At 41.1% G+C, this 243,286-nt stretch overlaps 6 protein-coding genes and 1 pseudogene across 8 annotated transcripts in view; 3 read left to right on the plus strand and 4 right to left on the minus strand.

Annotated features, from left to right (window-relative positions):
* The window catches only part of LOC124149881 (thialysine N-epsilon-acetyltransferase-like), an 11,051-nt gene extending 4,733 nt beyond the window's left edge, over positions 1–6,318 (minus strand). For both annotated transcript variants that reach the window (XR_007218143.1, XM_046521710.2), the window contains exons 1-3: positions 6,105–6,318; positions 1,642–1,693; positions 941–1,015 (exon numbers count right to left, since the gene is read on the minus strand). Coding sequence is in view for 1 of the 2 variants with exons in the window: in XM_046521710.2 (XP_046377666.2) it covers positions 941–1,015; positions 1,642–1,693; positions 6,105–6,170 (193 nt within the window). In the remaining variant the exon portion in view is untranslated. The remainder of the gene's footprint in view (positions 1–940; positions 1,016–1,641; positions 1,694–6,104) is intronic.
* Positions 6,319–34,149: 27,831 nt separating this feature from the next.
* Positions 34,150–43,956, minus strand: LOC124149882 (thialysine N-epsilon-acetyltransferase-like). Its single transcript, XM_046521711.2, has 5 exons — positions 43,781–43,956; positions 39,696–39,747; positions 39,021–39,095; positions 35,876–36,021; positions 34,150–34,739 (listed from the first exon to the last, which is right to left on the minus strand). The coding sequence occupies exons 1-5, from the start codon at positions 43,844–43,846 to the stop codon at positions 34,554–34,556; spliced, it is 525 nt and encodes a 174-aa protein (XP_046377667.1). The 5' UTR covers positions 43,847–43,956; the 3' UTR covers positions 34,150–34,553.
* Positions 43,957–71,878: 27,922 nt separating this feature from the next.
* LOC124149925 lies at positions 71,879–94,119 on the plus strand. Its single transcript, XM_046521772.2, has 9 exons — positions 71,879–72,003; positions 76,088–76,794; positions 78,498–78,606; positions 79,212–79,329; positions 81,753–81,830; positions 83,653–83,786; positions 88,142–88,188; positions 88,877–88,994; positions 93,518–94,119. Exons 2-9 carry the CDS (start codon positions 76,211–76,213, stop codon positions 93,632–93,634), a joined length of 1,305 nt encoding a protein of 434 aa, XP_046377728.1. The 5' UTR covers positions 71,879–72,003; positions 76,088–76,210; the 3' UTR covers positions 93,635–94,119.
* Positions 94,120–98,752: 4,633 nt separating this feature from the next.
* LOC124149901 (vitelline envelope sperm lysin receptor) lies at positions 98,753–142,429 on the plus strand. Of its 2 annotated transcripts, XM_048381894.1 has the most exons (4): positions 98,753–98,893; positions 128,479–139,909; positions 140,369–141,182; positions 142,160–142,429. In XM_048381894.1, exons 1-4 carry the CDS (start codon positions 98,816–98,818, stop codon positions 142,413–142,415), a joined length of 12,579 nt encoding a protein of 4,192 aa, XP_048237851.1. In that variant the 5' UTR covers positions 98,753–98,815; the 3' UTR covers positions 142,416–142,429. The 2 variants fall into 2 exon arrangements, with proteins under 2 accessions (XP_048237851.1, XP_048237850.1); XM_048381893.1 differs by having other exon boundaries at positions 128,479–141,182.
* A 9,941-nt stretch (positions 142,430–152,370) lies between these two features.
* On the minus strand, positions 152,371–193,384 carry LOC124129193. The gene is made up of 5 exons (XM_048381746.1): positions 193,174–193,384; positions 187,757–187,946; positions 156,370–156,509; positions 155,549–155,672; positions 152,371–155,246 (listed from the first exon to the last, which is right to left on the minus strand). The coding sequence occupies exons 1-5, from the start codon at positions 193,205–193,207 to the stop codon at positions 155,060–155,062; spliced, it is 675 nt and encodes a 224-aa protein (XP_048237703.1). The 5' UTR covers positions 193,208–193,384; the 3' UTR covers positions 152,371–155,059.
* A 6,150-nt stretch (positions 193,385–199,534) lies between these two features.
* LOC124143064 lies at positions 199,535–209,110 on the plus strand (annotated as a pseudogene).
* Positions 209,111–219,069: 9,959 nt separating this feature from the next.
* LOC125372314 lies at positions 219,070–228,568 on the minus strand. The gene is made up of 5 exons (XM_048381747.1): positions 228,407–228,568; positions 224,794–224,983; positions 221,335–221,474; positions 220,832–220,955; positions 219,070–220,529 (listed from the first exon to the last, which is right to left on the minus strand). Exons 1-5 carry the CDS (start codon positions 228,438–228,440, stop codon positions 220,343–220,345), a joined length of 675 nt encoding a protein of 224 aa, XP_048237704.1. The 5' UTR covers positions 228,441–228,568; the 3' UTR covers positions 219,070–220,342.
* Between the last annotated feature and the right edge of the window lie 14,718 nt (positions 228,569–243,286).

A 243,286-nucleotide genomic window follows, 5' to 3' on the forward strand; every position in this document is an offset into this window, starting at 1 on the left:
ATAATGTCATCTACATTCACTCTTAAAAAAGAAACGCACAGATAGATCTTTAGTAATTTTTTTGTACCTAATAAAGTCGATACATTTAGTTTGATATCATAGATACAAATATGAAATTGTGGAGCTCGATAGTCACATGTAGTCGTTGTACAAAGGCAATGACAACTGTTCATTGTCATGTCAAATAAGGCCAAAAGGTTACGCTGAACTCAGTATCTCGTGTGACCGACACAGGTGTAATGTATACTTATACGTTCAACATTGTCATTAATTTTAAAATGTTTTTGAGGACAAAAGCTCCACAACGTTCTGGGATATTGTTATAGTGCAAACCACTTAAATAGGTCTTATAAATTTTATTTATCCAAACTACCTAATTCCAAAGTGTACAGACATTTTATCTCCTTTGTCTGTTTAATGTATACATTCAGCGTATTCCCTCTAATCACAAACCCCCTCCGGGCAGGATCTTTGATTCCCACCACTCTCTATAAATGTAAATGAAATTTTCCTGATGTTGTCGGGTCTTATGTATATACATGTACGTGGGACTGACACGGATTGTACGGCTAGACGTGGCCTATCGGCCAAGGCAACCGCCCCACCAAGTTCGTACGTTTACATCTCAAGTTATGTATGTACCTTCATTCAAAATCTTTGTAATTGAAAAGTATATTCCTCCAGTAGTTTTGAGTACAAACAGACGACTAGTTTTCTGTCAATTTTAAATAAACTTCACATTTGGGTTTTGTAAAAAAATGTCTTTTATTTGAAAAAATGCTTTATTATACTCCTGTTTCCATTGTTCTGTTTTACAATCACCCATATTTGTACAGTTATGTTTTAGTGAAGAGTGAGAACCTGTTAACATTCTAACCATAGTTTGAAATGTGCAATAAAGAAAAATCTCAGCTAAATATGAAAATAAACTCTTTCTCACCTTCTCCCGACGGTTTCTCTTCGGCCACGATACATTGAAAGAATTTGTCTTCACCGAAGCCATCGTTCTTCACAGCTGAAAAGGAACCTCTAGACATAAGTGATATTAAACCAATAAAAATGTTTTAAATATCATAAAATTTATCCAAAAAATGCTTTAGGCGTTCGTCCATATCATCCTTTTCAGAGCCAGCAGACTATGTTTAAATTGACGTAAACATCAACCTCGAAAAGTTCCTTATTTGTCAAGTTTACAGTATCGGTTGAGTTTGCTAAATTTCAATTAGCTATGTCTATATATAGAATCTCACCCGAGTGTCTTTTGAAATCAAATTTATCATCACGAAAGAGAGAGAGAGAGAGAGAGAGAGAGAGAGAAGAGAGAGAGAGAGAGAGAGTGTGTGTGTGTGTGTGTGTGTGTGTGTGTGTGTGTGTGTGTGTGTGTGTGTGTGTGTGTGTGTGTGTGTGTGTGTGTGTGTGTGTGTGTGTGTGTGTATGGCTGCTTGTAAGAGTTTTTGTTTTAAAATGTGAATGATGGCTTCTGTTCCCTACAACACCCACAAAAAAACATGTCTCATGTTCAATCTGACAAGGGTGAGTTGCTAAGAGTGTGTATGCAAAATGCTGGACAATATGGGTGACAGATGTTTGAGCAAGCACGCCCAATGAGAGTTGCACTTAGGAGTTGCTATAGAAACTCACCCTCCTCCTCCAGCGTCATGTGGTCCAGGAACTTGAGATGTTCTTGGAGTTCCTGTAAATATTCAAAGAGTATTAGATCAATTGAATAATGCCCTTGATAATGTCGGTGTAGGAGATCTTCTGTTCGTTCCACAGAGAGAGAAGAGAGACACTCATTCATTTACTTGTATGGGGAATTGAATGTTCATCGTGATTGTTATTGGTGAACACGTAATAACTAAGGCTTTATGAGCCGTAGCTCTACTGGTATGATGAAAATATTCTTTTAAATATACTCATGCTAATTCTTTCTGATTAATCCAGTTAAAAACAGATAGATTGTAGATGTGTTGAAATTTAACGTATCCACTTAATCGGTTGATAAAATGTAGTATATGTACAACAAATCTTACGAACAGCTTCTGACAGAACTCAGAACAATTCATATTATGAGTGTGTATCTTATGAACGCTATCTCTTCTGACTCCTTTCTGGCGAACCGTTCCAACAGATAAAGCTGTATGTACGCCGTTTCCTCAACCATCTGGAGGTCTACTCAACTTAACATATGCTATATGTATATGTGAAAACAAGGTTATAAGGATACGAGCATAACTGATGAATGTTACTAATAATTGTGCATAAATGTTATTTCTTAAAGGCAAAAGTAAATTGATATTGAACATATGTTCTTGTCCTCAGTATAAACATTCAAATGCAAGACATTTGTATGATTGATATTATCTACCAGAGACTAAACGTTTTTTTATATACTTTAGTGTTTAACACTTGATATTTCACTGCAGTGAATATAACACTAAACTGTCTCCCTTTATCGTAAGTGTCTAGCCCGTACATCAAACTGTTGCCGTCCTTTTTACCTTGACAAAGCAAAACAATGGTCATTTACGGAGTTAATATCACTTCTTGCAATTTGTTATTTTCTCGAAAATGTTTCTTTATAAAACACAAATTTGTAAATTTCTCATTTAACTCGCCAATCGAGACTGTTCGTTTCGCCATTTCTGTTTTTTAACCAGCGTGTATTCTTTCGCTTCCAACACCGGTCTCCTAGTTTCAAGAATATTTTTTGTTGAAGTTGATTTTGTATATAATCATATCTAAAGGTATGATTCAGAATTTTCGTGACCCTAATATTTTTTTTATACTTTTGTTTTTATTGTGTAAAATTTTGCACGAAACTACTTTTAAGATCGCAAACACAAGGGTGGTGAACCGCCCCTGTGTGTTAGGTAGTTAAAACCTACGTTTAAAGGTTTTACAGTTTTAATGAAATAATTAATTTCCCCTAGACATCTACACGAAAAGTATATTATAAATAGGATATTCCATATGTCGAGTGAAATATCATGTTTCTCTCATCCCGTGACGTCACTCGATGAGAGAGACATGATATTTCACTCGACTTATGAAATATCCTCTATATCTTTATTAAATATATCTGCATGAAAATGTGTTTCTGAAGTCATCGATTTTACCAGAGACAATATACACATACATGTATTTTGTATATGTATATGTTTTTACGATCCGTCACAAGTTGCATGACAACAGCCTTGTGTTTCATCAGTTTAAATTGCTGCTCTTGATATTGTTGATTAAAATTTGATACAACAGAAAATATGCAGGTAATATGAGAGGATGGCTTTGGAACGGTAACAGGTGTAAATGTATATCTGACATATATTACGTGACATAAATAGGACTTAGCAGTACATATCAGTTGTTAATATGTAAGGTACAATAATCCTTGGGCTCCCTGTCTGTATGGGTTTAGGTGGCCTGGATATCCATGGAGTAGACGCAATCAGTTCGGAATGTAATATGTTTCCAATACCAGTGAGTGAGTGAGTGAGTATGGTTTTACGCCGCTTTTAGCAATATTCCAGCCATACCTCGGCGGGTCACACCAGAAATGGGCTTCACACATTGTACCCATGTCAGGAATCGAACCCGGGTCTTCGGCGTGACGAGCGAACGCTTTAACCACTAGGCTACCCGACCGCCCCTCCAATACCAGAACATTGTCTACTTCATTATAATATTACGCAGATCGCAACATAGAGTTGACGGTAAGTGTCATGTTCCAATGAAAAAGGGGAATCCTGGATGAATGTACTCAGGTGATATGACAATTACAGGGTGGAAGAACCTGAAAATTATGAATAGACATACCTCAATTCCAAACAATATGAGAAACCCATGTCTATATATATATTATCTGGCAATATATACCAAGGTCACCTTTTACAAAGATGAGTTGTGAAAGCTTGCATTTTTTTTTATTTCCAGTTTGATATTAGTGATAATCTATTTCCTACACTTTAGGCGTTCCTGGGCATTGCGCTTTCCTAATCATATTGACAAATATTCTCATTGTTATCAAACTGTCAGTTAATGAGAAATGCGCGTGACAGTTTACAGCAGTTGCTACGTGTTAGATCACGTGAGTGATGTAAATAAAAGTGACAAAAGAAATTCCAAAAGCAGATTCAATGTACGATTCCAACCAGATCATGAGCATGTGTTTATGACTCACTATCTAGTGGTGAGGACTCTTAGTCTAGTAAACGATTCGCGAACTCGCGCATGCACAGAAAGGCATGGACAAGGTATTAAACAATCCGCATGCGTAGAGCGGTTGAATTCAGCACTTCCGCTCAGCGCTTAGACTTGTAATCTAACGCGCGAGAACTGACCAATGAAATCAGAGAAATAGACACGCCGGTAGACGCTGTTGCTTGATTGACAACGTCAAGAAAGGGGATGACGAGCTTGATAACATCATTGTCTCGCAGTAATTTCCGATGTCAAATAACGACGTTATTTGTAGGGAAAACGAGAAAGCGAAAGTGAGAAAGCCTCCAAAAACGTCGTTTTTTTCGTTCAATGACCATATTCGTGTTTGCAGTGCACTTTCCCGTTATGAACCATGCTAGCGTCATCTTTCAACACAATGCTAGACCCGACAGAACACGTTACAATAGCAGCTCACCCCGTCTCTGTATTGCTGGATTTTTTTAACCGACAGGGCACCCATGGAGCGAGTTTGACCATTGGTGCGACAGGGTCATCCTGAACCACACCCACTGCAACAGCTTCACATAAACTACAGGCCACTTGTGATTCTCAGTTCATCCAAGGGTAGTTCTTGACGCTAACGGCAGACACACGAGAAAATTGTGTCCTTGTCATTAAACCATATTTATTATAAAATCGTTATATTGAGGACGTGTCCACTGTTATCCTGTTTTCAGTATGCCGTCGTTCGTCAAGTGTTCCAATGTGCTGTAATTGTGTGGTAACATACTTCCCGTGAATAACCTCTGATAATGTCTTTTCCGTTCAGTAGGGGCACGGGTGGCCCAGTTGTGTAAGGCACCGCAATTCTCCGTTATTCTATATAACTTTTCTTGAATGGAGCACATTTGAAAAAAAACATAATCCAAGCATATTCGATATAACCGTGTTTAAAGAATTTATATCAGTCATATATTTCTAACTTAGATCACCCGTATGTAACCCAGGTAAAGCATGCATAACGGGGAACATTGTAATGTTGGTACAGTCTATCGTGTCTTCGTGCTTTAGCATTACACATTTTCATATTCCTCTAGGTTTTAATGTTTATTTGTTTATGTATTTTTTATTTATTTTTTTCTCTCCTTTATTTTTTCTGGGTTATATATTAATCTAAATATACATTTAGTTACTTGTGTGTGTGTGTGGTTGTTTGTTTTTATTTGTTTATTTTTATTTTTATTGATTTTGCGGAGTTTTTTTCTTTTCGGGTGTGGGGTGGGGGGCACTTTTCCTTTCGTTTTTCATAATCATATTTTGTTTAAGTTGTATATAACGTATGAATCCCTTCTCAGATTCACCGCCAACCCGATTGTAACAATTACATGATCACTTTGCTTTGTCAATGCCGGTTGATGTTGTTCAATACAGGCTGATAGTGGGTGTTTTTGAATCTATTCTACATGCTAATCATTTCGGGAAGATGATACACATTTCTCTATATTTTGGGTTACTTTGCTTATATAATTTCCGATTATCATTCTTAGTTTTACTTTTTCTCTTCTGCTGCGGTGATATCCATCCGAATCCAGGACCTTTGCATAGTCCAGATTTAAAGATTATACATCTAAACGTACGCAGTCTTAAAGACAAAGTAGATTTTATCAGTGCTGAATTAGATAGTTATGACGTTGTAAGTTTAACAGAAACCTGCTTGCACCATGATATTCTAGCCACTGATATTACACTGATACCATTTTCATATCGTAGCCTGTATTAAGGAATATATTTTAGATCTTTGTCAGGTCGGTAGATAACAAGGTGATCCGCACTGACAATTTAATGTCTCGATGCAAACGAGGTACAATCACAGTTGTCACCACTTGTTCTATTCAATTCAATTCCGAAACCCTCCATTCGGTCAATCACCTTAAAAATCTCACCTTTAACATTAGGAATATCTCGCCACAATCTTCAACTCGGGCATCTCTGATAATATAGTCCGCCATTATACTGAGTCTAGAAATCTGGGTCAACACAGGGATAAGTGACCTACCAGGTCGCGTGGAGTGGCAGTCTATGTACACACAGTTAGACGACGCAAAAAGAAAACAACTCCGTGGCTTTTGGTGAGCAAGTAGAGTAATGTACAGGCCTACAGCTGTGCCCATGTGTATCCTACAGTTGGCTCCATGTATATCTTGCAGTTGTGTCCATGTATATCCTACAGTTGTGTCAATGTAAATCCTACAGTTGTGCCAATGTATATCCTACAGTTGTCTCCATGTGTATCTTGCAGTTGTGTCCATGTATATCCTACAGTTGTGTCCATGTATATCCTACAGTTGTGTAGTATTCGTATATCATTAATGTGACTTCAGCGGTATAGCAGGTAAAATGAGTGCGAGGAACTAAGCACACATGATAAAATCAGCCTCTGTTGCCCAGAGTTATGACAATGCTGGGATGCAAAATGTCCTTTCTTGAACATTCCCTAAACCTGGCAGCTAAAACTGCTTCATTTAACCCCAAATCGAATGACACGGAATAGCCAAACAATCAAAATATCTTCTCGGCATATTGAGCAAAAAGATCGAGAGGGTGACGTCACTTCCTAAACGAATACCAGACCGGGCTGGAGACATAGTACCCTGAATAACCAAGGATGAGGTGAACGTCACATTGGTGCACTTCACACCCTGCCCCTAACAACATGCACTTGTCCCAAGTAACCTATACGTGTCCATTGTAACCTTCACGCGCCCCCAGTAACCTACATGTGTCTCCATGCAGTAACATACACGTGTGCCTAGTAACAAACACGTGTCCCCGGTAGCCTACACGTGCACCTTGTAACCTACACGTGTCCCTAGTAACCTACACATGGCTCCTGTAATATTCACGTGTCCCCAGTAACCCACATGTGTTCCCTGTTGTATTCACGTGTCCCTAGTAACCTACACGTGTCCCCTGCAACAAACATGTGCCCCCTGTAATATTCACGTGTTCCAAGGTCCCCAGTAACCTACACGTGTCCCCAGTAACCTTTATGTGCCCCCTGTAATATTCACGTGTTCCTAGTAACATACACGTGTCCCCAGTAACCTACACCTGTCCCCTGCAACCTACGCGTGTCCCCAGTAACCTGCATGTGCCCCCAGTAACCTACATGTGTCCCCTGTAATATTCACGTGTCCCTAGTAACCTACACGTGTCCCCAGTAACCTACCCGTGTCCCCAGTAACCTACACGTGTCTCCTGCAACCTACACGTGTCCCCAGTAACCTACATATGCCCCCTGTAGTATTCACGTGTCCTTAGTAATCTACACTTGTCCCCAGTAACCTACACGTTTCCCCAGTAACCTACATGTGCCCCCTGTAATATTCACGTGTCCCAAGTAACCTACACGTATCCCCTGCAACCTACACGTGTCCCCAGTAACCTACATTGCCGCCATAATATTCACGTGTCCCCAGTAACCTACATGTACCCCCTGTAATATTCACGTGTCCCTAGTAACCTACAGGTGTCCCCTGTAGTACTCACGTGTCCCAGGTAACCTATACGTGTCCCCAGTAACCTACATGTGCCCGCTATAATATTCACGTGTCCCCAGTAACCTACACGTATCCCCTGCAACCTACACGTGTCCACTGCAACCTGCATGTGCCCGCTATAATATTCACGTGTCCCCAGTAACCTACACGTATCCCCTGCAACCTACACGTGTCCACTGCAACCTACACGTGTCCACTGCAACCTGCATGTGCCCGCTATAATATTCACGTGTCCCCAGTAACCTACACGTATCCCCTGCAACCTACACGTGTCTCCCGTACCCTACATGTGCCGCCATACTATTCACGTGTCCCTTGAAACCTACATCTGTCCCCTATAATATTCACGTGTCCCCAGTGACCTACATGTGCCCCCTGTAATATTCACGTGTCCCCAGTAACCTACAGGTGTCCCCTGTAGTATTCACGTGTCCCAGGTAACCTACACGTGTCCCCTGCAACCTACATGTGCCCCATGTAATATTCACGTGTCCTTAGTAACCTTCACTTGTTCACCTGAAAAACACGGGTAAATGAAAGTAAATGAAAATGAAAGCAGATACGATGTTACAAAAACGTTTCAGTGAACGGTCCTTGACGCATGCCATAATTTGATTTTACATGACATCCTGTATACATGGGTGTGGATATAAAGCTAAGGTGAAACACGCTTTGTCCGTTTAATAAATGCTTCTATTGTATGACCGAGATGCCTTGAAGCAGCACTGCTCAACAACTTCCTCAGATGATATCAGTGAGTTAAAATATATTTTCACATCGGCAGTATTTCAGCCATTTCGCGACTACAACTTTTTAGTGAGTGACTGAGTTGGATGAAACGCCGCTTTTAACGGTATTCCAGTTATATCGCGGCGTGTCAGCTTGATGTGGGAGGAAAGCCCGAAGTGATGCAGGTCTCAGACGTTTACCACTTCGGTGAAACCCAAGAGCACGGGTATGGTTCTATCAAACCTAGAAACATAATTGGGGCGAACCGGGATTCGAACCAACAATCATAGGTTTCTGGCGTGCCCAAGGGACGCAACTCTGCACAGCGAATCGCGGCGCCTTAGACGACTGGGCCACCCGTGCCTCCTACAACTTGTTAGACATCAATACGACATATGTTTAGACTTTCTAAAAAGCTGTCAGCAAAGGACAGCAAAATATAACTAGAGTACCACAGATGTATTTAAAACTAGTATGAAATTATAAAACGATATCACTATACATAACAAAACATGATAAAAACGAGCTGGAGATCGCCAGCACCCAAAGCTAAGCCACCCTACTAGGGACCGTGGGGACGATACTTCGCTTCCTGCACGGTTCCCCAGCAGGATTTACACCAACCCATCAGCCGCCGGTGATTGCAGTCAATTTTAGCTATCAATTAAAACTAATAAATATACTACGATTAAAAGGGCGAAGGCCTAAGTGTACTTTTACATAATTTGTCTGTACTTTAACCCCCTTCAAGAATACAGCCACTAACAATCTCATTTGCAAATTTAATCTACCAATTTTAAAACGACATTTAGATTTCTCACAATACATATTAATCTTTTTTTCCAAACAATTCAATCTCCTTTAAAAACAGTAGTTAAATGAGAACTAATAATATTAAAAAAATCCATGACAGATGATGATTTGAAATATGTATCCCTTGTGATGGCAATGTCGACACAGTCAAGCAGAACATGCTTGACTGTGTGATTCTCTGATCACAAGGGGTACACAATGGAGGATCCTCACCTTTCAACAAATATCCATGTGTTTATCTGCCAATATCGTCGTATTATGACCTCTTCCAATCTGGACTGACAACACAAGCAGGTGTAACTGATCAAAAGATGTCGATCAAAAGTAAATGCTCATATGACATGTTATGATTTGGTTGGTTTGTTTGTTGTTTAACGCAGCACTCAGCAATATTCCAACCATATGACACCGGTCTGTAAATAATCTAGTCTGGACCAGACAATCCAGTGATTAATATCATGAGCATCGATCCACGCACTTGGGATCGATGAAATGCATCAACGGGTCAGCGGGCCTGACCACCCGATCCCGTTACTCGCCTCTTACGACAAGCGTAGTCGCCTTTTAAGGCAAGAATGGGTTGCTGAAGACCTATTCTATCCCGGATCTTCACGGGTCCGATCAAAAGTGGATGCTTATATGACATGTTAGGAATAGCCTGTAGGAACGAAAGTGAATCTGTGAATGTTATAGACTTCTTATATTTTGACTGTTTACTCATATGCATTAGTGCTGTTAAAATGGCATTTGATTCTGTTGTATAAAAATAGAACAGTTATAAGATGATCTGGATGAGATAGTCCTTGACCCAATGACAGTGACGCAAGCAACAGACTCACCATCCTTGCATCCATTTGTAAATACAGATTTGTAAGTATCATATGTGTTTCTTAATTCATTATGTTGTTGCTGATAACTTAATTGGTTCGTTTCTGATTTCTTTAGTTTATTTGATGTTAGGTATACATCTGGCTTTACGAACTGCCATGGTGAAGACAAATTCGGAGTCGGAGATATAATTGTAAGGTTAATATTAGCATCAGAAATGGTAGGTTTTATTGCCAGAGATGGAATAAGGGATGATTTTCAATTGTACAAGTCCTCATACGAAGGGTGAAAAAAACAGTAATATGCAGGATTAAATTGATTAGAGTAATTTTTTGTAACAAATTGCAAGGCTAATTATATGCGACGTTGCTTCAAGGATGACTCACCAGCTTCCACATATCGTCTACTGACTGGAGAGACCCGTGAAGATTCAGGGGTAGAATAGGTCTTCAGCAACCCATGTTGCCGTAAAAGGTGACTATGCTTGTCGTAAAAACGGGATCGGGTGGTCAGGCTCGCTGATTTGGTTAATGCACGTCATCGGTCCCAATTGCGTGAATCGATGCTCATGATATTAATCACTGGATTGTCTGGTCCAAACTCTCAGTAAATCAAGAGCCTTCAGCCATCTATTTTTAAAATGTTTGGTGAAAAGGTCAAATGGCTGTCAATAACTATACCCAAGAACTTTGCGTCGTTGACAACCCTAATAGGATTGCAACCCAAAAGTAATTCTGAGTCTCCATGAGGTTTGTATTTTCTACAAAAGTGAATACAATTTCTTTCAGAGTTTTAAAATTTAAAACCGTTTATGTATTTTATTTAGACACGATGATTGTGATTGTCTTTCTATTGTTCGCATATTCTTACTACGACAAGACATGTTAAAATCATCCTCAAAACGTGATCCATCTATCGAATCTTTAAAAGCCTAAAAGACGCCATAAATTGTAATGGGTTACCATCAGCAGATGTTATAACTAAGAACCTCGGCCAGGAACCATCATTTTGAGGTACTGTTTCTTTAAAAGAAGAAACAGAGTCCACATGTCGACATTTGAAAGTCTTTGATGAACCAGACTGAGTGTGTTGTGTGAAATTAATAGGATTCAGCACCCATGCTCCCTGCCCGCCACTGAGTGTCAACAAGGACGACATTGTCGTGGAAGCCAGTCTGCAACACCAGGGCTACAAAGGTGCTATACTACAGAAAATAAAGACTTGAAAAGCTGTGATATCCTAAAGAACACATGCTAGGTTGGTTCGGCCCATGACACATTTCTGAAGAACACGAAAACCGGGATTGGCCCATTAGCTGTAGGCATAATTCATAATATCATAATTTCGTAAATAATGTTCTATGACCAAAAGCCAGTTGTGATATCAGAGTGATGTCAGAGTAACTCGGATCCATGGAAATCCATTTCAAGGCACTGAGAGAGTCACACCAAACCTGACACGAGGACTACTGCAATTGGTCTAAAACGCCAAACAAATATCCGAAATATCACATTTGGCACTGTCATCGTTTTGTACGGTATCAATATACCGGTTGTCATATTATATTACATTATATTATATTATATTATATTATATTATATTATATTATATTATATTATATTATATTATATTATATTATATTATATTATATTATATTATATTATATTATATTATATTATACACTTTAGTAACCTTTTATTATTTGAGAGCAGTAACTGAAGCATGAAGGTCCACATGTACAACTGATTCAGGAGTTGTTGGTATACATCTGCTTTTACTGTTACCTTGGCTGCTGGGGGCCAGAGTGCTGAGCCCACCCCCTGTCAGTACCCTACCAGAGCTGGCTTTTCTGTAACCAGTCAGAATATTACATAGAGTCATCTTCTTTATACGTGCCTAAACATAATCACCAGCTATGTCATTTAGAATAAAGCAGCAAACTATTGAAAATGAACTCAAGTTTATTTCGGTGAGAAAATTAGAATTAGCGAATTGAACTGCTAATCAAGGCCTGAATGTTTTACATGGACAGGAAAGCCCGCCATGACTAAAATTGACACAAATTATTGCTTTCGCTTTCATATCAGGTGTTTTATTAATAATTTTATGATTTTGTCTTTTAGGCTTGTATCATGGTATTTACAAAACATGAAGATAGCAGTTACCAGTACAGAGTGTGCAACAAATTCTTCATTTTTTTTATACTAGTACACTGTATGTGTGAGGCAAACTGTTGTATATTCAAACATGAATAACTTAGTAGGAAATGAACTTGAGTACATGACAATTTACATCCATTTAGGGGACATAAATGTCTATACAATGATGTCCATAACTTGTGGTAAGGCATTGACAATATTCCTCAAACGTGAATGGAGTATCAATATCTGTTGTGCCCACCACGTGCACGAATAACAGTTCTCACACGCCTTGTCATGGACTGGATGAGACGCTGGATAACGGCCTGGGGAATCCTCCGCTACTCCTCCTGCAGAAATGCAGCTAGTGCCTGGAGAGTTTGGGGTTGATGTTGACGCTGACGGAGACGGCGATCAAGTTCATCCCACAGGTGCTCTATTTGGTTAGGATCCGGGGAACAGGACGGCCAGGGGAGCACGTTGACATTGTTAGCGGCGAGAAAGGTCATTGTGACACGTGCCGTGTGGGGTCGGGCGTTGTCCTGCTGGAAAATCTCACGTTGGACGTCAATGGCTGGCAGGAGGTGTGGTAGCAGGATGGTGTCTCTGTAGCGTACAGCCGTTAGGTTTCCCTGGATGTGGACAAGATCGGTACGGTCAGTGTAGGATATTGCCGCCCACATCATCACACTCCCTCCACCAAATCTGTCCACTTGACGCACGCAGTTAGGGGCATAACGTTCATGAACACGTCTGTAGACCAGGTTCCTACCATCACGTCTCTGCAACAGAAATCTAGACTCATCGCTAAACCAAATGCGTCGCCAGTTGCGAAGGTTCCAGGCAGTTCTCTGCCTGTTCCATACAGTCTGGCCTGATATCCTCCTAAGTCCTGGCTGCAGTGCTCTCACCCGTAGCAGTACGCAAATGGAGGACCCGGATGTAGCGATCCTGGGCTGGTGTGGTGACTCTAGGTCTTCCTGTACGGGGACGGTCATTTGTTGTGCCTGTTTGGTTGTAGCGAGCTGCAAGCCGTGATATTGTGCTTTGGCTAACATTCAGACGTCGGGCAACAGAAGATTGGGACTCTCTAGCCTGCAGTCTTCCAATGGCGATGTTCCTTGTGGCAGCATCAAGACGTGGCATGTTCATTTGGTTTGGAAACACCTTCTGAACGAATGCCTATTTCCGAAAGCAAGCTTGCTTTATATTGCCAAACACTGCATGCTTTTCCTGCCCAATTTCAACGTGCAAGATGCCACTTGTTGCGTTGTTGCGATGCATTTCCTACTCATTCTCAAAAAATCACATCAAAGTCAACATTTTCAAGCAAAATCGATTTGTTGCAAACGGAAGTGTGTCAATTGATGCTCTTACCAATATTGATACATATTTGGGCGATAATATGAATACAATAGGTATTATTTTCGTTTTGACATATCAGTAACACCTATGCGTTTCTTTTTTGGATAGTATATTTATGGTAAAAATATACATTCTCTCGCATATCATATATTTAAATATGTGCGCCACTTTTACACGAGCTTTAAGACAAGTTCCTTCCCTTCTTGCAAACCAAAGACAATTTTGCATCCGATGTTTGTGAGACTTGATGCTGATCTCCCCTCAGTTGGGTCGCTTTAGTGACAAGAATCCTACATGGACAATCGACTCAGCATAACAGTATCCCAGAGTGTTCACCGTACAGTAAAGATATGTATATGTTGAGTCATGCATTATATGTATATGTCGAGTCATTCATTACATGTATATGTCGAGTCATTCATTATATGTATATGTCGAGTCATGCATTATATGTATATGTCGAGTCATGCATTATATGTATATGTAGAGTCATGCATTATATGTATATGTAGAGTCATGCATTATATGTATATGTCGAGTCATGCATTACATGTATATGTCGAGTCATTCATTATATGTATATGTCGAGTTATGCATTATATGTATATGTCGAGTCATGCATTATATGTATATGTAGAGTCATGCATTATATGTATATGTCGAGTCATGCATTATATGTATATGTCATTATATGCATTAAGCATATACACAATAAAATATATATATTGGTGTTCTTTCTTTGTTTTAAGTAGTTTTTTCATTTACATACATAGTATATACAAGACAAGTAATACATTCTCATACATTTGTTTACAATCTTATGAATATGATTTTCAGCGTTTATAAATGAATGGGAAAAGACAATTGCATGCTGGCAGCTGTGACCTTGCGGAACAACTTGACACAACGATTGTCATATTTATATGCTGAGGTTCAGGTCGCTAACTGATGAATACATCCCTATTTCAATATGTTTTGCATATAGTTTCCCTGGATATAAAACAAACGTGTGTTTTCAGGTTTAGTCATAACAACAACAACTCCTCTATGTTGTTAGTCTGTAGTTACGAAGGTTCAAGCGTTACATAATTATTTATTGATTCAAGGAAACTACAGGAAAGTGGTAGAATGCAGCCTTCAGAATTGGGACTGACGTTAATATACATAATTATTTATTGTTTCAAGGAAACTACAGGAAAGTGGTAGAATGCAGCCTTCAGAATTGGGACTGACGTAACACTGCAAACACGAAAACGTCGTTTTTTTCCGTATATGGTCATTGGACGGAAAAACGACTAAAAATTCATTAAAATTGATTAATTGGTCAGCGTCTAGAAAGTGTCCAGAAAAGGGTCGAGTTTTTCAAGCGTAAAATGGACGGAAAAACGATGCTTTTTGCTCCGCCTTGTACAACTGTTAACGGCCAATCAGATGGCGCTGGTCCCCCGACGCACGTGATGTCCAAGGCTTCCTTTCGGAAGCTTTAGGTTTCGTATTTCTGGCATGCCTTGCTCTAGTATCTGTCGCGCGCAGTGCAGCGAGATTTGCTGATAAGCTAGTTTTAGGATATGTTACATGTTAATGGAATTCAGACACGCGCCAAGAAGTCAAACCAAACAATGTTACTAAGTTTATTGTGGTAACGGCTATCTACAGTTACCCCTATCGGATAATGGGTTGTGTTTCATTTGGTTATAACAATAACTAATTTTTTAATGTGAAGTTTACAAGATATACGACTTGGAAGCGAGGTCGGTCACATGACGTTCTTCACGTGACTGTATTATTGAAAAGGCGTAAACACTGACTACTTCCACATTCCTGGGGAAAACCCTTGGAATTCCCTGGTACGAATTCATACAGAAGCGTGGTTGAAAGCCCATTTAAGGTTACCCTCGCTACAACCCATCCCAGAGAGAAAAAACACGAAAAAAAATCCAAACGGTCGCAGTGACAATTTACAGAAATCTATGAATTTACCTTAGTATCTACTTGACACATCTTCACAATCACCTTTCAATGATCGGCCAATTGATCAGTGATGCCAAAGGCTTGAAATAGCAACAGGTTAATTAACAATTTCGAAAATATCTCCCGTCACGTTTATCGTGTCGGCCATTTTGACGTATTGTACTTGATGTAAATGTATTACGACGCTCTGTCATTGTAATTGACTTACTGAGGTAATTCTGTAAAAGATTTTCTCATCTAATGAGGATATTGTTTGGAATATATTTCTTGTAAACATACTAAAACATATGTTCCTCGCTTTGGGGGGAACTATTTTATTCCGGGGTGGCCCATTAAATCTAGTAGTAAGTCAAGGCACCATGCGTGATCTGTTATTTTATGTGTTTATATTACGATTTGGGGCGTTAATAAAATACACTGACGCAAGTATATTCTATTCAAATCAATTGGATAATTGAATATGCTTTCTTTTACATATAACATAACATCACTGCACAAAATATGAACAGTTGCAGTAACACACTACGGTAATCGCATTAAACATCATTTTCAACTGTACAGTATTTCAGTATTTCAGTTATATCATGGTGTATCAGACTGATGTGGGATAAAAATCCGAAGTGGTTCAGGTCATCCAATGGGTGTTCGGGAAAAGGTGAGCGTATCCTGCCACACAAGTGGCACCCGTCACAAACACATGCAAGGACAAGTCAATTGATCACCTGAACAAAGCACGGAAACACACAATGATGCCCGTCCTCAGTTTTACCGAGCATGTAAATTATTTTGTCCGTCAAAAACATGGACGAGTATAAACAATATGTTCATTCACGTAATACATGTCATACATTTGACAAAGTGTATTGACTCGGAGCATTATTGTTAATCACAGCGTATGCAGTTGAACTCATCACCCATCCCATTATTGAATACCCTTTTTGAAGATCTATGAAATCAGAAGCTGCAACACTCTATCTTTTAACTGGCATGTCTGACTTCTATTTCATTACTCAGTTTTATTTGCACGGAATACTATGGAAGGGACATTGTCTCGTTGTCGCATTGTCGCATTGACGCCTTCACAAAAACAAGCAAAACGTGTCAAAATTAACAAAAGCGCGACAATTGGCCATTTGTCGCATTGTCGCTCTTTGATAATCCTTTTCTTTATTTTACAAAAGGGCGACGATGCCGTAACGCGACATTTTCAAGGTCAAAATATGTCTCGTTGTCGCATTGTCGCCCAATCACAAATGTGTATAAAAGACGTAAAGTTCAGTTATTGTTACAGTTAGGAAGTTCAACTTGATAAATGTACGTCTTGAAATGAAAACACAAGTCCGTCCGCGAGTCCATATCGTTTTATTGTGAGCTCTTCTCTAAAAGTGCTTAGTGTTCAACTCCCAGTTCCAAACACGTAGTACCTCCCCAATAATCCACATACCTCCAGTGCAGTGGTCTTCCGGAAGATCTTACTCTTGACCGTATTAGACAACTGACGAGTGCACGCCTGACCCGTGACCTCGTTGCAACCCTCGTGATGTGTTTGCCGAAGGGAGAGGTGTAGGAAATGTGTGCTCCAGCCCAGCGCAGGGCTCGCGACACACTGTATACTGATGTATACAGTATATTGCAGTTGATATACTGTATACTGCATGTGATACTTATTTGCAGAAATGTTACAACTTTCAAGATTCAAGATTCAATTGGCATATATTTCATATACAACAGACCGCCGTCATATATCACTGGAATACTGCTGAGAGCGGCGTTAAAACAAATTGTTTTCATAATGGAGCGCTGCAGTCATTTAAAATAGAACCGTATACATATGTACATGTAATACCAACTCACTCTATTTGTTTCGAATATTCAGCAGAAAATATATTATTAACCAGGTCTTTGGGAAAAGATATCAGATTTTTATAAGCAGCCACATAGGGATGATAAAGGACCACTCGCTGATTAGGTTCTTGTTTACTTAAGAGCAGAGTTGGCCATGTTAGATGATATAACCAAAATCCAGGCGCTCCGGCGGGGGGCAAGCTGGTCTTGTTAGTGTATGGTATGAGCTGTGACGTTGACCCAAGAGAATAATGTAAAACATGAGACCATCTCAAGTCTATAATGATTGGGAAAGTCTAGATTTCGACAGCTCTAGCCTGAAATTAAGAATTGTTCTATACTCCATTTTAATTGTATAATTTTCATTTTGTAGACATGGATGGACCAACAAGAAAAGAAATTGATGAAATATTAATATCACATGTTACCACTGATCCAGTTAAATTCATCACACAATAATAAATTAGTATTTGACATTACGGCATTTGATTATTAGGGCATGATCATGTACATATTCACTGTAGTAATGTACACACCAGTCAACTTGATTATATTTTTTATCAAAGTGTAGCGCGGCATCAACGATTACTTTATGATATCCTCACTTGTCATCGATGTATTGACATCGAACAATGGACGGCAATTCGAAATTCTTATGGATAGCTTCAATAGGGACAGCGCCGGTGTCAGTACAATTTTCCTAGTTAAAATAAGTATCTACAAAATATAATCTGAAGCAGACAAGAACAAATATTTTTTTATTAATGCTTACTTTCATGGATAGAATTAAGGCAATCTAGGCTTGCCAAATCGTTCTAGACTTGAGCTGGATTCCTTTTAAATTTATTCTGTATGGTCTGGGAGACGAACGGGCGTCAGTATCGCATGGAGAACTGGGACAGCCTTAATCAGTGTAATCGGATATGTTGTGGAGTTTCGGTTTGGGGCTGTTTGCTGAATATATAGAATTGCGAGTTATGTATACTCTGTATTCTTTCGTCATGGTAGCATATATATTTTCTATGTTGCTTTTTGAATTATCCACAAATAATGAGAACTACAATGTAAACCTCTCTCTGGAGATATGAAATAATACTACTGAAGGGCATATCTGAAAAATGGGACTTCTCGACAAATATTTCTTTCTTAAATACTACCCGTTACAGGCATTCTGATCATTATTTCATACTTTGTACAGTTTAAAAGTCAAATAATGGCAAATTGTGTATCTTTCTATATTTTGAATTAATTATATTTTCTGAAATAAAACCTTAGCATCAGATAGTGATATACACGAATATGATCTATACTATTATAAATGAATTAACAATTTCGTATTATGAATTAGATAAACAGAAATATGATAGTAAAACAAATTATTTTAATCTATTCTTGTGAGTAGGTAACAAGAGATCTAGGCAACGCACTAACGTAGCCATTTATGAAAAATGAAATATTAAAAGTTTAGGGGTTTGAACATGCACATTGAATGACAGGGAAGAAAGCAACGCAATAATTAAATTATGAATCAAATTATTCTATAAATATAACAGAATATTTAGAAAATATAAGTTTAATTTCTCATTGTTGGAAGGTGTTTAATAATTATATAGATTTTGTTTGATTGTTTGTTGTTTAACGCCGCACTCAGCAATATACCAGCTATATGACGGTGGTTCGTGAATAATCCAGTCTGGACCAAACAATTTAGTCATTATCATCAAGAGCACCGATCTACGCATTTGGGATACGATGACATGCATCAACCAAGTCAGCGAGCCAAGTCGCCTTCGTAGAAGCATGGGTTGTTGAATGCCTATTCTAACCCGGATCTTCACGGGTATTTTTTTAAATAATAAGGTACAATGAAATTCTGTATATGTCCATAATAAGTGTGTATAAGTAGATGGATAATATGTCCATACACGCCAAGTAAATGGTATATGCATTAATTTAAATGCAAATGATTCAATGATGAGTTCTTTCACAAGTCCATATTTCAAGGCATGTATTTGATATTCATAATAACTCCACAAAAGCTACACAATGGCAACAAAACGGTACCAGCATCACAGATACCAATAATACATGAGATACATATAATTACTTTAAAGTTAAAACATGTATCTAAATAGAAAATTAGAAGGATACACTTCCGACATTTTTCGTATTTTGTTTTCGTTTGGAGAGAGAAGTTGTGATTGGTATCTGATGGGTGCAAACAGGTGTTCCCTTCCGCCCAGGCCTTGCGGCAATGCTATAGCCCAAAATGAAACAAGCCTTGTTCAACAGGTTCAGACTCAAATTTCTATCCAACTTGGGCTCCTTTTAAATTTAAATATAATTTCTCGTGTCGATATGTGTCAGAAGAAATGAAATATTACAGCACTGGTGAATAGGTTATATGCGCATGTCAGCGTCGATCCTATAATATCCTTTAATGCAAAATACATATATACTGATGAATTAAGGTAGTAATACTACGCAAATATATGTCCAGATGCATACATCAGTACCATCTCGTGATCTTAATTCGTGCTTTGAGCCCTTTTTCTACCGGAGATTCTGGGGTGTTACATCACACCAGAAAGCCAGGTCCAAATTCAAGTCATAATTTCATGGTCCGTCTTGTATGTTGGAAACCAATATCGCAATATGGCTAAATATTGCTGAACGTGGTATTAACCCGATTACTCACATAATTATTCCATTTTCTACAGTCATCTACGAACACTATCTTTAAGGAGGTATATCTGTATCATCCAAATGTCCATACATATATGTCCACATTTATATGTATAAAGCAAGTCGTTAAAACAAGTTAAAAGATAAATGTTAAGCATTTCCTCTGTATGGATTTATATAATGTAATATCGTTTTAATGTAATGCTGATGCAGTAAACGTACAACAGACCTAATGCTAGAATAACATATAATTTCTGAAATGAACATATTTTACAGAAAAAACCAGTTGTTTAAACAATACTTATAAAATATAAGAACAAGGAGCCAAGAGCCAAATATTGGGCTGTGTTGGACATATTTGTTTCGGGGTCTTATGACAGACAAACCTGATGCCTTTAAGTATAAAGATAAGTAAGTATAGATGTTGTACATATTCAAATATGTTCGTGATTAACCCAACCTTGAAAAATATTGAAAGATGAGTGGTAACTATTTATGCCATTATTTCAAATTAGAATGAGAGCACATCAGGAAAGCATGGTACTTTAATATACGTATCTTGTTAACCCAATATTCTTTTTAAAGTAAGAGCAGCATGTATATCGAGAGTATAGGTTTGGTGCGTGACTTATCACACAGTACTTTCAGAAAGTGTGCATATTCTGTTTATCGGCAATAAATAACATAAGACGATTCATACGGTAAATACGATTTACTTCAGAACTAGTATAGATTATTTAAGGTTAGGGGGAAATGTATGTAATTAACAGAACTTTTGCCGAGTTTGAAGGATTTGGGTCCTGGCTTGGGCTTTGTGTTGGACGTGTAGACGGCATTTCCAGGTTTGACGTATCAATGACAAAAATGATGTCAGATGCAATTCTCTGCCTTTTCGGGTGAACAATTGGCTTGCCTTTGGATGTGTTTGTGGCGGGTGCCACTAGTGGATCGGAATGAGCTCGCGTTTTTGCGAGCATCCAATGTCATCATTTATTATGATGAATCATGAAACGTGCTCCTGATGTTGTCGCAATGGTGCAGTTGGCGCTACTTTTGGCAAGGGTTTCTCATGAAAATGGAAATGCGTATGTCGCTTTTGTTGACCGATAAACATGAAAAGATATAATGTTAGTGTATATGGTCATGTAATTAAGAAACAAACGACGAGTGGGAGTTGTTTATTGTACGATAAACAACGACCGAGTCTCGTTTATTTCTATATGAGATATCAACATTACGTACAGCCTCTTTTAGGGTGTTAAATTAGGAAAAAATACACGCTTTACAATATTTACCCGTACTTAAATAATGATGATTCCTTGAATAGAATCCGACAGCGGCCATGTTAGATAAATCCATTTTAGGATTTGAGTTTGGTCCCGCAATAATGGCAATACTATCATAGTAATCATCATTATTTATGTTACTTATCCTCAAGTGAAGTAGTCCTCCACACTATACATTCAGTGAAGAAGCCCATGAACATATGAACTATGTAACATACATTCATGGAAATTAGATGAACAGTTGAAGTTAGCAAATGATATTATTCGGTCGAACGTCTATCAGCCATCTATTCTATTCATGAAGAACATTTCACGTGGGACCAACAGAGGGAATTATGACTATCGACTTGCTAATTATTTTTTATATTCATGCCAGCTCAAACGATCTATTGGCTTGATTTATTGTTATGGTATCCACAAAATAAGTAGGATCCGATTTTTTCCGTTTTTGTTGAAATAAAACTGAATAATATTTGCTGTTTACATATCAAAGTTTGCCAAATTGTTACAAAATGTTTGCCCACAGCAAGGCTACGTATCCCCAACATATTGTGCTAGGCACAGTATCACTGGACTGAGGGAGGGCGGTATTCCTCCTTGTGGGTCACCTGCTTGGCAATATGGGACGGGAAAACTGCAGGGGGTGAGGGCAGTTAAGTTGATGGTACAGACAGATAAGAGAGATCATTTTACAAATGTGAAACCTCAGTCCACAAAGGAAGAGGCGAAAGGTGAAACTTGGTGAGGTTTACAGAACAAAGGCAGTTATTTCTAGTTTCTTACTGACTCTCGAAGATACATTTAATAAAACAATTAATGCGTGTGCGTGCGTGTGCGTGTGTGTGCGTGTGTGTGTGTGTGCGTGTGTGTTTGTGTGTGTGTGTGTGTGTGTGTGTGTGTGTGTGTGTGTGTGTGTGTGTGTGTGTGTGTGGTGTGGTGTGGTGTGGTGTGGTGTGGTGTGGTGTGGTGTGTGTGTGGTGTGTGGTGTGTGTGTGGTGTGTGTGTGTGTGTGTGTGGTGTGTGGTGTGTGTGGTGTGTGTGTGTGTGTGTGTGTGTGAGGTGGAAGAAGAATTGTACACCATAAAAATGGCTACGTATGTAGTTGGGGTAGATATGTTGAATGCCCGGCCAGTATGACCTTTGAGTCACTACAGTTTCAGTCATTAAAATGCGTAAATCAGTATTTGAGTAAAAGAAAACACTATAAGTGAGTGAAACAAAAGTGAAACCTCAGTACAGGCACAACCAGTCCCCCAACCCCAAGTCAATACTCATACCTGCCACATCCTGAACCACTTAACTTACTCACACAATCATCTGACAACATGTTCGCCAACCCTCGTTTCACAACGCATGCACGCATGCACGCATGCACGCACGCACGCACACACACACACACACACACACACACACACACACACACACACACACATACATCACATTCTTCTTTCCCCACCATTATGTCTACGTCAGCCATCATGGATCCATGCGTATGCTTTTATACATAATCCATCCTCCCACCATTCCCCAACATCCATCGAACTATAACTATATCCGCCCTCATGTATCGGTATTCGTGCTTTCATACATACATACACCCTCCTACCATTCCCCTACATCCATCGCAGTATAACTATGACTTTTACCGCCTTCGTGCATCCACACTTATGTTCACATTGCATTGCATATGTATCGAATTACACGTTTAAAATATCGTAAATATTTACAACATGTACATTATTATATATCAGCAAACAGAGATTATTATAACGCAATAGATTTTATCCGTCAAAACATCACAGAAAGAGGGGCAGCCTGGAATTTTACAATGGCATCTGAATGCACTAAGACGTTCAACTGGTCAGGAGGTGAGAGTTGCGGAAGATTAGGTAAACTTTAGTTACAGATCTCCATTACGAATATCTAAAGTATGAATAAAGATCACAGCTTGCTATGACGTGTACTTCATGCCTGCAGAATTAGCAATGTCCTTAGCTCTAAATTGTATGTCTAAATGCTTATGTAGACAAAGACCCAAATGTATATAGGCATGACCATATTATATTCTACGCACATATCACCACATTTAAAAACAAAGCTAGATTGAGTATTTGAAGGGCATTAAGAACTGATACACACAAGGAAAAATATTTATGGATGTCAACGGAGGAACACTGCGTTTCGGAATATATACTTTCTCCTTCATCAGGTGCATATTATTAAATGCTATGAGGCAGAGAACATATATTTGTACCTGTAAGAACAACAAAAGTAAAAAGATAGCAAAGAAGGGAACGCAACAAGGGAAGCCAACAGATAACTGGCATGGCGCTGATTACCCCGCCTCCCGTTTGCCCATTGTCCATTTCCCATTACCAATCATTCATAAGTTAAGTTTTGGCTTTAATTTGTCCATTGATAATCAACCATCAACGTCTATTATCTCCACCCTAAAACTATGTAGTTTACTGAGAAAGTGGTATCCAAATATAATGTGTGTTACTGTTGACCACTTTCTTAAAGGCATTGTTGGTTCAAAGCTTTCGGTCATAGAAGCCGTGCCATTTTTCTCTTGTCAGAGGAGTACACAAAGTATACGTCATCTGGACTAACATTTTTAGTTCGGTGGCTGGGTTAGATCGCCAACTTTGTGTTCTGGCGATTTGGTGCCTCACTCACAGTGTGGGTTCACATCCCGGACGGGACTCAAACCAAGAAAGTATGAGAATCTGTACTTTACTCAGAAAGTGTTATCCCAATTATAACATTTGTTGTCAAGAAAACACAATAAATGTATATTCGGCTTTGGATGGGTAATGATATCACAGACATATACGGATATTGATGATGACTTGGAGGAGCTTCGTAACGCACGTCTTCTCAATTCAGGGATTGGTAAATCCAAATATGTGTGTGCGCGTGCGTGCTTGCGTGCGTGCGTGCGTGCGTGTGTAAATGTGGGCCTGTTGGATGTTACATAAAACATTCATCTTGAGCGGGATGGTAGTTCGAGTTGGATTAGCATGTTAACTATATGATCTTCTTTAGGCAGAGAATGCCGCGCATGAATGTATTTTGTTATTTATGTGAGCGTGAGTAGCCTTTTTGGAATGAGATGAATAAGTCTTATAAAGTTGTAAGCTTCTTCACAACCGTGTAACTATGAATTGACTTTATTGGGTAATCAAAAAAGAGATAGGACCTAAAATAGCCAAATTTCATACGATTTCACTTGTCCACCATCTTGGATGCAAGGCGAAAACATTTCAGCGCGTTTGAAGCCACTGAGAATACCCCCTGCAGAGTTGGACGAACATTCTGCGGTGGCGCGGCTGAGTTGAACAGAGGCTATCAGCAGTATTTCCTGTCCAGGTTATTTAGGTCAGTTGTTTGTGTGTGTGTGTGTGTGTGTGTGTGTGTGTGTGTGTGTGTGTGTGTGTGTGTGTGTGTGTGTGTGCGTGTGCGTGTGTGTGCGTGCATGCGTGCGTGTGTGTGTGCGTGTGTGTGTGCGTGCGTATTTGCGTGCGTGCGTGCGTGTTGGGGGTGGGGGCGGGGGTGAGATTGGGGGGATAGATGATAGATTTAGCAACAAGTAAGGTCATCTTGAGTGGGAGGGTATTCGCAGATGGATTAGCATATGAACTATGATTCTCTTTAGGCAGAAAATGAGGATCCACGGTGTTCTACCTGGTAGAAGTGTGTTATCAAACCTCACAGCATTGGCTTTTTGACTGACTGTAGCGTCAAAACAAACTCATTCATTTACTTGAACTGAATGTTCATCTTAATTGTTATGGATAGTCACGGAGCCATGATCCAGAGAACAGGGTGTCATTAGATAGAAATAAACTAGGTAATAATAGGATTACCAGAAAAACGGGGTTTTACACACAAGCCAATAAACTTCGCTCATTAACACCAGAGTAAGTCAGTACAAGATTGAAAACTGCCCCATAATTATGTATGACATGCTTGTTGGGTATTGCTAAATATATATGTGAAAACAAAGTTATTAAAATGAAGAGCAAAACTGATGAAAGTTAACAATAAACGTGTATACGTGTTATATCGTCACTGCAAAAATAATGATTGTTTGTCTTTAGTATTAACATTCAAATACGTTAAACCTTTATTAGCGATATTGTCTTTGTTCCACCGGTGAGTCAGCGTTAGCCGTACTATCTCGTAGTATAATTGAATTTCTGAAGACATCACGATACAGTTTTTACGATGCATCACGTCTGCACTAGCGCTTGATAACAGCCTTGTGTTTGGGTGTTTCAGTGGTTTAAATCGCTGCTCTTGATATTGTTGATTAAACTTTGATACTATGAACAATATAATGTTATGTGAGAGGTTGACTTTAGAACGGTAACATACTAATAGTATATAGGATGACATAAACAGAACAAGTTCGTCCAGATTAGTGTATAGGCAACATTTAATAATTAAAATAATTACATTCAACAACTCCCCTTTTAAGTCCATTTTCCTGACTTATAAGTAAATGCAAGAACAATCGGCCGGAATACAATGTATAGTTCTTGTCCACTTCCATATGACTATATAGCATACAATAAGCTATCGGGTCCCGTTTAGATCGGTTTGGGTGGCAGCCTAGATAGCCATAGAATAGTTTCATCTTGGAATCTCCCATATCACTGGGGATCCTCTTCAATTTAAATGGAGTTACTCATTACGATTCCGAACATTCACGTGACTGTGTTTATGAACCATTGTCAAATAGTGGTGACATTAAATCTAGGAAACAATACGCGAAATCGCACATGCACAGAACGGAAAATTTGGTGAAGGCATTAAGTAATCCGCATGCGCAGAACGATTGATTTCAGTACTTCCGCTAAGCGCTTCGAGTGCAGCGTCAAACGCGCGCCTGTAATCTAACACGCGGGGACTGACCAATGAAATCTGAGAAGTAGAAATACCGGTAGACGCTGTTGCTTGATTGACAATGTCAATCAAGAAAGGGAGGAGCTTAACGCTATCGTTCTCTCCCATTAAATTCCGATGTCAAATAACGACGTTATTTGGACGGAAAAACGATGGTTTGAAAACGTCCAAATAACGTCGTTTTTCCGTCCAATGACCATATACGGGAAAAAACGACGTTTTCGTGTTTGCAGTGGTAAATATACATAATTACGTATTGTTTCAAGGAAACTACAGGAAAGTGATAAAATGCAGCCTTAAGAATTTGGACTGACGTTAATATACATAAATATGTATTGTTTCAAGGAAACTACAGGAAAGTGGTAGAATGCAGCATTAAGAATTTGGACTGACGTTAATATACATAATTATGTATTGATTCAAGGAAACTACAAGAAAGTGGTAGAATGCAGCCTTCACAATTGGCATTATCCAGAGTGCCTGATCAATTCTGATACAGAATAGATGATATAATTCTTAATACATTTCATATATAACTGTGAATTTTGAAATGTATTTCACCCAAAATGTAATTCTTTACCTTGATCTGAGGAGATTGTCAATATTTGATAATTGAGCAAGAGCTAGTGTTTATTAAGGATGTTGGTTATTTCCATATTGTTCAAGTTTTGGTTATGATTATGTTTAGGATGAGCTTTATATTTACTGCACAGTGATTTTGCTGGCTTCAGGACATTTTCAAGTGGGTTTTTATCTTTTGATATGACTTTACCAAATTTTAGAACAACTCTAGGACATTATGGATGACAATCAGTCAGTATCCTGAAAAAGGAACTGTCCTGAATCCCCGTTTGTGTGTATTTTTTATTTAAGCAAAAGTCATGTTCACACCAGTATTTGTGAAGCATACTTGGGATGTATGTTTAAATATCTAATGAACTCCAGGTGTCCAGCTGCCTGATATTTGCATTTAAATGTATGTTGCTTCATGCATAAGTAATACTTGTCACTTCACATGTGATTTGTAAGATGAAATGTATTATATTTAGTGTTATGTCCTATAGGCATGTGGTTTCTGGGGCAATAACAGAAGTATTTCTTCTTACAGTCATGGTGTCAACGGGTAATTTAGTTGATCAAAGCTTTGAACTTATGACATATTTAAGACTTTGGATGGCATTTAGAAGTGATACACATAAGGAAGAGAATTTACGGATGGTGGTGTTCCTCATAATTAAGAAGTTGACATCCATAAATTCTCTTCCTTATGAGATATTTGTTGTACTTAATTTACATGTTTAGTAGTTAACAGTAATAATTCTTGGATTCATAACAAGACTTTTGAAGAAAAGATCATATATCAATTTTAATTTGTGTTGTATATTTTATCAATGCAAGTTAATTGATGGGAAGTACTGCAGACCCTGTATCAGATACTTTTACCATCGCAGGGTTCCTTTTTCTGGAACATAGATCCGATTGATTTGCCATAACCATGGCAGTTACAGGTGCTCATTTTATCTTGGATCCTCTTAATGTTTTCAACAGTTTTCACATCCATGTACCTAAATACTAGCAGTTAATTAAGTCCAATATTCTGGAAGTGTGACCAGGGATTTTTACCTAAATTTAGAATTCCAAACTAAGTGCCCTAGGCAAAAAGATTGGAGAAAAAAACTAATAACATAATTTCCTTACATTCTGCATTATTTTAGGATGGCATATTTATGTTAAAACTTTTGAAGAGGGACAGTTAACTGGTATCAGCTACAGATTTTGGGGCTCTGTGCAGGTCTAGATTTATCCCTGGTGACATGCCCAACCCCATGTTCCAGATGCCCAAATAAAATATATGTTATGATTCATTTATTGTATAATAAAAACCAATGTAGCAGTGAGGGAAAACGTGGGCAATGTAACTGTTGACAATCTATTTATGATATCCACATGATTTGTAACTTGTTCTTGTGTTTACGGTTTCCAGTACGTTCCATATACTTAAATAATGATGGAAAGTAAAAACAAAATTTAGTTACCCCCTCCTTGGATGAATAATATATTATTGACATGCTGTAAATTGACAATATATTATGCTCTGCCTGACATGAGTGCTTCGAAGTAATGCACGGTTCTCACTTTCAGCCATGGTGACTTCCTCATTGACTGAAACACCATTACATCGGACATATGACTCATTCTCACTTACCATATGCAATTTGACAACTAAAATAGAACCCAAAACAGATCATATAAAACTATCTTTAGATATTTCTGACACACGACTGGTAACAAAGCATTCTAAGCCAAATCCATAGCCCGCGCATTCAAGATTCGCCGGCTGTGACGCCATAGCGAGTAGCCAGTTGTTGTACCCCCTAATGCCTAAAACGAGGACGGCAGCTTGTGGGCGGGGGCTTATTGGTCGGGACTGGATCGGTCTATTGATAATAATAATAATAATAAACAAACTCGTCCTCGTCTGCGAGTTTGTTTGTTATTAATATCAGTTACATTATCGGCCGTTATGTCAGCGTTATCATTTTTTAGAGGGTAATGCACCTCCTGGATGCCACAGCGACACACATGTCCCTCCTCAACCCTCACTTCGAAATCGAATAAAATTCAAAATACATCACGCAAACTAAAACACTTCGCAGTTTTGAATTCACCCTTCTGTTTATCATTTGCTGTCATTTTAGGCAAAGCAAAATTACTGAAAGTGACTTCTGAAAATTAGGTACATTGGAAATCTAGCCAAATAACAATTCACGGCGTTATTTACTGTGTGTTTAGAAATCTAAGAATTGGATATTTACTCGAATAATTAAAGTAGAAAAAAGGCATATTAGTGACCACGGGTATCAAATCACGAATGATAATTCTGAAACGTCGCTGATGAGCCTATAATCGTTTAGACTGTTTTGGAAAATACGCATTCACGAACGCCGAAGTGTACGTTCCGCCATATTGGATTGTGTTTACAAAATGCCGGTTATGAGACGCCTATTCGATCAGGTATAGTTCAAACTCAGATGCTATACATGCATCCCTGAATTCCTCATATATTTTAGAAAGAAATGACAAACTTGTCACCAATGCAAATTATCCAGATGAAATCATGCGAAATAAATAAGGTGTGGAAACGAAAACTGTGCTCGGAAAATTGTACTTGCTGAAATGTAAACAAAGCAAAATATTCACAACTTACACTGTGTTGGAACCCCGCGTACTGTTGTCAGTGTACACGCCATTTGCAATGGTCGGTCACCGGTAGTGACGTCGTACGGAGTGTAAACATTGTTGTACACATTTGGTAATTTCTTTGAGGTGTAAACTTTTAACTCGGCATCAAGCGTGTTCTTCGTTTTTGTCTTGTTTGCATTATCATCATCGCCTTGATAATCCCCAGACATGGTGGAAAACCTTTTGTGTAAGGTCACATTATTTATGAGTAGTTAGCAGTACATGGAACGACGTCACTTATGGCAATGGTGTTATGTATTAATGCGCCATTGCGATCATGAGAATATACAAAATGCATCGATCCGATGCTAAAAAGGTGCGATTTTAGGGTGTGTAAGAAACAGATTACTGTACTCGTGCCTGTCAGATACCATTGATCTTACAACTCGTTGTTACAAAGCGTATCTAGCTCGCTTTCCCTCGTTAGATACGTTTTGAAACGACTCGTTGTAAGATCAATGGTATATGATAGACACTCGTGTAGTAATCTCTATATATGTATTGATTCAAGGAAACTACAGGAAAGTGGTAGAATGCAGCCTTCAGAATAGGGACTGACGTTAATATACATATTTATGTATTGATTCAAGGAAACTACAGGAAAGTGGTAGAATGCAGCCTTCTGACGTTTACATCCATATTATTTCTAAACGTCAGACAACATTTTACAAACATGTTTATTATTGTATCGTTAATGGTGCTCTATTTAATTCCAACAGATTGCGTATGGCTATGACGTCCCTATGTATACACAAACAAAGGCTGGAACAAACCTTATTAATTAGAATAAATAACCATATATTAACTCCAAGCATTATGTGCTGATTTCGTAACAGTATTTTCATTTAATTTTAGAAATAGGATTACAAAAACACATCCCTAATGCAAGTGAACGCAGTGCGTTTTGCATTCGTAAAGTTTCACATCATAACCTTCACACCATTCTCCCGTTACATAAATGACACTGAAGCCATTGAGTCAGTATTAAGAGAGAAACTGATAGCAATTCATTGCAATGCATGGGTTACAAAATACGCAGCGTTTGCAGGAAATATCTAGTTTGTTGTAATGGATAGTAAACAGTGACAGTTGTTTCTTCGCCTTGTGTTGCCAATGAACTCATGACCTCACTGATGTGGTGACAACACACTAACACGTCCGTGTCGGCAATATAACCCAGTTATATAAACGAGTATAACCCATACCCCGTGGATAAATCTATGAAATATAGGATAAATCTATGAAATATAGGATAAATCTATGAACGTTAGGATACATCAATAAAATGTAGGATACATCTATAAAATGTAGGATACATCTTTGAAATATAGGACAAATCTATGAAATATAGGACAAATCTATGAAGTATAGGATAAATCTTTGAAATATAGGATAAATCTATGAAATAAAGGATAAATCTATGAAATATAGGACAAACCTATGAAGTATAGGATAAATCTTTGAAATATAGGATGAATCTATGAAATATAGGATAAATCTATGAAATATAGGATAAATCTATGAAATATAATATGAATCTATGAAATATAGAACACATCTATGAAACATAGGATAAGCCTATGAAATGTAGGATAAATCTATCAAATATATGATTCATCTCTCAAATACAGCATAAATCTATAAAATAAATAATGAATCTATCAAATATAGCATAAATCTATAAAAAATATAATGAATCTATCAAATATAGCATAAATCTATGAAATAAAGCATCCATCTATGAAATATCACTAAACCTATGAAACATAGAGATACATCTATGAAATGTCGGTAAGCCTATGAAATATAGGATAAATCTACGAAGTATAGGATAAATCTATGAAATATAGGAAACATCTACGAAATAATGACAAATCTATGACATTTAGGATGGATCTAAGAAATGTAGGATAAATCTATGAAATATGGGATACATCAATTAAAGATGGGATACATCTAAGGAAGATCGCTAAACCTATGAAATATAGCATAAATCTATGAAATATAGGATAAATCTATGAAATATTAAGATAAATCTATCCGTGCCATGTATGCACAACATGTATGTTTAACATTATTGCACACACGCTAGAAAACAAAGACAACATTTTCACACTTTTGTAATAATAAATGCATCGAAGTTAAAAAATAGTTTACTTTAACACAAACGTAAAGAAGTGCAAATTGGCGCTAAAATGTTACGTGTGTTTCAAGCTTATGTCATATGGACCTCGTTCACTAGCTTTGATAAATTTGGGCTATAATGTTCCCTCGTGCGAAGGATCAGAACACTTTCAGACCGCCAACTCACCTTCACCCGATGGCTTTGCTTCAGCCACGATACAGTGAAACAATCTGTCCTCACCGAAGCCATCTCTCTTCAGAACTAAAATATATTATTATTATCATAATTTGATGTCATGTAGACGATCTAACAATTATGTTTATTTTTACAAGCTGTAATTAGTCTAGGACAAAACTGGGAAACTCTGTGTGTGTGTGTGTGTGTGTGTGTGTGTCTATGTGTCTTCCTCTGTGTGTGTGTGTGTGTGTGTGTGTGTGTGTGTGTGTGTGTGTGTGTGTGTGTGTGTGTGTGTGTGTGTGTGTGTGTGTGTGTGTGTGTGTGTGTGTGTGTGTGTCTTCCTCTGTGTCTGTGTGTGTGTGTGTCTGTGTGTGTGTGTGTCTGTGTAGGCGGCATCTGCCGCTGTAGATTTTACGTTTGCTTCGCTAATATACCTGAGTATGAGGTCAGCGTTGTCTGTGTCAGAGATTCTGCCACAATAATCCAAATTTGATCCAAACTTCTACGGAACAAAGTCTCTGTGCTCAAAAAGTTTGAACTGGTCGAATTGGAGAAATGTTTAAAGCTTGACATCAAATCATGTAGGGTTAAGGCCAATTTCAAGGAAAAAATATTTAGACACACCTGTTTGAGGAAGACATTTTCTCAGCGGATGCTTTGGCTTTAAATGCAGAAAAAAACTGATATTTTGCCTTTAAAGAGACTAGAAATGGTAAGAGAAATATGGACATGGCAATGGGCAAGTGGAAGCCAGCAAGGTAATTGCACCGGCAAAGATCAAAGCAATAAGTCCCAAGCACCTGGCAGATAGGTTCCCTGTTCACGGTTCATGGCTGGCTGTTGTCTCCTGATGTCAATGGCTTCTTGTAGTTTTCTTTGTCGCCAGTTGTTGTTGTTGGTAGACAGGACTTTGGTGGCTTCCCGCATGATGTTATTGTCTTGGTTCTTCAGGATGTGTTCGGGAAAAGCGGATTTCAGGTCGAGTTTGTTAACAGAGGCCTGATGTTCTTTGAGTCTGGTGTTGAGGGGTCTGAGGGTTTCTCCAATGTACTTGTGGCCACAGTTGCAGGGAATCTGGTATATATATCCTCGGGGGGTGGGACTTATGCTGCTTGTGCCTCTGCCATTGGCTTGTAGATGGGTCTTGATGGACCTGCCGCTAGAGAAGGTGACATCTATGTGGGCTTTGTTCTTGATGAGGCGGGAAATCTGATGAGTGACAGGGCCTTGGTAGGGTATGGTGATTCTGATGGGCGATGGAGCTGGTGCCTGGGCCCCGGGTCGGCGTTCTTGAGGGTCTTGCGGATGGTTTTGGAGACTAGGTGGGCAGGACTGCTGTTGAGGGAGGTGAAGGTTTCCTTGAGATGATCCAGTTCACTGTTGAGGGCATCCGGGTGGCAAATGGATTTGGCACGTCGGGTGAGGGTGGCAATGATGGTTTGTTTTATCTGTGCTTGTATTAATTGGTTCCTGATAAATCATCCCTTCACGATTTAGTTCTAAATATGTTCATGTATATCTGCTTTCTTTGTATGTCTGTTGTCAAACAAAAAATACAACGTTCAATTGCAAGTATCTTTATACAGTCATCATACATTCATGTTACGTCAGTTGTTGTATTGATACTCTGTGTACTACAATATTTGTTAATCAACTTATGTCCATGTAGCTCATGTGTAAATGGGTCAGTGGACTTTCATGCAATAAACCATTGAATTGAATTGAATTGAATTGAATTGAATTGAATAGTTGTTTGCTATCCTCAGTATGAAGGTAGGTTAGTCGTATAATGAACTCTGCTTCTTCGTGTAAAGGCTGGATATTGTGCCCCAGTTCCTTGTCCAGAGTAACTGGACCATCCCGCACCTTGACTACTTTACTGCTCTCATAGGTTCCATAGCAACAGCTTTTAGCCAATAGCATGGGGGGTATATGGTCACATGACATGGGTCAGGGCCACCATGGAACCTCTAAATGTTTCAGCAGCCAATTTCTGTATGCTCTGCCTTGGCATTACATCTCCATCCTTGTATGTGGATTTTGTTTTAGGTAAGAGCACCAGTTCCCCCAGACTGCAACTAGGCCTATTGTATGCAATTGTAGGTAACTCCAATGCATAGGTATTTCGTTAGCATGATTAAGACTCGTGATTTCATTAACAAGTGTTTGGTCACTGTGGTCAGTCATTCTTGCTGTGCCAAATCAATCAAAGCACCCTGGTACAATCTGAAAGTATTTAGTGGCAAACCCGCCCACTGGCGACTCTTGACCTCTGCACTGGGATGCACATCTTATCTTTTGGTTATGTTCGGCTATCCTCAGCACTCTTCAGCACTCTTCCGGTTGCATTACAAAATGGCTGCACCGGATGTGAACATGTCCTTGCCATGTGACCACATGGCCCCAGGTGATTGGCTAAAAGCTGTTGCTGTGGAATCCATAGAACCCGTACCTTGAGCCCCCTAGTTTACAATTTGTAAAAAGCCGGGTATTCAGAACTGGGGCAAAATATCCACCCTCTACATATATTTACAAATCATTGTTGCATTTACGCTTACTGATGTACTGTCTAATGTGCTCCCCCAACACGTCTATACGAAGAGTAACACCACACATGAACCTGTTCAACACACTTTGAACGATGTGTGTAAGGAACATTCGTCACTCCACACATGACTGAACACGGAATTCCTGAATGGGGTGTTCTGTCTGCACGTTACTGTTTGTTTACTGTGTCTGTGGCTACAACAGATCTCATGGCATTAACATCAAGCCTGTACACCAGCCAACCTTCGCCCTTAGACATTTCCACACCTCCCAACTTCTTGTAGAACTTTATTGCCTTTACGTTCCAATCGTGGACTATCCACTCTACTTTCCTGCATCCCTTCTCTAGGGCAACCTGAAGGATGAAGAAGACATTATGATGTTAACAAGTCAAGCACGATGCCCAGAGATCCTATGTCCCCGCTTCCCTGCGACCTTAATAACCCGAATGAAATAAATACCAAGGGGGAAATAGCCATATATAACTCACTGAAACAGACTGCTTTATTTCCTGGAATTATTCTTATTCACGTCAGTGGGTTTAACTTATCATAGAAAGTGTTAAACATTTGTACATTATGTACACATTTTTTGCTTTCCTCCACAATAAGCTGGCACGATGTGATATCACTGAAGTGATAACACAAGTGACCATGCAACTAACCAAAGAAAAAGTTCAACCTTGGAATGATAAATGTTAGAGTTGACCTTCCCCTTCCATGTCATGACATTGTATGTTAGGTGGTACATTAGGAATAAAGTGTTGACGTTTGTGTTAGCTCATCGCTGAGAAAACACAATGCAGAGATAGTGGGGGCGTAGTTCATGAAGCACACTGAGATAATACACATATCATTCAGCAGTGTGTCTACAGTCAGTAAGTGAGTATGGTTTTACGCCGTCTTTAGCAATATTCCAGCAACATCACGGCGGGGGACACAAGATATGGGCTTCACACATTGTACCCGTGTCGGGAATCGAACCCGGTTCTTTGGCGTGACGAGCGAACGCTTCAACCACTAGGCTACCCGACCGCCCCCAGTACGTCTACAGTTAAAGTGAGTAAGCTGTATTGCATTTTATGGCTTCATTGTCTTCTTGGAGTCGTTTTGACTACGTAGGCGATTTTTGAGCTGATACATGAATACATCCCAGATATCTACTTGAGCCTAACGTGATTATGTTGCCGACGTTTATCTGTTTGTTGACAAACCAAAGATCGATTATAATTAAGGTGAATCAGGGACTCACATACGATCGTAGGGTCATGGACAAAAGGACGCAACTGCGAATCGCAGTACATAAGATACTGAGCCATGGACACCTCCCTATTTGATGGGTCAGTATCTGCGGCTTGGATAATTTTATAACAATTTGTACTTGCGTGTGCGTACATTTCAGTCACCGTTGGTTATTTACTCGCAATAATTGTGTAACACGTCACGGATGCAGTACGGTGTTGAAGTTGAAGGTGTCTGCCATTACTGTTACCTTGGTGGCATGGGCCCACAGTGCCGAGCCCGTTCCTTGCGACCTGTAGGTTTGACGAACATAAAAATCCTCTACAGTCATCATTCGGCCTGTGGGGGTGCTGTACGCCCAGAAGTACAACAAGTACCCTACCAGTGCTGGCTCAGCTGAAATCAGGCAAAGTATATCAATTATGCAGTGATATGAAAGTGATACAAAGGCGTGATTGAGTGAGCATAGTCCAGCAATATCACGATGGGGGGGCACCTGAAATGGACTTCACACAATTAACCCATGTGGGGAATAGAACCGAGGTCTTAAACGTGACTCTTTAAGCACTAGGCTACCCTAGCGCCCCACAACGACGTGAGATACCACGGATACCTAGTGTTTATCAAGGACGAAATAGTCAAGACTCAAGTTGCACAACACCAAAGCTGGGCTCACGTGAACGTCGGTGAGAAAACAAATAACGCCGCTTTAAACATGTTTTGAATAAGAAAACGATTTCGGACAAGGAGGCAATGTTTTGAGTAATAACATAACATCTAAATTAAAGATATATTTCTCGTTGAAAGATCCCCACAGATGAGTGGTATGCATATATCTGTAAACAGGTTCACGGGGTGACACTGTTGTGAGAAGAGTGAAAAGAGTGTGAGTGAGTGAGTGAGTGAGTGAGTATGGTTTTACGCCGCTGTTATCAATATTCCAGCAATATCACGGTGGGGAACACCAGAAATAGGCTTCACACATTGTATCCATGTCAAGAATCGAACCCGGGTTTTCGGCGTGACGAGCGAACGCTTTAACCACTAGGCTACCCGACCGCCTCTAAGATCAAAGTGCTATTGGGCCGAAGGTAAATGTCCCAGCACGGTCAGAGTCTGTGAAGTGTTTATGCGCATGTTCAAGTAGCATGTGTGGACAAAGTCCTGCTTTGAAGTCAAGGTGAGTGTCGGGGTAATATAATCAGAGTCAATGTCATGGCAAAAGCAGTTCAGCATGACTAATATTGGGACAGTGATAAGTCCCTGTCACACTTTCGTTGTGACCATGCATATGCTCTGGGAATAGTGTGCTTAGTTCATTTACTTATGGCCATTTCAGGTAGACTTTGATACCACGTCGAACTTCAGATTGATATCTAATCTCAAGGGTTTTACTCAGTGCAGCCTTAAAACAACTTAAGTTAACATTGCTTGATATCAGCAATCATATTTACTGTGAACATATTGTAAACTAGATAACCAAAGGTACGGAAGCTCACCTTTCCTCAGAGATAGATAACGAAACTTGATTTGCTGAACCAGCTACATATCATGTTGCATAAACTTTAAGAACATACAACCCAACACTTGCATGATATGAGTTTCATTACTATTTTGCATTACTCTGAACATTGTCTCCATCATAGTATAGTCACATTAACCTTAAAACAATTGAAACCATAAGATGGTAAGTTCCAGTCAAATGTGTGTGTGTAAACAGACACATCGGAAATCTAAGAATACTAACCTAGGAATACTGAGGCTAGATTCAGATCATTACATTGAAAGGGTGTAATCCAACATTACACCTTTTCAAACGGGGACCTTGTAAACACTGAAATATAGTGAGTGAGTGAGTTGTGTTTAACGCCGCATTTAACAGTATTTCAGTTACATCACGGCGGGAGGAAGCCCGAAGTGATGCAGGCCTCAGACGTTTACCACTTCGGTGAAACCCACAAGCACGGGTATGGTGCTGAGAAACCTAGAAACATAATCGCGGCGAACCGGGGTTCGAACCCACAATCATAGGTTTCTGCCGTGCCCAAGGGACGCAACTGTGAACAGCGAATCGCGGCCACTTAGACGACAGTCAAGAAATATATATATATATATATACCTAAACTGCCGAGGAAAAGAAAACTCACCAACCAAGATTGTTTGTTCCTAAAATCAAAACAGGTCCGATGTCAAGGATTTTGAATTTACATGTATTTTCAACATCATTAGAAGTTATGTCATGAGAATCAAGTTGGCAAAACATGAACCATGTTGTAGTTTGAGATGCATCAGTTGTGCGGATAAAGGGTTTGTTGTGGTGTATGCAAGAGTGGGGGCTGTTGCAAGGCTGTTGCCTTTTTGCATCCCTGTTGACAATTATTGGACCATTCGAAAGGCTTGTCTTTTCAGAAGGATGCCAGATGCCAGAAAAGCGTGCTACAAATTTGCGATAATACGAGGCCATACCTAAGAAATTACCCCCGTCATGGACATTTTTAGGGAGTGGAATCTGTGTGAGTGAATCTATTTTTGAAGGATTGACATATAGATTGCTGAGGATATGCCGAAGATATGCCCTAAGTAAATAGGTAACCTTTGTTTTAACACAAATATACATTTGCTTGGTTTTAGAGTGAGTCCTTCTTCTTTGGCCTTTTAGTATACTGTCTTGTGGTGATTCAAATGTTTTGAAACGTTTTAGAAACTATTATAATGTCATCTACATACACTCTTAAAAAAAGAAACGCACAGATAGATCTTTAGTAAATTTATTGTACCTAATAAAGTCGATACATTTAATTTAATATCATAGATACAAATATGAAATTGTGGAGCTCGATAGTCACATGTTGTCGTTACACAAAGGCATTGACAACTGTTCATTGTCATGTCAAATCAGGCCAAAAGGTTACACTGAACTCAGTATCTCGGGTGACTGCCACAGGTGTACTGTATACTTGTACGTTCAAAATTGTCATTATTTTAAAAATGTTTTTGAGAACAAAAGCTCCACAACGTTCTGGGATATTGTTATAATGCAAACCACTTAAATAGGTCTTATTAACTTCATTTATACCTTCATTCAGAATCTTAGTAATTGAAAAGTATATTCCTCCAGTAGTTTTGAGTACAAACATGTGAAGACGACCGGTTTTCTGTCAATTTTAAAGAAACTTCACATTGGGGTTTTGCTTCACATGGTTTTGTAAATAATTGTCTTTTATTGGAAAAAATGCTTTATTATACTCCTATTTCCATTGCTCTGTTTTACAATCACCCATATTTGTACAGTTATGTTTTAGTGAAGAGTGAGAACCTGTTAACATTCTTACCATAGTTTGAAATGTGCAATAAAGAAAAATCTCAGCTAAATATGAAAGTAAACTCTTTCTCACCTTCTCCCGACGGTTTCTCTTCGGCCACGATACATTGAAAGAATTTGTCTTCACCGAAGCCATCGTTCTTCACAGCTGAAAAGGAACCTCTAGACATAAGTGATATTAAACCAATAAAAATATTCTAAATATCATAAAATTTATACAAAAGAACTTTAGGCGTTCGTCCATATCATCATTTTCCAAGCCAGCAGACTATGTTTAAACTTGACGTAAACATCAACCTCGAAAAAGTCCTTATTTGTCAAGTTTACAGTGTCGGTTGAGTTTGCTAAATTTCAATTAGCTATGTCTATATATAAAATCTTACCCGAGTGTCTTTTGATATCAAATTTATCATCACGAGAGAGAGAGAGAGAGAGAGAGAGAAAGAGAAAGAGAGAGAGAGAGAGAGAGAGAGAGAGAGTGTGTGTGTGTGTGTGTGTGTGTGTGTGTGTGTGTGTGTGGCTGCTTGTAAGCGTTTTTTATTTAAAGTGTGAATTATGGTCAATGCCCCACGTTTGTGTTCCCTACAACACCCACAACAAACATGTCTCATGTTAAATCTGACAAGGGTGAGTTGCTAAAAGTGCGTATGCAAAATGCTGGACAATATGGGGGACAGATGTTTTAGCAAGCAAGCCCAATAGGGGTTGCACTTAGGAGTTGCACTTAGGAGTTGCTATAGGAACTCACCCTCCTCCTCCAGCGTCATGCGGTCCAGGCCCTTGAGATGTTCTTGGAGTTCCTTTAAATATTCAAAGAGTATTAGATCAATTGAATAATGTCCTTGATAATGTCAGTGTAAAAGATCTTCTGTTCGTTCCACTGACTAATAACAGAAATACATCAGTGTAATGTCAGCATATGCTTGGGGGGAAGTGAAGGGAATTCAGCATTCAAACATGTGTGGGGCACTTTCACCGCTACCAGGAGAAATGCAGCAGGGCGTTCCAATGTATTAATTACACTCATGGGCAGTGATAGTTAATGATAATCTCCTGCTGAGATGTGTGTGTGTGTGTGTGTGTGTGTGTGTGTGTGTGTGTGTGTGTGTGTGACAGAGAGAGAGAAAGAGAGAGAGAGAGAGAGAGAGAGAGAGAGAGACAGAGACAGAGAGACAGAGACAGAGAGGGTGCGATTGATGGATGTTACATAAAGAAACATCAATTAGTCGAGCGGGACGGTAATTGGAGGTTAAAAAGCAGATCAACTGTGATTCTCTTAAGCTAGCAAATATATAATGCGATTTCCCAGGAACATGGGGCCTTTTGGTCACCAGGAATATCCACAGATATCGGGTGTTCTCAATGGGCGACCTGGTAGATTGTGTGTCATCAAAGGGTTGGTCTTTTGACTGACTGTAGCGTAGAACACACTCATTCATTTACTTGTATGGGGAATTGAATGTTCATCGTGATTGTTATTGGTGAACACGTAATAACTAAGGCTTTATGAGCCGTAGCTCTACTGGTATGATGAAAATATTTTTTTAATATACTCATGCTTATTCTTTCTGATTAATCCAGTTAAAAACAGAAAGATTGTAGAAGTGTTGAAATTTAACGTATCCACTAAATCGATTGATAAAATCTTACGAACAGCTTCTGACAGAACTCAGAACAATTCATATTATGAGTGTGTATCTTATGAACGCTATCTCTTCTGCCTCCTTTCTGGCGAACCGTTCCAACAAATACAGCTGTATGTACGCCGGTCCTCAACCGTCTGGGGGTTTACTCGACTTAACCCATGCTATATGTATATGTGAAAACAAGGGTATTCAAATAAGAGCATAACTGATGAATGTTACTAATAATTGTGCATAAATGTTATTTCTTAAAAGCAAAAGTAAATTGATATTGAACATATGTTCTTGTCCTCAGTATAAAATTCAAATGCATGACATTTGTATCAGTGATATTATCTACCAGAGACTAAACGTTTTGTTATATGCTTCAGTGTGAAAGGCGTAGTTTTCTGAACTTGAGAACAGAGATATTTTCATTGCAGTGAACATAACACTTGATATTTCACTGCAGTGAATATAACACTATTGTCATACAAGAGTTACCGCCCCTTAAACTGTCTCCCTTTATCGTAAGTGTCTAGCCCGTACACCAAACTGTTGCCGTCCTTTTTACCTTTAAGTTAGTTCCACATTGACAAAGCAAAACAATTTTTTGAGTTAATATCACTTCTTGCCATTTGTTATTTTCTCGAAAATATTTCTTTTTGAAACATAAATTTGTAAATTTCTCATTTAACTCGTCAATCGAGACTGTTCGTTTCGCCATTTCTGTTATTTAACCAGCGTGTATTCTTTCTCTTCCAACACCGGTCTCCTGGTTTCAAGAATATTTTTTGTTAAAGTTGATTTTGTATATAATCATATCTAAAGGTATGATAAAGAATTTTCGTGACCCTAATATTTTTTTATACTTTTGTTTATATTGTGTAAAATTTGGCAAACACAAAAACTACTTTTTACGTCGCAAACACAAGGGTGGTGAACTGTCCCTGTGTGTTAGGTAGTAAGAACCTACTTTTCAAGGTTTTACAGTTTCAATGAAATAATTTAATTTTCCTCTATAGACATCTACACGAAAAGAATATAATAAATAGGATATTCCATATGTCGAGAAACATGATATTTCACTCGACAAATGAAATATCCTCTATATCTTTACTAAATATATCTGCATAAAAATGTGTTTCTGAAGTCATCGATTTTACCAGAGACAATATACACATACATGTATTTTGTATATGTATATGTTTTTACGATCCGTCACAAGTTGCATGACAGCAGCCTTGTGTTTCAGCAGTTTAAATTACTGCTCTTGATATTGTTCATTAAAATTTTATACAAATGACAATATGCAGGTAATATGGGAGGATGGCTTTAGAACGGTAACAGGTGTTAATGTATATCTGACATATATTACGTGACATAAATACGACTTAGCAGTACATATCAGTTGCTAATATGTAAGGGAAACATTTAATTAATAAATCCAACAGTTCTGCTTTTAAGTCTTTTTTCATTGAAAGTAAATTAAAAAAATACAGTTGTTCGGAATACAATGTAGCATTCTGGTAGAAAATTATGAATAGACATACCTCAATTCCAAACAATATGAGAAACCCATGTCTGTATATTTTATCTGGCAATATATACCAAGGTCACGTTTTACAAAGATGAGTTGTGAAAGCTTGCAATTTTCATTTCCAGTTTGATATTAGTGATAATCTATTTCCTACACTTTAGGCGTTCCTAAGCATTGCGCTTTCCTAATCATATTGACAAATATTCTCATTGTTATCATACTGTCAGTTAATGAGAAATGCGCGTGATAGTTTACAGCAGTTGCTACGTGTTAGATCACGTAAGTGCTGTAAATAAAAGTGACAAAAGAAATTCCAAAAGCATCACCACTAAGTCTAGTAAACGATTCGCGAACTCGCACATGCACAGGAAGGCATGGACAAGGTATTAAACAATCCGCATGCGTAGAGCGGTTGAATTCAGCACTTCCGCTCGGCGCTTAGGCTTGTAATCTAACGCGCTAGAACTGACCAATGAAATCAGAGAAATAGACACGCCGGTAGACGCTGTTGCTTGATTGACAATGTCAAGAAAGGGGATGACGAGCTTGATAACATCATTCTCTCGCAGTAAATTCCGATGTCAAATAACAACGTTATTTGTAGGGAAAACGATGGTGAGAAAGCGTCCAAAAACGTCGCTTTTTCGTCCAATGAACATATTCGAAAGAAGGACTCTTCGTGTTTGCAGTGCACATTCCCGTTATGAACCATGCTAGCGTCATCTTTCAACACAATGCCAGCCCCCACAGAGCACGTTACAATAGCAGCTCACCCCGTCTCTGTATTGCTGGATTTTTTAAACCGACAGGGCACCCATGGAGCGAGTTTGATCACTGGTGCGACAGGGCCATCCTGAACCACACCCACTGCAACAGCTTCACATTAACTACAGGCCACTTGTGATTCTCAGTTCATCCAAGGGTAGTTCTTGACGCTAATGGCAGACACACGAGAAATTCGTGTCCTTGACATTAAACCATATTCATTATAAAATCGTCATATTGAGGACGTGTCCACTGTTATCCTGTTTTCAGTATGCCGTCGTTCGTCAAGTGTTACATGTGCTGTAATTGTGTGGTTACATACTTCCCATGCGGAACCTCTGGTAATGTGTTTTCCGTTGAGTAGGGGCACGGGTTGCCCAGTCGTGTAAGGCACCGCAATTCTCTGTGCGTCCCTTGGACACGCTAGCAACCTATGACCCTGGGTTCGAATCCCGGTTCGCCCCGATGTTTCTAGGTTTGTCAGCACCATACCCGTGCTCGTGGTAAAGTGGTAAACGTCTGAGACCTGCATCACTTTACTCTCACATCAAGGTGGCACCCAGTGGTATAACTGAAATACTGTTCAAAGCGGCGTTAAACTCAACTCACTCACTCACTCCCTTTAAGGCGCACATATAATTAACATCTCGGGGTGTGCAAATAGAATTTAGTGCACCTGTCGTGGATATGTGTCTACCCCATGAGGTAGGTGATATAGAGCACAAAGATTAATGGCAGGCGAGATCCCAAGCCGCATTGAGTTGTCAGGTAGGTAAATACCAAGGTGATCCGCACTGACAATCTAATGTCTCGATGCAAACGAGGTACAATCACAGTTGTCACCACTTGTTCTATTCAATTCAATTCCGAAACCCGCCATTCGGTCAATCACTTTAAAAATCTCACCTTTATCATTAGGAATATCTCGCTACAATCTTCAACTCGGGCATCTCTGATAATATAGTCCGCCATTATACTGAGTCTAGAAATTCAACTGAGTCAACACAGGGATATGTGACCTACCAGGTCGCGTGGAGTGGCAGTCTATGTAACACAGTAAGACGCCGCGAAAAGAAAACAACTCAGTGGCTTTTGGTGAGCAAGTAGAGTCATTTATTACCCACGTGGTGAAGATAAGGTGGTAAGATACTCAATCCGTACGTCACACGTGTGTCGTACAAGGTTGACCTTGTTTTATCCGTTTTGATTGGATAACCGTGACCTCTGTCACACCGGGACTACTTTTTTCATTCATAAAAAATCGCGAGACGTCATTCATTTTGAAACTACAAGGCAGAACTGAAGAAATAAATGAGAACGAGAGATATTTACAAACACTTTATTAAACCAAACAAAATAGTCATACGCATCAAATTCGGTTTGCATTATATATAAGTTATGCATGGAGCTTCTACAGACATTATATAATCGAGCTATATCCATTTACAATGTACGACTACCGATCAATAGAGCGAGGGTCCCCATGAGCGTGACGCACCCGACCACTTTCGCAACTTTCAATTTGATTTAACGTCAAAGGATAAGCATGGTGAAATGAAGTCTGTTTAAACTATCCTGACAGATATTTAGACTTACTTGGGATGGTCCGGTTGTGCCACAAGTGTCCCCTTCGAAGGGTATTTTGTGGCGCTGTTACGGGAGGTGTTGTTCATAAATGAACGTACACGACTGCACGACCAAGATCATTAAAAGTGAACAGTTCTGATACAAATAATTCGAAAACTACGTGGAAGTGTGCCTGACTTCTGATTTTGTGGCCCCAAACATCCCAAATGTGAACAATAACATTCCCTATCTCTAACTAAAACGCTGTGAGTAGGCCTAGATCACGGTTGTCTTTTCTTATTCCGGTGGTGACCTTGCCCTTCGATCGTTCGAAGCTGTCACTGACATGCAAGTAGACTTGAGTTTGTTGATTTTCACGTCTTCAGTACAGTTCACATGAATGTCTCAGGCGAACACTCGGATTTCCCTCTTCCAAAATGGTACGAACATGATATAAATTCAGCTGATAGATCAAAGAAACCGAACCATTTTGATTGCACAGACGGGACACCGGCAGTGCGAGTGACCGACTGTTAGTCCGATATTCATATCGAGGCGCTAGTGTGACTTTTCAAATTTTCATAAAGGTGTCCTTCGTACTAACAACATGGCGCTTGAATTACCGTAGTTGAAGAATGTCTTCCAAAAGGATCTTGAGCGTCGGTGCTGTTTTGTTTGCAAACACAACTGCAGGCGCGTGTTGTTAATGCGTATGCATAGAAATGTCAACAATGCCCATATTTGGGCATATATCAATATTCATGCGCAACCAGATTTTGCAACGGGTTTCAGTTTGGTCTGTCAACGAACGAAAGTTGTTATGTATTTACACTTGAATGTATATTTAACGTAGGTAATAAATAAAATACCACACTCATTCTCGTTAGATACCATTTTTACGTAACTCGTGAACTTTCTATGTTATCTGACCTCGCTTCCGCTCGGTCAGATACCATAGAAAGTCCACTCGTTTCGTAAAAATGGTATCTAACGAGAATGAGTGTAGTATTCTCTATGTACAGACCTACAGTTGTGCCCATGTATTTATCATCCAAAACTGGCTCCCACAGGAGATAACGCTGGCGTGAGATCAAGCGATATCTACACTGCAGATATCGCTGCAATGAAATTGCATCACAATGCTTTGCAGACCATTGTGACGTCATTGTAAGCATGACATCACAATCAAATGACATCACTAATGGCTCTGCTACTGAAGCTGTTAGCAGTACTTTTTACACTTAAAGGGCAAGTTCACACGGAAATGAAACTATTTTTCTTGTACTTTATCCACATTAAAAGTGTTAACCTAGAAGTGTCAAAGACAAAAATATAAAAATATCACAATTAATTAACATATTTTTCGCATTAAAACGATTTATATTTTTCACATTTACCAAGTGTTCTATTTCCACAACAAAAACACCATGGCTTATGCCCCTTGCAATATGACGTCATTGGTGCCAAATGATAAACATTATGACGTCATCATGCTTTGTTAGAGCCGCTTCACGTGGTGTAGGTCCAGGTGTGTGATTCTAGCGTCTCAGATGCCAGCCAGCATAGTGTTATGCTGAGTCACCACTGCGCCGGAGTGTGTCGTAGGCCATGGTGTTTTACCGCAAACTGGTACTTGATATCTTTTGCGTTGAGAATAGACAGGGACCCAGTTGAATTGGCACCAATTACGTCATAATCTAAGGGGGATAACTCAGGCCTGTTTAGCTCGAAAAGCGAAGGCCTCATAACGGCATATCATTTTCACACTATTGTGAGCTTCCTACGTTCACTGTGAAAAAAATGAGTGTATATTTTCAAACACAGATACTAATTAATTCTAAAATTACGTTTTGTTTAGAAAAAGAAAGAAAGTGATTTTTGCGTGTACACTTCCCCTTTAAGACACTGCTTATTACTGTCTACAAACTGAAAAAATTGGAAGAATGATGTTGGATGATAAATAAAATCTCACCCTCGTGTCTTTTAAAATCAAATATATCAACACTCGTAGATAAAAGTGGAAAAAATCCTCGGCAAGCCTCGGAGTTTTCCCACTTTTATCAACTCATGATGATATATTTGATATCGAAAGACACTCTGGTGAGATTCTCTATATCTTACAGTTGTGTCAATGTTTATCCTACAGATGTGCCCATGTATATCTTACAGTTGTGTCCATGTATATCTTACAGTTGTGTCAATGTATATCCCACAGATGTGCCCATGTATATCTTACAGTTGTGTCCATGTATATCTTACAGTTGTGTCAATGTATATCCTACAGTGGTGCCCATGTATATCCTACAGTTGTGCCCATGTATATCTCACAATTGTGCCAATGTATATCTTACAGTTGAGTCCATGTGTACCCTACAGTTGTGTCCATGTATATCTTTCAGGTGTGTCCATGTATATTCTACAGTTGTGTCCATGTATATCCTACAGATGTGCCCATGTATATCTTACCGTTGTGTCATTTATATCCTACAGTTGTCTCCATGTATATATTGCAGTTGTGTCCATGTATATCCTACAGTTGTGTCCATGTATATCCTACAGTTGTGTCCATGTTTATCCTACAGTTGTGTAGTATTCTTATATCATTAATGTGACTTAAGCGGTATAGCAGGTAAAATGAGTGCGAGGAACTAAGCACACATGGTAAAATCAGCCTCTGTTGCCCCGAGTTATCTCAATGCTAGGATGCAAAACGTCCTTTCTTGAACATTCCCTAAACCTGGCAGCTAAAACTGCTTCATTTAACCCCAAATCGAATGACACGGAATAGCCAAACAATCAAAATATCTTCTCGGCATATTCAGCAAAAAGATCGAGATAGTGACGTCACATCCTGAACGAATACCAGACCGGGCTGGAGACATAGTACCCTGGACAACCAAGGATGAGGTGAACGTCACACTGGTGCACTTCAAACCCCGCCCCTAGTAACATGCACTTGTCCCCAGTAACCTTCACGCGCCCCCAGTAACCTACATGTGTCTCCATGCAGTAACATACATGTGTCCCTAGTAACATACACGTGTCCCCAGTAACCTACACGTGTTCCGAGTAGCATGCACGTGTCCCCAGTAACCTACACGTGTCTCCAGTAACTCCCACGTGTCAACTGTAACTTACACGTGTCCCCAGTAACCTCCACGTGCACCTTGTAACCTACACGTGTCCCTAGTAACCTACACATGCCCCCTCTAATATTCAGGTGTCCCCAGTAACCCACATGTGTCCCCTGTAGTATTCACGTGTCCCCAGTAACCTACACGTGCCCACTCTAATATTCACGTGTACCTATAGTAACCTACACGTGTTCCCAGTAACCTACACGTGCCCCCTGCAACCTACACGTGTCCCCAGTAACCTGCATTTGCCCCCTATAATATTCACGTGTCCTCAGTAACCTACATGTGCCCCCTGTAATATTCACGTGTCTCTAGTAACCTACACGTGTCCCCAGTAACCTACACGTGTCCCAAGTAACCTTCACGCGCCCCCAGTAACCTACATGTGTCTCCAGTAACATACACGTGTCCATAGTAACATACACGTGTCCCCAGTAACCTACACGTGTCCCAATTAACCTACACGTGACTTTGGAACCTACACGTGCGCCTTGTTACCTACACGTCTCCCCGTTAACCTCCACCTGTCTCCAGTAACCTACATGTGCCCCCGTAATATTCACGTGTCCCCAGTAACCTACACATGTCCCCTGTAAACTTCACGTGTCCCCAGGAGCCAACATTTATCTCCAGTAACCTACGGGTATCCCAAGTAACATGCATGTGTCTCCAGTAGCTTATACGTGTCTCTAGTAACTGCCAGGTGTCAACTGTCACCTACACGAGTCCCTTGTAACATACACCTGTCCCTAGTAACCTACACATGCCCCTTATAATCTACACGTGTCCACAGTAACCTACAGGTGTCCCCTCTAATATTCACGTGTCTCCAGTAACCTACGTGTCCCCTGTAGTATTCACGTGTCCCCAGTAACCTACACGTGTCCCCTGCAACATACATGTGCCCCCTGTAATATTCAGGTGTACCTGGTAACCTACACTTGTCCCCAGTAACCTACACGTGCCCCTAGTAACCTACACGTGTCCACTACAACCTACAAGTGTCCCCAGTAACCTTTATGTGCCCCCTGTAATATTCACGTGTTCCTAGTAACATACACGTGTCCCCAGTAACCTACACCTGTCCCCTGCAACCTACACGTGTACCCAGTAACATGCATGTGCCCCAAGTAACCTACATATGCCCTCTGTAATATTCACGTGTCCCTAGTAACCTACACATGTCCCAAGTAACATACCCGTGTCCCTAGTAACCTACACTTGTCCCTGGTAACCTACACGTGTCCATAGTTACCTACCTGTGTCCCTAGCAACCTACACGCGTCCCCTGTAGTATTCACGTGTGTCAGGTAACCTACATGTGCCCCATGTAATATTCACGTGTCCCTAGTAACCTACACTTGTCCCCAGTAACCTACACGTGTCCCCAGTAACCTACACGTGTCCCCTGCAACCTACATGTGCCCCCAATAATATTCACCTGTCCCTAGTAACCTACACGTGTCCCCAGTAATCTACACGTGTCCCTTTAAACCTACACCTGTCCTCTGCAACCTACATGTGCCCTGTGCCCTCTTTAATGTTCACGTGTCCCCAGTAACCTACATGTGCCCCCTGTAATATTCACGTGTCTCTAGTAACCTACACCTGTCCCCAGTCACCAACACTTGTCCCTAGTAACCTACACGTGTCTCCTGTAACATACACGTGTCTCCTGCAACCTACACGTATCCCCAGTAATCTACATGTGCCCCCTGTAATATGACAATAATACATCAGCTTCCAAAAAGCAGAAATCTGAAGTGGGGCTAAATGGAACACGAGCTGGCAGACTAGCACGGGTGTCACGGTCTCAGTCTTCACTTCTGTAACAGACCCGTGAAGATCCGGGGTAGAACAGGTCCTCAGCAACCCATGTTTGCCGTAAAAGGCGACAATGCCTGTCGAAAGAGGCGACTAACGGGATCGGGTGGTCAGACTCGCTGACTTGTTTGATGCATGTCATCGTATACCAATTGCGTACATCGATGCTCATGATGTCAATCACTGGATTGTCTGGTTCAGACTCGATTATTTACAGACCGCCGTCATATAGCTGGAATATTGCTGAGTGCGGCGTTAAACAACAAACAACCCAAAACAAAAACAACTTCTGTAACAGCACGGATCTGAAACAAACCATTGGTTTTAAGTAAATGAAATTGACTTGACTTTACATCACTTGTTGTAGCCTCGTCATAGAACATTCCCCTAGAAAACACTGCGGTCGATTACAGGTTTCACCTATTCTACAACAGTCTCAAGCTTCACCTTTAGGACAGCACATATCGGGGGAAAAAGCTTGGAATTTCATGACTTATTTGCGCTGATAAAATAGAACAAAGCCAAGATAGCTCTATTCTGCATAACATATTTGTTACGTTTTGTCAGCTGTTGTGGTTACACCATGGACCGAGTCTGTGTAACGCAATACATACACAAGTCATACATTATGTTTCATCACATACTGCGTCACGATATGGCTGAAATATTGCCGATGTGACGTTAAATATTAACTCACTCACTCATCACATACTGGCTGCGATCGGTCTTAACACAGACACATTGGCTACGTGCATATTTGGTGGGGCAAAACGACACTACTTCTCAATTCACATGACAGCCATCTTTATTCAGAGTGAATATAATAATAATAATAATAATAATAATAATAATAATAATCGTATTAAACCCTGAAAATATAATACAAACATCATAAATATTTTTGTAAAAACCATAATATAGATTTCGTAGAGATTACACACAATTACATGACTTCATCTTATCATCTAGCACATTAGCCCTAGCATGAAAAAATCCTTAAACATAAATAGCAGGTTGTAAACTTTTTCTGAATAACTATATAAAATTGCCATTTGTTTATACTATGTGAATACATTACATTCGCACAAAAACATTGATATGGCTCGAAGTGCTCTTCTTTTTCATTGCTGAAGCTCAGGATGCCACGGCTCCTAACCCATCAATGCCAAGATAATTCAATAAAGTGATGGGTAAAAGACCTTTTAGCAGAGTTTCCAGGCATTATACTGGGGCATTTGTTTGTGGATTATCAATGTCACATGAAAGGCAAGCAACTGCTGTCTCCACTGCCTCAAAGCCAGCATGTTTTAACACATGGAAAATTGCCATGGTAATTGTAACTAAAACGGCGCCGGCTAGACGACTAGCGACGTTAAAAAAAACTTATATTTCATCTAACGTGCCTCACCTCGTACAGGTTTCACTATTTAGGATCAAATGTATACTGCGTTCGCTCATACATTTCATATAAATTATGAAAGGGCGCCAAACAAAGTACAGCAGCCCCTTCCATTAACCATGGTGGATCTAGCGTGACGAGACCGCACGAAACCAAACAGTGAGTTTATATTCAGTGGTTTATGGGAAACAATTTGTCAATTTAGCTATTTGGAAATCGGTCCATGTACATCCTACGTTCGGGTGAATTTGCACTAACTTAAGAATTAATTCATATTTTAAGACACGTATTAAGTATTAAACAGTTAAATAGCTTTTCTTAGTAATTGAACACCTTTCCATCAACCGCACCAAACTGTTGACCAATCGTTTTTCATGTATTCTACGTCAAATAAGATCAGAACACGTGTATAATTACAACATCCCCATGATACCAATAACAACGAAATGTACAAATTAACAAACATGACCAACATTATTATTTCATGATAATGTAGGTGTCATGCATGTAATTATAGCTATATAAACATATGTTTAATTACTCAGTTTGTGTGAAGTCGGTCATAAATACAAGAAACAGTTGATTCTGAAATTCTTTAATCATGTACTTTTAAGTATATTTTCCCAATATTATGTTATCCCCAAAAGGGCAATTATATTCATGTTATATTTTTCAGTCAATTTTTTAATACGAATTACGTAACATCTATGCTACTTTGATTTTATAAGACCAATGTTGTTGTTACAGATTCAGGGAACGACTAGGTTCATTACATGTCATAAAAGTGCCGGGACATAATGTGGTGGCAATACATTCTCTAATTAACACCTGTCACAAAGGGACGGGCCATTTGGGTTTGTCCTCAGGGAATGTGTTATGCAATTTGTGTATTCACGAAATAACATTCAACAAGTCGGGTGATTAAGGATTGATGCATTTGTACTTCATATAAATAAATGAATTACATTATTTTCTTAATCGTGTGCGAAATACGCATAATGTCGGAAAGCGCAAGTTAAATCCCCAAATACTGACTTCGTTCCTAAATAAATCACAACCCTCACTTATAATTGTATCACTGTATCACTTTAAATTTTAATGATGTAAATCACGTATCTGTCACTTTTTAATGTAGAATACGTCAGTCACTCAACCAGTTACACTATTATTTTCCAAAAAGATCAAAGATTAAAAACAGTTATCAAGATTTAATTTCCATATTGTTAGATATATTTAATCTTAACATTGAAACATCTTCATGTATTATTCTGTATTGAATGACATTAGATATATGCTCCTATACCGCCGCTGGTGTCTTAATTTGCGAGAATTAAACATTTAGTTTGTATCCAACCATGCGCGTCCCAAATTATACAGCGTCAAGCTTTCAGAGCTCCAAATAAGTTTTCCAAAGTAGAAATTAAGCAAAATGAATATTTATCAAGTTTCCTTTTAGCTAGAACATATGCATGCTGTTATGGTTTTTCAAAAAAAAATCTTCGTTCTCTCTGTTGTTAACAATATTAAAACAACAAGTACTATAAAATATAATGCTGAAATATATTACATATCATTTACGCATCCGGCTGCTCACAAAACAATGCTATTAAACAATATTTGTGTCCCAGGGACTGAATACCAATTAGACCAAGCCAGCTCTACAGATACTGACTCTCTCAAAGACAGCAAGCTACATTATACAGTTAATTGAAAACTGTAATCTCAAACATATCTAATGCTACTTCAACACTTAATCATATACTTAGCAGTTGAATATTCTGTAAAATTGAAATTAATCCTCTATTAGTTTACAGTGACGATTCTTGCAGGCTATATAATGCAGGCACGGCCCGTTATGTATCATTCAATCTTTATCTTTCTCACTTTCTTATAAAGGCATAATGATCGATAATCTCTTCTGTTGCAGTGTGAAATGTTAATTTATTGTGAGTAAGGCTAATCCATTTCTCCAGACATAAATTGATCACTCACCAACAACTGACAAGGGATTACTCCTCGTTAAGGCAATACTAAGTGATACAATATACTGCAGATTAATTAACTAATTAAGGGTTAAATGAGATTGTTTACTCAGAGTGTGATGTAATCCGTTTGATGTCGAATTACAAAGAGTGAATCTTCAAAAAGGGTAAGCATACCCAACACTACCAGTAGCACCTGGCATTCACAAATAGTGTTGTTCTAATACATCAAGCTATAATACTGACACGTTGCTTAAGGGTTATCGGAATAAATTTTAATTTGATTTTCACATATTCTCCTCAATTGCTCATGAGCATATACATGGATATACATACATATGCATCATAAATTTGAAATGCAATGTAAATAAAGTTGTTGTTTTTCTTCAGAAGAGTCGTAACCGAGTCCTCGGGATATGCCATCGCAACCTTCCCGTCCAGAAGAAACAGAGGTACGAGGACGCATTAAAGATAGCTCAGTTGATGCCCTCCGAGGAAAGTAACTATGACGAAGACGGCATAAAGATTTTTTACAGTCTCAAAAGCCAAAATGGTTGGTTGTTTAAATAGTGATACTTTAATAAACTATACTTCTTCTACTTCTTTTTGTTCATTGTCAAGATGCTGTGTATTACTTCCCAGACTGATGACATGTGTTATCATTTTTTATCTTCAAATATCACGATGTGCCCACTGATACCGTCATTATGTTGATTGCCTGATTGTTTAGAACTATCAGTCGCGATATGTTATATGACTGCTTTGTATAACATCGGCATGCTGTTCACTTTCATTAGGACTGGATGCTTTGCACAATGGCGATAGTATCTCACTGTTAATTATTTTTTTATCATTTGCATTTACATAAGTAAAGAACATATCAATTTAATCTGAATACGTCAATGTGTCAATTTCTTGTTCTTAAAAGTACAGGTATAGGTATTCATATTCGACTTCTTATCATTTGTATTTGTAAGAATTTTTTTTAATTTTCTTGCGCCTGTTGTACATTACATTTATGGTCGGAGTTTGTTGACTTTGCTAACAATATTAGACTGAGCCCCAAGAAATGTTTTGAACATTTGATTGCATTTTAAGCAATTTTGTGCCGTCTGGACAATATTCATACCAACAAATGTAACAGTGGCAAAAGTAAAAAAAACAAAGATGGCGGTAGAAAATTTCGGAGTTAAATCAGTACTTTTAAAAAATCGGGAATACTTTCTGCGCACCCGGCCACCTGGGTTCCAGCCACTAATGCCTAAGTCCACTTTTGCCTACAAATAAATAAAACTGTGGAATAAATCCTACACAATGAAAACAACATACCCATGCTAGGAATGAACTCTTTGAAATTTCTTTGAAATCATCAAATATCTGCTGGTGTATATACTATAAGAACTAATGCAATGATGCAGAAATGATGCACCGATAGTAGGTGTCGCTGAAAATCAGTGGTGCATGACTTTGTTTATTGTAGGCCGTAGGCATTAGTGGATGTAGGCATTAGTGGACGAGGACGCCACCTGGGAGCAATACTGCCACAAACGTGCAATGTCCCTTTCCCCACGATGAAGCATATTGAGAAAAGCATAACTTTGTACTTATTATCTTTTGTAAAACATAAAACATTAATACAACATTTATCCCCGTGTTATGGGTTTTCGGACGCTGAATAAACATTCATAGTTTTTTCACATGAAAAACTGTAAAACATCTCATTCACTTATAAAAGACAACTTTATCATAAAAAAAAGTCATTATTGGATTATTAACAATTTCTGTGTGACTCGAATGGTAGTGGGTCGTGGGAGTGACCCATGATCTCAATGGTGTGGAGCAACTCACCCAGAGTTTATTATTACAATAGGTGTGGGGGTGGTTTTTTCCGTTTCTATTTGATTTAATCCTGCGGAGGCTAGTTATTTGTGGTTGGGTTTGGATAGTGTTAGCTTCTTGGGTGTATATGTCGAGGTCCTCGTCGGTTTCCCTTGGGTGCACTCGAATAACTCCCCTAGTGTATATTTGCCAGTTAGGTTTAGAACTATTTACGGTGAATTGGAATATTTGTTTAATTTTAGTTGCTGCTATGTAGGATTCCTGATTTGGGAAGATTTTTCTGATATCCTTTGAAGCTACGTTTGATGTTTAAGTAATTGATTTTTTGATGCCTTAGCCACATGCCTATTTTATTTGCGGTTAGTGTTGGAGCTAGTTGTACTGAGGGGGTGGCCGAAAAAAAGTAGAGGGTCACGTGGTGATGAGGGCTGCAGGTGAGAGGGTGTGTGAGGTAGGTGATGCCGCCACGCTTAGTAATTTAAACGTGGGACACTCATTTAAAGGTATCTCTAAAGAACACCACGCTTAATAATTTAAATGTGGGACACTCATTTAAAGGTATCTCTAAAGAACACCACGCTTAGTAATTTAAATGTGGGACACTTATTTAAAGGTATCTCTAAAGAACACCACGCTTAGTAATTTAAATGTGGGACACTCATTTAAAGGTATCGGTAATCGGATTAATTAATTACCCGCTAGAATAGGTGAAATGCACTCAGCTGAAAATGTGGCTCTACCGGCAATAGCCATTTCTGAAATGTGGCTCTCCCGGCTAGACACCAGCTCACTTAGCCTTTAGAATAGAAAGGCAAATCGTTTCTTAATATATTGTCTTGTAAGCCGATGGAAGTTAAAACCCCTACAACCGAGTCCGAGGCGATAAAGGATTATGTGACAAAATCTGGTATCATGGCTTAACTGTATATAAGTTACACTGTCCAAGTTTAATAATCCTCTATATCAGATGACTATTCAAATTATTAATGGTATCAGGTAGGAATAACTTGGCAAAGCATTCTGTTCTACAACATATAGCCTGTATATTGGTTTGATTTCTATAAATGTAATTACTTACAGCAAAGATGTTTTCCATCTTGTAAAAAGGTGTAATGGCTGTGTTAGTTTCTCTATATATTTTCTCGTGGCCTGTACCCCTTATCGCCCCACAAATAGTCCGTATAGTCCGTATTGAGTGAGTGAGTTAAAATTTAACGTCTCATCGGCAATATTTCAGCGTCCGGAATGAATCTTAGTGGAAACATTCTAGGATTAATTCTTGTTCTTGGTACAATTATCCCAAATATGGGCATTATATGCTTGTTCATAACTTCTAAGTCATAAATATTAATTCCTTTCATTTTAAGATTAGGTTTTGCACTTGGGAAGACTTTAATTTAACGTGAAATAGAAACCTTCTGTTTTCTCTGGATTCAATTTTACTTACTTTCATCCATTTGGTAATTTTCTCCAAATCAGCATTAATATTTTACGCAGTAGTATTTGGAATTGTCCCTTTGGGGAATTGTCTGGACCCCACCGCAAACACAGTAAACAGAAATTCCAATGTGAATAATATGTACAATAGTTTGTTGGCTCGACATGCAAGACTCCATAAATTTAGTTATAATGTAAAACTCATAGTAATATTATATTATATTTAAAACAAATAATAAATGTATTTTACATGGGAGACGAAGCGACAGACATTGTATTTTATAATAATGCACAATTTTGAATGCTTTAAACCTGTTGCATTAAACAAATACTGGATTTGATGTAGTCATATAGTGAATCAATATGTGTCTAGTCTTCCAAATGTTCTATTGCGAACACATATAGTGTCAGCGCTCATGATCGCCATATCTATGAATGATTAAAAATATCATCATTAATAAACTCACCTGAGCTCACTGTGTGTTCTGAAGACAAATCGCTGTTAGGCATCCTGCACGGCTTCGTTCACGTTCACCCTCAAATGTACCATAGAAATGTGCGATTGTGCGTGTTCAATGTTCGAATGCATTTTTGCGACAGGCGTTCGTTTATTTATTAAAATTCCACTAATTCATTAATCACATTGAGTTGCTCGCCTCTTCTCCAGTTGCTCACACTCTCAGCTGATGTAGCTGCCTTGATTAACTGGAGTCCGGATGTACCTAATTACAAACTCTGTTCTAATTATGCTAATCGTGGAAGTGCATTATACTGGATGACAAACTTCGTAATCCTTTCACACTAATGATCCTTGTTTACAATGAACGCATGCCAATTGACTAAACAAACATCCTTAAGTAGAAGTATCACAATGGACGGTGTGTACAACTGTTTGACAAACAATATCAACCAATATTTCATATTTAGAATCACCATTACAAGAAATCACAGAAACATATATATTAAATTTTACTTTGAAAACTCCAGAACTAATGTCGTGAACGTAATATAATAGGAATTTATTCCAACGATGTGTTTCCTATATATGCTTCCTTGTACAATTTTAAATTCATGGATTTTTTATCTATTATTTTGCAATGATCGTGACAATCGCTAAAAAGCTACTCTCTTGCTATTCCGTTTAGTGGTTATTCTAGTTTAGACAGCGACAGCCTCTCGTTATACAACCAGTGCTTTTCTAACCCCGATTTATTTAAGACAGCGTCTGTCATTCGCTATACAAACAGTGTTTTTTCTAACCCCGATTTAGTTAAGACAGCGGCAGCCTTTCCCCATACAAACAGTGCTTTTCTAACCCCGACCTAGTTAAGACAGCGGCAGCCTTTCCCCATACAAACAGTGCTTTTCTAACCCAAATTAAGTTTATACAGCGGCAGCCTATCGTTAAACAAACAGTGCTTTTTCAAACCGCAATCTAATTAAGACAGCGGTATTATTTACATTATCTGTTACTAAAATCTGCACAAATGTTCTATTTCTTATGTAAAATGCTGTCGACATCAAGAAATAAAAATTATTTCATAACACTCCAAATATAGTTGCCATAATGAATGAATGTTATTGTCACGTGCAAAAATACTGTTCGGTAACATTAGTTTCAAACCCCAAGCAAACCCCAAGAAAACCTCTTACGATTTCAAAAAATTCAATGAAGCAGTGGTAAAATTTATCCATATATACAAACTTGTATAGTTTTGGAAATACCAACTATACAACATTGTATATTTTGGAAATACCAAATATACAAAATTGTATATTTTGTATATATGGGTATTTTTTCTTGTGTTTGAAACCCATTTTAAACAAAACCCTGGACATATTATACCCTCGAACATGACGAAAAGAAACGCCTCTATTTTAATAAATTACTACAAACTAACACGTGACAATGTACATGTTTCCCAAAGTGGCATTTTGAAAGCAAATCCTGCTTCCTTTCAACTTTGCACGAAAATATAAAAAATAGTACGTACCTTGCAAGAAATATTTTTTTGGACATAATCCAGTCTTGAAAGTTACAAAGCCCTGTTTGTGAGTTCACAGCGCTCTATAAATACCTGAGTCTTTTTAGAGTCTGTTGTGAGGTGCCCTGAGTATGTAGAAGTTGGACGATATCACAACATTATCAAAGCTCTTAGATACTGTGATTATTGTCAAGCTAGAAGTGTTAACGTACTTGAAGATGAGTATCATTTTCTATTAATATGTCCCAAATATAAAGATATCAATGTAAAATATATACATAAGAAAAAGCCATAGATGGTAGAATTCTAAATTTCATCCACTCCTTCCTAACTGACAGAAATATTACAATTAAAACCCACAACTCACTCTCTGATCTACATCCTTTAGAAAATGGTACCCCACAGGGAAGCATTATCTCCCCAACCTTGTTTAACTTCATGATAGACGACATATTTCCCCCCAACCCAAATAACACCACCACTGCTAAATTTGCCGACGATATATCTTTCTGGACGTCGTCTACTTCCATAAACCAAATCCAAAAAAGGATTCAACCTATACTAAATCATATTCAAAAATGGGCCTCCCAGTGGGGATTCAAAATTAACACACAAAAAACCATCGGCTTACTTTTCAAAAAGAAACGCTTGCAAAATTATACACCCAAACTAACACTTAATAATGAACCCATCTTATTAAAAAATCAAGCAAAATTTCTGGGAGTAACATTTGACCAACAACTTACATGGGCCCCCCATATTCATAACTTGGTCTCATCCTGTCAAAAAGATCTAAACCTAATGAGAGCCATCAGCGGCTCTGACTGGGGTGCTGACAAACAAACTCTACTTAACATATATAAATCACTCATATTACCCAAAATTGACTACGCCGCTCCGGTCCTCCACTCAATCACTGATAAACTCAACCTAAAACTAATATCTATCCAGTATAAGGCCCTTAAAACAGCCCTGGGCACAAGAACCGGCGCCTCCCTTATATCACTTCTATTAATCTCAGGCACTACGTAAATTAAGCTCAGGCGAAGTCAAACCACACTAAATTACTGGGCTGGGGCCCAACATAACCCATATTTAAACAAATAACAGATAAATACACAAATCTCAGACCGGCAACACTCAAAAAGTTTAAGAACAACAATAACTTAGCACCATTTCTCACCCATCTGCACAAACTTATCAAAACCCACAATCTTGAACATATTAAACACTCACCCCCCAACCACACCTACATCAATGACAAACCAGCTCCTAACACTGACTGTTCACTCCACAAACTCTTTACCACTCAAACCGACTTAACAAAACAAGACAAACTAAATACTACAAACCAATATATACATCAAAACTGACCTAATCACTCACATATCTACACCGACGCCTCCCAAAACAACAACAACATCACAGGCCTAGGAATGCAAGTCACCCAACCAGCTCCCATCACCACAAACTTCCATTATACTAATTACTCACACACTATTACAGCAGAATTACTCGCCATTCAATGTGCATACCATTATATTAAACAATCAAAGGACACTAACTTTCTAATTATTTCTGACTCATTAGGCTCTCTATCCCAAATTCAAAACAAAATATCAAAAACACGTCAAGACATCATAAACAACATCATACACATTCACAACAACATTACAGCTACAAATAAAACAATAACACTACTATGGGCACCTGTACACATAGGATTACAAGGAAACCATCTAGCAGACTCAGCAGCAAAATTAGCCACCACACACCCATCCCCATGCATCAATTTCAACACAAGCAAGGCCGAAGTCCAATCAATAATTAGAAAAAATATAAATAGTCAACATTTCCAAATTAATATTGAAAATTCAAAGTCCAACTGTATTAAATCACTTTTCATTAAACCTGTCATCAAATGTCGCAACTTTACTAAGTCAATCATCACGGATAAAATTATAAATAGAATGTTCAGTGGCCAAATAAATACATATGAAACACTCTATAAACAAAACAGACATCCCCACCCAAACTGCACACATTGCAATATACCAGAAAATCTTGATCACATATTCAACCATTGCAAACAACACAAACACCAACAAGATCAACTATATAACTCTCCCCCCCCCCCCCCCCCCCCCCCCCCCCCCCATTACAGAAACAATATTAGCCTATTACTAAACCCGACTAACAATCCCTCCAAATATACCCATATAACTAAAATCAACCAACCTAATTAACAGACTTTAGAACCATCCCAAACAAATCCCAGTCTAAAATAGCTACTATCTACAACATCACCATTCTTTCAATTTAGGATCGGGATCCAAATTCCTAGCGCGGATTGCCTTCTCCGACGTCCGCGCGACAAATTCTCCCATATCCAGCCACACATTACCATGTTCACTTATCCAGCCACATACCCAAGCCCAGCCAACTCGCTCCCGACACCCACCCCCTCCACTCTCGCCTGACCCCCCCCCCCCCCCCCCCCCCCCCGTAAATAACCAAGAGTCCCCTTTTCTTTTTCTTTTTACTGGTAGATTAGGTTTCTCCCTCCCCTTCCCTTTAACTATATTATCAAATAGTTATATTACTAAATTAGCATATCAGCCTACCTGATTTTATCAGTATTTGTCTCTCCCACTATATTTCCAAGTAGCTTAGATTTCTTACAGCTCCATACCTCTCTGCTAAACTCTCTTATCCCATTCACCATCTTTACTGCTCTTTTTTCGTTCTTTTCTCCTTTTAATTATAGTTTTTTGGGCCAGTCGATTATACTCTTATTTCCTAATATTGTTTGTTTACCTAAACCCCGACTGCGAAATAGCCGACGGCTGAAGCGGTCGTAAAATCTCCTAAATCTCTCTCTATATACATAAATACTATTGGGAAAGGCCATCTGAATTAAAACTAGTTAGCCTGCTACAAACAAGTTGTAAAACACAACTGTTATACATTTCTAAATATATTAAATCCTGCTTACAGTAAATATGAAATCGTGTCCTAGCTCCATTGTCAATATATATTTTTGTTGTATCTGTTAGACGAGGGGCTGAAGCCCAAGTCTTTTTCGTGAATAAATATATGTTCTGTTCTGTTAAAGGCTGACCATGGTCTAAGTTTCCAACATCTGTAGCTAGCTGGTGTTAGCACTCTTACAATGAAGCAGGATGCTCCTTGTGTATATGTATCAGTTAGCCCTGTCAACTCCAGGAACTTCAGTCTTACATAATGTCAACTGCTGGCCCCATTCTGGGTTTCAGGTAGTATAGGACCAGGCCAAATGCAAGAAATGTGCTTATCTTTTAGGATCTCACAGAAGCACTAAGTGTGTCATCCAGTTATTGCTGTGACATCTCTAACTCCCTGGAAACTCCTCTAGGATCTGGAACTTGCCACAGAAAGTATCATGTTACAATAGACAAACAAGTCCCCTAACAGACCCTATAAAGAAAGGGTCTAGAAAGTCTAGACTTCTTGTTTTAAAAATGAAGATACCGAACATCAAGTAGTGTATTTGTTCATAAAAAAATTATTTAATAGATTCACCAAAAAGTAAAAAGAAAAAAGTATACACTTGCTTTGTAGACTTTCAAAAGGCCTTTGATTCAGTTGACAGAGCACTACCCCTAGCAAAGATATTTCAAATAAAATGTCAGGAAATAGCTCGTATAAAGTGAAAATTGACGAGGGCATTTGACAATCCTTAAAATCCAAAATCGGCATAAGATATGGGTGCATTTTGTCTCCCACATTATTTATTATATTCCACAATGATCGTCCAACACATATCAAACAGGAAAATAAAAAAATAACACTTAATGTTTCAAACATTTGTCGTTTGTTGTTTGCCGATGACTCAGTACTATTTGCCACTTCCAAAAAATCTGCACGAGTTATTTGATGGTCTAAGAGTATTTTGTGTAACAAATAACCTAAAGATTAAAAGTGAAAAAACAAATGTTGCAGTGTTTGGCAAATCAAGTGAAATAGAAGAAACGAATACTTGGACCGTGGTTGATACAAAAATTCTAGCTATGGATAGATATAATTATTTATGAAAAACATTTGAAGCAAATGGTAAACTTAATAATAGCACCAAACCTCTCTTGAAAAGGGCTTAGGTCCTACCATAAGCTTAAGTCTACCAATAATGTACCCAAATCTGGGGTATAGAAGCAATCCCCCTAGCCTGAACAACTTTGATTAATTAATCCCCGAGAAACTGCGGCGCAGATGTTGTAAATCCATGTTAGGTGTCAACAAAACAACACACAATTGGGCAAGGCGAGCAGAACTAGGATTCTATATTCTTATGTACACAGTACTAATATAAATTACGAAATGATATCCCTATGTTGGTTCTTCAACATAGTGAAGTTCTGGTTCTGGGGTGGGAATATCAACTCAATCTATTCTCATAAAAAAAAAATATATAAGTCTTTCAAAGAGACAATACAGTCTTAATTCGACTCCCTCTTCAATGAATCTCTTCAAGATGCCAATGCAACTAAAGGCACAGTGAGTGAGTGAGTTGGGTTTCACGCCGCTTTGAACAATATTCCAGTTATATCACGGTGTGTCAGTTCCATGTGAGAGGAAGGCCCGAAGTGATGCAGGTCTCAGACGTTTACCACTTCGGTTAAACCCACGAGCACGGTTGTCGTACTGACAAAACCAAGAAACATAGTCGGGGCGAACCGGGATTTGAAGCCACGATCATAGATTTCTGGCGTGCCCAAGGGGCGCATTTATGCACAGCGAATTGCTGCGCCTCAGACTGGGACAACCGTGCCCCAAAAGGCGCAAGAAAAAACTGAGGACATTCAGGACAGTTAAAAATGAAATAAAATTAGAATCCTATTTCAGTCACTGTAAAATAAGAAAATATCGAGTGCACTTTTCTAAACTAAGATCAAGTAACCATAAATTAACTATAGAACTTGGAAGACATACAAAGCCACCCACCCCACTACATCAGAAACTATGCTCTACATGTTCAACCATTGAGGAAAAACACTACCTGATTTACTGTACCAAACACACAAAAGAAAGAATAAACTCTTTGAAAAAGTATCCACACAAAATGTAAATGTCCACAATGATGAAAACAAATTATTTCACCACATCCTCTCAAATATTGAGCCATCAAATCAAATGTATGATGTCAAGCAATAGATACCCGTTGATCAACCTATGACATTTTATGTATACTATCATCAAATCTGTACTGTTGATATTTTCTATAAATTAAATTATTTCTTTGTGTTTGCAGGTATGTATGTCTGTCTGTATATGTGTATGTATGAATTATGATGTTTTGTTTTTTCGGGAATGGAATGTTTTCTGCAATAAATATTATTTCAGATACAAATAAATCAGACATAATCCTGTTATGCCCATGTTGGCATACAGATCATGAAACAAATATATCCATTATAGTCCCTTCCAAGTCTATGATATTTGGCAAGTCTAGATTACTGCAGTATCAGGGTCTGTACAAATCTGCTGAATTCACAGACCTTATAATCATCAGTTAATCTCCAGCTGGCATTAGTGACACAACACTGAGCCAAGACCTCCTGCTCCTACTCTTCCCCCTGCCACTCTGGCCAGACATGTGGGATTACATTGGAGACCTGGTGACATATACAATCTTTGTATTTTCTTTAGTTGTTTCATTGGTTGGCATTTCTGGTTGAAATGAATAGGAACATTGATGACTTAATTGCTTTATCACTGATGAAAACAAATATTCAGAGCAATCCGTCTTCGGTTCCATTGGATTGATATAAAAAATAACAGTCTTTTCACAAGTTGGCAAGAAGAACATTCTCGATGTACTGCTCTTTGAAAAAATTGCAGTCAGGAGAAATGTCTCTGTCGATGCTACATCAATCAAACTGCCATACTACAGTCAAGTCTCGTTAATCCGACAATCGGCTTTATCCGACACTAATGATGGGAACCGATTAAATCAGTGCTATTTAGACCCGTTAATCCGACAGTCCGACACACCTAATTTTCAACGAATTACCGAAATCACTCATTAATCAGTCTCGTTAATCCGACACAGTGAGCAGCGTACTCCGTGGTCATCTGCCCTTTACTTCTATTTTAAGTGAAAGAATTAATAATTATCTAGAAAATAATAATTTGTTATCAGAATCACAAGGAGGATTTCGATACGGATATTCTACTGTTGATAACATGTTCGTATTGCACTCCCTCATTGAATACCTCAGGGCACACAAAAAGAAACTATTGTACATTTATAGATTTCTCTGAGGCCTTCGATAACGTTTGGTGCTTTGGACTCTGGCAAAGATTAATAAAAACAAATGTACAAGGTAAATGTTTCCAGATCATATTTAACATGTATCAAGGCATAAAGTCGTGTATTGTTGCTAATGGTGAAAATTCATCGTTTTCCTCTGGCGATATCGGACAGGGGGGAAATGTATCGACAATTCTCTTTGCCCTGTACCTAAATGACCTTGAAGAATATCTACAACAGAAAATATGTAAAGGTATTGATGTTATATCGGAAGATGAAGTAGTTAGAATCTGTAAAAATATATTATTGTTTTGCTATATGCAGATGATACTATTATACTTGCAAATAATCCCTGTGACCTTTGAGAAAAATAATATGAATGTTTTTTTATGAATATTGTAAACAATGGAAGTTGAATAATAATATTGAAAAAACTAAGGTGGTTGTATGTGGATCAAGAAGGAACAATAATGTGTTAAGGATAGGCGATAATGTTGTTTAAGTAGTAGATCAATATAAGTACTTGGGTCTGGTTTTTAAACGAACTGGAAATTTCCTAGCAGCCAAGATGTCGTGAGTAGCTCAAGCTAGAAAAGCTATGCACTTATTATATATTAGAATACGTAATCGTGGCTTACCAATAGACTGCCAGCTATTATTATTTGATCTAACAAACAAATGTGCCTACATTAACATATGGTTCCGAAATTTGGGGATTTGGTAAACTAGATATGATAAAAAAAGGTTCACACAGATTTCTTAAAATATATACTCAGGGTACAAAAAAGCACACCCCACTATTTTTTATATGGAGAGCTGGGAAGAACCCCTATTACGGATTTAATTAAACAAAGAATGTTGACATATTGGTCTAAGATAACTTATAATAAACCAACGAAATTGTGTACTGTTATGTATAATGTATTATTTGCAGACTCCTGTAACCATAAATACAGCTGGCTCGAATATGTTAAAGGACTATTTGATGGATTAGGCCTTAGTTTTATACGGACCCAACAATTCATGCAAAATATAAACGTATTAAAATGTGTTATTAAACAACTATCTTTGATCAGTTTAGCCCCAGACGTGGACAAGTTATATAAACAACTCTCCCAAGGAAGTATTTTATCGAATATTTAAACATAAAATCCAGTTAGAAAATCATCTGCTGTCGCTACCCTGAAGACTCAGTATCCCGATTACTAAAATAAGATCCACAAACCATAGATTGCCAATACCCAATAGAAAAGGGGCTATGGGACAATATACCGCGGGAAGACAGAATTTGTAGTCACTGTAATAAACATGACTTATCACTATCTACTAATATGTCCTTTTCTGCATAACTTGCGTAAGTTATATATTCAAAAGAAGTATTTTACAAGACCTAGTTCGATACTACTTGATATGTTACTCAATACTGAAAGTTTACCTGAACAAAGAAAACTAGCACAGTTTGTAAAAGAAATCCTCAAGATGCTTAATTAAATGTATGAGTGTGTTGCAGTTAAACGTATAGTCTCCTGCCTCGTGTCACCCTAAATCTCCATTTGTACCTTCAATATGTCATAGCTATGACCTTGAAGCGAAATATACGTTTGTTGTTGTTGTGTTGGTGTTGCCCGCGAGTACACAGCCTCGCGTTTTGATGCGAGACGAATCGGCGAGTAGCTGCAAATTTCAACGGCTGCAGAGATAAACTTGCTCAACAATAAACAATTACTGCTTTAAATAAACAAAACAGGATTAATCACATGCCTAGATTACCTCAATCTCATAAAATCGGATACAAGTTCTCGCTACCACTGAGAACATCCCATTACAAGTATAGTGCAAACAGAATCTTTAGATTTTGCAGAAATATTAAATAACTTTGAAATCGTTGTCGGATTTTTCGAGAGATTTCTGGACATTAGACACTTAAGCTCTCTCAACTGCCCACGACTGACAGTGAGAGCGTGTGTTTTTGGGGAGAGGCAGTAGCGTCAGTAAATATTCCTGTCAGACACACTTTCAGTGGCCTGTCAGTGAGGGGTGATAGCAATCTTTACGTGTGTTGTGAATTTCCAGGCAATTATAGCTCTACAGATTTGTTTAGTCTCTGAAAATGAAGTGAGTATTTATTATTAATATATTTCATAACTAATATTTAACAACTGATTGTATCTGTAAAATATGTTAATTTCAGAGATAATACGTTCGTCTAAGACATAGCATGTCGTCATTGTTACGGTTTGTGGCTGTTTTAGTTATGAGGTACACTCACCAAGAAAGGGTGATGACCAACAACTTAATACCAGTAACCAGAGACCATATAATAGATTATATGGTCTCTGCAGTAACACACCCCGAGACACCAACCAATTCCAGATGTGAAACGCAGAGATTGTATAAGAAGATATGAAGATAAGATCGAGTAAAAGATATAGCAGAATCACTGCAAACCCCCTACCCCTCACCCCTAACCCCCACCAGAGGGAAGCTATATAGTTTTCAACAGGTGCTATAGAGCGACTCTTTTTACGTTAGTTTATGCATGAATGTTTAAGGAAAAAGAAAATATTTTTTCAAACACGTATTTTAAACTATTTCAATGTGAGAAATGCGAGACTCCCAGATGTGCCACTAAGTTTTCAGGCTATTTCGATAGGGACGTTCGTATAGACGACCCCCTGTGGTAAAGGGAAGCTATATAGTTTCCGAGACAGGATATAGAGCGATCCTTTTTACTTTGTTCCATGTCTAAACGGTTAGGGAAAGAGATAATAATATTTCAAACACGTATTATAAACTATTTCCATTCGAAATATGCGAGGCTCCCAGATGTGCCACTAAGTTTTCAGGCTATTTCCATTCGGACGTTTGCATAGACAACCCCCCGTGTTAAAGGGAAGCTATATAGTTTCAAAAAGGGGTTATAGTGCGACTGTTTTAAAGTTATTTTATGCCTAAATGGTTCAGGAAGGAGATAATAATATTTCAAACCTGTATTTTAAACTATTTCCATGCGAAACATGCGAGGCTCCCAGATGTGCCACTAAGTTTTCAGGCTATTTCGATAGGGACGTTCGTATAGACGACCCCCTGTGGTAAAGGGAAGCTATATAGTTTCCGAGACAGGATATAGAGCGATCCTTTTTACTTTGTTCCATGTCTAAACGGTTAGGGAAAGAGATAATAATATTTCAAACCTGTATTTTAAACTATTTCCATTCGAAATATGCGAGGCTCCCAGATGTGCCACTAAGTTTTCAGGCTATTTCCATTCGGACGTTTGCATAGACAACCCCCCGTGTTAAAGGGAAGCTATATAGTTTCAAAAAGGGGTTATAGTGCGACTGTTTTAAATTTATTTTATGCCTAAATGGTTCAGGAAGGAGATAATAATATTTCAAACCTGTATTTTAAACTATTTCCATGCGAAACATGCGAGGCTCCCAGATGTGCCACTAAGTTTTCAGGCTATTTCCATTCGGACGTTTGTATATATATCCTCCCGTGTTTGAGGGAAGCTATATAGTTTCCAAGAAGGGGTATAGAGGGAGTCCTTTTAAGTAGTGTTATGCCTAAATGGTAAAGGAATGAGATAATAATATTTCAAACACGTATTTTAAACTATATCCATGCGAAAAATGCGAGGCTCCCAGATGTGCCACTAAGTTTTCAGGCTATTTCCATAAGCACGTTTGCATGGACAACCCCCTGTGATAAAAGGAAGCTATATAGTTTCCGAGACAGGATATAGCACTACTCTTTTTACTTTATTCTATACCTAAATGGTTGAGGAAAGAGATTATAATATTTCAAACACGTATTTTAAACTATTTCAATGTGAGAAATGCGAGACTCCCAGATGTGCCACTAAGTTTTCAGGCTATTTCGATAGGGACGTTCGTATAGACGACCCCCTGTGGTAAAGGGAAGCTATATAGTTTCCGAGACAGGATATAGAGCGATCCTTTTTACTTTGTTCCATGTCTAAACGGTTAGGGAAAGAGATAATAATATTTCAAACCCGTATTTTAAACTATTTCCATTCGAAATATGCGAGGCTCCCAGATGTGCCACTAAGTTTTCAGGCTATTTCCATTCGGACGTTTGCACAGACAACCACCCGTGATAAAGGGAAGCTATAAAGTTTCCGAGACAGGATATAGAGCGATCCTTTTTACTTTATTTTATGTCTAAACGGTTAAGGAAACAGATAATACTATTTAAAACCCGTATTTTAAACTATTTTCATGCAAAACATGCGAGGCTCCCAGATGTGCCACCAAGTTTTCAGGCTATTTCCAAAGGGACGTTTGCATAGACAACCCCCTGTGGTAAAGGGAAGCTAGTATATAGTTTCCGAGACAGCATATAGAGCGACTCTTTTTACTTTATGTTATGCCTTAACGGTTAAGTAAGGGATAATAATATTTCAAACACGTATTTTAAGTAATTTTGATGCGAAAAATGCGAGGCTCACAGATGTGCCACTAAGTTTTAGCCTATTTCCATAGGGACGTTTGTATAGATATCCTTACGTGTTTAGGGAAGCTATATAGTTTCCAAGAAGGGGTATAGAGGGACTCTTTTTAAGTAATGTTATGCCTAAATGGCTGTAGAAAGAGATAATACTATTTCAAACACGTATTTTAAATTATTTCCATGCGAAAAATGCGAGGCTCCCAGATGTGCCACTAAGTTTTCAGGCTATTTCCATAGGAACGTTAGCATGGACAACCCCCTGTGATAAAGGGAAGCTATATAGTTTCCGAGACAGCATATAGAGCGATTCTTTTTACTTTATGTTATGCCTTAACGGTTAAGTAAAGAGATAATAATATTTCAAACACGTATATTAAACTATTTCCATGCGAAAAATGCGAGGCTCCCAGATGTGCCACTTAGTTTTAGCCTATTTCCATTCGGACGTTTTCATAGACAACCCCCCGTGTTAAAGGGAAGCTATAAAGTTTCCGAGACAGGATATAGAGCGATACTTTTACTTTATTTTATGTCTAAACGGTTAAGTAAAGGGATACTAATATTTCAAACCCGCATTTTAAGTAAAATCAATGTGAAAAATGCGAGGCTCCCAGATGTGCCACTAAGTTTTCAGGCTATTTCTATAAGCACGTTTGCATAGACAACCCCCTGTGGTAAAGGGAAGCTATATAGTTTCTGAGACAGGATTTAGAGCGACTCTTTTTACTTTATTTTATTCCCTAAATGGTTGAGGAAAGAGATTATAATATTTCAAACACGTATTTTAAACTATTTCCATGCGAAAAATGCGAAGCTCCCAGATGTGCCACTAAGTTTTCAGGCTATTTCCATTCGGACGTTTGTATAGACAACCCCTCGTGTTAAAGGGAAGCTATAAAGTTTCCGAGACAGGATATAGAGCGACTGTTTTAAATTTATTTTATGCCTCTATGGTTCAGGAAAGAGATAATAATATTTCAAACCTGTATTTTAAACTATTACCATGCGAAACATGCGAGGCTCCCAGATGTGCTACTAAGTTTTCAAGCTATTTCCATTCGGACGTTTGTATAGACAACCCCTCGTGTTAAAGGGAAGCTATAAAGTTTCCGAGACAGGATATAGAGCGACTATTTTAAAGTTATTTTATGCCTAAACGGTTAAGTAAAGAGATAATAATATTTCAAACACGTATTTTAAGTAATTTCGATGCGACAAATGCGACGCTCCCAGATGTGACACTAAGTTTTCAGCCTATTTCCATAGGGACGTTTGTATAGATATCCTCCCGTGTTTGAGGGAAGCTATATAGTTTCCAAGAAGGGGTATAGAGCGACTCCTTTTAAGTAATGTTATGCCTAAATGGTTAAGGAATGAGATAATACTATTTCAAACACGTATTTTAAACTATTTCCATGCGAAGAACGCGAGGCTCCAAGATGTGCCACTAAGTTTTCAGGCTATTTCCATAGTGACGTTTGGATAGAGAATACCCCGTGTTAAAGGGAAGAAATATAGTTTCCGAGACAGGTTGTAGAGCGAAATGAATAACAACATGCATAAGATTTACAGGTTGGGAGTTATGCAGAAGAAGCATATGATGTGACTGTAATTCTTTTGACTTTACTACTAAGATAATTGTGTTTACCCTTGGAAATATATTTCCTTACCAATGTGTTGTATTTAACTTAGATTTTATGGGTAATTTTGCAACCATGTTTCTTATTTTTTTTCCAATGAAACTTTGATCATTGGTAACATTACATAACATTTGTAAAAGACGGGCATACAAAAGAACTACACAAAGGTAAAAATACTGATCCTATGAATCATATTATATATAGTAGCTTAAATCGATGTTATGCTCAGTTGGTTTATAAGATTATTTGATGAGAAACAAATGCATTATAACACAAGAACACACTGGTATGTATCTTAATTATCTATATGGCTACTTTACCTGTTTCATTTGGCACTCTTGATGATATAATAGGTGGAACTATTTGAAGATGATATTGTATAATGTAAATGCATTCCCAGCCGGAAGTAAAGAAAGTGTCGTCTGTTACAGACAGCTTGCAGATTAATTATCAAGCCGTCCTCGTCTTTATCAGTTAGGAGGTGGGAGATTTGTTCATGTGGACCTTCGCTGAAGGGATTTGTTCCGGGGCCGCGCTGCAGTTTATTTGGAGATGTGGTATCAGATTACAAAAGTGCTGTCATCAGTTGGCCTTGACGTGTTGACGGGAGACTGGCGTTGAGCAGCCGGCGGGGTGTCTGTTCTTATTTAGGATGACCCAGAGTGGAGAAATAGAATAAAAACGCATAATTGAATTCAATAGAAAAACACTGGAACATGCATGCTGAAACAGAACAGTGAACTAAAATGTACCTAAATATAGGTGGCTAGAGGGGTTGGTGGTGGGGAAATTAAAGGAAACATAATTCAGGAGCTCTTAACCGTTTGGAGAATATTTTTAAAAGAGTTCAATTTAACTATAAACCCCCACAGTATAAACTTTCTTGGTCAAACACCTCTCACGGTATTTACTTTCGAAACAAGAATATTATGTGGACAGGGTGTTATATACTACCTAGTATGCACTAGACAAATAATGTAACATGTGAATAAGAATAATATATGTGAATAAGTACTATAATAAGACACACAAATGTTATCAATGCTTTGGGAAAAGCCTGTGTAAGTCTATGTCTCCTGACCCCCGGTTCTATCAGATAAAGGACAGTCTCGCCACAACACAGCTGGTGCTGAAAGGGGATATAAACAATAACACAGAGATGTGGGTCAGCTCACTGGCACTTTTTACTGGCACATGTGCCGATCAGTGGCATGAGCCTTCCCCATATGACTGCTGGGAAAGCAGACTAAAATAAGTTTGGAAGAGTTGTCTTTCCTTGATGCCACTTACAACAGTGAAATCCTATGTATGTTTTCACAGTGTCTTCTTTACTTTGAGTACAACACTTGATAATAATTCCGGTTATTTCCTAACCTTATTTGACATTAAATCAAACATTTCTTGTTATTTCAAGTCTGCCGTTTTATATTGATTATGTTGTAAGCGGGCAAGTTGGTACAACAAAACTTGTACGGTCCACTATATGGAAGTAAGCAAGTCATGGTATAGGCGGGTTAATCATATGCCGGATGAACTAGTTCTGCTGAAGTTATTGGTATGTCGAAACTGCGGATAGATCTGCGATTCACTTATCACAACTCTGTAGCGTAACAATAACAGGCTCGGATCCACTCTCTCGTATGCTTTGACTATGTCCGATTTCGAGATTCACTTTGTGCAGCCAGCACAATGAAGACTGTCAACAATGCACTCCCCGACCCGGGCGTAAAACTGTCTTGTTAGATTACTTCTATTGACTGCATGTCCTGAGAAAATAAACAAATCTAAAACACAGCGGTAGAAACTAACTGTTTTAGTATACTAGTCCTTATAATGATACCACATAGCAAAACCCTAAAAAATGTCAAATTTCTACTAGTCCTTGTGATACCTTAACTATTGGGCAACTTGGCAAGGACTGTCGCTAAACAAAGATCTGAGGACATCCCATTACAGGTCATGTCAGAACGACCTTTCATCCGACCAATCAAAGCGTTGCTTACCAGATCATGAAAGTGACAATCGGAATGTGTTTTCTAATCATGCAATCTCGAAAACTTTAAAACGGGGTATTCCGAACAATAGTTACTGATACCGTCAAAATTATCGTCTATCTCTCGCTCCCGTGGGATAAACATTTGAACGGAGGACGCATTGCACAGTACTTGGGAAGCACTGCTGTACAATCGCAACCATATATTAGACATTCCGGAATGTTCATTTGTTCAGTTTTCATAATTTGAATCGAGGACTGTGTCAACATATATTTCAAGCGTAGTCAAAATGGAAGTCGCCAGGTTGAAACGAGTACCGTAACGCTCAAGAAAGCTTCTTTCTAATTGGCTGATGTCGACTGCTTGTTAGTCGTTTCAGTGGTTGGTCAAAGTTCGCGAAAGGTCATTCTGGCGTGACCTGTAATGGGGTGTCCTCAGATCTTTGTTTAGTGGCAGTGAGAACATAGATCTGATTTAAATGAGATTGAGCTCCGCACAGTAAGGCCGACAACGCAAGCACTGCAAAGTAAACTGGCTTCAGTCAAGTGTTTTGTTAGGGGCAAATTGAAGAGAAAGCTTGTGTGTTTTGTTTTTTATGGATGAGTTACAAAATATAGATTGACAGCTTGGTTAGATTAGAAGCCAGTGTTTATCAAAGCCTAGATTATAATATATATATATGCCATGGCTGTATGAAGCCAATCACTCTCCCACCCTGAGATCCTTGTGGCCAGCCGAGTTCTTCAAAACTTACAAAGTCTATTGATGTGTTTTTCATCTCTTTCATTTTTACGCATTTTGTTAAACGTAACCTTCACTGAGAAAATATCATTAACATAATAAACATATTGATCCTCCTCATGCTGTCATGGAAGCCCTGGTAAGAGCTTGCGACAAAGTCACTTTGATGTGTAAAGTTGTATTGTCATACATCTCACTGTTGCAGTTGTAGTAGTATATTTATGTAAAAGATAGCTACACAATAAACTGCAAAGAACAATTAAGAATGAAGCATGGTAAATTCCATGATTAAACATTGTTCTATCATGACTTCCTTTCTGGAGATTCAAACATGCTCTCGCAACTTGATGACATCATAGTGGTTCATCAAAATAGTCTTGACAGCAGCGATAAGATGGAGAAAGATGTATCAAGTGAAGACGATCAAACTGATGTGACCACGAAAGACTAGGGAACACAATGTGATGTTAAACTCTGTCCTGAGATTTCTAAATAAAATGAATGTTTATCAATAAAAACATTATCGCGAGACAGTTATCCTTGTGCAAAATGTACCTGGTGTAGATTGACATCATTGTCAAACATTGTTGACTGTGTTGTCTTTATGCCAAACAACAAGCATAGGGCTAAAGCTAAATTTGTTTTCTTAACAGATAAATGTTATGTATTAATTGTGTTAATTGTATTGTCTATGATGGTTGATTCAGTTGGTTTAAACAGATGTAATAATATATACCACATTGATCAATGGAGGGATATTAGTGGCTGACATTTATCTTAGTACATGCACAGTGCCGCTGCTCATCTTGTAAAAGGGTGGCCCAGTCGTCTAAGGTTCGCTGTGCAGAGTTGCGTCCCTTGGGCACGCTAGAAACCTATGATTGTGGGTTCGAAATCCCAGTTCGCCCCAATTATGTTTCTAGGTTTGTCAGCACCATACCGGTGCTCGTGGGTTTCACCGAAGTGGTAAACGTCTCAGACCTGCATCACTTCGGGCTTTCCTCCCACATTAAGCTGACACGCCGCGATATAACTGGAATACCGTTAAAAGCGGCGTTAAACCCAACTCACTCACTCACTCATCTTGTACAAATACACCCATCATTATAACATGGACTCCTATGTACAGAGACAAACAGAGAACGAAATAAACACAGACAATTTATTTAACAACATATAAAGGAACTAAAACTGTCACTATCACACTAAATATACCTGTCACATTAATATTTCTCTAAAAAGGTACTCCACATTCACTCTTAGCTAACCTAAAACAGTTTTTTGTCACACAATAACATATCCTAGATTTAGACACAGAATATGACTGCAATCGTCCTCGGTGTTGGATCAAGAGGCGGGAATCAGAGGGTTGATGCCATATTCATTGGTGTGAATATGTACTTTGCATGACTATTTAACATGATTAAGCCGCCTCCGTGGTCTTGTGGTAGAGCGTCCGCCCGGAGAGTGGAAGGTCCGGGGTTCCATCCCCGGCCGCGTCATACCAAAAGACGTTAAGAAATGGTACTTGTTGTTACCCTGTCTGGCCCTCGACATTAAGGGGCTAAAACAAGGACTGGTCGGCTCAGAGTCAGTATACTGTGTCTGAGTGGGGTATTCATGTTAAACTGCGGCATGGTATCTCAGTGAGCTAGCACTATAAATCGGCATCAGTCCGGACTAGTACAAGCAGCCACACACACACACACACGTGCATGCACGTCGCTATATAAGTGCAATAATCTTGGACGCGACGTTAAACCCAATTTCACCTCACCTCACCTAACATGATTAAATGTTTTTTTCAATAGATCTCTTTAAACCCCACCCTGACTATAAAAAGCCATCAAGGTGGCGGTGTTTCAGTTCCTTACATGGCACAGGCAGGTTGTATCAGCTAGGGTACAAGTTGTACAAAGTGGAAAACCTTCCCAAATTAAGTCGTCTCTAAATGTCAAATGGAAACCTTAATTATTGATTTGGGTTCCGCCTATAATCTAGTATAGCAGTCTGTGACTTATGCCACTGATCCGAAGCCAGCATCTAATACAATTCTTTTTGCTAATGTAAACTCAGCTAGTACTAGTCCATATAATAATACTTACTCCACTGAAAATGATATAAAGAGTCATGCAGGCTTAAAAGTTTTTGGCACAGACTGGTACAGGACTTGTGCCAGTTTCAATGTCTGACTGTTTCCTTATGATTATTATTTCCCTGACCTAAAAGGGCGGGGTTATATAGTTATACCAAGGTATACCATCCGTCATTCCGTCTGTCCTTCTGAGGACAACTTTTTGTGCAACCTATAACTTGAAAACTACGTCATAGATTCTTTTCAAACTTGGTGAACACTTTCTATACCTATTGCGGAGGTGCAGTGCAAAGGTTGATTTTATCATTTGGATTTTCTAAAGAACTACAGTTTTTTTCAGTTTTTCACTTAGAACTTTTTTAGTTACACAATTTCGCGATCTATTACTTGAAAACTACTTCATAGACTTTTTTCAATTTCATGGAAAAGTTTCCATACTAATAGAAGAGGTGCAGTGCAAAAAAAATTTTTGATATGTGTATTTTCTGAAAAATATGATTTATTTCATGTTGTGAACTTAGAATATTTTTACTACAACATTTGCGCAAAAAAAACTTGCTTGATGAATTCTTTTCCAATTAGGGGTACAGTTTCTCTACCAATGAGACAGGTGCAGTGCATAGTTTGATTTTGATGAGTGGATTTTCTGAGAAAATATTGCATTTTTGATGTTTTGAACTTGAAATATGTTTGGGTAGAAGTTGGGGTATTAGTGGGCCTGCTCACTTTTTGTCTTATTTTGCCAATGTTTTTGCCATTTCTATTATCAAGGAGTTTCCACTGAATGTTTTTTCTCTCTCTTGTTTCAGAAGTGTTTGCATGAAGAAAATACTGAAATGTTAACAAATATGATTGTTGACATGTTACCATGGCTACAAGTGTAAGAAACTAATCAGACTTTCAACAACATATTGAGCTTGAAATCTCCCAAGATGGCTTCCAGTGTGTCAAACAAGTACTCCTATTCTGACACATTTGAAGGGACATCGGTTCCCTCCGAGACGTCTTCGCCAGAGATAGTTTATACAATCCCATTTGATGAGGACAAAAATATCAGCAGAACAAGCCAGTACTCCAGTGGAAGTCTCAGTGATGACAGCACACACACACAGACACTCACTAATAGGAAGAAGTGTAATACCAGTAAGACAAGTCAGTACTCCAGCACGAGCTCGGGCCATCAGACATCACACAGTCATACACCTACGTTCACTAGTCGTGAGAACCAGACTACCAATGAGCATTCTAGTGGAGGTGTTAGCTATGACAGAACATCCTACACACATGCCTATACAAGTGATGTGTCGGATACTCTAACCTACCAGGAAGACTTCACTGATGTAGAGGGAGGAACAGATGTTGAGGATGCTTTCTCTTACTCGGATACGTTTGAGGACAGCGCGTTTCCTACAGACACTGTGAGGTCCTCAGTACAAGAAGGGCAGGACTCCCGCAGCTATCTGGAGACTGTCGCCTCAGAGGACACTAGTAACCAGGAGAGGAAGTACCTGGATGAGTATGTACAAAGCCTGCTGTGTACATTGTTAAACATCTTCCCGAGGCAAGAGAGTTAACTGACTATAAAGATCCAGTTTCCACCCTTGCCGAACTAGGCTGGTATTATTGAGTTACATTTTGGCTGGACGAGTCTATGCATAGTCCAATCAAAATCGCGCACCGAAATTGAAATCTGGTTCGTAAACTGTCGTGCAGATTTCGGTCGATTGCAGGATTTGCAAAGCATGTGCACCACCAACTAGTTGTCAGCAGATATTTTCCAAATCTTCTCATGTGTTTAATCAAGGTGATCACGTGATTTGATGCATTTCGCGATGTAAGACCCCTTTTATCACAATATAGATATTGATTATCGATCAGATCGTCCTGACCGGGCGCAACCATTTTGTGTGAAGCAAACGCAAGTGATACGAGAGGTGGAATCTGAATGGTCCTTATGAGAGGTTTAGGAGGAACTCAATTGGTAATAGCCACTGGTGGCGCTACAATCGAGCCCAGTAATTCCAGCCTAGTTCGGCAAGGGTGGAAACTGGACTTTTAAAGTCAGTTAACTCTCTTGCCTTGGGTAGATGATTGTTAAACTGATACCCAGTAGTTATTGGACATAGGGAAATCTACTCAAAGCAGTCTCTGTTTGTAAAATTGTTTTCAATTATGATACTGAGAAGCCGATGTATATCTATATACTGAAAGAAAGTAAGGGGACTAATGATCTGAATGGAACTATTGTTTAGGTGTACATTTACAATACTGTGGCACTGCATCTGAAAACCAGAGTTAGAAATTGGCACTAGTCCCGTAATCCTTGCCAAACTGCCCAATTGTTAAGGTATCGAAAGGACTAGTATAAATTTGCCAATTTTAAGGGCTTTGCTATATGTTATTGTTATAAGGACTAGTGGAATAAGAATGTTCGTTTCTACCACTGGAAGACAACATTTAATCACAATTAAATTTCACATACAGCATGCATGAACAGCACGTGATACACACTGTGTGCCAAAGTGTGCGCGCCCTACTATCACTAATGCAGATGAGCTAAGCACATGCTTAAATATGCCTATGAGACAGTATCTCAATGAACAGACAACATGGCCAATCGGGGGTACGATAAAGGGGGGCAATATCCCAAGTTGAATATGTGGCAAATCATAAAGTGTTATTCCTCAATTGTGACACTAGTACCTTCAAACAGATGGGGTTGCAATGAGACATGGGTGTGGCAGGCCCACAAAAACAACACCTAGACAAGATAATCTCATTACTTTCATTGCACTGTGCAATCCATTCAAATCTGTTCCTGTTATCTATAGAGAATTCCGTACAATAAACAGGAAGTCAAATTTCAACATCTACCGTTAAAAACTGCCACAATGTAGCCCACCTGAAAGCAAGATGGCAGCTTACCAAAGATTGGGGTGGGCCAGGCAACACCATGGAAGGGTGGTGCATCAATGGCACCATACAGAAGAATCAAGATTTTGATAAAGATATTGATTTACATGCACAAAATTAATTTTACAGACATTTATCGTCACTACATTTTCACTATCATTTCATTAGTTCCCCAATTTTTGTCGGTAGTATTAATTCCTCATCACTTGTGTTCCAAATGCCCTATGATCATGAGTTGATGAAGATGCTGAACTACTGCATGATGATCCACTGATGTTGTAGTGTATAAATGTGTGCATGTTGCAGCTCCTTTGAGAGTCCGAGTCTGACAGCAACAAGTCGTGATGGACACACGCTTGACTTCACAGAGAGCCACATCTTTGGGCCGGCTACTGAGGAGATCCGGGAGCTGTCTGTATGTCACCTGTTTTCTCACTCACTCACTCACTCACTCACTCACTCACTCACTCACTCACTCACTCACTCACTCACTCACTCACTCACTCACTCACTCACTCACTCACTCATCCATCCACTCATTCACACACCCATCCTCCCACTCACTCACTCACTCATCAATCCACTAATTCACACACACCCACTCACTCACTCACTCACTCACTCACTCACTCACTCACTCACTCACTCACTCACTCACTCACTCATCCACTCACCCATCCACTCACCCATCCACTCATTCACACACCCATCCTCCCACTCACTCACTCACTCACTCATCAATCCACTCATTCACACACACCCATCCTCCTACTCACTCACTCACTCACTCGCTCACTCACTCACTCACACTCACTCACTCATCCATCCACTCATCCATCCACTCATTCACACACACCCATCCTCCCACTCACTCACTCTCTCATTTAGTGATTGTCTACACGGTAGTTCTTCAGGACCAATTTTGTCCCTTGGTATTGTCTGTGGCAACAAGATTGCCCACACGGTAGTACTTCATGTTTGATGGGGTCTAGACTTACACGGTTTAGTTCTGTTCTTCAGGCTGAAGATTTAGCTAAGGCCGAGGCTTTTGAAGCAAGGGAAAACTTCCTCAACAACTTGCTGGGACGTCTGAAGGCGTCAAAGACAGTTTCTAATCGCAGTACAAGGCCTCAGCAGGGTAAGTGCACATTTTACAAAAGTTGATATCAGCAAAATTGATATCTGTCATGTCCAGACCATGCTATTGCACTCGTCATCTCCTAGTTGCAAGTCATGGTCATTGGTCAGTTGGGAAGAGACCATCTATGGTGATTCTTAAAGTCTAGTTCTTTGAATAAAACTCCAAGGAACCTTGTCAACCTCATTAACTGAGATCTTAGTGCTGGCAACTGCTACACAATGATATGAGGACATGCCATCACAGGTCAAGTCAGAACTAGGGCTGGGGCGAGTCCAGATTTACTACCTGGCATCCCCTATTACCAGACCCTACCCAGGTACCCACTGTAGGTCTCAAGAGACAGAAACAATATGTCCAATTGGGAATAGTTAGACCGAAGTCCTGGCAATATGTATTTAGATACACGTATAAGTCGATCTGGTCGTGCATACACTGAAGTTGACTGAAGTTTATTTTTATTCAAACATGTAAAGGTCAGAAGGAATTGGTGTATAGTCAGAAAGAAATGTGGAAATTAGTGACTCGTAGTGTAACTGTGCAGTCCTTTGGGTACTCGGGTCCTGCTCAGTACCCACCCGACCTCAGTACCCGAGGTACCCGTCCCAGCACTAGTCGGAGCGACCTTTCACGAACTTTGACCAACCAAAAGCCTTTCATAAAGCTTTCTCAAGCTTTCTCAAGCTTTATGACTCTAATTTCAAACTGGTGACTTCTATTCCAGATTAAGATTTGAAAGTTCTTGACTCTGAATTTGAAAACTGAAAATTCTTGAATGTCTAAGTGATAGCCAAGATTGTATGGAAGTACTTCCCATGGGCTATAGGAAGTCTCTTTGGTTTCAAATGTTTATCCCATTGATGCGAGAGGTAGACGATGATTTTGACGGAACCAGTCATATGCCCGTAACTGTTGTTTGGAATGCCTCGTGTTAACCTTTCACAGTTGCATGATTTGAAAACCTATACAGACTTTCACTTTCTGAATATTTTTTTTTTGTTGTTGACATTTTTTATTCCTTTCGAAGAGTTGTACATCAGGTTCAGAGGTTACACAGTAGGTTTAGTCAATTGTAGTGAAAATACGTTACATAGATGTACATTTCTTGTGATATAAATATAGCATGCATAATTGAAACACACCCACGCACACGCACACGCACACGCACACGCACACGCACACTTTCTGAATATGGTAAGCGTGGCACTTTATCAGACGAGAGGTCGTTCTGATATGACCTGTAATGTAATCACCCACTGCTTATTGTAAGAGCTGACTTATCTGAGGATCAGGTAGCCACAGCGTGTGACTTGCTGAATGTGCATCAGTGATGTGGGGTGTTAAATATGACACACTTGATGTCCATGGACTTTAAAAGGTTCAATCTAGTAAACCACGAACCTAAAACATTCAAAACATCATCATGTGATTGGAGGGTACAATGAAAACAATACCTTTCTTAGCAGAGAGAATGACTTGTGTGGTGAGGCACACACAGGACTGGCCGTGGTGCGAAGGATAAATTACTGACATTGATGCACTTAACATACAGTAGAATATAGTACAGTACAACTTGAGATGTGCGTATTACAGAATAATGGTATAAATACAAACAGCTCTAGTTGAGAAGGAAATTATATAAAGTGCTGTTAATTCAGAATTTGCTGTATTGCGCATTTTCCACTATGGACTTTGGTCAGCCTTTGAAAAAACAAGCATTGTGAATACAGATGCTATTTTCATCTCATGATCAAAGACAAATGCATCAATACATTATTTCCTATGGTCAATACTCTCTTAGATCAGCCCAGAGGCGTGCTTACGTTTACTGACTACTGGAAGGGAGGTAATGCACTAGGGTGAAAGGTTTCTGCTGCCAGCTTTAAAAGATGTCAGCTCCATGTTACGTATTTGGTGACTTATTCCATGACGTAATTTTTCTGAAAGAGGATTTGGTATGAGGTGGAATTATTACATGAAAATGTTTTTATATGTGAAATATAATCAGGGAATTAACAATTTAAAAGTTCCAAACTTCTCGAATTCTCAGGAGTTTAGCGAAGTTTACTGTGCTATTTTGGGCATTTGAAATTCTCTTCACACTAATAGCATGGATGGTTGCTTTCAGTCACTGATTTGTCCTACACTTTGTTATAGTCCACGAGATCCCCCTCTCATTATCCTTATCTAACACAGAGAAGTTTGACTAATTTGTCTGCTTCTGTCAAAGGGCCACACTTTCCATGAGAAGCAGATAGTAGATGTCAGTGTTACAGGAATCACTGATAGAAGGTCCTGGCTTTGTGTATGAAAATGGTAGATACTGAGAAGTTGGTGAAGTTGTCAGCATTGCAAGATAAGCGAATTGTTATGAAGCATACTTAGAAAAGGGCTTGTAGAACATTGTTGTTTTCTGATTTTAGTCAAAAAAGCGTCAAAAAGTCGTGATGAGAAGAAGTTCTGCCAGCGGACAATCAATCGGCTGAGGTCACCCAAGATGGGTAGGTATCTGTCATGTCGGCCATGTTGGAGGTCACCCAAGATGGGTAGGTATCTGTCATGTCTGCCATGTTGGAGGTGACGCAAGACGGGTAGGTATCTGTCATGTCGGCCATGTTGGAGGTCACCCAAGATGGGTAGGCATCTGTCATGTCGGCCATGTTGGAGGTCACCCAAGATGGGTAGGTATCTGTCATGTCAGCCATGTTGGAAGTGACGCAAGACGGGTAGGTATCTGTCATGTCTGCCATGTTGGAGGTCACCCAAGATGGGTAGGTATCTGTCATGTCGGCCATGTTGGAAGTCACCCAAGATGGGTAGGTATCTGTCATGTCAGCCATGTTGGAGGTCACCCAAGATGGGTAGGTATCTGTCATGTCGGCCATGTTGGAGGTCACCCAAGATGGGTAGGTATCTGTCATGTCAGCCATGTTGGAAGTGACGCAAGACGGGTAGGTATCTGTCATGTCTGCCATGTTGGAGGTCACCCAAGATGGGTAGGTATCTGTCATGTCGGCCATATTGGAGGTCACCCAAGATGGGTGGGTACCTGTCATATTGGATGTCACGCAAGATTGGTAGGTATCTGTCATGTTGGAGGTCACCCAAGATGGGTAGGTATCTGTCATGTCGGCCATGTTGGAGGTCACCCAAGATGGGTAGGTATCTGTCATGTCGGCCATGTTGGAGGTCACCCAAGATGGGTGGGTATCTGTCATGTCAGCCATGTTGGAAGTCACCCAAGATGGGTAGGTATCTGTCATGTCGGTCATGTTGGAGGTCACCCAAGATGGGTAGGTATCTGTCATATCAGCCATGTTGGAAGTGACGCCAGACGGGCAGGTATCTGTCATGTCGGTCATGTTGGAGGTCACCCAAGATGGGTAGGTATCTGTCATGTCGGCCATGTTGGAGGTCACCCAAGACGGGTAGGTATCTGTCATGTCGGTCATTTTGGAGGTCACGCAAGATGGGTAGGTATCTGTCATGTTGGAGGTCACCCAAGATGGGTAGGTATCTGTCATGTCGGCCATGTTGGAGGTCACCCAAGATGGGTGGGTATCTGTCATGTCGGCCATGTTGGAGGTCACCCAAGATGGGTGGGTACCTGTCATATTGGATGTCACGCAAGATGGGTAGGTATCTGTCATGTTGGAGGTCACCCAAGATGGGTGGGTACCTGTCATATTGGATGTCACGCAAGATGGGTAGGTATCTGTCATGTTGGAGGTCACTCAAGATGGGTGGGTATCTGTCATGTCAGCCATGTTGGAGGTCACCCAAGATGGGTGGGTATCTGTCATGTCAGCCATGTTGGAGGTCACCCAAGATGGGTGGGTATCTGTCATGTTGGAGGTCACCCAAGATGGGTGGGTATCTGCAATGTCGGTCATGTTGGAAGTCACCCAAGATGGGTGGGTATCTGTCATGTCGGCCATGTTGGAGGTCTGCCAAGATGGGTGGGTACCCTCTTGGAATCCCCTTCAACATTGAGTCAAATTACACTTAGTGTCTTTCAGTCCCATGAAGATCCAGGGTAGAATAGGTCTTCAGCAACCCATGCTTGCCATAAAAGTCAATTGTGTTTGTAGTATGAGGTGACTAACGTGATCTGATGGTCAGGCTCAGTGACTTGGTTGATGCATGTCATCGTATCCCAATATGGATGGATCGAAGCTCATATTGTCAATCACTGGATTTTCTGGTCCAGACTCTATCTTTTACAGACTGCCGTCATATAGCTCTATATATTGCTGAGTCCAGCATTAAACAACAAACAAACAAAACAGTGTATTTTGAACTGCCCTGCCCTGTGTTTGCCAGGTGAGGCTGACATACGAGATGCTGGAGCACACCAGTCGGAGACACTCAGCAGTCAGCCGCTGGAAGCATATGGGCTGGCCCCTGCACTGATGGACAGACTGAAGCTTGATAACCTCATCCACAAGATGAAGAAGGTGAGACTTGACAGATCGCTTGTGTGTGTCTGTCTTGAATACCCCAGAGCATCCTATTCCTATCATTGATGCTGGCGCATATATACTGTTTATATTTACTCCTACCACAAAGTATTTTTACAGAGTGATGGCCCTTGCTCTGTGCTTTTCAACATAATGCATACTGTGTGACATGGGGGAAAAGTTTTCTCAAAAACTAGAGAAGTTACATGAATGAAAGCAATGATGTTTATCTAAGAGATACTTGTCAAGACTGAGTACAAAAATTGGTGCCGTAAATTATGTTTTTCCAGAGTTACATCCCTTGCTCAATGTGTTTAGATTTTGTGCACACACAGGTTCGGCCCTTGATCTCCATGTTTGTTTCGTGTTTTGTATCTCCAATGGAAAAAAGATTGTTTAGAAACTACTCAAGTTACATGAATGAAACTTTACAAGTTTATCAAAGAGATACTCATGACATGTCATACATCCACCCTATCTCTTCTTAAAGATATATAGGACTTTTATAATAACATTAACATGTGATTGAGTGAGTGTGTATGGTTTTATGCTGCTTTTAGCAATATTCGAGCAATATAACCAGAAATGGGCTTCACACATTATACCCATGTCAGGAATCGAACCCAGGTCTTCTGTGTGATGAGCAAATGCTTAAACCACTAGGCTAACCGATCTCCCCACATTATCATGTGGGGCAGTCTCATGTTAAAACAGATGAAGCATATTTGGTCTGGTTTTTACTGTGGGGAGTGGGGCAGTCTCATGTTAAAACAGATGAAGCGTGTTAGGTCTGGTTTTTACTGTGGGGAGTGGGGCAGTCTCATGTTAAAACAGATGAAGCTTGTTAGGTCTGGTTTGTACTGTGGGGAGTGGGGCAGTCTCATGTTAAAACAGATGAAGCGTGTTAGGTCTGCTTTGTACTGTGGGGAGTGGGGCAGTCTCATGTTAAAACAGATGAAGCGTGTTAGGTCTGGTTTGTACTGTGGGGAGTGGGGCAGTCTCATGTTAAAACAGATGAAGCATGTTAGGTCTGGTTTGTACTGTGGGGAGTGGGGCAGTCTCATGTTAAAACAGATGAAGCGTGTTAGGTCTGGTTTTTACTGTGGGGAGTGGGGCAGTCTCATGTTAAAACAGATGAAGCGTGTTAGGTCTGCTTTGTACTGTGGGGAGTGGGGCAGTCTCATGTTAAAACAGATGAAGCGTGTTAGGTCTGGTTTGTACTGTGGGGAGTGGGGTAGTCTCATGTTAAAACAGATGAAGCGTGTTAGGTCTGGTTTGTACTGTGGGGAGTGGGGCAGTCTCATGTTAAAACAGATGAAGCGTGTTAGGTCTGCTTTGTACTGTGGGGAGTGGGGCAGTCTCATGTTAAAACAGATGAAGCATGTTAGGTCTGCTTTGTACTGTGGGGAGTGGGGCAGTCTCATGTTAAAACAGATGAAGCATATTTGGTCTGCTTTGTACTGTGGGGAGTGGGGCAGTCTCATGTTAAAACAGATGAAGCGTGTTAGGTCTGCTTTGTACTGTGGGGAGTGGGGCAGTCTCATGTTAAAACAGATGAAGCGTGTTAGGTCTGCTTTGTACTGTGGGGAGTGGGGCAGTCTCATGTTAAAACAGATGAAGCATGTTAGGTCTGGTTTGTACTGTGGGGAGTGGGGTAGTCTCATGTTAAAACAGATGAAGCATGTTTGGTCTGCTTTGTACTGTGGGGAGTGGGGCAGTCTCATGTTAAAACAGATGAAGCGTGTTAGGTCTGCTTTGTACTGTGGGGAGTGGGGCAGTCTCATGTTAAAACAGATGAAGCATGTTAGGTCTGGTTTGTACTGTGGGGAGTGGGGCAGTCTCATGTTAAAACAGATGAAGCATGTTTGGTCTGCTTTGTACTGTGGGGAGTGGGGCAGTCTCATGTTAAAACAGATGAAGCGTGTTAGGTCTGGTTTGTACTGTGGGGAGTGGGGCAGTCTCATGTTAAAACAGATGAAGCGTGTTAGGTCTGGTTTTTACTGTGGGGTGTGGGGCAGTCTCATGTTAAAACAGATGAAGCGTGTTAGGTCTGGTTTGTACTGTGGGGTGTGGGGCAGTCTCATGTTAAAACAGATGAAGCATGTTAGGTCTGCTTTGTACTGTGGGGAGTGGGGTAGTCTCATGTTAAAACAGATGAAGCATGTTAGGTCTGGTTTGTACTGTAGGGAGTGGGGCAGTCTCATGTTAAAACAGATGAAGCGTGTTAGGTCTGGTTTTTACTGTGGGGAGTGGGGCAGTCTCATGTTAAAACAGATGAAGCGTGTTAGGTCTGCTTTGTACTGTGGGGAGTGGGGCAGTCTCATGTTAAAACAGATGAAGGGTGTTAGGTCTGCTTTGTACTGTGGGGAGTGGGGCAGTCTCATGTTAAAACAGATGAAGCGTGTTAGGTCTGGTTTGTACTGTGGGGAGTGGGGCAGTCTCATGTTAAAACAGATGAAGCGTTTTAGGTCTGCTTTGTACTGTGGGGAGTGGGGCAGTCTCATGTTAAAACAGATGAAGCGTGTTAGGTCTGGTTTGTACTGTGGGGAGTGGGGCAGTCTCATGTTAAAACAGATGAAGCGTGTTAGGTCTGGTTTTTACTGTGGGGAGTGGGGCAGTCTCATGTTAAAACAGATGAAGCGTGTTAGGTCTGGTTTTTACTGTGGGGAGTGGGGCAGTCTCATGTTAAAACAGATGAAGCATGTTAGGTCTGCTTTGTACTGTGGGGAGTGGGGCAGTCTCATGTTAAAACAGATGAAGCGTTTTAGGTCTGCTTTGTACTGTGGGGAGTGGGGCAGTGTTGCTGTGGTATTGTTGAAGTCACACTAAAAGTTCAATAAAAGTGACCTTCACTTAATGCAGCTCACAGAGCACTTATGCACAGTGAATGCTGCGCTATACAAATGCATTTATTATTATCATTATGTACAAATGAAAATAGAAAAATTCAGCAAAGAGGGTCTGGGTTATCCCGGCACAGTCAGGCTGGTTAGGCTCATCATCAGCTCAGGGCCCTTGCCTCCTCTACACATAACCCAGACAGCGAATGGGACTTCTCCGAGGAAGCGCTGCCTAGTCAAACCCACCCAGAACCTTTCGGAGAATGTGAAGACTAACCAACACTGCTGCCTTCTGCATTACCCAGATTGGCAGAAGAGCTGTATTCCTGGTAGCAAACCCGGGTACTTTCCCAATGTCAGACAACAGATTTGGGGGGTAGCAAACCTAAGGCACCGAGAACAATGGGGCTTCGGACAACTTTGTACTTGGGATGCAAGCGTGACATTTAGAAAGCGAGGTGCGCATATATTTACCATGTTTTTCCTGAATCTTGTCCATCACATTAGTGTCAAAGGGGACAGAAAATTCAGTAACATAAATGATTTCATTGGATTTATCAAAAAGGACAAGATCAGGTTTGTTGTCCTGGATACGTCTGAGGCTTTATACTGGCCTATTCCAAAGAATTTTGAATTTATCATGTTCCTTGATACCCTCTACATTTTCTGGGTCTTACCATGCATGGACCTCTGTGTCAAAACCACAAGCATGGCGAAGACGGTAATAAAATGATCGAGCTACACCATCATGTCGCTTAAGACACTGTGCTTGTGCCAAAGCTGGGCATCCACTTCAATGTGTTGGACAGTCTCATAAAATTCATTGCATAATCTACATTTCATATTTACATTTTGATGCAAAATCACACAATGACGGTTTTGAGTGTTTTGTGACTGGTCCTGAGCAGCAAACAGGAAGCCTTCTGTTTCACTTTTCAGGCCAGACGACTTCATCCGAGCTGCCGGATTGCTGATCTTCTCAACACACTGCACATAAACTCGATGCAGTGGTCGTTCAGAAAGCCTCTCCTTGAAAAACTGAGTCTGGGCTGATTTGATATGTCACTTCGCTTGGTTGACACTCATTTCTGTACTATCCAGCAGAACCGTCAAAATAATCAACACTGACATTGAGATTATGCCCCATATCCTTTGCTCGTTTCAGGAATGATCTGCATTATTTTCATCATGAGTCTTGACATGCTTCACAAGAGGATCATCAGACCAATAAGTGTGCACAAAACAATTCTATCATGAAGAGCCTCCACATTAATCAAACCACGCCCTCCCATCCTAATTGGTAAATATAAGCAATTGAGGGAAGAGCGAGGGTGGTGGGATCTATTGTCTACCATGATTCTTCTGTGAGGGTGTCAATACCCTGAATTTCTTGTTTCGTCCAAACAACAACACATAAAGAATACGAAAGGAGGGGGTCAGCTTTATTATTATTATTATTATTATTATTATTATTATTATTATTATTATTACAGTGCATGTGTTGGGTTTCAGTTGTCCTCGCAGGAAGTGCATGACGTCCACAAGTGCAAGCCGTGCAGGTACCACACCTCATCCAGCTCTGTTACAGTCTCAGTATTGTGGTCTGCACCATTGACTCTTTGTCAAAAACAGTTTTGTGTAATGTGTAATAATTTTTTAATTTGAAATTTACACGGCATACAGCTTTTCCATTGGACGAGAGGTCGGTCACATGACCGTGAAATTGTCGTCAATAAGTGTATGAACGACACAATTTGACCTCCTTTAACCTCAGCATAAGGTAGTGTACAGAGTGGGATGTAGAACATACGAGGATCAGGTTGGTTTGCCCAATTTGATGTGAGCTTTTCCAGTGTTCGAAATACCTGCCTGCCCGACCGTCCAAGACAGGTTGATTTCATCTTGGGCTGCCAGATTTTCAAATCCCCCTGCCCGACAGTCGGGTTATATTTCATATGTGAAAATATTCAAAATATTTCCCGATGATAAGCATTAATTCACATGTAAAGATGAATGATAAAATGTAACCAAAAAGAAACCCCGTTAGCTTATCCATGAGAAACATATGATTATAGTGGGCAGGCAGGTTTTGGTCAGGGCGGGCAAGTATTTCAGCTAATTAAAGACCTTTGTGTAACCTCTTTCTAACTGCACGTATTTGTTCTGGTGGTGGTATAACAGTCACATGAACCAAGATTTGTTTCTGTAGGTATTGTGTGTTTTATCTCTGGGCTGATCTTGTCACAGGAAACAACAACGGAAGCTGGAAGAAGCAGAAGCGAGACAACATTTCCTCAACTATCACCACCATCGACTTCAGGCCAGAGATGTGGATGCCAGGGTAGATTCTCATCTTACCAGGATGGTACGTTTACTGTCTGTCTGACCACCTTAGCAACATTGTATCTTACCAGGATGGTATGTTAACTGTCTGTCTGACCACCTTAGAAACAGTGTATCTTACCAGGATGGTACGTTAACTGTCTGTCTGACCACCTTAGCAACAGTGTATCTCACCAGGATGGTACGTTAACTGTCTGTCTGACCACCATAGCAACAGTGTATCTCACCAGGATGGTACATTAACTGTCTGTCTGACCACCTTAGCAACAGTGTATCTTACCAGGATGGTACATTAACTGTCTGTCTGACCACCTTAGCAACAGTGTATCTTACCAGGATGGTACGTTAACTGTCTGTCTGACCACCTTAGCAACAGTGTATCTTACCAGGATGGTACATTAACTGCCTGTCTGACCACCTTAGCAACAGTGTATCTTACCAGGATGGTACGTTAACTGCCTGTCTGACCACCTTAGCAACAGTGTATCTTACCAGGATGGTACATTAACTGCCTGTCTGACCACCTTAGCAACAGTATATCTTACCAGGATGGTACATTAACTGTCTGTCTGACCACCTTAGCAACAGTGTATCTTACCAGGATGGTACATTAACTGCCTGTCTGACCACCTTAGGGGACTCTTTTTTTCTTTCTTGCTTTACAGATGCGCCGCTCTTTCAAAGTCCAAATGTTAAAAAAAAAAGTAAAAGTGAAAATTACCATATATCGCTGTGTATAAGGCGAGTTTTTCATACCTAAAATGAGGGGGTTAAGAAGGGGGGTCGTCTTATACATGGAGTCGAAGATCTCACATTTTTTTCCAGTTGTTTCACTTTCAGCTTCGACTGGCAATGTCAACCTGCGTCCGATAGCCAGCCCAGCATTTGACAATAAAACTTCGCATTTCGGCCTAAATAACTGTTCCAATAATTATTTCCATACATAAACATGATTTGTATCTGTTTTCCTTGAGTAAAATTTAATCATTTCTGCAAATAAAGTTGAAATAACCCTCGCCTCGGTGCACCTTGTCAAGCCAGCTGACACGGTAAAACAATCAACATCCGTGAGTAGAGAGCCGGAAGTACCGGTAAGCATTCGCATATTGCACATGTGACATAGCATGTGATAACCGGTGAAGCTGAAATCAATTCCCGCTGTTGTTACAGTTGTATTAACAACTGTTGGAGACGGAATAAACACGCTGAATGTGAAGCAAACATAAGCCTAGTTAGTTGCAACATAGTTAATTGGCGATTAAATTACTCACCATTGTCTCTTATATGTTATGACTTCATAAATGAATTTTATTTTACGGGCACCAATTTGGTGTCGTACCGTGTAAACACAAAATGCCAACATGTGCAGGAGTTACATACGCGACCAATCATCGTAGAAAAAACAACGCAAGATAAACATATTTTTATTGCATATAAAAGGTTTGTGTGCGCACTTGTCATGTGCTTCATTCCAGGTTGCTTTATACACGGAGTATATGATTTTGGGTTGATTTTGAAGGCATGTACAGCGATATACGTTACCCTTTTTTCATTACCAGCAATCTTTTCATCAAAAAGTTCAAACAAAATAAATTTCCTCGTCGGGAAGTCACTCTATTTCTCACTGGGATCCTTCTCTAATACCATCAAAGCTTGTCAACGCAAAGCGCAGTGGTGACCAGTTTAACTCTTTTAACACCATCAGTCACCAGACACCGCAGGGTAGACCGTCCAAGTCACGTCAAAATAGTTTATAATTTTATTATCCTATTTGTCATTTCATTCATTTATTAAATCTGTGACATTTCACAATGTCTGAAATACATATTCCATTTGATTTTACCCTTTTTTCTCAGTAGATTAAAAAATTATTCACTATCTTGCAATCTTGTTGAAAATAAAATTCTCGGACACACCTCGACAACGGGTCCTCATTGAACATGTCAAACAGCAAAAGAAAGACACTTCAAGCAAAATATTTTGACGTTTCGTAAAAGTCTGAAAATTATCAAACACAAGGACTGTACCGTTGCTGTAATTTGATTGGCTGCCTAAGGTCACATGCTTAAATTTGACCAATCACGAACCTTGTAGCAGGTTATGTCGGTGATTTGGGCGGCAAAAGAAAGTTTAGGTCGAGTTCCATGATCGATAAAAAAATAACAAGAAGAGGATTTGTTGTGAATTATAATATAATCTAGGGAGGGGTAACAAATGATTGATCAACCACAGTTTGAATGAAATTGTGCAATCACAGGTAATGTAAGCTCTAGGTAAACAATGGTGGGGTAAGAAATTTCATTTTAAAAAGTTGTCTGAAATGTCACCAAAAAATTGTCAGACACTCTACAAGTTCATTGTCGACACAGTTGCCTCAATGCATGCTGTGATACGCCGCCTCATCGATGACGTCAGTCTTCTGATGACGTGGACTGGAATCAGTTGCCACTCGTCTCTCAGGGCCTGTTGCAAATCTTGTCTGTTGACGGGAGGCTGATGGCGTGCTCTAATCTGTCTATCAAGATGGTCCCATAGATGTTCAATAGGATTCATATCGGATGAGTGGGCAGGCCAGGGTAAAACGTCAACGTTCTGCTGGTTTAGAAAGTTCCGAGTCAGTCTTGCAGTATGGAGGCTGGCATTGTCGTGTTGAAACAATGTCCCCTGCTGTTGGTTTTGTAAGAATGGAAGCTCAACTGGCTGCAACACTTGGTCTCTGTACTGCACAGCATTCAGGTTTCCCTGTATAATCACCAAATCAGTCTTCTGATCTCCACAAATACCGCCCCACACCATGACACCTCCCCCGCCGAATGGATGGACCTCTCGAATACACGCCGGAGCCAAACATTCCCCTCTGCGTTGATAAACTCGTTCTCTGCCATCATTTCGAAACAAGTTAAACCGACTTTCTTCAGTAAACAGCACTCGACGCCAATTTCTCACTTGCCAGTGTCGAACCTGCCTCGACCATCGCAGTCTCAGGCGTCCATGTTGAGCAGTCAGTACCATTCCTCGGAAAGGACGATACGCTCGGATTCCAGCAGCACGAAGTGGCTACTGTCAATGGTGTACAACCAAACCTTCTGGCAATTTGGACCTGTGTTGCCCCCATTTCGGCCATACCGATGGTTCTCTCTCTCTGCTCCTGTGACAGTCGTGGCATTTCTTTTGTGTGCTTTCATTGTGTATGGTTATACCCTGCAGACGAACGCATTTATACAGCTAACATGTACGTGCATTTTATGCCATAGGCCGGGAAACCTGTTGCACCATTTTTTTGTCACCGCAAGAGCGCCATCAAAGGTAGCGCGTTATCCACTAGTTATCACTGTTTTTAGGAAAATTACAAATTGCCAACCTATACTTTCTTTTGCCGCTTAGTTTAAGTTTTTTAGTGTATACTGGCATGGCAGCCTTCGACGTATGTGTTATTTGTACGAAGCTTTGAAAATGGAGGTATTTCCTCATGTTAGTGAGCGGACAGCCTCTGTCATTGGGAAATGGATGATAACAGATATTATTTGTAATTCTTTATAAAATAATGTTCCGACTAGATCTACGTTAACAAATGAAAATAAAAAAGGAATAGGTAAATGGATTTCATGAAACCTTATATTTGCCAAAAATCGTTAAATGTTCACTTCATTTGTCCTTAATCTGGACGTTATGAATGTTTTAGCTTACATTATTTTTGTTTAAAACAAACTTTATTAAGTTGTTAATGAATTATCTAAATAATGTAATACATATAACTTTCATATTTATAAACAATAGGATTAATTAGACCTTTCAAATAGCAGAAAATTCCCTTGATAAATGTTGGCTTCATCTATCACACAAGAGTCTCTGGCAATTTGGTGTCACAGCAGTAATCCTCTGGTTGGCTGGTGTCAAAAGAGTTAAACGTTGCCCATGCTGCCAAAATAGCAGCGTCTTTCATGCATTTCCACCCATAACATGAATATTATTATATTGCCATTTGTGCACAAGCTGAGTGCCAGGGATATGATAAAGTGTTCTTGAAAAATTGAGTTGTTTTAATTTTGTTACTCCAGAATATTTTTTTTATACATAACTTTTTAGGACCAAATTCAAGTAAAAAAAATCTCTGAAGCTTTTTTTTTTTAAAACTGGCCTACCTCACTTTTGAAATGAGTTTGAAATAAGTAAACCAAGAAATAAAGAAAAATGTCGCCTTAGCAATAAACAGTGTATCCTTATGGTATGTTGAGTGTCTGTCTGACCACCTTAGTAACAGTGTATTACACCAAGATTGTAGGTCAAGTGTCTGTCTGACCAGATTAGCAACTAACAGTGTATCATACCAGGATGGTACGTCAAGTGTCTGTGACCAGATAAACAAAAGTGTATCATACGAAGATGGTACATTAAGTGTCAGTCTCACCAGATTAGCAGTTAACAGTTCACACCGAGATGGTATGTTTGCTGTCAATCTGGCCATCTAAGTAAGTTAGGATATTTGTGGTTGTGTGCCACTGAGACTGCCATGTATGAATAAAGATGTTGGTTATTGTGTTGCAGACTTCCATCAACCTTATCGGTGAGCTGGTCCAGATGTTCCCCCGACCCGACACATCCTCCGGGGACCTGCTGTACCTGTACAAGCAACAGCTTCACAGGAGGAGGATGGATGCCTAGGCCAACAGCGTGTCTTACAGGCATCAGGAGTCAGCTGTGGACAAGGAGTAGGCCATCTGACAGACACTAGAATAACTGCCGATCAGCACTTAATCACTGCCTGGCGTCACTGGGATGACATCGGACACTGTGTGTTTGCTCTGTGCTGTCATCAGACATCGTGTGAGTGCTCTGTAATGTCATCAGACACTGTGTGAGTGCTCTGTGCTGTCATCAGACACTGTGTGAGTGCTCTGTAATGCCATCAGACACTGTGTGAGTGCTCTGTGATGTCACCAGACACTGTGCGAGTGCTCTGTGATGTCATCAGACACTGTGTGAGTGCATTGTGATGTCATCAGACACTTTGTGAGTGCTTTGTGATGTCATCAGACACTGTGTGAGGGCTCTGTGGTGTCTGTTTTACCATACATGAGGACTTCAGCATATGATTCTTCTCATTCTCACATACATGTATGAAATAAACAAAAGTGTTAATGATCTGAGTGGAAATATTTTGTGTATATCCTCTGTAAATCAAGTCAGATGTGGCGTCGTAAATGTAAGATTGTACCAACTGATTTCTACACTTCACAGAAAGTGAACCTATTTTATGACTTACTTATACAAAGCAGGTTGTTACTCCCAAAAGTGGGCAAAGTGTTTGCTTGTCACACCAGATCTACAGGTTTGATACCTCACATGGGTGTACCCACACAGTTGTATTGCTGGAATATTGCTACAAGTGGCGTAAAATCCACACTGCCAACCTTAGCAACAGTGTACCATACAAGGATGGAATGTTACGTGTCAGTCTCACTAGCTTAGCAACAGCTTACCACACCAGGATTGTCCATTAAGTGTCTGTTTGACCAGCTTAGCAACAGTGTATCTTACCAGGATGGTACCTTAACTGTCTGTTTGACCAGCTTAGCAACAGTGTATCTTACCAGGATGGTACCTTAACTGTCTGTTTGACCAGCTAAGCAACAGTGTATCTTACCAGGATGGTACCTTAACTGTCTGTTTGACCAGCTTAGCAACAGTGTATCTTACCAGGATGGTACCTTAACTGTCTGTTTGACCAGCTTAGCAACAGTGTATCTTACCAGGATGGTACCTTAACTGTCTGTTTGAGCAGCTTAGCAACAGTGTATCTTACCAGGATGGTACGTTAATTGTCTGTCTGTCCAGATTAGAAACAGTGTATCATCTAGGCTGGTACATTAATTGTCTTTCTGACCAGCTTATCAACAGTGTACCATACCAGGATGGTACGTTAACTGTCTGTTTGATCAGCTTAGTCACAGTGTATCATACCAGGATGCTACGTCAAGTGTCTGTTTGACCAGCTTAGCCACAGTGTGTCATACCAGGATGGTACGTGAACTGTCTGTTTGACCAGCTTAGCAACAGCGTATCATACCAGGATGGAACGTTAACTGTCTGTTTGACCAGCTTAGCCACAGTGTATCATACCAGGATGGTATGTTAACTGTCTGTTTGAGCAGCTTAGCCAGTGTGTCATACCAGGATGGTACGTGAACTGTCTGTTTCACAAGCTTAGCAACAGTGTATCATACCAGGATGGTACCTTAGGTGTTTGTTTGACCAGCTTAGCCACAGTGTATCATACCAGGATGGAACGTTAACTGTCTGTTTGACCAGTGAAAACAGAGAGATATGGAATCAGTTTTGTATAGAGATGGAATCAGTTTTGTATAGAGATTGAATCCTGTTATCTAAAGAGATAGAATCCGGTTTTGTACAGAGATGGAATCAGTTTTGTAAAGAGATGGAATCAGTTTTGTATAGAGATGGAATCAGTTTTGTATAGAGATGGAATCAGTTTTGTTTAGAGATGGAATCCTGTTATGTAAAGAGATATAATCAGTTTTGTATTGAGATGGAATCAGTTTTGTATAGAGATGGAATCAGTTTTCTATATAGATGGAATCCTGTTATCTAAAGAGATGGATTTGTTTTGTATAGAGATTGAATCAGTTTTGTATAGAGATGGAATCAGTTTTGTATAGGTATGGAATCAGTTTTATATAGGGATGGAATCAGTTTTGTATAGAGATGGAATCAGTTTTGTATAGAGATGGAATCCTGTTATCTAAAGAGATAGAATCCGGTTTTGTAAAGAGATGGGATCAGTTTTGTATAGGAATGGAATCAGTTTTGTATAGAGATAGAGTCAGTTTTGTATAGGGATGGAATCAGTTTTGTAAAGAGATGGAATCAGTTTTGAATAGAGATGGAATCAGTTCTGTATAGAGATGAAATCATGTTATCTAAATAGATGGAATCCTGTTATCTAAAGAGATGGAATCAGTTGTGTATAGAGATGGAATCATGTTATTTAAAGAGATGGATCAGTTTTGTATAGAGATATAATCAGTTGTGTATGGGGATGAATCAGTTGTGTATAGAGATATTATGAGTTGGGTATAGAGATTGAATCAGTTTTGTATTGAGATGGAATCAGTTTTGTTTGGAGATGTAATCCTCTTATCTAAAGAGATAGAATCCGGTTTTGTATAGAGATGGAATCAGTTTTGTGTAGGGATGGAATCAGTTTTGTATAGAGATGGAATCAGTTTTGAATAGGGATGGAATCAGTTTTCTGTAGATGGAATCCTGTTATCTAAAGAGATGGATTAGTTTTGTATAGAGATTGAATCAGTTTTGTATAAAGATGGAATCAGTTTTGTACAGGTATGGAATCAGTTTTATATAGGGATGGAATCAGTTTTGTATAGAGATGGAATCAGTTTTGTATAGAGATGGAATCCTGTTATCTAAAGAGATAGAATCCGGTTTTGTAAAGAGATGGAATCAGTTTTGTATAGGAATGGAATCAGTTTTGTATAGAGATAGAGTCAGTTTTGTATAGGGATGGAATCAGTTTTGTATAGAGATAGAGTCAGTTTTGTATAGGAATGGAATCAGTTTTGTATAGAGATAGAGTCAGTTTTGTATAGGGATGGAATCAGTTTTGTATAGAGATGGAATCAGTTTTGTATAGAGATGGAATCCTGTTATCTAAAGAGATAGAATCCGGTTTTGTAAAGAGATGGAATCAGTTTTGTATAGGGATGGAATCAGATTTGTATAGAGATAGAGTCAGTTTTGTATAGGAATGGAATCAGTTTTGTATAGAGATAGTCAGTTTTGTATAGGGATGGAATCAGTTTTGTATAGAGATAGAGTCAGTTTTGTATAGGAATGGAATCAGTTTTGTATAGAGATAGAGTCAGTTTTGTATAGGGATGGAATCAGTGTTGTATAGAGATAGAGTCAGTTTTGTATAGGGATGGAATCAGAGTTGTATAGAGATGGAATCCAGTTTTGTAGGTAGGGCTCCAAAATATCAAAACCTGGTAGTTGGTGGTAAGCTGGTCATCAAATAATCAACTCAAACCATGTACGTGGTGAGTGTGCGAGATACCGTGCTTCTTAAACCATGATGTTCACAGTGAGTGAGTGAGTTGGGTTTAACGCCGCTTTTAACAGTATTCCAGTTATATCACGGAGTGTCAGCTTAATGAGGGAGGAAAGCCCGAAGTGATGCAGGTCACAGACGTTTACCACTTCGGTGAAACCCACGAGCACGGGTATGGTGCTGACAAACCTAGAAACATAATCGGGGAGAACCGGGATTCGAACCCAAAATCATAGGTTTCTGGCGTGCCCAAGGGACGCAACTCTGCACAGCGAATCGCGGCGCTTTAGACGACTGGGCCACCCGTGCCCCCAATGTTCACAGCTAACTTCAAACTCGTGCATCATTTGTTGTGGGGACGCTGACCCGCGCGTACCGACACACATAAATTGACTGTACACAATATCATTTCTCTGTATACACTGACGATTCTCCCGACCAACGGTATCGAATCACGTTCAGCAAGGGCCACGTTGAAAATGATGAATCCCACAATAAACCGTAAATGCTGGGCTGTTTGGTAATATAAAAGGAGGGAAAGAGTGCCAGCTCGAAATTCGGGGTATACATGGCGTTGTTTTGTCGAACAGTAGTCAATTAATCATTGTTTGTTGAAACCATGTTATCAAATAATTTAACTATCATGTTTGTAGCGTTTTTGATATTTCACATGATTTGTAGGCTCCAAATAGGGGCGAACGGATGGAGTTGTGGCGGGTGAGGGCGCGCCCTTGCCCCACCCAACCCGTCTCGATCCGCCCATGGACCGCCCACTTCGTGTACTGGGCATTATGAAATAATTTATTATTACCGCCTGTAAATATACCACTGTTATTATAAATATTATTTATTTTTTGGGGGAAGGGTGAAAAGTCATAAGATTGAATTGGAGATGTATGGTTGGTGAATAAAGAGTATATATGAAAAAATATAATTTTTAAAAAAAGCAAGCGCTGTCCAAATACATAATTTGTATACTGACTGAAATAAATAAATACTTAGTTTTAGACACATTACAATGATATGCTATCATTGGTTTCCCAGCATTTTCTACCTAATGCACGTTGGAAACAATGCACACAAACACATCTCAACATTTGATTCTGACATATGTTGAATTTGAATGGGCGCTGTTTCATGTTTCAAATGTTCTGACAGTGAAGCTTATTTCCCGATAGTTTTCATCGTTCCCTTATTCGTTTCCGTAAGAGGCGACTAACGGGATCGGTTGGTCAGGCACTCTGACTTCATTAATGCTTGTCATCGTATCTCAATTACATGGATCGATGCTCATGATTTCAATCACTGGATTGTCTGGTCCAGACTCGATTATTTACAGTGCGCCGTCATATAGCTGGAATATTGCTAGGAGCGGCGTTAAACAACAAACAAACAAATTATTCGTTTTCATCCGTATATCATCTGGCGTTGCAAATTAGATACTATTCGATTGGTAATAATTAACAAAAACACAACTCATGAGGTATTTTAATGTTTCCACATGACACACTGATTCTGTACAACGCAACGCGTCACACGGCAATTAAACACTACTTTTTTTCTTCCACAAGTATTATGAAATCAAAGGATTGGAAACAAATATATTTCATTGCGCATGGGCAAAGGAGAACACGATGTACAAAACGTGCCGCTCGGAAATATCGTGCACACGGAGAGAGAGTCGACCAGGCGAGTCGCCAGAATCCAGAAGCCAGACGCGGGACTGCTCAAGTCGCCTGTGGACACATTCTGCAATGTCGGGGATGCAATGGAGTTTTGGTTTTTCCTGTCTGTTTTTCCTGAAAACAGTTTGGATTTGCCAGGCTTTTGATGTAGGTATATTTCATATTATTCATATTGATGTTAAAAGTTGTCTGTTAGAGACACAGCGGTCCGCGGCCGCCCTGTTGCTTATCAGCATATTGAGCCTTGTCACACGTCTTCGTGACGCCACTGCACTCATGACTATTTTGTTTCGTCAGTTGACTTCAGCCGTTAGTGTGTGTCAAAGGAAATTTGAGAAATAACTGACATGATTATGAGTTCCGCCTATTTGTGTTTGATAATTTTTTATTTTTTTTTTGGGGGGGGGGGTTGATAGTAAAGAACACACGGGCGTTTGTTCCATCAATATATAGGGGTGTATGATGGTAGACAACACACGGGCGTTTGTTCCATGAATATATAGGGGTGTATGATAGTAGACAACACACGGGCGTTTGTTCCATCAATATATAGGGGTGTATGATAGTAGACAACGCACATGCGTTTGTTCCATCAAAATATAGGGGTGTATGATAGTAGACAACACACGGGCGTTTGTTCCATCAATATATAGGGGTGTATGATAGTAGACAACACACGGGCGTTTGTTCCATCAATATATAGGGGTGTATGATAGTAGACAACATACCCGCGAATACCACGGTTAGAATAAGTCTTCAGCAACCCATGCTTGCCGTAAAAGGCGACTGTGCTTGTCATAAGAGGCGACTAACGGGAGCGGGTGGTCAGGCTCGCTGACTTGGTTGATACATGTCATCGATCCAAATTGTAGTGTTATCAATCACTGGATTGTCTGGTCCAGACTCGATTATTACATACCGCCGTCATATAGCAGGAATATTGCTGAGCGCGGCGTTAAACAACCAACCAAACTTTCACATACCAACGATATCATACGTTAGTAATTGTGTAAGAAAGGTAAGGGCCTTAACGTTGCTAATATTCCGATGATATCATTCTCCTGTACGATGCTGATGTCTGTTTACCAGACCATGTACCACGCCCAGCACCGCCCGATTACAGATTTTTCCGGGTACAGAATAAGCCTTCAGCAACCCATGCTTATCGCACAGGCGACTGGGCTTGTTGAAGGCGATTAACGGGATCGGGTGGTCCATTTCATCACTTGGTTGATGCTTGTCATTGATCCCATATGCGTAGATCGATGCTTATGATGTCAATCAACGGATTGTCTCGCCCAGACTCAATTATGTCCAGACCGCCGTCACATGACTGCAATATTGCAACGTTGAACAACAAACAAATTATGATGTTGATAATATGGTCCCAAAGGACGTGCGATGATACTATTTATCCAGTTTTGTAGGAATTGGTCTTTAAGAATCAGTGTCCGTTCAACATCTGAGGCTAACCAGGGTGCACAAGGAAGGTCTTATCAGGGTATCAGTAGTCGAGAGTTCGCAATCTACCGGCACCTTCGACCCGTGAAGATCCGGGGTAGAATTGGTCTTCAGCAACCCAAGTTTGCCTTAAAAGGTTATATGCTTGTCGTAAGAGGCGACTAACGGGATCGGGTGGTCAGACACGCTGACTTGGTTCATCCATGTCATTTTTTCCCAATTGCGTGGATCGATCCTCATGTCAATCACTGGATTATCTGGTCCAGACTCGATTGTTTACAGACCGCCGTCATATAGCTGTACTATTGCTGAGTGTGGCGTTAAACACAAGACCAAATAGCGTCCATTCCAATTTGGAATGAACGTTGGAATGCTTTGGAAAGATCGCTCATTCCAAACTTTCCAAAGCTTGGAAAGATCGATCTTTCCAGAAAATCCAAAATTGGAATGGCAACATTTCCAAACATATTTCCAACACTGGAAACGTTTGGAATGGTTTGGAATGGTTTGGAATTGTTTGGAAATATGGTTAGAAGGAACAAGTTAAAATATCTTTTATCAGTAATTTGAACAATAAAAAGACTATGATTTAGGGGCTTTAGGGGTTGCTTATATAGTAATTTTGAAATTTTGAGATTTGGAAAGAATGCCAAGAGTGGGTGGGGGACGAACTAAGGGAGCTATGTGTGTTGGGTGGTTGTTAGATAAGGTAGTTTTGGTTTTATGATTTTATTTGGGGTTTAAATGCGACTAATTAGTCCTGTTTTAATAAGGTATAAACCTAAGGCTTTGAATTTTTCCAAAAAAAATTTTGAGTACTTTCCTGATTTGGCTATTTAAGTTTTGGTATATATTTTGCCATTTTTTGTTGATTTTTTTGTTTAGTGAGACTTTTGATTTCTGATTTTGAGCTGGGTAAGTTTAAGCTTATTTCTGGGAGTTAAAGGGATAATTTTGCTGCTTTATCTGCCTTTTCATTTCCAAAGATTCCTACGTGGGCGGGGGTCCAAATGAACTCTATTTGTTTACCTGCCCTAGTTAAGTTGTTTGAGCTATTGAGTATTTGATTTATTAGTTTGGGGTGGTTTTAGTGTTTTTATTTTTGAGGGCTTGTAGTCCACTGAGGGAGTCAGTTAGGATGAGGATTTTTTGTTGTCTTTTAGATTGCTGATTGTGTAGTGCTGAGACAACTACTGACTGATATTGAAGATTTAACGTGCGCTTTCCGACTGCAGCGTATTTCGCACACGGGCCTGGCCGGACCATTTAGTGTATTCCGAAAAGGGTGAAAGTGGTGTGTGCAACCCAAGAGGGGGCTTTTAAGGGTTGCTTATATTGAATTTTGGAGATTTTTAAATTTGGAATAAATGCCGAGGTGGGTGGAGGAGAGAACTAAGGGAGCCGGGTGAGGTGGGTGTTTGTATGTTTATTGGATTTTGGATTGGTAGATTAATTAGTTTTTAGATGCGCTTAATTAGGTCTGTTTTGATTAGGAATACGTCTAGGGCCTTGAAGTTTTCTAGTTTATTTTGAGGGTTTAGTATTTCATCTAGAGTGGGAACCTTATTTAGATTGAGGGTGGTTAGTAGTGTGGTTCTGTGTGTTTGGTAGTGGGTGCAGTAGATGAGTGCGTGTTCTGTGGTTTCGGGTTGTTTTCAGTGGGGGCAGTTGCCTGTGGTGTGTCTTAAGTTTTTTTAGGTGGTTATTTAGGTTCGTGTGTCCTGTTTGGAGTTTTGTAATTAATCTGTCAATTTCTTTAGAGGGGTGTAGGATTTTAGGTTTGGCTAGTGGTTTTCTGAGCACTTTTTTGATTTGGCTATTTGAGTTTTGATATTGATTATGCCATTTTTTGGTTATTTTTTGTTTTGTTTACACTTTTAATTTCTGATTTTGAGATGGGTAGGTTTAGGCTTATTTCTGGTATTTTAAGAGATAGTTTAGCTGCTTTATCGGCGCTTACGTTGCCGTAAATTCCTACGTGGGCGGGGATCCACAAGAAGGTTATTTGTTTGCCTGCTTTTGTTAGGTCGTTGGAGCTTTTAAGTATTTGGTTTATTAATTTAGGTCGTTTTTTGGTATTTTTGTTTTGGAGGGCTTGTAGTCCACTAAGGGAGTCGGTGAGAATTAGGATTTTATTGTTGTTTTTAGATTGTTGGTTATGCAGGGCTGAGGCCATGCCCATAAGTTCGGCCGTGAATATAGATTGGTTGTTAGGGAGTCGGTAAGATTGTGTGGATATAAGTGGTTGTGTGGTATGGACTCCGAAGCCTGTGTGGTTGGAGATCGGGTCTGAAGATCCGTCAGTGTATATGTGACAACCATTTGGCCAATTTTCGTGTATGTATGCAAGTGTTGTGGTTTTAGCTATGTTTTGTTGGGTCGGTTTGTTTATTTATTTGGTTAGCTAGCGTTGTCTATTTTGGGTATTTTGAGTTTAGGGGTGAAGATATTTGATTTTTTGCAGTTTTGTTTAAGATTTTGAGTTCGGTGTTCATTGAGGTAGTTAATTATTCTTTGGGATATTGGGGTGAGTAAGGGGTGTTTGCGAGCTAGAGTTTGGTTTCTTGGGCTAATGTTTTGGTTAATTATGAGACAACTAATAGGTCTCAAGATTAAGTATTCGGCTGGATGGCAGCTGCCATTTAATTACAAAACAGACAGTCGTCTAGACGGCTCACATGTAAGTGCGCCGACATGTGCCTAAGATCATAAAATGGACAATCTGTGGTAACAGAAGAAGAAGAAATGTTTATTTAAGTGTCACATATTGTACATAAAACACATTTTAAACAAAAGCAAGTTGCCATTAAAAGTACAATATCCAGCCTCTAGGGCTTATGAGCCACTCTAAAAGCATTTAAAACATATAACATTATTAAATATAAAACATCTAATTTATTGTTGTCTCACGCCAGAGCTGTGAATAATTCTGTTCATTGAACAATTGGAAATTCAGGAAGTTATCAATAATTGTTTTACTTAACATAAGAAATGATAAGTTGTTTACAACATAATAGTATGATGTCTGGACGTACTACAGTCAAAACCATATATTTTAAAATCAATTTAATGACAGACTATGATTTCCAAGTCCCGATTAGCAAATCAATGAGGTATCAGTTTCACCACATGTGCACAGACCGCCTATACTATTCTCCAGTTAAAGTCCTATCCTCTTATCAAAAAATCTGTGAGAGTGATCATCATTAACGAAACTCATTCTCGTCAAAGAATACAGAACAAATGAAGAATCAGATGCATACATTTATTGCCATGCTTCATTCATCACGAAGTAGTGATTTACATACATTTGTGAATAGCACTTAAACTGTGATAATGAATTTTACCATTGTCCATATTATATTATAAATATTAACCATAATATGGATTTCCGAATATATAAACGACTCCAAACGTTGATATTTCAGACAAATACAAAGTCAGCTGTCTTTTAACGTTCAGGGGAAAAGGGTTTCCCTTTCACAATTGAACATTTGTTTTCACCAAAGGACAATCAAATCAAGCCCAAAACAGTAAAAATACACATATATGGTTAGCGACCGTCATTATACAGCGAGGGGGGAAATTCGTCTGCTCTAACTGCCTTCACAAAAACATTCCAGCCCTTAATTACCGAGGCAGCTGTGACGTAGTAGCATTACATTCGCTGCGTTTGCAGCATATAAGATGTGTAATCTGTGGAGTGACTAAAGTAATATTACGGCTGAAATCTTACTTGCATGGTTATTTTAATAGAAAACTTACGGTTTAAAAACACAATTGTTCTTATATAATGTTTTTAGGTTTGGTTTATAAATACAAGAGAAGATTTCTCATACATATAACACTGGTCGAAAATACAGCTGAACAATAGAAAAAGAAAAATAGGAGTTGTGAATAGTGACAAATTTTAATTACATCACCGTGTCAATAATTACTGATTGATTCCGTCAAACAACTGTCAAACCATTTATTGCCATGTACGTACATGTACACAGGAAGTTGGCGCTGTCGGAGGCTCCAGGTAAATAAACATCGTGGTTTTATGACGGGAGATCAGACGAACCGTGAACCAGGGGCATGCGACGTAATTACACCTAAAGGTGGTAGAACCAGGGTATTGTCTCTTGGACTGGCTAATTGACCGTACGTATAATTGGTAAATATATTCGTTTTGACACCCGTGTTTCATGCGCATCCCGGCTCATAAGCAGAATACAGACAAATGAGGCCCCGTGATCAGCGGAGCGTGAACAACATGGATGCCGCCTTTCTGCCGTACCGAACAGTCAACCTGCGATCTCGGAACTGAATCCAATTGCAAGCGGAGACAAGATTACTTCCCTTACCCAAACATGATCGTTGCTCAGAAATGTTCAAATCTATCTTCAGTAAATCATGAAATTAATGCGAGCATGACATTTATGCGAAAAATGCGATCGTCAGTCCCTCTGATTTTTTTTAATGTTTCATTTCATCATGAAAAAAAAGTTAGTCACTTATAAGGTTATCACGTTGAAAATGGAAACGATCGTTAACAAAAACAACAAAATGTATTCTCTCATCACTCAGCCTAACAGTGATATAACTGCAAATTAAACAATCAAGTACGCTAAAGTATTACACATGGTGGGTGGAGGACCAGGGGCACTTTGAGTTTGACAGGTGTCATCAACTGGTCAAGTAACATCACGGTTTGTATATTCACGTTGATTGGACAGTCTAGACTGGCGCCAACTAATCATGACGGCGTCTTCAGAACAGAACAGAACTTTATTTCTCCCAGGTTTAGGCTTACGTGGATAACGGAAAATTTTGTTTAAGTGATAGCACATTTGTAATTCAATCCAATATACTTTCCTTGATTGATTATATGGCTGCGGTCGTAGATCCGGATGTATCTAAATATGCTCAGTATATACACAGGGTTTATTGTTATACTATTAGGATTAATAGATACAATTGAGTATTTATACCCTTGATCATAAAGTTAGTCACTACTTTCACACTTTGATTTGTATGATTTGGGTTATGATTAGATTGACAAAATAAGAAATCATTCCGTGTATATGTGTATTATATATTGTACCCCAATACGTAATTAAATTGTGTATAAAAAAGGACACTAGGTTAATTACTGTAATTGATTATTTGATAAACATATTCACATTTAGTTGTGTGATATGTAACAGAGGTAAAGCTAATTCATAACAACTAATTGTCCCATTTATTTGGTTTCTATCTTTTATATGAAACAAATGCTATAACATGGGGTGATAAACTTCATTGGCAATAGACGTAGCATATAATTGTCCACATGAACAGTCTACTCTGTTCCAGATATGTTTATTCATTTTGTCAGCATTTAAATCGTTGCATTCCTGGCTCAATGATTCATTTGACGAAATCTTGTTCCCTGTTTTGAATTACCGTCAGATAGTTCCAGAACAATTATAAAATTTTCAGCCCTATGTGTTGCGCATAATTCCGAGATAATTCGAAGTTCATATTCTTGTACGAACACTTATCAAAATTCATTTTTACCTAGTACTATTATGTACATATGTATATTAGTTCAAATTATAATAATGAGGCCCTCTATATTCTCGAAACGGTCTTTGTTCTACGACAACCGTAAGTCGGTATGGGAAAACAAAATATTTGTTTAATTGTTCAAAGTTCAATGTCATATGATTATAGACAAGGAAGATACGAAATTAAATATAAAGAGTAGTGCCACTTTAAATGACAGAATTTCTTTTAGTTAAATTTGCTCATGATTTGGTCTTTTTGTGGTACATAGTGCCAAAATACTCTTAATTATTTACTTTCATGTCATTACTAATCTAACAAGGTCAAAAGTTGTACAACTTTTAACAGATATGATTATGACATGTTGTATCCAAACATTTCCAAACAAATCCAAACAAATCCAAGCTTGGAAATATGACCTTTCCAATTATTGGAATGGTCATATTTCCAATTGGAATGGTGGTATTTCAAAGTTTTGGATTTTTTGGAATGGATGATATTTTGTCCAGTGAAACAACCAAACCGGCACCTTCAAGTTTCATGCTTGTGCTCAACACATGATCATGAAATGGTCAGAATCATAGTCGATTCTTATGAATATGGAAAGCGTCTTGTCACTTTTATTTCGGTAACAGATAATACTGCCCGGAAAGCGGAAGGTCTTGGGGTCGATCCCCGGCTGCGTCATACCCAAAGACGATGACAGATTATACTTGTCGTTACCCTGTCTGGCGCTCGGCATTAAGGGGCAAAAACAAGGAATGGTCGGCTCGGAGTCAGTGTACTGTGTCTGAGGGGGGTATTAGTATTAAATAGTGGACTAGCACTATAAATTCGGCATTAGCCCGGACTAGTACGATCGCGCGTACACATGCACAAGCACTCGCGCGCACACACTGCAGTGTCACGTACGTTTTGGACCACGTGACTGAAGGTTTATGCCTTGTCCAACCTGTTCAGAGTTGCGTGTAAAATCTCCCAGGACAACACCGATGGGCGAATCAAAGCTAAATCTTTGCACGCTTGTTCCCAACAGTAGTATAAGTAATGACAGTTCTGGCTCACTTCCACTGGAGCCAGATTTATACCCAATACTGCTACTGCAGAGGGATTTTCTTGTGCAAAAATGATGATGCAATACAACGATCGTCATGAGATGAAACTAAATTGTAATGAAAATAAATCTATTATTTTTACTCGTATGCATACCATTATTTTGAACAAAGTGATATTCAACATTTTTACGAAGTTCTTCGTTCATTTTACTAGGAGACCAGAGGACTATATACTCTTTTTCGAAATTGGAAAGAAACAATTGATGACCGTAATTGGTTGGTTTGATATCACTGATATAATATATATACCCTGTGGCAATTCACACCATTTTATAATTTTGTCCCGGAGCATAAATGTTTTTGTTGACATTATTATAGACTTATGTAAGTATTCGTTTAAATGTGATCAAACAATCTATTTTTAATCTCCAACCAGTTCTTTGGTTTTGGCACGGAATAATTGATTCGCTTGTTGTCTCCCCTGTTCTATGAACTTATTTTTTCTCGTCTTCGCTAATACCACAGGTCTTACGAGAATTGGATCGAATCTCCTGCTTTATTGCTTTCTTTTGCAACTTACGAGAAATAAATTTTATCGCTATTCCTGCCAGTCCTGAGACTCTGGCTGCTATTTCTACACCAAGTACGATAGGCGTAGCGATTATAGTTGATGATAAACTAACACCAGCTACACTGAGTCCCATGCCAGCTGTTACAAGCACAGTGTCAACTCTGTCGAGCTCTGCAATACTTTTTATACAATCAAAGTCTCAACTCCCTCGCCTTCTCTGTTCGATGTTTTATGTCGCTTATTTGATGTAATCGAAATCCATCAACAGTATCCATCTTTTCAGATTCTTCATCGAGTGCCGGATATATACCCATAATGTATATTATTATATCATATAATAGTCTTTAATTGATCTTGCTTAAATGTATTGAGAGTATACATCAACCTTATTATCCCCCGCCCCAACGAAGTTGGCGGGGGTTATAGAAATGGGTTCCGTCCGTCTGTGCGTTTGTGCGTGTGTGCGTGTGTGCGTGCGTGCGTCCCGAAATCGTTTCCGGAGCATTACTCAGAAACTGTTAAATATTTCTCTACGAAATTTTGCATGTCTATCTGACTCATGCTGAACTGGTGCCTTTTGCTATTTGGGAATTTTATAAATTTTTTATTTTTAACGTTTCCATGGTAACAAGTTGGACTTAGGTTCTATCAGGGTGCTGTTCGTTTCCGGAGCATAACTCAAAAACCGTTAAATAATTTCTTACAAAACTTTGCATGTCTACCAGGCACATACTGAACTGGTGCCTTTTGATATATAGCACTTTTAGAATTTTTTTTGTTTGTTTCCATGACAACAAGTTGGATTTAAGTTTTAATATAGGATTGGTTGACTTAAGGAGTATAACAAATAAACTGTTAAATATTTCCTTGCCAAACATGCATGTCTATATAAAGCGCATACTGAACTAGTGCCATTTGATATTAAGGAGTTTTAGAAATGTTTATTTTAGAATTTCCATTGCAGCTATTTTGACATCGGCTGAGAGAAATGTTGGGTCAGTTACCTGGTTTGGGGCCATAACATGTTAAAATGGGCGGGGATATAGATGACTTTGTCAACTATACGCTTGTTAAATGTATATGATGTGGCATAAATATCTTAGTAAGCGAAATGCTTTCACCTTTATTAACTTGGACCCCCTCAAGGGTAGCAACGGGTGATACTCCCATATAAATAATACTGCAACGTTGACGCTCGTGTTTCTTAAGCCATTTAATTGATAGACCTGGTAATATCTAGACGGCATCTTCTAGTGCATCTCCAAACAAGACTTCAAAAATAATTGTTGAAAGATCAGGTTTAGTATTCAAGTTCTGTTTTATATCATTGAATTCAGTAACCAAATTCAAACTAACATCTTTTCAATGCTGGACGACTCAATAACATATGACATGGGTTTTCTGGCAGGAGAGCGACTAACACACTTTTTCGTTTTGAGGGCATATAAGCCCCGAGTACGATCCCACTATCATTATCTAAGTTTAATGATGTCCCTTACCCATCGTCATATATGGTGGAGCAATGATGATATTCAGTAGCCACTCGATTTTTGCTTCGACCATAGTCATTTATTATCATCATTGCGAGTAAGATTGTATGAAGTGTTTTTATTGAGTCTACTAACGCCGACATCACTTAAATCTCCTAGATTATCTGTGAATACAACTTCTTTCCACTTGTAAGTGTAAAGCATATAACTTGCCATCGGTAATGGGTTTATCCAATACTTCTGTGTCTCCAAGATCGGAAAGCGGAATTGTATTACATTGTCTAAGGTAATGCGTTCCAGGGCCTGATAAATCAACCATTATTTATAATATGGAGCGTTACACTCAAGTATCCTATATGTACAGCTTGATGTTTTACATCTAATACAGAAATTGAGGTCTGAAATAATACCCCCCTTACTTTTTATATTGTAATGAGAAAGATTCCGTTCTACCACTATTGTATTTTTCATCTTTGACTGGAATAGCTTTTAACAGAGTTGAAGGACTTTCGAGTTGAATGTTATCCGTTGTACTGATCTGATCAAGATGGATGCACGACTCTTTATAGGGAACTAAATCAGGTACTAACTCCATGCACTATTGTTATGGGTGGTATACATTCTCTTACAAATCCAAGTGTAGCTGCTAAGTTCTCATAAGGAATTACATCCTTTTCTCCGCTTTTTAAAATCAGCATCCCATTCGACTCATTATGTGTGAGACTAGCTCCCAAAGTCTTAAAAATGTCATCATTGAGTGAGCATATGCTGTAATACCCATCATATATAATATGCAAGTCTATACCTTTTATTAACTTATTACCTCTCGCAGCATTAATATTGGTCCACCGCGGGTAATACGTTACATAGCAGAGAGCGACTTCAAGTTGTCCAGCTGAGTTATCAATAGTATGAAGCAGTTGAATAGACTGACCATTTGTTATTCCTGGGAGTGTAACACACATATTAAATATACAAAGATACTATATCATAACTTACATATGAAATCAACTTACATTACGAATCCGCCGATTTTAGTAAGTACCTCTGGTGCTAATTTTTTTGTTAAATTCCCTGATATCTTTGAAAAATACAGGGTCATGGCAACTAGCGATAAAATGGTGTATGATTGGTTCCTCAATCCAATGCAATATTGGCAAAACCAGTTAAACTTTGCCATATAGTGTGCCACAACAGCATGTATCTGTTTATGCCCCCAGATTTGAGCTAAATAAGTTTGTTTTATCATTTCACAAGTACTATCAGATTAGACGTATACTTCAAGAAATTAGTGCCCCATTACCACAGGATCGAGCATGGAATTCCACAAATAATCCATACAATAGGTTCGCTTATGAGCGTATTTGTCAGGAATTTAATTTTTCTACGAGTAAAGATTGGCGTATTAAAGCACTATGAAACCACGGTCTAGGTGTTCGTACAATGGACAAATAACTGTTAAAGAAGAAAGTGATGATTTAGTTCAAACAAATTCACCATAGAACATTCAATCCATTTAGGTTGTTACAAACAAACTTTATGTAAGAATACATGATCTTTATTTAAAAACGCATAATTGGTATCACGGCTGGGAACTTTCGAGGTAATGATTGGAGATGAGATATTATGAGTTTTGAGAGTGGTTTGATTTATATTGTTACAAAATTTGTGCAACTAAATGATACCGCAAATGCCTGGGATGAATTTCTTAATGATAAAACAGAAGATGATTTTACTAACCTGGGAGTTGCAAGAGTTAATGAATCAATAAGAACTTATGTATGGGCAATTCTTGGTGCACAATCACAAACATGAACGGGAATAATTAGTTCTGGGATGGCGTTCGATGCACAAAAACAGTTTGTCGCAAATGTAGAGGATGCTATTAATTCACCAGTTGACATACCATTTTCTATAAAGTGTTATCAAGATGTATTACAGTATGCTCAATCCAAAGTTGACTACGTTTATGGGGCAGGACTATACATGCCTCCAAGTAATATGGAACTTAAGATCAGTCAAGTGATTGGTTATAATAACAAAATTGTGATTGCTTTCGATCAACAAAAACCAGGTGGTGGTCTTAGTTAATAAATTCAAGATCCAGGAAACAATACTCCCTATTAAACCAGGAAGTGCAGATGCAGCTTTCCCAGTGAGCTTTCCCAGTGAGCTTTCCCAGTGCTTCTCCTGATGCTTTTAAATCCTTTTTTATCCACTCTTTTAGACCGTTTTGCCTTGGTGGTGTGGGTGGTCCACCCCCACCGGTTAACACGAGAGTCAAAGTCGATATAATAAATCCCAATGCAGTTAAAATACTGGCAACGGTTATCCACTTTTCTCTGAACAATGTTTTAATTTTATCGATCAGTGTGGTATCATCGTTGAGGACTTGATCGATAATTTCTCAAATTCGACTGATTTGTGAATGAAGTGCCTCTCTATAAGTGGATGCTGCTTCGAGGCGGGCCCATCTTTCGTCTTCTAAGTTATGCAATCTTTCCACAATCCGGCATCTACTGAATTCATCGCCTGCCTGTTCAAGTTTTGTTTTCTCATAAGCTATATGCTTGTCGAGTTCAGATATCTTGGCTGTATTATTGATGAGGTCTCCCCGCATTGTTTGCATTGCCTTGTCAAGGCCTCGTAATTCCCTAATACTGAGCTTCGAGGATGGTGGTACCTGTAGCATGGAATTATCGTAGTAGGTATCCAAGATTTCTCCGAGTCCGTCAGAGACCAGCTTCGAGCTTTCTTCCAATATTATCTTTATCTATGGCACCGAGTTCATCACGCACAGTCTTAAGAATGTTAGTAGTCTTCGCAGAAAGTTTTTCTCGTGAGTATTCTACAAAACCTAATTCATTACAAACAATGTTGATGCCATGTTTACTGGCTATCGTGGACAAGGCTAGGGGCTTAAGAGTATGAGAATTCATAAGGTCAATATCCGGAGAGCCACGCAGGCGCAATATTCCTTTACTATCTATCGTAAACTTCGAATAGTCACGACCAATAGGAGTTTCTTTTAAGGCATTGTAATAATCATTAACAGCTGGTTTCAAAAGTTCATCGTTAAGATTCATAAAGCTGGTTTTATCAGTACCCTCTTCGATTGTACTAGCATAAGTTATGTTATCTAGATTAAAATCATCCATTTTTATATTAAACATAAGGTGACATAATTTCAATATAAACAATGTCTTTGCAATACATACGCAAGTGAAAACCCACAACGGAGACTTCGGGATCCATTAGGGGTCAAAGCAATTCGCCAGTCTGTAACTATAACTAATAACCCGAGTACCATTGATCAGAATCAAACACTTCTGGTTCGCTTTCCTAATCTAGGCGCTCACGATGTGATAGTTCCAGGAACTGCACGACTATCATTTACATTTAATTTGACTTCTGCCGACGCTAACAGAGACCTTATTCACAACATAGGTCCTGCGATTGTTAAGAAAATCACGATTAAAATTAGTGGTAATGAAGTTTTGAGTATTGACGATAGCGATGTATACTTCTGTTACATGGATCTCTGGAGAATGGCTAAAGAACGGGAAAACTTACAGTACCGAGGTATTTGTAATCAGAACACATTCAGACAGCGTGTGGGTGCTGATAGTGGCGATAATACCATCGTAGAAGATAATGCTGTTGCTGATGCATTTGGTAACGATTCTATATTCCGCTCGACTTTGAATTACTAGTTATAGTCACATGCCCTTTTATCAAGCATCCCTAGGCGATAGGTTAGAATACGAACTCACTTTTAATGACTACAGCAGAGTAATCAAAGCTACTGAGGATGTTAACTAGTCTATTGATAATATCTCAGTGGAGTATGATATGATAACAGATCCTGAATTAGCCAGACAAATTTGTAACCAGTATACCGGGAGTGTAGTCATTTTGTACGATCACGTGGTTCGACACTGAAAGCTCACCAGGAACAAAAGAGATACGACATGGAATATCAAACATCCCTGCTAGATCGTTGAAGGGTATTTTAATGTTGTTCGAGGACCCGTCTGAAGCATTTCAAAGAGATACCGAGAAGTTCTACAATCCCAAGATTGCAAAAGTAGAATTGACTATCGGAGGCGTGCCTTATCAACTATATAGTCAAGGAATGCTAGCATATCAAAGATGAGATTAAAAAACTCCCTTCTATAAAATGACGCCCAGAAGTTAACGCGGTCGTGAAAGATTTGTCTCTCCAGTATGTATCGCTGGCTGAATTCCTTACCATGAAGTATGCGCTATGGCTCGACATGCGAACTACAGATGATTACCAACTACATGGTAGTGGGCGCAGAATAGGAAATGCCAGTGAGGGTGTTACTATACAGATAACAAAGCTCTTCAAAAAAATTAGATATATATTTTTATGTGATTATGGACACGCAACTTAATATACAGAATGGAAGATTCATGCAAGCGATCTATTAATAATCTTTTACCTAAAGAACCACATTGCGCTATCATCTGCTGGCAAACAGGTTTTATTCTAGATATTAAAAAAAGTCATTATCAGGATGTTTTCAACCATATTATTATTCTGTGCCCGACTATTAACGTTAATAAAACATACCTATCGAGAGATTGGGTAATGAATGATCCCGGGGTGTACAAAGTTGATCCGGGCGATTGTTTACAAGACTTACGAGTATGTCACGAAAAATACAAAGGGGAATCAACCCTTTTCATAATAGACGACTGCAGTGCGAGTAAAGAACTTACCAAAAAGAAAGATATGCTTTCATATTTAGGATTCTCCAGACGGCATATGCAGCATAGCGTTTGGGTACTTACTCAAAAATACAACTGTCCTGAAACATCTGAGAGCAGACCAAATGAGTAGCCCTGTTTCATTGCAAAGACCTAGATTCATTTGAGGAATGTCTACACGAAAATGTTTCTACCAAGCTCTAGCCAGATCAAGTTAGAAAACTGTTAGTGGAAACGAAGCACTGTAAACTCGTATTAAAAACTGATCAACCAGCTGCTTATGCAAAATTATAGCAAAATATGGCAAAAATATAGCAACTGCTGAGCAAAATAAAGCTAAATTTAGCAAAATTATAGCAAAATTATAGCAAAATTAAAGCAAAAATAGCAAAAAATATAGCAAATATGCGATAAATTGAACATTAGCGGTAATTATGTATAACAGTTTATTATTTCGGGCTGTATTGGATATGCAATATTTTATTATGGTAGACTTAATATCTCCTTAGGTATTACATTATTATGGTTCTGTTCGGATGAACAAAACCTTCCAAATGGCGTGCTGGTTTTCTCTGGGGAATTAGTCAGCAAAGAGCCGGAGTCACAGGAGACTAATCACAATTTTATTTACAAGAACAATTAACAATGAACAATTTACAATATCTTAGAATATAGCTGAGGGGTCCCACAGAGAGTCGGTACAACCCTCTGGGCTGTGGGAGAGAGATCTGCTTGGTATGAGTGTCAAACCCCTTCTCCCTAATATTTTGCTTCAGTTTGTATTTAACAAAAATTAGAACAATAAAAAGGAATATGATTGGTTGATACGCGATGGGTTGTGCCCTATGCTAAATGAATGGCTAGACAGAGGTGAATACTTAATCATGTTAATCCTGTTGGCACTAATCTTGTTGACATATTTACTGGGTGCTTGGAAAGAGATTATGGTATCACTATAGACGAGCTTGTATGGGGGCTAATCCTTAATGAGTCTAAATTGAAGTAATTGCTGAATGTTATTCTAATATAGGTGATGACAGATTTACTTAAATAAAATAGTTCAAGGCAATCTATAAGACTATGTAGACGTATCTTTTGTCTGGGAGATGGGATCTTGATACCTTAAGCTAACATTTATCTAAAAGCTTCAAATCTATTAAACTATGTAGACATAACTCTTCTTATTGAATAGTATGTCTAGGAGATGTGCTCCCATTACCTTAGGCTAGCATCTATCTAAAAAGCTATAACTGAAACTACTGATATTTTTATATGCATTTTACCTGATAAGTATTACTTGCTAAACTATAATTATATGAAATGATGTATAAATATTACACCATGATAACTCATTAAAGCACTTGATGTGGATCTAATTATTATAGGAAAATTTAGTATAAATGTAATATCATGATAACTTCCTCTCCGTCTGAAAAAGACTGGACCCCAAACGTGTAAAAACAAAATAATTATGGCTTAGCTGGACAATGTATTAAGTTAAACTGGTAGTATAGTAAATAAAAAATATTATAGAGTCTCTTTGGTATAGGGAAACATAATGTAAATGTTCTTTTCTGCTGTCATCAGGGAATCTGGATGTGGAGCTGGCTTGTCTTGGCACTGCAGACCACTCTGTACTCGTGGTTTTGGGGTGATGTAGGAGGCCTTGAGCTAGTTCCACATCCTGATGTAACAAATGACAAATTTTGTCGTTTAGATTTTTGAAATTACGAGTCAAGCTTTAAGGTGTGACTCATAACCCTACAGCTTAGGTTTGTCTGGGCCCTAGCTGCAACTATATGTCTGGCTTGGCCTGGAAACATTTCAAAGATTCTCTACACAATAACTTCAAAGATCTAGCTTGACTAAAGATGTAATTTTGAGTATATTGCACATATACAAAACTGAATTTTGGAAAGACACATTTTGGCATTAATATACTGGCTTTGATTAAACATACCTGGTTGCACTATTCAACAGTCACACAATATATATCCTTGATTGAGTCCATGTAAGTAAACACAAATTAGTAAGTCCCCATGAGATATCTTGTACGCAGTGTCCATCTTGTAGGTGCCCGTGAGGCGGTTTCTGTATTGTGCAGGGTCTGCATGAAGATGGCTGTGGTCGGGTCTCTGTGGGATAGGCGTGTATACTTCTTTTCCTAGGTCATGTGCAGGAACGACATCTTGAAGGGGAAGTCTTAGCAGTGTTGCTAAGATATTCGAGCAGGGAAAGTTTGTGACGGAGAACTTGTTCTTGATCGGAGAGGTTCTTGTTCTTTCTTCAATCTTTGTTTAAGGCCGTTTCTTCGTTCTTGGTGATTGGCCTCCAGGAAGGTAGTATATCCTTTTAATAAGAGTTGTCACTTCCTACAGTTTTGTGAACCGTATACCTTTCTCCAAAAAGTTTCAGGAAAGGACAGACTAAGAAGTCTGTCATACCCGATAGCTCCACCAAATTAACAACGTGTGTTGTCTGACGTTGATTAATGAATAATTTGCATACTCGTATATGCAAGGGGCCGACGTATGGTTCTCAGTAGGAAGTGACAACTTGGAGACGATGGCTTGCGGTATATACAGTTTTACTTTATACATGTAGATATATACATACAAAAGACACTATGTGCCAGGTCAGCACATAGTGCGTGTGGTTGTTGTCTAGGTGCCCCGGAGCACCCAGGCTAACCCTAGCTAGGCTAAGGGTGAGACCTTTCTTTTTTTCTCTTTTTCAATCTCTCTGGACCAAGGCTTATATAGCCAAGGTCACCTGACATTTAGTAAGTAGTAAATATAAATGTAAACAGTAATTCATCAGCAGGATGGCAGACGGTCGATGTACACAAAAACGGGGATTAACAATTAGGATAAGCATCTTATAAATAACAGCAATTAAGTGTTTCAAGGCATATAGATGTCATGGCTCCAGGGTAATGAGCCTTTGCAATTAAATGTTCTTCAGACAATGGGTGTCTTAAATCAGTCGCTATGACAACATTATGGAATGTGATGAACTTATCGAACAACTGCTCCAAGATGGGCCAGAACCTATGGTAAATGAATCTTTAGATTAACATGGAGAAAGACTCGCTGCTTTTGTAGTTTGTTGAAAATGGGGGAAAGTTATACCACTGAAAAAATTGATAACATGACCGAGGAAACTAAAAAACTATACGTGCGTTACGAGTCTAGACGGGGAGCTACTATGACTAAAACAATAGGTTCGTCTGTGTTACAACTATACACAGTTGTAACTAGTACGTTTCTTCCTATCCCGGCAGAAAATCGCATGTATTTATGTGAATCTCTAGAGAAAGACCCATTTATTGAACACGCTATAAGCGTAGTAAGCTGTGAGTTTTATCATAAATACGGAATGTTTTTAGCGCCACTTACCACTGCTTTAATAACGGCTAGGTATTGTCAATTTAAACATACATGCCCACTTAGTAATAATGGAGACGGAAATACCGAAGTGACACCACAAGTGAATGACGAAACACAATCCCCAATTGCACCACAAACACAAGCGTTTGCACAATCACCACAAGCGGTTGCACCACAAGTCTGTGTGACAATGAATGCTCAAAGTCGCAGCCGGTAGGAAGGGTGCGCTAGCGAGGAAGGCAAAACTAATACACAATACTGAACATAGCATGCTTAAAACTTAGCAATGGCCACAAAAGATAAGGACTTATCCCAGAAGACATAATGAAGTAATTAAACATTTAAATATTTTATAAACATAGTATGGCATCAATTGCTATGATGGTTGGTGGAGCTATTGTTAATGCTCTAGCTTTTTCGGGGAGTAATTTTTTATTCAAAAATCAAACGCTAAAGAAATTGAAGAGGAGCATAAACGACGTAATAAAGCATTGGAACAACTCGAAACAGCTCAGTCACAATGGGCCAGACAGAGGATTTTGAGAATAGGTTTTATTAATGATGAACTGAGTAAACAAGGACATTCAATTAAAACATTTAAGGATGTTGAATCTGCCCTCACGAATACTTCCTTGTTTATGAAAGACACTTGACCCAATACCAAGGCCAACACTCTCTCAGTTTTATACACCGTCAGAGGCTCAGAAAGACCGGGAGATAGTGTTCATAGTTTTGGGGTTGTCGGTAGTTGCGATTTTCAGCTATACAATTATGCATAAGCTATGATCTATTACGTATGACCTGACAACACACTATGTCAGGCTGAGTCATATCAGCTATTAACCCTGACTGCTCAGCTATGTCATGCTGACTGGCTGACACGCATTTAGACAAATGATACTAGAAGTGTAATATTTATCACAATGGCGAGGGGCACATCCAGATGTAAATTTACATTTATGGGAAAACCAATTCAATGCAACAGATGTTGCATTGGTATATATTGTGGTATACATGCAGTTGCAATTAGAAAAGGGCATGTTAACTTTGCGTGTTCTGTATGTGGGATTGGGGTCAAAGGTAGCTACTGTTTATGTAAGAGTCACGGTGCTGACAAAAAACAGTTTCAAATTATTTGTGAGGAAAATAGATTACAACAATGAGATAAATAGATTGGGTAGAATTCAAACCAATTAGATATTAGTTCACATGTAGTTATATATCACAATGACTTGTGTCAGCAGGCCTCAAAGTTGCCACTAAATTGGTCGCCATAGCAATCTAGTTTTGTATTTTGCGACTGGTATTTTCATGTCAGTCGCCAACTGGCTCCTTGTCTTTAATTAAGTTTGTCGACTAAATATCTCTTGTCATAAGATATTAAAAAAGATCGTTTTTAATATAAGTGCGGTAACTTCAGTGAAAACAAATCGATATCAGAACATAATAACATCGACTAGATCACTGCTAGGCCATGTGTACATGTTTCGCTTTCGATATGAAGCTCCATACCTGGAATGAAGGAAGCTCTTTCCGTTATTAAGTAATGCACTAACGATGTTAAGAGTTTAGTACTTATGCATGCGCTGTACGACATCCGCCCATCAGCTGTGGCGGTCGTTACGCCATTCAAAAACACGAATATGATGATTACCATATTTTCTTGAGTATAGTGCGCACCACTGTATAATACGCACCCCTCTCTACGGGATTCAGTATTTTTTTGGGGAAAAAAATTCGAATAGATCTACCAAGCACAGAAAAAAATTACACCATAGATATATCTACCCCTTTAGCAAAGTCCGGCAAACGAATGGGTGATGAGAAACTTGATTTACCATTTAAATTGTAATTTTTTGTTCTGCTAGGCATTGTTTCATATCCAGGGATTAAGATTACCATGTGTATCTTCTCGTAAACTAAGCCAGACACAGCAATCAGCTGTACACACATTTTCTTGGAATCTACTGGTGATTCAGTCAAGACACACCCAACTTTACAGGATTTTAATGCAAGGATCGGCAAAAATTGTATCTGAAACTATTTTTTTATCAGGAATAATATATTCCAATATCTTGTTAATTTAGATGCAGCTTTTACTAAACATATTTGAAATAATAATAATCCTAAGCGAAGCAGCTGATCGCTATTACCGGGTATTAATTTTTACATGGAACCAGTCTGACAAGTCACCGTCAAGGCTTCCGCGCACGTGATGGCGTGATCGCGAGAATTACGTGTTGACATAGAATCGTCCAACAAAAACAAATATGACTTTTCAAAGTATGGCATTTATGACATATGTATCCATTCTCTGTCAACTAAAGTTCGTTTCAAGGCGTCAATAGCGGTAATCTGACCGTGGTTTCTGTTAATAACGGTGAGTTGTGCGATCTTCCGATCGCTTCACACACGATTTTGCCGAAATTAATTAAAACAATATTAAAAGTAATTTTGAATAAAATTAATGAAATAAGTTACAAACATAAGTCCAGATATACAAAGAACACTTTTTTATAGTCAGACAGTGTAATTACATGATTAATTTGCGTACTTCAGTATGGATTTGTTGACATGGTATTTCCGGTGTTACTTGCTCACGGTAATGTCTTTCCATGGGGGAAAAAACATCAAAAATCATTATTTCTTGTATAATGCGCGCCCCCTTCTACACATCTGTGTTTTTTTGGAAAAAAAGTGCGCAGCATACTCAAGAAAATATGGAATGCTTTTAATGACGAAGCTGACACGGAAGTTTCGTCGTCTGTCGACACGTTCGATAAACCAAAACCTGCAACTGGCACCGGTAAACTGTCAGATGATGTTATTGACAGGATGTTCTAAAGCTTGTCTGATGATGTTACTGACACAATGTTCTAAAGCTTGTTTGTCTGAAAAACTCAAAAGCTTCAACAACAGTTGTTGTTCATGATATATAACTGATTATTCAAACTAAGGGATTTTTTTGTGTTTTGTTATGCAGAAGCTCAGTTAAATTACAAGTCATTAATTTTTGCTCTTACATTTTGCCTTGGCTCCTTGAAATTCTATTTGGCTCCTTGAAAAAAACATTTAGGAGCCAAGTGGCTCCTTTGAATTTTTTTTTTAACTTTGTAGCCTGGTCAGAGAGCTGAAGGCTTTGGCAAAACAACATGGTCTACGTGGTTATTCTCGAATGAGAAAAGCTGAATTGATTGATTTTCTTGGTTTGGAATACAACAAACCCCAGACTGTTAGAGAACTCAAAGCTCAAACGTAAAAAAAAGTGGGCTGAGGGGTTATTCTCGAATGAGAAAAGCTGAATTGATTGATTTACTTATAATAATAATAATAATAATAAACCCGCTGTTGTTGATAATAATACATCAGTTGAGTTAAGATTTGTACCCGGAGCCTGTGTTTGTAAATATCTAAGAGGTTGGAAGATGGATATTAATTCCAACATGGATGTTAACGATGTTAAGCCCATCGTATCGTGCAAAATTGATGAGGAGTTAGATGATTTAAATAGTATAAAATACCAGCTAACAGTTAAAATGTCATTGAGTAAAAATGACGCCAAATATACGGAACCTTATTTCGGGAGCAACCAAGAAGTTATAACCGAATCTGATTCTATAAGCGCATCATTAGATGCATCAATTCAGCGGATACAAGAAACTTTAGAACGCTGGACTAATAGAGGTTCGGGTTGGGGTATGGATAGAATCGATAGTTTATATTTAGATATAGCAAATTATATGCCTTTCAAAGGTGGATCTTAAATAGATATACCCTCGTATTATAAGAAGAAAAAAGCCATAATTAATGTAAAAAATAAAGGCGATGACTTTTTTAGAATGATAAGACCTGCATTGTTTCCCACAGATAAAAATCCGGATAGACCTAGCTATCTCCAAAACGACGGCCTCAACCTTGTTGGTATAGATGAACCTACACCATACTCACAAATTGATAAGGCGGAACAGCAAAACAATTTAGCTATAAATGTTTTCGGACATTCTCCTAAAGGAATTGTTGTATACAGGATAACCTCCGCTCCAGAACATAATCCCAGAATGAATTCATTTCTGATGGAAAAAGATGGTAAATATCATTATACATGGATAAAGAGTTTAAGCAGACTATTATACGATCAAACAAAACTTGAGAGAAAGAAATATTTCTGCGAAAGATGCCTGCATGGGTACAGCAGACAAGATCTATTAGAAGCGCATAAAGAAGACTGCAGAAAATTTCAACATTATTTTAATCAAATGCCAGTACGGTACATAATTTACGCTGAACACAATTCTGAATGTAGTTTTACATACTAACTCAAGAACATATTCCTTGCCGGCTTGGATATATAGTTGTAAGGTATGATGGGAAAACAAACCCACCCGTGATTTACAGAGGTCCTGATGCAGCGGGAAAGTTCATAAAATACCTACAAAACGAAGAGAATAATTAGGGAAAATTTATCGCATAAGTGACCCATGTGTACGACGAGGGGTGATTGGAGGGCCTATAAGAAGTCAAAGATTTGTAATAAACACCTGAATGGGGATTCCGTAAGAGATCATTGTCACGTCATGGGTAATTATCGGGGAGACGCTCATAACGAGTGTAACTTGTAACTTCAAATGAATTCTCAAACAATACCCATCCCTGTTGTGTTTCACAACCTTAGAGGATATGATTCTCAGCTCATTATGCAAGCTATTTCAAAGACTGATGGCGGCTAAACGTGCAATCCTAATAATATGGAAAAATGTATCTCATTCTTGTTGACTAAAACTATACATTATACGGAGCAAAGCAAAGTAATGGGATTAGATTCATAGACTCCCTACAGTTTCTGTCATCTTCCCTGGACAATTTAGCTAATGCGAACAATCCCGATGACTTTGCATTGACAAATCAATATACTGATCAGATAACTCTTTATTTGTTGTTCAGAGAAGGTATATATCCTTACGAATATATGGATGATTGGTCTAGATTTGACGAAACTAAATTACCACCCCTTGAATTATTCTATTGTAACTTAACAGAATCTAAAATAACCGATGCCGATTATGAACACGCTCTGACGGTTTGGGATAAATTGGGATGTAAGAATTTAGGTGATTATCACGATATGTACTTAAAAACCAATGTACTGTTACTCACCGATATATTCAAGATATTTAGAAAGACATGTTTAAAACAATACGGCTTGGACCCGGCATTGTACCATTCCAGCCCTGGACTATCATGGGATGCATTGTTGAAGAAGACCGGTGTAGAAATATAATTACTCACCGATTACGATATGCACTTGTTTGTTGAGAAAGGATTAAGAGGTTGTATATCGATGATAGCGAAGAGGTATTCTAAGGCTCATAATAAATTAGTGGAAGGATATGATCCGAGTCAACTTGATACACACATATTATATCTCGACGCCAACAATTTGTACGGATGGGCTATGAGTCCACTTTTACCCACGGGTGGTTTTGAGTGGGTTGATGTGAATGATATCGATGTGATGTCGATCCCAACAGATTCCCATCCGAATAAAGTGTACATACTAGAAGTTGACTTGGAATATCCAAAAGAGTTGCACAAAGACCATAACATTTATCCGCTAGCTCCCGAAAGATTAATGGTTGATACAGATTGGATGTCGGAATATCAACACTCCTTGATGGGTAATACTAGATGCTAACGTAGAAAAACTCGTACCAAATTTGGATAAGACAATATATAGTTCACTACAAAAATCTCCAGTTATATCTATCGTTAGGCATGACAATAAAGAAAAAACACAGTTAAGTTTGATCAAAGCCCTTGGAGGGAGCCCTAGATAAGGCTGAACACAGATTTAAGAAAGATAGCTACCAGCGATTTCGAACAGAACCTATGTAAGCTCATGAATAACTCAGTATTTGGTAAAACTGTGGAGAATCTAAGGAAGCGTGTTGATGTTAAATTAGTCAGATCTAATGAGGAAGAAAGACTCAGGAAACTTATAGCCAGTCCGGCTTTTAACGGAAGCAAGATATTTGATAATGACTTAGCTGCACCACATATGCAGAAGAGTAATATAAAATTCAACAGACAGGTGTACGTTGGTATGAGTATTCCTGACTTGTCAAAACACTTAATGTATGACTTTTATTACAACAAACTTAAGAAGCAATACGGTGATAGATGCGAGGTGTTATATACCGATACAGATTCTTTGTTGATGGAAATACAAACCGAGGATGTATATAAGATATGGCAGAAAAAATTGATATGTACGACACGAGCGATTACCCTAAAGATAATCCACTACACAGCGTAGTAAATAAAAGATGTTAGGTAAGATGAAGTATGAATGTGCTGGGACCCCTATTGCGGAGTATGTTGGATTAAGACCTTAGATGTATTCTATAAAGAAGTCCTATAATGGAGAGATAAGAAAAGCTAAAGGCGTTAAGAAGTATGTGGTTAAAAAGCATATCAAACACGAACAGTATAAAGAAGCATTATTCAATGGTAGAACATTCAAACACGAGATGAACACTTTAAGAAGTGTCACGTGCCTTTGGATTAAGAATGAACAAGACATCATTATCCCCCTTAGATACAAAGAGATGGATTGATAAGGATGGTGTAACTACCTATGCTTATGGTTATCGTGGCAATACTGTATTGTTGGGAACTATGAGCAACTCTTCTTGTACAAATCACTGCCCGGTCCATCTTTAAGATAATAACAAATAGGCTCTCCTTCTTTCATAGCCAACCGACTAATGGTATATATCTGAAGGGACCAAAACGGATCGGTTGCGCGATGTTGACCCGAGTTCACGGGCTGGTATTAATATCTTACGCTTACTCTATCCGGAAGTTTTTGTTCTTTGCCTCTCCTCGGTGCTGAAGATTCAGAAGTCACAGATTCCATTTTAATCACATCGGATGGTTTCTTCCTGATTAATCTTGTTACTTCATTATTCAGCGCTGATACAACAGCTGATAATCGTGTCACCCATTCGGTTGATCTTAATCGTTCTGATTTCATTTCAATCCCATACTTATATCCAAACAAACGTTCCGCTAATGTCCGGTAAAATCTTTCAACGATAGCTTGACTACGGTGGGCCTCTTTTTCCCCAAGCCTGATTTCGACATCGGGCTTTGTTAACAGTTTAGTTACTGATCCCATAAACTTGCGACCAGGATCTACTTGAAATAACTTGGCCATTTTAGTAGTCCGCATTTATATATGCGGCTCAGTGCATTAGCTACCTCTGTTGAATCTTTTGAGGTTAATGGTTCAGCCTACTTGTAGCAACTAGCCACATCCACTACGGTTAAAGTGTATTTATGTTTTGCATGTTACCTTATGGGGAAGAAACAAGAGGTCAGCCTAATGAGCTTCATTTTTTGTAAAAATATCAATTCTTTGGGATATAACGCGGTGCCGGTAAGTATATTTGCCACATCACTTGTTTCTTTAGCCATTCCTTGGCCACATCTTTAGATACCTTAGCCGCAGTGGCTAATTTTTGTATTGCTGCTATACCTTTCCAATATCCTCGTTGGCTATAGTAAATTTTATCCATTGTTAATTAATAGTGATGATTCTTTTAATACGAATCATGACAACCGTTGAATTGCATCATCATTTTTTCATAAATTCCCTCTGTAGTAGCAGTACTGGGTATAAATCTGGCTCCAGTGGAAGTGAGCCAGAACTGTAATTACTTATACTACTCCAACAAAGATTGCATTCATTTTGTTCTTTGCTCTGCTTTCTTTTTAATATAACTGGCATATGTATTATTTGTCGTGTGATTCAACGTATATGTTATGCATTTTGATTGTGTTTTTCACACTTTAAATAAAGTTCTTTTAAAATACCTTGTCAGCTCTGGGGACACATGTAGCCCAGTCGTAAAGGCGCCGCGATTCGCTGTGAAGAGTTGCGTTCTTTGGGCACGCCAGAAACCTATGACTGTGGGTTCGAGTCCTGGTTGGCCCCGATTAGGTTTGTTAGCACCATACCCGTGCTCGTGGGTCTCATCTCTTCAGGCTTTCCTCCCTCATTAAGCTGACATGCAGTGATATAACTGGAATACTGTTAAAAGCGGCGTTAAACCCATCTCACTCACTCACCTTGTCAGTTCTGTAAACATCTCCTTCAGACTGCTGTACTGATAAAGGTGGCACCTAGCTGTAGCCTCTTTGAATCTTTGGAAGTTGAATTATTATGTTTCTTGTTAACAATAAATATTTCAACTTTTATCAAAACGTTTACCTTTCTTAAAAAAATATTATATCCAGGAAACAAACTGAAATGATAATGATAGATAATGATAATGACCACTGCTGACCTCCACGTTTTTGGGACAGAAGGCATGAGTCGTTCTTGTGATGGACTTATATAAGGTAGCTGACCCCGTGAGCCCATTAACCCTGGCACTTACCCTGGCACTTACCCTGGCGCCTACCCTGGCCCCTCCCTGGCACCTATGTTGGTTAGGGAGAAGGTGGCTTGGGATTTAATCGAAAAAAATGTCCCAGAAAATTCTTGAAAAAATATCATCCTTCATTTTGCTGGAAAAATACATTAATATTGTTGCAAGGTGGGTTTCTTACGAAACTACTCAGGCTCATAACTTTAATTATAAAAATATCTGGTTTTGCAGCTACAACAGAAAAAAATCTAATCTACGGGGAAAATCAGTCCCTGAGAAGACCGTTCGCAATTTTACCATGCTGTTCAATATTTCCTCTTATGCAGATTCCTTCTTATGCAGGTTCTTGTCTTATCTTGTTCAAATCAATGTTATTGTATTGTGAGTTGTGAATATTTTTAAAAGGGTATTCGCCTAGTACGGATGTGATATCTATAAACATCGAACTCCTTCCAGCTTCCGACTATTTTCTGAATTCAAGAGCCGATACAGGCCTGTTTTAAATACAAAGAACAAAACGCCTTCTATGGTTAGGAAATGTCTGTCAAAAGAAGTCGATTTTACGATTCGACATTCATACATAAGATATTCGTCAATTACAAAATTCTAGATATAGGTATATATATATATATAAACATTCCTGGAATGGTTTCGGTGTAGGTCTTAAATGGCGGCGATGGGGCTGTTTCCAGTTTGATATCTAATGCAAACGCTACTGGTTTCTGAAGGTGAAGTACTCTGAAAACAGTTTGTGGATGTTGATGAGGCAGGATACGCTCACCTTTTCGGTTTGTTTGTTGGTTATTTAACTTCATTCCAGCTATATGACGGTGGTCTGTAAATTATTGAATCTGGACCGGTCAATCCAGTGATTGATATCATGAGCATCGATCCATGCAATTGGGATACGATGACATGCATCAACCAAGACAGCAAGCCTGACCACCCGATCCCGTTAGTCGCCTCTTACGACAAGTATAGTCTCCAGCTTTTACTATCACCGATGACACCTTTTCACCTGGTATCATCAGTGATAGCGACTCACATGCTCATGACAAACTCGGATCGTTCAGTCGGCGCTGCTTTTGGCAGAGATATCTTATGAATATGAGATCGGATTTCGGTGCTTTGTTTAATAGTGCTTTTCTATTTGAGACTACGAGAGCCTAGTTTTCCATAAAACGAAGTTTCGTTTTTGACGGGATTGCCTAAAAGTCGGGCCAAGAAAGGCCGGGCCGGGCCGGGCCAGCGGGTAATACTAAAAATGGATTGCAGAATAATAAAACGAAACGCGCATATCTAGGCAGATCTCAAATGTCCACAAACGTATAGTTTTGCTCATTTAATTGAGTTTGAATAAAAATGCACCTTCAACAATGTAATAAACTGATGATTATGACTACATACCGTGAGTCTCGTAGAAAAGTCAGTGTCTTGACTGTGTGTATTATTTGATTAGAATGCTTCTCACCGACCTTAGCGTGTAGGGGTGTGATGTCCTGGGCAGGAAACGACAGTGTTTTGACTACTCTTCTTTCATTAATTAACGTGTTAAGGTAATTAACCTTTACTAATTCGTGTAAAACCAACACAGGATGTTTCCTGGAAGTGGATATTCGCGAATGTCAAAGGACTGACACGACACGTGTTAATAACTATCCAAGCACTTCTAAAGTTCCTAACATTCTTTATATCTAAAGACTAGTGTTATATCTAATTATATACCACTTTATTGTCTCATATTTCAGTAGTTTAAGAAAACACAGAGCTCAAAGTGAAGCCTTTTTCACTCTACATTCTCAAAATAGTCTCTATCAGAAGTGTTTGACTTGTGTTGGGTCCGACTTGGCCCGGGCTGTCAAAATGCACTTTAAACACACAAATGTATCATCAAATGTCTTTAAATCTATAGACTAGCATTATATCTACCTATATACCACTTTAAAGTGTCTCAGTTCGCTGTATTTAAAGAAAACAAGGTGCTCAAAGTGAAACCCTTTTCCCTCTACATTCTCAACATAGTCTCTATAAAAAGTGTTTGGCTTGTGTTGGGTCCGACTTGGCCCGGGCTGTCAAAATCAACTTTAAACACATAGATGTATCTTCAAAGTATTCACATCTATAGACTAGTGTTATATCTACCTATATACCACTTTATAATGTCACAGTATATCGCATTCAAAGAAAACTGGGCCGTTAAAGTCAAGCACTTTTACTGTATTTTCTTAAGAAAAACCCTGTTAGAAGTGTTCGGTCCGACTTGGCCCGGGCTGTCAAAATGAACTTAACCCGCACAGATGTATCATCAAATGGATTCACATCTATAGATTAGTATTATATCCAGCTAAATACCACTTTATAGTGTCTCAGATCGCTGTACTTAAAGAAAACAAGGTGCTCAAAGTGAAGCCCTCTTCCCTTAAGATTCTTAAGAAAATACAATAAAAATGCTCCACTTTGAGCCCCTTGTTTTCTTTAAATACGATGTACCGTGACATTATAAAGTGGTATATAGGTAGATATAACACTAATCTATAGATTGAAACACATTTGAAGATACATCTGTATGTTTAAAGTTGATTTTGACCGCCCGGGCCATGTCGGACCGAACACTTGTGTGACTGTTGAGAGTATAGGGAGAAGAGGTCTACTTTAACCAACGTGTCTGCTTTAAATACGACGATCAGTGACATTATAAAGTAGTATTTACTTTTATATAGTACGTTCCTATAAATATAAACGCTATGCCGACAGATGGAAATTTGTATCACGATAGCTAGAAGTATTTGATACGTTTCAAATCTTATTTCGTTTAACGATTGCTCTTTTACATGTTACCAAGATCAGCGACGCCTACACACAGCTCCACTTTCTGGTTTCAAGCGATTTACTCCGAATTACTTATTTATGGTGCACCTTTTTGTTTGGTGATTGTTCATTAATGTCATGTGTGTATGTTTCATCAATTATATGTAGGTAGGATCGCCGATAATGAAGTAATTAGCCAGTAACACTTTGGCCCGACTTTTAGGCAATCCCTTTTAATTGGACTATCTATGTTGTGACAGGCCGATACCCCAGACCCCAGAGTGCTGTCCCTGGACCTTACCCTTGTTTGCAGCGACGACAAGAGCAAACAAGCCACCCTCATCAGCTACCCCGTTACATTCAAGGGCCATGTTATCAAAGACATGCAAATCTTCTGCAAGAATGGATGGATGCAAATGACACGTGGAAGAGGCATTAACATGATTCGCATTCATTATCCACAAACTTACACTTCAGTAGTTCCAGGGGCATGTGTATTCCGGGGACCATACTCTGTTCCGACTAATGACTCTATTGAGATGTATAACGTAAGTGTTGCACTGCTATGGAGCGATGGGACACCAACCTATGAGTCTCTTGAATGTAATGTTACTAAGTCACAGGCATCCAATGCACCTGAACCGAAGGCTAGTCCTACATCAAGTACACCTCAACCAGAAGCAGCTTCCCACAACCAGAGCAAACTGATAGACTGGGACGTATTCTGCAGTCAGAATGAGAATATTCCAGCCAAATTCATCAGTCGTCTCGTTGCGCCCAAATGCCTAGCTGTGGAAAAGATGGATGTAGATTGCAGCAATGGACTGGTCCCAATAACTCACGAACATGGCTTTAATATGATGCTCATTCAGTACACCCGCAATAAGCTCCTGGACAGTCCAGGAATGTGTGTATTTTGGGGACCATATTCAGTTCCAAAGAATGACACTGTCGTACTGTATACCGTTACTGCCAGGCTGAAGTGGAGTGAAGGACCTCCAACCGATTTGTCGATTCAATGTTACATGCCCAAGTCACCCGATGCACCTAAGCCAGAGAGTTGTCTTTCAAGTCCACCTGAACCAGAGGCTAGTCCTTCATCCAATGCACCAGAACCAGAGACGTATCCAACATCAAGTGCACCTGAAAAGGTATATTCAGATCAACCTGCACCTTCTCACAACCAGAGCAAACTGATCGACTGGGACGTATACTGCAGTCAGGATGAGAGCATTCAAGCCAAATTCATCAGTCGTCTTGTAACCTCAAAGGACCAAGCTTTGGAAAAGACGGAGATAAATTGCAGCAATGGACTGGTCCCAATAACTCAAGAATTTGGCATTAATATGATGCTCATTCAGTACACTCGCAATGAGCTCCTGGACAGTCCAGGAATGTGTGTATTTTGGGGACCATATTCAGTTCCAAAGAATGACACTGTCGTACTGTATACCGTTACTGCCAGGCTGAAGTGGAGTGAAGGACCGCCAACCAATTTGTCGATTGAATGTTACATGCCCAAGTCACCCGTTGCACCTAAGCCAGAGACTGGTCCTACATCCAATGCACCAGAACCAGAGACTTATCCAACATCAAGTGCACCTGAAAAGGTATCTTCAGATCAACCTGCACCTTCTCACAACCAGAGCAAACTGATCGACTGGGACGTATACTGCAGTCAGAATGAGAGCATTCCAGCCAAATTCATCAGTCGTCTTGTAACCTCAAAGGACCAAGCTTTGGAAAAGACGGAGATAAATTGCAGCAATGGACTGGTCCCAATAACTCAAGAATTTGGCATTAATATGATGCTCATTCAGTACACTCGCAATGAGCTCCTGGACAGTCCAGGAATGTGTGTATTTTGGGGACCATATTCAGTTCCAAAGAATGACACTGTCGTACTGTATACCGTTACTGCCAGGCTGAAGTGGAGTGAAGGACCGCCAACCAATTTGTCGATTGAATGTTACATGCCCAAGTCACCCGTTGCACCTAAGCCAGAGACTGGTCCTACATCCAATGCACCAGAACCAGAGACTTATCCAACATCAAGTGCACCTGAAAAGGTATCTTCAGATCAAGCTGCACCTTCTCACAACCAGAGCAAACTGATCGACTGGGACGTATACTGCAGTCAGAATGAGAGCATTCCAGCCAAATTCATCAGTCGTCTTGTAACCTCAAAGGACCAAGCTTTGGAAAAGACGGAGATAAATTGCAGCAATGGACTGGTCCCAATAACTCAAGAATTTGGCATTAATATGATGCTCATTCAGTACACTCGCAATGAGCTCCTGGACAGTCCAGGAATGTGTGTATTTTGGGGACCATATTCAGTTCCAAAGAATGACACTGTCGTACTGTATACCGTTACTGCCAGGCTGAAGTGGAGTGAAGGACCGCCAACCAATTTGTCGATTGAATGTTACATGCCCAAGTCACCCGTTGCACCTAAGCCAGAGACTGGTCCTTCATCCAATGCACCAGAACCAGAGACTTATCCAACATCAAGTGCACCTGAAAAGGTATATTCAGATCAACCTGCACCTTCTCACAACCAGAGCAAACTGATCGACTGGGACGTATACTGCAGTCAGAATGAGAGCATTCCAGCCAAATTCATCAGTCGTCTTGTAACCTCAAAGGACCAAGCTTTGGAAAAGACGGAGATAAATTGCAGCAATGGACTGGTCCCAATAACTCATGAATTTGGCATTAATATGATGCTCATTCAGTACACTCGCAATGAGCTCCTGGACAGTCCAGGAATGTGTGTATTTTGGGGACCATATTCAGTTCCAAAGAATGACACTGTCGTACTGTATACCGTTACTGCCAGGCTGAAGTGGAGTGAAGGACCGCCAACCAATTTGCCGATTGAATGTTACATGCCCAAGTCACCCGTTGCACCTAAGCCAGAGACTGGTCCTACATCCAATGCACCAGAACCAGAGACTTATCCAACATCAAGTGCACCTGAAAAGGTATCTTCAGATCAACCTGCACCTTCTCACAACCAGAGCAAACTGATCGACTGGGACGTATACTGCAGTCAGAATGAGAGCATTCCAGCCAAATTCATCAGTCGTCTTGTAACCTCAAAGGACCAAGCTTTGGAAAAGACGGAGATAAATTGCAGCAATGGACTGGTCCCAATAACTCATGAATTTGGCATTAATATGATGCTCATTCAGTACACTCGCAATGAGCTCCTGGACAGTCCAGGAATGTGTGTATTTTGGGGACCATATTCAGTTCCAAAGAATGACACTGTCGTACTGTATACCGTTACTGCCAGGCTGAAGTGGAGTGAAGGACCGCCAACCAATTTGTCGATTGAATGTTACATGCCCAAGTCACCCGTTGCACCTAAGCCAGAGACTGGTCCTACATCCAATGCACCAGAACCAGAGACTTATCCAACATCAAGTGCACCTGAAAAGGTATCTTCAGATCAACCTGCACCTTCTCACAACCAGAGCAAACTGATCGACTGGGACGTATACTGCAGTCAGAACGAGAGCATTCCAGCCAAATTCATCAGTCGTCTTGTAACCTCAAAGGACCAAGCTTTGGAAAAGACGGAGATAAATTGCAGCAATGGACTGGTCCCAATAACTCATAAATTTGGCATTAATATGATGCTCATTCAGTACACTCGCAATGAGCTCCTGGACAGTCCAGGAATGTGTGTATTTTGGGGACCATATTCAGTTCCAAAGAATGACACTGTCGTACTGTATACCGTTACTGCCAGGCTGAAGTGGAGTGAAGGACCGCCAACCAATTTGTCGATTGAATGTTACATGCCCAAGTCACCCGTTGCACCTAAGCCAGAGACTGGTCCTACATCCAATGCACCAGAACCAGAGACTTATCCAACATCAAGTGCACCTGAAAAGGTATCTTCAGATCAAGCTGCACCTTCTCACAACCAGAGCAAACTGATCGACTGGGACGTATACTGCAGTCAGAATGAGAGCATTCCAGCCAAATTCATCAGTCGTCTTGTAACCTCAAAGGACCAAGCTTTGGAAAAGACGGAGATAAATTGCAGCAATGGACTGGTCCCAATAACTCAAGAATTTGGCATTAATATGATGCTCATTCAGTACACTCGCAATGAGCTCCTGGACAGTCCAGGAATGTGTGTATTTTGGGGACCATATTCAGTTCCAAAGAATGACACTGTCGTACTGTATACCGTTACTGCCAGGCTGAAGTGGAGTGAAGGACCGCCAACCAATTTGTCGATTGAATGTTACATGCCCAAGTCACCCGTTGCACCTAAGCCAGAGACTGGTCCTTCATCCAATGCACCAGAACCAGAGACGTATCCAACATCAAGTGCACCTGAAAAGGTATATTCAGATCAACCTGCACCTTCTCACAACCAGAGCAAACTGATCGACTGGGACGTATACTGCAGTCAGAATGAGAGCATTCCAGCCAAATTCATCAGTCGTCTTGTAACCTCAAAGGACCAAGCTTTGGAAAAGACGGAGATAAATTGCAGCAATGGACTGGTCCCAATAACTCATGAATTTGGCATTAATATGATGCTCATTCAGTACACTCGCAATGAGCTCCTGGACAGTCCAGGAATGTGTGTATTTTGGGGACCATATTCAGTTCCAAAGAATGACACTGTCGTACTGTATACCGTTACTGCCAGGCTGAAGTGGAGTGAAGGACCGCCAACCAATTTGCCGATTGAATGTTACATGCCCAAGTCACCCGTTGCACCTAAGCCAGAGACTGGTCCTACATCCAATGCACCAGAACCAGAGACTTATCCAACATCAAGTGCACCTGAAAAGGTATCTTCAGATCAACCTGCACCTTCTCACAACCAGAGCAAACTGATCGACTGGGACGTATACTGCAGTCAGAATGAGAGCATTCCAGCCAAATTCATCAGTCGTCTTGTAACCTCAAAGGACCAAGCTTTGGAAAAGACGGAGATAAATTGCAGCAATGGACTGGTCCCAATAACTCATGAATTTGGCATTAATATGATGCTCATTCAGTACACTCGCAATGAGCTCCTGGACAGTCCAGGAATGTGTGTATTTTGGGGACCATATTCAGTTCCAAAGAATGACACTGTCGTACTGTATACCGTTACTGCCAGGCTGAAGTGGAGTGAAGGACCGCCAACCAATTTGTCGATTGAATGTTACATGCCCAAGTCACCCGTTGCACCTAAGCCAGAGACTGGTCCTACATCCAATGCACCAGAACCAGAGACTTATCCAACATCAAGTGCACCTGAAAAGGTATCTTCAGATCAACCTGCACCTTCTCACAACCAGAGCAAACTGATCGACTGGGACGTATACTGCAGTCAGAACGAGAGCATTCCAGCCAAATTCATCAGTCGTCTTGTAACCTCAAAGGACCAAGCTTTGGAAAAGACGGAGATAAATTGCAGCAATGGACTGGTCCCAATAACTCATAAATTTGGCATTAATATGATGCTCATTCAGTACACTCGCAATGAGCTCCTGGACAGTCCAGGAATGTGTGTATTTTGGGGACCATATTCAGTTCCAAAGAATGACACTGTCGTACTGTATACCGTTACTGCCAGGCTGAAGTGGAGTGAAGGACCGCCAACCAATTTGTCGATTGAATGTTACATGCCCAAGTCACCCGTTGCACCTAAGCCAGAGACTGGTCCTACATCCAATGCACCAGAACCAGAGACTTATCCAACATCAAGTGCACCTGAAAAGGTATCTTCAGATCAACCTGCACCTTCTCACAACCAGAGCAAACTGATCGACTGGGACGTATACTGCAGTCAGAATGAGAGCATTCCAGCCAAATTCATCAGTCGTCTTGTAACCTCAAAGGACCAAGCTTTGGAAAAGACGGAGATAAATTGCAGCAATGGACTGGTCCCAATAACTCATGAATTTGGCATTAATATGATGCTCATTCAGTACACTCGCAATGAGCTCCTGGACAGTCCAGGAATGTGTGTATTTTGGGGACCATATTCAGTTCCAAAGAATGACACTGTCGTACTGTATACCGTTACTGCCAGGCTGAAGTGGAGTGAAGGACCGCCAACCAATTTGTCGATTGAATGTTACATGCCCAAGTCACCCGTTGCACCTAAGCCAGAGACTGGTCCTACATCCAATGCACCAGAACCAGAGACTTATCCAACATCAAGTGCACCTGAAAAGGTATCTTCAGATCAACCTGCACCTTCTCACAACCAGAGCAAACTGATCGACTGGGACGTATACTGCAGTCAGAATGAGAGCATTCCAGCCAAATTCATCAGTCTTGTAACCTCAAAGGACCAAGCTTTGGAAAAGACGGAGATAAATTGCAGCAATGGACTGGTCCCAATAACTCATGAATTTGGCATTAATATGATGCTCATTCAGTACACTCGCAATGAGCTCCTGGACAGTCCAGGAATGTGTGTATTTTGGGGACCATATTCAGTTCCAAAGAATGACACTGTCGTACTGTATACCGTTACTGCCAGGCTGAAGTGGAGTGAAGGACCGCCAACCAATTTGCCGATTGAATGTTACATGCCCAAGTCACCCGTTGCACCTAAGCCAGAGACTGGTCCTACATCCAATGCACCAGAACCAGAGACTTATCCAACATCAAGTGCACCTGAAAAGGTATCTTCAGATCAACCTGCACCTTCTCACAACCAGAGCAAACTGATCGACTGGGACGTATACTGCAGTCAGAACGAGAGCATTCCAGCCAAATTCATCAGTCGTCTTGTAACCTCAAAGGACCAAGCTTTGGAAAAGACGGAGATAAATTGCAGCAATGGACTGGTCCCAATAACTCAAGAATTTGGCATTAATATGATGCTCATTCAGTACACTCGCAATGAGCTCCTGGACAGTCCAGGAATGTGTGTATTTTGGGGACCATATTCAGTTCCAAAGAATGACACTGTCGTACTGTATACCGTTACTGCCAGGCTGAAGTGGAGTGAAGGACCGCCAACCAATTTGTCGATTGAATGTTACATGCCCAAGTCACCCGTTGCACCTAAGCCAGAGACTGGTCCTTCATCCAATGCACCAGAACCAGAGACTTATCCAACATCAAGTGCACCTGAAAAGGTATATTCAGATCAACCTGCACCTTCTCACAACCAGAGCAAACTGATCGACTGGGACGTATACTGCAGTCAGAATGAGAGCATTCCAGCCAAATTCATCAGTCGTCTTGTAACCTCAAAGGACCAAGCTTTGGAAAAGACGGAGATAAATTGCAGCAATGGACTGGTCCCAATAACTCAAGAATTTGGCATTAATATGATGCTCATTCAGTACACTCGCAATGAGCTCCTGGACAGTCCAGGAATGTGTGTATTTTGGGGACCATATTCAGTTCCAAAGAATGACACTGTCGTACTGTATACAGTTACTGCCAGGCTGAAGTGGAGTGAAGGACCGCCAACCAATTTGTCGATTGAATGTTACATGCCCAAGTCACCCGTTGCACCTAAGCCAGAGACTGGTCCTACATCCAATGCACCAGAACCAGAGACTTATCCAACATCAAGTGCACCTGAAAAGGTATCTTCAGATCAACCTGCACCTTCTCACAACCAGAGCAAACTGATCGACTGGGACGTATACTGCAGTCAGAATGAGAGCTTTCCAGCCAAATTCATCAGTCGTCTTGTAACCTCAAAGGACCAAGCTTTGGAAAAGACGGAGATAAATTGTAGCAATGGACTGGTCCCAATAACTCAAGAATTTGGCATTAATATGATGCTCATTCAGTACACTCGCAATGAGCTCCTGGACAGTCCAGGAATGTGTGTATTTTGGGGACCATATTCAGTTCCAAAGAATGACACTGTCGTACTGTATACCGTTACTGCCAGGCTGAAGTGGAGTGAAGGACCGCCAACCAATTTGTCGATTGAATGTTACATGCCCAAGTCACCCGTTGCATCTAAGCCAGAGACTGGTCCTACATCCAATGCACCAGAACCACAGACTTATCCAACATCAAGTGCACCTGAAAAGGTATCTTCAGATCAACCTGCACCTTCTCACAACCAGAGCAAACTGATCGACTGGGACGTATACTGCAGTCAGAATGAGAGCTTTCCAGCCAAATTCATCAGTCGTCTTGTAACCTCAAAGGACCAAGCTTTGGAAAAGACGGAGATAAATTGTAGCAATGGACTGGTCCCAATAACTCATGAATTTGGCATTAATATGATGCTCATTCAGTACACTCGCAATGAGCTCCTGGACAGTCCAGGAATGTGTGTATTTTGGGGACCATATTCAGTTCCAAAGAATGACACTGTCGTACTGTATACCGTTACTGCCAGGCTGAAGTGGAGTGAAGGACCGCCAACCAATTTGTCGATTGAATGTTACATGCCCAAGTCACCCGTTGCACCTAAGCCAGAGACTGGTCCTACATCCAATGCACCAGAACCACAGACTTATCCAACATCAAGTGCACCTGAAAAGGTATCTTCAGATCAACCTGCACCTTCTCACAACCAGAGCAAACTGATCGACTGGGACGTATACTGCAGTCAGAATGAGAGCATTCCAGCCAAATTCATCAGTCGTCTTGTAACCTCAAAGGACCAAGCTTTGGAAAAGACGGAGATAAATTGCAGCAATGGACTGGTCCCAATAACTCAAGAATTTGGCATTAATATGATGCTCATTCAGTACACTCGCAATGAGCTCCTGGACAGTCCAGGAATGTGTGTATTTTGGGGACCATATTCAGTTCCAAAGAATGACACTGTCGTACTGTATACCGTTACTGCCAGGCTGAAGTGGAGTGAAGGACCGCCAACCAATTTGTCGATTGAATGTTACATGCCCAAGTCACCCGTTGCACCTAAGCCAGAGACTGGTCCTTCATCCAATGCACCAGAACCAGAGACTTATCCAACATCAAGTGCACCTGAAAAGGTATATTCAGATCAACCTGCACCTTCTCACAACCAGAGCAAACTGATCGACTGGGACGTATACTGCAGTCAGAATGAGAGCATTCCAGCCAAATTCATCAGTCGTCTTGTAACCTCAAAGGACCAAGCTTTGGAAAAGACGGAGATAAATTGCAGCAATGGACTGGTCCCAATAACTCATGAATTTGGCATTAATATGATGCTCATTCAGTACACTCGCAATGAGCTCCTGGACAGTCCAGGAATGTGTGTATTTTGGGGACCATATTCAGTTCCAAAGAATGACACTGTCGTACTGTATACCGTTACTGCCAGGCTGAAGTGGAGTGAAGGACCGCCAACCAATTTGTCGATTGAATGTTACATGCCCAAGTCACCCGTTGCACCTAAGCCAGAGACTGGTCCTACATCCAATGCACCAGAACCACAGACTTATCCAACATCAAGTGCACCTGAAAAGGTATCTTCAGATCAACCTGCACCTTCTCACAACCAGAGCAAACTGATCGACTGGGACGTATACTGCAGTCAGAATGAGAGCATTCCAGCCAAATTCATCAGTCGTCTTTTAACCTCAAAGGACCAAGCTTTGGAAAAGACGGAGATAAATTGCAGCAATGGACTGGTCCCAATAACTCAAGAATTTGGCATTAATATGATGCTCATTCAGTACACTCGCAATGAGCTCCTGGACAGTCCAGGAATGTGTGTATTTTGGGGACCATATTCAGTTCCAAAGAATGACACTGTCGTACTGTATACCGTTACTGCCAGGCTGAAGTGGAGTGAAGGACCGCCAACCAATTTGTCGATTGAATGTTACATGCCCAAGTCACCCGTTGCACCTAAGCCAGAGACTGGTCCTACATCCAATGCACCAGAACCAGAGACTTATCCAACATCAAGTGCACCTGAAAAGGTATCTTCAGATCAACCTGCACCTTCTCACAACCAGAGCAAACTGATCGACTGGGACGTATACTGCAGTCAGAATGAGAGCATTCCAGCCAAATTCATCAGTCGTCTTGTAACCTCAAAGGACCAAGCTTTGGAAAAGACGGAGATAAATTGCAGCAATGGACTGGTCCCAATAACTCATGAATTTGGCATTAATATGATGCTCATTCAGTACACTCGCAATGAGCTCCTGGACAGTCCAGGAATGTGTGTATTTTGGGGACCATATTCAGTTCCAAAGAATGACACTGTCGTACTGTATACCGTTACTGCCAGGCTGAAGTGGAGTGAAGGACCGCCAACCAATTTGTCGATTGAATGTTACATGCCCAAGTCACCCGTTGCACCTAAGCCAGAGACTGGTCCTACATCCAATGCACCAGAACCAGAGACTTATCCAACATCAAGTGCACCTGAAAAGGTATCTTCAGATCAACCTGCACCTTCTCACAACCAGAGCAAACTGATCGACTGGGACGTATACTGCAGTCAGAATGAGAGCATTCCAGCCAAATTCATCAGTCGTCTTGTAACCTCAAAGGACCAAGCTTTGGAAAAGACGGAGATAAATTGCAGCAATGGACTGGTCCCAATAACTCAAGAATTTGGCATTAATATGATGCTCATTCAGTACACTCGCAATGAGCTCCTGGACAGTCCAGGAATGTGTGTATTTTGGGGACCATATTCAGTTCCAAAGAATGACACTGTCGTACTGTATACCGTTACTGCCAGGCTGAAGTGGAGTGAAGGACCGCCAACCAATTTGTCGATTGAATGTTACATGCCCAAGTCACCCGTTGCACCTAAGCCAGAGACTGGTCCTACATCCAATGCACCAGAACCACAGACTTATCCAACATCAAGTGCACCTGAAAAGGTATCTTCAGATCAACCTGCACCTTCTCACAACCAGAGCAAACTGATCGACTGGGACGTATACTGCAGTCAGAATGAGAGCATTCCAGCCAAATTCATCAGTCGTCTTGTAACCTCAAAGGACCAAGCTTTGGAAAAGACGGAGATAAATTGCAGCAATGGACTGGTCCCAATAACTCAAGAATTTGGCATTAATATGATGCTCATTCAGTACACTCGCAATGAGCTCCTGGACAGTCCAGGAATGTGTGTATTTTGGGGACCATATTCAGTTCCAAAGAATGACACTGTCGTACTGTATACCGTTACTGCCAGGCTGAAGTGGAGTGAAGGACCGCCAACCAATTTGTCGATTGAATGTTACATGCCCAAGTCACCCGTTGCACCTAAGCCAGAGACTGGTCCTACATCCAATGCACCAGAACCACAGACTTATCCAACATCAAGTGCACCTGAAAAGGTATCTTCAGATCAACCTGCACCTTCTCACAACCAGAGCAAACTGATCGACTGGGACGTATACTGCAGTCAGAATGAGAGCATTCCAGCCAAATTCATCAGTCGTCTTGTAACCTCAAAGGACCAAGCTTTGGAAAAGACGGAGATAAATTGCAGCAATGGACTGGTCCCAATAACTCATGAATTTGGCATTAATATGATGCTCATTCAGTACACTCGCAATGAGCTCCTGGACAGTCCAGGAATGTGTGTATTTTGGGGACCATATTCAGTTCCAAAGAATGACACTGTCGTACTGTATACCGTTACTGCCAGGCTGAAGTGGAGTGAAGGACCGCCAACCAATTTGTCGATTGAATGTTACATGCCCAAGTCACCCGTTGCACCTAAGCCAGAGACTGGTCCTACATCCAATGCACCAGAACCAGAGACTTATCCAACATCAAGTGCACCTGAAAAGGTATCTTCAGATCAACCTGCACCTTCTCACAACCAGAGCAAACTGATCGACTGGGACGTATACTGCAGTCAGAATGAGAGCATTCCAGCCAAATTCATCAGTCGTCTTGTAACTTCAAAGGACCAAGCTTTGGAAAAGACGGAGATAAATTGCAGCAATGGACTGGTCCCAATAACTCATGAATTTGGCATTAATATGATGCTCATTCAGTACACTCGCAATGAGCTCCTGGACAGTCCAGGAATGTGTGTATTTTGGGGACCATATTCAGTTCCAAAGAATGACACTGTCGTACTGTATACCGTTACTGCCAGGCTGAAGTGGAGTGAAGGACCGCCAACCAATTTGTCGATTGAATGTTACATGCCCAAGTCACCCGTTGCACCTAAGCCAGAGGCTAGTCCTACATCCAATGCACCAGAACCACAGACTTATCCAACATCAAGTGCACCTGGAACTAGCCCTGAAGGAAGCGCAACCGCTGCACCCGGAACTAGCCCTGAAGGAAATACGACTGCTGCTCGAAACGCCTATCCAAGAAAATCGAACCAGACCACTTCCACAGAAGATGTGCTTGACGATACATCCAACTACATTATTAAAGTGATTCCTCACTGCAGAACAAGAGGGGATGTTGCACTGATAGAGATAATAACAGATGTTGACCTGTCAGCTGTGGCGGTCTGCTCCAACGGCTCCAGGCACCATTTCAACTCCACAGACTTTGTCCACTTCTACCTGCCTGTATCCTACAACGTCACTCCCAGTGTATGTGCGTTCACTCGCAGTAAAGCCAATCTCTTTAAGTTGCACATAGGAGTATCATGGAAAGATCGATTGCACGATGTGACTACACAAAAAAAAGACTTTCTGATAACATGTACATTTGATCCACATAAAAGCCACAGGGGTCCTACGTCGGCCTCTTCCGAGCCGCTCATTGCTGCCAAGGAGATCCAGTCACATCAAGGCCCGCAAAGTGACGCTGAAGAAGTGTTTCTGAAGCTGGTAGATATCCGGAATGAAACTCTCGCTGCCGCTGTCCCCTTGTCCAAGAAGGTCCGGTTGGTAGGGGAGGTCCATGGTTCGAGCTTGGAAAGTGGTTTAAAGCCAGTGGCGTGCGATGCTGTAGGAGTCCAACAGGGGCAGAGATATGCAATATTACGGGATGGATGTGGAGACGGCATTGTGTTCGCCAAGGACATCGGTTTCATTACCGAAGGAAATAAAGCTTTCAGTCCAGTTTTCGAGGTATTCAAGTAAGTATATCTTAAGGGACTAGTTGTGATGATAAACCCATCTTGCTCACGTCGCTTATTTCACACATACTAGTATCTGACCGCCTCCGTAGTCTGGTGGTAGTGCGGCCACACGGAGAGTGAAAGGTCCAGGGTTCGATCCCCAGCCGCGTCATGCCTAAATACGTTAAAAGATGGTACTTGTTGTTACCCTGCCTGGGGATCGGCATTAAGGGACCAAAACGAGGACTGGACGGCTTGGAGTCAGTATACCCAGTCTGAGTAGGGTATTAATGATAATCTGCGGCATGGTATCTCGGTGAGCTAGCACTATAAAATCGGCATTGCCAGACAAGTGCACGCACGCACCAACGTCGCTATATAAGTGCAATAATCTTTGAAGCGACGTGAAACCTATTTCACCCTCTCACAGATATATACTACTGGGAACCTCTACAGTTTCATCGATTTACCAATATTGTCTGTAATATGACCTAATAGGTAGCCACTATACCTCAGATGAATTGATGAATGATGGGAGGGGGGGGGTCATATGCTTGCAAATTCAGTTCTTACAAACTGTTGGAGGAATGAGTGATGGTTAAATAGACCTAATCAAACACATTTCTTTCAATTTCAGTGACTTTAAAAAAAACCACTCTGTATACCTATGATTGTGGGTTCGAATCCCGGTTCGCCCCGATTATGTTTCTAGGTTTGTCAGCACCATACCCGTGCTCGTGGGTTTCACCGAAGTGGTAAACGTCTGAGACCTGCATCACTTCGGGCTTTCCTCCAACATTAAGCTGACACGCCGTGATATAACTGGAATACTGTTAAAAGCGGCGTTAAACCCAACTCACTCACTCACCTTTCAGTCATTCGATAATTAACGGGCTTATGTGTTATAGCGGGAGCATAGCTACCAAATGGCTCGTAAAACGCCACCCAAACAAACCATACAAATGTTTCCTCACTTGATAACAATTCTGTTGCAGGCTACACGGAAATCTGCATTTGACGTTCATGTGTAATTTCACGCTCTGTACCCACTCATGTGATGGCAGCTCCTGTTCAAACCAGCGTCGTACAAGAAGGTCGATGGCGTGGCAAGACATCCCTCACGTTGCAGACTTTGACTCGTCAGCAACACCTTCCACAGACATGGCGACAGTTCAAGTCGCGTTGCTTGTAGCCGTCGCATTACTCATAACCCAACTCGCAGGCCTTGCCATATATGTAAACATAAACTAGAATGAAACGCAAAACGTCTGATGTCATCCTTTGCTGACCAGTCCTAGAATCACTTGTTTGCTGCTGTTTGCGGCTCTGTGTTGGTGGGTGGGTGAGTGGTGTGGTTTGGGGGAACGGGGTGCGGGGAATCTTTTGATTGAGGTACTGGAGCCAGGAAGTCTCTTTGCCCAGCACACCCTTCTTCACCTAGGCTGTTAGTAGAATTTTCACGGTTTTATCAGTGGGCGGTCGGGTAGCCTGGTGGTTAAAGTGTTTGCTCGTCACGCCGAAGACCCGGGTTCGATTCCCGACATGGGTACAAAGTGTAAAGTCCATTTCTGGTGTCCCCCGCCGTAATATTGCTGGAATATTCCTAAAATCGGCGTTAAGCCATACTCAATCACGGTTTTATCAGTCACTGGTCACACCGTGGGCTCAGCTTAGAAAACCAGTGAATAATATAAATGATCATTCGTTGATAATATTTGCCTGAAGATGGTGGCACATACATTGCACATCAGCTTAACTTGTGCCTCTTGTTATTTTGTGTCCAAAACTATATTGTTTTGTTTCCATGGAAATTATTTCGAGGATTCGTTTCCGGGCCATAAATCAGAAAAACCGTTCGACATATTTCAACGAAACATTATGATATTTGGCACAAATCCTGTTTTTTTTTGCTTCCACCTCAGTCAGGCACGCCAAGCTTGGTGAATACGGCATCTGAGATTCAGAAGTGAAGACAGTGCTGTTTATATATCCAGCTATCATATAGACAACTATGATGGTCGTGCAAGGATCTACAGGCGTATTGGAGAACGTTTGAGCGACGCTTGAGTTACCCAACGTCGTCAGTTTAGGTTTTAAAGGGTAATGGTATTGGGTGGCATCACAACTCACGGGGGAACACAGCTCATCATTGTTAATGGCAATCCGAATGGCGAACGCTACCGGGACGACAACGTTCGAGATCCATGTTCTACCCCTTGTGCAAATGCAGGAACGTAATGTCACTTTGCGGCAGGATAATGTCCGCCCACACGGTGCACGTGTTGGAACAGACTCACTGAGGCAGCATAAAATTCCTATACTACCATGGTCGATTTTATCTCCTGACGGGCGGTCGGGTAGCCTAGTGGTTAAAGCGTTCGCTCGTCACGCCGAAGACCCGGGTTCGATTCCCGACATGGGTACAATGTGTGAAGCCCATTTCTGGTGTCCCCCGCCGTGATATTGCTGGAATATTGCTAAAAGCGGCGTAAAACCATACTCACTCACGTTTTTCTCCTGACATCTCCCCCTACACAACATGTCTGGGATGGGACGGAACGGCGCCAACGACAGGACAAGAACCAACCGTATAACTCAAACTCAGTTGGCCCAATCTTTGGTTGACACTTGGAACATTATCCCTAGGTTGTTTTCAGTCACGACCGACACTGACATTGTTGATTTAACTGTTACACCAACCCTCTTTTAGGGCGTGTCACTCTACCAGGCATGGGTTTTGTCAATAAATCTGTCCAGCAAATGTACCACCAAATCCCCGTCTCAACGATTAGCCATAATACTTAATACAATCAAGGAAAGACTTCATTAATATTCTAGAATAGGTCTTCAGCAACCCATACTTGCCGTAAAAGGCGACTAACGGGATCGGGTAGTCAGGCTCGCTTGATGCATGTCATCGATCCCAACTGCGTGGATCGATGCTCATGTTGTCAATCACTTGATCGTCTGGTCCAGACTCGATTATTTACAGACCGCCGTCATATAGCTGGAATATTGCTGTGTGCGTTGTTAAACCACAAATAAAGAAACAAACCAACTAAATTAATATTCACCGAAAGTATTCGAGACAAGCGGAATTAATACCATGTGGATTTTCAAAAACTGAAGATTTTCTTGACTTTTGACAATCTCCAAAAAGAACTAGGTCCAATTTTGTTAAAACATTTGATTTTTCATTCAACACCACTTTCCCACATGACAAACTTAAAGACAGGCTGCATTCCTTGATCAATGGGCCATTTGTTACAAAATGTGCTGACCATACAGTTACAGAACTATCCTCAGAGCTTCAGGTCAATTTGTCAAAAACGAAAGCATGTGAAGTTTACTGAGAAAACAATGTGTTAAATACTGGACTTCATCACTGAATAACATCTCTAACATTTGGGGTTAAGACGTTCAGGCAAGAAGGAACCCTATGGGCACCAATTGTGCTTAAAATCTTGCTGATCTATTTCTTCATACATATGAATAGGAATTTCTACTCGGATCAAAACAAAATTATTTGGCCACGAAATCTAAATTAAGCAGCTGATTCCGATAGCCGATTTCCGCCCACTGATTTACCCACCAGAACAAGAAATAATGGAGACCAGTGAGACCGCCTCATCTGTTTCATAATGAGATCTATGCATAAAGATTCAGTGACAAAACACTCTCCACAGGACTGTATGACAAGAGGGATGACTTTTAAATCGTCATGTTTGGTGTTTGGTGTCTACTGTTGAGGTACAATCGAGCACGCTCTTCCTGCCAAGATTTGATACGACTCTTGCTCAGAAGCAGTTTGATTAAAGTTACAGCATTCAAGGCCCCAGTAAAGCTTTCAAAACGTTTTATGGTAGACATGTGGAGGACATTTCCAAATTTAACGCATTGGTGACAAAATGATGTCCGATGCAATTACGTATTTTGATTTGTTCCCGCGTTTCTATTCAGGTGAATAACTGACTTGCCTTTGCATGTGTTTGTGGGGGCACGGGTGACCCGGTCGTCTAAGGCGCCGAGAATCGCTGTGGAGTTGCGTCCCTTGGGCACGCCAGAAACCTGGGGTTCGAATCCCGGTTCTCCCCGATTATGTTTCTAGGTTTGTCAGCACCATACCCGTGCTCGTGGGTTTCACCGAAGTGGTAAACGTCTGAGACCTGCATCACTTCGGGCTTTCTTCTCGCATTAAGCTGACACGCCGCGATATAACTGGAATACTGTTAAAAGCGGCGTTAAACCCAACTCACTCACTCACTTGCATGTGTTTGTGACGGGTACCACCGGTGGGGTAGGATACGCAAACCGTTTCGCGTGTCATCACTTATTGATAGATTCCCATATTCATGAGTGGGAATCGTACAATCGACTCTACTTTTAACACGGACTTCTAATAAATATGGCTAGGGTTTTGTAGCTTTAATTATTATGAAAAATGGCCAAATCATGTGATAACATACATGTAGCCACCACTTTATGTGAAGCACACTGTTTTCCGTTTGTACACATGTTCCCTGGTGGGGTCTTATAATGAGGGGAGTAGCCATGACGATTGTCATCAGAAACTTTGCCAAAACTCATGGAACTCATGATAATACTAAACATTATACAAATATTTAATTCTGGCGAGTTCAATATGCGAAAACAAGGACCCGATTTGATTACAGTAACTTGGCTGCGAACTATGAAATGTTAGTACCAGACGCCATCTTGTTTCCTAGCAGACGAGTCAATCTTCAATACTGATCATGTGACGACTCAATATCCAAGGTCAGTGTCAGCCACATGATTTGGGGTAAACATGGTAATGTAAGCAAATGTGTCTGTTACTGGTATTTTGTGGTAATTTGAATGCATATATTTCAGTTTGTTATTGCAACACTGTAACAGAGTTACAGTTAGTGAATCAGTGAGTGAGTGAGTATGGTTTTACGCCACATTTAGCAACAACCTAGGATAAAACTGTGTGGGTACTCTAGAATTGGGCTTCACACATTGAACCCATGTGAGGAATCAAACCCGGGGCTCTGGTGTGACAAGCAAACACTTTGCCCAGTAGGCTACCCAACCGCCACATGAGAGCTCCAGCCTGCTTTGGATAAGTGAGTCATTCATAAAAAAGATTCACTTTCTGTGAAGTGTAGAAATCAGTTGGTACAATCTTACATTTACGTCGCCTCACGTGACTTGATTTACAGAGAATATACACAAAATATTTCCACTCAGATCATCAAATTTACATTTCATACATGTAAGTGAGAAGGAGAAGAATCATCTGCTGAAGTCCTCATGTATGGTAAAACAGACACCACAGAGCCCTCACACAGTGTCTGATGACATCACAGACCACTAACACAGTGTCTGAAGACATCACACAGAAATCATACAGTGTCTGATGACATCACAGAGCACTCGCACAGTGTCTGATGACACCACAGAGCACTCACACAGTGTCTGAGGACATCACAGAGCACACGCACAGTGTCTGATGACAGAACACAGTATTCACACAGTGACTGAGGACATCACACAGCACTCATACAATGTCTGATAACATCACAGCACTCGAACAGTGTCTGATGACACCACAGAACACTCACAGTGTCTGTTGACATCACACAGCACTCGCAAAATGTCTGATGACACCTCAGAGCATTCACACAGCATCTGATGACATCACAGATCACTCACAGTGTATGATGACGTCACAGAGCATTTTACATAGTGTTTGATGACATCACAGAGCACTCGCACAATGTCTGATGACATCACACAACTCTCACAGTGTCGGAGGACATCACAGAGCACTTGCACAGTGTCTGATGACACCACACTGCACTCGCACAGTGTCTGATGACATTACAGAGCACTCGCAGAATGTCTGATGACAGCTCAGAGCATTCACACAGCATCTGATGACATCACAGATCACTCACAGTGTATGATGACGTCACAGAGCATTTCCATAGTGTCTGATGACATCACTGAGCAAACATGCTGTATTTGTTCACACCACAGACCACTCACACAGAGTCTGAATGGTACAGGTCCAGGTGACGGAATCGAAGACAACATACTTCATGAAGGAGTGCATGTCCAGGTGATGGCACATGTTGCATGAAGGAGTGCAGGTCCAGGTGATGGAACAGAAGACGACATGGTACATGATGGAGTGCAGGTCCAGGTGATGGTACATGCTACATAAAGTAGTGCAGGTCCAGGTGATGGAACAGAAGACTACATGGAACATGATGGAGTGCAGGTCTAGGTGATGGGACATGCTACATAAAGGAGTGCAGGTCGAGGTGATGGAACTGAACACAACATGGTTCATGATGGAGTGCAGGTCCCGGTGATGGTACATGCTACATGAAGGAGTGCAGGCCCAGGTGATGGAACAGAAGTTTACATGTTACGTGAATGAGTGCAGGTCCAGGTGATGGTACATTCTACATGAAGGAGTGCAGGTCGAAGTGATGGAACAGAAGACAACATGCTACATGAAGGAGTGCAGGTCCAGGTGATGGAACAGAAGGCGACATGCTATATGAAGGAGTGCAGGTCCAGGCGATGGACGACATGCTATATGAAGGGGTGGAACCTATGTTTATCAAACACAGGCGACAAATTAGATAGGGTGGTCAGGCCAATTGTTTTCTGTATCAACTGTTATGTGTCAAGGAAATGTTTGCACTTTAAGAGATATATTACTGGCGGGTATGTAGGCAGTCACCTGTCGACTGACCTCGGCGTCAGGTTATATCCCGAGGATGAGGCTTCCAAATCCCATAAAAATCCTAGGGTAAGTGTTTTATCTAACTTATAAACCGCAAAATGAAACTTAAAACAACACTTATCAACATTTTTATTTTTGAAACATCTGTTGCTGGCGTACGGTTACTTGAAAAAGGGACCGCCTCCGTGGTCTAATGGTAGGGCATCCGCCCGGAGAGCGGAAGGTCCGGGGTTCGGGGTTCGTTAAAAGATGGTACTTGTTCTTACCCTGTCTGGCGCTCGGCATTAAGGGGCTAAAACAAGGACTGGTCGGCTCGGAGTCAGTATACTGTGTCTGAGTGGGGTATTCATGTTAAACTGCGGCATGGTATCTCAGTGTGCTAGCACTATAAATCAGCATCAGTCCGGACTAGTACAAGCAGACACACACACACACACACACACATACACGTGCATGCACGTCGCAATATAAGTGCAATAATCTTGGACGCGACATTAAACCCCATTTCACCTCACCTCACTTGAAAAAGACATTCTTAAAAGCATTGTGATTTATCAGCGCCTCTGTAGCCTAGTGGTTTGTCATTTCATTTCACATTTCATTACATTGCGTTCAAATGAAAAATAGATTTCTAGCGAGAAACATCTATATGTTACAATATAAACGGAAGTTGTATTAATAAATTCACTGGGATATTGTATAAAATCCAGGGGATATTACAACATCCCTGTGTATGAGATTTAACCTGACTGGAGAACAATAGGATGACGTCACTGGAGGTTTATAATTCATGATAAAACATTGTTCTTTTCGGGAAATCATTTCTGGAGATTCGAACTTGCGCTCGCAATTTGACGTCGTAGACCGGACTACGATATTTTTGAAAGGGAAGTGCCTAGTGGGTTCTTCCCCATAGATGTAGCTGGACATCGTAGAAAAACGTCATGGCCGAACGATCGCATCCGGAAGTGGGCGATATATGATTTTCTGTATTAGGGGTGGATGTTTCTTTTACCGCCGTCAAAATTGTAAGAATATCCGTTAAATACCTAACTCAGCCTTCCTTTGACGAAGATGGATCGTATTCAGGGAGTCATTATTATTTCAATACGGGCACTTACGTTTAAAGGGTGTAATCTTTACCAAAAAAACTTAAAAATGCTCTACAATGTCGTTCATGCAGACTATACACAATGTTGATGTATCATTTACCGTCATAGTAAATATAATACAGTATTAATTGCAGAGTGCGGCGTTAAACAACAAAAAATATTTAAGAAATAAACGACTCGTGGTCGTTGTTTTTCGTACAATATAACATTACTGTGCCTCTCATGGTTTATTCTCCTTGCAGTGTTATATTTTACTATAAACACCGACCACGATATCTGTATGCAGTGCGATCTGAATTCATAAACCACAGCCATTTTAATCAAAGACTTATTTCTTCTGCACATGCTCAGATTTAGATTGTTTTACTTCCGGGTGAATCAAACAGTTGGGGGTACAGCACAACATAGTAGAGAACAAATTAACTAACACAATTGCCAACAACACTGCAGGAAGAAATGAAAAAAACACACCAAATCTAGCCGTTTCTCATGGCAATATTTGAGAAAAGTCAACGTGGTGTGCTGGCATTTTGTTCATCTGACGATAAACGGAAATCTGCTGACAAGGTTAGCTTTAGGACGACGGTAATGCCAGCACACCACTCAAGATAAAACTGTATATGCTCGTCAAAACAATTTGGGAAACACTGATATTTTGTAGCACTGTTCATTCGATTCCTTTCAAATTTGGTAAATGGCCTCCTGATCGGCGGCTAACGTACTGATATTGAAGACTACCCTTACTCAAGTGACTTCATGACCAGAACAAAGAATTTGAAATCATACTGGACTCGTCAACGTTCATTTTGACCAGCACTCATTTTCATGGAATTTTTTGTTGTAATCTCCTCCCTTACAGCTGCCGTAAAAATGGAGATCGTGCATTTGCTCACTTATTCTCATGAAGCACGAGCCACAAGTAATTTTTGTGCGAAATTTGGGTTGATAAAGGCAGGTCGCTGTGAAACTGCATCACTGTGTTCAACATGCCACAACGTCTACACCTCACGATTGAAGAACGAGCCAGAGCCATTGTGTGGCTAAATGAGAATGTTTCACAGCGGGAAGCTGCTCGAAGGTTAAATGTTAGTCCATCCGTCATTTGCAGATGACGTCAGCGATTCCAACAAACACAGACAGTACATGATAGACCAAGGTCAGGACGCGCTCGTGTGACAACAGGAAGAGAAGACCGGTACGTCGTTGTTGAATCATTGAGGAGGAGAGCAGTCACAGCAAACCATCTTCGAAGGCAACTGAGGGCTGCTACAGGAACAAATGTCAGTGACCAAACCATAAAAAAACCGTATGAGGGAAAGAAACATCAGGCCCCGACGTCAAGCCGTTAAAACCGCTTCTTCTTCCGCGTCACAGAGCATCCAGAGACGCATGGGCACGGCAACACCGACAGTGGACAAGACAACAGTGGTCAGCAGTTCTTTTTCCTAACTGCAGCATAATGACGGTCGTGTTCTTGTCTACAGACGGCGTGGGCAACGTTTTGCTGACGTCAACGTCCGTGAGCACAATCGTTTTGGGGGTGGTAGTGTCATGGTGTTAGCAGCCTTCTCATTTCATCACAGAACCAATCTGTACGTCATTAACGGGAATTTGAATGCTGTTCGCTACAGGGATGAGATTCTGAGACCAATGGTGATTCCCTTTCTTCATCGAATAGGCCCACAGGCGGTTTTCCAGGATGACAATGCTAGACCTCATCGTGCACGCATAGTCACTGACTTTCTGGGACAAAACAATGTTACTCGCATGGATTGGCCAGCATATTTCCCTGATATGGCACCCATTGAACACGTATGTGATCTGTTAACGAGACGTGTTAGGGAGAACCACCCTCCACCTCAAGATCTGCGCCAGCTTGCTCAATGGCTGAGTTTGGAGTGGCATGCTATCCCACAGAACACACTTCAGACATTAGTGACATCCATGAGGCGTCGTTGTGTTGCATGTGTGGTTGCTAGGGGCGGACACACTCGTTACTGACTTTTCTCTCATGGCCTGGATTTCCAATTTTGACCCCAGTGACATTATTGACAGCAACACTTGTTCACGTTATGAAATGTAGTGGATTGTTCATGATACTTTCTTACTGTATACTCGGTCATTATTGAATTTACTACACGTCTACGTCTTCTGTTCCTTTTTTATTTTAAGTGCAAACATATCAGTGTTCCCTAACTCCTTTTGAGAAGTATATAAAGTTGTTTGACCAGGGTTACAACACTCAAGGCTTCAGTTAATCTTATAAAAAAGACATGTGGACCAATAAAAGAGGCAAACCCTTTCCATATTGTTACGAAATCTCTGCTAGAGTCGACTGTACGAGTCCGAATATATCATGAGCATGACCTTAATGTTTCACTCTTATTACCGTAAAGGTGTGAATATCATGCTTCACTGGTGGTACCCCTCATAAATACACGCAAAGGCAAGTCAATTGTTCACTTGTAAAATAAATTATCTGGAGTCAGTGCCATAGGAAATAAAAGTGATGATCCAGGCTATATCAGAGTTCACGAGAGCTAGTTCAGAAGAAGGTTTCACTGTGGATGACACAGTTGATAAATATTCCAGTGAGTGAAGTTATATATGATATCCGTGACAGTCATCTACCCTGTCGATTAAATAAGGAAAGATATTTTAATGTCAATATTGTTGTGGGAAGATTGTCGGATGACTCGGGTGAATTTACTTCTTTCGGATCAGACGGTTTTACAACCCTTGATTATATGTGCGCTGTATCTGCCTTGTTTAAAAAATAAGTGTTCAAAATTATAATTAAAAATTTTGGAAAATATTTTACAAAACATGGCATCAAAAATAATTATTATAAAGAGTTTTGGAAATTGAAGTGAAAAAAACAGTTAAAGTAATATTACTACTATTAAGTGGCAAGAGTGTTTGAAACATTTTCCAAATCCTACAAGAGATGACATAGACGACAGTCAATTTCCAATGCATATTCACGAGATTTTGCATGATTCATGTATTTCGCGTTCAAGCCCAATGGCCAAATTGTTAAGACTTCCAAATATCCTGTAAATGATGGATTACCGTCAGAACATATAAAAAATATAAATGTTACAACACAATATTGAATGACATTTTTCAAAGAAATTCTACTATAAAGGTTACTACCCAAAATCCATTATTGTTCCTATATCAACGAACGATAATACATAACATCTCAATAATTACAGAAGTGTCTCACTGTTGAATACAATGAGTAAGATTTTTTTATCCATCCTGAATAAATACATTTGTGTAAACGTAACAGATAATTGGGGAATATAGAGGGTACTTTATAAAACTCATACACAAGAAGAAGAAAATAGAGATTTTATGGTAAATTTATTGATTTTATAAAAGCGTTCCATATGGTTGACAGAAGTTTGTTTTATTATCTTCTAAATAATAATGTACATGGCAAATTCTTCACAATAACGGAAGTATATATATAAGCACTTAATACTAGCGGTTGCACTTCAAAATGAATATTAGTTGTCTGAATAATTCTTTAGGAAAGCTGATTTTATGCGTGGAGGGAAATATTTCGAAACTATTTCTTTTAAGGAAGGTCGCAGTCAGTGTCTAGTTCAGTACCCTTCAGCATCCATGATACATGTGTGAAACGTGGCATTTTTCTACGGAAATATATTATAAGCGGTGCTAAACATATTTTTTCCAGCTGTATACATTAAAGTCCTAAATAATATCGATCCGCCCCAATACGAACACACGAGTAGCACTACAACAAGTAATAGTAGTTGCAGAACGTCGGAGTTACCACGTTCTGGTGATGTCACGCTGGCCGTGGATCGATGCTCATGATATCAATCACTGGATTGTCTGGTCCAGACTCGATTATTTTCAGACCATTGTCATATAGCTGGAATATTGCTGAGTGCGGCGTTAAACAACAACCCAACCAACAACCGTACATTATCGAGTCGGGATCAAGCCAAACCAATGGCCCAAAATAGTATCTTACAATTAAACTTCTTTCCACACAGCCCGTCCTCCCTTATGTGTCGATGTATAGTTGTCAATCGATACATGACCTGCACGATGCTTCGGTGTATGGTACAAGCCCAGATTGTTTGATGAATGTAATCAAAACAAGAGTTTGCCACTAACGTGGCTATATCCCCCGCCCCTGTTGCAGAAGTTTCATGTAAAAACATTGAACGGTTTATGAGTTATGCTCCGGAAACAAACCCTACCCTCACAGAACCTAAGTCCATCTTGTTGCCATGGAAACGTAAAAAATAAACATTTCTAAAATTTCTAAATAGCAAAAGGCACAAGTTCAGCATGTACCTGACAGACCTTCAAAGTTTGATGTAAAAACATTGAACGGTTTATGAGTTATGCTCCGGAAACAAAACCTACCCTCACAGAACCTAAGTCCATCTTGTTGCCATGGAAACGTAAAAAATATAAATTTCTAAAATTTCTAAATAGCAAAAGGCACCAGTTCAGCATGTACTTGACAGACCTGCAAAGTTTCATGAAAAAATATTGAACGGTTTCTGAGTTATGCTCCGGAAACAAAACGTGACGGACGGACGGACGGAGCCCGTTTCTATATCCCACGCCAACTTTGTTGTTATTTAAACATGTATACACTGACAAACCAAAGTAACTGAGATCGTATTAATTACTTAAAATGATTACCTATTGTGACATGATATTTATGACTTTCGTGGTTGATCACTGTGTACGCGTGTACACAACAAAGGAACTATCAACACACACCAGGGTCACTTTGAAACAGTAGGGTATTAGGGAGACAAGAAAATCAAAATGCTATATATATATACCTATGGAAATGAATTAAGTAACAATGAACAATGGTCAATAATAATAAGCTTTACTGTTAGTAGATTCCGATAAGGGCGCATACAAGTTCAACAACTGTCAGAATCAAATGTTGAGATGTGTCTGTGTGCAATGTTTCCCACGTGTATTTGGCAGACAAGGCTTGAACCCATGATAGCATATCATTGTACTGTGTCTAAAACTATGTGTTCCCTTATTCATTTCCAACAGTCTATTTCTGGTGTGACATGAAAATAACCAAATATTTATACATAATCTGTGTACATTTCCTGTATTTATTGCTGGGTAGAATGAAAAGAAAACCACTCCCTTAAGCACATGTAGTCAGTTTCATCGGAATTAAATAACAGTACACTTCAATGTCTTCAATGCATTAAGCAAGAAGAATTAATTAATTAAGTGACCACAATTACTTTGTTTTTGGGTACATATAAATCAGACTAATCCCATGTAATCCTGTGAACACAGGTGCAGTACATGATCCTAGTTTCCGTTTTGTTTTGTTGTACTGTATATAAAGAAAACATTTTGCAACATCACAACCAGCAGCCGTAATACTTCTGGAACAATATGGCTGCCCTCAGGCAAATCACCATCTGCCTAATACAAACTTGCTTACACGTTTCCATGGCAACGGAAAGAATATTGATGTTTTACATCTGAACATGGTGTATGCTTTAGATTACCGCCTGGTGGACTGTTGTGAATGTGTCATTGTCATCTATTGATATCTGTCTCAGCACCGTGATGCTTTCTACTGCCCTGCAAGCTGTACCAAGCACAATCTGGGTCATATGTATGCGATGTTCGTGAATTTGTGAACGTATTTTGTGATTTGCTCCGACACGATACACGATAGACCCAACTGCATCCATCAAAATTACATTAAACACAAGTGAAGATGTATGTGTTTCACCACAGAGAGATGACGGAACAGTGAAGGTTTATACATTTTTGTCCCGAAAAACAAATGGACGGTAGCATGGCAGTCGGGAGATAATAATATATAAATCATATCAGTGGTTTTTTTTAAAACAGATAACCATCTGTGAATAAGTAACGAAGTTGGGCCAACTCTTTTCGTTAAATTATTTCAGTTTCCCTGTTTCGAAATATCTACAACAAAAACAACACAAGTTCAAATTCTTGATCAGTTGTGTATATCAGTGCCATTAGGGTATCTACTTGAGCAAGGCCAGCATGAAGGACAGCACTGAGAACAGCACGAGGAGAAGTGAAGGCGGAGAGGTACAGGCGTCACAGGCGGCAGGTTTCCCGAGCTTCTCAAATTCTGCCAGGACATCTCCAGTTCTCTTCGGACAGGAACCATAGGCTGCCTTAGTGCAGCTATCAGACAGCTGCGATAGACTGAAAATGCCAAGATTAAATGGGACAGGCTCAGTGAGGATGAATTTTCGAAATATCTGAAGATCAGGATGGCCAAATTCTCACGTCCTCATTTTTCTTACATTTCAAAATTACTATCATACATTAATCAAGCGGTGCTTTATGAATTTGTGTTATAATTTTTGGCTACTAAATCCAGAGATAAACAGTGATGCAGTCACACATGTATTCAACTGACACACAGAACAGAGTGATATTTGTGTGCCTTTTTATGCATGCTTTCAATATTCTATAGCACATTTTGAAGTACGTTTTGGGTATACCTGCACATGGTTGCGAGGTATCCATCAGGCGTGGAAAAGTCAGAACGTCCTTTGTGGCCAGCCAGCACACAGTTCAGCAGGGTGGTTGACCTACCAGTTTCTGCCAGGCATGTATAGTCCACATCTGAATAAATACACATTCACAGGTTCAGATCAAGACTGACGGTCTGACTGACTGAAGCGTACATAAAAGGTCTTACAAGGGCCATAACGCAACGTAACTACAATGTCACAAGTTTTATATGTACAAGTAAATAGCAACAGGTGTGATTTTGCTTTGCTGCTTAGACTGTGATATATTTACAAGTGCTTGTTTACATTTTGTAAATACTTATTTCGTAACAATAAATATTTGAACCTAACCCTAACCCTAAGCCTAACTTACCCAAACCCTAACTTACCCTAACCCTAACTCTAACTTACCCCAACCCTAACCCTAACCCTAACTGACCCCAACCCTAACCCTAACCCTAACTTACCCTAACCCTAACTGACCCCAACCCTAACCCTAACCCTAACTTACCCTAACCCTACCCCTAACTTACCCAAACCCTAACCCTAACCCTAACTTACCCAAACCCTAACCCTAACCCTAACTTACCCTAACCCTAACTGACCCCAACCCTAACCCTAACCCTAAACCTAACTTACCCTAACCCTAACCCTAACTTACCCAAACCCTAACCCTAACCCTAACCCTAACTTACCCCAACCCTAACCCTAACCCTAACTTACCCAAACCCTAACCCTAACCCTAACCCTAACCCTAACCCACTAACATGATGCTGCAACGTAAAGGCCAGTCTTTCAAGCACAGTTACCGTTTATGTTGTTACACAAGTAGTCGAGTGCCTTTTTGATCTGGTCAAGGGATGGGAATGCTCTTTGCCAGGCAGATGGAATGCAAGCGAATAACTTGGCATATAAACATCCATAGAAGTCGAAAACAAGTGTCTTGGTTCTGGAAAAGTGTACACATGTATTACTCAACAATGCCGCGGATGGAAAATGAAAACACAACATCCAACTGCCATTCAACTGAACACCTGACAACACACTTAATCACCATGGACACGACCGTCACTGGCTACTGTACACAGTGAGACCAGCTACAGTAAACAGTGAGACTGACAACTATGCAGAGTGAGACCAGCAACCGTACAGAGTAAGACCGGCTACTGTACAGAGTAAGACTGGCTTCTGTATAGAGTGAGACCGGCTACTGTGCACAGTAAGACCGGCTACTGTACAGAGTGAGACTGGCTTCTGTACAGAGTGAGACTGGCTTCTGTTCAGAGTGAGACCGGCTACTGTACAGAGTGAGACTGGCTTCTGTACAGTGAGACTGACTTCTGTACAGAGTAAGACCGGCTTCTGTACAGAGTGAGACTGGCTTCTGTACAGAGTAAGACTGGCTTCTGTACAGTGAGACTGGCTTCTGTACAGAGAGAGACTGGCTTCTGTACAGAGTGAGACCGGCTTCTGTACAGAGTGAGACCGGATACTGTACAGAGTGAGACTGGCTTCGGTACAGAGTGAGACCGGCTTCTGTACAGAGTTAGACCGGCTTCTGTACAGAGTAAGACTGGCTTCTGTACAGAGTTAGACTGGCTTCTGTACAGAGTGAGACCGGCTTCGGTACAGTGAGACTGACTTCTGTACAGAGTAAGACTGCCTTCTGTACAAAGTGAGACTGGCTTCTGTACAGAGTAAGACTGGCTTCTGTACAGAGTGAGACCGGCTTCTGTACAGTGAGACTGGCTTCTGTACAGTGAGACTTGCTTCTGTACAGAGTAAGACCGGCTTCTCTACAGTGAGACTGGCTTCTGTACGGAGTAAGACCGGCTACTGTACAGAGTAAGACTGGCTTCTGTACAGCGTAAGACTGGCTTCTGTACAGAGAAAGACTGGCTTCTGTACACAGTAAGACTGGCTTCTGTACAGAGTAAGACTGGCTTCTGTACAGAGAAAGACCGGGTTCTGTAGAGTGAGACCTGCTTCTGTACAGAGTAAGACTGCCTTCTGTACAGAGTAAGACTGGCTTCTGTACAGTGAGTCTGGCTACTGTACAGAGTAAGACCGGATACTGTACATAGTGAGACTGGCTACTGTACAGAGTGAGGCCGGCTACTTTACAGAGTGAGACTGGATACTGTACAGAGTGAGACTGGCTTCTGTACAGAGTGAGACTGGCTTCTTTACAGAGTGAGACCAGATACTGTACAGAGTGAGACTGGCTTCTGTATACAGAGAGACTGGCTTCTGTACAGAGTGAGACTGGCTTCTGTACAGAGTGAGACCAGATACTGTACAGAGTGAGACTGGCTTCTCTACAGAGTTAGACTGGCTTCTGTACAGAGTAAGACTGGCTTCTGTACAGAGTGAGACCAGATACTGTACAGAGTGAGACTGGCTTCTGTATACAGAGAGACTGGCTTCTGTACAGAGTGAGACTGGCTTCTGTACAGAGTGAGACCAGATACTGTACAGAGTGAGACTGGCTTCTCTACAGAGTTAGACTGGCTTCTGTACAGAGTAAGACTGGCTTCTGTACAGAGTGAGACCGGCTTCTCTACAGAGAAAAACTGGCTTCTGTACAGAGTGAGACTGGCTTCTGTACAGTGAGACTGGCTTCTGTACAGAGTAAGACCGGCTTCTGTACAGTGAGACTGGCTTATGTACAGAGTAAGACCGGCTACTGTACAGTGAGACTGGCTTCTGTACAGAGTAAGACTGGCTTCTGTACAGAGAAAGACTGGCATCTGTACAGAGTGAGACCGGCTTCTGTACAGAGTGAGACTCGATACTGTACAGAGGGAGACTGGCTTCTGTACAGAGTGAGACTGGCTTCTGTACAGACTTAGACTGGCTTCTGTACAGAGTAAGACTGGCTTCTGTACAGAGTAAAACTGGCTTCTGTACAGAGTAAGACCGGCTTCTGTACAGAGAAAGACTGGCTTCTGTACAGAGTAAGACTGGCTTCTGTACAGAGTAAGACTGGCTTCTTTACAGAGTAAGACTGGCTTCTGTACAGAGAAAGACCGGCTTCTGTACAGTGAGACTGGCTTCTGTACAGAGTAAGACTGGCTTCTGTACAGAGTAAGACTGGCTTCTGTACAGTGAGACTGGCTACTGTACAGAGTAAGACCGGCTTCTGTACAGTGAGACTGGCTACTGTACAGAGTAAGACCGGCTTCTGTACAGTGAGACCAGCTACTGTACAGAGTGATAATCTAATGTACATTGTGAGACCGGCTACTATGCACAGTAAGAACAGCTACTGCACAGAGTAAAACTTGCTACTGTACAGAGTGAGACCGGCTTCTGTACAGTGAGACAGGCTTCTGTACATTGAGACTGGCTTCTGTACAGAGTAAGAGTGGCTTCTGTACAGAGTAAGACTGGCTTCTGTACAGAGTGAGACCGGCTTCTGTACAGTGAGACTGGCTTCTGTACAGAGTAAAACTGGCTTCTGTACAGAGTGAGACCGGCTTCTGTACAGTGAGACTGGCTTCTGTACAGAGTTAGACTGGCTTCTGTACAGTGAGACTGGCTTCTGTACAGAGTAAAACCGGCTTCTGTACAGTGAGACTGGCTACTGTATAGAGTCAGACTGGCTTCTGTACAGTGAGACCACCTACTGTACAGAGTGATAATATAATGTACATTGTGAGACCGGCTACTATGCAGAGTAAGAACAGCTACTGCACAGAGTAAGACTTGCTACTGAACAGAGTTAGACCGGCTACTGTACAGAGTAAGACTGGCTTCTGTACAGTGAGACTGGCTACTGTACAGAGTAAGACCGGCTTCTGTACAGTGAGACTGGCTACTGTACAGAGTAAGACCGCCTTCTGTACAGTGAGACTGGCCTCTGTACAGAGTAAGACTGGCTTCTGTACTGAGTAAGACTGGCTTCTGTACAGAGTAAGACTGGCTTCTGTACAGAGTAAGACTGGCTTCTGTACAGAGAAAGACTAGCTTCTGTACAGAGTAAGACTGGTTTCTGTACAGAGTAAGACTGGATTCTGTACAGAGAACGACTAGCTTCTGTACAGAGAAAGACCGGTTTATGTACAGTGAGACTGGCCTCTGTACAGAGTAAGACTGGCTTCTGTACTGAATAAGACTGGCTTCTGTACAGAGTAAGACTGGCTTCTGTACAGAGTAAGACTGGCTTCTGTACAGTGAGACCGGCTACTGTACAGAGTGAGACTGGCTACTGTACAGAGTGAGACCGGATACTGTACAGAGTGAGACTGGCTTCTGTACAGAGTAAGACTGGCTTCTGTACAGTGAGGCTGGCTTCTGTACACAGAGAGACTGGCTTCTGTACAGAGTGAGACCGGCTTCTGTACAGAGTGAGACCGGATACTGTACAGATTGAGACTGGCTTCTTTACAGAGTTAGACTGGCTTCTGTACAGAGTAAGACTTTCTTCTGTACAGAGTGAGACTGGCTTCTGTACAGAGTGAGACTGGCTTCTGTACAGTGAGACTGGCTTCTGTACAGAGAGAGACTGGCTTCTGTACAGAGTGAGACCGGCTTCTGTACAGAGTGAGACCGGATACTGTACAGAGTGAGATTGGCTTCTGTTCAGAGTGAGACCGGCTACTGTACAGAGTTAGACCGGCTTCTGTACAGAGTAAGACTGGCTTCTGTACAGTGAGACCGGCTACTGTACAGAGTGAGACTGGCTACTGTACAGAGTGAGACCGGATACTGTACAGAGTGAGACTGGCTTCTGTACAGAGTAAGACTGGCTTCTGTACAGTGAGGCTGGCTTCTGTACACAGAGAGACTGGCTTCTGTACAGAGTGAGACCGGCTTCTGTACAGAGTGAGACCGGATACTGTACAGAGTGAGACTGGCTTCTTTACAGAGTTAGACTGGCTTCTGTACAGAGTAAGACTGGCTTCTGTACAGAGTGAGACTGGCTTCTGTACAGAGTGAGACTGGCTTCTGTACAGTGAGACTGGCTTCTGTACAGAGTAAGACCGGCTTCTGTACTGTGAGACTGGCTTATGTACAGAGTAAGACCGGCTACTGTACAGTGAGACTGGCTTCTGTACAGAGTAAGACTGGCTTCTGTACAGAGTAAGACTGGCATCTGTACAGAGTAAGACCGGCTTCTGTACAGAGTAAGACTGGCTTCTGTACAGAGTAAGACTGGCTTCTTTACAGAGTAAGACTGGCTTCTGTACAGAGAAAGACCGGCTTCTGTTCAGTGAGACTGGCTTCTGTACAGAGTAAGACTGGCTTCTGTACAGAGTAAGACTGGCTTCTGTACAGTGAGACTGGCTACTGTACAGAGTAAGACCGGCTTCTGTAAAGTGAGACTGGCTACTGTACAGAGTAAGACCGGCTTCTGTACAGTGAGACCAGCTACTGTACAGAGTGATAATCTAATGTACATTGTGAGACCGGCTACTATGCACAGTAAGAACAGCTACTGCACAGAGTAAGACTTGCTACTGTACAGAGTGAGACCGGCTTCTGTACAGTGAGACTGGCTTCTGTACATTGAGACTGGCTTCTGTACAGAGTAAGAGTGGCTTCTGTACAGAGTAAGACTGGCTTCTGTACAGAGTGAGACCGGCTTCTGTACATTGAGACTGGCTTCTGTACAGAGTTAGACCGGCTTCTGTACAGAGTGAGACTGGCTTCTGTACAGAGTAAAACTGGCTTCTGTACAGAGTGAGACCGGCTTCTGTACAGTGAGACTGGCTACTGTACAGAGTTAGACTGGCTTCTGTACAGTGAGACTGGCTACTGTACAGAGTAAGACTGGCTTCTGTACAGAGTAAGACTGGCTTCTGTACAATGAGACTGGCTTCTGTACAGAGAGAGACTGGCTTCTGTACAGAGTGAGACCGGCTTCTGTACAGAGTGAGACCGGATACTGTACAGAGTGAGATTGGCTTCTGTTCAGAGTGAGACCGGCTACTGTACAGAGTTAGACCGGCTTCTGTACAGAGTAAGACTGGCTTCTGTACAGAGTTAGACTGGCTTCTGTACAGAGTAAGACTGGCTTCTGTACAGAGTGAGACCGGCTTCTGTACAGTGAGACTGACTTCTGTACAGAGTAAGACCGGCTTCTGTACAGAGTGAGACTGGCTTCTGTACAGAGTAAGACTGGCTTCTGTACAGTGAGACTGGCTTCTGTACAGAGAGAGACTGGCTTCTGTACAGAGTGAGACCGGCTTCTGTACAGAGTGAGACCGGATACTGTACAGAGTGAGACTGGCTTCTGTACAGAGTGAGACCGGCTACTGTACAGAGTGAGACCGGATACTGTACAGAGTGAGACTGGCTTCTGTACAGAGTAAGACTGGCTTCTGTACAGTGAGGCTGGCTTCTGTACACAGAGAGACTGGCTTCTGTACAGAGTGAGACCGGCTTCTGTACAGAGTGAGACCGGATACTGTACAGAGTGAGACTGGCTTCTTTACAGAGTTAGACTGGCTTCTGTACAGAGTAAGACTGGCTTCTGTACAGAGTGAGACTGGCTTCTGTACAGAGTGAGACTGGCTTCTGTACAGTGAGACTGGCTTCTGTACAGAGTAAGACCGGCTTCTGTACTGTGAGACTGGCTTATGTACAGAGTAAGACCGGCTACTGTACAGTGAGACTGGCTTCTGTACAGAGTAAGACTGGCTTCTGTACAGAGTAAGACTGGCATCTGTACAGAGTAAGACCGGCTTCTGTACAGAGTAAGACTGCCTTCTGTACAGAGTAAGACTGGCTTCTTTACAGAGTAAGACTGGCTTCTGTACAGAGAAAGACCGGCTTCTGTTCAGTGAGACTGGCTTCTGTACAGAGTAAGACTGGCTTCTGTACAGAGTAAGACTGGCTTCTGTACAGTGAGACTGGCTACTGTACAGAGTAAGACCGGCTTCTGTAAAGTGAGACTGGCTACTGTACAGAGTAAGACCGGCTTCTGTACAGTGAGACCAGCTACTGTACAGAGTGATAATCTAATGTACATTGTGAGACCGGCTACTATGCACAGTAAGAACAGCTACTGCACAGAGTAAGACTTGCTACTGTACAGAGTGAGACCGGCTTCTGTACAGTGAGACTGGCTTCTGTACATTGAGACTGGCTTCTGTACAGAGTAAGAGTGGCTTCTGTACAGAGTAAGACTGGCTTCTGTACAGAGTGAGACCGGCTTCTGTACATTGAGACTGGCTTCTGTACAGAGTTAGACCGGCTTCTGTACAGAGTGAGACTGGCTTCTGTACAGAGTAAAACTGGCTTCTGTACAGAGTGAGACCGGCTTCTGTACAGTGAGACTGGCTACTGTACAGAGTTAGACTGGCTTCTGTACAGTGAGACTGGCTACTGTACAGAGTAAGACTGGCTTCTGTACAGAGTAAGACTGGCTTCTGTACAATGAGACTGGCTTCTGTACAGAGAGAGACTGGCTTCTGTACAGAGTGAGACCGGCTTCTGTACAGAGTGAGACCGGATACTGTACAGAGTGAGATTGGCTTCTGTTCAGAGTGAGACCGGCTACTGTACAGAGTTAGACCGGCTTCTGTACAGAGTAAGACTGGCTTCTGTACAGAGTTAGACTGGCTTCTGTACAGAGTAAGACTGGCTTCTGTACAGAGTGAGACCGGCTTCTGTACAGTGAGACTGACTTCTGTACAGAGTAAGACCGGCTTCTGTACAGAGTGAGACTGGCTTCTGTACAGGGTAAGACTGGCTTCTGTACAGTGAGACTGGCTTCTGTACAGAGAGAGACTGGCTTCTGTACAGAGTGAGACCGGCTTCTGTACAGAGTGAGACCGGATACTGTACAGAGTGAGACTGGCTTCTGTACAGAGTGAGACTGGCTTCTGTACAGAGTTAGACCGGCTTCTGTACAGAGTAAGACTGGCTTCTGTACAGAGTTAGACTGGCTTCTGTACAGAGTAAGACTGGCTTCTGTACAGAGTGAGACCGGCTTCGGTACAGTGAGACTTACTTCTGTACAGAGTAAGACCGACTTCTGTACAGAGTTAGACTGGCTTCTGTATGGAGTAAGACTGGCTTCTGTACGGAGTAAGACCGGCTACTGTACAGAGTAAGACTGGCTTCTGTACAGCGTAAGACTGGCTTCTGTACAGAGAAAGACTGGCTTCTGTACACAGTAAGACTGGCTTCTGTACAGAGTAAGACTGGCTTCTGTACAGAGAAAGACCGGGTTCTGTAGAGTGAGACCTGCTTCTGTACAGAGTAAGACTGCCTTCTGTACAGAGTAAGACTGGCTTCTGTACAGTGAGACTGGCTACTGTACAGAGTGAGACCGGATACTGTACATAGTGAGACTGGCTACTGTACAGAGTGAGGCCGGCTACTTTACAGAGTGAGACTGGATACTGTACAGAGTGAGACTGGCTTCTGTACAGAGTGAGACTGGCTACTGTACAGAGTGAGACTGGCTTCTGTACAGAGTAAGACTGGCTTCTGTACAGTGAGACTGGCTTCTGTACAGAGAGAGACTGGCTTCTGTACAGAGTGAGACCGGCTTCTGTACAGATTGAGACCGTATACTGTACAGAGTGAGACTGTCTTCTGTACAGAGTGAGACCGGCTACTGTACAGAGTTAGACCGCCTTCTGTACAGAGTAAGACTGGCTTCTGCACAGAGTTAGACCGGCTTTTGTACAGAGTAAGACTGGCTTCTGTACAGAGTGAGACTGGCTTCTGTACAGTGAGACTGACTTCTGTACAGAGTAAGACCGCCTTCTGTACAGAGTGAGACTGGCTTCTGTACAGAGTAAGACTGGCTTCTGTACAGTGAGACTGGCTTCTGTACAGAGAGAGACTGGCTTCTGTACAGAGTGAGACCGGCTTCTGTACAGAGTGAGACCGGATACTGTTCAGAGTGAGACTGGCTTCTGTACGGAGTGAGACTGGCTTCTGTACAGAGTTAGACCGGCTTCTGTACAGAGTAAGACTGGCTTCTGTACAGAGTGAGACTGGCTTCTGTACAGAGTAAGACTGGCTTCTGTAGAGAGTGAGACCGGCTTCGGTACAGTGAGACTGACTTCTGTACAGAGTAAGACCGACTTCTGTACAGAGTGAGACTGGCTTCTGTACAGAGTAAGACTGGCTTCTGTACAGAGTGAGACCGGCTTCTGTACAGTGAGACTGGCTTATGTACAGTGAGACTGGCTTCTGTACAGAGAAAGACTGGCTTCTATACAGAGTGAGACTGGCTTCTGTACAGAGAAAGACTGGCAACTGTACAGTGAGACTTGCTTCTGTACAGAGTAAGACCGGCTTCTGTACAGTGAGACTGGCTTCTGTACAGAGTAAGACCGGCTACTGTACAGAGTAAGACTGGCTTCTGTACAGAGTAAGACTGGCTTCTGTACAGAGAAAGACTGGCTTCTGTACACAGTAAGACTGGCTTCTGTACACAGTAAGACTGGCTTCTGTACAGAGTAAGACCGGCTTCTGTAGAGTGAGACTTGCTTCTGTACAGAGTAAGACTGGCTTCTGTACAGAGTAAGACTGGCTTCTGTACAGTGAGACTGGCTACTGTACAGAGTGATCATCTAATGTACATTGTGAGACCGGCTACTATGCAGAGTAAGAACAGCTACTGCACAGAGTAAGACTTGCTACTGTACAGAGTGAGACTGGCTTCTGTACAGTGAGACTGGCTTCTGTACAGAGTTAGACTTGCTTCTTTACAGTGATACTGGCTTCTGTACAGAGTGAGACTGGCTTCTGTACAGACTTAGACTGGCTTCTGTACAGAGTAAGACTGGCTTCTGTACAGAGTAAGACTGGCTTCTGTACAGAATGAGACCGGCTTCTGTACAGTGAGACTGGATTCTGTACAGAGTTAGACTTGCTTCTTTACAGTGATACTGGCTTCTGTACAGAGTGAGACTGGCTTCTGTACAGATTTAGACTGGCTTCTGTACAGAGTAAGACTGGCTTTTGTACAGAGTGAGACAGGCTTCTGTACAGAGTGAGACTCGATACTGTACGGAGGGAGACTGGCTTCTGTACAGAGTGAGACTGGCTTCTGTACAGACTTAGACTGGCTTCTGTACAGAGTAAAACTGGCTTCTGTACAGAGTAAAACTGGCTTCTGTACAGAGTAAGACCGGCTTCTGTACAGAGAAAGACTGCCTTCTGTACAGAGTAAGACTGGCTTCTGTACAGAGTAAGACTGGCTTCTGTACAGAGTAAGACTGGCTTCTCTACAGAGAAAGACCGGCTTCTGTACAGTGAGACTGGCTTCTGTACAGAGTAAGACTGGCTTCTGTACAGAGTAAGACTGGCTTCTGTACAGTGAGACTCGCTACTGTACAGAGTAAGACCGGCTTCTGTACATAGTGATAATCTAATGTACATTGTGAGAACGGCTACTATGCAGAGTAAGAACACCTACTGCACAGAGTACGACTTGCTACTGTACAGAGTGAGACCGGCTTCTGTACAGTGAGACTGGCTTCTGTACAGAGTATGACTGGCTTCTGTACAGAGTGAGACCGGCTTCTGTACAGTGAGACTGGCTTCTGTACAGAGTGAGACTGGCTTCTGTACAGTGAGACTGGCTTCTGTACAGAGTTAGCCTGGCTTCTGTACAGTGTGACTGGCTTCTGTACAGAGTGAGACCGGCTTCTGTACAGAGTTAGACCGGCTTCTGTACAGAGTAAGACTGGCTTCTGTACAGCGTAAGACTGGCTTCTGTACAGAGAAAGACTGGCTTCTGTACACAGTAAGACTGGCTTCTGTACAGAGTAAGACTGGCTTCTGTACAGAGAAAGACCGGGTTCTGTAGAGTGAGATTTGCTTCTGTACAGAGAAAGACTGGCTTCTGTACAGAGTAAGACTGGCTTCTGTACAGTGAGACTGGCTACTGTACAGAGTGAGACCGGATACTGTACATAGTGAGACTGGCTACTGTACAGAGTGAGGTCGGCTACTTTACAGAGTGAGACTGGATACTGTACAGAGTCAGACTGGCTTCTGTACAGAGTGAGACTGGCTACTGTACAGAGTGAGACTGGCTTCTGTACAAAGTAAGACCGGCTTCTGTACAGTGAGACTGGCTTCTGTACAGAGAGAGACTGGCTTCTGTACAGAGTGAGACCGGCTTCTGTACAGAGTGAGACCGGATACTGTACAGAGTGAGACTGGCTTCTGTACAGAGTGAGACCGGCTACTGTACAGAGTAAGACCGGCTACTGTACAGAGTAAGACTGGCTTCTGTACAGAGTAAGAATGGCTTCTGTACAGAGAAAGAATGGCTTCTGTACACAGTAAGACTGGCTTCTGTACACAGTTAGACTGGCTTCTGTACAGAGTAAGACCGGCTTCTGTAGAGTGAGACTTGCTTCTGTACAGAGTAAGACTGGCTTCTGTACAGTGAGACTGGCTACTGTACAGAGTGATCATCTAATGTACATTGTGAGACCGGCTACTATGCAGAGTAAGAACAGCTACTGCACAGAGTAAGACTTGCTACTGTACAGAGTGAGACTGGCTTCTGTACAGTGAGACTGGCTTCTGTACAGAGTTAGACTTGCTTCTTTACAGTGATACTGGCTTCTGTACAGAGTGAGACTGGCTTCTGTACAGACTTAGACTGGCTTCTGTACAGAGTAAGACTGGCTTCTGTACAGAGTAAGACTGGCTTCTGTACAGAATGAGACCGGCTTCTGTACAGTGAGACTGGATTCTGTACAGAGTTAGACTTGCTTCTTTACAGTGATACTGGCTTCTGTACAGAGTGAGACTGGCTTCTGTACAGATTTAGACTGGCTTCTGTACAGAGTAAGACTGGCTTTTGTACAGAGTGAGACAGGCTTCTGTACAGAGTGAGACTCGATACTGTACGGAGGGAGACTGGCTTCTGTACAGAGTGAGACTGGCTTCTGTACAGACTTAGACTGGCTTCTGTACAGAGTAAAACTGGCTTCTGTACAGAGTAAAACTGGCTTCTGTACAGAGTAAGACCGGCTTCTGTACAGAGAAAGACTGCCTTCTGTACAGAGTAAGACTGGCTTCTGTACAGAGTAAGACTGGCTTCTGTACAGAGTAAGACTGGCTTCTCTACAGAGAAAGACCGGCTTCTGTACAGTGAGACTGGCTTCTGTACAGAGTAAGACTGGCTTCTGTACAGAGTAAGACTGGCTTCTGTACAGTGAGACTCGCTACTGTACAGAGTAAGACCGGCTTCTGTACATAGTGATAATCTAATGTACATTGTGAGAACGGCTACTATGCAGAGTAAGAACACCTACTGCACAGAGTACGACTTGCTACTGTACAGAGTGAGACCGGCTTCTGTACAGTGAGACTGGCTTCTGTACAGAGTATGACTGGCTTCTGTACAGAGTGAGACCGGCTTCTGTACAGTGAGACTGGCTTCTGTACACAGTGAGACTGGCTTCTGTACAGTGAGACTGGCTTCTGTACAGAGTTAGCCTGGCTTCTGTACAGTGTGACTGGCTTCTGTACAGAGTGAGACCGGCTTCTGTACAGAGTTAGACCGGCTTCTGTACAGAGTAAGACTGGCTTCTGTACAGCGTAAGACTGGCTTCTGTACAGAGAAAGACTGGCTTCTGTACACAGTAAGACTGGCTTCTGTACAGAGTAAGACTGGCTTCTGTACAGAGAAAGACCGGGTTCTGTAGAGTGAGATTTGCTTCTGTACAGAGAAAGACTGGCTTCTGTACAGAGTAAGACTGGCTTCTGTACAGTGAGACTGGCTACTGTACAGAGTGAGACCGGATACTGTACATAGTGAGACTGGCTACTGTACAGAGTGAGGTCGGCTACTTTACATAGTGAGACTGGATACTGTACAGAGTCAGACTGGCTTCTGTACAGAGTGAGACTGGCTACTGTACAGAGTGAGACTGGCTTCTGTACAGAGTAAGACCGGCTTCTGTACAGTGAGACTGGCTTCTGTACAGAGAGAGACTGGCTTCTGTACAGAGTGAGACCGGCTTCTGTACAGAGTGAGACCGGATACTCTACAGAGTGAGACTGGCTTCTGTACAGAGTGAGACCGGCTACTGTACAGAGTTAGACCGGCTTCTGTACAGAGTAAGACTGGCTTCTGTACAGAGTTAGACTGGCTTCTGTACAGAGTAAGACTGGCTTCTGTACAGAGTGAGACCGGCTTCGGTACAGTGAGACTGACTTCTGTACAGAGTAAGACCGACTTCTGTACAGAGTGAGACTGGCTTCTGTACAGAGTGAGACCGGCTTCTGTACAGTGAGACTGGCTTCTGTACAGTGAGACTGGCTTCTGTACAGAGAAAGACTGGCTTCTGTACAGAGTGAGACTGGCTTCTGTACAGAGAAAGACCGGCTTCTGTACAGTGAGACTTGCTTCTGTACAGAGTAAGACCGGCTTCTGTACAGTGAGACTGGCTTCTGTACAGAGTAAGACCGGCTACTGTACAGAGTAAGACTGGCTTTTGCACAGAGTAAGACTGGCTTCTGTACAGAAAAAGACTGGCTTCTGTACACAGTAAGACTGGCTTCTGTACAGAGTAAGACTGGCTTCTGTACAGAGAAAGACAGGGTTTTGTAGAGTGAGACTTGCTTCTGTACAGAGTAAGACTGGCTTCTGTACAGAAAAAGACTGGCTTCTGTACAGTGAGACTGGCTACTGTACAGAGTGAGACCGGATACTGTAAAGAGTTATACCAGCATCTGTACAGAGTGATAATCTAATGTACATTGTGAGACCGGCTACTATGCAGAGTAAGAACAGCTACTGCACAGAGTAAGACTTGCTACTGTACAGAGTGAGACTGGCTTCTATACAGTGAGACTGGCTTCTGTACAGAGTTAGACTTGCTTCTTTACAGTGATACTGGCTTCTGTACAGAGTGAGACTGGCTTCTGTACAGACTTAGACTGGCTTCTGTACAGAGTAAGACTGGCTTCTGTACAGAATAAGACTGGCTTCTGTACAGAGTGACACCGGCTTCTGTACAATGAGACTGGCTTCTGTACAGAGTTAGACTTGCTTCTTTACAGTGATACTGGCTTCTGTACAGAGTAAGACTGGCTTCTGTACAGAGTGAGACCGGCTTCTGTACAGAGTGAGAATCGATACTGTACAGAGGGAGACTGGCTTCTGTACAGAGTGAGACTGGCTTCTGTACAGACTTAGACTGGCTTCTGTACAGAGTAAGACTGGCTTCTGTACAGAGTAAGACTGGCTTCTGTACAGAGTAAGACTGGCTTCTGTACAGAGAAAGACTGGCTTCTGTACAGAGTAAGACTGGCTTCTGTACAGAGTAAGACTGGCTTCTGTACAGAGTAAGACTGGCTTCTCTACAGAGAAAGACCGGCTTCTGTACAGTGAGACTGGCTTCTGTACAGAGTAAGACTGGCTTCTGTACAGAGTAAGACCGGCGTCTGTACATAGTGATAATCTAATGTGCATTGTGAGACCGGCTACTATGCAGAGTAAGAACAGCTACTGCACAGAGTACGACTTGCTACTGTACAGAGCGAGACCGGCTTCTGTACAGTGATACTGGCTTCTGTACAGAGTAAGACTGGCTTCTGTACAGAGTGAGACTGGCTTCTGTACAGTGAGACTGGCTTCTGTACAGAGTTAGACTGGCTTCTGTACAGTGAGACTGGCTTCTGTACAGAGTTAGACTGGCTTCTGTACAGTCTGACTGGCTTCTGCACAGAGTGAGACCGGCTTCTGTACAGTGTTAGACCGGCTTCTGTACAGAGTAAGACTGGCTTCTGTACAGAGTGAGACTGGCTTCTGTACAGAGTAAGACTGGCTTCTGTACAGAGTTAGACTGGCTTCTGTACAGAGAAAGACTGGCTTCTGTACAGAGTGAGACCGGCTTCTGTACAGTGAGACTGGCTTCTGTACAGAGTTAGACTGGCTTTTGTACAGTGAGACTAGCTTCTGTACAGAGTGAGACTGCCTTCTGTACAGAGTTAGACTGGCTTCTGTACATAGTAAGACTGGCTTCTGTACAGAGTAAGACTGGGTTCTGTACAGAGTGAGACCGGCTTCTGTACAATGAGAATGGCTTCTGTACAGTGAGACTGGCTTCTGTACAGAGTAAGACCTGCTACTGTTCAGTGAGACTGGCTTCTGTACAGAGTAAGACTGGCTTCTGTACAGAGTTAGACTGGCTTCTGTACAGAGTAAGACTGGCTTCTGTACAGAGTAAAACCGGCTTCTGTACAGAGAAAGATTGGCTTCTGTACAGAGTAAGACTGGCTTCTGTACAGAGTAAGACTGGCTTCTGTACAGAGTAAGACTGGCTTCTCTACAGAGAAAGACCGGCTTCTGTACAGTGAGACTGGCTTCTGTACAGAGTAGCACTGGCTTCTGTACAGAGTAAGACTGGCTTCTGTACAGTGAGACTGGCTACTGTACAGAGTAAGACCGGCTTCTGTACATAGTGATAATCTCATGTACATTGTGAGACCGGCTACTATGCAGAGTAAGAACAGCTACTGCACAGAGTACGACTTTCTACTCTACAGAGTGAGACCGGCTTCTGTACAGTGAGAGTGGCTTCTGTACAGAGTTAGACTGGCTACTGTACAGTGAGACTGGCTTCTGTATAGAGTAAGACTGGCTTCTGTACAGAGTGAGACCGGCTTCTGTACAGTGAGACTGGCTTCTGTACAGAGTGAGACTGCCTTCTGTACAGTGAGACTGGCTTCTGTACAGAGTTAGACTGGCTTCTGTACAGTGTGACTGGCTTCTGTACAGAGTGTGACCGGCTTCTGTACAGAGTGACACCGGCTTCTGTACAATGAGACTGGCTTCTGTACAGAGTTAGACTTGCTTCTTTACAGTGATACTGGCTTCTGTACAGAGTAAGACTGGCTTCTGTACAGAGTGAGACCGGCTTCTGTACAGAGTGAGAATCGATACTGTACAGAGGGAGACTGGCTTCTGTACAGAGTGAGACTGGCTTCTGTACAGACTTAGACTGGCTTCTGTACAGAGTAAGACTGGCTTCTGTACAGAGAAAGACTGGCTTCTGTACAGAGTAAGACTGGCTTCTGTACAGAGTAAGACTGGCTTCTGTACAGAGTAAGACTGGCTTCTCTACAGAGAAAGACCGGCTTCTGTACAGTGAGACTGGCTTCTGTACAGAGTAAGACTGGCTTCTGTACAGAGTAAGACCGGCGTCTGTACATAGTGATAATCTAATGTGCATTGTGAGACCGGCTACTATGCAGAGTAAGAACAGCTACTGCACAGAGTACGACTTGCTACTGTACAGAGCGAGACCGGCTTCTGTACAGTGATACTGGCTTCTGTACAGAGTAAGACTGGCTTCTGTACAGAGTGAGACTGGCTTCTGTACAGTGAGACTGGCTTCTGTACAGAGTTAGACTGGCTTCTGTACAGTGTGACTGGCTTCTGTACAGAGTGTGACCGGCTTCTGTACAGAGTGAGACTGGCTTCTGTACAGAGTAAGACTGGCTTCTGTACAGAGTTAGACTTTCTTCTGTACAGAGTAAGACTGGCTTCTGTACAGAGTGAGACCGGCTTCTGTACAGTGAGACTGGCTTCTGTACAGAGTTAGACTGGCTTCTGTACAGTGAGACTGGCTTCTGTACAGAGTGAGACTGCCTTCTGTACAGAGTAAGACTGGCTTCTGTACAGAGTAAGACTGGCTTCTGTACAGAGAAAGACCGGCTTCTGTACAGTGTGACTGGCCTCTGTACAGAGTAAGACTGGCTTCTGTACTGAATAAGACTGGCTTCTGTACAGAGTAAGACTGGCTTCTGTACAGAGTAAGACTGGCTTCTGTACAGAGAAAGACTAGCTTCTGTACAGAGTAAGACTGGTTTCTGTACAGAGTAAGACTGAATTCTGTACAGAGAACGACTGGCTTCTGTACAGAGAAAGACTGGTTTCTATACAGTGAGACTGGCCTCTGTACAGAGTAAGAGTGGCTTCTGTACAGAGTAAGACTGGCTTCTGTACAGTGAGACTGGCTACTTGACAGAGTGAGACCGGATACTGTACAGAGGGAGACTGGCTTCTGTACAGAGTAAGACTGGCTTCTGTACAGAGTGAGACCAGATACTGTACAGAGTGAGACTGGCTTCTGTATACAGAGAGACTGGCTTCTGTACAGAGTGAGACTGGCTTCTGTACAGAGTGAGACCAGATACTGTACAGAGTGAGACTGGCTTCTCTACAGAGTTAGACTGGCTTCTGTACAGAGTAAGACTGGCTTCTGTACAGAGTGAGACCGGCTTCTGTACAGAGTAAGACTGGCTTCTGTACAGAGTGAGACTGGCTTCTGTACAGTGAGACTGGCTTCTGTACAGAGTAAGACCGGCTTCTGTACAGTGAGACTGGCTTATGTACAGAGTAAGACTGGCTTCTGTACAGAGAAAGACTGGCATCTGTACAGAGTGAGACCGGCTTCTGTACAGAGTGAGACTCGATACTGTACAGAGGGAGACTGGCTTCTGTACAGAGTGAGACTGGCTTCTGTACAGACTTAGACTGGCTTCTGTACAGAGTAAGACTGGCTTCTGTACAGAGTAAAACTGGCATCTGTACAGAGTAAGACCGGCTTCTGTACAGAGAAAGACTGGCTTCTGTACAGAGTAATACTGGCTTCTGTACAGAGTAAGACTGGCTTCTTTACAGAGTAAGACTGGCTTCTGTACAGAGAAAGACCGGCTTCTGTACAGTGAGACTGGCTTCTGTACAGAGTAAGACTGGCTTCTGTACAGAGTAAGACTGGCTTCTGTACAGAGTGAGACCGGCTTCTGTACAGTGAGACTGGCTTCTATATAAAGTTAGACCGGCTTCTGTACAGAGTAAGACTGGCTTCTGTACAGAGTAAAACTGGCTTCTGTACAGAGTGAGACCGGCTTCTGTACAGTGAGACTGGCTTCTGTACAGAGTTAGACTGGCTTCTGTACAGTGAGACTGGCTTCTGTACAGAGTAAAACCGGCTTCTGTACAGTGAGACTGGCTACTGTATAGAGTCAGACTGGCTTCTGTACAGTGAGACCAGCTACTGTACAGAGTGATAATATAATGTACATTGTGAGACCGGCTACTATGCAGAGTAAGAACAGCTACTGCACAGAGTAAGACTTGCTACTGTACAGTGAGACCGGCTACTGTACAGAGTAAGACTGGCTTCTGTACAGAGTGAGATTGCTTTCTGTACAGAGTGAGATTGGCTTCTGTACAGAGTAGGACTGGCTTCTGTAGAAAGAAAGACTGGCTTCTGTACAGAGTAAGACCGGCTTCTGTACCGAGAAAGACTGGCTTCTGTACAGAGTAAGACTGGCTTCTGTACAGAGTAAGACTGGCTTCTGTACAGAGTAAGACTGGCTTCTGTACAGAGAAAGACCGGCTTCTGTACAGTGTGACTGGCCTCTGTACAGAGTAAGACTGGCTTCTGTACTGAGTAAGACTGGCTTCTGTACAGAGTAAGACTGGCTTCTGTACAGAGTAAGACTGGCTTCTGTAAAGAGAAAGACTAGCTTCTGTACAGAGTAAGACTGGTTTCTGTACAGAGTAAGACTGGATTCTGTACAGAGAAAGACTGGCTTCTGTACAGAGAAAGACCGGTTTCTGTACAGTGAGACTGGCCTCTGTACAGAGTAAGACTGGCTTCTGTACAGAGTAAGACTGGTTTCTGTACAGTGAGATCGGCTACTGTACAGAGTGAGACTGGCTACTGTACAGAGTGAGACCGGATACTGTACAGAGTGAGACTGGCTTCTGTACAGAGTAAGACTGGCTTCTGTACAGTGAGACTGGCTTCTGTACACAGAGAGACTGGCTTCTGTACAGAGTGAGACCGGCTTCTGTACAGAGTGAGACCGGATACTCTACAGAGTGAGACTGGCTTCTCTACAGAGTTAGACTGGCTTCTGTACAGAGTAAAACTGGCTTCTGTACAGAGTAAGACTGGCTTCTGTACAGAATGAGACCGGCTTCTGTACAGTGAGACTGGATTCTGTACAGAGTTAGACTTGCTTCTTTACAGTGAGACTGGCTTCTGTACAGAGTGAGACTGGCTTCTGTACATATTTAGACTGGCTTCTGTACAGAGTAAGACTGGCTTTTGTACAGAGTGAGACAGGCTTCTGTACAGAGTGAGACTCGATACTGTACGGAGGGAGACTGGCTTCTGTACAGAGTGAGACTGGCTTCTGTACAGACTTAGACTGGCTTCTGTACAGAGTAAAACTGGCTTCTGTACAGAGTAAAACTGGCTTCTGTACAGAGTAAGACCGGCTTCTGTACAGAGAAAGACTGCCTTCTGTACAGAGTAAGACTGGCTTCTGTACAGAGTAAGACTGGCTTCTGTACAGAGTAAGACTGGCTTCTCTACAGAGAAAGACCGGCTTCTGTACAGTGAGACTGGCTTCTGTACAGAGTAAGACTGGCTTCTGTACAGAGTAAGACTGGCTTCTGTACAGTGAGACTCGCTACTGTACAGAGTAAGACCGGCTTCTGTACATAGTGATAATCTAATGTACATTGTGAGAACGGCTACTATGCAGAGTAAGAACACCTACTGCACAGAGTACGACTTGCTACTGTACAGAGTGAGACCGGCTTCTGTACAGTGAGACTGGCTTCTGTACAGAGTAAGACTGGCTTCTGTACAGAGTGAGACCGGCTTCTGTACAGTGAGACTGGCTTCTGTACAGAGTGAGACTGTCTTCTGTACAGTGAGACTGGCTTCTGTACAGAGTTAGCCTGGCTTCTGTACAGTGTGACTGGCTTCTGTACAGAGTGAGACCGGCTTCTGTACAGAGTTAGACCGGCTTCTGTACAGAGTAAGACTGGCTTCTGTACAGCGTAAGACTGGCTTCTGTACACAGAAAGACTGGCTTCTGTACACAGTAAGACTGGCTTCTGTACAGAGTAAGACTGGCTTCTGTACAGAGAAAGACCGGGTTCTGAAGAGTGAGATTTGCTTCTGTACAGAGAAAGACTGGCTTCTGTACAGAGTAAGACTGGCTTCTGTACAGTGAGACTGGCTACTGTACAGAGTGAGACCGGATACTGTACATAGTGAGACTGGCTACTGTACAGAGTGAGGTCGGCTACTTTACAGAGTGAGACTGGATACTGTACAGAGTCAGACTGGCTTCTGTACAGAGTGAGACTGGCTACTGTACAGAGTGAGACTGGCTTCTGTACAGAGTAAGACCGGCTTCTGTACAGTGAGACTGGCTTCTGTACAGAGAGAGACTGGCTTCTGTACAGAGTGAGACCGGCTTCTGTACAGAGTGAGACCGGATACTGTACAGAGTGAGACTGGCTTCTGTACAGAGTGAGACCGGCTACTGTACAGAGTTAGACCGGCTTCTGTACAGAGTAAGACTGGCTTCTGTACAGAGCTAGACTGGCTTCTGTACAGAGTAAGACTGGCTTCTGTACAGAGTGAGACCGGCTTCGGTACAGTGAGACTGACTTCTGTACAGAGTAAGACCGACTTCTGTACAGAGTGAGACTGGCTTCTGTACAGAGTGAGACCGGCTTCTGTACAGTGAGACTGGCTTCTGTACAGTGAGACTGGCTTCTGTACAGAGAAAGACTGGCTTCTGTACAGAGTGAGACTGGCTTCTGTACAGAGAAAGACTGGCTTCTGTACAGTGAGACTTGCTTCTGTACAGAGTAAGACCGGCTTCTGTACAGTGAGACTGGCTTCTGTACAGAGTAAGACCGGCTACTGTACAGAGTAAGACTGGCTTCTGCACAGAGTAAGACTGGCTTCTGTACAGAAAAAGACTGGCTTCTGTACACAGTAAGACTGGCTTCTGTACAGAGTAAGACTGGCTTCTGTACAGAGAAAGACAGGGTTCTGTAGAGTGAGACTTGCTTCTGTACAGAGTAAGACTGGCTTCTGTACAGAAAAAGACTGGCTTCTGTACAGTGAGACTGGCTACTGTACAGAGTGAGACCGGATACTGTACAGAGTTAGACCAGCATCTGTACAGAGTGATAATCTAATGTACATTGTGAGACCGGCTACTATGCAGAGTAAGAACAGCTACTGCACAGAGTAAGACTTGCTACTGTACAGAGTGAGACTGGCTTCTGTACAGTGAGACTGGCTTCTGTACAGAGTTAGACTTGCTTCTTTACAGTGATACTGGCTTCTGTACAGAGTGAGACTGGCTTCTGTACAGACTTAGACTGGCTTCTGTACAGAGTAAGACTGGCTTCTGTACAGAATAAGACTGGCTTCTGTACAGAGTGACACCGGCTTCTGTACAATGAGACTGGCTTCTGTACAGAGTTAGACTTGCTTCTTTACAGTGATACTGGCTTCTGTACAGAGTAAGACTGGCTTCTGTACAGAGTGAGACCGGCTTCTGTACAGAGTGAGAATCGATACTGTACAGAGGGAGACTGGCTTCTGTACAGAGTGAGACTGGCTTCTGTACAGACTTAGACTGGCTTCTGTACAGAGTAAGACTGGCTTCTGTACAGAGTAAGACTGGCTTCTGTACAGAGTAAGACTGGCTTCTGTACAGAGAAAGACTGGCTTCTGTACAGAGTAAGACTGGCTTCTGTACAGAGTAAGACTGGCTTCTGTACAGAGTAAGACTGGCTTCTCTACAGAGAAAGACCGGCTTCTGTACAGTGAGACTGGCTTCTGTACAGAGTAAGACTGGCTTCTGTACAGAGTAAGACCGGCGTCTGTACATAGTGATAATCTAATGTGCATTGTGAGACCGGCTACTATGCAGAGTAAGAACAGCTACTGCACAGAGTACGACTTGCTACTGTACAGAGCGAGACCGGCTTCTGTACAGTGATACTGGCTTCTGTACAGAGTAAGACTGGCTTCTGTACAGAGTGAGACTGGCTTCTGTACAGTGAGACTGGCTTCTGTACAGAGTTAGACTGGCTTCTGTACAGTGAGACTGGCTTCTGTACAGAGTTAGACTGGCTTCTGTACAGTCTGACTGGCTTCTGCACAGAGTGAGACCGGCTTCTGTACAGAGTTAGACCGGCTTCTGTACAGAGTAAGACTGGCTTCTGTACAGAGTGAGACTGGCTTCTGTACAGAGTAAGACTGGCTTCTGTACAGAGTTAGACTGGCTTCTGTACAGAGAAAGACTGGCTTCTGTACAGAGTGAGACCGGCTTCTGTACAGTGAGACTGGCTTCTGTACAGAGTTAGACTGGCTTTTGTACAGTGAGACTAGCTTCTGTAGAGAGTGAGACTGCCTTCTGTACAGAGTTAGACTGGCTTCTGTACATAGTAAGACTGGCTTCTGTACAGAGTAAGACTGGGTTCTGTACAGAGTGAGACCGGCTTCTGTACAATGAGAATGGCTTCTGTACAGTGAGACTGGCTTCTGTACAGAGTAAGACCTGCTACTGTTCAGTGAGACTGGCTTCTGTACAGACTAAGACTGGCTTCTGTACAGAGTTAGACTGGCTTCTGTACAGAGTAAGACTGGCTTCTGTACAGAGTAAAACCGGCTTCTGTACAGAGAAAGATTGGCTTCTGTACAGAATAAGACTGGCTTCTGTACAGAGTAAGACTGGCTTCTGTACAGAGTAAGACTGACTTCTCTACAGAGAAAGACCGGCTTCTGTACAGTGAGACTGGCTTCTGTACAGAGTAGCACTGGCTTCTGTACAGAGTAAGACTGGCTTCTGTACAGTGAGACTGGCTACTGTACAGAGTAAGACCGGCTTCTGTACATAGTGATAATCTCATGTACATTGTGAGACCGGCTACTATGCAGAGTAAGAACAGCTACTGCACAGAGTACGACTTTCTACTCTACAGAGTGAGACCGGCTTCTGTACAGTGAGAGTGGCTTCTGTACAGAGTTAGACTGGCTACTGTACAGTGAGACTGGCTTCTGTATAGAGTAAGACTGGCTTCTGTACAGAGTGAGACCGGCTTCTGTACAGTGAGACTGGCTTCTGTACAGAGTGAGACTGCCTTCTGTACAGTGAGACTGGCTTCTGTACAGAGTTAGACTGGCTTCTGTACAGTGTGACTGGCTTCTGTACAGAGTGTGACCGGCTTCTGTACAGAGTGAGACTGGCTTCTGTACAGAGTAAGACTGGCTTCTGTACAGAGTTAGACTTTCTTCTGTACAGAGTAAGACTGGCTTCTGTACAGAGTGAGACCGGCTTCTGTACAGTGAGACTGGCTTCTGTACAGAGTTAGACTGGCTTCTGTACAGTGAGACTGGCTTCTGTACAGAGTGAGACTGCCTTCTGTACAGAGTAAGACTGGCTTCTGTACAGAGTAAGACTGGCTTCTGTACAGAGAAAGACCGGCTTCTGTACAGTGTGACTGGCCTCTGTACAGAGTAAGACTGGCTTCTGTACTGAATAAGACTGGCTTCTGTACAGAGTAAGACTGGCTTCTGTACAGAGTAAGACTGGCTTCTGTACAGAGAAAGACTAGCTTCTGTACAGAGTAAGACTGGTTTCTGTACAGAGTAAGACTGAATTCTGTACAGAGAACGACTGGCTTCTGTACAGAGAAAGACCGGTTTCTATACAGTGAGACTGGCCTCTGTACAGAGTAAGACTGGCTTCTGTACAGAGTAAGACTGGCTTCTGTACAGTGAGACTGGCTACTTGACAGAGTGAGACCGGATACTGTACAGAGTGAGACTGGCTTCTGTACAGAGTAAGACTGGCTTCTGTACAGAGTGAGACCAGATACTGTACAGAGTGAGACTGGCTTCTGTATACAGAGACACTGGCTTCTGTACAGAGTGAGACTGGCTTCTGTACAGAGTGAGACCAGATACTGTACAGAGTGAGACTGGCTTCTCTACAGAGTTAGACTGGCTTCTGTACAGAGTAAGACTGGCTTCTGTACAGAGTGAGACCGGCTTCTGTACAGAGTAAGACTGGCTTCTGTACAGAGTGAGACTGGCTTCTGTACAGTGAGACTGGCTTCTGTACAGAGTAAGACCGGCTTCTGTACAGTGAGACTGGCTTATGTACAGAGTAAGACTGGCTTCTGTACAGAGAAAGACTGGCATCTGTACAGAGTGAGACCGGCTTCTGTACAGAGTGAGACTCGATACTGTACAGAGGGAGACTGGCTTCTGTACAGAGTGAGACTGGCTTCTGTACAGACTTAGACTGGCTTCTGTACAGAGTAAGACTGACTTCTGTACAGAGTAAAACTGGCATCTGTACAGAGTAAGACCGGCTTCTGTACAGAGAAAGACTGGCTTCTGTACAGAGTAATACTGGCTTCTGTACAGAGTAAGACTGGCTTCTTTACAGAGTAAGACTGGCTTCTGTACAGAGAAAGACCGGCTTCTGTACAGTGAGACTGGCTTCTGTACAGAGTAAGACTGGCTTCTGTACAGAGTAAGACTGGCTTCTGTACAGAGTGAGACCAGATACTGTACAGAGTGAGACTGGCTTCTCTACAGAGTTAGACTGGCTTCTGTACAGAGTAAGACTGGCTTCTGTACAGAGTGAGACCGGCTTCTGTACAGAGTAAGACTGGCTTCTGTACAGAGTGAGACTGGCTTCTGTACAGTGAGACTGGCTTCTGTACAGAGTAAGACCGGCTTCTGTACAGTGAGACTGGCTTATGTACAGAGTAAGACTGGCTTCTGTACAGAGAAAGACTGGCATCTGTACAGAGTGAGACCGGCTTCTGTACAGAGTGAGACTCGATACTGTACAGAGGGAGACTGGCTTCTGTACAGAGTGAGACTGGCTTCTGTACAGACTTAGACTGGCTTCTGTACAGAGTAAGACTGACTTCTGTACAGAGTAAAACTGGCATCTGTACAGAGTAAGACCGGCTTCTGTACAGAGAAAGACTGGCTTCTGTACAGAGTAATACTGGCTTCTGTACAGAGTAAGACTGGCTTCTTTACAGAGTAAGACTGGCTTCTGTACAGAGAAAGACCGGCTTCTGTACAGTGAGACTGGCTTCTGTACAGAGTAAGACTGGCTTCTGTACAGAGTAAGACTGGCTTCTGTACAGAGTGAGACCGGCTTCTGTACAGTGAGACTGGCTTCTATATAAAGTTAGACCGGCTTCTGTACAGAGTAAGACTGGCTTCTGTACAGAGTAAAACTGGCTTCTGTACAGAGTGAGACCGGCTTCTGTACAGTGAGACTGGCTTCTGTACAGAGTTAGACTGGCTTCTGTACAGTGAGACTGGCTTCTGTACAGAGTAAAACCGGCTTCTGTACAGTGAGACTGGCTACTGTATAGAGTCAGACTGGCTTCTGTACAGTGAGACCACCTACTGTACAGAGTGATAATATAATGTACATTGTGAGACCGGCTACTATGCAGAGTAAGAACAGCTACTGCACAGAGTAAGACTTGCTACTGTACAGTGAGACCGGCTACTGTACAGAGTAAGACTGGCTTCTGTACAGAGTGAGATTGCTTTCTGTACAGAGTGAGATTGGCTTCTGTACAGAGTAGGACTGGCTTCTGTAGAGAGAAAGACTGGCTTCTGTACAGAGTAAGACCGGCTTCTGTACCGAGAAAGACTGGCTTCTGTACAGAGTAAGACTGGCTTCTGTACAGAGTAAGACTGGCTTCTGTACAGAGTAAGACTGGCTTCTGTACAGAGAAAGACCGGCTTCTGTACAGTGTGACTGGCCTCTGTACAGAGTAAGACTGGCTTCTGTACTGAGTAAGACTGGCTTCTGTACAGAGTAAGACTGGCTTCTGTACAGAGTAAGACTGGCTTCTGTAAAGAGAAAGACTAGCTTCTGTACAGAGTAAGACTGGTTTCTGTACAGAGTAAGACTGGATTCTGTACAGAGAAAGACTGGCTTCTGTACAGAGAAAGACCGGTTTCTGTACAGTGAGACTGGCTTCTGTACAGAGTAAGACTGGCTTCTGTACAGAGTAAGACTGGTTTCTGTACAGTGAGATCGGCTACTGTACAGAGTGAGACTGGCTACTGTACAGAGTGAGACCGGATACTGTACAGAGTGAGACTGGCTTCTGTACAGAGTAAGACTGGCTTCTGTACAGTGAGACTGGCTTCTGTACACAGAGAGACTGGCTTCTGTACAGAGTGAGACCGGCTTCTGTACAGAGTGAGACCGGATACTGTACAGAGTGAGACTGGCTTCTCTACAGAGTTAGACTGGCTTCTGTACAGAGTAAAACTGGCTTCTGTACAGAGTGAGACCGGCTTCTGTACAGAGTAGGACTGGCTTCTGTACAGAGTGAGACTGCCTTCTGTACAGTGAGACTGGCTTCTGTACAGAGTAAGACCGGCTTCTGTACAGTAAGACTGGCTTCTGTACAGAGTAAGACTGGCATCTGTACAGAGTAAAACTGGCTTCTGTACAGAGTAAGACTGGCTTCTGTACAGAGAAATACTGGCTTCTGTACAGAGTAAGACTGGCTTCTTTACAGAGTAAGACTGGCTTCTGTACAGAGAAAGACCGGCTTCTGTTCAGTGAGACTGGCTTCTGTACAGAGTAAGACTGGCTTCTGTACAGAGTAAGACTGGCTTCTGTACAGTGAGACTGGCTACTGTACAGAGTAAGACCGGCTTCTGTATAATGAGACTGGCTACTGTACAGGGTAAGACCGGCTTCTGTACAGTGAGACCAGCTACTGTACAGAGTGATAATCTAATGTACATTGTGAGACCGGCTACTATGCAGAGTAAGAACAGCTACTGCACAGAGTAAGACTTGCTACTGTACAGAGTGAGACCGGCTTCTGTACAGTGAGACTGGCTTCTGTACATTGAGACTGGCTTCTGTACAGAGTAAGACTGGCTTCTGTACAGAGTAAGACTGGCTTCTGTACAGAGTAAGACTGGCTTCTGTACAGAGTGAGACCGGCTTCTGTACAGTGAGACTGGCTTCTGTACAGAGTTAGACCGGCTTCTGTACAGAGTGAGACTGGCTTCTGTAGAGAGTAAACTGGCTTCTGTACAGAGTGAGACCGGCTTCTGTACAGAGTAAGACTGGCTTCTGTACAGAGTGAGACTGGCTTCTGTACAGTGAGACTGGCTTCTGTACAGAGTAAGACTGGCTTCTGTACAGTGAGACTGGCTACTGTACAGAGTAAGACTGGCTTCTGTACAGTGAGACTGGCTACTGTACAGAGTAAGACCTGCTTCTGTACAGTGAGACTGGCTACTGTACAGAGTGAGACTGGCTTCTGTACAGAGTAAGACTGGCTTCTGTACAGAGTGAGACTGGCTTCTGTACAGTGAGACTGGCTACTGTACAGAGTAAGACCGGCTTCTGTACAGTGAGACTGGCTACTGTACAGAGTGAGACTGGCTACTGTACAGAGTGAGACCGGCTTCTGTACAGTGAGACTGGCTTCTGTACATTGAGACTGGCTTCTGTACAGAGTAAGAGTGGCTTCTGTACAGAGTAAGACTGGCTTCTGTTCAGAGTGAGACCGGCTTCTGTACAGTGAGACTGTCTTCTGTATAGAGTTAGACCGGCTTCTGTACAGAGTAAGACTGGCTTCTGTACAGAGTAAAACTGGCTTCTGTACAGAGTGAGACCGGCTTCTGTACAGTGAGACTGGCTACTGTACAGAGTTAGACTGGCTTCTGTACAGTGAGACTGGCTTCTGTACAGAGTAAGACCGGCTTCTGTACAGTGAGACTGGCTTCTGTACACAGAGAGACTGGCTTCTGTACAGAGTGAGACCGGCTTCTGTACAGAGTGAGACCGGATACTGTACAGAGTGAGACTGGCTTCTCTACAGAGTTAGACTGGCTTCTGTACAGAGTAAGACTGGCTTCTCTACAAAGTGAGACCGGCTTCTGTACAGAGTAGGACTGGCTTCTGTACAGAGTGAGACTGGCTTCTGTACAGTGAGACTGGCTTCTGTACAGAGTAAGACCGGCTTCTGTACAGTAAGACCGGCTTCTGTACAGAGTAAGACTGGCATCTCTACAGAGTAAGACCGGCTTCTGTACAGAGTAAGACTGGCTTCTGTACAGAGAAATACTGGCTTCTGTACAGAGTAAGACTGGCTTCTTTACAGAGTAAGACTGGCTTCTGTACAGAGAAAGACCGGCTTCTGTTCAGTGAGACTGGCTTCTGTACAGAGTAAGACTGGCTTCTGTACAGAGTAAGACTGGCTTCTGTACAGTGAGACTGGCTACTGTACAGAGTAAGACCGGCTTCTGTACAATGAGACTGGCTACTGTACAGAGTAAGACCGGCTTCTGTACAGTGAGACCAGCTACTGTACAGAGTGATAATCTAATGTACATTGTCAGACCGGCTACTATGCAGAGTAAGAACAGCTACTGCACAGAGTAAGACTTGCTACTGTACAGAGTGAGACCGGCTTCTGTACATTGAGACTGGCTTCTGTACATTGAGACTGGCTTCTGTACAGAGTAAGAGTGGCTTCTGTACAGAGTAAGACTGGCTTCTGTACAGAGTGAGACCGGCTTCTGTACAGTGAGACTGGCTTCTGTACAGAGTTAGACCGGCTTCTGTACAGAGTGAGACTGGCTTCTGTAGAGAGTAAAACTGGCTTCTGTACAGAGTGAGACCGGCTTCTGTACAGAGTAAGACTGGCTTCTGTACAGAGTGAGACTGGCTTCTGTACAGTGAGACTGGCTTCTGTACAGAGTAAGACCGGCTTCTGTACAGTGAGACTGGCTTATGTACAGAGTAAGACCGGCTACTGTAGAGTGAGACTGGCTTCTGTACAGAGTAAGACTGGCTTCTGTACAGAGAAAGACTGGCATCTGTACAGAGTAAGATCGGCTTCTGTACAGAGTAAGACTGGCTTCTGTATAGAGAAATACTGGCTTCTGTACAGAGTAAGACTGGCTTCTTTACAGAGTAAGACTGGCTTCTGTACAGAGAAAGACCGGCTTCTGTACAGTGAGACTGGCTTCTGTACAGAGTGAGACTGGCTTCTGTACAGAGTAAGACTGGCTTCTGTACAGTGAGACTGGCTACTGTACAGAGTAAGACCGGCTTCTGTACAGTGAGACTGGCTACTGTACAGAGTAAGACCGGCTTCTGTACAGTGAGACCAGCTACTGTACAGAGTGATAATCTAATGTACATTGTGAGACCGGCTACTATGCAGAGTAAGAACAGCTACTGCACAGAGTAAGACTTGCTACTGTACAGAGTGAGACCGGCTTCTTTACAGTGAGACTGGCTTCTGTACATTGAGACTGGCTTCTGTACAGAGTAAGAGTGGCTTCGGTACAGAGTAAGACTGGCTTCTGTACAGAGTGAGACCGGCTTCTGTACAGTGAGACTGTCTTCTGTATAGAGTTAGACCGGCTTCTGTACAGAGTAAGACTGGCTTCTGTACAGAGTAAAACTGGCTTCTGTACAGAGTGAGACTGACTTCTGTACAGTGAGACTGGCTACTGTACAGAGTTAGACTGGCTTCTGTACAGTGAGACTGGCTTCTGTACAGAGTAAGACCAGCTTCTGTAAAGTGAGACTGGCTACTGTACAGAGTAAGACTGGCTTCTGTACAGTGAGACCACCTACTGTACAGAGTGATAATATAATGTACATTGTGAGACCGGCTACTATGCAGAGTAAGAACAGCTACTGCACAGAGTAAGACTTGCTACTGTACAGAGTGAGACCGGCTACTGTACAGAGTAAGACTGGCTTCTGTACAGAGTGAGATTGCCTTCTGTACAGAGTGAGATTGGCTTCTGTACAGAGTAAGACTGGCTTCTGTACAGAGTGAGAACTGCTTATGTACAGTGACACTGGCTTCTGTACAGAGTAAGACTGGCTACTGTACAGTGAGACTGGCTTCTGTACAGAGTAAGACTGGCTTCTGTACAGAGTAAGACTGGCTTCTGTACAGAGTAGGACTGGCTTCTGTAGAGGGAAAGACTGGCTTCTGTACAGAGTAAGACTGGCTTCTGTACAGAGTAAGACTGGCTTCTGTACCGAGAAAGACTGGCTTCTGTACAGAGTAAGACTGGCTTCTGTACAGAGAAAGACCGGCTTCTGTACAGTGTGACTGGCCTCTGTACAGAGTAAGACTGGCTTCTGTACTGAGTAAGACTGGCTTCTGTACAGAGAAAGACTAGCTTCTGTACAGAGTAAGACTGGTTTCTGTACAGAGTAAGACTGGATTCTGTACAGAGAACGACTGGATTCTGTACAGAGAAAGACCGGTTTCTGTACAGTGAGACTGGCCTCTGTACAGAGTAAGACTGGCTTCTGTACTGAGTAAGACTGGCTTCTGTACAGAGTAAGACTGGCTTCTGTACAGAGTAAGACTGGCTTCTGTACAGAGAAAGACTAGCTTCTGTACAGAGTAAGACTGGTTTCTGTACAGAGTAAGACTGGATTCTGTACAGAGAACGACTGGCTTCTGTACAGAGAAAGACCGGTTTCTGTACAGTGAGACTGGCCTCTGTACAGAGTAAGACTGGCTTCTGTACTGAGGAAGACTGGCTTCTGTACAGAGTAAGACTGGCTTCTGTACAGAGTAAGACTGGCTTCTGTACAGTGAGACCGGCTACTGTACAGAGTGAGACTGGCTACTGTACAGAGTGAGACCGGATACTGTACAGAGTGAGACTGGCTTCTGTACAGAGTAAGACTGGCTTCTGTACAGTGAGACTGGCTTCTGTACACAGAGAGACTGGCTTCTGTACAGAGTGAGACCGGCTTCTGTACAGAGTGAGACCGGATACTGTACAGAGTGAAACTGGCTTCTTTACAGAGTTAGACTGGCTTCTGTACAGAGTAAGACTGGTTTCTGTACAGAGTGAGACTGGCTTCTGTACAGAGTAAGACTGGCTTCTGTACAGAGTGAGACTGGCTTCTGTACAGTGAGACTGGCTTCTGTACAGAGTTAGACCGGCTTCTGTACAGTGAGACTGGCTTATGTACAGAGTAAGACCGGCTACTGTACAGTGAGACTGGCTTCTGTACAGAGTAAGACTGGCTTCTGTACAGAGTAAGACTGGCATCTGTACAGAGTAAGACCGGCTTCTGTACAGAGTAAGACTGGCTTCTGTACAGAGTAAGACTGGCTTCTTTACAGAGTAAGACTGGCTTCTGTACAGAGAAAGACCGGCTTCTGTTCAGTGAGACTGGCTTCTGTACAGAGTAAGACTGGCTTCTGTACAGAGTAAGACTGGCTTCTGTACAGTGAGACTGGCTACTGTACAGAGTAAGACCGGCTTCTGTACAGTGAGACTGGCTACTGTACAGAGTAAGACCGGCTTCTGTACAGTGAGACCAGCTACTGTACAGAGTGATAATCTAATGTACATTGTGAGACCGGCTACTATGCACAGTAAGAACAGCTACTGCACAGAGTAAGACTTGCTACTGTACAGAGTGAGACCGGCTTCTGTACAGTGAGACTGGCTTCTGTACATTGAGACTGGCTTCTGTACAGAGTAAGACTGGCTTCTGTACAGAGTAAGACTGGCTTCGGTACAGAGTGAGACCGGCTTCTGTACATTGAGACTGGCTTCTGTACAGAGTTAGACCGGCTTCTGTACAGAGTGAGACTGGCTTCTGTACAGAGTAAAACTGGCTTCTGTACAGAGTGAGACCGGCTTCTGTATAGTGAGACTGGCTACTGTACAGAGTTAGACTGGCTTCTGTACAGTGAGATTGGCTACTGTACAGAGTAAGACTGGCTTCTGTACAGTGAGACCAGCCACTGTACAGAGTGATAATATAATGTACATTGTGAGACCGGCTACTATGCAGAGTAAGAACAGCTACTGCACAGAGTAAGACTTGCTACTGTACAGAGTGAGACCGGCTTCTGTACAGAGTAAGACTGGCTTCTGTACAGAGTGAGACTGCCTTCTGTACAGTGAGACCGGCTACTGTACAGAGTAAGACTGCCTTCTGTACAGAGTGAGACTGACTTCTGTACAGAGTGAGACCGGCTACTGTACAGAGAAAGACCGGCTTCTGTACAGTGAGACTGGCTACTGTACACAGTGAGACCGGCTTCTGTACAGTGAGACTGGCTACTGTACAGAGTTAGACTTGCTTCTGTACAGTGAGACTGGCTACTGTACACAGTGAGACCGGCTTTTATACACAGTGTGACCTGCTATTGTTCACAGTGATACCAGGTGCTGGACACAGTGAAACCGGCTATTGTGCACAGTGAGTCCAGATTCTCTACACAGTGAGACCGGCTACTATACACAGTGAAACCGGCTATTGTTCACAGTGATTCCCTACACATTGAGAACGGCTACTGTTACATAAATAAAAATAAATGAAAAAAACACGTACGATGCCTGACACAAGGACGTTTTCGAGCTTGACAGAAAAGATGTAAAATTAAAAACTTGTGTGAAATCTGTGAAGAATCCTTTGATGGATGTTTCACTCAGGAACTGCGTTGAACACCCGATGATGTCCTGTTTAAGGTTGGGACATTCTGAGAGGGCGCCCTGGCTTCTGATGGTTGGTAGCGCTAACACTGAAACAACGGCAGGATGAGAATGAGAATGAGAATCGTTATGACGCACCTGCAGCTACTACCTGATAATCATTCTTAGTTTGTCAGTAACGGTGCCCGTGGGGTGCTCGCACTATATACCCTAGCTAGTTGTAACCTGTGTTTTGATATTAAACCAGAAGATATGGAGTATACATGGGGAATGTTGATGGGGCCATTTCGCACTTCATGTAATCAAATAACAAATAACGTCATTTAGAAACTGTTTGACCCCCTCTTGCAAATAAACGTTACAATCAGCTGTCCATCTTTTCTGCTGTTATTTGAGTCTTTGAGAGGCATCTATCTTCATTGTCTGTAACGACGTTTGGTGGCTACTTCTTGTCCATTAAGCATGTTGATTTAATTTATGCACTTATTTGATTGTATTAAAAAAACAAGCGTAGAGGGTATTACAAGGATCCTTTTTTAAAGGAGAGGGACCGGATCGAACATCGCTGCACGCTGATTGGTGCGACACGCAGCGCGCTGATTGGCGCCCGGCCTGAGCCTCGGTTTTCCAAATCGACCCGACCCTTGTGTTTTCTTTTCCATAGGAAATGGATTTTACCATGGGAGAGAAAGCACAACCCCCGGTTCGACCAATCAGAGACCCGAACAGGGCGAGCGCGCCCTCTGATTTGTCGACAACCCAAGCGTCTGATGGGCCAGATTTCGATCCTGTTCTTTTGGGTAGACATGTCCACCGCCACCACGATCATGTTGTGGAACGGTGATCTGAATTCTAAAGGTGGACCAACATGGACAGACATGGACGTGATGTAGGAATGCCTACGTGTTGTATTTGTGTGTTTCCATGCAGGTGTTGGCACTCGTGTATGCCTGCGTGGCATTGTTTTTACTCGTGTCTCGATGCAAACGTGGTGCCACACGTGACTACAAACAGACGTTTATAGAGGTATAGATCGATAGACATACGTAACGTTGTCACTCGCTCATCCACGCCTAGGTGTTGGCACTCGTATATGCCTACATGCGTGCTGCCATTCGTGTCTCCATGCAAACGTGGTGTCACGCATGTCTTCAAACAGACGTTTATATATATATGTGTATATATATATATTCATATTTATATGGATAGAGAGAGATCGATAGACATACGTGGTATTTTACTCGTAGGCGTGTGTTTTACTCGTAGGCCTATACCTCCAGGGAGGAAATGGGTTCTTTTGGATTGTTGTTTGTGTTGGCAAAGCAATGATCAAAACGTTTGTTTCGGGAGAGATGGGTGGCCCTGAAAAGATGAAAAAACAGGAACGGGAACCGGAAAACGGGAAACAGGAACTTGAACAGGAACGGGAAACGGAAACGTCCTCCTAGGAAGGCGGCCATGATACACGTTGCTCTGATTCGCAGGCTCCTGGTAGATCTGATTCTCCCATCTTCTCACTCGCACGCCGCAATGAAAGCAGAACACGCTGTCGGTGCTTTGCGTGTGCGCGAAGCCCGCATGGGCCATGTCTTCAGCGGTCTGGACCTTCTGCATTGACCACGACTCAAACGAAGTGACCCTGCTTTCAAAAGATTGATGGCATGGCGACGTCGGGTTGCTGGACGGCGACGGCGGTGGTGTCGGCGGCGACCTATCATCACAGCCATTCCTACTCCACAGATCAATCTTGGATCCATAAGCATCCGTCAGCTCAGTCACCATGGATCCCTCACTCGTATTCGTACTGCCCTTCCTCTCTGCCATTCTCGATGCGATTTTTTATTTCACAAGTGACACTGACTCCACTCTTACTTACTTACCTATACTTGGAGATTTTACGTGCGCTTTCCGACTGAAGCGTATTTCGCACACGGGCCCGGCCGGGCCATTTAGTGTAGTTTGAAAAGGGAAACAAAAGTTTTGCAACCAGAGAGGGGGCTTTAGTGGTTGCTTATATAAGATTTTGAAATTTTGAAATTTGGAATAAATGCCTGGGGGGTGTGGTGGGTGGACTAAGGGAGTTTGTTAAGGTGTGTTTGTTGGTTTATGTGGTGTGTTGGGTGGTTGGATTATTTTAGATGCGATTGATTAGGTCTGTTTTAGTCAAGTATACGCCTAGGGCTTTAAATTTTTCTATGTTATTATGTGGGTTTAGGATTGCTTCTAGGGTAAGAGCCTTATTTAGTTTTAGGTTTGTTTGTAGTATTGCTCGGTGGGTATGGTAGTGGGTGCAGTGTATGAGTGCGTGTTCTGTGGTTTCTAGGTGTTTGCATTGTGGGCACTTCCCGGTTGGGTGTTTTTTAATTTTTAGGAGGTGGCTATTTAGTTTGGTGTGGCCTGTTTGGAGTTTGGTGATTATTCTATCGATTTTTTTGGATGGGTGAAGGATTTTTGGTTTGGTTAGGTTTTTTTTGAGGACTCCACTCGAGTGGCTTCACTCTTTATAGGAGAAGGACCGGATCGAACATTGCTGCATGCTGATTGGTGAAACACGCAGCGCGCTGATTGGTCCATTCTGCAGCCCGGCCCGAGCCCTGGTTTTCCAAACCGGCCCGACCCTTGTGTTTGTTTTCCATGGAAATGGATTTTACCATGGGAGACCTCTGATAGGTCGACAACCCAAGCTTCTGATTGATTAGATTTTGATCCTGTTTTTTCTAGGGTGTGCATGTCGATCCTGTTTTTTCCCTCGGGTGTGCCCGCCGATCCCCATCCTAATAACAACACAACACCTATTTTTTTGTTCAATTTTTTTTTAATCCCCACTCACATGAACCAATAAAACAAAAACCACAGGATGAGGGGGCGTCACTATCATTTTTGTGAACAGGAAACTTTGTCACTAGGAGTGAACAAGACACCCTGCTCTTCTCTTCTATGCTTCTTCGGACAACAGACGTCTGTATTTTTCGTTCACTTCTTCATCAGGACAAAACACAAACAAGTATTCGCAGGGGATTTTGGCGTGCTTCAGATGTTCTTTCCAGGGTTTGTCTGTGGCTTCCCATTGGCAGAGTGTCACACCCCAGCAATAACAGATAACACGATCACCTCGTCCTGGATAGAAATAGCCAGCCATGGCCCTGTCATAAGGGGTCTGGGTCATCTGTTTAGGCCACGTTTGAAAAGACCTCAGACGTTCTTGAAATGAATCAAAGCCAGGATGAGAAGGATGACTCCAGGTGTAAGAAGGGGAAAGCAGAACACGCTGTCGGTGCTTTGCGTGTACACGAAGCCCGCATGGGCCATGTCTTCAGCGGTCTGGGCCTTCTGCATTGGCCACGACTCAAGTCAAAGAACAGGTGAGTGCATGGTTCTTGGGTGGCGTCTTCAAAGGCTTCATGAGATACAGCACGGATGTGTTTCGGTGATGACTTTTCTTGGTGAACCATCGCAGCACTTCCGTTTCTTCTTCTTTCGTATTGTTGCCCAGCAAATCATGGATGACAAGCCAATGCAGGGCCACTCCTTTTTCAGGCAAGGCACGATCCGCTTCATTCATGCTGTGCACAAACTCAAGAGTGACCCCTAAGCGGTCTGCCATCTCATCCAACTCGTGATGGAGCAGTTGCCATTCGCTGTACACCCACACGATGCGATGGGGTGGCGTATCCAATACCTTGGGACGATGCATCTTAAGGTGTTAAGATACATATAGTGGAATCAGGGACGATGTCACCATTGGAGGAGTGGGTCAAATGGTTGACTTGTGCACCATCAGAGTGGATAGAATAATTGACTCGTGCCGACGAGTTCAAGCCAAAGCCAGAACACCACAAAACGCCATGCTACAACTGTAGCTACTTTGGTCGTTGGCCGCTACCAAAGTAGCTAGGATGACGCTTCCGGTTCCTGATTCCGTTTCCCGTTTTCCGGTTCCCGTTTTTTCATCATCTTCCTCCAAACGGCCCTTTTCAGGGCCACCCATCTCTCCCGAAAGATCGCTTCCATCTTTGCTTTGACTAACCTCCACCTACATCACCACCACCAAACCAAAACAAAGAACCCTCCTCCTCCTCCCTCCCTCCCTCCCTCCCGCCTTCCCGCCGCCGCCATCTTGGATGGGGAGATGCCCCCTTCGGAACCAGACGTGCCGCCATCTTGGAGGCGCACGCATTACCCACAATGCCGTCTTCGCGCATGCGCAGAACCATTTCCGGATGCCAGGGTTCTGTCAATAACTACACGATTGTTGTTGTTACACGATGCTTAACAATGCATATGGAATCCCGTTAACGCACATGTTTTTATACCCATTCTTGGGCAGTGAAATGCATTGGGCTTGCATAAAAGTCAACTTTTGCATGGAATGCATGCTTTTCTGTAGCAATTGCGTTTTGGTGACTTGATTCCACACATGTACTACAATATTGAAAACCAAACTTTACTTGTTTGAAAAATACACTTAAATATTGGTGTCACAGGAACTTTTGCTGTTGAGAATATATATGTGTGAATGTAACCAACTGAACAATTGCCGTCAATTATCCAATCAGACTGAACCAAAAATCACACTGCTTATTGACGATTACTGAAAATAATTTTGCTGATCTTCGATTGTGTCATGATGTAGAAATGCAGTCCAAAATTGCGTCTGACTTCCAGCCAGCTGCGATGCTGTGTTTCTTTTCTACGAAATACGGCTAGAGAGTCGATTGATGACGACAACGGGGGATTGTCTTAAGTGTCCCGTCTGATAGTGTACCGGGTCGGGGTATGTAGTCTATGGCCCCCTTTTTCTAGCGTATACAAAAGTCTGCCTGGGGCACGACAGACCTCTTCTGCCTAACCCCCTGTCTGTTCACAGTGCGATATATCGCGTGACTTACACCTGGAAACAGCTCTTCACCAACATTATCTCATATGGAAACACTGCTGTGTACCAGATACGTGGAAGTTAGATAAAAACAAAAACTAAATACCTTGTTCATTTTGCAGGATTATGGGGCCGTCAAAAGAGGTTATCACGCGAGTTTGCAATGGTTTGTTTGTTGTTCAAAGCACGAATGGGTTGCTGAATTCTAACCCGGATCTTCACGGGTCGTTTGCAAGTGTAAATACCCTGTATTAGAAATAAACAATGTATCAGCGAGTCTTACCGATACTCTGTACCTAATTATTCATATGTCAGATGTGTGAAGCTTTGGTTAGCGATAATTAATATGCCAAATGCGCTCTTCGGGAGAAAGGTTCTGCTGTATGTTCGTCAGTTGACGTTATGCTACAGAAAATTTAAATATAAATATAAAATGTTACCTGCAACGAAGACGATGACAGTCCAGGGCTGCATGATGTAAGCAGGTCGTATACTGATCTCACACACAAGACGGGCGCTTTTCACAACCTCCCGTCACTGCTCTCTGGGCAATATGACGAAATAATGCTTGTACACTGACGTGGTTCTCAGAAACAGCAGTGATCGACAATGCCTAATATGGATATTTAACTAGGTGGTGTGCGGAAGCAGGTGCCCTGGGAATTCCGAGAATCCGAATTCAAATAAATGTATTGTTACATAACAACTTTTTATACCCCTTTTTGCCCTGAACTCTTATACTTAAGCACAACATAATACGCTTGCGTCTGTGTTTCAACGTTTAAATTGTTCAGATCAACACTGTACTTGATTACATTACACATGGTGGTGGACCAAGCATTCGTAGCTGTCTAAGATGCCGAATTTAAGACTAACCTTGTGTTTTAATGGAGATGTGTTTATGATCAACTCTGCAGGAAGCGGGCCGTAAATTAAATATCCTCGGATAGGGCTAACTGGCGGGCTGTTCCGCTTCGATAAACACAGTTGGGACATTAATATTTCATTTTAATGCACGAATAAAGAACATATGTGATAACTTCTTACTTCTTCCTATCCTTACTTAACAAATGTAATTTGTGTACATTTAGTGAACATACATTATTGATGAATTACATATGGATTTGAATTAACTTTGTACCGAATTTTAATCTGAATTAGAATTAGATTAACAATGCTTGCGACAAGACAGAAGCATACAACACATGGATAGATGAAGAACTGTGATGTTAAACCCACTGAACTTTGCCAAGGAAATATACCTATGAATCTGCTATGTCCGTTTTGGCGAAGCCAGAAATATTGGCAAGGCAACTTGTATAGAAAAAGAAGTTTATTATGGTATTACATCACCACAGTTTTTTGCAACTCTTTACAAATTTTGAAATTATGAATAACTTACCTCTTTACTCTGATGTTCACTGTCTAGTATCCTTCCTTCTCTGTCAAACTGCCTCACCAGGAACCTGATGTGAACGTTAAGCCTCTCAGTAATCCATCCATTGGTACATAGGAGAGTAACAAATCAAGGTATGACGCAAATGTATCCACCATGGTGTGTTAAAATACAAACAGGGGTCGTTTTTATCTCACATTGCCCGTATAAGAAATGACCTAGTTTGGAGTAAATGTCAAGAATACCTTGACACGGCAATTTTGTAATTTGGACACCTCAACTGGGCGCGGTTGTATGTGGTGTGTTGAGATCAAAATAATCGGCCTGAATTAATCTCACACAATCTAGTCTCGATTATCTATCGTGGTGGGATCTGACTGATGCATGACCATGGTACTGCTATTGTAAACAGTGATATTTAAACACATAGACAGTGGTTAAACAAGACGGCCTACACAGCAGGCAGGCAGGATGAGAGGCGAAGTGGCGCTCGTGACGGGCCATCATTGGGCCTGGGGAGGGGCTCTGCTAAGAAGGGGGGAGGGGGGGCAAAGGTAGGGCCACTTCGCGTGGTGCTAATACCGTTTGATTTGAGATTGATAACATACGGTATCATTCATACGCAATTCGTGAAAATCGACATCTTGTCTTATTTACACAGGTGTGTGTGGTCGATAGCAAAATTCCAACAGGGGAGGCAACTGTGTTCTGGAGAGACAGGGACATGTGCGTTAAATGATATGTGTCAAGTGAAGGTGACGTAAAGGGTTTGAAGTCATTTCACACATTTGTGCTTGTTAAAATCGAATAACGAAACGTTAAGATAAACATGCACCAAATGTCTCTAATGCTGGTTATCGCTTCGTGAGGCTGTCCTTTTATCGAATCTCTAACATCGAATACGCTTGTTTTAATTTTCTTCATGAGATGGCATTGCACCATGCAGTGTCCGCTCAGTGTAAGCTGGCGTGGAGTGACGGGGACCAGCATTACTGACAAAGCCATCAAACAATACCGGCGTTCACCTGTCCACAGATACAGCAATAATGTTTTCGCCTTTTCGATCCACGGACCTTCCAAATGTTGCCCCTGCTCTTGATGTCACTGGCACATTGTGTGTCATGTTGACGTCACTGGCTGATTGTGTGTCATACTGTGCCTTGACGACGTCACTGGTTGACTGTGCGTCATGTTGACGTCACTGTCTGATTGTGTGTGATATTGTACCTTGACGTCACTGGCTGAATGTGTGTCATGTTGACGTCACTGTCTGATTGTGTGTGATATTTTACCTTGACGTCACTGGCTGAGTGTGTGTTATATTGCACGTTCCGCTGTTATAATAACATGTTCCCAGATCGTCCAACAGTTGTAACAACGTGTTCTCAACAACATGTGCCCCGGATCGTACTTCAGTTATAACACCATGTGCCCCAGATCGCACAGCAGGTATAACACGTTCTCCATATCGTACACCACGTATAACACGTTCTCCAGATCGTACAGCAGGTATAACACGTTCTCCATATCGTACATCAGTTATAACACGTTCTCCATATCGTACAGCAGGTATAACACGTTCTCCATATCGTACAGCACGTATAACAGGTTCTCCATATCGTACAGTAGGTATAACACGTTCTCCATATCGTACAGCACGTATAACACGTTCTCCAGATCGTACAGCAGGTATAACACGTTCTCCATATCGTACAGCACGTATAACACGTTCTCCATATCGTACAGCAGGTATAACACGTTCTCCATATCGTACAGCAGGTATTACACGTTCTCCATATCGCACAGCAGGTATAACACGTTCTCCATATCGTACAGCACGCATAACACGTCCTCCAGATCGCACATCAGTTATAACACGTTCTCCATATTGTATAGCAGGTAGAACACGTTCTTCATATCGTACAGTAGGTTTAATACGTTCTCCATATCGTACAGCAGGTATAACACGTTCTCCATATCGCACAGCACGTATAACACGTTCTCCATATCGTACAGCAGGTATAACACGTTCTCCAGATCGTACATCAGTTATAACACGTTCTCCATATTGAACAGCAGGTATAACACGTTCTCCATATCGAACAGCACGTATAACACGTTCTCCAGATCGTACATCAGTTATAACACGTTCTCCATATTGTACAGCAGGTATAACACGTTCTCCAGATCGTACATCATTTATAACACCACGTGCCCCAGATCGCACAGCATGGGTATATATATATATCATGTGAGTCTGTATTAAAGTCAATGTTCGTATCTGTTTCAAACTCACTATTTTCATTCTGTGCCCTAAAATATTCAAAAAGCTCACCAATAGGTGGTGATTTATCATTTCTTGTTCCACGTTTTAACAATTTCCAGAAAGATTTAGTGTCATGTTGTTGCAGGTTATCTATCTTCTTTGCAACACATCTCTATGGAGTCTACTATATTTCACAAGAGTCTTTTTATATATTCTGCTTGCGTTTACGAGCCTCATTTTATTTTGTGTTGTTTTATCTTGTGGTACTTCCCTCGTGCTATTTTGCACTCTTTGCCAAACCATGGTTTAATTAATTTAACATGTTTTACAGTGTTCGATTCCCTGATGGTGTAGGTTCCAAATGTATCTTTAGCTGCCTTGATGAAAATTTCACTTAATTTATCCACAATGTCATTGAGGCTATTTTCTTTGTTCTCCTACCTCTATAAGTTGCTGGTTGATGTGATTGATTTCATCTGTGTTGACAGCAGCAGTATATTCCTGAGATAGTTTTTTGTTCCATTTCCTAGTTTTGTTTTGAAAGGGTGTGGTGTTGTGAGGTTCAGTGTCTATGGTTATTGGTGGTATGTTCAGTGTGAGAGAGATTGCACTATGTACATCTGAAAATAAGGGATCAAATTCATGTATTGTGAAATCCGATATGTACTGAATAGCATCATATGTTGAAATTGAGTAGTCCACCACACTTGTACCTTTGCATGTTACTTTTCCTATAGACTTATCACTTCCAATTCTTCAATTGTGAATAAATAAATTATTATTTTTACACAAACCCAAAAGTGTGTTACCATGGTTGTTCACATGCCCAGTATCCATAGAGCACCTATCTTTTGTCATTCCATGTTCACTCAATATATATGTTGATCTAGCATTTCTTCCAATAACTCATCAGGTATGTTTATATATTGTATGTCTGTATCATCAGCATTAATAATATCTGACTTATTGTTAGTTCTTGCATTAAAATCACCAAGCATTACAATAATATTATCATTATTTCTATAATCAATTATATCATTTTCTAAGTTTGTGAAACATTCTGGTGTAAAGTAAGGTGATCCTTCAGGTGGTATATATATAGTACCAAGCATGATATTCTTGTGTTGAGGCAAATGTATATGTACCCAAAGTACATGTTCATCCTTGTATGGTTCACCGGTAACCCTGTCAACAATGTCATTTTTAATACACACTATAATCCCCCCTGAGCGTACTGAGTGACGTTGTGTCCTTTGGTAACTAAAGGATTTTAATTAGGTAATTCTACAGTATCATAGCAATCAAGCTTACTCTCAGCAAAGCACAAATTTCAAAACGTTCAATAAATTCACAAAACTCTGGTGATAACAGTTTTGACTTGAGTCCACATACATTTATAAAGAGACAGTTTACCTGTTGCGTTAAGATAACATCAATGCTAATCTGCAAATCACACTTGTGTCCCTCATTGTTTACGTTGTTATAACGAGGAGTAGCAGCATATTATCTATTTACATCTGTATGATGAGGTCCGGGTGCATGATCTCCTTGACTGTCCTAGTAGCGAGGGCTGTTTCCTTCATGGTATACTATTTCTCCATTAATAAATAGTTTGTCTCTGACAAGTTTAGCATTTTCCTGGTTCTGCCTGGCTTGTCTGTAAATTGGTAAGAGTGTCTTACGACGTTCATTCCACTCTTTCGGTAGTTGCTCGTTCACACCATACCTTGTTCCTTTTAAGTTTGACGGTGCAGCATCTCTCACAATCTCTCGTTGTGGATAGTGGAGAAAACGCGCAATAGCGGGGCGAATCCGGGAAGGACGATGTGGTCCGAGACGATGCACTTTTTCAAACACTATCTCCTCTTCCACCTTCAGTTTGTCTCTGATGAAGGTTCTCAGTTTCTCTTCTGTGTTCTCCTGATCCTCCTCTTCTATACCACTGAATAGCAGATTGTTTCTCATCCCCCTCCATTGTAGGTCCAACATTTCTTCCCTTGTATCATGCAAGTTATTGGGTAGTGTATCAATACAGTGTATATTTTTTCCTATTTCCTCTTTAAGATCCGCTGTTTCTAATGCTTGTTTCTTTTCTATTGCTTTTGTCAAGTCTTTTGTCTGCTGTTGTTCTTTTACCTCATCATACTGTGCGCTCATAAAATCTACACTTTCTTGGAGATGTTGAAGCTTGTTATCAGTATTCTCTATTTTCTGTCCCATTTGTGAAATTTTAGTGTTAATGTCATGCACTGCACTTTCCACCAGATCTAGTTTGTCAAGTTTAGAGAGAACCAAGTTCATTTTACTTGTCAACTCAAGCAGTTGATTTGACTGGGGTGTTAGATGACCAAACCCTTGGGGGGCCACTTGACTATGTGTCGACATGTAGGGTAGGTAGTGCTGGGGTTGGGTCCACATCCCGTCATGGCTGGGGACCGATTGCACTGGCTGTGGTTGGGGTAGGTCAATATTTTGTCCAGATAACAAATTCAGACTCTCTGATATGACTCTACACACATCACTCACTTCTGTGTCTTTGTTTACATTTTCAATGGCAGGTGTCGGAGATTTCGCGCACTTTGTTTTCGTTGTTTTAGTATTTTCACACTTTTTCTTACTTTTATTCGTCATCAACGTTCTGTACGATTGTGTTAAATGTTCGAAAGACACTCACTGTCTGAAATACTGAAGTGGAGAGATCTTCATGACACTAGTATTCGACATGTTTTGTTCTTCAGTGATGAAGGTTCATAACTCCGCAATTCTTAACCTTAGTCATTGCAAAACTCAGTATCTGTCATGTCCGTGGTAAGCATCTGCTTTGGCTCAGGACAATAAATTCTAGTATATTTTTGTTTATGTGTATCTACAAAGTTCCCACACAGCTAACGATTTTAATAACCACATCGGTTCCTGAAGACATAATTCAGATTTTTTTTATAATATAGAAGAATGACCTATAAAAACCCTGAAAGTGCCCTTTGGCAAGTTGAAACCATATACTTTTAGCTTATTTCCCAATTTATAAGAAACGTTACCACAAAAAAGTAACAGTATATTACCACTTATAATCGGTCATAGTATAGAAAATTTCGATTAAAAGAACCCCACCCACGTGTGAATAATTATTGTTCAAATCATGGTTCCCCCCGACGCATCATTCCTGCATATTGGACATCCGTCGCCACCTGGACCAATGAAGCTGAAACTTTACATACTTGTTCCCACCAATGATGGGAACAAAATATTCAATGGTTTCGACTCCACAGCAGCCATGTTGAAAACTATGGCCATTACTGATCGACAGTGACATCGTTTGTTGTTAGGTTACAAATCGATTTAAAGAATATCATCTTTATATGATACAAGTCTGCTATGTAATATCTCTAGTCACAGTGAGGGTCTTGGCACGGATCTAGTCCAGAGTTTCAAATTATTTCTTTATTTTATTGACTATGGTGGGTCGTAATGAGAATATTCGATCACGGGGATGCTGTCAAGCATTCTGACTTATTCCAATGTTTGCTAAAAAAACTCAAGACTAAAATATCTAAATGATCAGCAACAAATCCGTATATCATGTAAATTAAACATCAAATATATATTTGTATAATAAAACATAATATAGTTTTGACTTACATTGTAGTGGCGCCGATTCCCACTGTTGCAGATTCCTCTCAGAAACATCTCATGGTGAAGCATACACATGTCATCAGTTGAAGACACACTGAAAGCCACACATCTGGTGTCTGTGGCACACTGTACAGCACATGAGGCAACGCTATGTTTGTCTTCAACAACAGACTCATTCATGGGAGAGTAAACTAAGTACACTCAGAATATGGTTTGCAGATAATGCTGTATGATCTTCAGCACTAGCTTTGTAATGAAGGAACAACGTGACAACAGCGAACATGGATAGGGCTGCCATACCTTTTGTAAGAATAAACGTGTTACTCTGCCACCTGTGATATTAGCATGAGTGTTCATCGATCCACAATTACGACACTGAAGCAGAGAGATGATTTAATGATATGACATGATATGATAATTATATGGGATTCTACAATGACATTGAGGAATGCTTGATTCTGACTGGTTAAAATGAGGTTTCCTTTTTGCTACGGAAACCCTTTCAAATATATTAAGCCTTTTCACAAAATAAATGTTCGTATGAATACATAGACAGCTGACATATCGATTCATAGAAAATGGCTGCCGATCGATCACACCATATGAACTGTAAAACGTATTTATATTTCCCCGTATACACGCTGGGTCTCTAATACCAGCCAGGTCTCTAATACATGCTGACTCAAGGGCTCTCATGAAATTAAAAGATGGCATAGCGTCAAATAGTGGAAATAAGGTATTGATATTGGATATTTTTGGCGTTGGTTAGGCCGCAACCCTGACTGCTTCGATGATGACATTAAACAATTTAACGCAGGGATATCTTTTGCATACAGATGAAATGTTTATGAAACTGTTAGGCCAGAATCAGAACAATTTAAGCTATTTCCACATTGAAACAACCGACAATGAAAGCAAAATATAACAGTTTAAAAATTGTATGAAAAAACTTTATTCGTGTTGTTTCAAAACCTTTTTGTAATAGATATTCGTTGCCATCTCCGTCAACTACCATCATAAGGATTTGAAAGTCCATAACTCAGAAAACACTTGTCCATTCGAAAATCCACGAAAACAATGTCCCGACATAAATTGAAGACAAACTTGATGAAATATATTTCAGAACATGCACAATTAAGAAAATCATACACGACCCACTATTTCTGGGCCATGAATGTCTGATTCCATTCACACTCTGGCTTGGAATCCATGAAATCTTGAAACTGACAGGTCACATCATGCAGATACTGAGATAGGCCCTACCTCGTGACAAAATGTCCGACTCATAGGCCGGCTAAAAAGCGTCTGTTCAGTCACACTCAGTTCCATTGGTAACTCAGTATCAGTCATACTCAGTACCATTGGTACCACCAGGCTCGATCATTCCCAGTAAATCACAGGTTAATGTTGAACCACATCATAGCTTGGGGTTGCCATCTTGCTCGGTTTAACTTGCAACGGAGAATGTAAACACAAGATTGTCAGCCACAGCCATTGACAGCTGCAAGGTGTGAGTAACCGTGATGTAGGTCAAGTCCTGCCACATCCAAGTTCGGGGTGGAGAGGCATTATTTTGATGTTATCATTATTTACTGGGGGTGATTGCTAACTACCTCAGAACACTTACACATGTTAAATGTATAGTAGAATGGTAATTCAAAAGTTTTTTTTGTAGAAATGTATTAGTTTAGCATTTTAAAACCTTTTTCTACAACCTGTCACCCCTACAATAGAAATGATGGCATGTTCGATTTCCAAGAAATGACCGCTCTCACAAAATTCCAAGGATTGACAGTCAATCCACAGTGTGCAACAGTGTACACCAAGTTGGTAGAAATTAAAAAAACATCTGTTTTTGGAAAAAGTTTGTAGTGTTATTTGTCAAATTCTTTTGAAAAAGTATGTGTTTTGAACACTTATTTTGAACTACTAACGACTATGGAGTTTTTAATCTTGAAGCTAAGTAATAATTGTTACATATATAACTATTGTACCGTGGACCACTTTTCAGAATGTTCTAAGATTGCTGAAATGTGTGCCTGTGTTGTTACGCAGTGCAAGAGAGCGCCGTTTTCAAAGTTGCCGTCATGGTAGAATGGAGATAAACAAACTGGTCTTATCTGAATTTGTTAAAAACATTGAATATGTTCTTTCACCTATAAACGTGTTCTTTTTGCTGTCAACTGAAACTTTATCGAACTATAGCCAGCATACAATCAGTCTGTTTTGTACAAACACAACTGGGTTTGTTTTACATACTGATCGCAGCACCACCACTAAGGGATTTGGTATACATTGGGAGATATAAAGAAAGTGTGCTGATTGCTATGTCCGATTTTGTTTACGAGAAAATCCTCTTAATATTAATCCCTGCATATAAAACAATGGCTCGCAGAGGAGGAAATACAATTTGAATAGCAAATTATCTAAGAAATGTGACAAATTAATCCAGGCAAACAACTGCCATTGTTTAGGCCATTCCTGTAATGAATATCTAGTCCTCAAGTAATGATTTACCAGTCAGAGTAATGTGTAAAATATTTTATTGGAATCATAAAATCCCTTTACAGTATCTCTATATATTTCGGGACAATGTGCATCTCCTAAAGCACCGAAACCAACCCTTCCCCCTAAAAACAAGCAGCAATATGTTTAGATACTAGATAATATTGGGACAATTACATTCCATGGACCAGACTCAGTCACGTTCCTCCTTCCCCCGCCCCTCCTCACGTGGCACGATTGACAGAGCAATTCAGTTAAAGCCCCATCTGCGGTAGTAACTACCGCACTCTAGTGGGCGGAGCTTATACAAGTGATTTGACAGGTCAATATGACGTCATGATAACACATACATTTCATTGGTTAATGCGTAAATAGATGACGTCATGTAAACACCGACCCACGTGCCACCCACGTGCCACCCACGTGGGCCGTTTGACAACAAGGACGTAAGTTTTAATGGTAATATAAATATCTACCAAACGATTCCAAGACTTTTCAACAAACGCGTACATCTTTGGTTTCAAAACCTACCTGCCATGTCGTCTTCACATCTTCATAAAATGATACCGTGGAATGTCCACGATTTATCCAACACAGTCCAACACACAAATTATAGTTCTAAATCTCTGGACGAGAACGAAATACGTTTGTCGTGATGCATATGAGCAGTGTAAATGAACAAGAAACATAATATGTGTTTGGGCACCAATCGTTATCCTGTGGTGTGCGGTATATCTGCAGTTTATAAATAGCATTTCTCACAATATATACAGCAATCGGTGATTTCAACAATGTTTTTCTTCATTGTGTTCGTCTTGCCTCATCTGGAATCTGGATGACAACGATCGTGTAAAAAACCCTGGTAATGGTCAAAAATATTTTCAAGTGATCAAAGTGGTTTCTTGTCGTTTTTTCATTGCCCCGTAGCAATGTATTTTGGCAAAGTCTCACTTGTCCGATGAAGCTCCTCATGCCGAAGTAACTCGATCCGTGAAACTTGGCGGGTCCCAGGGTCCCAGATCCCTGTTGATTGGCATGCCAAGTGTCATTTGCATAAGGCCATCCATATTTTTGCATGTGTTTCTCCCCTCAAGCCTCAACTAATCAGAGAGCGGGGGGTCGAAATAAAATATATGACTTATCAAAAAATGTCTTTCAATAATTGTGTAATTTATTTTATGACATTTTAAAAAAGGTTCAACACTTGGTACTAGAATCTAGTCTATGAATTAATCTATGATGTAGATAGATTCGCTTTTTTTCGGAAACGAATTTTTAATAAACATGGGAACAAAGATAAAGTTGACCTGGTCCTTTTATGACGGTGCAATTGTAGATCACGTTAATTCTGTCATGTGCGTGAAAATGGGTTTCAACATTACTTTCATCAAGCTTAAATTCAGGTCGCTGGCTACTTCAGCAGTAGTGTTTTGTCTCGAAGCTCAAAGCAACAATGTTTCTCTCAGATACATTTTTCTCTCCATCCATGACGAACATCTGTCATAATGTCAATGCCTCAACAATCTTCCTGGGCAGTTCAACAATGTAATACACACAGCCTCATTCACGGCGTCATCGCAAAGATTCCTTCCAAATACCCACCACGTGATCAGGGTTACGACCTTGGGATAAATTGATAAATTATTTTGCATTTTTAGAAAAGATTTTTTTCGTGAATATTATTATTAAAAAATATCCTGTACATGGTACTTTTTCATTGCACTGGGTTTTTCTTTTATTACTTTCGTTTGTGTTTACATTGTCAGTCTTTGTTCAAAACTGAAACACCGCCACCTTGCGGGCTATTTATAGTCAGGGTTGGGCTTTAAGACCGACACCATGGCAAAACCCCTATACAGTACCAGACCATAAACCAAGAGCAACGCCAATGAACCCTTTCCATGATCATAAGACATTTCTGTTCAAAACTGAGACCATGTTACGATTCCAACTACATCACAACCATGTGTTTAATGAATTACTATCAAATAGTGATGATACGAAAATGAATTGTTTGATAGGCATTTGTGTGAAATTAAAAGGCTAGACCAAGACTATTTCATTCCATGCGCCTTCTATGAGCCCATTAAGCAGACGCTCCGTCTCCTATTATTCCTCTTACATACACTTAATGCCTTCTTGTTGGCTTCTCTGCCCATCATGCAGGTACAATACTATACTTCTGTTGTTATTCTTAACCCAAGCTTGTTAATCTCTCCCATGTAAGTACACTGTGTTACTGTTAATCCTACACCTACTGTACCATACATAATTCTGTACCTAAAGACATGTCCATTCCTATTCCTCTTTTGTACTGGATTCCAAAGCTCCATCAAAATCACACCAAATCTGAATCAGTCGATCGGCCAGCAGCTTTCGTTGAGAAATATTGAATGTTGATTGAGAGATCTGGTAGCTGTGATTGGATGATCTTGTGTGAAATTTGTTGATGTTTTCAAATGAACATACATTGAGTAAATTAAAACAGGCGCGGGAATCGGGTTGGTGTGTTTAACTTCCTGTACTCTAAAAAGAAACTTGCTACGCTAGCCAAAAATTGTTTTTATTGTAGCCTTAAGGCCAGACTGTGCACAAGTGGAAATGTAGTGGCTTTTGAATGCCTGCTAGTTATTTGTGTATATATTCATACACACACACACACACACACACACACACACACACACACACACACACACACACACACACACACACACATACACACACTCAGACAAAAAAGCCTCAATGTAGAATTGGCGAATTGGGTAGAGTACAACTAAGCATTAAAATTGCTAAACGAGCCATACCATACTGGTGTAAGTAAGTATTACCTAATCCAAAGAATAAGATTACATCATTTACGTTGAAACGCAACAAGCTTGGTCATATTTATCCCTGGCTAATAGTTACTTCTCTCTGATTATATTTCTAAACCTTTACTGTTGTTGGAACTGGTAAACACACCTACCAATAGAAACAGGCCGATAAGTAACTATACCACGAGAACAAAGGATATGTATATTGTGTGACTAACGAGTAATTGGTGACGAGTTCCACTATTAATTCAGCTGTAATACACCTTTACCCTTACGTACTGAATGTGTTAATGAATACTAGACACACTGGCCAAACATAGTTAAATATCGTAAACTGTTCACAATTAATGGCAAAGTAAGTACTTAAGAAAACTGTCAAAGTTCCTCAGACATTTGAATGCTATACTGTGACGTATGTTATATGTTTGTGTGTGGTGTGCGCGTGCATGCGTGCGTATGTGTGTGTTTATGAAATAAACGACGAGTAAGAGTTTTTTTATCGTACAAAAAACACTGCTGGGAGAATAGACCATGATTGGCGGGGCTCTGAGTTGTCTTCTCCCAGTCTGCAATAAGCATCGACAGCGAGCTGGAATATTGCTACTTTATATTACAAACAAATATAGAAGACGTTAGGCGATTGCGTTTTGGGATGGTAAATATCATGTTTTATGAATATCCACAATGTATTTGCGAGCTAAATACATAGTGTTTAATTCTAATATACAATACTTTGTATATATAGCATTTCATTGAATATGAATATTGACGAATCAGCAAATAATCCTTACCACGTCTAAGCTAAACTGCTGACAATTTTCAACACAATGTCAGTATATTGTAAGCACTTCTTTAAATGCTTATAAGAAAAGATTTCATTTCTAAATGAAAGCAACAAAAGCATAATCCTTATCAGAAGAAAATTCTTGTGCGATTCCGACTATATCATACGCATGTGTTTATGAATCCTTATCAAAGAGAAGTGGTCAAACTTCCCAGATAGCTGGTCTTGATGTAATGTCAGATGAAATGTGAGATGATAGACACGTGCTCTCTCCACTTATATAGTCAAACTAGCTTCCAGCACTTTTTACACAGTGCTTGACCAGTCCAGTGTCACTAGAACATCACAGAATATTCGACATGTTTCTATAACGTTTGACATCCATCGTTGCTCTTCTGGGAGTTTACAGAGAATTTAGCATCTAAATATAATAACTTCCTCACCACCGCTTACATTAAATAGTACTACATTCCATAACTAATCATTGTCCAAATACAATGCATTGAACTTCTACTGAATCTAAACAGGAACAATGTAACACGGTCACAACCATTGTTCAATAATAAATTACACTGGCAGATAACAAAAGAATAATGATCTGCAACTCTTTTTTCGAGAAAATGTTATTATTCAATTTCAACATTACCATGCTGAATATTATTTTCTCTTGCCTAATCAACACTGCCTAATGTATACCATATTTTAGATGTGCAATGGAACAAAATGAATACACTTCACTGTATTTTACAAATATTATCAATTTCAATAATGTCTAAATATAATACACATTCCGTTCTTCACACTTATAACACAAATATTCATGACGACGGTTTTCAGTCAGCACAAGGAACAGACAACTGTTTTGGTTTCATCATGTTTATTTTGTTTAATTCGTTTATAATGCAACTTGAACAATAAACAAACAACTAGGCATTAGGGTCTGGGAGCCGTTTTAATGTTAGTGCTGACTAGCCTTAAGTCGGCACATTGAACTCCATGTTTGGATGTTACAGAATAATAAGAAATCTCCCAGCCCAACCGAAGTAATACCCTGTAATATGATCTGACAGGCCTTTCGAGTTGATAATATATTATATGTAAGATAAACACGTCACATATATCTTAATGTAGTATAATAACAGATGTTGACCTGTCAGCTGCGGCGGTCTGCTCCAACGGCTCCAGGCACCATTTCAACTCCACAGACTTTGTCCACTTCTACCTGCCTGTATCCTACAACTTCACTCCCAGTGTATTCGCGTTCACTCGCAGTAAAGCCAATCTCTTTAAGCTGCACATAGGAGTATCATGGAAAGATCGATTCCACGATGTGACTACACAACAAAAAGACTTTCTGATAACATGTACATTTGATCCACATAAAAGCCACAGGGGTCCTACGTCGGCCGCTCATTGCTGCCAAGGAGATCCAGTCACATCAAGGCCCGCAAAGAGACGCTGAAGAAGAGTTTCTGAAGCTGGTGGATATCCGGAATGAAACCCTCGCTGCCGTTGTCCCCTTGTCCAAGAAGGTCCGGTTGGTAGGGGAGGTCCGTGGTTCGAGCTTGGAAAGTGGTTTAAAGCCAGTTGCGTGCGATGCTGTAGGAGTCCAACAGGGGCAGAGGTATGCAATATTACGGGCTGGATGTGGAGACGGCATTGTGTTTGCCAAGGACATCGGTTTCATTACCGAAGGAAATAAAACTTTCAGTCCAATTTTCGAGATGTTCAAGTAAGTATATCTTAAGGGACAAGTTGTGATGATAAACCCGTCTTGCTCACATAGCTTGTTCGGTTATCTGGTAATCTGCGGCATGGTATCTCGGTGAGCTAGCACTATCAAATCGGCATTGCCAGACAAGTGCACGCACGCACCCACGTTGCTATATAAGTGCAATAATCTTCTACAGATATCTACTACTGGGGACCCCTACAGTCTCATCGATTTACCAATATGGAATATTGTTTCCAACATTATAAAGTAAAACCCGGCTAACTATGATACTTGATAACAGTTATTTCATAGATTTAATATGTTATCTATTACAATTACTCTATAGACTGGGGGATGAATGCTTGCAAATTCAGTTCTTGCAAACTGTTGGAGAAATGAGTGATGGTTAAATAGACCATTTCTTTCAATTTTCAGTTACTTTCAAAAGACCTGCTGTATACTTTCCTTCATGTCTCACTGTAACTGCCCCTTTTGGAAGGAGCGACGAAATTATATCTGGTGGTCTGACTGCATGACTTGGAGGACTGCATGTCTTCGTACCCCAACGTCATTTGGCGTTACGCTTCCTTTCAGTCATTGGGGGCACGGGTGGCCCGGTCGTCTAAAGCGCCGCGATTCGCTGTGCAGAGTTGCGTCCCTTGGGCACGCCAGAAACCTATGATTGTGGGTTCGAATCCAGGTTCGCCCCGATTATGTTTCTAGGTTTGTCAGCACCATACCCGTGCTCGTGGGTTTCACCGAAGTGGTAAACGTCTGAGAGCTGCAACACTTCGGGCTTTCCTCCCACATTAAGCTGACACGCCGTGATATAACTGGAACACTGTTAAAAGCAGCGTTAAACCCAACTCGCTCACCTTTGTCATTCGATAATTAACGGGCTTATGTGTTATAGCGGGAGCATATCTACAAAATGGCTCGTAAAACGCCACCCAAACAAACCATACAAATGTTTCCTCACTTGATAACAATTATGTTGCAGGCTAAACGGAAATCTGCATTTGACGTTCATGTGTAATTTCACGCTCTGTACCAACTCATGTGATGGCAGCTCCTGTTCAACACAGCGTCGTAAAAGAAGGTCGATGGCGTGACAAGACATCCCTCACGTTGCAGACTTTGACTCGTCAGCAATACCTTCCACAGACATGGCGACAGTTCAAGTCGCATTGCTTGTAGCCGTCGCATTACTCATAACCCAACTCGCAGGCCTTGCCATATATGTAAACATAAACTAGAATGAAAGGCAAAACGTCTGATGTCATCCTTTGCTGACCAGTCCTAGAATCACTTGTCTGCTGCTGTTTGCGGCTCTGTGTTGGTGGGTGGGTGGGTGGGGTGGTTTGGGGGAACGGGTCGGGGGGGAATCTTTTGATTGAAGTACTGGAGCCAGGAAGTCTTTCTTTGCCCAGCACACCCTTCTTCACCTAGGCTGTTAGTAGAATTCCCACGGTTTTATCAGTGGGCGGTCGGGTAGCCTGGTGGTTAAAGTGTTCGCTCGTCACGCCGAAGACCCAGGTTCGATTCCCGACATGGGTACAAAGTGTAAAGTCATTTTCTAGTGTCCCCCGCCGTGAAATTGCTGGAATATTCCTAAAATCGGCGTAAAGCCATACTCAATCACGGTTTTATCAGTTACTGCTCACACCATGGGCTCAGCTTAGAACACCAGTGAATAATATAAATGATCATTCGTTGATAATATTTGCCGTAAGATGGTGGCACATACATTGCACATCAGCTTAACTGGTGCGTCTTGTTATTTTCTGTTCAAAACTTTATTGTTTTGTTTCCATGGAAATTATTTCGAGGGTTCGTTTCCGGGCCATAAATCAGAAAACCGTTCGACATATTTCAACGAAACATTATGATATTTGGCTCAAATCCTGTTTTGTTTTTTTTGCTTCCATGTCAGTCAGGCACGCCAAGCTTGGTGAATACGGCATCTGAGATTCAGAAGTGAAGACAGTGCTGTTTACATATCCAGCTTTCATATGGACAACTATGATGGTCGTGCAAGGATCTACAGGCGTATTGGAGAACGTTTGAGCGACGCTTGAGTTACCCAACGTCGTCAGTTTAGGTTTTAAAGGGTAATGGTATTGGGTGGCATCACAACTCATGGAGGAACACAGCTCATCATTGTTAATGGCAATCGAATGGCGAACGCTATCGGGACAACGTTCGAGATCATGTTCTACCCCTTGTGCAAATGCAGGAACGTAATGTCACTTTGCGGCAGGGTAATGTCCGCCCACACGGTGCACGTGCGGGAACAGACTCATTGAGGCAGCATAACATTCCTATACTACAATGGTCGACTTTTTCTCCTGACATCTTCCCCTACACAACATGTCTGGGATGGGACGGAACGGCGCCAACGACAGGACAAGAACCAACCGTATAGCTCAAACTCAGTTGGCCCAATCTTTGGTTTACACATGGAACATTATCCCTAGGTTGTTTTCAGTCACGACCGACACTGACATTGTTAATTTAACTGTTACACCAACCCTCTTTTAGGGCGTGTCACTCTATGCCTGTTACCAGGCATGGGTTTTGTCAATGAATCTGTCCAGCAAATGTACCACCAAATCCCCGTCTCAACGATTACCCATAATACTTAATACAATCAAGGAAGGACTTCATTAATATTCTAGAATAGGTCTTCAGCAACCCGTGCTTGCCGTAAAAGGCGACTAACGGGATCGTGTGGTCAGGCTCGCTTGATGCATGTCATCGATCCCAACTGCGTGGATCGATGCTCATGTTGTAAATCACTGGGTTGTCTGGTCCAGACTCGATTATTTACAGACCGCCGTCATATAGCTGGAATATTGCTGTGCGGCGTTTGACCACAAATAAAGAAACAAATCAACCAACTTAATTAATATTCACCGAAAGTATTCGAGACAAGCGGAATTAATACCATGTGGGTTTTCAAAAACTGAAGATTTTCTTGACTTTTGACAATCTCCAAAAGGAACCAGGTTCAATTTTGTTAAAACATTTGATTTTTCAACTTCAACACCACTTTCCCACATGGCGAACTTAATCCTTGATCCATGGGCCATTTGTTACAAAACGTGCTGACCATACAGTTACAGAACTATCCTCAAAGCTTCAGGTCAATTTGTCAAAAACGAAAGCATGTGAAGTTTTCTGAGAAAACAATGTGTTAAATACTGGACTTCATCACTAATTAACATCTCTAACATTTGGGGTTAAGACATTTAGGCATGAATTGGACACCCCTATGGGCACTAATTGTGCTTAAATTCTTGCTGATCTATTTCTTCATACATATGAATAGGAATTTCTACTCGGATCAAAACAAAATTATTTGGCCACGAAATCTAAATTAAGCAGCTGATTCCGATAGCCGATTTCCGCCCACTGATTTCCCCACCAGAACAAGAAATAATGGAGACCAGTGAGACCGCCTCATTTGTTTCATATTTAGATCTATGCATAAAGATTCACAGTGACAAAAAACACTCCACAGGACTGTATGACAAGAGGGTTGACTTCAACTTTTAAATCGTCATGTTCGGTGTTTGGTGTCTACTGTTGAGGTACAATCGAGCACGCTCTTCCTGCCAAGATTTCATACGATTCTTGCTCAGAAGCAGTTTGATTAAAGTTACAGCATTCAAGGCCCCAGTAAAGCTTTCAAAACGTTTCATGGTAGACATGTGGAGGACATTTCCAAATTTGATGCATCAGTGACAAAATGATGTCCGATGCAATTACGTATTTTGATTTGTTCGCTCGTTTTTATTCAAGTGAATATCTGACTTGCCTTTGCATGTGTTTGTAGGGGCACGGGTGGCCCAGCCGTCTAAGGCGCCGATATTCGCTGTGCAGAGTTGCGTCCCTTGGGCACGCCAGAAACCTATGATTGTGGGTTCGAATCCCGGTTCGCCCCGATTATGTTTCTAGGTTTGTCAGCACCATACCCGTGCTCGTGGGTTTCACCGAAGTGGTAAACGTCTGAGACCTGCATCACTTCGGGCTTTCCTCCCACATTAAGCTGACACGCCGCGATATAACTGGAATGCTGTTAAAAGCGGCGTTAAACCCAACTCACTCACTCACTTGCATGTGTTTCTGACGGGTACCACCGGTGGGGTAGGATACGCATACCTTTTCGTGTGTCATCACTAATTGATGGTGATTCTCATGTTTATGAGTGGGAATCGTACAATCGACTCTACTTTTAACATGGACTTCTAATAAATATGGCAAGGGTTTTGTGGCTTTTATTATTATGCAAAATGGCCAAATCATGTGATAACATAGTCGCCACTTTATGTGAAGCACACTGTTTTCTGTTTGTACACATGTTCTCTGGTGGGGTCTTATAATGAGGGGAGTAGCCATGACGATTGTCACCAGAAACGTTGCCAAAACTCATGGAACTCATGATAATACTAAACATTATACAAATATTTAATTCTGGCGAGTTCAATATGCGAAAACAAGGACCCGATTTGATTACAGTAACTTAGCTGCAAACTATGAAATGTTAGTACCAGACGCCATCTTGTTTCCTAGCAGACGAGTCAATATTCAATACTGATCATGTGACGACTCAATATCCAAGGTCAGTGTCAGTCACATGATTTGGGGTAAACATGGTAATGTAACCAAATGTGTCTGTTACTGGTATTTTGTGGTACTTTGAATGCATACGATTCAGTTTGTTATTGCAACACTGTAACAGAGTTACAGTTAGTGAATGAGTGAGTGAGTGAGTATGGTTTTACGCCACATTTAGCAACAACCCAGCATATAACTGTGTGGGTACACCAGAATTGGGCTTCACATATTGAACCCATGTGAGGAATCAAACCCGGGGTTCTGGTGTGACAAGCAAACACTTTGCCCACTAGGCTACCCAACCGCCACATGAGAGCTTCAACCTGCTTTGTCATTCATAAAATAGATTCGCTTTCTGTGAAGTGTAGCAATCAGTTGGTACAATCTTACATTTACGTCGCCTCATGTGACATCAAAATTTATGTTTCATACATGTGAGAAGGAGAAGAATCATCTGCTGAAGTCCTCATGTATGGTTAAACAGACATCACAGAGCTCTCACATAGAGTCTGATGACATCACGGAGCACTCACAAAGTCACTGATGACATCACAGAGCTCTGACACAGTGTCTGATGACATCACAGAGCACTCACAAAGTCACTGATGACATCACAGAGCTCTCACACAGTGTCTGATGACATCATAGAGCACTCACAAAGTCACTGATGACACCACAGAGCTCTCATACAGTGCCTATGACATCACAGAGCACTCACAAAGTCACTGATGACATCACAAGGCACTCGCACAGTGTCTATGACATCACAGAGCACTCACAAAGTCACTGATGACACCACAGAGCTCTCGCACAGTGTCTAATGACATCACAAATCACTCATATAGTGTCTGATGAGTGCACAGACCATTCATACAGTGTTTAGTGACATCACAGAACACTCACACAGTGTCTGATGACATCACAACAGAAGACAAAATACTACATGAAGGAGTGCAGATCCAGGTGATGGAATAGAAGACAACATACTACAAGAAGGAGTGCAGGTTCAGGTGAAGGAACAGAAGACAACATGCTACATGAAGGAGTGCAGATCCAGGTGAAGGAACAGAAGACAACATACAACATGAAGGAGTGCAGGTTCAGGTGATGGAACAGAAGGCGACGTGCTACGTGAAGGAGTGCAGGTCCAGGTGGTGGAACAGAAGGCGACATGCTACGTGAAGGAGTGCAGGTCCAGGTGATGGAACAGAAGGCGACATGCTACATGAAGGAGTGCAGGTCCAGGTGATGGAACAGAAGGCGACATGCTACGTGAAGGAGTGCAGGTCCAGGCGACGGACGACATGCCAAATGAAGGGGTGGAACCTATGTTTATCAAACACAGGCGACAAATTAGATAGGGTGGTCAGGCCAATTGTTTTCTGTATCAACTGTTATGTGTCAAGGAAATGTTTGCACTTTAAGAGATATATTACTGGCGGGTATGTAGGCAGTCACCTGTCGACTGACCTCGTCGTCAGGTTATATCCCGAGGATGAGGCTTCTAAATCCCATAAAAATCCTAGGGTAAGTGTTTTTTGTAACTTATAAACCGCAAAATGAAACTTAAAACAACACTTATCAACATTTTTATTTTTGAAACATCTGTTGCTGGCGTACGGTTACTTGAAAAAGGGACCGCCTCCGTGGTCTAATGGTAGAGCGTCCGCCCGGAGAGCGGAAGGTCCGGGGTTCGGGGTTCGTTAAAAGATGGTACTTGTTGTTACCCTGTCTGGCGCTCGGCATTAAGGGGCTAAAACAAGGACTGGTCGGCTCGGAGTCAGTATACTGTGTCTGAGTGGGGTATTCATGTTAAACTGCGGCATGGTATCTCAGTGTGCTAGCACTATAAATCGGCATCAGTCCGGACTAGTACAAGCAGACACACACACACACACACACACATACACGTGCATGCACGTCGCAATATAAGTGCAATAATCTTGGACGCGACGTTAAACCCCATTTCACCTCACCTCACTTGAAAAAGACATTCTTAAAAGCATTGTGATTTATCAGCGCCTCTGTAGCCTAGTGGTTTGTCATTTCATTTCACATTTCATTACATTGCGTTCAAATGAAAAATAGATTTCTAGCGAGAAACATCTATATGTTACAATATAAACGGAAGTTGTATTAATAAATTCACTGGAATATTGTATAAAACCCAGGGGATATTACAACATCCCTGTGTATGAGATTTAACCTGACTGGACAACAAAAGGATTACGTCACTGGAGGTTTATAATTCATGATAAAACATTGTTCTTTTCGGGAAATCATTTCTTGAGATTCGAACTTGCGCTCGCAATTTGACGTCGTAGACCGGACTACGAAATTTTTGAAAGGGAAGTGCCTAGTAAAGGGAAGTGCCTTCTTCCCAATAGATGTAGCTGGGCATCGTAGAAAAACGCCATGGCCGAACGATCGCATCCGAAAGTGGGCGATATCTGTATAAGGGGGGATAAAACTATATATGCTCGTCAAAACAATTTAGGGAACACTGATATTTTGTAGCACTGTTCATTCGATTCCTTTTAAATTTTTGTAAATGGCCTCCTGATCGGCGGCTAACGTACTGATATTGAAGACTACCCTTACTCAAGTGACTTCATGACCAGAACAAAGTATTTGAAATCATACTGGACTCGTCAACGTTCATTTTGACCAGCACTCATTTTTATGGAAATTTTTGTTGTAATCTCCTCCTCACAGCTGCCGTAAAAAATGGAGATCGTGCATTTGCTCACTTATTCCTATGAAGCACGAGCCACAAGTAATTTTTGTGCGAAATTTGGGTTGATAAAGGCAGGTCGCTATGAAACTGTATCACTGTGTTCAACATGCCACAACGTCGACACCTCATGATTGAAGAACGAGCCACAGCTATTGTGTGGCTAAATGAGAATGTTTCACAGCGGGAAGCTGCTCGAAGGTTAAATGTTAGTCCATCCGTCATTTGCAGATTACGTCAGCGATTCCAACAAACACAGACAGTACGTGATTGACCAAGGTCAGGACGCGCTCGTGTGACAACAGGAAGACAAGACCGGTACGTCGTTGTTGAAGCATTGAGGAGGAGAACAGTCACAGCAAACACTCTTCGAAGGCAACTGAGGGCTGCTACAGGAACAAATGTCAGTGACCAAACCCTAAGAAACCGTATGAGGGAAAGAAACATCAGGCCCCGACGTCAAGCCATTAGACCGCTTCTTCTTCCTCGTCACAGAGCAGCCAGAGACACATGGGCACGGCAACACCGACAGTGGACAAGACAACAGTGGTCAGCAGTTCTTTTTCCTGACGAATCTCGGTTCTCACTGCAGCATAATGACGGTCGTGTTCTTGTCTACAGACGGCGTGGGGAACGTTTTGCTGACGTCAACGTCCGTGAGCACAATCGTTTTGGAGGTGGTAGTGTCATGGTGTGGGCCACCTTCTCATTTCTTCACAGAACCAATCTGTACGTCATTAACGGGAATTTGAATGCTGTTCGCTACAGGGATGATATTCTGAGACCAATTGTGATTCCTTGTCTTCATCGAATAGGCCCACAGGCGGTTTTCCAGGATGCTAGACCTCATCGTGCACGCATAGTCACTGACTTTCTGGGACAAAACAATGTTACTCGCATGGATTGGCCAGCATATTCTCCTGATATGGCACCCATTGAACATGTATGGGATCTGTTAACGAGACGTGTTAGGGAGAACCACCCTCCACCTCAAGATCTGCGCCAGCTTGCTCAATGGCTGAGTTTGGAGTGGCATGCTATCCCACAGAACACACTACAGACATTAGTGACATCCATGAGGCGTCGTTGTGTTGCATGTGTGGCTGCTAGGGGCGGACACACTCGTTACTGACTTTTCTCTCATGGCCTGGATTTCCAATTTTGACCCCAGTGACATTATTGACATCAACACTTGTTCACGTTATGAAATGTAGTGGATTGTTCATTATTCTTTTTTACTGTATACTCGGTCATTATTGAATTTTCTACACGTCTTCGTCTTCTGTTCCTTTTTGATTTTAAGTGCAAACATATCAGTGTTCCCTAACTCCTTTTGAGAAGTATATAAAGTTGTTTGACCAGGGTTACAACACTCAAGGCTTCAGTTAATCTTATAAAAAAGACATGTTGACCAATAAAAGAGGCAAACCCTTTCCATGTTGTTACGAAATCTCTGCTGGAGTCGACTGTACGAGTCCGAATATATCATGAGCATGACTTTAATGTTTCACTATTATTACCGTAAAGGTGTGAATATCATGCTTCACTGGTGGTACCCGTCATAATTACACGCAAAGGCAAGTAAATTGTTCACTTGTAAAATAAATTATCTGGAGTCAGTGCCATAGGAAATAACTGATGATCCAGGCTATATTAGAGTTCACGAGAGCTAGTTCAGAAGAAGGTTGCACTGTGGATGACACAGTTGATAAATATTCCAGTGAGTGAAGTTATATATGATATCCGTGACAGTCATCTACCCTGTCGATTAAATAAGGAAAGATATTTTAATGTCAATATTGTTGATGGAAGATTGTCGGATGACTCGGGTGAATTTACTTCTTTCGGATCAGACGGTTTTACAACCCTTGATTATATGTGCGCTGTATCTGCCTTGTTTAAATAGTAAATTTTTTTTAAATAATTGATTTTTTTTAACATATTTAAATAATTAATAATGATTATAAAGAGTTTTGGAAATTAAATTGAAGAAAATGAAGTGAAAAAAACAGTTAAAACAATATTACTACTATTAAGTGGCAAGGGTGCTTGAAACAATTTCCAAATCCTACAGGAGATTACGAAGGCGACAGTCAATTTCCAATCCATATTCGCGAGATTTTGCATGATTCATGTATTTCGCGTTCAAGCCCTACGGCCAAATTGTTAAGACTTTCAAATATCCTGTAAATGATGGATTACCGCCAGAACATATACACAATATAAATGTTACAACACAATATTGAACGACATTTTTCAAAGAAAATCTACTATAAAGGTTACTACCCAAAATCCATTATTGTTCCTATATCAACGAACGATAATACATAACATCGCAATAATTACAATGAGTAACATCTTTTGATCAATCCTGAATAAATACATTTGTGTAAACGTAACAGATTATTGTCGAATATAAAGGGTATTTTATAAAACTCATACACAAGATGAAGAGAAATAGAGATTTTATGGTAACTTTATTGGTTTTATAAAAGCGTTCCATATGGTTGACAGAATTTTGTTTTATTATCTTCTAAATAATAATGTACATGGCAAATTCTTCACAATAACGGAAGTATATATATAAGCACTTAATACTAGCGGTTGCACTTCAAAATGGATATTAGTTGTCTGAATAATTTTTTAGCCAAGCTGGTTTTATGCGTTGGGGGAAACAACAAACCAACCAACAACCGTACATAATCGAGTCGGGATCAAGCCAAACCAATGGCCCAAAATAGTATCTTACAATTAAACTTCTTTCCATACAGCACGTCCTCCCTTATGTGTCGATGTATAGTTGTCAATCGATACATGACCTGCACGATGCTTCGGTGTATGGTACAAGCCCAGATTGATGAATGTAATCAAAACAAGAGTTTGCCACTAACGTGGCTATATCCCCCGCCCCTGTTGCAGAATTTATGACATAAATAAATCTTAACAAACCCTAACCTTTTTTAACCGAGGTGGAACTTGTCATGGAAATTGTATTAAAAAAAGAAGAGTTTGGAACCTAAGTCCATCCTTGTTGCTATGGAAACGTAAAAAATAAAGATTTCTAAAATTTCTAAAGAGCAAAAGGCACCAGTTCAGCATGTACTTGACAAACCTGCAAAGTTTCATGTAAATAAATTGAAAGGTTTATGAGTTATGCTCCGGAAACAAACCCTACCCTCACAGAACCTAAGTCCATCTTGTTGCCATGGAAACGTAAAAAATAAAAATTTCTAAAATTTCTAAATAGCAAAAGGCACCAGTTCAGAATGTACCTGACAGTCCTGCAAAGTTTAATGAAAAAAACATTGAACGGTTTATGAGTTATGCTCCGGAAACGAACCCTACCCTCACAGAACCTAAGTCCATCTTGTTGCCATGGAAACGTAAAAAATACAAATTTCTAAAATTTCTAAATAGCAAAAGGCACAAGTTCAGCATGTACTTGACAGACCTGCAAAGTTTGATGAAAAAATATTGAACGGTGTATGAGTTATGCTCCGGAAACGAACCCTACCCTCACAGAACCTAAGTCCATCTTGTTGCCATGGAAACGTAAAAAATATAAATTTCTAAAATTTCTAAATAGCGAAAGGCACCAGTTCAGCATGTACTTGACAGATCTGCAAAGTTTCATGAAAAAATATTGAACGGTTTCTGAGTTATGCTCCGGAAACAAAACGTGACGGATGGACGGACGGACGGAGCCCGTTTCTATATCCCCCGCCAACTTTGTTGTTATTTAAACATGTATACACTGACAAACAAAATTAACTGAGATCGTATTAATTACTTAAAATGATTACCTATTGTTACATGATATTTATGACTTTCGTGGTTGATCACTGTTCGCGTGTACACAACAAAGGAACTATCAACACACACCAGGGTCACTTTGAAACAGTAGGGTATTAGGGAGACAAGAAAATCAAAATGCTAGTATATATATACTGATGGAAATGAATAAAGTAACAATGAACAATGGTCAATAATAATAAGCTTTACTGTTAGTAGATTTCGATAAGGGCGCATACAAGTTCAACAACTGTCAGAATCAAATGTTGCGATGTGTTTGTGTGCAATGTTTCCCACGTGTATTTGGCAGACAAGGCTGGAACCCACGATACCATATCATTGTACTGTGTCTAAAACTATGTGTTCCCTTATTCATTTCCAACAGTATATTTCTGGTGTGACGTGAAAATAACCTCACATTTATACATAATCTGTGTATATTTCCCGTAGTTATTGCTGGGTAGAATGAAAAGAAAACCACTTCCTTAAGCACATGTAGTCAGTTTCATCGGAATTAAATTACAGTACACTTCAATGTCTTTAATGCATTAAGCAAGAAGACGAATTAAGTGACCACAATTACTTTGTTTTTGGGAACATATAAATCAGACTAATCCCATGTAATCCTGTGAACACAGGTACAGTACATGATCCTAGTTTCCGTTTTGTTTTGTTGTACTGCATATAAAGAAAACATTTTGCAACATCACAACCAGCAGCCGTAATACTTCTGGAACAATATGGCTGCCCTCAGGCAAATCACCATCTGCCTAATACAAACTTGCTTACACGTTTCAATGGCAACGGAAAGAATATTGATGTTTTCAATCTGAACATGGTTTTTTGCTTTAGATTACCGCCTGGTGGATTGTTGTGAATGTGTCATTGTCATCTATTGATATCTGTCTCAGCACCGTGATGCTTTCTACTGCCCTGCAAGCTGTACCACGCACAATCTGGATCATATGTATGCGATGTTCGTGAATTTGTGAACGTATTTTGTGATTTGCTCCGACACGATACACGATAGACCCAACTGCATCCATCAAAATTATATTAAACACAAGTGAAGATGTATGTGTTTCATCACAGAGAGATGACGGAACAGTGAAGGTTTATACATTTTTGTCCCGAAAAACAAATGGACGGTAGCATGGCAGTCGGGAGATAATAATATATAAATCATATCGGTGGGTTTTTTTTAAACAGATAAACATCTGTGAATAAGTAACGAAGTTGGGCCAACTCTTTTCGTTAAATTATTTCAGTTTCCCTGTTTCGAAATATCTACAACAAAAATAACACAAGTTCAAATTCTTGATCAGTTGTGTATATCAGTGCCATTAGGGTATCTACTTGAGCAAGGCCAGCATGAAGGACAGCACTGAGAACAGCACGAGGAGAAGTGAAGGCGGAGAGGTACAGGCGTCACAGGCAGCAGGTTTCCCGAGCTTCTCCACTTCTGCCAGGACATCTCCAGTTCTCTTCGGACACGAACCATAGGCTGTCTTAATGCAGCTCACAGACAGCTGCGATGAACTGAAAATGCCAAGATTAAATGGGACAGGCTCAGTGAGGATGAATTTTCGAAATATCTGAAGATCAGGATGGCCAAATTCTCACGTCCTCATTTTTCTTACATTTCGAAATTACTGTCATACATTAATCAAGCGGTGCTTTATGAATTTGTGTTATACTTTTTGGCTACTAAATCCAGAGATAAACAGAGATGCAGTCACACGTGTATTCAACTGACACACAGAACAGAGTGATATTCGTGTGCCTTTTTATGCATTCTTTCAATATTCTATAGCACTTTCTGAAATACGTTTTGGGTATACCTGCAGGTGGTTGCGAGGTATCCATCAGGCGTTGACAAGTCAGAACCTCCTGTGGAGCCATTCAGCACACAGTTCAGCAGGGTGGTTGACCTTCCAGTTTCTGCCAGGCATGCATGGTCCACATCTGAATAAATACACATTCACAGGTTCAGATCAAGACTGACGGTCTGACTGACTGAAGCGTACATAAAAGGTCTTACAGGGGACATAACGCAACGTAACTTCAATGTCACAAGTCGTATATGTACAAGTAAATAGCAACAGCTGTGATTTTGCTAAGACTGTGATATTTTTACAAGTGCTTGTTTACATTTTGTAAATACTTATTTCGTAACAATAAATATTAGAACCTAACCCTAACTTACCCCAACCCTTGCCCTAACCCTAACCCTAACCCTAACCCTCACCCTAACTTACCCAAACCCTAACCCTAACCCTAACCCTAACCCTAACCCACTAACATGATGCTGCAACGTAAAGGCCAGTCTTTAAAGCATAGTTACCGTTTATGTTGTTACACATGTAGTCGAGTGCCTTTTTTGTCTGGTCAAGGGATGTGAATGCTCTTTGCCAGGCAGATGGAATGCAAGCGAATAACTTGGCATATAAACATCCATAGAAGTCGAAAACAAGTGTCTTGGTTCTGGAAAAGTGTACACATGTATTACTCAACAATGCCGCGGATTGAAAATGAAAATACAACATCCAACTGCCATTCAACTAAACACCTGACAACACACTTAATCACCATGGACACGACCGTCACTGGCTACTGTACACAGTGAGACCAGCTACAGTAAACAGTGAGACTGACAACTATGCAGAGTGAGACTGGCTACTGTACAGAGTAAGACCGGCTACTGTACAGAGTGAGTCTGGCTACTGTACAGAGTGAGACCGGCTACTGTACAGGGTGAAACCGGATACTGTACAGAGTGAGACCGGCTGCTGTACAGAGTGAGACTGGCTTCTGTACAGAGTGAGACCAGCTTCTGCACAGAGTGAGACTGGCTACTGTACAGAGAAAGACCGGCTTCTGTACAGAATGAGATCAGCTACTGTACAGAGTAAGACCGGCTTCTGTACAGAGTAACACTGGCTTCTGTAGAGAGTGAGACTGCCTTCTGCATAGAGTGAGACCGGCTTCTGTACAGAGTAAGACTGGCTTCTGTACAGAGTAAGACTGCCTACTGTGCAGAATGAGCCCGGCTACTGTACAGAGTGAGGCCGGCTACTGTACAGAGTAAGACCGGCTTCTGTACAGAGTGAGACCAGCTTCTCCACAGAGTGAGACTGGCTTCTGTACAGAGTAAGACCGGCTTCTGTACAGAGTGAGATCGGTTACTGTACAGAGTAAGACCGGCTTCTGTACAGAGTAATACTTGCTTCTGTACAGAGTGAGACTGCCTTCTGCATAGAGTGAGACCGGCTACTGTACAGAGTAAGACCGGCTACTGTACAGAGTTAGACCGGCTACTGTACAGAGTAAGACTGGCTACTGTACAGAATGAGACCGGCTACTGTACAGTGTGAGATCGGCTACTGTACAGAGTAAGACTGGCTACTGTACAGAATGAGACCGGCTACTGTACAGAGTGAGATCGGCTACTGTACAGAGTAAGACTGGCTTCTGTACAGAGTGAAACCGGCTACTGTACAGAGTGAAACTGGCTACTGTACAGAGTAAAACTGGCTTCTGTACAGAGTAAGACTGACAACTGTACAGAATGAGACTGGCTACTGTACAAAGTGAGACCGGCTACTGTACAGAGTGAGACTGCTACTGTACAAAGTGAGATCGGCTACTGTACAGAATGAGAACGGCTTCTGTACAGAGTAAGACTGGCTTCTGTACAGAGTAAGACTGGCTTCTGTACAGAGAGAGAACGGCTACTTTACAGAGTGAGGCTTGCTTCTGTACACAGTGATACATGTACTGTACATTGTGAGACCGGTTACTATGAAGAGTAAGAACAGCTACTGTACAGAGTAAGACTGGCTATTGTACACAGTGAGATTGGCTAGTGTACAGAGTAAGATTGGCTGCTGTACAGAGTAAGACCGGCTACTGTACAGAGTAAGACTGGCTATTGTACAGGGTGAGATTGGCTATTGTACAGAGTAAGACCGGCTTCTGTAGAGAGTGAGACTGGCTACTGTACAGAGTAAGACCGGGTTCTGTACAGTGTAAGACTGGCTTCTGTATATTGTGAGACCGGTTACTATGCAGAGTAAGAACAGCTACTGGACAGAGTAAGACTGGCTATTGTACACAGTGAGATTGGCTATTGTACAGTGTAAGACTGGCTACTGTACAGAGTAAGACCGGCTTCTGTACAGAGTGAGACCGGCTACTGTACAGAGTAAGACCGGCTACTGTACAGAGTTAGACCGGCTACCGTACAGAGTAAGACTGGCTACTGTACAGAATGAGACCAGCTACTGTACAGTGTGAGATCGGCTACTGTACAGAGTAAGACTGGCTACTGTACAGAATGAGACCGGCTACTGTACAGAGTGAGATCGGCTACTGTACAGAGTAAGACTGGCTTCTGTACAGAGTGAAACCGGCTACTGTACAGAGTGAAACTGGCTACTGTACAGAGTAAAACTGGCTTCTGTACAGAGTAAGACTGACAACTGTACAGAATGAGACTGGCTACTGTACAAAGTGAGACCGGCTACTGTACAGAGTGAGACTGCTACTGTACAAAGTGAGATCGGCTACTGTACAGAATGAGAACGGCTTCTGTACAGAGTAAGACTGGCTTCTGTACAGAGTAAGACTGGCTTCTGTACAGAGAGAGAACGGCTACTTTACAGAGTGAGGCTTGCTTCTGTACACAGTGATACATGTACTGTACATTGTGAGACCGGTTACTATGAAGAGTAAGAACAGCTACTGTACAGAGTAAGACTGGCTATTGTACACAGTGAGATTGGCTAGTGTACAGAGTAAGATTGGCTGCTGTACAGAGTAAGACCGGCTACTGTACAGAGTAAGACTGGCTATTGTACAGGTTGAGATTGGCTATTGTACAGAGTAAGACCGGCTTCTGTAGAGAGTGAGACTGGCTACTGTACAGAGTAAGACCGGGTTCTGTACAGTGTAAGACTGGCTTCTGTATATTGTGAGACCGGTTACTATGCAGAGTAAGAACAGCTACTGGACAGAGTAAGACTGGCTATTGTACACAGTGAGATTGGCTATTGTACAGTGTAAGACTGGCTACTGTACAGAGTAAGACCGGCTTCTGTACAGAGTAAGACTGGCTACTGTACAGAGTAAGGCCAGCTTCTCTACAGAGTAAGACTGGTTTCTGTGCAGAGTAAGACTGGATACAGTGCAGAGTAAGACTGGCTACTGTACAGAGTAAGACATACCACACAGTGATACCAGCTACTGTACACAGTGATACCAGCTATTATACACATTGATACCAGCTACTGTACACAGTGATACCAGCTACTGTACACAGTGATACCAGCTACTGTACACAGTGATACCAGCTATTGTACACAGTGATACCAGCTACTGTACACAGTGATACCAGCTATTGTACACAGTGATACCAGCTACTGTACACAGTGATACCAGCTACTGTACACTGTGATACCAGCTATTGTACACAGTGATACCAGCTACTGTACACAGTGATACCAGCTACTGTACACAGTGATACCAGCTACTGTACACAGTGATACCAGGTACTGTACACAGTGATACCAGCTACTGTACACAGTGATACCAGCTACTGTACACAGTGATACCAGCTATTGTACACAGTGATACCAGCTACTGTACACAGTGAGACAGGCTTTCATACCCAGTGAGACCTGCTACTGATCACAAAGAGACCAGCCACTATACACAGTGAAACCGGCTATTGTACACAGTGATTCTCTACACATTGAGAACGGCTTCTGTTACATAAATAAAAATAAATGAAAAACACACGTACGATGCCTGACACAAGATCGATGTCGAACTTGACAGAAGAGATCCAAAATTAAAAACTTTAGTGAAATCTGTGAATAATCCTTTGATGGATGTTTCTTTCAGGAACTGCGTTGAACACCCGAGGATGTCCTGTGTAAGGTTTGGACATTCTGAGAGGGCGCCCTGGCTTCTGATGGTTGGTAGCACTAACACTGAAACAACGGCAGGATGAGAATGAGAATCGTTATGACGCACCTGCAGCTGCTTCCTGATAATCATTCTTAGTTTGTCAGTAACGGTGCCCGTGGGGTGCTTGCACTATAGACCCTAGTTGTCTGTTTTGATATTAAACCAGACGATATGGAGTATACATGGGGAATGTTGATGGGGTCATTTCGCACTCCATGTAATCAAATAACAAATAACGTCATTTAGAAACTGTTTGACCCCTCTCTTGCAAATAAACGCTAAAATCAGCTGTCCATCTTTTCTGCTGTTATTTGAGTCTTTGAGAGGCATCTATCTTCATTGTCTGTAACGACGTTTGGTGGCTACTTCCTGACCATTAAGCATGTTGATTTAATTTATTTGATTGTATTAAAAAAACAAGCGTAGAGGGTATTACAAGGATCCTTTTTTAAAGGAGAGGGACCGGATCGAACATCGCTGCACGCTGATTGGTGCGACACGCAGCGCGCTGATTGGCGCCCGGCCTGAGCCTCGGCTTTCCAAATCGACCCGACCCTTGTGTTTCTTTTCCATAGGAAATGGATTTTATCATGGGAGAGAAAGCACAACCCCCGGTTCGACCAATCAGAGACCCGAACAGGGCGAGCGCGCCCTCTGATTTGTCGACAACCCAAGCGTCTGATGGGCCAGATTTCGATCCTGTTCTTTTGGGTAGACATGTCCACCGCCACCACGATCATGTTGTGGAACGGTGATCTGAATTCTAAAGGTGGACCAACATGGACGGACATGGACGTGATGTAGGAATGCCTACGTGTTGTATTTTTGTGTTTCCACAGTTGTTGGCACTCGTGAATGCCTGCGTGTCTCGATGCAAACGTGGTGCCACACGTGACTACAAACAGACGTTTATAGAGGTATAGATCGATAGACATACGTAACGTTGTCACTCGCTCATCCACGCCTAGGTGTTGACACTCGTGTATGCCTACATGCGTGCTGCCATTCGTGTCTCCATGCAAACGTGGTGTCACGCATGTCTTCAAACAGACGTTTATTTATATATGTGTATATATATATATTCATATTTATATGGATAGAGAGAGATCGATAGACATACGTGGTATTTTACTCGTAGGCGTGTGTTTTACTCGTAGGCCTATACCTCCAGGGAGGAAATGGATTCTTTTGGATTGTTGTTTGTGTTGGCAAGCAATGATCAGGACGTTTGTTTCGGGAGAGATGGGTGGCCCTGAAAAGATGAAAAAACATGGCCATGTCATAAGGGGTCTGGGTCATCTGCTTAGGCCACGTTTGAAAAGACCTCAGACGTTCTTGAAATGAATCAAAGCCAGGATGAGAAGGATGACTCCAGGTGTAAGAAGGGGAAAGCAGAACACGCTGTCGGTGCTTTGCGTGTACACGAAGCCCGCATGGGCCATGTCTTCAGCGGTCTGGGCCTTCTGCATTGGCCACGACTCAAGTCAAAGAACAGGTGAGTGCATTGTTCTTGGGTGGCGTCTTCATAGGCTTCATGAGATACAGCACGGATGTGTTTCGGTGATGTCTTTTCTTGGTGAACCATCGCAGCACTTCCGTTTCTTCTTCTTTCGTATTGTTGCCCAGCAAATCATGGATGACAAGCCAATGCAGGGCCGCTCCTTTTTCAGGCAAGGCACGATCCGCTTCATTCATGCTGTGCACAAACTCAAGAGTGACCCTTAAGCGGTCTGCCATCTCATCCAACTCATGATGGAGCAGTTCGCTGTACACCCACACGATGCGATGGGGTTGCGTATCCAATACCTCGGGACGATGCATCTTAAGGTGTTAAGATACATATAGTTGAATCAGGGACGATGTCACCATTGGAGGAGTGGGTCAAATGGTTGACTTGTGCACCATCAGAGTGGATAGAATAATTGACTCGTGCTGACGAGTTCAAGCCAAAGCCAGAACACCACAAAACGCCATGCTACAACTGTAGCAACTTTGGTCGTTGGCCGCTACCAAAGTAGCTAGGATGACGCTTTCGGTTCCTGATTCCGTTTCCCGTTTTCCGGTTCCCGTTTTCCGGTTCCCGTTTTTTCATCATCTTCATCCAAACGGCCCTTTTCAGGGCCACCCATCTCTCCCGAAAGATCGCTTCCATCCTTGCTTTGACTACCCTCCACATCCATCACACCAAAACAAAGAACCCTCCTCCTCCTCCCTCCTCCCTCCCTCCCGCCGCCGCCATCTTGGATGTGGAGATGCCCCCCACGCCTCCCGGAACCGGAAGTGCCGCCACCTTGGAGGCGCACGCATTACCCACAATGCCGTCTTCGCGCATGCGCAGAACCATTTCCGGATACCAGGGTTCTGTCAATAACTACACGATTGTTGTTGTAACACGATCCTAAACAATGCATATGGAATCCCGTTAACGCACATGTTTTTATACCCATTCTTGGGTAGTTAAATGCAAGGGGCTTGCATAAATGTCAACTTTTGCAAGGAATGCATGCTTTTCTGTAGCAGTTGCGTTTTGGGTTCTTGATTCCACACATGTACTACAATAGTGAAAACCAAACTTTACTTGTTTGAAAAATACACTAAAATATTGGTGTCACAGGGACTTTTGTTGTTGAGAATATATATGTGCGAATGTAACCAACTGAACAATTGCCGTCAATTATCCAATCAGACTGAACCAAAAATCACACTGCTTATTGACGATTACTGAAAATAATTTTGCTGATCTTCGATTGTGTCATGATGTAGAAATGCAGTCCAAAATGACGTCTGACTTCCAGCCAGCTGCGATGCTGTGTTTCTTTTCTACGAAATACGGCTACGGAATCGATCGATGACGACAACGGGGGATTGCCTTAAGTGTCCCGTCTGATAGTGTACCGGATCGGGGTATGTAGTCTATGGCCCCCTTTCTCTAGCGTATACAAAAGTCTGCCTGGGGCACGACAGACCTCTTCTGCCTAACCACCTGTCTGTTCACAGTGCGATATATCGCGTGACTTACACCTGGAAACAGCTCTTCACCAACATTATATCATATGGAAACACTGCTGTGTACCAGATACGTGGAAGTTAGATAAAAACAAAAACTAAATACCTTGTTCACTTTGCAGGATTATGGGGCCGTCAAAAGAGGTTATCACGCGAGTTTGCAATGGTTTGTTTGTTGTTCAAAGCACGAATGGGTTGCTGAATTCTAACCCGGATCTTCACGGGTCGTTTGCAAGTGTAAATACCCTGTATTAGAAATAAACAATGCAACTGCGAGTCTTACCGATACTCTGTACCTAATTATTCATATGTCAGATGTATGAAGCTTTGGTTAGCGATAATTAATATGCCAAATGTGCGCTTCGGGAGAAAGGTTCTGCTGTATGTTCGTCAGTTGACGTTATGCTACGGACAATTGAAATAGAAATATAAAATGTTACCTGCAACGAAGACGATGAGAGTCCAGGGCTGCATGATGTAACCAGGTCGTATACTGATCTCACAAACAAGACGGGCGCTTTTCACAACCTCCCGTCACTGCTCTCTGGGCAATATGACGAAATAATGCTTGTACACTGACGTGGTTCTCAGAAACAGCAGTGATCGACAATGCCTTATATGGATATTTAACTAGGTGGTGTGCGGAAGCAGGTGCCCTGGGAATTCCCGGAATACGAACTCAAAAAAATGTATAATAACTTTTTCTACCCCTTTTTGCCCTGAACTCTCATACTTAAGCACAAAATAATACGCTTGCGTCTGTGTTTCAACGTTTAAGTTGTTCAGATCAACACTGTACTTGATTACAATACACATGGTGGTGGACCAAGCATTCGTAGCTGTCTAAGATGCCGAATTTAAGACTAACCTTGTGTTTTAATGGAGATGTGTTTATGATCAACTCTGCAGGAAGCGGGCCGTAAATTAAATATCCTCGGATAGGGCTAACTGGCGGGCTGTTCCTGATCGATAAACACAGTTGGGACATTTCATTATCGTATGGTGTGTGATTGTCCAAAATCCCATGCAAGCAACAATAGGCTTGGCCACAAATTTGTAGCAAACTTTTCTGGCATCGCCTCCTCTCTATACAACCTTCTGAAAAAAGAGGCGTCTTTCGAACTATTGCCAACAGCCAATCAAAAAGCTAGCAAGCTATAGATTAGTGTTATATCTACCTATATACCACTTTATAATGTCACGGTACATCGTATTTAAGGAAAACAAGGTGCTAAAAGTGAAGCATTTTTACTGTATTTTCTTTAGAAATTCTATGTCAGAAGTGTTCGCGTATTTTTGTGCTTAAGTCACTTGGACATTGTTTAGCTTCATAAACTATTCATAATAAACATGTCCGACAGCTTTGACATCATTGATGACTTAGTCTTATGAGATGTGTAAACCTAAGGGGAAATGAGCTCAAGTAAATACAGAAACAGAGGGTCTAAAATTGCCACAGTGTTAGGCCCGAAAGTTTATTTAGGATTTAAATTGTGATTAAGGAAGTAGAGGGTAGAGGGAGAACAAGATAACAAATCTTAACAAAACCTACGTGCCAAACAAGTGCTAGTTCGTTCGTATCCGTAATCCGTCACAAACTGTGATGAACGCTTAGTGTGTTCGATGAAGGAAATACAGCCCTTCAGATCTTTGTTTACTGAATACACCTTGACCTATGTTCAGTGATATAATTTATAAGATATTGAAGCTACATGGCCGCCCATAGTTTCTTGGAAATGTCCTGGCTACACTTCAAGGTTTCGTACTCAACAAATATATATGAATGTATATGATGTCTCCTCTTGATGTACTTTAATAATGCAATTCGACAAAGAAGATGTACAGATGCCTCGACAGCATTTTTGGCAGTCAACTACAAGTACACGTAAACATAGCTATTAATGCTCATGTGTGTCAGGTTTCCCTTACCTCGCCGTCACATCTGTACACAAAAGCAAGTGCATAGTCCAAACTAGGCAACATTTGCATTTCTTTAGCCGTTTACAGATGCCTCGACAACATACTTCAACCTTGGCTCTCAACTAGTACAGGTAAACATGGCTATTAATGCTCATGTGTGTCAGGTTGCCCCAACCTCGCCGTCGTATCTGTACACAAAATAAGTGCAAGGTCGTAACTAGGCTACATATGCATTTCTTTAGCCGTTTCAATAATGCAGTGCGCTGTCACAGCATGCTGCGTAGGTCTGTACAGCACAATGTATTTTATTAGTAATTGGTCGATCCTTCATAAATCATATTTTTGCCATTCATTTCACATATGCCTCGGTAGAATTGAGATAGGGGAAGGACTTCTGGTCAGATAACAAGGTATTCAGATATCCAAAAACTCGTTTATCAGGAAACATTTTAGAAAAAGCAATTGTCCGGATAAACGAGGTTCGACTGTATAGCGCGTGATACATGACAAAACAGATGTGTTAGGACCTGATTCGCACTTGCTGAAGGGATACCAATGGACCCTGATCATAATACATTGGTTGCTTATTATTAGTAGTAGTATTAATCATATTGTATTGTCCAAAAAGACAAAGGGATTGGGCACAAGGGCAGCACTTATTACCACCTTCTCCCTATATACAGTTATACATAATATTGCATAATGAAAATTAACAATTTACAGTTGAAGCATCACATTGTGGAAACATAGTGCGCAATATAAATTTATATACAGTGCTGATATGAAGGATATGTACAGTGCTGGAAAGTGAAGACAGTGTGCATCTCATACATATGCTAATATTATACATGTTAGTGTTGTATATAGATTTAACAATATTAATGATTAACAGTTTGGAAACAATAATATGCTAGCTTCTGAATCTGTTAGTCGTTTGAATAAAATTGTGTACAGACAAGAATATTTTTGTATTCAGGAAAACATCTAAGTTTGGATCACAAAAAAGAATACTATTTAGAGTTTTTTGTCCACCAAGATTATCGATAGCTGTCAGTAATGTCTCCCTAATATCATCATATAAGGTACATTGGAAGAAGAAATGGAATGAATTTTCACAAGGAGCTCCGCATTTACAGGAAATAGTATCAGATAATTAACACGAAACAGGTTGGAATTTAGTGTGCTACAATTGTGTCTCAATCTAGTGTGCAATATGTTTGTAGATCTCTCACCGCAATTATAGTGCATAGGTGGTGATGTAGGCTGCTCAGATGCGACAGCTTTAAAATAAGATATTGACGGACTATCCCTGATTCCTGATGATAGATTATTCCATTGGCCTAATGTATCTATAATATAACACCTTTTAAACGTAGATGTCCGTGCAAATGGAACTACAAAATCATGGCGGTTTCTGAGATTATAACTGACCTTCTGTGACACAGCTGGTGGTATAAGATCAGTTACATATGAAGGACATGGCTTATTTATTATTTTATACATAGTTACAAGTTTGTTGACGTTTCTTCTATACGCTTAGATATATTTATCCACGTCACACACACCTAGAACAAGTACACTGATTTGAATATTACTAATATTACATGAATGTTACTGAGCAGTCAGTTAGAGTTTATATCTTTGCGCTTAATCAGCAACATTAAGCCTTTCACCTATATTACAACTTTGTAAGTTAACTTTCCTTTCCAGGAATACCATAGCATGGTGACAGAGATGAACCTCTACCCCAAGAGATGTGTCATTAACTAAAATCTGCTTTGTTAATTTGATTTCAAGTGATAGCCTTCACCTGGAAGGAATTTATATTTGTATTATTTCAATTTTTCTTTTCATATATATCCCTCTGAATTTTGGGTTTTGAAATAGCATGTCGCAGAAATAATTCCTTAGACTTGCAAGAATACTCTAATCATTGGCCGAAACATGCCCCATTTGTGCTTCTTGCTTTGTCAGACCAAACCCATACTGTTGAATTTCTCAAAAGCTTTAAAAGGGTTAAAGCTATTTTTGGAAGTATAAATGGGTTGATTGGTGAATACCACAGAAGTAGCAAATGGAGTTATGTCCGATGAAATTCTCTGTTTTGACTTGTGCTAATCGTTTTCGTGTTTTTCTGGTTTAACAACTAACTTGCCTTTGCGTGTGTTTGTTCCACCGGTGGTGCAGGGTACGCTCACCTCTATGCAAACACCTGTTATCCTCACTGTTTGATAATAGTTTATACACGCAAGTATGTATAAGTTGCATGTCATCTTAATATATCACTTGTGTTATCCCTCTTTTTGGGGTGTACTACAAACATAAATCAAAGTTTCTTTTGAGCTATCATGAACATCATAAAATACTTAGCAAGTCTATGCTTATCATTCCCTCTACTCCTACCAAAGGCTCTAATTGTGGCTAATCGTAACATATTCTTCACGAATACTGTAAATCATGAAACGTGTAACCAAATTAATGCGAGTTTAGACCGCTGGCTAGACTAACATCTAGTTTCTGAAATGAACATATTTTACAAAAATAAAAAATAATTGTTTGATTATATTGATAAAATATAGAACTGCAGTAATCTAGTCTTGCCAAATATGATTGACTTGCATCGGCTGTATTGGATATATTTGTTTCAGGAACTGTATGACAGGCCTAAAATGCGTCACGGAAGCAATGCGATTAACTTTGCTTTTGACCTGTAAAAGCTAACCAGCAAACGAAAACACAGCGTTGTTTACAATGAACGCATGTCTAAACAAAAATCCTTTTTTATATACTTAAGTAGAAGTATCACGATGGACAATGCATACAACTCTTTGGCAAACAATATCAAGCAATATTTTAGATTCAGAATCAACATTCCATGACATAACAGAAACATATATATTAAATTGTATATATTCATATTTGCCGCTATTAACAATAAATTTATTTTACCGTTACTGTTTTAAACTACTCTGAACTACTTGTATGTATAGATCATCTTATTTGTAAACAGTAGGCGGACGTATTATATATCTAAGAGTTACAAAAGTCTGCTGAAATCTTCTATTTCTTTATTTTGTAAAATGCTGTCAACATGAATAAATGCCAATTATTTCATAACACTCCAAATATAGTTGTCATAATGAACATAGTTTTAAAGTATATTTGTCACATGCAATAATACTGTCCGGTATTATTAGTAATATTTTCCATATCAACCACATATTGTTAGAATCCAGTAAAAAGGAACTGAGTAAAGCAGTGGTAAAATCTATCCATATATACAAAATTGTATATTTTTGGATATACCATATATACAAATTGTATATTTTGTATATATTGGAATTTTCCCTTGTGATACTTTCACTGGCCACTGACAAAGATTAGCAGTATTAGAATAAGAAACTAAATTAAATCCAGTATGACGTGATGATGTGTAAGCATACAGAAAACTAAGAGAGCCCAACTTACATCAGTTTCTGTACCGTACTTGCGCTTACCTCCTTTTGAATCCTGCGTATCATTCAACCTGTCGGATCGACTTGTCCCGGGTGGTTAATAATCTTAAACATCACGACTGTAAAACAAAGTTGCTTATTTACTTACTTACTTACTTTGGAGATTTAACGTGCGCTTTCCGACTGATGCGTATTTCGCACACGGGCCCGGCCAGGCCATTTAATGTGTTTCCGAAAGGTGCGAAAGTGGTGTGTGCAACCCAAGAGGGGGCTTTAGGGGTTGCTTATATACTTACTTACTTACTTACTTACTTACTTTGGAGATTTAAGGTGCGCTTTCCGACTGATGCATATTTCGCACATGGGCCCGGCCAGGCCATTTTTATGTGTTTCCGAAAGGGGCGAAGGTGGTCTGTGCAACCCAAGAGGGGGGTTTTAGGGGTTGCTTATATAAAATTTGGGAATTTTGAGATTTGGAATAGATGCCGATGGGATTGGGGAGGAGAACTAAGGGAGCTGGGTATGGTGGATGTTTGTTTGTTTATGTGATTTTGATTTTGGGTTATTGTGTTTTTAGATGCGTTTTATTAGTTCCGTTTTTATTAAGAATACGCCTAAGGCCTTGAAGTTTTCTAGTTTATTTTGTGGGTTTAGTATTGCTTCTAGAGTTAGAGCCTTGTTTAGATTGAGGGTGGTTTGTAATGCGGTTCGATGTGTTAGGTAGTGTGTGCAGTGGATGAGTGCGTGTTCTGGGGTTTCTGGTTGTTTGCAGTGTGGGCAGTTACCTGTAGTGTGTTTTTTTTTTAATTTTAGGTGGTTATTTAGGTTGGTGTGTCCTGTTTGGAGTTTAGTGATTACTCTGTCGATTTTTTTCGATGGATGGAGAATTTTGGGTTTGGTTAGTGGTTTGCTGAGCACTTTTTTGATTTGGCTATTTGAGTTTAGATATAGGTTATGCCATTTTTTGTGAGTTTTTGCTTGTTTACACTTTTAATTTCTGATTTTGAGATGGGTAAGTTTAAGCTTATTTCTGGGATTTTGAGGGATAGTTTAGCTGCTTTATCGGCGTTTTCGTTACCGTATATTCCTACGTGGGCGGGTATCCACAAGAAGGTTATTTGTTTGCCTGCCTTAGTTAGGTCGTTGAAGCTTTTAAGTATTTGATTTATTAATTTAAGTCGGTTTTTGGTATTTTTGTTTTGGAGGGCTTGCAGTCCACTTAGGGAGTCGGTAAGTATTAGGATATTTTTGTGTTTTTTGGATTCTTGATTATGGAGGGCTGAGGCCATGCCCATTAGTTCTGCCGTGAATATTGATTGGTTGTTTGGGAGTCGGAAGGATCGTGTGGTTTTAGTTGGTTGTGTGGTATGGACTCCGAAACCTGTGTGTTTGGAGGTCGGATCTGAGGATCCGTCCGTGTAAATGTGACACCAATTTGGCCAATTTTCGTGTATGTATGCTAGTGTGGTAGTTTTAGCTATGTTTGGGTCGGTTTGTTTATTTATTTGGCTAGCTAGTGTTGTGTCTATTTTGGGTATTTTAAGTTTAGGGGTGAAGATATTTGATTGTTTGCAGTTTTGTTTAAGATTTTTAATTTGGTGTTCATTTAGGTAGTTTGTTATTCTTTGGGATATTGGGGTAAGTAAGGGGTGTTTACGAGCTAGAGCTTGGTTTTTGGGGCTGATGTTTTGGTTTATTAAGTTTTGGATGAGAGGGTTTGATTGGGACGCGGCCCAGAAATTTAAGCTTAGCTGTTCCCTGCGTAGACTTAGTGGCATTTCTCCTGTTAAGGCCTGAAGTGAGGTGTAGGAGGTGCCATGTCGGGTGCGTGTAATTAATTTGAGAGCCTGATATTGTATTGAGTCAAGTTTTTTAGATAGAGAGTTGTTTAGGGTGTTGTATATGGCGCAGCCGTAGTCTAGTTTTGATCTAATTAGTGATATGTAGAGAGAGAGGAGGGTACCTTTGGATGCTCCCCAGTTAGAGCCAGTTAGGCATCTTAGGGTGTTTAGGTCTTTACTGCATTTAGTTGTTAGGTTTTGGATGTGAGCATCCCAGGTGAGATGTTCATCGAAAATAAGTCCTAAGAATTTGGTTTGTTTTTGAAATTTGATTGTTTGATTGTTTAGCTGGAGGATTGGGGAGGCGGGTTTCATGTTTTTATGTTTGAATACTATTCCTGTTGTTTTTTCTGAGTTAAGGGAGAAGCCCCATTTGTCAGCCCATTGTTCTATTTTATTAAGAGATTTTTTGAGTAGATTTTGGACCATGTTCATGCTTTTAGTGCGGATCCAGATGGCTCCATCATCCGCGAATTTTGATGTGTTTACTTTAGGGGATAGGCCCTCGAATAGATCGTTTATCATTATATTGAAGAGGGTGGGGCTGAGGATACTGCCCTGTGGAGTACCATTTTCTAGGGGACATTGGTCCGATAGAGTTTGGTCTATACCCACGGTTATTTTACGATTGTTTAAGAAGTCCTGGATGTAGTTTATTATCTGACCTTTGAGTCCTATTTTTTTAAGTTTTTGTATTAGCCCATCGTGCCATACCATGTCGAAAGCTTTAGAGAAGTCTAAGAAGATGCCTGTGGTATATTGTTTATTTAGTTGTCCTGTCTTAATATCTTGTTCTAGTCGGGCGAGGTTATCTAGGGTTGAGCGGCCAGGAGTGAAACCGCTTTGATCTGGGTTTATGATGTTATTTTGGGTTAAGTAATGTTGTAATCTATTTTTAGCCATTGATTCCATTGCTTATATAAAACAAAGTTGCTTAATATATAGAGAACTTTAATTTATGGCGTCTTTTAACCATCACGACAATAATACTGAGTGGTCCAAGTCAGGTTCAGGAGAAGTGTGTTTTCACAGAACGAGCTGCTCGGAGATGCAGCACGTATTCTCGCGGTATGGCAGATTACAACTGTCTCAGATAATCCTGTTTTCCTAAACACACTCATAGATAATAGAAGCATTAAGCAGGGTTGACGGAGAGGTTTATCCTGAAATGCAAAGTGTCTCACCTTACCTTCTCCAAGTGTTACCCTGTGAGTATGATCCTTGAAAAAAACCACGACGGATTAGGTAAAAGCAAGGGATTTTCCGACTAGACACATACCATGAAAAAAGGGCTTCACTTTAAAGAGTATTCTTCACTCCAACACATTTGGTGAAATTTTCTTGAGAAGATACAGTGAAAGTGCTCGACTTTAACAGACCAGTTTTCTTTGAGTTATCGTGCGACATTATTAAGTGTTATATAGGTAGATATAATACTAGTCATGTTGAGAATGTAGGGGAAAAAAGGCTTCACTTTGAACTCATAGTTTTCTTTAAATGCGATAAACTGTGACATTATAAAGTGGTATATAGGTAGATATAACACTAATCCAAAGATGTAAACACATTTGAAGATACATCTGGTGTGTTTAAAGTTGATTTTGACCCCCCGGGCCAAGTCGGACCCAACACAAGCCAAATGGGTTTTCTTTAAATGCGATAAACTGTGACATTATAAAGTGGTATATAGGTAGATATAACACTAATCTATAAATGTGTATCCATTTGATGATACATCTGTGAGGTTTAAGTTGATTTTGACAGCCCGGGCCAAGTCGGACCGAACACTTCTGACAGAGATTTTCTTAAGAAAATACAGTAAAAATGCTTCACTTTGAGCCCCTTGTTTTCTTTAAATACGATGTACCGTGACATTATAAAGTGGTATATAGGTAGATATAGCACTAATCCAAAGGTGTAAACACATCTGAACTTACATCTGTGTGTTTAAAGTATATTTTGACCGCCCGGGCCAAGTCGGACCCAACACAAGCCAAACACTTCTGATAGAGACTATGTTGAGAATGTAGAGGGAAAAGGGCTTCACTTTGAGCCCTTTGTTTTCTTTAATTACAGCGATCTGAGACTCTATAAAGTGGTATTTAGGTGGATATAATACTAATCTATAAATGTGTATCCATTTGATGATACATCTGTGAGGTTTAAGATGATTTAGACAGCCCTGGCCAAGTCGGACCCAACACTTCTGACAGAGATTTTCTTAAGAAAATACAGTAAAAATGCTTCACTTTGAGCCCCTTGTTTTCTTTAAATACGATGTACCGTGACATTATAAAGTGGTATAGAGGTAGATATAACACTTATCTATAGATGTAAACACATTTGAAGATACGTCTGTGTGTTAAAAGTTGATTTTGACTGCCCGGGCCAAGTCGGACCCAACACAAGCCAAACACTTCTGATAGAGACTATGTTGAGAATGTAGAGGGAAAAGGGCTTCACTTTGAGCCCCTTGTTTTCTTTAAATGCGATAAACTGTGACATTATAAAGTGGTATATAGGTAGATATAACACTAATCTATAAATGTGTATCCATTTGATGATACATCTGTGAGGTTTAAGTTGATTTTGACTGCCCGGGCCAAGTCGGACCCAACACAAGCCAAACACTTCTGATAGAGACTATGTTGAGAATGTAGAGGGAAAAGGGCTTCACTTTGAGCACCTTGTTTTCTTTAATTACAGCGATCTGAGACTCTATAAAGTGGTATATAGGTGGATATAATACTCATCTATAAATGTGAATCCATTTGATGATACATCTGTGAGGTTTAAGATGATTTTGACAGCCCGGGCCAAGTCGGACCGAACACTTCTGACAGAGATTTTCTTAAGAAAATACAGTAAAAATGCTTCACTTTGAGCCCCTTGTTTTCTTTAAATACGATGTACCGTGACATTATAAAGTGGTATATAGGTAGATATAACACTAATCTATAGATGTAAACACATTTGAAGATACGTCTGTGTGTTTAAAAGTGATTTTGACCTCCCGGGCCAAGTCGGACCAAACACAAGCCAAACACTTCTGATAGAGAGAATGTTGAGGGAAAAGGGCTTCACTTTTGAGCACCGTGTTTGCTTCTGCAATATGAGACACTAAAGTGTTATATAGGTAGATATGATATTATAATTAGTCTATAGATGTAAAGTATGTGTTGTAATTTTAGAAGCGCTTTGACAGTTATTAACACGTGTCGTGTCAGTCCTATGACATTCGCGAATATCCACTTGCAGAAAACATCCTGTGTTGGTTTAACATGAATTAGTAAAGGTTAATTAGGTATGCCAAACACGTTAATTAATAAAAGAAGAGTAGTCAAAACACTGTCATTTCGAATTCCTGCCCAGGACATCACACCTCTGCACGCTAAGGTCGGTGAGAAACCTTCTCATCAAAGTAAAGACACAGTCAAGACACTGACTTTTCGGTATGAACTCTCGGTATGTAGCTATAATTATCAGTTTATTACATTGCTGAAGATACATTTTGATTCAAACTCAATTAAATGAGCAAAACTATCCGTTTCTGGACATTTGAGATCTGCCTAGATATGCACGTTTCGTTTTATTATTCTGCAACCCATTTTTAGTATTACCCGCTGGCCCGGCCCGGCCCGACTTTTCTTGGCCCGACTTTTAGGCAATCCCCTGGGAGGGGCCCTGCTAAGAAGGGGGGGGGGGGGGGGGGGGGGGGGCAAAGGTAGGGCCATTTCGCGTGGTGCTAATACCGTTTGATTTGAGATTGATAACATACGGTATCATTCATACGCAATTCGTGAAAATCGACATCTTGTCTTATTTACACAGGTGTGTGTGGTCGATAGCAAAATTCCAACAGGGGAGGCAACTGTGTTCTGGAGAGACAGGGACATGTGCGTTAAATGATATGTGTCAAGTAAAGGTGACGTAAAAGGTTTGAAGTCATTTCACACATTTGTGCTTGTTAAAATCGAATAACAAAAAGGTTAAGATAAACATGCACCAAATGTCTCTAATGCTGGTTATCGCTTCGTGAGGCTGTCCGTTTATCGAATCTCTAACATCGAATACGCTTGTTTTAATTTTCTTCATGAGATGGCATTGCACCATGCAGTGTCCGCTCAGTGTAAGCTGGCGTGGAGTGACGGGGACCAGCATTACTGACAAAGCCATCAAACAATACCGGCGTTCACCTGTCCACAGATACAGCAATAATGTTTTCGCCTTTTCGATCCACGGACCTTCCAAATGTTGCCCCTGCTCTATGAATGTGTTTGTTATTAAATACAGCCCATGTTCATTTTGTCAATAGTTTGAAAGTTTCAGTAATTCCTGTAACTCCAGGGATTCCGGGTCCGACCCATGACTTGAAGTAAGGTGAGGTGAAATTGGGTTTAACGTCGCGTCCAAGATTATTGCACTTATATAGCGACGTTGACTTGAAGTAAGAGCTGTCAGAATTGGGAATCGGCTAATTACAATGTATCACCTTGCTGATTATCTGACATGTTGTGCCTTGACGTCACTGGCACATTGTGTGTCATGTTGACGTAACTGGCTGATTGTGTGTCATACTGTGCCTTGACGACGTCACTGGTTGACTGTGCGTCATGTTGACGTCACTGTCTGATTGTGTGTGATATTGTACCTTGACGTCACTGGCTGAGTGTGTGTTATATTGCACGTTCCGCTGTTATAATAACATGTTCCCAGATCGTCCAACAGTTGTAACAACGTGTTCTCAACAACATGTGCCCCGGATCGTACATCAGTTATAACACCATGTGCCCCAGATCGCACAGCAGGTATAATACGTTCTCCAGATCGTAAACCAGTTATAACACATTCTCCATATCGTACAGCAAGTATAACACGTTCTCCATATCGTACAGCAGGTATAACACGTCCTCCATATCGCACAGCAGGTATAACACGTTCTCCAGATCGTACATCAGTTATAACACGTTCTCCATATCGTACAGCAGGTATAACACGTCCTCCATATCGTACAGCAGTTACAACACGTTCTTCATATCGTACAGCAGGTATAACATGTTCCCCAGATCGTACATCAGTTATAACACGTTCTCCAAATTGTACAGCAGGTATAACACGTCCTCCATATCGTACAGCAGTTATAACACGTTCTTCATATCGTACAGCAGGTATAACATGTTCCTCAGATCGCACAGCAGGTATAACACGTTCTCCATATCGTACAGCAGGTATAACACGTTCTCCAGATCGTACATCAGTTATAACACGTTCTCCATATCGTATAGCAGGTATCACACGTTCTCCATATCCCACAGCAGGTGCAACACGTCCTCCATATCGTACAACAGTTACAACACTTTCTTCATATCGTACAGCAGGTATAACACGTTCCTCAGATCGCACAGCAGGTACAACACGTTCTCCAGATCGTACATCAGTTATAACACGTTCTTCATATCGTACAGCAGGTATAACATGTTCCTCAGATCGCACAGCAGGTATAACACGTTTTCCATATCGTACTGCAGGTATAACACGTTCTCCATATCGTACAGCAGGTATAACACGTTCTTAATATGGTACAGCAGGTATAACATGTTCCTCAGATCGCACAGCAGGTATAACACGTTCTCCAGACCGTACATCAGTTATAACACGTTCTCCATATCGTACAGCAGGTATAACACGTCCTCCATATCGTACAGCAGTTATAACACGTTCTTCATATCGTACAGCAGGTATAACATGTTCCCCAGATCGCACAGCAGGTATAACACGTTCTCCAGATCGTACATCAGTTATAAAACGTTCTCCGTATCTTTCAGCAGGTATAACACGCCCTCCATATCGTACATCATTTATAACACGTTCTCCATATCGTACAGCAGGTATAACACGTTCTCCAGATCGTACAGCAGACATAACACGTTCTCCAGATCGTACATCATTTATAACACGTTCTCCATATCGTACAGCACATATAACACGTTCTCCATATCGTACAGCAGGTATAACACGTTCTCCATATCGTACAGCAGGTATAACACTTTCCCCAGATCGCACAGCAGGTATAACACGTTCTCCAGATCGAACAGCAGGTATAACGTGTTCCCCAGATCGCCCAACAGTTATAACATGTTTCCCAGATCGTCCAACAGTTATAACAACATTTTCCCCAGATCGTACAGCAGTTATAATAACACGTTCCCCAGATCGCCCAACAGTTATAACAACATGTTCCCCAGATCGTGTAGCAGTTATAACAACATGTTCCCCAGATCATCCAACTGTTATAACAACATGTTCCCCAGATCGTCCAACAGTTATAACAACATGTTCCCCAGATCGTCCAACAGTTATAACAACATGTTCCCGAGATCGATCAGCACTTATAACAACATGTTAACCAGATCTTCCAACAGTTATAACAACATGTTCCCCAGATCGTTCAGCAGTTATAACACAATGTTCCCCAGATCGTTCAGCAGTTGTAACAACATGTTCCCCAGATCGTCCAACAGTTATAACAACATGTTCCCCAGATCGTGTAGCAGTTATAACCACATGTTCCCCAGAACGTTCAGCAGTTATAACATCATGTTCCCCAGATCGTTCAGCAGTTGTAACATGTTCCCAAGATCGTCCAATAGTTATAACAACATGTTCCCCATATCGTTCAGCATGTTCCCATAACAACATGTTCCATGATGGTCCAACAGTTATTAAAACATGTTCCCCAGATCGTCTAACAGTTATAACAACCTGTTCCCCAGATAGTTCAGCAGTTATAACAGCATGTTCCCCAGATCGTTCAGCAGTATACAATGGAGCTCCATGTACAAATAGGTTCATAATTAGTACCACTATTGTCAGGACGTTGTGTTGTTGTTATCAAAATCATCATTTAAAAGTAATACGAGAGGCGATCAATACGTTTTGCAACTTCAATATAAGACCAAGTCGCAGAATATCTTTTGCACTTTTATTTTTCAATTTAATCTCCATTCACCTCAATACACTTATTCTATTTGTCCTTCAAGCTGTTTATACCACTTTTATAGAAATCCGCAGATTGGCCCTCTAACCACGCCTCTGTGGCAGTCTTTATGTCCTCGTCATCCTGGGAGCGTCTTCGACGTAGGGCAGATTTCATTTGCCGGAACAGGAAATAGTCACTGGGGGTCAAGTCTGGGTTGTAGGGTGGGTGATTTAAATGTACAGCCCATTTGGAAATGTCATCCACATGTCTTCCATAAACCATTTTGAAAGCTTTACTGAGGCCTTGACTGTAAATTTACAGTTATCAGAGGGGTACACAAAGTAAATGATCTGGACTACCAGTTTTGTGGAAGCCTCGGTCGCTGACAGTGGATTCGGTCGGTGTGCTGCTGACTAGGTGCATCACTCTGATTGTGTAGGTTTGAATCCCGGATGAAGGTTGACGGACAATAGTTAATGATTTTCAGTATCTTGTTCAGTACTATCGTTTTGATTCTCCAACAAGGCGACGCCTTGTTTGTTTGGAAACACTGAAAGTAGCACTTCCCACTTACCTGACCTTTCATATTTGCATCTTTATCTATATATGACCCCAACGGATACCGTTTTATATCCTGCCGAGAAACTTATCCTTTATATGATAAATACTATATACCGTATGATCTAGGTACTACTTCAAATATACCCATGACGGCCCGGATTAGAAAAGCTCTTCAGCAACCCATGCTTGCCGTAAAAGACGACTAATCTTGTCGTAAGAGGCGATTAAAGGGATCGGGTGGTCAAACTCGCTGACTTGGTTAACGCATGACATAGTATCCAAATTGTGTAGATTGATGCTCATTGCCTGCTCCAGTCTCGATTGTTTACAGACCGCCGTAATATGGCTGGAGTATTGCTGTGTGCGGCGTTAAACAACAAACAAACAAACAACTTCAAACAGGCAAATTAATTTTGACAAAACAAAATAATGTTTCTCATATTGTTACATTCGGAAAACTGATTCGTTCATTATCCTTCAGGATGATTAATTATCAATTTCACCATTGACAGATACATCATCATGATATTCGGTGTTTAAATGAAGTAGTGTCTGACATACAAC

The sequence above is a fragment of the Haliotis rufescens genome, unplaced genomic scaffold (genome assembly GCF_023055435.1).
Source record: "Haliotis rufescens isolate VD_foot unplaced genomic scaffold, xgHalRufe1.0.p SCAF_4, whole genome shotgun sequence".
NCBI lineage: Eukaryota > Metazoa > Mollusca > Gastropoda > Lepetellida > Haliotidae > Haliotis > Haliotis rufescens.

What these genes read in the sequence shown, in the direction of transcription:
- LOC124149882 (XM_046521711.2), bottom strand. Translation starts at nt 43,846, where the DNA reads ATGGCGGACTATATTATCAGAGATGCCCGAGTTGAAGATTGTAGCGAG. An exon ending in AGATATTCCTAATGATAAAG is followed by an intron (nt 39,748 to 43,780) that starts GTGAGATTTTTA and finishes GAATATTTAAAG; the next exon opens with GAACTCCAAGAACATCTCAA. An exon ending in AGAGAAACCGTCGGGAGAAG is followed by an intron (nt 36,022 to 39,020) that starts GTGAGAAAGAGT and finishes GCCTGATTTCAG; the next exon opens with CTGAGCCAGCACTGGTAGGG.
- LOC124149925 (XM_046521772.2), top strand. Translation starts at nt 76,211, where the DNA reads ATGGCTTCCAGTGTGTCAAACAAGTACTCCTATTCTGACACATTTGAA. An exon ending in AGGAGATCCGGGAGCTGTCT is followed by an intron (nt 78,607 to 79,211) that starts GTATGTCACCTG and finishes TCTGTTCTTCAG; the next exon opens with GCTGAAGATTTAGCTAAGGC. An exon ending in TCATCCACAAGATGAAGAAG is followed by an intron (nt 83,787 to 88,141) that starts GTGAGACTTGAC and finishes GTTGGGTTTCAG; the next exon opens with TTGTCCTCGCAGGAAGTGCA.
- LOC124149901 (XM_048381893.1), top strand. Translation starts at nt 98,816, where the DNA reads ATGTCGGGGATGCAATGGAGTTTTGGTTTTTCCTGTCTGTTTTTCCTG. An exon ending in GGATTTGCCAGGCTTTTGAT is followed by an intron (nt 98,894 to 128,478) that starts GTAGGTATATTT and finishes ATGTTGTGACAG; the next exon opens with GCCGATACCCCAGACCCCAG. An exon ending in CCAGTTTTCGAGGTATTCAA is followed by an intron (nt 141,183 to 142,159) that starts GTAAGTATATCT and finishes ATTCTGTTGCAG; the next exon opens with GCTACACGGAAATCTGCATT.
- LOC124129193 (XM_048381746.1), bottom strand. Translation starts at nt 193,207, where the DNA reads ATGCAGCCCTGGACTGTCATCGTCTTCGTTGCAG. An exon ending in CTTGTGTAACAACATAAACG is followed by an intron (nt 155,673 to 156,369) that starts GTAACTGTGCTT and finishes GTATTTATTCAG; the next exon opens with ATGTGGACTATACATGCCTG. An exon ending in TACCTCGCAACCATGTGCAG is followed by an intron (nt 155,247 to 155,548) that starts GTATACCCAAAA and finishes TGGCATTTTCAG; the next exon opens with TCTATCGCAGCTGTCTGATA.
- LOC125372314 (XM_048381747.1), bottom strand. Translation starts at nt 228,440, where the DNA reads ATGCAGCCCTGGACTCTCATCGTCTTCGTTGCAG. An exon ending in TCTCATCGTCTTCGTTGCAG is followed by an intron (nt 224,984 to 228,406) that starts GTAACATTTTAT and finishes CCGTTGTTTCAG; the next exon opens with TGTTAGTGCTACCAACCATC. An exon ending in CATGTGTAACAACATAAACG is followed by an intron (nt 220,956 to 221,334) that starts GTAACTATGCTT and finishes GTATTTATTCAG; the next exon opens with ATGTGGACCATGCATGCCTG.